The sequence below is a fragment of the Girardinichthys multiradiatus genome, chromosome X (genome assembly GCF_021462225.1).
Source record: "Girardinichthys multiradiatus isolate DD_20200921_A chromosome X, DD_fGirMul_XY1, whole genome shotgun sequence".
Taxonomy (NCBI): Eukaryota; Metazoa; Chordata; class Actinopteri; order Cyprinodontiformes; family Goodeidae; genus Girardinichthys; species Girardinichthys multiradiatus.
In genome coordinates, this window is record NC_061817.1 from 33,963,151 (window position 1) to 34,217,516 (window position 254,366).

General features: G+C 39.3%; 13 protein-coding genes, 1 long non-coding RNA gene and 1 other non-coding gene across 27 annotated transcripts; 11 read left to right on the forward strand and 4 right to left on the reverse strand.

Annotated features, from left to right (window-relative positions):
- Nucleotides 1-1,881: 1,881 nt before the first annotated feature.
- LOC124862805 (RUN domain-containing protein 3A-like) lies at nucleotides 1,882-16,911 on the reverse strand. Of its 2 annotated transcripts, none has more exons than XM_047356936.1 (11): nucleotides 16,664-16,911; nucleotides 7,356-7,471; nucleotides 7,093-7,226; nucleotides 6,905-6,990; nucleotides 6,149-6,238; nucleotides 5,786-5,866; nucleotides 5,544-5,709; nucleotides 5,309-5,466; nucleotides 3,313-3,426; nucleotides 3,044-3,150; nucleotides 1,882-2,711 (listed from the first exon to the last, which is right to left on the reverse strand). In XM_047356936.1, the coding sequence occupies exons 1-11, from the start codon at nucleotides 16,768-16,770 to the stop codon at nucleotides 2,569-2,571; spliced, it is 1,302 nt and encodes a 433-aa protein (XP_047212892.1). In that variant the 5' UTR covers nucleotides 16,771-16,911; the 3' UTR covers nucleotides 1,882-2,568. The 2 variants fall into 2 exon arrangements, with proteins under 2 accessions (XP_047212892.1, XP_047212891.1); XM_047356935.1 differs by having other exon boundaries at nucleotides 7,344-7,471.
- LOC124862809 lies at nucleotides 7,483-13,081 on the forward strand. Of its 2 annotated transcripts, none has more exons than XR_007037018.1 (2): nucleotides 7,483-8,710; nucleotides 11,079-13,081. It is a non-coding gene; the product is annotated as an uncharacterized LOC124862809 (long non-coding RNA). The 2 variants fall into 2 exon arrangements; XR_007037017.1 differs by lacking the exon at nucleotides 7,483-8,710 and adding an exon at nucleotides 10,054-10,230.
- A 1,336-nt stretch (nucleotides 16,912-18,247) lies between the features above and the next one.
- On the forward strand, nucleotides 18,248-21,347 carry LOC124862808 (E3 ubiquitin-protein ligase RNF113A-like). The gene is made up of 10 exons (XM_047356944.1): nucleotides 18,248-18,408; nucleotides 18,780-18,859; nucleotides 18,942-19,037; nucleotides 19,896-20,003; nucleotides 20,113-20,222; nucleotides 20,467-20,573; nucleotides 20,668-20,757; nucleotides 20,831-20,924; nucleotides 21,006-21,112; nucleotides 21,204-21,347. Exons 1-10 carry the CDS (start codon nucleotides 18,303-18,305, stop codon nucleotides 21,269-21,271), a joined length of 966 nt encoding a protein of 321 aa, XP_047212900.1. The 5' UTR covers nucleotides 18,248-18,302; the 3' UTR covers nucleotides 21,272-21,347.
- A 46-nt stretch (nucleotides 21,348-21,393) lies between these two features.
- On the reverse strand, nucleotides 21,394-38,006 carry LOC124862806 (STE20-related kinase adapter protein alpha-like). Of its 7 annotated transcripts, XM_047356937.1 has the most exons (14): nucleotides 37,853-37,992; nucleotides 37,625-37,651; nucleotides 35,919-35,988; nucleotides 34,114-34,171; nucleotides 27,524-27,552; nucleotides 26,204-26,306; nucleotides 25,103-25,224; nucleotides 24,110-24,218; nucleotides 23,872-23,995; nucleotides 23,423-23,594; nucleotides 23,235-23,339; nucleotides 22,618-22,871; nucleotides 22,492-22,534; nucleotides 21,394-22,287 (listed from the first exon to the last, which is right to left on the reverse strand). In XM_047356937.1, exons 3-14 carry the CDS (start codon nucleotides 35,928-35,930, stop codon nucleotides 22,132-22,134), a joined length of 1,287 nt encoding a protein of 428 aa, XP_047212893.1. In that variant the 5' UTR covers nucleotides 35,931-35,988; nucleotides 37,625-37,651; nucleotides 37,853-37,992; the 3' UTR covers nucleotides 21,394-22,131. The 7 variants fall into 7 exon arrangements, with proteins under 7 accessions (XP_047212893.1, XP_047212894.1, XP_047212895.1 ...); XM_047356938.1 differs by lacking the exon at nucleotides 37,625-37,651 and having other exon boundaries at nucleotides 37,853-37,991; XM_047356939.1 differs by lacking the exons at nucleotides 27,524-27,552; nucleotides 34,114-34,171.
- A 23-nt stretch (nucleotides 38,007-38,029) lies between these two features.
- LOC124862804 (ATP-dependent RNA helicase DDX42-like) lies at nucleotides 38,030-45,749 on the forward strand. Its single transcript, XM_047356934.1, has 18 exons — nucleotides 38,030-38,130; nucleotides 39,176-39,394; nucleotides 39,523-39,679; nucleotides 39,890-39,951; nucleotides 40,230-40,266; nucleotides 40,554-40,706; nucleotides 40,825-40,929; nucleotides 41,067-41,186; nucleotides 41,279-41,455; nucleotides 41,571-41,699; nucleotides 41,797-41,896; nucleotides 41,998-42,045; nucleotides 42,136-42,233; nucleotides 42,426-42,702; nucleotides 42,846-43,072; nucleotides 43,184-43,294; nucleotides 43,459-43,563; nucleotides 44,645-45,749. The coding sequence occupies exons 2-18, from the start codon at nucleotides 39,183-39,185 to the stop codon at nucleotides 45,230-45,232; spliced, it is 2,706 nt and encodes a 901-aa protein (XP_047212890.1). The 5' UTR covers nucleotides 38,030-38,130; nucleotides 39,176-39,182; the 3' UTR covers nucleotides 45,233-45,749.
- A 2,797-nt stretch (nucleotides 45,750-48,546) lies between these two features.
- On the forward strand, nucleotides 48,547-61,907 carry LOC124863440 (LIM domain-containing protein 2-like). The gene is made up of 4 exons (XM_047357809.1): nucleotides 48,547-48,745; nucleotides 57,952-57,996; nucleotides 58,911-59,047; nucleotides 59,151-61,907. Exons 1-4 carry the CDS (start codon nucleotides 48,743-48,745, stop codon nucleotides 59,308-59,310), a joined length of 345 nt encoding a protein of 114 aa, XP_047213765.1. The 5' UTR covers nucleotides 48,547-48,742; the 3' UTR covers nucleotides 59,311-61,907.
- Nucleotides 61,908-64,024: 2,117 nt separating this feature from the next.
- Nucleotides 64,025-88,114, forward strand: LOC124863354 (mitogen-activated protein kinase kinase kinase 3-like). The gene is made up of 18 exons (XM_047357700.1): nucleotides 64,025-64,460; nucleotides 64,556-65,241; nucleotides 69,803-69,883; nucleotides 70,388-70,509; nucleotides 72,042-72,082; nucleotides 72,485-72,584; nucleotides 73,408-73,521; nucleotides 74,423-74,543; nucleotides 76,497-76,630; nucleotides 77,116-77,189; nucleotides 77,393-77,460; nucleotides 77,714-77,809; nucleotides 77,923-78,084; nucleotides 79,585-79,733; nucleotides 80,459-80,590; nucleotides 83,217-83,346; nucleotides 83,444-83,621; nucleotides 84,571-88,114. Exons 3-18 carry the CDS (start codon nucleotides 69,880-69,882, stop codon nucleotides 84,797-84,799), a joined length of 1,854 nt encoding a protein of 617 aa, XP_047213656.1. The 5' UTR covers nucleotides 64,025-64,460; nucleotides 64,556-65,241; nucleotides 69,803-69,879; the 3' UTR covers nucleotides 84,800-88,114.
- A 10,594-nt stretch (nucleotides 88,115-98,708) lies between these two features.
- Nucleotides 98,709-112,338, forward strand: LOC124863569 (glial fibrillary acidic protein). Its single transcript, XM_047358001.1, has 9 exons — nucleotides 98,709-99,434; nucleotides 106,249-106,309; nucleotides 106,411-106,506; nucleotides 106,601-106,762; nucleotides 106,900-107,025; nucleotides 107,269-107,489; nucleotides 107,585-107,628; nucleotides 110,568-110,650; nucleotides 110,795-112,338. Exons 1-9 carry the CDS (start codon nucleotides 98,920-98,922, stop codon nucleotides 110,834-110,836), a joined length of 1,350 nt encoding a protein of 449 aa, XP_047213957.1. The 5' UTR covers nucleotides 98,709-98,919; the 3' UTR covers nucleotides 110,837-112,338.
- A 7,192-nt stretch (nucleotides 112,339-119,530) lies between these two features.
- Nucleotides 119,531-161,571, forward strand: LOC124862317 (potassium voltage-gated channel subfamily H member 6-like). Of its 4 annotated transcripts, none has more exons than XM_047356155.1 (16): nucleotides 119,531-120,110; nucleotides 123,533-123,763; nucleotides 126,784-126,933; nucleotides 127,237-127,340; nucleotides 131,981-132,290; nucleotides 133,182-133,384; nucleotides 149,323-149,745; nucleotides 150,909-151,338; nucleotides 152,426-152,625; nucleotides 154,400-154,652; nucleotides 155,073-155,266; nucleotides 156,468-156,567; nucleotides 156,643-156,924; nucleotides 157,784-157,967; nucleotides 158,168-158,375; nucleotides 160,751-161,571. In XM_047356155.1, exons 1-16 carry the CDS (start codon nucleotides 120,035-120,037, stop codon nucleotides 161,030-161,032), a joined length of 3,630 nt encoding a protein of 1,209 aa, XP_047212111.1. In that variant the 5' UTR covers nucleotides 119,531-120,034; the 3' UTR covers nucleotides 161,033-161,571. The 4 variants fall into 4 exon arrangements, with proteins under 4 accessions (XP_047212111.1, XP_047212113.1, XP_047212114.1 ...); XM_047356157.1 differs by having other exon boundaries at nucleotides 157,787-157,967; XM_047356158.1 differs by having other exon boundaries at nucleotides 154,400-154,568.
- On the reverse strand, nucleotides 158,014-158,085 carry trnac-gca. Its single transcript has one exon. It is a non-coding gene; the product is annotated as a tRNA-Cys (tRNA).
- A 2,672-nt stretch (nucleotides 161,572-164,243) lies between the features above and the next one.
- LOC124862341 (DDB1- and CUL4-associated factor 7) lies at nucleotides 164,244-169,039 on the reverse strand. The gene is made up of 7 exons (XM_047356200.1): nucleotides 168,656-169,039; nucleotides 168,312-168,470; nucleotides 167,265-167,376; nucleotides 167,038-167,156; nucleotides 165,915-166,124; nucleotides 165,279-165,396; nucleotides 164,244-165,171 (listed from the first exon to the last, which is right to left on the reverse strand). Exons 1-7 carry the CDS (start codon nucleotides 168,791-168,793, stop codon nucleotides 164,999-165,001), a joined length of 1,029 nt encoding a protein of 342 aa, XP_047212156.1. The 5' UTR covers nucleotides 168,794-169,039; the 3' UTR covers nucleotides 164,244-164,998.
- Nucleotides 169,040-170,253: 1,214 nt separating this feature from the next.
- On the forward strand, nucleotides 170,254-178,779 carry LOC124862303 (PAT complex subunit CCDC47). Its single transcript, XM_047356131.1, has 13 exons — nucleotides 170,254-170,378; nucleotides 172,040-172,335; nucleotides 172,425-172,526; nucleotides 173,320-173,494; nucleotides 174,724-174,845; nucleotides 174,926-174,991; nucleotides 175,067-175,168; nucleotides 175,301-175,411; nucleotides 175,541-175,626; nucleotides 175,698-175,756; nucleotides 175,840-175,949; nucleotides 177,798-177,965; nucleotides 178,181-178,779. Exons 2-13 carry the CDS (start codon nucleotides 172,048-172,050, stop codon nucleotides 178,259-178,261), a joined length of 1,470 nt encoding a protein of 489 aa, XP_047212087.1. The 5' UTR covers nucleotides 170,254-170,378; nucleotides 172,040-172,047; the 3' UTR covers nucleotides 178,262-178,779.
- A 2,237-nt stretch (nucleotides 178,780-181,016) lies between these two features.
- LOC124863082 (histone-lysine N-methyltransferase SETD1A-like) lies at nucleotides 181,017-214,151 on the forward strand. Of its 2 annotated transcripts, none has more exons than XM_047357333.1 (21): nucleotides 181,017-181,034; nucleotides 182,920-183,064; nucleotides 183,153-183,251; nucleotides 185,211-185,481; nucleotides 185,585-185,715; nucleotides 188,910-189,163; nucleotides 189,285-190,926; nucleotides 196,212-197,201; nucleotides 198,113-198,280; nucleotides 198,534-198,615; nucleotides 198,700-198,842; nucleotides 199,050-199,086; nucleotides 199,170-199,362; nucleotides 199,920-199,963; nucleotides 200,179-201,452; nucleotides 202,265-202,619; nucleotides 202,806-202,987; nucleotides 210,305-210,415; nucleotides 210,900-211,019; nucleotides 211,730-211,867; nucleotides 211,969-214,151. In XM_047357333.1, exons 2-21 carry the CDS (start codon nucleotides 182,927-182,929, stop codon nucleotides 212,140-212,142), a joined length of 6,546 nt encoding a protein of 2,181 aa, XP_047213289.1. In that variant the 5' UTR covers nucleotides 181,017-181,034; nucleotides 182,920-182,926; the 3' UTR covers nucleotides 212,143-214,151. The 2 variants fall into 2 exon arrangements, with proteins under 2 accessions (XP_047213289.1, XP_047213290.1); XM_047357334.1 differs by lacking the exon at nucleotides 181,017-181,034 and adding an exon at nucleotides 181,059-181,143.
- Nucleotides 214,152-219,152: 5,001 nt separating this feature from the next.
- On the forward strand, nucleotides 219,153-230,268 carry LOC124863582 (3 beta-hydroxysteroid dehydrogenase type 7-like). The gene is made up of 6 exons (XM_047358029.1): nucleotides 219,153-219,390; nucleotides 221,543-221,698; nucleotides 224,393-224,501; nucleotides 226,814-226,913; nucleotides 227,395-227,557; nucleotides 228,929-230,268. Exons 1-6 carry the CDS (start codon nucleotides 219,228-219,230, stop codon nucleotides 229,339-229,341), a joined length of 1,104 nt encoding a protein of 367 aa, XP_047213985.1. The 5' UTR covers nucleotides 219,153-219,227; the 3' UTR covers nucleotides 229,342-230,268.
- A 3,752-nt stretch (nucleotides 230,269-234,020) lies between these two features.
- Nucleotides 234,021-248,206, forward strand: LOC124862830 (TBC1 domain family member 10A-like). The gene is made up of 10 exons (XM_047356983.1): nucleotides 234,021-234,441; nucleotides 238,725-239,660; nucleotides 242,354-242,453; nucleotides 242,588-242,695; nucleotides 243,555-243,661; nucleotides 243,838-243,952; nucleotides 245,337-245,402; nucleotides 245,473-245,662; nucleotides 246,983-247,137; nucleotides 247,272-248,206. Exons 2-10 carry the CDS (start codon nucleotides 238,741-238,743, stop codon nucleotides 248,166-248,168), a joined length of 2,658 nt encoding a protein of 885 aa, XP_047212939.1. The 5' UTR covers nucleotides 234,021-234,441; nucleotides 238,725-238,740; the 3' UTR covers nucleotides 248,169-248,206.
- The last annotated feature ends 6,160 nt before the right edge of the window (nucleotides 248,207-254,366 follow it).

Here is a 254,366-nt window from a genome sequence, read left to right on the forward strand (position 1 = left end):
CTTATATGCTTTGTGCACAAAATGGCTTGAGTTATTACTAATTTAGGTGTAGCTTCTAATCTGAAACTCTTGTTTTTTTGTTTTTTTGTTTTTTTTTTGGTATAACCAGAAAATAATAGTCTGTGGCTGAGAAAGCAAGCAACATGTCTTATGTAAAGCAAGGGCAATTTGAAGAGTTTTTTCTGCAATGTGAAGATATCAATCTCTTTCTCCTAACTGCAGCAACAGGTAACAGAAGAGACTTTAAGTACTGATGCAGCTTTGTTAGCTGCTTCTTGTGTCAACGACACAAAAGTCAACAGCGTAGCGTGAGGTGCTATTAGATTTCCATAGGATGTCAACCTTGATAAGAAGTATCCCACTGTCATGTTATCGTGGTTTTCATACAAAAAGCTAAACTGTATTAGATGACCGTGTTGCTTTTATTTAAATCAAGAAAGCGATTTTCATTCCTGCTGCCACTAAAATAATATATTGTTTATTGGATTATTGTAATTGATTTTGATATTGATTGGCCTGAGATCAGAATTGACGAGTTATGCATTAATCAGCTCTGATTGTTGATCAGCAGGTCACATACAGAAAAAATATATATATTTTTCTTCCTCTATATGAAATGCATCAAAACTAAAAGTTTCATTATTTCAGGACAATATCATCTGTATGCACCAGTTTTTAAGTTTAATAAAAATCTGATAAAGACTAACTTATGTTATTAATGCATACATGGGTATAATCTTGTAGTTGGATTTAAAACTACTACCTCTATATTTACATTTTCATTTTTTCTCTTTTATGTGTCATAGTCTTAATCCTTAGAATAAAAAATCAGCAGGCGAGACCACAAAGAAAACTGCAAATTGGTATAGGCCAAGAAAAGTATGACTGATGCATTTTCAGTAATGATAAATTGGTGTAAGCAAAAACATAAAATAAGCAAAAAAAAAGATTTCACAACATGATTTTCTGTGTTTTCCGTAACCTAAAATATTTCCAAACAGTTGAATTTGTCTTTCTTGTAAGCCAGGAAAAAAACGTAGCAGCCTTATTGTTTCAACCAGCTGACAAGCAGTGATCAGCAACAGGTGGGGCAGGGACAGGGCAACACTACTCCAGACTTCTGCTACTACTGCAGCACTTTCTTGGGCATCTCATAAAGAGGATTTTAAACTGTAGAAATGATATGACACATCTGTCAAACTATGACTGGTTAAAACCTTGGGATAACTTGTAACTGGCTCATGTCTGGCAGCAACTCAGCACTTTTAAATTTCAACATTTTAGATGTTTTTCCAAGATTTTTCACCAAATGTTTGGAACCTTTATAATGTCTTAGTATATGTAATGGACTTGCTGTGTGTGTATAAGACAGATGCAGACAAATCTATGTATGGGACTTTCTGGGTCAAGCAATCTGCACATACAATGTATAGTAAATGAGCCTCATTTTTAAAGACTTTATTTTAAGCAAAAGTGGGTTTAGAATTTTTTTTACAGTATATCCAAACGATATGACTTTTGTCTTTTATAAAATAATAAGACAAGGTCTCTGTATTACTCCTTTTTTTTATCGTTGTCCAGAACAGAGAAAATACTAAAATCTAATTCCATATTTTTCACCCTTCAAATGCATTCCTGTAGGTTGAGACTTTACAACTTTACGACCCATCCTGGAGTGGTTAACTGTATTAAGTTGTGTTTCTAAGTTGGACTAAAGAAATGGTTTCCAAACAATTTAGAAGTCCACCACTAGATGGAACTAGAGTAATGCATTTTAGGCTCAATGCACAACAACAATCGCTCCTGTTCAGCAGCCATTTATAAATATGTTTGTATTGTTTTTGTCAGGAAGGAGCATTAAGATGTTTAGTCAGACACAAATAAAGGAAAAAAGCAGTTTATTGCAACATAATAACAGAAACTGTAGACAAGTGGGAAGAAAATACTGCTGTACTGAGTCAAAACACGTGGATATGCAGTAGCTTACATCTGTACAAAACAAATGAAGAGCAGCACAGGTTTAATCATACTGGAGGAGTTTGTAGTGCTAAAGAATTCAAGCCAGAATGATATGCACTGTCAGAGGAGTTTAACCCAGTTTAAATCAGTCATGCTGTTCAAAGACACTTCTGTATGTATTCTGATGTCAAAACCTTTCACTGTGTTATCTGCATCTATTAAAATGACCCTCACTTCTGTGTTTGCATCCAAGCACCTCATTGTGCTGTTTTGGTTAAGCTTTTGACATACAAATTCAACAAAACAGGACAAATGTGCATTCAAACACAGACAAAGCCGGGGCAAGAATTGGGAAAAAAGGTAGATGGATGCTTCGGAAAAGGTTTGCATGGTTTTTAGATGGATAGATTGATTGAAAGTACCAAGTGTTGATCTGAGAGAACAGAAAATAAAGAAGGGAAACTCTTTCTGCTTCATGTATGAAAATCCACATGTGGTGTCATAACGCTCCTTTTCAAGATGGGAATATGGCAGGAGCAGGGTTTTGTCAACGCAGCATCACCAGGTAAACAGGCTGGAGGAGGCGATTAAGTTGCTGCTCTGGAGCTCCTAGCTGGGAGAGAGCGCAGGGCTGGGTTCAGTGCTGATGTTAACCAAACACTCGCTGGACTTCAGGCTCGCCAGAGACTTGGAGCTTGGTAAGGAGGCCAGAGAGCCACACAGCCCCAGCATGGAGGGAGTGTTGTCTTTTCCTGCAGTGGGAAAACACAGAAAAGCACTATAAAATCCAAGTTACAATCGTGCATAGTTTAAACTGCCTCCACAAAGCAACATACAGTGGGCTCAAGCCTGCCTTTGTGCAAATATAAGCATGCACATGTGCATGGGTGGCTGCAACTACAAGGCTTTTATATAGTGATCTAGGGCGTTCATATGTATTTTTTCCAGAACATGAATATTATTTATGATATGTGAAAAAGTTTCAGAATATTTAACTGAAAACTTTGGCACTGTGTCACAAATGAAGATTTAAATACCATATAATGCATGACATACATTTGGTATAAGTGTAAAGCAGTTTTACCGTCTGAGGGCCAGGCAGCATCTCCATTCTGTCTCCCGTCAGTCTTCTGGGAGTCAGAGTTCAGACTGACTTCAGCAGAAAGTTGCTCCAGACTATCGAAACTCCTCCTTGATGCAAAAGATATCACCATAAGGCATATACGCTAGAATGCACCTGGAGATTTACTTGTACAGTCTCAGCTGTGCATTTTAATATAGCAAAGCAGAGGAATAAATAACTTCAATGAATTCATCCAGCAACAGGGTGTTTTACTGTGCAGAGGAGATTACCCGCGGAATAGCTTGACATCGCCTTGGTTGGTTGTGATGGTGGACCATTGGTTGACGAGTGGGATGGAGAGATCTTTAGCCAAATGGGAGGAATCACAAGGCACGAGGGCAGAGCTGAAGGAACAAAGAGGTATTGCTATGAGAATACAATATTTTTATACTACAGAACCTGTTTTATTTAACCCAAGTTATATACAGTACTTATGAGTTGTAATTATCGTACTTAGATAGCAGCATTTATTTGCTGTTTCTTGATTGTAATTACGGTGTCAATGACGTCTTTGGGACCTGTTCAATTTCTTACAAACATCGCCTGAGAAAAAGAAGAGTAAATGGTTCTAATGGCTCTAATAGCTAACATGCATAAACTCAAACCTTACTATTTATATGACCTAATTACACTTTTTAACACATGCGCTGTGCTGAACGATGCATCTTATGACCATTCCATCCCTAACCCAAGGGCAGTTTTTAATGTGTCCTATTACGACTCGTTAGCGTCTGTTAATTAGCTGTTATTAAGCATTTGAACTGCAGGAACCTTTTCCTGGAATCAGGGTAGTTATCTGGGGCTATTCTTTAACCCTCATCATTTCCACTATGGGATCCAGGGGCAAATCAGTATAACAGTGTAGAAATTTACCCCAGAAAACAGCACTCTTAGGGAGTCTTGGTATCCTCCTTGAACTATAGATTGATTTTTGCAGTGGGATAGTGTTAGATATATATTACTGGTTGAATATTTCGAATGTTACATCATTTCACAGTTAAACTCAGTTATTTTTTCTGTTGACTTAAAATTATTTAGAGTATTTTTGTTTGCAAACACAACATTTTAGGCCAGTCGTTCATTTTAGAAATCACAGTATTTCACAGTAAGTACCTTCAAATATACTAATGAACTCAGCTAAACTCATAAATAACTTAATAAATTAAGCATGGACTTTCACTCTCAGCTGTCCGTTGAGGCAGAGAGGGCAATTTTTCGAAGAAATTTTAACAAACAAGCTTTATGTTCTGAGATACAAATTAAGATAATCTCGTTCCCTGTTGAGCTTCACGGTGGCAGAGTTAGTAGCACTGTGGTCTTGCAGCATGAAAGTTCTGCACTTGAATCCCGGCCTTGTCTTTCTGCATGGAGTTTGCATGTTCTCCCCGTGCATGCATGGGTTCTCTCTGGGCACTCTGGCTTCCTCCCACAGTCAAAAACAAATGACAGTTAGGTAAATTGGTTACGCTAAAATGCCCTTAAGCATAAGTGTGTGTTTATGTGCATGGTTTTATTTCTACGTTGCCCTGTGATAGATAGACTAGCAACCTGTTCAGTGTGTCTGCTTTTAGACACACCACATAGGCATTGATCATTACTGGTCTGTGAGTATTACACATTTCCACAGACTTGGAAGTGTTTTAATTCGGTTTCAGAGCATAACTGTCAGTGTTTGTGGTTGAGGAGGACCCAAGTGTGTGCAGGAAGCAGAGAGGAGGCATGGTTGTGTGTATTTATACAACTTACACCAGTAGTCACAATAAGTTCAACAAAACACCAGAACTCAGGGGAGAGAGCTGTGAAGAAAATCCATAAATATAAGTAGGGAGCAAAGCTGGAGGCACAACCAAAGGAACCTGAAAAAGAGGGCATATAAACCACTGTCTAAACACTGGGGAGTTGAAAACTGAATCCAGAACAGGTGACTCTAATTGAAACAGGCTGTATTTGTGCAGAGAGCTGACAGCTGGAGAGACCAAAGACCACAATGATGCCAAAAGTGACAAACATACTAACAGATGCAAAAACGAAATACAAGAAGTAAATGGATGACAACACACAAGAGAAGACTAACACCAGAATAAGACACGAGCTAAATATTCTATGTATGGGTACAAAAAGTGGAAAAATCACCCTTTTTTGTCAACAGCAGTTGAAAGCGTACACTCTGTTGTCCTACCATGTTCCTTAGAGAAAGAATCGTAAACTTTAAATGTGATTTCTCACAGTTGTGCCTGCAGCTCCAGCACGATGGCCTCCAGCTCCTTCTTCTCCTGCTGGCCCTGCATTGTTAGCTCCTCCACCTTGGCTCTGAGGCGCTTGTTCTCCGTCTCCATGTTCTTCAGCTGTGACTCCCGCAGACGTACCAGCTCCTCCAGATACCCCTACACAACATAAACCGAAATTAGATGAGGAAAAACTGGATAGAAGAAAGCTGAGCTTAGAGGTCACTGAGAGTCACCTTCTGGGCGTAGACGATCTTAAACCTTTGCTCCATCTTGCGGCACTTGTTGCTCCAGCTCTCCTCGTCAGTCACCAGAGGGATGTAGGGATGCTCAGGGACGCTCTCCTCGCTGTTGCTGCTGTCCACGCTTCGGCGGTCATCCTCATCACTCAGGTAGTCATAGCTAGGCAGCAGAAAAGCAGCACCAAACTAAAAACTCATCCTATTTTAAGTGAATTGATCAGCTGGGTGAAACTCACCTCTGAGTGAACTTCAGGTAGGGCGTGTAGTCAATCACAACTGGAGATTTCCCATCCAGAGCTTCTCCCTTCAAGCAAAAACTGCACAAAAGTTGCTATTTTATTGCCAGATTTGTCTCTCTGAAACCCACTTTGGGTGTACATTATTTATCTATTTATAAAGTGTTATAGGCAAATACAGTTCAGTCGACATATTATTAAATAGTATATGAAAAACATATATATTATATTAAAATAATTAACAAGTAAAGAGATGATCAGAGACCATCTTACTAAAGACAGCTTACAAACAGGCAATTAAAATATGTGTTGATTTAAAAAAAAAAATCAGGAGCAGTTATTGAAATACATCAGAAATTTCACCTGAAGTCAATGGCGCTCAGTCCAATCAGCATGCCGGTCAGCACAGTAGCTTCTTCCCTCAACATAATGGCTCCATCATCATAGAACCTCCTGTTGGACAAAGAATCAAGAATTGTTCACTTCAATGCATTGTACTGACTGTTTCTTTTTCTACTAACCTATATGCTCATAGCACATTCCCAAATGTTTTTCTAGAATTTTTGAATTGGACCCCCACTTAGCCTCAAAACCCCCTTCGGATGTTTTTCTATGGGCACGTCCCATTGGGAGGAGACCCCGGGGAAGAACCAGAACTCGCTGGAGAGACTTTAGATACTGTCTGACCGGGGAACACCTTCGGATCACCAGGAAAGTGCTGGGGGATTTCCCCGTGCAGTGGTGATGCCTAAGGGTTCCCTCCTGGACCTGTTGTCCCCATGACCTGACGGCCTGACGGACGGACAGATGGTTGGATGGATATACCTGAGCTAGGTCAACACATCTAACTCGAGCAAATGTATATGAACCAATACCACAATAAACTAATTTATTTTAAAATTATTGTTACCAGCATAGTTAGATGAGAACCAACAGCAATAAATCAGTTTACAAAACCTGTGTTATTTTAAAACAACACTATTGCTGATTTTTTTAGAAATAAAATGTCAGTGTGGAAATTTATTATCTCAATACATTATTGCTATACAATCTTACTCTTAACATTTAAGGTAATTCAGTAAAAAAGTTTGTTTTTCTTTGGTGCAGAGCGTTGCAGACCTGGTTGTTCTGGTGTCCCTCAGAGCAGTGGAAACATATTCAGACAGACGCTTCTCCATCAGAGCCACTCTAATCCACGCTCGACCCTGTGGGACAGCAGAAGAAGTCAGTGGGAACAGAAGGCCCTCTCTCTGAAGCTAACCTCCCCCCCAACAAACACACAGAGCTGTGCACATAAATGTCCTCGCCTTAGCTCGGGATGTGCTGATGTTCTCGATGTTTTCGATGCTGGCGATGCAGTTGTTCTGCACCTTGCTGCATGCCAGCCGAATGTACTCCCAGAAACTGCGCTGTCCATCGGAGCTGAACCAGCTCCCTGAACCTGCTCACAGATTGAAACACAGCAGGGTCTCATTTCTGCTCAGACAACGCACTAAATCAGCAGGATGTCAACATTGACTCTGCTTGACTCTGAATATGTTTTTTCTTCATATGTTACCTGCAGTGTTACCTTTGAAGCGGTGGCTGAGGATGTGCTCTAAAATGGCAGCAAAGTTTATAAACTCCTCTGATGAATCATCTATGGGCTCTGCTGTGTACTTTTCTAGAAGAGTCTTTACAGAAAATCTGAAAAACATGGAGACAAACAAAAAGGAGTTAGAAAAGTGAACTGCAACTTAAAGAGAAAACATTTAGGTTTTAAGGGTTTTGTACATCAAGTCCGTGCAGCAGAGCGCTGTACTGTACTAAAGCAGACAAATGTAGTACTGTATCTAAACAACGGCAGGCAGAAGGGCTTTTTCTTTCTTTTTTTTTGGGAACCAAGCCATCTTATCATACTGAGGTCACCCCAATTGTCCTGTGTGCTTGCACAAAGCACCCCCTTCAATGCTTCGGCTTTGTTATCATGAAAACAACACAATTAACCCCCTGTCTGTTCCATCTTGCTGCGCTTCCAGGTCCTTTTGGGTCTTGTCTCTCTGAGGGACCGGCCAGCATCAAAGCATGATCAAATAATTCCCTCCCCCTCATCTATACATTGTGGCGTGATCTATATAGGGCAGCTGCAGCAGCTTTGGTTTGGCTTTTTGACCTCACATGCTTGCCCTTCTGCACCACAGGAGGACTGCTATGCAGCGTGCACGATAGCTGGCACCCAGGCACGGGCTAGGGCTGACTGCCTCCGCTTCAATGGGTAACACGAGCATCACAGAGGGCAAGACTGCCCTGGCAGTGGGGAGTACCTCCATAGCCAGGGGAAAGACTACCGTGTCCTTAGGCAACTCCTCCATCTTCAGGGGAGTGACCACCACCTCCATGGGAGATTCCACCATCCAAAGGCAAAAGACGACTGTGGCTCTGGGACGGGCCAGCTTCAGCCGGGGAACCACCACCACCTCCTTCCGCAAAGCGCTGACGTCCAAGCGCAGGAACACCTAGATGGAGAGGGAACCCGACCCGAGGGCGAAGACACCCAAAGCAGCCAAGCAGTCCAAAAAAGACTCTAACAATGAGTGGAAAACTACATTCTCATCAAGCAAGACCTCCTTCACCAAAGGCAGGGTTTCGTTCCTGAGGACAAACTTGTTCATCTCCTGGGGAAAATCCTCGTTTTCCTGGAGCAAAACCATTGTAACTTTAGGCAGCAACAGCATAACGGTGGCTAAAACTTCGGTGACACGGGGGGAGACCACAAGCTCTTTCATGACTATTACCTTTACCTATGGGACCAAGTCTGTGTCTGTTGTCAAGACCACCCTCATCAGGGGCAAAGAAAGGCACAGCAACATCTACTGGAATTTTCACACTTGAATCCTGCACACAAATAAAAGCTCATGGATGTGTCTGTGTGGTCAGTTTTAGAAGGTCAGTAGTCACGATGAGCTGCTATGTTTGGGATAAATTTTAACTCATTTTAATTTTCATTGCTGCATAATAAAAAAGGGGAAATTCTCTATAAAAAAGTAAAAAAGGAGACCAATGAGACCTATGAAGCGTACAGAGGATATTATGCAAATGTGACAGTGATGCAATGAGGCTTTATGGTGTTGAGCTCAGCAGGGAGGGGAAGTGTGAACAGATGTAATGTGATATGTGTGGCGACATGAGAACAATTCTCCCGTTCTGTGCAGCCATCAATGTGTCCACATGATCGGTAGGAGTTCTGTGCATTCCAAGGAGTCTTTCATGCATTCCCATGATTAGGCTGCAAACTGTATTCCCAGCAAAACTGTAAAAGTGTATTAATGTGATAGTGCATATAAAGATACCTCTAAACTGTGCTTTGCCTGATTGTTCCTGATTTTTCGTGTGTAGTTTCTACGTCCCTAAAAAAGAAGAAAATAAAGCGTTGCTTGATGTTGGAAGTTGAACGTTAATCACCATGTCAAGAGAGATGCAATCGAAGCCTTAGATCCAGATCAGTTAACACAGTTAACATCAACACAGTCAGTCTTCATTCTATAAAAAGTGCAGCTGATTTTACATATGGTGCATAGAGCTGTGCACACAGGGGACGTCTTACAATCAGAGGCTGTAGGGAACAATGGCTCAGAAGAAAATGATGTCACCGCGGACTGTCCTGTTTTCAACAATGTGTCCTTCAACCGTCCGGTGTCGTCGTGTCAAAGTGACAATCGCCCCACTGTCCGAGTGCCCCCAGATAGGCTGCATCCACCTACGACTGCCTCTGTCCATTCACTGGACACATGGGTGGTATGTGGCCTTCCAAGGCCCACGTAGAGCAGCTCAACGGAGGCATTATACCACACGGGGGTCGCACAGTCCATGTTTAGCATTCTGGTCTTCTCTCGATCACAGCTGATGTTACTATTATCTCTGAGGGCTCACGGAGCAGGGTGTGCTGCATGAGTGTGCGATGCTCGAAGTCAAGTGAGTCCCGAACCCCACCGTTGAATCTGGGTCAGGAACACAAGCTTCACCTCAATGGGCAACACCAGTTTCACAGAGGGGAAGACAGCCTTAACGGTGGGCAACACCACCATAAAGAGGGGAAAGACCAAGCTGGCCATGGGGAACTCCTCCATCACCCGAGGCAGGAGCACAACATCTCTGGGCTCCTCCACCATCACCAGTGGAAAGACCAAGATCTCAATGGGCAGCGCCTCCTTCAGCAGGGGCACCACCACCACGTCTTTTCGGAAAGCCCTCTTCCCAAAACGCAAGACAAAGACGATCTAGATGAAAAAGAGCCACATTCAGGGGTGGGGGGACAAGAAGTCACAAGAAAACAGCACCATGAAAGAGAACATTTGGATACAACACTGTCTACACAGGGTCTATTCCAACCAAGGGCGAAAACTGGATTAAATTTACTTTTAGGGTTTTGACTTTGGTCCCTCATGCCGGAGTTATCAAGGACACAGGTCAGTAGCATTTAAATCCTGTTGGACGATGACTACTCTACTTTTTAAATGAGTTTTAGAGATCAATAGTGTTTCTGCAAAAGTGATCCATATTAAGCAATGAGTTATAATCCCAGCTGGGAGTAAGAGCAACCACTATGTTACAGCAGGGGTTCAGTCATCACATTTGCACTTCTAAAAATATGTATCTTCAGGCTGCAGAAAACCTCAGTTAGATCACAGGATTTTCCAAAGACAAATAAACCATCTTTTTAAAATGTATAACCATCAAAACGCTCCATATATTCTCTGTGTACATGTTCTTTATCAGTCAGAAACCTCCATGTTTCACACGCCACTACCAATTAATGGTTAAAATTCCCAAAGTAAGCTTCTAAAAGACGCTCTTCCTGAACTGAATAGTCATTGGAATTGTTATCTCAAGATTTCAGCAGATAGATGGGAATTTACTGATGCACTTTGATCTAAAGGGAGCTTTAAAAATGCAAAGGGTGTGAGTGGAGCAGCAACATGCTCTTGGTACGATTTGACACTGAAAAACAACTGCACAACTTTCTGACAAGCTTCTTTTGTGCCCCCTTCTTGCTCTACCCTGGATCTCTGCCAATCTCCACTCAGCGCTGTCTAAACGCCCTGTTGTTCTCTCTTTCTCACCTATCCACTGTACTTACAGAAACGAGTTTGAGCCACAACAGCATACAAAGACACCAAGACTGCATTTATCAACAGTGACAGCTAACCCAAATACAGAAAGTTTTGCATCGACGCTGACTTCTTTTTCTTCCCACAAATACTTCCCTGACTCCTTTCTCCTTCTCTCTCTTCTTGTATTCTTTCTCTCCCTTCAGTCCTGGCCTAACCAGCAGGATCAGATGACACTGGCAAACTCAACGCTAGCAGCAGCTGCACCAAAGGAAACACCCTTTCTGGCACTGGACTGGAACAAAAAGTCAAGATTTGCTCTCTCGTAGTTTGGGTCAAATCCAAATAGCAAAGCAGGTTCTCTTTTTCACAATTCCCCTCTGTAAAGAAGCGTCAAAGCAAAGTGTTTCATGGTCAGCGGAGGTGCAGACGGATCAGGGAGTAAGATGGACAGTGAGGGTGTTTGATTAAGAGATAATAAGTGTGTGAATCAGATCGGTTTACAGGAGAGGAATATAAGTGTGAGAGTAGCTCCATAGTAAGTGGATCAGCTGATGATTTGTCCCAAAATGTACTGAAACCTCTGCTGTAATTATAGATACTTGATAGAAGTAGGAATGATTAAGGAATCATGAAACATGCTAAAGAAAAGTTGCACATTATAACAAGCACATGCAAATTTGAATAATTGTTGACGCATTTTGACAGAGAAAGGTGGAATAATGCACAAAATGATGCAAAGCTGCACGTCCCACCTGCATAAACGTGAATTTTTGTGTTTACAACAGCGGATTTTTATCATATTCTGTAAAATCACACCTCAGAAGAGCAGGTCATGTCTTTTCCCTCCCTGAGCCTTTTGTAACTCTTCCCATCACCTTTCTCACTCATCGTATTTATTCCTTCTCAGGTTCTCAGTGTCCACAGCAACACTCATCCTGCAGTCACCGACCACCACGGAGAGGCTAAAAGCAACAAATCAGTCAATTTGAAACCCAACAGTACAGGATGTGTACACTATCATCATTGCTTATTGAAAAACGTTTGATCAAATTAGGCTCAGATTGGCTTATTCTTGCATGTCAAATTTTCACTCTCTCCGGGAAGCCTCAGCTGAGTTAAAGTTTAAAAAAAACTGTTGCTACTGGCAACTGGACATGCTACACCATGTTATTTCTCCAATTTCAAAACTGCCACCACAGATTCAAGCCAGGAAGAAACACTCCTATTTAAAATCCCATCATCATTCATAGCTTTCATCTTGTTTATTACACGATGAATGGTGCAGAACTGTTCCCTGAAATGATGCAAATATTTGCTCAAGCTTCCAGGTTTCCCTTCCCTATACGCATGCGCCCTCTGTTGTAAATGTATCTCTGATTAAAGCAGCCTCAGCTCGCTGAAACACTGAGCTGAGATCAGTTATATAGGACTCTGACAAGAAACTTTAAAAAGAAAAACAAGAATTTTTTCCTCCTAAGGCGAAACTGAAACCGTGTTTTTTCCCCAACAAATTAAGAAATGAAAGGGTTAATCTTTTACCACTGAGAAAATAGACTTTTTACAATTATACACACATACATCAGGATAAAAGGAAGGCTTGGCATGCTGCACTAATGAAAAGCACTAACATCATTTAGCTCACGTAGTCAGCCAGGTATCTGTGTCTGGATTCTGGATAACTTATCAGAAGAACGCCCAGGCTGCCGTGATGACCAGCCAAAGGGGCTGCTGCTCATTCAGCATCTACCCCCATTAAGGCTACACGGTCATGTAACGACTACTCATGTCAACTCAGAGTGGGCTAGAAAGGTCAGAAATGTGATGGAAGAGAAGATCGGACAGAAACAGAGAAGCAACCTGGAGGAAAATCTCCTTTAAAGTGAACTTAATCATTAAAAGAAATGAGGAAAATAAAGAATTTGGAGTGAGCATTACTGATAGAAAGTATTTTGAGAATTATTTCTGTCTCGTCTTGTGTGTGATTAAACTGCTTCAATGATTAAAAGTGTCTTAGCATGGTCAGGGCAAACTGAATCTGTGTTTGTGGTTCCTCAGTAATCTTTGTGTTGAAAGTCCAGTGTGAGATTGTTTTGTTATTTTCTTTGCAGGCATGCTCTGCTTTGTGTTGTGTGTTGTGGCTCAGTGTATCTCACTTTAATGCAAAAAGGACCATAAAAAAAAATAAAAATGCTTGACTGTGTGTCTACCTGAGAGTCTGGATGTTTTTTCTTAGCTTCTCTTTTTGGGTAAAGTTGGATGTGATGAAAGAAAAAGAAGGGGGAGTTAAGAATATGCATGATGGTGCTTTGCTTTGCAGAATGATGCGCTTTGTAAATAAATCCCCATCTATTCTAATTTCCAAAAATGTTCCCAATGATATGACAGGCATACAACAAAAATTTTATATATATTTCTAAAAAAATAGATAAATCAGTAAAATAATTATTTAGATATTTTATATTGATGTAATAAAGTATTTTTTGGATTTGATTTTTTTTTTTTTTTGTACATTTTATCAAGTTGCAACCACAAACTTCAATATTAGGACATCATGTGAAAGGTCAACACAAAATAGAGCAAAGTTTTGAAGAGGAAAACAGATAATACATTTATTTACAAATTAAAACACAAATGATGTGGTGCGCTTTGGTATGCAGCCCCCTTTTCTAATACACAATAAATCAGATCCAGAGCAAACAATTACATTCAGAATTCCCCTAATTTACAAATAGAGTCAAAGTGTGTGAACTTCAATCTCAGTATAAACCCAGCTGTTGTTAGAGAACATTAGTGAACAAACAATATCATGAAGACCAAAGAGTACGGCAGATATATCAGGAAGAAAGTTGTTTAAAGAAGATTATAAAACAAAACCATCCCACAGAGCTCTGTTTAATCCATCATCTCAACATGGAAAGAGGATGGACCAACTGCAAATCCAACAGGAAATGGCAATCCACCATAACTGTGAAGTCTTCTTTTGTAGACCATTAAGCAGAAAAGCAGCCAAGAGACTGTGGTAACTCTGGAGGAGCTAAGATTCAGAGCTCAGGTGGGATCTGTCAACAACAGAATGTTGAGCCATGTACTCCATAAATATGCCCTTTAAGTGAAAAAAAACTAGAAAAACGTTACATGAAGGGGACAACGCAAGCCTTTGGAAGAAGGCTGAACACAAAATACCCAACATGAAACAGAGTGATGGCAGCATAATGCTGCAGGGATACCCTTCTTGAGGAGAGACAGGGAAGATGGTTGATGTGAAGCTAAATACAAATGGTAGTAAATATAAATGCACACACGTTATGTGCTATTGTCTGTTGGTCTGTTACATAAAATCCCCAATAAAATACATTGAAGGTTGTAAGTCTAAAGTAATAAAATGTCAAGAGGTTCAAGAGATGTGAATACTTTTGCACTGTCCCTTTGCACTGTCCATTACATTGAGAGCTCATATTTCTCATTTTTTTAGCTTCCCTTCATTGGCTCCCTGTTAAATCCAGAATAGAATTTAAAATTCTCCTCCTCACATATAAAGCCCTTAATGATCTAGCTCCATCATACATCAGAGATCTGATTGTTCCATATGTTCCTAACAGAGCACTTCGTTCTCAGACTGCAGGTTTACTAGTGGTTCCTAGAGTCTCTAGAAGTAGAATGGGAGGCAGATCCTTTAGTTATCAGGCTCCTCTCCTGTGGAACCAGCTCCCAGTTTTGGTCAGTGAGGCAGACACCCTGTCTACTTTTAAGGCTAGGCTTAAAACTTACCTTTTTGATAAAGCTTATAGTTAGAGTGGCTTAGGTTATCCTGAGCTATCTTCCTTACTTTTTACCTCCATCTTCCTCCATCCCTGTTGGATGGAGTAAGGGGGAGTCAGGTTTAGCCTAAACCGGCTCAGTTATGGTTGAGGTGCAAACACACCCTCCATTTCTGCTACCTGTATGACCCCCTCTTTTTTCCAATGGTTATGGTTAATCTGACAGAGAGAGGTATCCCAATTGTTGTGGTTTTTAGTATAACAATGACCATCAGTGGGCTCTAGATGGACAAACTGTCTACTTTTAAGGCTGGGCTTAAAACATTCCTTTTTAATAAAGCTTATAGTTAGAGTGGCTTAGGTTATCCTGAGCTATCTGTGTAGTTATGCTGCTATAGGCTTAGGGTGCTGGAGGACATAATGACCACTTTCACCCTCTTCGCTACATTCCTAGAAGCTACACCTGGACTGGCTCTGTGTCTACCTGTGACACCTTTCTGGAGAGGGGCATCGTCCAAGCTTCTGCTGGAAACAACTTAATGCTCACCCTCTACCAATGATCCACATGGCCCTGTCTTTCAGCGTTTAACCCTTTCTCTCTCCTAGACATGGAAATTGACTGATCTTTTACTGTGACTAACTCTATGTGCTCTCTTTCAGACTCTAACCTTGAAAACTGGCTCAGAGTTTATCTGTTCTTTCTTTCTAGGTGAAACGACTAAAGGAGCTACATCCATTAACATTTACTTTTCCTTCCCATAGAAAGTACTCCTGGATCAGTGCTTCTTTGTTCTCTTTGTGTCTCTGCTCTGTTCTCTCAAACCCCCAGTCTGTCATGGCAGATGGCCGCTCACAATGAGCCTGGTTCTGCTGGAGGTTTCTTCCTGTTAAAAGGGAGTTTTTCCTCTCCACTGTCGCTACATGCATGCTCAGTATGAGGGATTGCTGCAAAGTCAACGCCAGTGACTGTCCACTGTCTCTACATGCTCATCCAGGAGGAGTGAATGCTACAAGTCACTGACTGGATGTAATCTGCTGGGTTTCCTTAGACAGAAAAACATTTTATCCAATTTGAATAAATAACTGAATCTGACTGCACTGTTCAATGGTTAGGATTAATTGGAATCTATGTACCTGACTTTGTGAAGTGTCTTGAGACGACGTGTGTTGTGAATTGGCGCTATATAAATAAACTGAATTGAATTGAATTGACAATTGGAAAATTACTGATTGTTGGAGGCATTTACTCACCACTTAGAGGCCTAGTTTTGTCCAATCAGAATTTTAAAAATCAAATATAACTGTGCTGGGCATTTAGTGTATTAGATTTACTGAAACATATCTTTTAAAAAAGCTTTATCCATATTAATACTTGAACACTGGCCCAAAAATGGCTTTTCATTTTCAACATATAGCAGAAGTAGTGCAACAGAAGTCCTCTTAACTAAAACATTTCCAGTCCCAACCTCTCTGAGCACTGTAGAGGTCATTAACTCCTAGACTGCACACCTCTCAGTCAATGCCTGCTCTCACTGGGGTGGATGAAACAGGATGGAGGCCCTCTGATGTGGGGAGGAGCCCTTGCAAAGCTCCCAATGCCCTTGTCCTGTTCAGCTGTCAGTGGCAGGCTGGTGCATTTCTTCCTTCTGGCTTATAATGACATCATTTTAGAAAGGCTTTTGACAGGTGACCGGACATTTGAAACCATGTCAACTAAATACATTATAAAATATAAAAACAGAAAGGCATATGAATTAATAATGAAGTTTTGACATAATATAATTTAAAATATTTTTATATTCTCCTTTTAATGGCAGTTATTTGTAAAGGTGAAAACACACCTGCCTCCTCCTCATCTTTTCTTTTCTGTAGACTGAAATAAGTCCATTATTCTGAAGGTTATAATTTATTCATCTTTTTTTCCAAACAACGTTTAAAAATCACTCTCAGTGTAATATAATTGAGTGGGCATCATGCAGAAGAGATGCTCAGAAATAAACAAGGAGCCTCGATCAGGTCGTGATGTATACCTGCAGACCGTGATGAGGTTCTTTCGCTCCACCGCGACACTCCGAACAGACGCCTTCTTCGATGTCAGACCCATAGCCATTGCTGTCTGAACGCAGCCTGACTCCATCCAGCGGGGGACCCGACCCGGGACCTCTTCGGGATCCGCACCCAGGCCGGGACCTCTTCCTTCGCCGGGCCTGCGTCCTTCCAGCACCCGGTGTCCTCTGCGGGGGGAGCCGCGGATGATGATGCTGCTGCTGATGCGGATCTACGGAGGAGACGGGTGGACGGAAGGTACCAGTGGAAAGTTAGAATTGATGCCATATATGAGTTCCGGTCAATCCCTTCACAGTAAAACACATTTTCGAATTATAGTACTGTAATCCATATGCAAGAACCTGACTTTTTATAACTTACTCTTTCCGGATTTATTAAGCGCATGACAAATATTAAACAATTACCATCGGCACGTATTTTGATTAGCTAAATGTACAGTTTACTCTACAGTAAAAATAAAACGGTTCATTTCCCTATTAAGCACGCTGTGTCAGACTCGTATTTATAAAAAAATAAATAAAACTGCAAACGTTTACTTATTTTGTAAGGGTTTTACATATTCTCTTTAAATACATCTCCTTAAAAGTCGGTCAGTAAGTGTTTGAGGCGCATACATGGTCTAATTTAGAGGAGTATTTCAGTCTCTGCATGGCTTCACCAATTTGCTTAGTCGTGCTGTACATCAATTTCAGGGCCAATTTATGCCTGATGGTGACGCATTCGTTTATTGGTGCTTGGAGTGGACCTTACTGTGCTGGCTCCTGTTTCTCCACCTGCTGTTTGAGAACTGAACATATTCTCAGTGGGGTTAAGATCTGGATAGTCTCTCAACAACGGGTTCTAACTTTCAGTGGTCTGATCTTATAACCACTTTGGCTTCAAGTTAACTCATGACTTGGTGCTCTTTCATGGTGAAAAATACTCCGAAAATCTCCCAATTGTTCAAAGAGGACTTTTTGATCACACTATAATCCTGGACGTGTTCTTGCACCAGTCTTCTGTTGTCCATCCTTGTACTTTCTCCAGAATTTCGATTTGTTCTGTGACGTTTTTCTTGAACATAGTTTTTTTCTTTGCTGCCCTTTTTACGCCCCGGTGGAGCTTTGACTCACTGTAATTGCAAAAGCAATATTCCCCTGCTGGCAATGCAATGCAAGCTCTGAACTGCAACGTGATTCTGTTGTCCAGAGGCTTTAGCACTCGCTAGATAGTATTTCAGGTCCTGATTACTTTTTTTCAATTATTGAGCATCTCACTTTGAGGATCCTGATAAGTTAGAAAGCGGGTGTAATAATCTTAGCAGTAATTTCCTGTTAGATAATCTATATTACATAAGTAAAAAAAGAATGACTTCTTTATGAAAGGGGAATATAAACAAAAATGTTTCCAATTACTATGCTTAATAGTTAATAATAACAATGTATAACTATTTAACGTATATATTTAGACAAGATAAATCACAACATCAAACTGCGTTGTAGTATGAAATGCAAAACAAAATTGGAGCAAAAAAATATTCAGAGGGGGAGAAAAAATTATGTGTTCTCCAAAACAGCAGAGGGCGCTGTGACCACAGAGGACAGTAACATAGCTCTTTGCAAGATGGCGGAATCAGAGGAGGCCAAAGCACCTTCTTGTACGTTTCTGTTTAAAAAATCAACCAAAAAATTCTCCGGACGGAAAAGAAAAGCAAGTGGCAGTGACAAAGGTAATTATCTCTACGTTTTATAGCGTTTAACGTGTTTTTAAGTAATGAATACAGAGTATTTTGTAGCTTTTGACGTCAGTTTCAAATTCTAAACAAAATAGACAGTGGTTGTGTTCGTTTGCTATTTGGTTTTAACAGTCCTTGCCATGTTTGATGTGAGCCTTTCTATATCTTTACATTTAAATATTTTTGGTAAATTATGTAGGATGTTTGTGCTGCATTCAAGTTTGTACGTAATTTAGACCTCTGGGTCATATTTAGGCACATTTTACTGCTCACTAGCTAGTTGATACTTTTTATGACCAACGCAATTGTATTTTATTAGCTTTAAGTAAATGTTTTATACTCATCCGCCCTCCTCTCTGTCCTAGACAGTAACAGTGACGAGGACCAGAGCGCTGTGGTCAGGAGAGAAAAGAAAGATGCCCGGGTCAACCCCATGATTCAGAGGGTACATAACAATACATAAATGCATCTTCTGATAATGTCTAACTAAATATCGACACAAACATGATTTTATTTTATTTTTCCAGACGAAAAAAGTGGAGAAAGATGCTGTATCTTCCAGTGAAAGTGAAGATGGCAAGGAAGACAAGATCACAGTTTCTTATAAGTCTTCACGATCGGCGGTAAGTTGAAACCACGTTTTATGCGGCCTTCCTGGGAGTAAAAAACGAATTGGTCCCGGGTTCGAGTCCGGACCCCGAAGACCTGTGCTACATGTCTTCCCCATCTCTCCACACACGTATAGTAAACATGTAGAGCTGCGCAATACATCACCTTTTTATTTTTGCAATATCAATATAGCAAAGAACTACTTGAATTGCAATAAATATTATTATATAATTATTCACACACCACACATTCATCCTGTGGGGAGTCTTGTTTTAATGCAACAGAAAATGTTTTAGAGGGTTAAGATATGTCATTTAGAAACTGCAACCCAGCTGTTTCACTGCTGAAGCAACATTTTGAATTCAAGCATATCGTTAGGTTGGAAAAAAATAAATGAACAGAATAATGTTTTTCAAATAGCCCAATCTGGGGTGTATGATTGCAGTGAACTCAAAGCTGAAAGTAATTAACACTGTTAAATGACACCATCATTATTGCACATTTTGCAATTTGTCGTAATGTCGTAAAGCCCTAATGTTGCACCTATTTGGACAGACCACCATTTTTCAAGTCCATACAACCAAATTTGTTTTTCATGCTAGCAAGGGAAATTGTAACTTTCTTTTGCCAGCTGATTGGCAGTGCACAGCAACTGGTGGAGGGAGCATCACAATCTCATTGAAAGTACTTGAAACCATATAAACAGTCGGTAAACCTTGGTACCAATAAACTGCCCATGCCTAATTTCTTTCTCCTGCTTCCAAATTGTATCAGATGTGCTGTTGTGAATATGCTCATCAGACCTATAGGGGCTAATCAGGATGTAAAATGTAATTCTTTCTGCCTTTTTATATAATTTTGTTAAAACAAAGAAACCAGAGGGACCCGAGGACATGGGTGCAACTGCTACATATCAGCTGGACACAGAGAGAGACAAGGACGCCCAGGCGATTTTTGAGAGGAGTCAGAAAATCCAAGAGGTAGAAAGCTAATGTTATATATATAACTACTTTAACAAAGTTTATACTTTTTTGTTGTTTAAAGAGTTATAGAATATTAAAAAATTTTCCCTTTTCCCTCTTTTAAAAGGAGCTAACAGGTAAAGATGATGATAAAATATACCGTGGCATCAATAACTACCAGAAATTCATCAAGCCTAAAGACACCACAATGGGCAATGCCTCTTCTGGTATGGTCAGGTAAGGCCATAAATATTTTAAAGCTTGTTATAAAACTAAAAAACATTTGCACAACCCAGAAATCTACTAGAATGACTACAGGACACAAGAACTGACCTAAATAACTGGAGACCTTAAAAGCTCCCCTATAAGCAATTATTTCAGTGATGTTGCTTTTTAAGGTACAAGGAATTAAATAGATCATAAATAGGATTTAAAAATATTTTCTTTGTGTAGTGATCCTTAAATATAATCTTTGCAACAGAAAAGGGCCAATCAGAGCCCCTGAACACCTGAGAGCCACAGTCCGGTGGGACTACCAGCCAGATATCTGCAAGGATTACAAGGAGACTGGTTTCTGTGGTTTTGGAGGTTTGTTCAAAATTCTAAGTTATCTAAAACTTTAGTATGATATCTTTATAATCCACTTGCATGTTTAACGTTCCCATCTATTGTTTTTTTTAAGACAGCTGCAAGTTTCTTCACGACAGATCAGACTACAAACATGGCTGGCAGATTGAGAGGGAACTGGAAGAGGGCAGATATGGAGGAAATGGTGAATTTATTAAGTCTTTTCATAATCTATCATTTGTAGACTTCAGCATTTTTTAACTTGTTTTTTCATCAAGATGATGAGAATTATGAGGTGAGCAGTGATGATGAGGATTTGCCCTTTAAGTGCTTCATCTGCCGGGATACTTTTAAGAATCCCATCATCACAAAGTGAGTCCCCCCAACATGCTTTTCCTTCACTCTGTAATGCTGTTTTTGTTGGGGCGTGCTAACCAGTTATCTGTGTTCCAGGTGCAGGCACTATTTCTGTGAAAGCTGTGCTCTTCAGCATTATCGTAAGTCGAAACGGTGCTACGTGTGCAACACTCAAACCAACGGAGTCTTTAACCCTGCAAAAGGTAGGCAAATTCTGCAGAAAGTAAGACAGGCAGGTTACAAATCAATGTATTGAAATACAGCCTGACATGATTTTCTGTTCCTTTATTCCAGAGCTGATTGCAAAGATGGAGAAGCACAATGCTGCAACAGACCAGCCTCCATCAGATGAGGAAGATTAGCATCATATGAACTCTTTAAACCCTTGCTCTGTGTTTGTCTATGTAAGTTTTCAATAAATATTTTTTTGAAGCTTTACAGCTTGTTTTTTAATGAATGTGGTAAAACATGAAGCTGCACCCAGTTTGTTGTTTGGGTTTTTTATTTTTGAAACATGTTGCTTTCTCCTTACGTTCAAATTTACATGCAGACAAAACAAGCACAAGCAAAACATTCACTTTTCACATGTGTAAGACCCAGATGACTCATACATGGATGTGTTCTAAGTTTTAAACGTGCAACAAAAGACCAGCCTGAAGCATAAGAAGTTTGGAACATAAAGCAGGTGAATGAACATCTTTACATTCTGTTTGTTCAGTTGATTAACCAAGAGCACTTCCAGCTGAGAGAGTGGTAACAGTTATCTGTAAAAACTGCTGTGCCGCCTTATGGTGGATCTGTGAACAGATCAAGTTACCATATTAATGCAAAAGAAGTGTTCCTCAAATTTTTAGCATCTTCAGATCAATCCGTGTCCTGCCATCTAAATCCATAAGGTAACTTCACAAATGACATGAGGGACATGTCCCTATTGTGTTTTTAGCATGAGGATACTTGTAGTGTACAGTTCGTCAACAGGTTTGTGTCTACAAGAGGCCATCAGTGCAATGCATCAGTTTGTGCATATCTAGAAACGAAAGCATGGGCAAGACGTCAAAGAGTCAAGATGACCGTTGGCTTTAACTTTCTGTCAGTGAATAGCAAAGTCTTTTAAATTAAGTCAATCGTTTAAAAAGGGGCTAATTACAGAATAAATCCCATCCTCAGTGGAGAGTTTCTCAATACAATCCTTTGCTCGTGTTCCGCTTGGAGTCCTTTACTGTCAGAAGTCCCAGTCGTCCACTTCCAGATGGCCGAGACCAGACTCTAGACTTGCCAGTCCAGAAACGGAGTCCTGTGGCCTGGAGCTCTCAAAGCAAGAGATGGGCGACACCGGCTGCAGCAGCTCAGGCAGCGCTTCTGAGGGTCGACGTTTGATCTGAGAAGTTCAACAATGTGAGATACAGGTGAAAGGTGAAGCTGTTTTATTGTCTGGCATGAGAGAGAAATGAACTAGAAACATGTCTTTCCAATACAAAAGTACACAGTATGAAAACTTACTTAAAGTTGAAAGAAATCTGCTGAAATACATAACTTTTTTAAGCCAAAGAACTAAAAAGTAAAAAAAAAAAAGTTCACACACCTGTTTGAAGAAAGGATGGCCAATCAGAGTGGTAGCAGATGGTCTGCAAAAAAAAAAAAAAACAAGTAGACAAAAGCTTTTCATGATTTTTGTATATTAAATCATTCATATTTAATGATCCCCAACCTATTTTCTGGATCTCGCTGTAGACACAGCTCAACAAAGTTGTGAAACTGCAGGGAAAATGTTCTGTTATATGGATGTCCTCCTGATGATGAGGAAGGTTCTCCGTTTGAGTGCCGGAGCCCTCCTGCTCTTGGTCCCTCGCAGATGCCAGAATCGCAAGCAGAGCGGGATGGCTTGAGGGACAGCTCCTCTGGGGGAATAGTGGTGGTATCCAGCAAACAGGGAACTGTTCCATTCAGTTTCTCCAGGAGCATCTGCAGGAAATAATAAATATCTGGTTTTTTTTGTTAAGCAAAAGTATTCTGAACTTTTACACAAATCGTCACGTTACAACCCCAGACTTCACTGCATTTTAATGGGATTTGATGTTATAGAACAACCCAAAAGTAGCAGATGAGTTTGGGGTTTTAATGTGACAAAATTCAAAAAGGTCCAATGTGTATAAACACCTTAAATGCATATAATGATTAGCTAAATTCAGAACTACAACAGGGTAAGTGGGAGTCTTTTCTGCCCTGAAGTTAATTTCAAACATTTTTTATGTTTCTTAGAATTTACTGCACTTATAAGAACATGACATGTTAGAACAGCTTAAATAGCTTTGAGTTTCTGCTTACCTGTGTAGCTGGCATGTCTTTGAAGGGCACATGTCCATTGGCTAATTCACAGGCCGTGATGCCAAGGCTATAGATATCTGATCGAAAGTCATAACCCTGCAGATTCTGTGAAAAAAAAGTTAAAATACCATCTAATTAGATAGGCACATAGGTTTACAATGTGGTCTCCTGCTCCGAGGAGGACATACCTGCTGTAGCACTTCAGGGCTAAGCCATGGCAGCACCTTCACGCTGTACTGAGGGAAGTCGTGAACCATTTTTGCCCTTTGGCCATTACGAATGAGGCTGAAAATACTCCGTAGACCAGACATGCAGACCTGTCCATCTGCAGATATCAAGACATGGCTGGCCTTCACACTCCTACATCAGCAAAGCAGTGAAGAATGTTACCACTTAAATCCAAATGGGAGGTTTAATCGATATTTTACTAATACGATTATCTTGATAACATAGCCAGACATGAAATACAACATTCCACTGAAGTAATTTCTCTAAACAGGTCTAAAAACACACAATGAAGGTCAAATATTGAGAATCAAATACAATTAAAAACTGACAGACTTCGGTTTGATTAATAAACATATTGTCATCAGTAAGCACTCTAAACGAATCTTTCTGATACAGCAGTTAATCTTACCTGTGTACATATCCCATGTGATGGATGTATTCAAGTGCTTTAAGCATACCTAGCAAAATGTATGCAATGGTCAGTTCACTCATACCATCTGAAAAATGTGTGCAGATGAGATCTCTAGCTGAACCTGCGAGATCAAATAAGAATGAATATGAGATCAAACACAGACTGGATTACAGCAACAGAATGGTTGCATTAGATTCAATGGGGGGTGAGATTTCAGGTGCTTTTCTTTTCGTACCATAAGCCATGAATGGTGTGATGACCCAAAGCTCATTTTCTGCGATAAAGACGCTCTTGTATGGTAGAATACTGGGGTGATGAAACAACTTTGACACATGTAATTCACCCTAATTTAAAGAGGGAAAAGATCTTAAAATTGATGACTTGAGAAGCAGGGACAACTATATTAGGCAGAAAAGAGTGGACAAAATTGAAGAGGGATATACAGGGCTCCTACAATTTTATTCTGTTTTTGTCACACTTAAATGTTTTTAAATCATCAAACAAATGTTAGCTTTAGACTAAAGTAACCTGAGTATATGACAAAAGCTGTTTGCTATCCAAGCCAGCATGGCCCTATGTGAAAATACACGGCTAAAAAAATAAAGGAACACTTTCAAAACATGTCAGATCAGAAAACAATTATGCTGGATATCCATACTGATGGATCCATACTGAGTAATGTGTTAGGAACAAAAGCACGAGACATGTTTTGATCAAAATAAAAATGATCAACCCACAGAGGGCTTGTCTAAAGACATTCAACAGAGGAGAAACAAAGCAACTCGCATCTATCAGTCTGGAAAGGGTTACAAAGCCATTTCTAAGGCTTTAGGATCCAAATGAGCCACAGCCATTATCTAGTAATGACAAACAAATGAAGCAGTGGTGAACCCTCCCAGGAGTGGCCAGTCTAAGAAAAAAACCTAAATAGCACATGATAAATCCAGCAGGTCAGAACATCTAAAGAGAGGGCAAACACATTTTCACACAAGACCCGGTTGGTTCGAATAGCTTGTTTGTCTTAATTAATGAAATTATTCCAAAACTACCTTTTACATTAGGTTGTCTCAGATTATATTTATCTGATATAAAATTTTGTTTAATGATCTCAAACATTAAAGCATGACAAAATCTGAAGAAATCTGTAGGCAAGACAGGTTTTTCCTAATAAAAGGTCTGAGAAGGAAACAACAGAAAAATAATTCTGAAATGCGACGAGAATGCAGACCTGCAGATAGGTAACCATTTCATTTGTGCACGACTCCAAGTCGATTCGACGGATGGCCACGTGCTCTCCAGTGGGTTTGTATTGAGCCAGATTTACAATCATCAGGTCATCCAAGCCCTTACCTAACAAAGACATGTGCTTCAGCTTTAAAAAAGGTTGCAAAATTATCTTAAGAGTCCAATGTTTACATATGCAGCTCCACAGCTTTACAGTTATTGGCACCCCAGTAAAAATGTTCAAAAAGCCAAAAAAATTTCAATTCACCTTTATGAGGCATAAAGCATAATCTGTGAATTTTTTTGAATAACACAATCTTTATTTTAAATGTTTTTATTTACAGGGAAAATAACCCAACATCAATAATTTTCTTTAAAAAGAAATCACTGGTAACTCAGAATTTCAGCACTAAACGATACCTATAAAATAAATGTAATAAAGCTTTTTTAGTTTACCTTATCCTTCACTTTTTTTATTTTTTCACTGTATAGAACCTTTTTATTTAGTGATCACGATTTCCTGTTTCACTTAGGTATTAATGCAAAGGTACAAGGAAGTTAATTGTTTTAGCCACTCTTCAAAATGCGAAAGACAACAGAACATGCCATTAAAGTTTGGTAGATTTTTTCATCCATCAAAAAATAGCTGAAAGAAAATCGCTACAAACCTAAATTTGCCCATATATACGACCAGAGCAATAGCTGAAACTTGAAAACAACTGGAAAATGAGACTGGATGACCAATCTGGACCAATCAGTGAGTGAAATCAATGATCGCAGGATACCTCAGTTTGCATTATACATCATTACAAGCTTTAAGTTTTAAAAAGGAGTCAAAAATTAGACAATTCCTCCTCAATTCCCCACTTGGTGCTTTGAGGGTTTTTTTTTTTTTTTTTTGTCAGTTGGCAAATATGTGCATTGCATATATATATATATATATATATATAAATATTTTATGCATTCACTGCAGTGACTTGGTTGTTTTGTAAAGAATCAAACTGCCTTGCAGCCTACAAAGTTCTAATGTTTGGAACACCCCAAAAATATTTTGAAACGCTTCATGCTAAAACAAAAAAGTGCACACATCTGTGTTTTTAATTACCAAGAACAATGAGCAGCTCATATGAGCTGCTGTCTGGGAGGTACAAGCCCATGGTGTCCCGACAGGGCAGGGAGGTCAGACTCTCCTGACTGTCCTCATGGGCCTGGAGGTGGAGCAGAGAAAACAGAGCAAGACAAAGTTCTGATTTCAGCTTCATTTGTCTCAGATATATCCCTTAAACCATCACAAAAGAAAGAGCAGAACAATCTACGATACTACAAGTGTTAGGCAGACCGACAACATCAGTGGATTTACAACATTAGGAACAACCACTTTCATATCCAGTGAGTACAAATATTACTTAAAAGGTATAATAATAAAAAAAATAATAATAATAGTATAACTTAAAGATCTGTAGCCACAGTAAGCTAAGGTATTTGTGAAACGCTTCTCACAAAACAAATCTCCAACAGTTGTGTAAAAAAGATTCTTGAATGTCTGTTGCTCTCGTTTATTAAATTATTCTTACACTTCTGCGTCACAACCAACATTCTTGGCAGTGAGGACTCCTGATTTCCATCAAATTATTGCTTTCAAAATGATGGAAATGAACCGACTGCAGCAGTAAGCTGGTGATGCAGATGAAGGCAAATGTATGACTCTTTGAATTAATTGCATGATTGTCAAAATAAAGATGAACATTTAGCCTCTGATTGGCACGCGTCTTTCAGGTTATCGCTTTAAATATCCTCACAGAAAAAGAGAAGAGATTGTTCTATAAGCAGGTCAAATGATTATCTTTATGCACCAGGAAGCACAAATTAAAAACTGTCTCAGCAGGAAAGCCAAACATGCTCTGGGCACCACAGTTTAAAGAAACGTCTGGAAATGTTTTCTGATCACATGGAGAAAACTTCCATAGAGATCAGACCCAGAATGGACCGCCATGAACTTCACACATATGCAGACCGCACAAACTGCATATTGGATCGCTGTCAATCCCACAACAGTCCATCAGAACTTTAAGAAAATGTCACAACACAGTTTCTTTAAACAATAAGCTAAGACTTTTAGGCTACAAAAATACACCAGATGTTATTTAGTGGGCTTCATGAGAAAAGTATTACTTCTGTGAGGGGAAATCAATACACTATGTAACAGAAGCACTTGTTTGTGAGGTGAAAAAACCATTTATAACACAAGCATGTGCAGCATGAACTGGACACGCATGCATACAAACAGGTCCAAAGCCTTGAGGGATTATGTATCCCTCTAAATGCAAATCTTTGTGCGCACACACGTACTGTATAAGTGCATGCACGCACATACACAAAAGGCACATGAAGGATGATGATGCAGTGACAGGAGTACCGCACTTACTTTCCTGTGTGAGAGTCCCTGAGCTTGCTCTGGGGTAGAAAAACCATGTCAATGACATAAATACGTGTACACAAAGACAACAAGAGAAGGATCTGTGTTCAGAGGAGTTTTTTCTACTGGTTAAGTACAGCCGCTGCATCCGAGGGTGCCCTGCATGATGGAGAAACGATTCAAGGACTTTTCTGCCTCAGGAAATAACTACTTCCAGACATCAATCTGTTTAACGAGCTTCACCAAAAACCCACCCCAATTAATGCCAAACACAGTTTAACAAGCTACTCTTTAACGTCTTTACAGATATTACAGTGCCAGTCAGACGTTTACATACACTCTTTATGAGCATAAATGCCATATTAATTTTGGCCTTTTATTGATGTATTTAACTTGTTATTTTTTTCAGCGTGGAATGATTTTACATGAATTTCAAAGACAAGAATTAGGTGCACAAGTCTGAATTTAGTGTGGATTTTCTCCAACCCCAACAGAGTCAAAATTATACATATACATACACCCCCATTAATATTGGGACAAATGTCCTTTAGCAAGCTGCAGACAAGTTGGACACTCTGTGACCATCAATACGGTCCTGGAGAAATTCAGGCAAAGTATTTGATCACTCTTTTTGGCAAAACAGATCCAATTTGTTTAAAAGGGTTGGCTTCCTGGCACAACCCTGCCTTTTAAGCAAAGTCCATAACTTGATAAAAACGTTGGGCGCTTCTGAAAGCTTACAGCTAGATTTCTTTATCTGCTATAAAACCAGTTTTGATGTAGCTTCAGGATCATTGTCCTGCTGGAACACCAGCTATCCACTGATATGAGGTGAAGTTAAAAGAATCTAGAGGTAGTCCTCAATCTTCATGGTTCAATACACTTTACACAATGAACCAAGTCAACTGCCAGTGAAATAAACCCTCAACATAATGCTACCACCACAATGCTTAACAGTGGGTCCAGCATTCTCAGGCTTGAGAGATTCACTTTAACTCATCCAAACATATGTCCTGCCATTGTGCCCACACAGCTTATACAGGTCCTTCTCAAAATATTAGCATATTGTGATAAAGTTCATTATTTTCCATAATGTCATGATGAAAATTTAACATTCATATATTTTAGATTCATTGCACACTAACTGAAATATTTCAGGTCTTCTATTGTCTTAATACAGATGATTTTGGCATACAGCTCATGAAAACCCAAAATTCCTATCACACAAAATTAGCATATTATTAAAAGGGTCTCTAAACGAGCTATGAACCTAATCATCTGAATCAACGAGTTAACTCTAAACACCTGCAAAAGATTCCTGAGGCCTTTAAAACTCCCAGCCTGGTTCATCACTCAAAACCCCAATCATGGGTAAGACTGCCGACCTGACTGCTGTCCAGAAGGCCACTATTGACACCCTCAAGCAAGAGGGTAAGACACAGAAAGAAATTTCTGAACGAATAGGCTGTTCCCAGAGTGCTGTATCAAGGCACCTCAGTGGGAAGTCTGTGGGAAGGAAAAAGTGTGACAGAAAACGCTGCACAACGAGAAGAGGTGACCGGACCCTGAGGAAGATTGTGGAGAAGGGCCGATTCCGGACCTTGGGGGACCCGCGGAAGCAGTGGACTGAGTCTGGAGTAGAAACATCCAGAGCCACCGTGCACAGGCTCTGGATGTAGCCCATTTCTGCAGGAAATGGGCTACAGGTGCCGCATTCCCCATGTCAACCCACTTTTGAACCAGAAACAGCGGCAGAAGCGCCTGACCTGGGCTACAGAGAAGCAGCACTGGACTGTTGCTCAGTGGTCCAAAGTACTTTTTTCAGATGAAAGCAAATTTTGCATGTCATTCGGAAATCAAGGTGCCAGAGTCTGGAGGAAGACTGGGGAGAAGGAAATGCCAAAATGCCAGAAGTCCAGTGTCAAGTACCCACAGTCAGTGATGGTCTGGGGTGCCGTGTCAGCTGCTGGTGTTGGTCCACTGTGTTTTATCAAGGGCAGGGTCAATGCAGCTAGCTATCAGGAGATTTTGGAGCACTTCATGCTTCCATCTGCTGAAAAGCTTTATGGAGTTGAAGATTTCATTTTTCAGCATGACCTGGCACCTGCTCACAGTGCCAAAACCACTGGTAAATGGTTTACTGACCATGGTATCACTGTGCTCAATTGGCCTGCCAACTCTCCTGACCTGAACCCCATAGAGAATCTGTGGGATATTGTGAAGAGAACGTTGAGAGACTCAAGACCCAACACTCTGGATGAGCTAAAGGCCGCTATCGAAGCATCCTGGGCCTCCATAAGACCTCAGCAGTGCCACAGGCTGATTGTCTCCATGCCACGCCGCATTGAAGCAGTCATTTCTGCAAAAGGATTCCCGACCAAGTATTGAGTGCATAACTGTACATGATTATTTGAAGGTTGACGTTTTTTGTATTAAAAACACTTTTCTTTTATTGGTCGGATTAAATATGCTAATTTTGTGAGATAGGAATTTTGGGTTTTCATGAGCTGTATGCCACAATCATCCGTATTAAGACAATAAAAGACCTGAAATATTTCAGTTAGTGTGCAATGAATCTAAAATATATGAATGTTAAATTTTCATCATGACATTATGGAAAATAATGAACTTTATCACAATATGCTAATATTTTGAGAAGGACCTGTACTTTGTCTTTTTGTCTGGCCATAAAACTTTAGAGAGCGTTTGCCCTCTAAGGCTGCTGACCTTGGGGCATAACGTGGCTTAGCTGTAGGGCTGTTGTCCAATATACAGAAGCTTTTGGATCTCAAGGCAGGCGCATGGGGATGAACTCCTGATCTTAGGACCTTAGCTGCATGTCTGGATACCTTTTATCCTTCTCTCCCAACCCCTTTTCTGTCTGTAAATAAAAGCCACTAGTGCCACAAAAATCTTTTGAAAACAAAACGAGCTAGTCTCGAAGCAGGTGCATCTTTCTTAGTTACCACCATTTTTAGACTGTGTCATTAACTAGAAACTGTTTCTAACAGTTTCTAGTTAATGACATGTTTGAGCCTTAATGGTTTCTGGCTCTCACTCTTTCATCTGAAGGTGAGGCTTTGGGTCAGATGGTTGAAACTTGGACATCATTCCAGACACAGAACAATACTGGTTTTGGAAGGCAGACATTAAGCCTCCCCAATACCAACATTATTAAAAAAACGTGGACTAAGTTTAAAAGTAGGATTTGTACCAGGAAACAAACTACTTCAAATGAAGTCTAACGTGCTACAAAGAGTGGTCAACTGTTCAGCCAGAGCTATGCTAGAAGCTTGTTGGTGAATACACAATGCATGCGAATAATATGCAGTTTTCGAAGGACCATATACCACATTTAACCAAAACGCGTGGATTGGAGGAAGCCAACCATAGTCTCAAAAGTGTTTTTTTAAAATCACTTCTCTGCGTTGTATAATTATACCATCTTGTAAAAAGAACAGTTCATATGTATCAGTAACAGGGATGCACGATATTAAGGAAAACGTGATAATATTGGTTTTTCCTAAATAAGCAAACAGTATTGATTTTGTTTTTGGGTTCATAGCAAACACAAACCCCAGATCATGATTAGGCTATCCAGCTACTGGAAAGAAGATAAAATGCTAAATTTCAATTTCAACAATGAGATTTTTTATTAAAAAGTTGCTTCTGGCCTACATCTGCTGTTTTAGCCTTTTTCTTAATGACTTGACCAGCTAACCACCTCTTCACCTTATATAACCTTTTAAGATGCATTAAAAACAAGTGTCACCAAATACTAGCTAGCATTTATTGCAGTGCGAACAGTTCGTCCTGACATGCACACTGAATGCAATTGTATAGCAATACAGATTAATTTGTTATATGTTGGTAACAGTAAAAGCACAACATTAATAACATGCATGCTCATAATGACTAAAGGTCCTTCTCAAAATATTAGCATATTCTGATAAAGTTCATTATTTTCCATAATGTAATGATGAAAATTTAACATTCATATATTTTAGATTCATTGCACACTAACTGAAATATTTCAGGTCTTTTATTGTCTTAATACGGATGATTTTAGCATACAGCTCATGAAAACCCAAAATTCCTATCTCACAAAATTAGCATATTTCATCCGACCAATAAAAGAAAAGTGTTTTTAATACAAAAAACGTCAACCTTCAAATAATCATGTACAGTTATGCACTCAATACTTTGTCGGGAATCCTTTTGCAGAAATGACTGCTTCAATGCGGCATGGCATGGAGGCAATCAGCCTGTTGCACTGCTGAGGTCTTATGGAGGCCCAGGATGCTTCGATAGCGGCCTTTAGCTCATCCAGAGTGTTGGGTCTTGAGTCTCTCAACGTTCTCTTCACAATATCCCACAGATTCTCTATGGGGTTCAGGTCAGGAGAGTTGGCAGGCCAATTGAGCACAGTGATACCATGGTCAGTAAACCATTTACCAGTGGTTTTGGCACTGTGAGCAGGTGCCAGGTCGTGCTGAAAAATGAAATCTTCATCTCCATAAAGCTTTTCAGCAGATGGAAGCATGAAGTGCTCCAAAATCTCCTGATAGCTAGCTGCATTGACCCTGCCCTTGATAAAACACAGTGGACCAACACCAGCAGCTGACACGGCACCCCAGACCATCACTGACTGTGGGTACTTGACACTGGACTTCTGGCATTTTGGCATTTCCTTCTCCCCAGTCTTCCTCCAGACTCTGGCACCTTGATTTCCGAATGACATGCAGAATTTGCTTTCATCCGAAAAAAGTACTTTGGACCACTGAGCAACAGTCCAGTGCTGCTTCTCTGTAGCCCAGGTCAGGCGCTTCTGCCGCTGTTTCTGGTTCAAAAGTGGCTTGACCTGGGGAATGTGGCACCTGTAGCCCATTTCCTGCACACACCTGTGCACGGTGGCTCTGGATGTTTCTACTCCAGACTCAGTCCACTGCTTCCTCAGGTCCCCCAAGGTCTGGAATCGGCCCTTCTCCAAAATCTTCCTCAGGGTCCGGTCACCTCTTCTCGTTATGCAGCGTTTTCTGCCACACTTTTTCCTTCCCACAGACTTCCCACTGAGGTGCCTTGATACAGCACTCTGGGAACAGCCTATTCGTTCAGAAATTTCTTTCTGTGTCTTACCCTCTTGCTTGAGGGTGTCAATAGTGGCCTTCTGGACAGCAGTCAGGTCGGCAGTCTTACCCATGATTGGGGTTTTGAGTGATGAACCAGGCTGGGAGTTTTAAAGGCCTCAGGAATCTTTTGCAGGTGTTTAGAGTTAACTCGTTGATTCAGATGATTAGGTTCATAGCTCGTTTAGAGACTCTTTTAATGATATGCTAATTTTGTGAGATAGGAATTTTGGGTTTTCATGAGCTGTATGCCAAAATCATCCATATTAAGACAATAAAAGACCTGAAATATTTCAGTTAGTGTGCAATGAATCTAAAATATATGAATGTTAAATTTTCATCATGACATTATAGAAAATAATTAACTTTATCACAATATGCTAATATTTTGAGAAGGACCTGTATATCTAATATTCTGACTGGACCTGCATGTAAGGCAATGGGAATCGTGGGCAGCCAAAATAAATTACTAATTTGTAGAAACATGCACAAACAACGGATGATGCAACCAAATGAAAATGAGGCAAAGTTGCAATAATATAAAAGCAAACTCCAATCCAGCAATTTCACATAACTTAAAAATAGCTCAGAAAATAGAAAAATAACGGATTGTAAAGCACAGAAAGATCACAATGTCCATATTTTGACCTCTTTCCACCATTTATAGACTTATAGATTTGCAGTCATTCTCCAATAAACCAGTACTGAGTGTTGCCAGGCAGAGCTAATACGTTTTTTAAGATAAATAAGGAATTTGTAAAAAATAATTGAACTGTTCAGAATATTTTTACATTTTACAAATGCAAAGATATTCATTCATGCCAGAGTTCTGACATACTGTTCTGACTGGGCAATTTTGAAAGAAAAGTGAATAAAATTGTCCCTTTTTCAACTTTTGAAATGGTCTCCCTGTCCTGAGTCGGTTTTTTTGAAAAAATTTTCAAACTGTTCTAAAAATTGTTGGTTTCTATATTATAGACTAGAATAAACATGTGTTGGATATAAATCTTAACTCATCAATAATAAAAACAACAAAATATATTCTTATTTTCTATGATGACACGTTTACTGAAACACTGCCATCAAAACAAATGAATACTGCCAACATTCATGACAAACTTGTGCTTCATTTTGAAGCTTTTTCTTATTGTAATGGAAATGATGATTTAGATTTTCAAAGCAACACACTATTAATACCAGTAAGCAAATAAAAGTGCCCTTGGCACACAGAATGTAATTAGAGGGCAATTTTGTTTGAATTAGCTTTCCATAAACTACTGACACAAACAGAAAGAGGAAATAAAGTACAGAAATAAATGAATAGGAAATTTAAATTATATTTAAAAAGCAAAGCAAAGCAAGAACTTAGAGGAAAGCTTACAAACATGTAATAGTTTTTTTATTTTATTCTCGGGAACAGCTTAAACAGAGAGCGACAAGACTTTTTAATAAATGATTTAACTCGGACCTCACCTCCAAATAACTCCAGATCCCGCAGGCTCTCCACACTCAGTTTCTCAGTTACCCAGCGCTAACAGATATAAAAGGTTAATTTCAAGCATGAAAAAAAGAGGTGAAATAAAAGCAAGAATAGGAAAAGGGTTCTACAGGATGACAAAGAGAGAGCATTTAAGGCTGTGGGCTGCAGTGGTTAGTAGTAGGGTTGGGCATCGTTTGAATCTGAATGATTCCAGTTGCGACTACAATTCTTAATTTGGAATCCGGTTCCTAGCGATTCTCGATTCCGATTCTTTTAAAGAGGAAGGGTCAAAAAAGTTTACATGGGCCGTTCCTCAATATGCCGCAGTGTTTCTACTCAGTACTCGCTTACTTGTGTTGACGTCATCAATGGTGGCCCAAGTACTGCATCAAAGCAAGTACGCTCAAAGTGCCCGGTTGTGCTCTTGCTCCGCCCATTTTTATCGAAGGATGCATCCTTCTGCGGACTTGGGTTAGCTAGGTTTTCCAAAATGCATTGCCCCACCAGCAGCGGACGTTTATTGTTTTTATACCACTATTAAAACTACTTTTTGTAACAAATTCAAATGTTTTAGGCGAGAAAGAAGACCTATGCAGTCAGTTCATCAAGAATGTGCATAGTTTGAAATCTGCTCCAGTATTGGTGGTTACAGGCTCAGCAGGCGGTTGGAATGGGTTTTCCCCATTCACCGCAGCCTGACCTCGGCCAATTATCATTTTTTGCTACCTGTTATTTGTTTGTGGCAGCTGAAACTCAGATATATATGTGGCGGATAACTGCAAGTCCCAAAATATAAAATATATTATTAGTTTGCCAAAAAGGGGCAGAGCAAGAACACATCCAGGCACTTTGAGCGTAATTGCTTTGATGCGTACTCATGGTGCGTTCCATTTGTACTTGGGGAGTCAGAAATTCCGACTTCAAAGTAGGACATTTCAACTGGAATGCTGCCTAAGGTCGGAAAGTCAGAGCAACAAGATCATACACGACGTCCGCATTCGAGATGGCTGTAAACAGTGTAAAACTTAAAACTACTGTGACAGTTTTGTATTTTTATGTAACGTGTAGTCACCCATACTACTTTTTAGTGTTTCTCAGACGTGATATTTCAGCGGTGTTTGTGTGCATGAAATACCGCGGAGAACAGTGTTTATTGTCCTTGTTATTGTTGTAAGCATAATGTTACAATTGCTAATATAAAAAACAAAACAAACAAAAAAACAGCAAGAAACTGGAACTCTACTAGAGGACTTCCGTGATCTTCCAAGTACGCAAATAAGCTAACCAGAGTTCCTTCTGAATAACATAACCTGATTTCATGTTTTTTGTCTATAAAAAAAGACAACATATGGGCTAACGTTAGCTGGGTATTTGCGTTGTATCATCTATTTGCAAGTGTTGCACACACCCGACGGGTTATTTATTTTATTAAAGTTAGGCCATACATTCTGTAGCTGCCACACACCATCCATGGTTGCGCACAAACTTCCTGCAGATTCTTCTTCGTTGGTGTTCGGCGGCTTCTTCTTCTGGTCCGCGGACCGGGTATAGAATCGAACTTGAATAATTGAACATTTTGAATGATTCCGGGAGAATCTGAATGTTAGTTCCGGGTTGCAATCGATTCACAAGACTCGATGCCCAACCCTATTTTATAGCAAAAGCATAAACTGCAGGGACAGAGATTTTTTACATGAATTGCTTTTGTTCAAAACATCTACATGAGTGCTAGATTTAACCATGGAAAGCAGTCTTGAGGTCACAATTCAATAAAATGAAGTACTTGGCAAATACTAACAAGAAAAGACATTGATCCTCTTGAGGTTGTTGTTACTTGGGATGCTGAAATAAACTTCCTGTGTGAAAATCTGTGAAAATAAAGGAAGTGTGATGAAAAGGATATAATCTTTAGTATCCTGCCAAAAAAGTCCCTAGTGATTGTAACTTACCACAATCAGTGACATTAGTTAAAGTTTAACTTAAAGATTGCGTTTCACGTTTCAAAACATACTAGCAATGCACATCACATTTTATACTCTACAGATATTTTGTGTTCTTTCTCCGAAAGCTGATATATAAATAAGTTATATTTAGTTTTACCTCTCTAGAGAAAAATTGTTTATTCTTAATATTTTGGAGAAAAATTTAAGTAATTGCTGCTATCTTCCCATTAGCTACACCACATAGCAGTTCCCTTTTCTGTAGTGGCTTGGCAGCTTGCTGATTGTTTCTGAGTTTACTGAGATTGTATTCAGCAAGGGAAAAGTAAAGTGGTTCTGCCTCAAGTGGAGGAGTAAGTATCTCGGGGTCTTGTTCACAAGTGATGGTAGAAGGGAGCGTGAGAATGACAGACGGATCGGTGCTGCTTCCGCAGTATTGCATACTCTGTACCAGTCCGTTGTGGTGAAGAGGGAGCTGAGCTGTAAGGCAAAGCTCTCTGTTTACCGGTCGGTTTATGTTTCTATATGTTACTAAATGTGAGAAGTAACCGAAAGAATGAGATTGCGGATAAAGGTGGTCGAAATAAATTTTCTCCTCAAGGTAGCTGGGCTCTCCCTTAAAGATAGGATGAGAAGTTTGGCTATCAGGGAAGGAATTAGAGTAGAGCCGCTGCTCCTTCGCATCGAGAGGAGCCAGTTGAGGTGGTTCAGGCATCTGGTAAGGATGCCTCCTGGACACCTAATGCCTAATGATAACACAGGTTATGGTGGAGCCAGACTGAAGCTCACAATTAGAGCAGAAAAAGTATGAATATGTAGACACCTTCCCTGCTGCTGTAGTTGATCCCTAAAGAAAATATGTAAAATTACCAGAATTAGAGACATTTGCAATGCGTTTGCTCTCCTGACATCATCATCCTGTACATGATTATCTATTTGCTCCTCGGTAGGAAGATGTATTTGTATCAACAGCAAATTGACAGGCAAAGGGAAGGTCCTAGTAACACTAAAGATAAAACAACTGCACGACAGAATCCAAAGTACTGTGTTTACAATTGATTATCTTTTGCTTTGCCAAACAGGTAAGTGACACTTAAATTACACATATTTCTCAATAAGGGGTAAATTGTTCAACACTTATTGGGTTTGCCCTCATAAAGGAAGTTAAGATATTGTCATATATTAAGTATTTTATTATCTTACAGTAACTAGAAAAATCCCTGTGCGTTCAAAACATTTGTGCCGCAGTATCAAAAAATGGTATCGAGTATTTTTCTTAGGATCGGTGTAGAGTTTGAAATTGTAGTATCGTGATAACAAAAATCAAATAAAAAAACATCCTCTTAAAATGTTCTGGTACCGAAATTAAAATGAATGGGGATAAAATGAGTGCTACGTCATTAAAATAACCTAAAGTATTGATTAGAGCCACTTTAAAGGAAAATATGCACACTGATAGCAAAATGATTTTTCTCGCACGGCACACATGCATGCACATACTTAATTTGTCCTGTCTGTTCTATTTAAACCCTTGTGGCAAAATACATTGAACTAGCAATATTACCTTTTAAAGCATTAGAATACTTCAAACCTGAAAATATATGGAAAAATACATGTTAAGTGACAGCAAACGAAGTGCAATCGCCACACTTCATGAAGAAAAGGCAGCTTTTCCTTAAGAAAACAGCTTTGCTAATGCGGGCTAGCATCAGCTAACAACATCTAGCAAAACCAGCTGCCCTAACTTACTGCAACTAAGATAAACAGCATTATTTGTTGTACAAAGACCTACCGAAGTCTTGTGAAGAACAACGCGGTATATATGTAGAAATAAAGTGTTTCTAAGTGGCCTTATTTATCGGTCCATCTGCTCCTGCAGAATGTTTTCAGCAGCCTCCCTCTATTTTTTTGTTTTTAAACTTTATTTAAAACAACAACCTTACAGCCTCCCTCTATTCTTCTGGTTGACATTGCGCACCAACTACGACATAACGTCGCGATTACGTACAACGTAAGTGACGCAGGCGCCCACTGGGTTCTAAAAGAAACATTTACTACGTTCAGAAACAGGTAAACAAACGCATAATAATCTGTTCTTAAAACAATAGTTTTATTAGTTATTTAGCTTTTATATTGCCCCTATCTATCGAACTTTTTTGAAGGCAGTACAATTCAGTAAAATCTAAAGCTTTTCTTCGCATACATCAGCCTCGGCCGTAATGCGGCCTTGAGCTAATGCTAACATGAAAATCAAATCGCTTTTACAAAACGTTAATCGTTTTAGGTATACATTTTCTATAGTATACAGTTGTTCCTTTAGGTATAGGATTAGTCTTCGTCAGTGAGAATATCTATCTATCTATCTATCTATCTATCTATCTATCTATCTATCTATCTATCTATCTATCTATCTATCTATCTATCTATCTATCTATCTATCTATCTAATGCGAACAAAGTCACATACATATTGTGACGTTAGCTACATTTGGATAAAACGCAAAAAAAATGCATTCGGTCCTTTTTAGCTCTTACACCCGTCAAATAAATTGGCCGAAATGTTCTTTAATTACGATGGTGATAAAATCGCTGTCAAAAAGTATCTCAAAAGCCATCACAGCCTTTATCACCGCCTATAGTCAGAGCTTCACTTTAATAAATACTGCTGTAATGTCAAAGCTTACCTTTGGGGGTGTGTAAACATCACTTGTTTTATTTGTGTGTATATATATATATATATTTATATATTAGTAGTATTGTGATAGCCCATACTTACTTGCCAGCTAACTTGATTGTGTGTTTGAATGTGTCGTTGTGTATGAATAGATGATCCATGAAAATACATTTGTGTTAACTTTTCTTTTTCTGAAATTAAAGCCAGATAATGTCTCGCATTTCGGTTGTAATTCTTATGTCAATATGTACAACAATGTAATCACAGAGAACTGCTGGAATGTAATATTTGGTGAGACTAAAATCTTGAGGTTCCCTGCATTCGCGCTCTGACTGCCAACTGTATATTTGGCCTGTGCCACAGACTGCCATGATGATCAAATCTGTGTCTAACAGAGGAATTAAAGCAATTCAAACTTGGTTTCTTTCTTTGTTTTTTGCAGCACAGCCATGAACTGGAACAAAGGGGGTCCAGGGGTGAAGCGTGGGTTTGGCTTTGGGGGTTTTTCACTTGCGGGGAAGAAAGAGGACTCTAACGTTCCCCCAAAATCTCAGACATCATTTGGAGCTTCTGGATCAAGTGGTGGTTATGGGAAAAGCCCACAGCTTCCGTCTTTCTATAAAATAGGGTCCAAAAAAGCTAATTTTGATGAGGAAAATGCGTAAGTAAAAGCTACCTTCAGTGAAGGAACAGGTGTACAAAATATTAGGTCAACTGCTAATATTTGAATAAAATGTAAACACAAATTGTGTAAGTTTGAAATGCTATGGTTGTTTTTTATTTATTTAGGTATTTTGAAGATGATGAAGAAGAGTCCAGCAGCAATGCAGATCTGCCCTACATTCCTGCTGAGAACTCACCAACACGGCAGCAGATGCAGTCGGGTGGCGGTGGCGGTTCAGATAGCGAAGATGACCCTTTGGATGCTTTTATGGCAGAAGTTGAGGTTCGAAAAATTACATTAAGTAGATTATCATTGTCTAAACCTGAAGCATAAAACTCTCAATGCTCACAAAGGCTGGGAGGGTGAAATTGTGGATGCAATGTTCCCTCACATAGTCTCTAAATATGTCTAACAAGGAAGTTAAAGCCATCTTTAAACAGTGACAGGTAATATTGTACTGTTTTATTATTTTGTTTCCTTTTTTTTTTTTAGAACCAAGCAGCTAAAGACATGAGGAAACTAGAAGAAAAGGAGAAGGAGAAAAAATCATCCAAGTAAGACTCTACATTTAAACCATGCTGTAAAGGAAGAAATTCCTGTCATTTTATACTAATTCTGTTAGGCTTCTGCTTGAGTCTATTTCTTTCCCATTTGCCTCCAGTTGGGTGTTATTTTTGTGGCTTTAAGTTGTTGTACTAACTGCCACAAAAATTGATGAAACAAATAAGATGAGCTAGTCAGACTGACCCTGAGTCATTTTGGGATGTGGGCTGCATTTGGTGTATGAACGAGTTGCAGGGAAGTTTTTTTTTTCTCCGCTTGTTTTTTACAGGGGTATTCGTGATGACATCGAGGAAGAAGATGAGCAAGTGAGTGAGCTCTCCAAAGCTTTTAAATCCACTACAGATCAGAAACATGCTTCCTGTACCGTCTCTGATCTGTTAAGAGTTCCCCGTGTCGCCTATCTCTGACTTTGCAGGTTGCAATAAGGATCATTGTTATGCCCTGATTTTATAATGTTTTTTTTTTGTGTTTTTTTTTCTTAAATCTAGCAAGTGATGTAATTCTTGTATGTCTTTTTAGTTGCCTGGTTTTGGAGACACGAAAAGCACTAAACCATATTTGTTCTTTCAATAAAATGCTGTATTCTCTGCAGGAAGCCTATTTCCGCTACATGGCAGAGAATCCTACAGCCGGGCTAACCCAAGAGGAAGAGGAGGAAAACGTTGATTATGACAGTGATGGAAACCCAATTCCTTCTACAACCAAAAAAATAATCATGCCTCTGCCACCTATTGATCACTCAGAGGTACAGTTGACAGCTCTCATTAAGACTAGCTTTAAGAGTGTTGCTGTTTGTGCAATCTTCGCAATATAAACCATTTTTCTTGTGATTTGTGAAGCGTTTTTTGTACTCTGTCTCATAGATTGACTACCCACCCTTTGAGAAAAACTTTTACAATGAACACGAAGAACTAAGCAGTCTCACTGGTAGTCAGATCTTGGAGTTAAGGCAGAAACTGAACTTGCGAGTAAGTCAGTTATCCTTTTGATTCACATTCATAAAAAACCTTTAATAAAAATGTAATTCATTGCTATAATTTAACTATTTTGTCTTCATCATGGAAATAGAGTTGTTTTAATTTTGTTTCTCCTTTTCTATTCTCAGGTTTCTGGTGCTGCCCCTCCAAAACCTTGCACCAGCTTTGCCCACTTTGGCTTCGATGAGCAGCTGATGCACCAGATTCGAAAGTCTGAGTACACTCAGCCCACACCGATTCAATGTCAGGTACAGTGAAAATTAACATCTAGATTTGCCAATTGTAAAGTTTAAAATAGAAATTGGTACAAGAGTATTATTTGTCCTGATCTTTATTATAGGGTGTCCCCATTGCTCTTTCTGGACGTGACATGATTGGCATCGCAAAAACCGGAAGTGGTAAGACTGCAGCTTTTATCTGGCCGATTCTGGTTCATATCATGGACCAAAAGGAGCTGGAGCCTGGAGAGGGACCTATTGCGATAATTGTGTGTCCCACTCGGGAGCTTTGCCAGCAGGTAAAGATTTGGAGATCTGAATAGTATCTGAATAGTATTTTGCCCAAGTAGAAATAAGTTGTTGACAGTTCTGCTTCTCTGAAGTGTGTGTGTTAATGTTATTTATATTCTGCAGATCCATGCAGAATGTAAGCGCTTTGGGAAAGCCTACTCGCTGCGTTCTGTGGCTGTTTACGGAGGAGGCAGTATGTGGGAGCAGGCCAAGGCTCTGCAGGAGGGAGCAGAGATTGTAGTGTGCACACCAGTAAGAAGCTTAACCTGTTTTCTTGTGGCTGTGAACAAAGTGCTTGATGTTGACATGCATAAATGAGAGCCTTACTCATTTAAATGTGTTCATGCAGGGCCGTCTGATTGACCATGTTAAAAAGAAGGCTACATCCTTGCAGAGAGTGACATACTTGGTGTTTGATGAGGCCGATCGAATGTTTGATATGGGCTTTGGTAAGCTGGCATTATTACTTCTTACTTCTGTTCTTAGAACAGCTTTTTATATTGTTCCATTTTTTTAGGATGTAAATAAATAATTTTTCCTCCATTTTTAGAATATCAAGTGAGATCAATTGCAAGCCATGTTCGCCCAGACAGGCAGAGTAAGTCATTTTCTTGTATGTATTTTAATTATTCTGATTTTTATCTGTAATAGAGCATTTTCTGAACTCCTAATACAATTTCCTTTGCAGCTCTTCTCTTCAGCGCTACTTTTCGTAAAAAGATCGAGAGGTTGGCGAGGGACATTTTGGTTGATCCTATTCGGGTTGTGCAGGGTGACATCGGAGAGGTAATTTAATAATTAGAAAGGTTCTTGTTTATAAATAGGCTTTAAAAGACATTTTAGTACTCATTTAATGTTGTATTAATAAACAAGACAAGAAACTTATTTACTTTACACTACTTGGAATGGAAAACTATTGCTACTTGTCAGAGCATTCAGCTCCAGATTTTATTAATTGTCAATGTCTGCTCCTAAAAGGCCAATGAAGATGTGACTCAGGAGGTGGAGCTGCTGCTCAGCGGATCAGATAAATGGAACTGGCTGACCCGAAGGCTGGTCGAGTTCACCTCCACCGGTTCTGTCCTCATTTTTGTCACCAAGAAGGCTAACTCTGAGGAACTGGCCACCAACCTAACTCAAGAGGGCTACAGCCTCGGTCTCCTACATGGCGATATGGACCAGAGCGAGAGGAACAAAGTCATCAGTGACTTCAAGAAGAAGAACTTGCCTGTTCTGGTTGCCACTGACGTAGCTGGTGTTTACCCCCACTACTTTTACATCTTTGACACCTTTGAACATTCTGATAAACTGTTTAGTCATTTGAATATTGTGGGCTGAGGAAAACAATTTAGTGTCTATTAATAATGTTTACCACCTCTCGTACCTTCCCCTTCACAGCGCGCGGTCTGGACATCCCGTCAATCCGCACAGTAGTGAACTATGATGTGGCACGCGACATCGACACGCACACTCACAGAATAGGTCGAACAGGTCGCGCTGGGGAGAAAGGTGTGGCCTACACCCTCCTCACCAGCAAAGACACCTCGTTTGCTGGCGACCTGGTGCGGAACCTGGAGGGAGCAAATCAGGCTGTTCCTAAAGAGCTCATGGATTTAGCCATGCAGGTGGGATAAACATGAGAAAGATTCAGTAAAACATTTTGCTAAATCTGAATAGGATTTTTCATCATTTTGACAATTTTGGAATATTTGTGTACTTTAATTTTTGTCCCCCAGAATCCCTGGTTCAGGAAATCCCGATTTAAGGGTGGCAGAGGAAAGAAGCTGAACATTGGTGGAGGTGGTCTTGGTTACAAAGAGAGACCAGGCCTGGGGGCTGACAGCTCTGTAAGTTACTCATTAACATAAAGTGAATATGCTTTTCATGACTTTAAAATAATGCTAAAAAATGTCAAACACACATATATTTGACAACGCCTTTGAAATCTGTTATGAGGAAATTAGTTTCACTGTTTAAAACTTTTTTTTTTTTTTTTTTTTTTTTTTTGCAGGAACGTGGCAGTAGCTTGTCTTCCTCGAGCAGCTTTGAGGGGTATAGCAAACCAACAACTGGAGCAATGGGGGATCGTATGTCTGCACTGAAACAAGCCTTCCAGGTGCTGGTGGTACTCATATTTACTACTCATTTAATTTGGCAGACTTCCTTGGAACTTTTAATTACTAAGCCTGGCTTCCCTTTCGCTGAAGTATATTTATTTTGAGATACAAGCCAGTTTCTCTCAGCTACTCTTCAAAATGGGAAAGACAAGATAACATGTAATATATTGAGGCAGATGCATGTTGAGGTTCATAAGTTTGCAAAATGTCTGCAAGAAAATATCTGCTTGCCTAAACTTGCCTATATATACAGTCAGAGCCATAATTAGGAAGTTTAAAACTAACTGTGACAAACAAGACTGGATTAGGATGCTGGTTCATGTAGCTACCACATAGAGTGAGCAGGAAAGTAAGACAGGTAAACGAGAAATTCCCAACCCACACTGTTGTGATGGCCAACAAGTTTCTATAATAACAATTAAGATATCTACATCTCAAGTTTGTTTTGGGGGGAAGCACACCAAGGAAAAGCCTGTCCTGTCCCATTGAAAACGTCGAGATATTTTATAGCAGAAGACTAAGCACAGTCCTACGGGGAAAAAGGTTTAAAAGTATTCAGAGCAGTGGTGCTAACTTTTTAACTTTTTAATTTGTACCCCCACTCAATACATGTACTCAAAACTTAGATTTTTCCAAGGTTTTCTGCTTGAGATTGTCCTTCCAATAAAAGATTACTTAACACATTTTCACCACAGGTGCTGTTAAGTGTGGTGTAAGTGTGTACACACTGTAGGTGTGATTATTTTTCATCTTGTTTGAATTGTATACTTTTGGATTAATTTAATGCTTTGTTGTAAAGTAATTTATGGATAGTTGTATAAAGGCTCTTGTCAATGATTTTTTTTTTTTTTTTAACAATTGCTTTTTATACTCTGGAAATTCTGAAATATTGGCACCATGATTAATTTTCTCAAAAAAAGGTGAGTCTTACAGAATACACAAATAATCAGTGATCAGCCTTATCATTATTCTGCAGATGTCTGATCTTTTTAAGGCGATAATGGTTTTACTAAAGTTTTCTTGTGTCATATTCTACTTCACACAGCGAGTCACTTATTTCGATGTCTGCTTTTGTTTTAGGCCCAGTATAAGAGCCACTTTGTGGCTGCAACCAGCGGCCCTCCCAAGCTCAGCACCAAGTCTAGCTGCTCCTCCGGCTGGACGAGTGCCGGTAGCTTGAACTCTGTGCCAACAGAGGCTGCCAATGGCTCTGAGCGACCCAACATTGCTGCTTTATCAATGTCTGGTTTCACCAGTGCTGGCTCCCTGAGCTCAGTGCCCACCACTCAAACCAGTTCACAATACAGTAACCCTTCACCTGCACCTCCCACACACAGAGAGAGCCCGCGACATGGGGAGTCCCAGGGACGCCCTGGAGACAGCCATCAACGCTATAATGATAGGAGTGATCGGCATAGTGGTGAGGATCGCTATGGAGACCGAGATCGACATGGAGACAGAGATCGTGACCGCCATGGCGACAGGGATCGCCACAGCAGTCGCCACAGTGACAGCCGAAATGGTGATGGAAGCAGGAGGGACAGAGATGACCGGAGGAGTGATAGGGATGGGGGAGACAAGGGAAGTGGAGAGGGGAGGGAGAAAGGAGATGACAGCTTCGCTGTTCCTGACCCACCAAAACGCAGAAAGAGCCGATGGGACAACTAAAGAGAAATGAGTTAACACATCTCTGCCACATATGTTCAGGCACCCAACAGCTCCACAAAGGGTTGGTGTGTTTAGGCTGGCAGCAGAGTGTAACAGAGGCTGACACAAGGCGATTTGTTGGAGGGGTTTTGTTTTAAATGGTCAGAAAAGTTGGTTAGAACTCAACAGAATTTGTTCAGCTCCGCGAATTCATAAACACACACTGTAGATACCATCCAAACTGATGTTACTGTTAGTCAAGTCGAGCTAAAGAGCTGTGAATTCTTATGTCAGTAAAAATAAATGCAGTTTAAGATGCGTTCTCACACACTTTTGTGCTTGCAAAGCTCATGCTTTGTATATTTTCATTTTGTGTACTACAAAACATTTAATTTTTAAAGTCATAGTTCACAGGTAAATGAACATGTCAAAGCAGCCATGTGTGGCTCTTTTCGTGTATTGTATTCATGTTTTAGTGGAGTGCCTTTCCGTGGCATGGTGTATATCACAAACAATAAAAAAACATGTTTGATTAAAAGTTTTGGCATCTTCTCTTCCAGTTGCTTTGTGCAGCTTCTTTCTTAATCTGGTATATTACTGATCATTCCAAGGCATGACCCGATCATTACATTTGAGGATGATAATACGGTGGTCAGACACACTCATTGAAATGTTTACCTGTGCTGTCTTAGACAAAGTCATTAACAGAGTAACATTTTTTTCTGAGTGTGTCTGTCTCAGTCCCCAGATAGATGCTCATTTTAAGATGGGTCCAGCTTAAAGTTTTTTCCTGTATTAAAGGGAGCCATTTCCTTCCACTGTTGCCACATGCTTGCTCAGGAAGGGATTTCTGCAAAATCAATGACAAACAATTGGTTAGCCTGCCATGTATCATAACGAGCCAGGACCAAATTAGAATGTATGTAATTGAATTTCAATCCCTCACATGATTGAATGGTATTAGTGTCACCTGATAATATATTTCTGCATAGAAAATGCACTTGTTTGTCTTGTCAACTGCTTTGAGGTGATGTTTTTTTTTTTTTTGTGGATTGCTGCTATATAGTGTGTATATTAATAGATTGAAATCTCATCAAAAAATAAGAGTTTCTTCTCATTAATTAAATCAAAAAACAAAAACATATCTGTATATATACTGCAGTAACCACCGAGGTCACTGGAGGTTGCTTTAAGCAGAGTTTGAACCTATGACCTCTGGGTCCAAAGTACAGTGCCCTAACCATCATGAATCTACAGGTCCTTCTCAAAATATTAGCATATTGTGATAAAGTTCATTATTTTCCATAATGTCATGATGAAAATTTAACATTCATATATTTTAGATTCATTGCACACTAACTGAAATATTTCAGGTCTTTTATTGTCTTAATACGGATGATTTTGGCATACAGCTCATGAAAACCCAAAATTCCTATCTCACAAAATTAGCATATCATTAAAAGGGTCTCTAAACGAGCTATGAACCTAATCATCTGAATCAACGAGTTAACTCTAAACACCTGCAAAAGATTCCTGAGGCCTTTAAAACTCCCAGCCTGGTTCATCACTCAAAACCCCAATCATGGGTAAGACTGCCGACCTGACTGCTGTCCAGAAGGCCACTATTGACACCCTCAAGCAAGAGGGTAAGACACAGAAAGACATTTCTGAACGAATAGGATGTTCCCAGAGTGCTGTATCAAGGCACCTCAGTGGGAAGTCTGTGGGAAGGAAAAAGTGTGGCAGAAAACGCTGCACAACGAGAAGAGGTGACCGGACCCTGAGGAAGATTGTGGAGAAGGGCCGATTCCAGACCTTGGGGGACCTGCGGAAGCAGTGGACTGAGTCTGGAGTAGAAACATCCAGAGCCACCGTGCACAGGCGTGTGCAGGAAATGGGCTACAGGTGCCGCATTCCCCAGACCTGGGCTACAGAGAAGCAGCACTGGACTGTTGCTCAGTGGTCCAAAGTACTTTTTTCGGATGAAAGCAAATTCTGCATGTCATTCGGAAATCAAGGTGCCAGAGTCTGGAGGAAGACTGGAGAGAAGGAAATGCCAAAATGCCAGAAGTCCAGTGTCAAGTACCCACAGTCAGTGATGGTCTGGGGTGCCGTGTCAGCTGCTGGTGTTGGTCCACTGTGTTTTATCAAGGGCAGGGTCAATGCAGCTAGCTATCAGGAGATTTTGGAGCACTTCATGCTTCCATCTGCTGAAAAGCTTTATGGAGATGAAGATTTCATTTTTCAGCACGACCTGGCTCCTGCTCACAGTGCCAAAACCACTGGTAAATGGTTTACTGACCATGGTATCACTGTGCTCAATTGGCCTGCCAACTCTCCTGACCTGAACCCCATAGAGAATCTGTGGGATATTGTGAAGAGAACGTTGAGAGACTCAAGACCCAACACTCTGGATGAGCTAAAGGCCGCTATTGAAGCATCCTGGGCCTCCATAAGACCTCAGCAGTGCCACAGGCTGATTGCCTCCATGCCACGCCGCATTGAAGCAGTCATTTCTGCAAAAGGATTCCCGACCAAGTATTGAGTGCATAACTGTACATGATTATTTGAAGGTTGACGTTTTTTGTATTAAAAACACTTTTCTTTTATTGGTCGGATGAAATATGCTAATTTTGTGAGATAGAAATTTTGGGTTTTCATGAGCTGTATGCCAAAATCATCCGTATTAAGACAATAAAAGACCTGAAATATTTCAGTTAGTGTGCAATGAATCTAAAATATATGAACGTTAAATTTTCATCATGACATTATGGAAAATAATGAACTTTATCACAATATGCTAATATTTTGAGAAGGACCTGCACTTTGCATGAGAAGGACCAGGATGAACCATCAGACTGAAGATGTAGCTGATACAGAGAAGTCCTATCAATGGCTAGACTGGGCTAGAATATCCTAATCATGGCATCAGAACAGGCCTTCAGCACAGTAGCAATAGAAGCCAGGATCTACCACACCTTGCACAGAATAATTGCACTTTTTGGACAAACGTCTGATTTAAGGTAACAGATATCAAAATGACTCATGACATGTTTACAAGCATCTTACATAGTCGGCCATAGTATAACTATCAATAAAAGTACATTTACGATGACTCGCATAAAATCACGTTTAAAGTTCAAACAAACGTTTTCCCCTTGTGCACAACATGTGCAATCTTCTTGAATCTATCCTCTTAAGTTAACTGATATATTGTTAAAAAAACAAAAAACTGGTATTTATCGCCACAGCATCGTATTCCTAACGCAGTTTTATTTTGTCCGACATAACCTGAATGCGTCCGGGACAGATGCGAGCCAATAGCGTGCGACATCCTGCCGAGGAAGAAAACTGTTTTACTGAAAACCGAGACGAGGAGCGGGGCAGAGGGTAGAAACTCACCGGCAACCAGGCTGAGCTTCCATTTTAAAGCCTCTCAGGCAAAAAGAAGAAAACAAAGCCAACATTTAGAGTCTAGCTACTGAGCCAGCAGATTTTACTCGTAGCCGGTGTACAAGACAAGAAGCGCAGATGGTGAGTCCTGCTTTTTCTTCCTCTCTGCCCGTTGGTTTGCACCGGGTCTGCAGCCTCCTCTTTTTCTCACTGAGATGAGGTGATGATGCCCGTCCACTCTGAAATGATTAACCATCCAGAACCCTGCTTCTTCTTAAAATCTCTTATTATTTAGTCGTAATTTAAGAGAAAGGTGTAGTGTCGTTTGGTTAAGAATTTAAATACCCCCCACCGGGGGCTTTAAAATGCTAACAGTGCGCCAATTGGAACGTCTGCTCTTTAGCTAGCTTAAAGGCTAATTTAAATATATATATAAAAAAAACACTTTATTAAATTTAACTTGTGCACCACTTATTTCTGTAGCAATTAAACTGATAAAAATGTAATCTAATCCCCTAGTTTTTATTTCATGATTTGGAAACTGCTTTGTTGGTGAACACAATGTGCCGAGTGTTAATGTTATTGTTTTGTTCTTACAACCACAGCAGAGGATTGTAACAGCCTTCTTGCACATGAGGTGTTATAACTGACTTATTCACTCTTAGCAGCTGGATCTCCTTCATATAGCCAAGAAATATAGACATATAATATATACTTCGGCATATAAGTAGATATGATGTTGAACAGTATGGCAGGCCCATTGTTTGTTTGGTTATATTTTGCATATTTTAATTTTGAAATCATTCTTGGCTTTTGAAAGCTGTTGTCCCTGTCAACATCAGCCTAACTTCGTCTGGGTTTCTGTCGGTTTCAGATTGTCAGGGTTTCATAACCTTGAGTAAAAATTCAACTTATAAAAAAATGAATCAATGAAAACAAAAATTTATAACGTGATTTTATTGTTTTTATTTTAAACAGAAAGCGTCAATCAATTATACTGGTGCTTCATAATATTACACAATTATTCCATACATGACATCATTTACAATATTTATTTATTGATATTTCGATTGTGATAAGTAGACTTAAGAAAAAATAGCATAAAATCAATATAGGTTATATTATATTATATTGTAACTGACATGGGACTAACAATTTGCCAACTGGAGTTTTGTCTTAATACTTTAAAGCTTCTGTAGTTTGCACACCATGACTGCCCATGTTTGTCGCAACCAAAAATATTTCCAAACAACCATCTTTTTTGTTAGTATGTAAACAGTGTAGCTTCTTTCAGCCAGCTGACTGGCAGTGCACAGCAACAGGTTGGCGAGGGGTATTAGCCTCTGCTTCATAAAGCAGGAGAAAACTACAGTCACGTTCTCTGACATTTCACTAAAATGACTTAAACCGTAGAAACAGTGTGATGTTTTGTGTTTCTAAATTTATCTTTTTAAACCTTGGTATACCCCTGTCCAGGGTGTACCCCGCCTCTCGCCCGTAGACTGCTGGAAATAAGAACCAGCTTCCCCGTGACCCACTATGGAATAAGCGGTAGAAAATGACTGACTGACTGACTTTAGAAACCTGATATCCCTGATTACATGACAATTACACGACCCTACTTTAATTCAGGCTTTTTGATTGGCAAAATCCAGTTTATTTCTGTACAAACACGAAAGAAACATCCCAATAAGAACCATATAATCAAAGGTTTCTCCAAGCTGGTAAAATGACTAATGCAGTTTTTATCTCAAGATAATATAGGTATCCTACAAATATAATCCCATAACCTACAATTGTAACACAATATATTAAAGTGTACATTGTCATGCATTGTAGAACTTGAAACTAACAAACTTTTAAATGTTTAGTGAACCCTATAAGGTGTTCTATTGCTTTGATGAATGACTGGTTTTTCTGCTTCAGACTAAAGCTCAAAACCCAATGGAGGACAGCAGATTTACTTCCTGTCTTAGTGTTGGAAATCAGTTTCCATCAGCTATCTGATCTCTTAAAACTATCGTTTTTATCCATCCAAGGCATTAGGGCCTGATCGGTTGTTAATTATTTTCCCAGCATATGGCTACAAGCCTTGACTAAGAACATGGTAGCTTTCATTTCCTGCCACAGTTCTCAGGCTGTCTGGCTGAGAGAGACGGTAGCTAAGTGACACTGCTGCCTCATAGTTGTTAGTTTTTGTTAAATATCGGAATCTATGTCACGGTCTTATTTGTTTAGCCAGAAAGTAGATTACAGACGGGGGTGTTGACAAATGATATTGTACAAAGCTGCAGTAATGTAGTTTGATTGAACCATATGCTCTTATTTTAAACGATTAACAGCACTAAAACTTGATTTGTTGTGCATGCTGGAAGTGCCTTTCTGATTAAAAAGGGGTAAGATGGGGGTTGCTTTGTGTGAAAAGTAGAAGTTCAAAACATAAATGTTGGATAGTATGATTTCCTTTAAAATAAAACGTACATACTTCAATGAATTTCAGCTGTGTACAGGAAGGTTTCCAGTCCTGAGACACAAATCTTTCTGCACAGAACAAATATCCTTTTCTAAATGGAGATGGGTGGTTTCTTTCTTTTTCTCAAGAGAATACAAATTTCCCGTCATAGGTTTTGTAGACCTGCATGAAAGTATTCAACCCCAACACATTAGATAACCACATTCCTTCCACTTTGATTTATATCATTTGTTTCCATTTCCTGGCAAGATTCTCATTTTAAAAAAAATCCCAGTCATAATTCCTACGTTTTAAAATGGCAAATAAATGTTAAAGAAAACTAGTCTAAAAGATAATAAAAGCCACGATTCAGTGTTTCATGTTGTTATTTTGTTGTTGGCTGAACCGGACATGTGTCTCATATTTCTTTTTCATCACTGTTGCTGTCGGTGCTGCCAACTAAAACCTTCGGGCAGCTTGTTTACGAATGACGGTATCATCAACTAGCAGCGCCTGTGTAATGTGTTTCATTTTTTAAGCATGAAGAGCTTCAAAAGCTCAAGGTTTACAGTAACATAGATGATCCGTGCGTAACGTAAATACGAAAGATTGTTTCTTAGCTCCTGTTGTCTTTTGCTGCGATTACAAAGCAGATATTTGCATCTTAGTTGTGTTTTAGTTTTTTCCAGGACTGGCTGAGGCATGCTGTGCTAAATTCCACTCAGAGAGAAGAATTTGATTGTGAAATATTTTCTCTTCTCCATTCCACGATAACATCTAATCAGGTTAGGCTCTTGTGGCCTTTTTCTAAAACACCTTAAACAGGGTGGTAGAAGGCAGCATGTCTGTAAGTCATCTAGTCAGCCATTCGTTATTTTTATTAAAATAATGAATAGAAAATAAAGACGGCTGACCCGGCATACCAGCATCACCCTTCTGACTTTTATGGTTTTTTTCTACTTCAAGGGCTGTCCGGTTCAGTGCCATATTTTGCATTTTCAGTCAGAACAGATGTTAAAGTAAATTTATTCACTAGAGAACCTTAAGTGGTTTTAACAGGAACTTTACAAAGCTGTTTAAAAAATAGGAACTAAACTTTCTGCATTGTCAAGTTTCAATGGTCAAAGGCGAATATTTCTGCTGAAAAGCCAGTGTCACTTTCTCTATTGGAGAGCACAATATTTCTCAGAACTGCTTCATGCAAATAGTATTGAAATGAGAACTTGGCTTCATTTTCAGTTTTCCTCAATTTTAGAAATCTCAACTAAAATTACACCCAGGAGTAGGGAAAAATATTATTTCCAGACTTTATTTCCCTTCCCCCATCCATCCATCCATCCATCCATCCATCCATCCATCCATCCATCCATCCATGACCTTTAAAAATGGTTAAAAAAGGGATGAGACGTCTGAAAACTTGTGTCTTTAAAATATAAAATTTTGACATGGACAATGTGTAGGAACAGTGTAACACTTAGTCCAATCAGTCTTAGAGTATTTTGCCTTACTCGAAACCCCACGATAAACAACAAGATCACTCTGATAATATCTACCCTTGCTACGTAAAGCCTAGTTTACGAAGCTAAAGAAAAAGGAGGAAGATAAAACTGCTGCATCTGCTTCATCCACGTTATTTCTCAGTTACTTGATACATTGCATGATATGTTGGCAATATGTACACAAACAATTTACTGGGACCTTCATCTTTCAGGGACCAGGGGGATGACCCAAAGAAATAGCCTCTGATTACCTAAACCAGGATATTTATCTGCTCCACTGCTATAGATGACAAATAATAATTTTGATTGATAACAAACAGATATTTCTCTGTTGGTCGATTGTAGCCAAAGCACAAGTTTACACACACCTGCAGGACTTTTGGTGGTCACTTTGAATTTAGATCCCTCAGCCACATTCTTCTTCAGAAGCCACAGGTTAAGCTCCTTTTGTTTAAAAGGGCAGCAGAGAACAGGGCAACAAGTGGGCATGTTAGGAAATTCCCTAGCTTTGAAAGGACATTTTTGTAGGTATATGATTGTCTTAACAGACAAAACATATTAACTGAACTATAAATCAGTTACTTGGAAAAATAAAGCTTACTGCATGCCAACACAAACTGCTTTGCTGCTGCTACTGTCACACCAGAGGTTGCTAACAGAATCAATCCTCCAGCAGCACCAGAAAGAGAATGCGGATAAACAAAATTACAATCTGATTAGACAATCCATAAGTAATTCCTCTCAGTCTAATATCATATATCTCACACTCCTACCAGCAGCTGTAACTTTATTAATGCTTCTTTTACACTTTGCATGACGAGGTGTTATTTGGCAGCTATAGTTATCTCATAATGATGAGAGATGCTTTTGAAGCGCTTCCTTGTCAGACAGGAAGTGAAAACAAGATATGTCAGCTAACAAAATGAGACATGCAGACATTGCAATGGATGCCCTGTGCCACCCAGGACAGAAAAGTGCCCAGTCATTATCCTGGTACAGCAGGAAGTTCAGCTGGGGAAGTAAAATAGCGGCTGAGCAAACATTTAACCATGTTACTAGATGTGATTACTCTGCAGACTGGTGCGCTGAATCCTGAACTAAACCTCTATAAATGAGCCCAATTCATGCAAATTATAATCGGTTTTGGCAGCCGGCTGGGTGTCATCTAAAATTTTTTATCTTGTCCGTAAACCCCATACCAGTTTGGAGAGTTTTCCCTTTTCCCAGGCATCTTGTCTTTGTCTTTGCATGTTCAGAGTAACTGATTTGACTGAGATTGCAGTCAAAGGGGGGATATTTCTCTCCTTTTCCAGCAACTGTTTTAGGACCTGGGTGAATGCCATGACCTCCAGATCCAAAAACAAACACACTTAGATGACATCTGTAATAACTCTTGGCTTATGTTACTAGTTCTAAACAGGAAAATATTCTTTGTTGGGTTCAGTTGTAAGACCAACGTCTGGACGGCTATTAGATTAAATTGAGCTGTTTGTGTTTAGGTTGCTGTCACAATGATTACACAATGATTGTGTTTCTAAAAATAAGGAACAGGAGAGGGAATGTGTTATTTGGATAACTGACAGAATAAATTTTTTGTCATCCAACGCTGCACATTTAGAGATAATCTAATGTGAAATGTCTTGAGTTTGTCCTGTCAGTCGGTAGTTTAATGTAACGATAGTACTTTGAGTTCATCTTTATAATACTAGTTTGAGTTCTCTGAGCGGGTTTAAAGGATTGCATCAGAAAAAGGTCTTGTTAACACAAGTATTTAAACTCGAGAGGTTTGCTTCATTGCTATACTGCCTGTTTTAGTCTGTCACATATGCAGTGTAACTGTGCTTTTAAATCCTTTCACTGGAAAAAGTTGTACGATTTATGAGTTTTCAAAGCCGAACATGTCATTCAGTGGGAGCTGGAAGTTGCAGTCATCCATCAGAGACTAGTATTTAGAGCAGCTGTTGCTTGGATAAGAAGATTTATACCTGTTAAAACAGACGTCAACTGTGAGCACTTCTAAAGCTTATTTGACGTTTGTTTGTTTAATCCATAGAAGGAATTAATACATAGGAGTAAGATTTAATGGCCCGAAGCGTCTTAAATGTTGAACATAAATCTCAAGGCAATTGCATGTAATTCGGAAGATATTTTAAAGAGAACAGAGAAACCTGTTGTAATTAATCCCCAAGCTCCTGGGTGTTGTACAGCATTCACATCAACACACACAGGCAGACATGTGCAGGTGAGATTAAAACCAAAGTGAAGGATCGGAGGGTGAGGAATCGATGCAGCGAGCTAAGAGTTGAAGCCCTTTTGCAAGAAGATTTGAGCACTTAGCTGAAAGTGCTCTTTGTTTGGTAAGATAACTACACTCCAGCTGGCTCCAGTTTCTCACACGCTGCAGATTGCTCCACAGCTAAAACATTGTTGGGCTTAGAGGATTAGTTCCACTATAAAACCTCCATATAAACACATTGTTCTTTGCTCACAGAGGTTTTTTTTTTTTTCATGTGCCCTCAACTTATGGTCCAGGTCACATTGATTTTATCATGCAAATGATTATTTTTCTTTAACCCTTTTGCTGTTAAACTGTAAGTACTTGTCAGCAGAAAATTTGAAAAAGGAATAAGAATGCAATTGAGTTACTTTTTCTATCTTTTGGTTCTCTGCAAGACAGGAGAAACAGATGTGTCATAACTTCCTGCCACATTCAAGCTTTTTGAGGAAATGGAGACTTATGTACATATAAGGCAAAGGAAGACAAGATGGGACATGCAAATCTAAGGACTTGTGAGATGTATGTTAGAAATTTAGGGCCATTTCTCCTTTTTTGGCTACAAGAATAACACGGTTTTACCTAATATCCTTGCTCTTGCAGCCCTCCAGTGAAGTAGCTATAAATTCCCTGTAAGAATTTAACATTTAACCCTATTTTTCAACATTTTAAAAAGGTTTCTTTAGAAGATCAAAATCTTTTTTGTTCAGTAGATGTACGACAACCACAGGAAGTGGTGTAGCATGCAGTGTGCTTGATAACCAGAAAGCTGTCTGATGTTCTAGCAGCAACATAATAACTGCTCTCAAGAGCAGGAGATGCTTGACTGTTGGGATGTGATTACATCTACAGGAAGATGCATGGCTTCACTGTTAATGAAATAATTGTTGCGAAAAAACATGTCATCCGGGGGCCATAAGTGGAGCCAACACCCTTTGTTTTCCTGCCTACTTGAAAAGTGATGCATTGATAAAGATAGGTTGAAATAACAGGCACATTGCTGGCAGCTGTCTTGCTTTTCGAGATCAAAAAGAGTCACAAATGAAATGTGTATAAATATGATGTTAAATATCCAAGATGTCCTCAGCACAGTTTGTGTTTTTTTTTTTTTTACAGAAACGACTGATATCTCTGGTTAGTTATGCTTGGATCAGTGGTGCATATTAGTGAGCACGATTGCTTTGTCTCATTATTGCATGTTATAATGTGTCTTTATGCTTAGCTAACAAGACAGACTTTTGTAATCTTTAAAGTAGTCTTGATCAATAGTTCCCTGTGGTTTTCTGAAGGTCTTTCATATTTTTTCACTAGACGTCTGCTGCTTTCAGTCTACTATCTGACCATTTTCAGAGCAATGTTTACTGAGCCACTTAAGCCCATAATTTGAATGTTTAGAAAGATTATTAACAGCAATATGAAATATTGATGATCTTGATGACGTTTGGCAAAATATTCTGTAAACCGATGAGATAAAATTGGAACTTCTCTGAAAGTGTTTGTGTCCTGTCACTTCTGGCATAAAACCAGAAGAAAACATCATACTGAGAGCCAAACGTGGTGGTGGTGGAGTGATGGTCTTGGGCTGCTCTCCTGACAACTTGCTGTAATAGATAGAACCATGAATGTGGCTCAGAAATCCTGAAGGAGAATGTCCGCCCATCAGTTTGTGATCTTAAACTCAAGCAAACTTAGGTTATGCAGTAAGATAGTGATCTGAAGCAAGGGTGGCAGGAGGTATTAGGTTTCCACATAAGGGCAGGCTCATTTGGATAGTTTACCCTTTAATAAATAAAATCAATGTTTGAAAACTGCTTTTTTAATTTACCCAGATTATCGTTGATATTAACTTTCTCTTAATCACTCGGAACATCCATCCATTTTCTATACCCACTTCTTACATACAGGTACAGGTTACACCCTGGACTGGTTGCCAGTCCATCGCAGGGCAACCCAGAGACACACAGGACAAACAACCATGCAACCCATTCATGCAACCTAAGGGCAATAGAGAGACCAATTATCGTAGCAGTCATGTTTGTGGACTGTGGGAAAAAGCCAGAGTACCCAGAGAGAACCCACACATGTACTGGGAGAACATGGAAATTCCTGGCAGAAAGACCGGGAGTAAAACCCAAGACCTTCTTGCTGCACGGCAACAGTGCTGCCACCTGCTCCACCGTGCAGCCCTGACGTGAAACATGCGAGGGCAAAAGCAAAATAAATCTAAAATGTCTACTACCTACTTTTCACAGCATAGTAAATATAAAAATGCATATTGCCTTTTTCCATCAGCTTTCTTTGTTTTAGATTGTCACTGAAAAATGAAATTGTTAATTCTTTGTTACGCTGCAGATTTGACTATGTGCAACTGTTAGTAGCCCCAAACCCCCACTTCACACCTTCAGCTCCAGCCAAACCTACATGAGAAGCTTTTAGAAAAGCTTTTCCTCAACAGCGGCTGCCCTTTTTCCTCATACTGAGCTTTTTTCTGTGTCACCCATTGTGCATTTGTTTAAAACATATCTGTGTTTATTATCTGCTTTTACTCTCTGTGTGACCGTTGCTGCACGAGGTCGGCCACAACAGCCCTTTATGCAGTTTTCGTTATGACGGGTGTTTAACTTCCTCTAAGAGTGTTTTTTGTTGCTCGCCAACCTTCCCAGTGCATTTGCTGTTAAGCTCAAATTTCACCAGTTCGATGGCATTTTGTGTTTGATCTTAGGGCTGAATTAAGAACATTAAAATACAAATTGGCAGAACCTGTGTTTTAAAAGCTCCACTGTATTACCCTTTGTTTGTATTTATAGAAAGCTGATTTTATGGGATTCTGCTGTGCTTGTGGGCAACTCCATGCAGAGCCACAGCTCAGCTCAGATGATCAAACAGAAGGCACCTGATCCTCTCCCCTGGGTGCAAAGAAACAGATGGAGCAAATGGAAACTGGGGGGAGAGAAAGAGATCAGATTGATAATATAAACACTGGTAAAGGTAGAACAGGCAGACTCGAAAGTATTTATTCCAAAGGGGTTCTGACTAGGCAGAAATGTTTAAGCCTTGGCAGGCATGTTTTAATATACTAGCTCAAATGGCAAATATGTTTCTCCTGGGTTTTTTCTTTCAGGACACCAGAACCAACAATGAAGAAAAATCTGTCCAGCGATCTAAGGTAATCTCACATGAGAGCCAGTGGTACTTTACTGGTTTCTGCTCCTTTGGTTTTGCAGTAGCTTCTGTCTTGCTGGGCTAAAGCACTTTGAAAAATGATCCATGTGTTTTATTGAGAATATATATGGTAGACCAGCACAAAACAACATGTTATTGTGACTTGGAAAAGTAAAATAAAATAAGAAATAAAATAATAATCCGAATCAGACTCAGAGGTTTGTTAGAGAACATTAGTGACAAACAGCATCATGGAGGACATGGCAGACAGGTCAGAAAAAAAGTTGAGGAGAAGTTGAAAGGGGGTTTTGGTTATAAAACAATATGCCAAGCTTTCAAGGTCTCACAGAACTCTGTTCAATGCAACATCTGAAAATGAAAGGTATATAGTACAACTGCTGGTCCAGCAAAACTGACAAACTCAGAAAATCTGCCACGAACCTGATAACTGAAGGAGCTGGAGAGAAAATTATATCACCCTGAGCACACCAGCCCATGGTGAAACATGTTAGAATGCTACTAGAAGCTGTTCATAAAAACTCTCTATTGGATCTGACGGAGCTTAAGCTATTTTTCAAAGAAGAATGGCCAAAAATATTTGTCTCTAGTTACGCAAATCTTTTGAAAACATAAGAAGTTTGCAGCTATATTTGCAACAAAAGGTGGCCCACAACTTATTGAAACAGGGGTGCTGATTACAAATGCCCATCATTTTACTTGTAAAGACAGTTTGAAAACCATGCGTCATGTTTTCCACTTCACAATAATGTGCTACTTTGTGTTGGTCTACTACACAAAATCTCATTAACATTAAAAGTTTTTGTGGAAAAGTTCAAGGAGTATTCATACTTTTTCAATGTACTGTATGTCTCTGGCAGAATAACTGTCTCCCAGTAAATTATCTATTTATGTGCTCAGTCTTTCAGCTTTCAGACCCAAAAGGAAGTGTGTGCATCATGTGAGAAGACAGTCTACCCAATGGAAAGATTGGTTGCCAACAACCTGGTTTTTCATTCAGCATGCTTCTGCTGCAAGCACTGCAAAGCCAAACTAAGGTGAATACACGTGCATTGGGTTTCTCTGTTTTGCATGGTTATTTGATTCCTTCCTTCGGCTTCTTTGCTCGGCAAGTAACACTTAATCCTCCCTTCCCCACAGCCTTGGCACCTTTGCAGCTCTTCAAGGTGAGTTTTACTGCAAGCCCCACTTCCAGCAGCTTTTCAAAAGCAAAGGCAACTACGATGAGGGTTTCGGACGCAAGCAGCACAAAGAGCTCTGGGCCTCCAAGGAGTCAGAAAATATAACAAAGTCGCCATGATCATGTCTGCCTTTTTTGTCCTTTTGAACACCTCAAGCATGTTGCAATGAACACATGCCTCATATGCTGGGGTCCAGTTAATTTGACCACGCGCTCACACGCTTTTTAAAATGCCATCTGAACAGATTCGTGCACAAACAGCTTAGAAATGACACATAGCATCAACATGTTTGGAGATACAGTACGCTTTATCAATAACCTTTATTTTCCTGTTTCCTCTTTGGAATTGGTAGTTGATTGTGACCAAATTTTTTCCCTGATACGGAGAGCACATCAAAATGTACTTAAGATTTTCTTTTTATTCTCATAAAAATAATCATTTGCACCATTTCTAATATTTTGGTACATCCTCAGGCATTTCTGAAAACTTTCAGAGCATCATTGTTTTAAATAGAGCATGCACTCAGGTCAGTTTTACCCAACGATTAAGGAAATATGTAGATTTCACCCATTATAGCAAGATGTTGGCCGTTCACATTGGTACGCTGTTAGACAGGTTTTACTGCTTCATGTATTCAGGAACAAACAGGGTACAAAGTACTGTATAATCATGCACAGTGGCAACAGCTCACCTCATGTTTTAATTTCTGTAGTTACTTTTATTAAACTTCAATTCACCCCCTTTTTTATTTTTAAATTACCATTCTCAGTCTTATCCTTGCATGTTAGTATGACTGGGTATTAATAGCCTTACCTTTTGACTGTAATTATGTCTTGTGTTGTGAATGATTTTGTATTATCAATGCATAGTTCCCAGTTCCTGAAGATGGAAATATGAGATCCTCTGTGCTTTTATTGTTGGAATTTTAAACGATTTCTGAACTTGTGTTTTGTATGTTATCTGTACATAGAGCCGTGGTTCGTGATTGTTGACCGTACCCCACCTTCCTGTACTCTCACTTTGCACAAGCAAACACGATTACCCAACATGATGTTGAAGATCACAAGGAAATCAAGGCCTTGTCTGTTATATATGAAAATAGACAAGAAAATGTTGCTCCTCTGTTGTTTGAGGCATGTTAGTCATTAATAGTCTTGTGAAGATTGTGATTGTTAATCCTAAATTCTTAAAGAATTAATCTACTAAATGTTTTGATTCATAAAGATGTGGATGAAGCCTTTTGGGTAAGAGATGAAGCATCTTCAAGAAGCAAGGGAAAAAGTCCAGTTATCTTTTATTCAAGTACTTAGGATTATGTGGCATTCATACGACTAGGTAGTTTGTAAAGACATGGCGGTATCCTGTTTTATTACTGTCTACTTCGTATCCCTCCTTTCCATCCAAAAAAGGTGGACAAGATTCACTTTTTTTTATTATTGCCTTTCTCTTAATATTTTCCGTCTCATTATTAACAAGCAGTTTAGCAAGTGGACCTATTCTTAAAATGCTAGTTTTACAACCTGTGGATGGAGAGGTTGTGATTCTCTTGATGTAGGCCTGGTTATTTCCCCATTGCAGAGCTCCCTCTGCTGGGGAAAGTTTGTCAGTGACGTCTAGCTTGACAGAGAGATCCCTGAGAATAATTTGCCTATGAACCTAACATAGCCTTTTTGAATATGTTGCCTGAGTCTGCAGTGCAGCGGTTGCACACCAGCTGCTTTTCAATTCTGTTTAATTGAAACTAGTTAATAAAGCTTTCCATGTTTATATTCCACTGAACATGTTCTAAAGCATCTTAAATATCTAATTTCCTAAAATGTGTGAATATTGCTGACACTTGAATGACACAAAGTACATTTTGTGAATGAAAGTTTACTGTGAAACTGAGCATGCTGTGCAGAAAAGAAAGTTAAATCTAACCAGATACTTTTTTAAGAAAAAGAGAGATAAGCCTTTGCAATACGTAGTTGCCCTTATTGTGTTTTTAACAAAATCCCCAAAAGAGGTTCATGCTTTTTTATTTTTCTCTTTAGAGTCTCACTCTGTAACAAGATCAGTTCACCCAACCAGCAGCCATTTTCCTCCCCGTCATCATTTACGTCCACATATTCAATAATTAAATGTGTAAAAGCATTTTTGTTTTCTCTGATGTTTTTAACATTGTCTTCTTGTTCACAGCAAATGCTTTAAAATCAAGTGACTTGTATTTAGAAATGCTGGTTTTGTCATTCTCTGCAGTTTGCCAAGGTACAACAGCAAAATCTGTGAACTGCGTACTTTTAAGTTTAATAAAGCAGAAAAGGTACACTTTACACTGGTGCCAAGAGGCTCAGGGGAATGATTGCAGTGTGACATTATAATGTTAAATCTGTGAGTCTGTTCCTTTTTGTGCTGGACATAAATGTTGACTATTTTCTACTGCTGTTGTCACCGAGACGTTAAAAATGTATGCATCATGAAGGTGTATTCTGTTTTCCAAACTTGACCTGTGAGTTGAGATGGCCTTGCAGCAAAGAAGATGCTTAGACTGTTTAGTCTCCCCCTATTTTCCCTTAATACCTATGGGTTATTTGGGCTATGAAAAATTTTCAAATGAGAGCATCCCTTCTTTTCTCCACCATTATACACAATCGGTTTTGTGCATATTATCTTTATTTTTTTTTTTTTTACATGCCTTTGGAAAAAAAAAATAAAATGCTTGTGTTGATTTAATACATATTGGCTTTAGATCAATTTGTGTTATTTGGAAATCTTTACACTTGAACGTATTTGGTATTTTAGTGCTTAGAAAGATGTAAAAAAAACAACTAAATATTTATATGGCTGAACTGCTTGTAGTATTAGTATTTATTTTGGGTATCACACTTTTTCCCACTTTATCCCTCGCTCTTATGATTTAACCCTATGTTTCTAAACAGTAGGGTGTCCCAGACGTTTATCAAAAGTAGAGGGTGACCAAAGGAAAACAGCTTTGCAGCCTTTAAAAATAAATGTTTAATAGCCACTACTGCCTGAGTAGCAGGACGTATTTTAATAACTATTTAATAGTGAACTAAAGTCTTAAAACAGTCCTATTTATGTTTTAAATACATGCAACCAAACTTTGTTTCACTTATTGATGGCAGTCTGGTGTAATCTTTTACCAGTTTTTCTGAATGTTTTCCAAAGTGTGTTCTCACTCTAGTCCTATTATCCAAAAACATGACATTTCTCAGTATCCTTGAAAAACATAGAAAAGTGGAAAAGTGAAGCACACTTGACCTCCTCATTCTTCAGCTGATCATCACCTTTTGCTATTTTTTCACCCTTTTCCTTATATTTAACTAAAGATATAGGTGACAGTGGTTTTCATACAATATATTGCCAAACGTATTGGGTCACACCATCAAACAAATGAATCCCGGTGTTCCAGTCACTTCCATGGCTGCAGGTGTATAAAGTTTGCTGTGGAGAAACTTGACTGGCCTGCACAGACTCCTGACCTCAACCTTCTTCAACAAATTTGGGATGAATTAGAGCAGAAGCTGCAATTCTGTTTTTTTTTTTCTTTCAAATTTAACTATAAAGATACTCCTAAACCTTGAGGAAGATGTTTACACAATAGCTAAAGTTGATGTTGCTGGCAATGGTTGGTCCATCAACAAATTGGACCCTATAGATTAAGACTAGGATGTCATCAAAGTTCATGTACATGTAAAAGTAGACAAATACTTCTGGCAATATAGTGTATGTCTGTACAATATTCGATTGAGGGGGAAATCCATAGAAAATGTAAAAAGTTCAGTCTACAGTGATAATACATAGCTAAAGTTGGGCATTTCAGTAGACATGTACAATGGTCTCCAACAAAAAAAAAAAAAAAAGTTAATAATTGTGGATATGACAACGAATAAATGTCTCAGTAACCTGTCATGTGGCCTCAAGCATCAACAGCATCATCCCATGCAGTTGACAGGTTGAGTCTGCTAAAGCATGGCATTCCAGTCTTCTTGAAGGGCTTCCTGCAGGTCATCAACGTTCTGGGGTTGCAGGGTTACGACCCTCTCAAACCAGTTAATCCCATAGATTAACTATGAGATGCAGATCTGGACTAGGTGCAGGACACTCCACAGCCTCCAGTAGGAACATTCTTCTTCTTCTTGTATTATTTTTGGCAGTTGGCAAATAACGTTATGATGTGCATTACCGCCACCGACTGGTATGGAGTGTGGTTCTTCATGGTTTTAAATCTTATTTACTATTACAACAATCAAATTCTATTTATTAATTTAGTTTTCTTGACGAATCTAATTATAATTTGAATATGTTTGCTACCTAAACTTCTTTGCAAAGTATCTATCAAAATAAAATGTTCTTTGTACCTACAAATTCTCCCCTTAAAATTGTTCTTTCTTGTTCATATTTCTGACACTTTCAATATTACATGTTCTATTGTTTCCTCCTCTCCACAATGATCACATTTTCCTGTATTATGTTTCTTTATCTTGAACAATGTAGAATTAAGTTCTGTATGTCCAAGTCTTAATCTTGTAATTAACCTTTCCTCTGTAGGAGCATTTCATTGTTGATTCATTTATTGATGGGAACACTTATTGTGATTTTTTGATGATTAAAATAAATATTATTGGATTGTGCAATGGTATAAAATAGGTAAAGATAACTATCTGAAATATTTATAAATCGTATAAAAGTTCACACATTTACACAGTACATAAAAAAATAATAGAAACTTTCAATGGGTCTCCTTTTCCCCTGACTTTTGAATGCATCACAGAGTTTTGCTCCACCCCACCAATAATATGCGCGTTCCCGCGAAAAGCCATCTACCGAGTAACAGCGCGTCCCCGCATCTTGACGGCGCTAATTTGGATAGTTCGTCAATCAGGAATTCCTCTGGGAATAACTCCGGTTTATTTTACATGTGTGGACGCACGGGGTTGTCAAGCATTCGGTTAGCAATGGAAACCACCTCGGCAAAACGGGTTTCGTGACTTGTTGAAGGAGCAGGAGCTGGTTCCGGTGGAGATATTTTGTGCTGTCAGGAAGTTTGTCGTATTCGGTTGAAGAACGTTTCTCGGTTTGTTTTTTGATGTGGAAAGCTGCGGGCAAGCTAACTCTTTATCTCCCTAAACCCAGGAAAAATTGTATTATTATATTCCTGATTTAAGTATGACTCGTTAAACATTCCTACTTGAAAGTTTATATCCAGCTAACATACATTAGGTCGTCTTACAGACACTGAACCTCTCGTAGTACTAAAGGATCAACGGTTGGTACTTCTACTGTTCTTAAAGTGTCTCGTTTGAGTGAAAACTACAATGACGTCGCATGCTGAATTTAATTCGTCTTTTACGTTTCCTATAGGTCAGATAGGCCCTGGAGTATTTATGTTGCGATTCGACAGAGAAATAATTCAAAAATATTGAACAAGTCTTGGCAACAAGGACGAGGAAAATCTACAGATTTCGCAGGAAGGCAGGCTATCATAATCACGGAAACTGTACGGTTTTCCTCCCCCTTTTTTTTTTTTTTTTTTTGGAGAGCTCACAAATGGATTTAATAAAGGCAACACGTCAACTGTTACACTTCATCTGGTAGTTTTTCCACACGTTTATGGGACTTGAGCTTTTGTCAGGAAAGCCTGGGAGAATAGGGATTCAGTGACTGCGCCGATCATGTTTTGGAAATTTAAGTTTTCCAAAGATCCGAGGCTGCAGCGGCCTCAGCTGGAGCAGTTAGATGTAGGGTTTTCCATATAGAAAGATTTTGTGTGTTGAGTTCCAGGTTCCTTTAAAAAGTACCTCGAAAGACTCTGTTAGTGTGTTTGTGTTGTTAACCTTCCGTGGAAGAAGACATACCCCCCACCCTGTACTTGGGGGGCGTCCAGCCCCTCCATGGTGCCTTAACTCTCGCACCTTCTCCCGGGTGTTTTGGTCTGACCGAGGCCGTCGATGGACGTCGACACCTCCAGGAAATATTACTCCACCACCGCCCCGAAACGCCGGTGACCGGGTCAGCTCCAAGCGGGAGGGGTTCGTTTTACCTGACAGGTGAGGGTTGTGAGGCGTTCATGTGACCTAGTTGACAGATGTAAACTGTGGTGCGTTCATGTTCTGTGGGAACATATATTTGCACATTTACGTTTGTGATCTTGCAATAATTTTATTTATTTTTAATTCCAAACAGTGAAATAGTCTTAAAAGTTGCATATTCTTAACCACGTGAATAGGAAAATATAGTGCCTCATGAAAGCAGTCATACCCCTTGAAGCTCCTCACCTTTTGTCACATTACAGCCACAAACAGACCAACAGGAAACATCTCATGAAGTGCAAGCAAATTGATCAATCATTTCTATATTTATTTACTAATAAAACTCTGAAATATGGGGTGTGCATTTATATTCAGCCCCCCTGAATCAATGCCTCGTAGAACCACATTTTGCTGCAATTAAAGATGCAAGTCCTTTGGGGGTATGTCTGTACCAGCTTTGTGCATTTAGGGACATTTTTGCTCATTTTTCCTTGCAAAATAGCTCAGGCTTGATCTGAGCGAATGGATAGCTTCTGTGTACAATTTCTAATCCATGCAATTACCTGTTGACTGGATTTAAGTCCAGATTTTGACTGGGCCATTCTAACACATGAATATGCTCTAATCCAAATCATTGGATCTGCTGAAAGGGGAACCTCTGCTCCAGTCTAAAGTTTCTGGAGTCTCCCCCCTTATTTAGCTTCATGCATCTTCCCTTAAACTAGGACCAGCTTCAATGTCGCCGCTGAAGGAAATACCCCCTACATCATAAGGCTGCCACCACCATGTTCCACAGTGGGAATGGTGTGTTCAGGGTGATGTGCAGTGTTAGCTTTTTTTCTACATATAGCGATTTTATTGGCCAAGAAGTAATATTTCTGGCTAATCTGACCAAAGCATCTTCTACCACATTGGCATTTGCTGTTGCACATGGCTTGAGGCGAAATGCAAACAGGGCTTCTTTTGGTTTTCTTTCAACAATGACTTTCTCTTTGGTACTCTTCCATAAAGGCTGGATTTGTGCAGTCCATAATTAATAGTTGTCCTGTTAACATAATCCCTATGTCTTTGTAGAATAATGGATTGAACAGTGACTCATGAGATATTCATAGCTTTTAATATTATTTTATGACATAACCCTGCATTAAATATCTCAACAACTTTATCCCTGACTTGCCTGGTGTGTTGTTTGGACTTCATGAGGCTGCTTGCTCACTAATGTTCTCGAACAAACCTGTGAGAGCTTCGCAGAGCAGCTTTATTTATAGTGAGAATAAAAACACAGTTGAGTTCTGTTTACTAATTAGATGGCATCTGAAGTTTGTATTGCATTTTATTTATGGATTTTAGAGAAAAAGGAGCTGAACATTACTCCACAAAATTATGCACTAATTTGGCACTTTAATTTGAAATAACATACATCAACATTAGTGGTTGTAAATACCACATGAATTCATTTGATGACTATACTGCATAAATACACCTCAAGTTCACTCTCAGAATTACAATAATTACCCTTTGAAGGCATCACAGCCTCTTCAGGTGTGCTGTTTAAAATAATTCACAAAGAACAAAATCATAAAGAAAAACTATTTGCTTACAGCAGCTTCAAGGGCAACAAATGACTGATGATTAATGATGATTGATGTGTTTTGCTCACTTACTGTCACAGACAAGCGTACAATGGACTTTCTGCTCCCTAAATCATCATTGGAAGGAGCTTCCAAAAGTACATGATGGACTAAGGACTTTTGACGTGTTAATTTGATCAAAAGAGGTTAACATGCCAAAAATTAATGATAGTTACTGACTGTACCTCTGATAGATCAACATTGTTTTAATGTTCATTTAGCCGTTGAACAATGGAAGCCAGCTTTAGAACCTGATGTTGCCAGAACCAACACTAGGTCTTGGTTGTCTTGGGAATATTTAAATGTGTTCTGTCTTTTAAACCAAAGCACATGTGCACCTGAAACACGATAACCTCGGGCCAGGGGTTTTTGCTGTGAAACCATGAGTCCAGATGGATCTCTGGCCCGAAACAGGGGGAACCGGGGCTGGGAAAAAAAACAGGTTCAGACTAAACACCTCTGAAAGGCAGACAGAGGAGTGAGGGAAGAGGAAAATCCATCTAAATCCACCTAGTCCTGGAAATGGGATACGACGAAAATAAAGTAGGCACAGCTGACTCAAGGAGGCTTGTCCTCAATTGAATTCCCAGCATTCCATATAGGGGGGCAATTAAAATCGGTTCAAACTGGGGTGAGAAGAGGGTAGCTTTTGACAAAGAGGATGGGCTTTGTTTGACTAAAACAAAAGAGTTTTCTTTAAAGATGAAGCACTCTCACTGATGTTTGTGGCCAAGAAAGAGACAATGGCTCTATGTTACCTCAAGTTACTCGACAGAGATTAAACAGTGAGAATCTCACACTTCATGAAGCTCATGGTTTTTTATAGTGTATAAAATACCAAGCTGGACGAGTTGAAAGTTTTTGGCGGCCATTCCTTTAGCAGGGCAATATGAGAGCAGCGGAAACTTTAAAGCAACGCGGTTGCGCTCTGCCAGCCGCAGTCGGACATGCCCGGCATTCCTGTGGGTGATTATTACCCAGAAATCCACAGAGTCGGTAAGGTGCCTCAGGTGCCAAGGCGGCTCACTTTGTCTACAGTTTGTTGCGTTTTCACCATTTTTTGCTCACAGTGGTTAAACTACTTTTTTTTTTAGCTTTTTTTCTGCATTTTACTGTACCTCTAAAGAAGTTATAGCATCTGTGTCTCGGATACATTTTTGGAATAAGTGGGTAGAGGTTATTTTCATTTTATTTGTTGGCTACCTCTGTTACTCTTTCGGATGACCCAAGCTTCAGCTGGCGGACAGATGGCCTCACGTTTGACTTGAGAATGCATGGGTTTACGGAGGAGCTCATGATCCATTCAATGATTTCATGGTGCCCAGACCTAGTAGCTGCAAAAGAAGCCCAAGTAGTCGTCCCTCCACGGCTGTGCTTGACAGTTTGTATAAGGTGTTTGTGATGATTTGCTGTGTTTGCCTTTATCCAAACATGACACAGCGAAGTACAGCCGAGCATCTCTACTTTTGGCTGATGAATCCAATGGACCTTGTTCCAAAAGTATTTGGGCTCATTTAGATGCAACTTTGTAAGCCTAAGTTGCGTTGCCACATTTTTTGTTAGAGAGAAGAGGCTTTCTCCTGGCAACCAATTCCAGACAAGCCATGTACTTGTTCATTTTTTTTCTAACTGTCCTGTCATGAACTTTAATATTTAGCATGATAACTGAGGCCTGGACTGTCTGAGACGGAGCACCAGGGTTTTTGGAGTTTCTCTGAGCTTCGGACCGTCTGACCTGGGGGTGAATTTCCAGAGATTTACCCTCCTTGAAAGATCTGCAGCTATCATGAATGTTTTCCACTTGGGGGAATAATCTTTCTCTTTGTAGAATGATGGACTTATGATTGTTTAGAAATAGCCTTCTTACTGTTCCCAGATTAAAGGGGAGGAATATTTGCTTCTTCAAGGGTTACTGCTTTTGTCTTTCCATTCTGCTGTTATGTAAGCATATAACTGTATGCTCCAGAGCATTCATTCTGGTTTTATCACACCTGCTGACGATCAGTCTACTAAATGCACCTGAATGCTATTTTCAATATTAAACCCTATAGAAGCAGTAAGGGAGTACGTTAGGTTTATACATTTTGCATTCATCGTTGTTTTTGACAGTTTTGAATCTGTTTATTTTTGCATAGTTTAGGTTAGATTTCGGACATTTTAAAACCTAATATACACCAGATCACTATGTCAAACCCTGCTAGTTAAGGAGGGTGAAGGACTGCAGATGGTTCTCTAAGCAAGCCTCCTCTAAAAGAAGCACTTCAGTATATGATGCTGTTGATGCCTTCAACAGGGCTGATTATATTGCCCGGTTAACTTCAACAGTAGATTTATGACATGGCTTAGGGAAGGTTGTGCTGCTTGTGCAACCAGAGCTGCTTAAACCTGGTTTAGATTTTTTTTTAAATTGCAGAAAACTGCTCATAAAGGGATTCTTCTCATCTGAGCAGAGCCAGAGTGCTCGCTGCCAGTGCAGCTTGAATGTCAGCCGTTTCCAATTGCCGTTCTTTCTCATGGGCATATTCCAGCATGCACTGGACGCATTTTCATTCACTCTAACTTTCATTCAGTTGAAATGTTTTGATTGGGTTTCTGCAGTCTTAGGCTTCACCGCTGACGGGACTGCAGGATCAGAAAGGCGTTTGTGTTCCAAGCAGAAAGAAATCACATCAGAATTCATTTTTAGTTGTTTCTGTGTTTAGCAATTATCCTAACACCTTTTGTCGGTGTAAATCTTTTATGGGTCATGCTAACGGCCTCCTTATACCTCTGATTTTCATAGTTACAGTGATGGTTTAAGAAGTGAGGGATTTGCACACTTTTAACTTCTGCATTACTTGCTGATTACCTTTTACATGTTTTTATATCCTGCCTGACTCAATGACCAACATCCGTTTTGCATCATCTGAAGATATTAACCTAACTAATTTCAACATTTAACTTTGCAGGCTGTGGGTGGTCTGGCACATCAGAGACATCAGCCTGAACGCTGGTCTGCGGACCACGCACGCACAACACTGCCACAATGAGTGAGTCTTCTAAATCCTGATGTTAAACAGACGTTTAGTGCATAGTTTTAGCGAAGCTTGAGATAAAAACAGACACGCAGATGCAGCAAGAAGTATCTCCCATGTCGAAGCTTGTGCAATCTGCAGCTCCAGACACTGTCAGGTGAAGGATTGGTTTTTGGGTCCGGTTCCCTCAGCTGCCCTGAGGCTGTATGATGTCTATCCAAGCTACACAAGGGGAATATTTTCTTTTCTTGAGTTAGCACAGCCAAGGCAGGGCTTACTCTGAGATCAAACATGAGAAAATGAATATCAAAAACAGCACACTTCTTCCTTGTCTCTAAAACCCTGTCAAAGATAGTTTAAATGGGATTATGGGTAAAGGAAGCTGACAAGTTGTCCTTCCCATTTTAAGGCTAAGTAAATTGCTAAAGCACATCTATCTTTACTAGCATTATACATGCACACAATCTATGTTTTAATGTGCTCTAATATCTAATTGTGTGTTGTCTGGGCTGTCTCCAGATGAGAGGCAGGCTCTCCACTCTATAATGAAGGACCTGGTTGCCCTCCAGATGACACGACGGCAGCCAGTGTTTACCCACGACAGCGACAAACCAAAGACATCAGCACAGGCAAACAGACAGGTATGTCTCCATTCAGATAATAATTAATAACATTTTCAGGATATTGAGATGATTAGGATTCAAAAACTCTAATTTACCTAAGTAATATCAGACAAATATGACTTAAGTAAATACAAATGATCAAATGATGATTTGATTTATTCAGGGACAAGAAACCCAATCCAACCAATCCCTATGTGAAAAAATACTTGTCTCGCTTGTTAATGATGCTGTGGCATTACCTTAAACAGGCCGTTATTACATTAAAACCTTCTAATACTGCTTTATTGAAAAACAAAATTCCTCCACAGTGAAAAGATTCATCTTCAGTTGTTGCAAATGGTTGTTGCTTCAAGGGTGGCAGAGCCAGATATCAGTTTACTTTTTCACATAGGACCAGATTGGACCTACGAATGTGAAATTTGAAATTGAAAAACTGAGGTTTGTATTTATTGTGGTTATCTTTGTCTGATAGTAAAATTAGTTTGATAATATGGAACATTTAAGTTACCAAAAAAGCGAAAGCAGAAGAAATCAGACAAAAACTTTCTTGACACTGTTACTAAGTGACGTCCTTGTATATGAGCAGAAGTTGAATGGTTTGTTTCATTGGTGTTGTTCATGATAAGTCTGGAAAGTTAAATACACTAATAAGTATATAATATACATACTTATTTATACAGATGTGAGGGAAACTAGCTTAAAACCCTTTGGAAGAAGTATGTGGCCTGACCAATAAAGGTCACACATGGCTAAATCACCTTTACCAAAACTGAAAAATGTCAAATTTAAGTCTTATTTATTTATTTTCAAACAGTTTTTAACCAAAGTAGAATCTGTTTGAAGTTAGATTTGAAAGCTAGTACAGTCTGTATGTTTGGATTGAATACAGTATGTGTTTCTAAAGCCTCATTTAGTGTCCTCACTAAACAAATATCCATGTCTGGAATTTTGATGCTTCCATATAACTTTCACAATTATGTGCAAGTTTGCATTTTTTATTTAACAGTTTAATTTTGTGGCAATAGTGGCCTCTATTTTGTAAGTTGACCGACAGGAAATCGGGTGGAGAGATAAGGGAAGACATACAGCAAAGGTCAACGGGCTGGGACTTGAACCAATGACGGTTGCGTCGAGGTCTGTAGCCTCCATACATGGGTCGTGCGCTTTACGCCACCGCCACACCTGCAACTATGCACTTCTTTGTGGATTTTTTTGTATAATTTGGAAGTAATGTACTGTTTCAGCTTCGTAAATGCTCTTAGGCGTAGTTTGCTTCCTTTAGATCTGTCTTCTTCTTCCAGTCTAAGTTAGGCTAAAAGGATATTGGCTCTTGCTTTTTATTTAGACTAAGCAAAAACCTCATGTAACCTGCTTCAGAAAGGCTAATTATTGTATCCCTAAAATGTAAAGGCAACATTTGTGGTTTGAACAAAAAGATAAATCTCTCTGTCATCCAAATAACATTAGTAATTGGAATGAATGAGTTCCGGTAAAGGCTGAAGGAAAGAAAATATCTCCTTGACCTTCTTATTCCTTTTCTTTTCTTTTAGGACGATGTCAGGATAAAGTTTGAGTACTCAGGAGAGAAGAGGTAAGTTTACTTTGCTTCTTATTTGTAACTCTGTGTAAGGACTCTATATATAAGTGAAGCATGGGGGGGGGGGGGGGGGTCATGAACATACGCTGCACATAAACACATTCTCGCTGACACGCTGTTCATGTCACATGTTCCAGTTGATGAGAAGGAGCAATCCAGCACTTTAATCTGAAAGGTATGTGAGCTGGAGAGTGGAAAGGGAAAGGACTGTGGTTAGCATGTGGCTGCCAGCTCAAGCCACAAATATGCAAGGTGTACTTAGAAGAATCTGCGCACACTAAAAAACGGCAGCTTGTGTGTATTTTCTTGGCACACGTGGATGTAAATCAGGCGCTGCTTCCCTACCAGCTGGTATAAATCCTTCTGTCTGTGTGATTTCTTACTTTTTCTGTGCAGGATCTTGGTGTTTGGAAGGCCTGTGCAGTTTGAGGGAATTCAGGAAAAAGTAAAGAGTGTCTTTGGCCAGCAGCTGGAGCTCCATTATTTGAACAACGAGGTAAAACCTTTGAACGTGTTTTGCTCACCACCTATGATTATCTCTCTGCAGTTGTCCTGTATCTGTCAGTGATTTTTCGTAAGCTGGAGAAATTGATCTAAGTTTCACAAAGAAAAGAAAAATGAAGCAACTTGCATTTAATATTTCCAGGTCCAGGTAGAGCTTCTCACTCACTCATCATAAGCAGTAATAACATATTCATTTGGGCTTTGAGTTATTTTAACGAGACTTTTCTTTTAAGGTGCACTGATAGTGCAACATACAGTTTAGGTGATTTTTAAAACAGGAATTTAGTGGCCAATTTTGAATTTTTTAAGATTCTATCAGCTGCTAGTTCACATATTTCAGTATCATAACCTTATTTCATCATCTACTCTAGTGCTTGTTGCAGTCAGAAGTTTACATACAGGTACAGTCACCGTGAACATGAATGGCATATTAATGATGGGGTTGAAAAGAAACATGATAATAATGACAATGTTAGATTAAATGGCAATATGACAATTTCCATTTGCACAATAATGGTAAAAATAGTACATCCACAGATGAACGTCCTCAAAGCACAAACGTTTTGGTATTTGGTAACAAAAAGAGCCATATCTAGGTTTATTTAGTGGTTGGATTTAAAAATTGAACTGGTTCTTTTATTTTAAGAACTATGAGTTGATTCCAGTGGTCTGAAATGAGCTCAGATATACTCAGCTGTGACTATTTTAACATGAATACATTCATTTTTATTTCTGCTCAGTTAATTACACATTTTAAAATCTGCCCCGCTGTTTTATGAGCTTTGGTTTATGTGTTTGTGCTCCTTTCCAATCAGATGTCCATTCCTCTACGAGGCCAAGATGACCTGGACAAGGCAATAGACCTGCTTGACAGAAGCTCCTGCATGAAGAGCATCAGGATAATGCTTCTTTCTCCAGAGCACAGCAATGTGAGGTCACAAACTACGCACATAAATACACAACATGCAGTTGCACAACTTCCATGTCTAAATGACATATTGTAAAAAATAGAAGTTCCTGATTTCTTCGTGTTACAACAATGTGCTTTTAAAATACATGAGCCTTACCAGTTGTTCCACCATGTTTTCAGAACATGGTCAAGACATTTGACCAACAACATTTGAACACACCCCAGGGTGTGTTCAAATGTTGAACACCCCTATGTGTGAGGACCTGAGATGGTCTTCACACATAGACACTGTTCGAAAGAAGGCCCAGCAGAGACTGTAGTTCCTGAGGCAACTCAAGAAGTTCAACCTTCCACAGGAGCTGCTGGTCATCTTCTCCACTGCCATCATTCAATCTGTCTTGTCTTCATCCATCTCAGTGTGGTTTGGCTCATCCACAAAACAGGACAGGTCCAGACTGCAACGAATAATCAGGACAGCAGAGAGAATAATCAGAGCTGACCTTCCCTCCATCCAGGACTTATACAGGTCTAGGGTCAAGAAAAGAGTTGCCAAAATCTCTGCAGACCCCACACACCCTGCACATAAACTGTTTAGAGGTTTACCTTCAGGTGGCGCTACAGAGCACTGTTCACTAAAACCAGCCGCCACAGAGACAGTTTCTTCCCCCATGATGTTTCTCTGTTGAACATTTAATAGAGTATAGAACAACCTCATACTGAAGTTGCAATTCCACCTTTGTATATATGTATTTATGGACATAAGGATATATGGAGAATATATCTTATAACACAAAAAAACAAAAAAGAAACCCACACAGCAAAGTTTACCGGAGTCAAATTCCTTGTTTGTTGTATGTACGAACTTGGCGATAAAGCCGATTCTGATTCTGAAATCATTTATTCTCTCCTTACAACTGCAGGCCTCCTCCAACTCTCATCCTGTACCATGTAAGCAGGTGAGGATCAAGGCCTCCCACTCCACTGGAGACGTTAGCACGGTTTACCAATCCTCTGAACCCAGAGGGCGCCACCTATCGACAGGTATATGATCACACTCTTTTACAAAAGATAAAATTAGGTTTTATTATTCATCCCAGAGGACCTAATAACTAACTAAATATATGTGGTAGCTGGTTGCTTTTATTTATACTAAACTGACTTCTACTTTTTTTTCTGCTTTCCTTTCTTGCATTTCATCCACTTCCCTTTCCTTTTCACAATCACTTGATGCTGCTCTCTGGATTGCAGCCAATAAGATTACAGAAGGCTATTACTGTGTTGGCAACTGGTCTAGTTTTGGTGGTTTCTTTTATCCTGAGGCGCAGACGGGCTTTAAAGCCTGACTTTATAGCAGCAAGCTATGAAAGTTTAAAGTCTTCTGTGTAAAGGCTAATCTGTGGCATGCTTGCTTTTGGGCTTTGAACTTCAGAAGAGAGAGCTTAAGTTTTAGTGTGTTAAAGTAAAACAAAACACCTGTTTGCATGGATACCTTACAATGCAAGCATTTTAAACCACTTTTGTTTGTAATTTTCCTCCAAGAAGCCAGACGAGTAACGAGACACTTTGAGTGTCTTGTTACTGAAAAACGCTATATAAATAAACTTACCTTACCTTACCTCTAACCTAACCTAACCTAACCTCTAACCTAATCTAATCTTTTATATTATCACTCATCAGAAGTTCTCCAGGCTGAATAAAAGTTATTCTTTGAACTTCGGCTGCCTTTTCACTCGTTTTCACAAACCTTCTGATCACCAGAGAGCTGTTGTATATTGTCTTATCTTTGAAAGACATTCATGAAGCCTGGAAAAGTGCCGGTCAAGACCTCTTGAAAGAAGGTCTGGTTGCTTGTATGCAAAATATAGTATGTGCATGATTTATTGATAGGACACTTAAATTGATTCAGTGGTAACATGATTATTTTTAGCAAAATTGCTGGGGGGCAATCCCTTTTAAAATACATGAGCTGAAACCGTTTTTTAATTTATCCTGATCAGTGTTTTCATGAACTTCTAATGAGTAAGCAGTGATGCAAATTAATGCAGAATCTTCAGCCAATGCTGCTACTCTAACTGGAACGTGTTCGTCAGTCATATGAGTCTAAGGTTACATTTTGGGGTTGTGAACCGCTCAGACTGAAGTCTGATGGCAGTTGCATTTAATTAGTAGTTTGAACAACCACACACAAAAAAATATCGAATTTAAGCAAATAATTGGAATTGAGCATCAAGACCTGCAGTTGGAACGTAGCCTAAGATCGAGCTTTTTACCAACAAATACCGCCAGGTGTCGCTGGCATAAAACAAAGAATCGGTATGGGAAAATGTATCCCATTACGTATGGTGGATGTATGATGCTGTGGGCCTGTTTTTCTTTCAGAAGCCCTGGAACCGTGTTGAAATGGGTTGTCATTGAATTTTTCAACTGGATATACAGAACATATATCGCTAAACGAACATAGAAACAGTTCAACAGAAGTAAAAATAACTGCTCAATCTCAATCCCTAGGCCTAAATTACAGAAAGCTTGTGGGGTAAACTGAAGAGAGCATAGGAGAGGACTCAGGATTCTAGATTATCCAGAAAAATTGAGCATAAAAGAATGGTCAAAGATACCTTTCTCTGTTTGCTCCTACCTTGTAAAATACCATAGACAAAGACTAGGTACTGTCCTATTGTAAAAAGGGGGTTGTACAAAGTGATTTGTTAAATGTATCATTTTTTTTTACTTAATAAATGCATTCAAATTAAGAGTTAGATGCTCTTAAATTTTCATTTTGAGATACCTTTTCAATAAAAGATGTATTTACTTTAAGGCTTAGGGGTGGTAATAAATGTATAAGGAAAGGATTTGTACACAATAGGATTCAAACAGAAAAAGGACTGCATTTCCAGTAATCTGCTCTGTGACGACTTCTGACATTGTTTAAAATTTTACTTTGTTTAATATTTTCCTAAATATTACATTTTCTTTCATTTTCGCGTCTTATCCAAGGTTCTCAGAACACAGGTCGAAGTTCACCGCCTCCTGGATACGTGCCTGAATGCCAGCAGAGGATTGCCCGGCAGGGTTCTTACACCAGCATCAACAGTGAGGGGGAGTTCATCCCAGAAACCAGTGATCAATGTGTGAGTCAACGAAAGAAATGCTCGCTAAGACAGGATCCACACGGTCTCCTCTAAATTTATATCTTCTCTTTAGAGACTTAAATGGTTTTTCTCATTAAAGCAACTTGGCAATCTGAGAAAAATAAAGTTAATTCTGAATCACATTACTGTCACTTATACAACTGCTTACAGCATATCAGTGTGCAGTTTAAAGCGCCTCCTTTCAGTGCCTTGAGTGCCTTGTTGCTGAAAAACGCTATATAAATAAACTTGACTTGACTTTCAGAATGTAGAAATAAAGTCATAATTGTATTTGTTTATACTTTCAAATTTAGTTCAACAGTTTTGCACAGTTGCAAAGTCAAACACCACCAGACACGGTTGGTAGAAATGTAAAAACTCACTTCCGTGTAAGATGTTTTAGATTTTGATTGTAGATTTTTTTTTTAAAAGCTACCTTAAAGTGAGAAATCAATGTTCATATCTGTCCATACGGGTCTGAACAGGTGCTGGATCCCTGGAGCAGCGCAGAAAATTCTCTTTCCGGAAGCTGTCAGTCTCTGGACAGCAACTCAGAAAGGTAATGAGCAAACTCTATTAAATGGTAAATGGGCTCAACTTGTACAGTGCCTTTCCAATCATACCGAGCACTCAAAGAGCTTTACAACAATGCCTTTTTCTAGTTAAATTCCATAATTACAGGCTGATTAATATTGTTATAGCCTAAAGAATTACTGGTTTACTTTACATGGACTCTCATGATGTTTCTGTTATCTCCTGCAGCCCATCAGTGAGGAAGTCTCGCATGCACAGAGCCAAAAGTTACCCAGATAATCGACAAGAGTTCTCAGGTGAGAGCCGAACCTGGAGATTTTACTCTAAGCGTGTAAAAATGACGTGCTACAACAGCAAGGGCCAATGCTAAATTCGACACAGATGACACCATTTTATTTTTGAAAGCACCAGATGTTGTTGACTTTACCTGATTATCAGTTTTTTTATTACAAGAAACACACTGAGGCTTTTTCAACCACGGTGCAGCATCTACAAGCTGTTTACCTACACCTTACATGTGCTGAGCTGTGAATGTTTGTCTGCTTTCAGACCGAGAGAATCATGTGTATGACAGGGTAGCAGGGAAGGGAGGCACCTATCCTCGCAGGTATCACGTTTCCCTGCATTACAAAGACCACAGTGAAGGTAAGACGTCTTTGATGCATTTATCAGCGACTATGTATAGTAAGTTTCTTTGTTCTTTTTCCCTTTGTCATGTTATGGTAATATTATCGACTGTTTTCTGCTGAATCCTCCAGGTCGGCGAACTTTTCCACGTATTCGGCGACCCCAGGGAAACCTGTTTACGTTGGTGCCCTCAAGACGATCGCTCAACGGCAGCGAGGAGAGTCTAGGCAGCTGGCAGCAGGTCGACACACAAGGCAGGCTGCGTCCACATGATCGTTCTGTCGCCCACAAGTGTGAGTACTGACCGAGCTCTTAAAATATTCCCTGATTTGATGCTGATATAATAAATCCAATAAATCCAATTTAATAAGGTTTTAAGGAAATCTTTTGTTTTTTGTTGAAACCTTTCTTATAATTTTTTCGTCGTATAATGCAGTGCAAGTGTGAACTGTGGCTTTGTTAAGAGATAGTCATAGACCAATAGTCTGTAGCTTGAATCAACCTTTAACCTTTGACCTTTTGGTCTCCAAAGACACTCAGTAATCCTATCCTGCTCATTTGAAATGGCCTACTAGATTTTATTATAAAGGCTAAAGAAACTCGTAGTCTGGATCTGCCTTCAAACCAAAGAGACGATCTAGAAGGAAGGAAGCCGTATATCTGTGGAGACAAAGCCACACAAATTAGACCTAACTGGCAGTTACTATTCTGTCACCTTCTCTCATTCTATCCCCTAGACGTTTCTTCAAAATTACAGTCGTGTCATGTAAACTTCAGATTACACCAAAATTAATCTTCATCTAGACTAATAGTATGTGACATAAACATAAAGACTGCTATCAGGCGTTTTTCATAACTGGCAGTAAGTCTTCTAATCTCTGTGGGCGAATTTTGACTAGCTCTTTTTTTTTTGCAAGAATTGTTTTAATTCAGCTACATTAAAGGGTTTCGAGCATGATCAGCCTGTTTAAGGTCATGTTGGACTTTGACTAGATCACTTCAGAACGTTTGTGTTGTTTTTTGTTTTGTTTTTTTAACCCATTCAGAGGTGGACTTGCTGGTTTGCTTTGGATCATTTTTCAGATGCACATATTGTGCAACTAGTTCATTACAAGTGAGAAGCAAATTCTATAGCCAAGAATATCAGTAAATATGGAGACAGATTAACGATACGACAGGCGTTATTGCCAAGGTTAAAATAAATCAAACTGTTTGTAGATATTTTGCTGCTACAGAAGATGAGGTGGGTAAAAAAAATAGTGAACTGTGCTTTAAATCCTGTGTTAATGAGTGGGAATGCATAACATCTTGATAACATAAAGTCATTGAAAGTGTGGTGAGCAAATCCCCTTGGAGGAGTCTGGTGTCATGACAGGGGGCACTAAATTGACCCGTCAGTTTTCTACAAGAGGTGGGGTACACCCCGGTTCAGATGCCAGTCCATGGCAGGACAGAAAAACGTGCAGAGAAGACCCTAAACCAATTAACCTGTCATCCATCTTTTTGGACGGCCTTAATTGTTTCTACACTGTAAGATTTAGTCCATGCAGACAAAATTGTAAAATGTTGAGATTTTAAATATTTCTTGGGTTTCTTTGCACAAATTAACTTGGTTGTGCTTAAAAGAAGAATATTTTTAACTTCGTTGTTTTTTTTTTTAATATATGTTTTATAAATAAAACTGGATTGGAAAGAGGGAAATATGTTCACAACATGTTGAAAGGAAAATCGTTTACTAACTTTGATTTAAAAGTTGATAAATCTGATTTGTACATGTTTTTATTTTCTCTCAGCACCCAGTGCCCCGGTGACGTGGCGTCGGGGGAAGCTTTTGGGCCAGGGTGCGTTTGGCCAGGTTTACCTCTGTTACGATGTGGATACGGGCAGAGAGCTGGCTGCCAAGCAAGTCCGGTTTGATCCTGGAAGTCCTGAGACCAGCAAGGTGAAATGGTTGCTACCGTGACATCCTGGGATGGAAATTTTAAATTTAGTATATGCATTCTTCCACTGAAAGCTTTCTTGTTTGCTTTCACTGGAATGCTATTTTATCTGCTGATGAAAATAACATAACAGTACGCCAGATGGATCTGCTGTAACTGAATAAGTGGAATGCATCGTAGAGATTATCTTTTCCTCCCTCATACCCCCCTCTTCCTTGTTTTAATGTCTTTTCCTGTTTGCCAAAGAGAAAACATGCACTGTCACTTCCTGGATCCTCGAGGTGCTGAGTATTGTAGTGGTGGTTGCAGGGTCAGTACTGCCTTGACCTCCAGTCCCCCTTTCACACCCCCACTCCCACCCCCCCGGCTTGTTGCAGATCCAAATCAGTTGCTACTCCAAACTGGCCTCTGTGTTGGGAGTTGGGGATTACTTTGTGTCTCTTTGACTTCCCTTTCTGTCCTGTCTCTGCTGCGGCCTCATTTTCAGACGTAAACACAGGAACTGCTTTAGGAAAACTCTATCGACCTTCAGGGACTCTCTGCTGTCGTTTTTGGTTGTGATCAAAAATAACTTTGCTATTCAAATGTTTATGGTTACATTCGTTTCCATCTACCATTTCAGCTAATTACTACTATTCAAAAATTGGCTTTATTCTCAATTTCAAAGCATTTTTCTTATGTACAGTGTGTAATTTCCGTACTTGTTCCGTATATGTTTTTATTACAGGAGGTTAGTGCTTTGGAGTGTGAAATCCAGCTTCTAAAAAATCTACATCACGAGCGCATCGTCCAGTACTACGGCTGTTTGAGAGACCACAATGAGAAAACTCTCACCATCTTCATGGAGTACATGCCAGGGGTGAGTTTTGGTGGCCAATCAATCACAGGTTTAAGTTGGGTATGAAGCATCATTCATTTTGCGGCTTAAAATTAGATTTCACTCAGATACAGGTCCTTCTCAAAAAATTAGCATATTGTGATAAAGTTCATTATTTTCCATAATGTCATGATGAAAATGTAACATTCATATATTTTAGATTCATTGCACACTAACTGAAATATTTCAGGTATTTTATTGTCTTAATATGGATGATTGTGGCATACAGCTCATGAAAACCCAAAATTCCTATCTCACAAAATTAGCATATTTCATCCGACCAATAAAAGAAAAGTGTTTTTAATACAAACAACGTCAACCTTCAAATAATCATGTACAGTTATGCATTCAATACTTGGTCGGGAATCCTTTGGCAGAAATGACTGCTTCAATGCGGCGTGGCATGGAGGCAATCAGCCTGTGGCACTGCTGAGGTCTTATGGAGGCCCAGGATGCTTCGATAGCGGCCTTTAGCTCATCCAGAGTGTTGGGTCTTGAGTCTCTCAACGTTCTCTTCACAATATCCCACAGATTCTCTATGGGGTTCAGGTCAGGAGAGTTGGCAGGCCAATTGAGCACAGTGATACCATGGTCAGTAAACCATTTACCAGTGGTTTTGGCACTGTGAGCAGGTGCCAGGTCGTGCTGAAAAATGAAATCTTCATCTCCATAAAGCTTTTCAGCTGATGGAAGCATGAAGTGCTCCAAAATCTCCTGATAGCTAGCTGCATTGACCCTGCCCTTGATAAAACACAGTGGACCAACACCAGCAGCTGACACGGCACCCCAGACCATCACTGACTGTGGGTACTTGACACTGGACTTCTGGCATTTTGGCATTTCCTTCTCCCCAGTCTTCCTCCAGACTCTGGCACATTGATTTCCGAATGACATGCAGAATTTGCTTTCATCCGAAAAAAGTACTTTGGACCACTGAGCAACAGTCCAGTGCTGCTTCTCTGTAGCCCAGGTCTGGGGAATGCGGCACCTGTAGCCCATTTCCTGCACACGCCTGTGCACGGTGGCTCTGGATGTTTCTACTCCAGACTCAGTCCACTGCTTCCGCAGGTCCCCCAAGGTCTGGAATCGGCCCTTCTCCACAATCTTCCTCAGGGCCTGGTCACCTCTTCTCGTTGTGCAGCGTTTTCTGCCACAACTTTTCCTTCCCACAGACTTCCCACTGAGGTGCCTTGATACAGCACTCTGGGAACAGCCTATTCGTTCAGAAATGTCTTTCTGTGTCTTACCCTCTTGCTTGAGGGTGTCAATAGTGGCCTTCTGGACAGCAGTCAGGTCGGCAGTCTTACCCATGATTGGGGTTTTGAGTGATGAACCAGGCTGGGAGTTTTAAAGGCCTCAGGAATCTTTTGCAGGTGTTTAGAGTTAACTCGTTGATTCAGATGATTAGGTTCATAGCTCGTTTAGAGACCCTTTTAATGATATGCTAATTTTGTGAGATAGGAATTTTGGGTTTTCATGAGCTGTATGCCAAAATCATCCGTATTAATACAATAAAAGACCTGAAATATTTCAGTTAGTGTGCAATGAATCTAAAATATATGAATGTTAAATTTTCATCATGACATTATAGAAAATAATGAACTTTATCACAATATGCTAATTTTTTGAGAAGGACCTGTATATTTTTAAACTTTGTGCTCTATAATGGCTTGTTGCTGTTGTTTTTAAGTGGGGTTTTGTGGAGTCGGTACAAGCAAATTTTACAAGCAGCCAAAACAATTTTAAGTTAGGGAGTCGGTGGTGAACCCCATGAAGAAGTTAAGAAAATAGCAACTTAGAGCTGGACATTCAGGGGTAATAACCATCATCTGAAGATAACTCAAAACGACGCAGAGAAGTTGAGCAAATAAGTAGCTTTTATTGACCTCCTCATTTTTGTATGTTAAAGTTTATGCAAAAAGGCTGAAGTAACAGCTCTTAATGTACTGTTTGACACTGCTGAGAAAATTTCAGTTTAAAAATTCAAACTTGATTTGACTTGGCTCTAAGTAGCTGTTAGCTTAGAGTACTACTCACATTTAGCTTAATTTTAGCTGGCTGTTTGTTTGACTCCTTCATGCAAACATTTCTTGATTCTCCAAACTTTGATTGCCCTGACAGCTGTCAGTTGCTAACTGCTCATAATTACTCCCACACTTGATCTAACTCCTTAAAGTAACATTATAGCAAAGCAGTCGGCAAAACCTGTTGTAGCAGTGGTTGAAGAAAGTTTTCAGGGAAACTCTTATCTCAGTTTAAACCTCAGTATAAAAGGGGGGGGGGACTAAATGCAAAAGTGCTAAACACGTTCCATTTGTTTTTGCAAAAAGCTTTAAAAACCATGTAGACTTTTCCCTTTGCTTCACTGTTATCTACTGCTTTGCGTCAGTTTTTCCTAAACTATCCCATTAAAATGCAAAAAATGTGGCTAAAATATGACAAAAGCAAAATGAATTAGTATAGATACGTTTGCAAAGCACTGTATACCTTTCGTCTGCTCCACAGTTAACGTTTATTCTTGTGGACCATCATGATGCTCTCTCATGCTTGTTCAAGATCAGTTAATAAATTGACTTTTTGTTTCATAGCAATGCTTTCTTCTCCTTAGGGTTCAGTCAAAGACCAGCTGAAAGCTTATGGGGCCCTGACAGAAAATGTTACCCGGAAATATACAAGACAGATTCTGGAGGGAATGTCCTATCTGCACAGTAACATGATCGTGCATAGAGACATCAAAGGTAGTTGTGTTTAAATTCAGAGATCCGAAGATTACATCATTCAGAAGTTAATTAGATGTTTGTGAGCGCAGCTAATTTTGAAAACTGTTGCTTTTAGGTGCCAATATCTTGCGGGATTCAGCAGGAAACGTGAAGCTTGGAGATTTTGGTGCCAGTAAAAGGCTGCAAACCATCTGCATGTCTGGAACCGGCATCCGCTCTGTGACCGGCACCCCCTACTGGATGAGTCCAGAGGTGATCAGTGGAGAGGGCTACGGCAGGAAGGCTGATGTCTGGTGAGTTTCTCTCTGGCAGGTAAAGCAAGTGCTGCAGAGTGATCTCATCCTGTTGTAAAATCCCGCACCAAGACCCAGTAAAGTACCTGAAACAGTAGAGCAGAAACTGAAAGAGTGCAAGGTTGATGGGTTGAACTGTGTGTTGTTAGGATATTGATTTATAACTTAAATCTGCTTTAATCTTCTCCATCACTATATTCCTGACCTATTAGTTGTCTTCCTTGGTTTTCATGATGGTGTGTTCATTCATGCCTTCACACATAGGGTTACTCTATTCACTAATTAGGTGACTTCTGAAGGGAGCTGTTTTTCTGGGCGGTATCATAGTAAACACGACTGAACACAAATGCGTTTCACAGTTTTCAAAACTTTATTTGAAAAATATTTTTGAAAATCATGTCCTTTTCATTCAGTTGTGTACTTCTTGGTTTGTTCTGTCATATAAGATCCCAGCGAGAACATGCACATGCAAAAAAACACATGGATTGTAGCTTTGTTTTTGCAGTAGAAGTACAAAAACTGACTGAAACATTAACTTCCAGTCTAGATTCCTTCCAGTAAAAATGGTAAAGTGTGAAAAGACAGATCTAATTTCTCCTGACCTGCTGAGAAAACAGAGGAAAAGCAGGTTGAAACTTGTATGGAATATATCTCTGTCATTTAAGTTCCTAGAAATAGTAACTTTTTACAGAAATGGTCTACCATTATGCAGTCTGATGATATGATTAGCTGTTGCCAGTCAAACAGGTCATTACAGATCTGTTATATGCTCAGCTTGTTTTCAGCCTTTGCTGGAGGGAGAGTTATGCTCCCCAGAGGGATTTTCTCTCCTAACAGTTAAGAGGTACTTTGCATGATCCATTAACTATTGTGGTATTCAGATGAAATATGTGATCTTTGTTTCAGCTTGTCAAACTGCAGCATTAACAATCTTGCACGTCTTTTTCAGGAGCCTTGGTTGTACTGTGGTTGAGATGCTCAGAGAAAAGCCCCCGTGGGCAGAATTTGAGGCCATGGCGGCGATATTTAAGATCGCCACCCAACCAACAAATCCGCTGCTCCCCCCGCGTGCCTCTGACCAGGCTCGGGACTTTATCCGCTGCATCTTTGTGGAGGCCAAACACAGACCAAGTGCCGAGGAGCTGCTCAGGCATCCTTTCTCCCAAATACAGTGCTGAGACGTGCTCCGATCTTGAACTGCCCCTGCAGTGTAGCACTGGCGCCACTCTGAACAAAGTATAGACCTGTGAGTAACAGCAGTGTAAAGTTAAAACTCACCATTATATGCTTCAAAGGAGACCCAGTCTTCCCTCACAGAAACGCTTAAAACTGAAATTATTTCCTTTCAGTGTGTGCTGTTCTAATAGTTTCCACAAGGGGGAAAGACAGATTTACTTCTGAGGCTGCTTATCTTAACACAAAACTCACTTCAGCATTATCAAGTCACGGTTCATGCACCAGTATTGACCATTTTTGTTTACATTTATTTTGTTGCAGTTATAAAAAAAAAAATGCATGGAATCCTTAAATTGTCCAACATACAAACCGAAGGCTGTGCACTGTTCTGCAGCAGGCTTAAACATCAAGTGTGACAAAGAGGTTTTCTGCCAAAAACCTCTCAAACTTTAGATGATACTTTAAGCTACTTCAGCCTTTCTTGTTGTCAGCCTCTCCAGATCAAGACATATTAAGGTATTAAATCCAGTAAGCTCTTCTTTGTTAGTGTCCTGAATAAGGTGTAATGCACCAAAGCTAGTGGGACCAGAAATTAATTCTATGAATTATTATGTTTCTGCAGACATAACCCCTAAACCTTCTAACTGTGGGTAGCATCGCTTAAAATAATCAAGACTCTGTGCCTTTCCTCACAGCTGTATCTTTCTAATAGTGGCAACAAAACCATAATTGTTTTCCTGAAACGTCAGAGCTAAAGTATTCGGATAAAATAAATGTCTTTAAAAACAATCAAGTATTTATTTATATAGTATTCTTTCCTTTTTGCCCTAAGAGTAATTCTAGAAAACGACGGAATCAAATTAATACTTTTAATTTTTATCACCTTAACAAAAGCACTTAATTTGAAATGCACCAATGGCAAAATACACAGGTTTTTATAATGTAGCTGTTTCCACCTTTAATGTGATGTATAACTTGTATAATTCAAGTGAAAAAAAAAAAACCAACATACATAAAAATGTGTTAGAAAGGTTAAAAAGATATAATAACCTGGTTGCACAAGTGTGCACACCCTTAAAGGCCTACCTGCTGAAGCACTTCCTGATTAAGTTTCAGTATACAGTCCAAATGAATGTTGAATCCTAAAAGTCACATTATGGGTGCGAAATGGTTTTTCACGGTCTGATTATTTTAGATCACAAAAACCTGGCATTTTAATGAGTGTTTACACTTTTAAGAGCCACTGTTTGAGTTGGCCTGATTGTCAATACTGAATGTTTTATAGGTGTTACAGGGAAGTAGTAACATAATTATTATTAATAACTCCCAGTTAAAATACTGTTTCAGCACTTTTTAGAACATTATCACTGTATCAAACCTTTAATATTTCAGAAGTAGGTTAAAATGAAATAATTTTTAGTTTTACAGTAACATAATGCCCTCAGGTTATGTCAGTCCCAATATTTCTGTGGAGGTCTAAATTATAGCACATTTCACTACAGCCAATTTCATCTCTTAGCTCTCCATTATACCATCTGACAAAGTGCCAAAATGTTGACATGTAAAAAAAATGTTTGATTTAAAAAAAAAAAAAAAAGATACTTCTAGTTTTGTACAAACTGAAAAGCCTTAAATGGAAAAACACATTTTTATTTGTTTTTGTCTTCATTGTGTGCCTGGCCCAAACATCATCGACTGATAATCCTTACTTTAGATCACTTTCAATCAGATGCACTTTTTTAATAACTGGATTTTGTTGGGCTCTGTTCAAATTAGTGTTTTTTTGTTGTTTTGTTTTTACTTTCAATGTGAAAATTATTTTACTTTTATTTATAGCCCCATGGCATCCAAGTCTGATGTTATAAGAAAATACACATATCTATTTTTATATTTTGACTGTATCAAATCTGTTGATAATTTGATGCCTTTAAAATCATAGAAAGCAGCTGGTTTTGCAGACATTTCAGAATTTCATGTTACAACTTAAACGTGGGGTGGGGGGTGAACTCTGGCTGCCAGGCTCTTACTCCAGTGCAAAATATAAAACACGCAGCCTACGTTGTTCATTAGAAGAACATTATTGCGTGGCAGTTTATGGAAACCTTACACTAAAGCTAGTAATAAATGATGCTCCAATTAGAACTGTGAGGATGATTTGGCTTTTGTAAACCTTTGACCTGCCGATTCTGTTTTCACAAGAACTCTAGGAATGTGTAAGAATAGCTTTCAGGGTGGTTTTCTAGCTCTCTTGCTGTAAGCAGTGGTTAATCATTCATATTAGATTACATTATTGACATATATTATTTATATTAGAAACAGGCATCAGCATGCTGTGTTAGAAAACAATCATTTTAAAATAAAACTATGGTTACAAAGTTTGCATTTTAAGCTGCTTTAAGCATCTCATGTTAGTGATTAGCACCGATGCCATAAACCAACTCGCTTTGTGTTTTTACTAGCGAATGTAGTGCCTTACCTTTTACTCTTAAGATTTTCAAAAGATAAAAAGAGGATAAATCACAGAAACGTTGCTGAATTATGTTCATCCTTCCTGTTATCACCTCGAGTTTTGCTATCTTGGTAACTGCAGACATTGCTCGACATGTTGCAGAACTTTATGCATCTCTGTTCTCCCTCTGACTTCATGTTAAACACTCCACTGATGCTAAAAATTGCTAGCATTGACATTCTTCCCTTAGTTACAAGTTGCACATGGAAATGTGTTGTTGTTACCTTGACTTGGTGCATTTACGTTCTGAGTTTCTGAGTCACCACAAAATCCACAGATCAGTCTCCAAAAGATTTCTCAGTGCATCTCTACCACTCCTTTATCACATGTAAATCAAACCTTATCAGGCTTTATTTGAAAAGTGGGTTTTCAGTGTTTTTTAAACATGAAAATTGTAGGCGTGTGAGTGAGCCAAAGACAAGCTGGAGCAGAGCCGGCGCTGGATGTCAGATTTCACTCTCCAACCCACGTGACGACTTTGTTCTCCCCGGGGTTCAGACGACACATCCAGCATTAAATTATGTTCTGGGCAAAGGGCTTTTAATATGGGGCTGCTTCACCGTAAAGGCTGCTAAATAATATTAAATATGAGTCTTTTATTTAAGTAAAGGAACCCTGGGATAGGCAAAGGCATACAAGCTAGTTGTTAGAAATCTTTATACATATCCGAATGTAGAGTATGTGATGTTTCATGACAAGACTTGCGGTGCAAAGTCGAATGTATCAAAGCCAATTTACTGCTAGAAAACCTTTTGTTTTTTGAATGTATGTCATGACTTTTCTCAAAAATAAATATATTTTAAAAGTATTGGTTTTTTTTGTTGTTAGTATTTTTAAATGATAGACAACATTTAGACAGCATTTGCTTGTCCAGGCTGAATGAAAGTAAACAGGAGACCAAGGAACTGAGCTCACTGTTGGCACTGGGAAGCTGTCTTTTCTTCCTCTCATTTAATCTTCTCCTCTCTTTTTATTCTTTCACTCTTTAAATGAGAAAAAACAGGAGGCAGTCACAGGAAGAAGAGATTTTTATGGCCGTGTCTGCCTGTGTGTGTAGAAAACAAAGAGACCCTTTCTCTTAACTGGTGTAAGGGGGATGGTCTTTGTCAGCATTCATTTGATTACATTTGTCAATAAAAAGTCACCAATACTTAGGAATAGATTACAGCAGTTCATTAAAACCCCCAAAAATGTTTAAAGTATAAACACAGTCAGTTGACTTATGCATATCACCTCAAAGGCATATGCAGCTCTGGTACAGAATGTCGTTGTGTGTTACAGTGTAATGTGCATTGCATGTGCTACGTTGTTCTCCTTTGTGAATGCAAGACTGGTTTATCCCTTGTGATTAGAATCCTTTTATGCCTAAATTGATTAGAAATAGGGGAGAAAACGCTACAGTGCAAAGAAAAAGACCTTCAGAAAGTCTGGAGAACAAGTTGTCGGCTTGAATATCAATAAAGTGACCAAAACGGATGAGGTAATGAGCAAAGTACTGTCTACATGTTAGCAACTTTTGCAGCACCCACTGCAATTATAGCCAAAAACACTGTAAAACAAAACTGATGTAACTGGTTCTACCTGGGCTGTCTTCAGTGTATTTCAGTTTATGTGCAAAATATGATCAAATTAACTGTACTGTGGAGCTGAAGAAGAAAATGTGTTCAAGCACATTGATTTTCAGAAGCATTGTACCATGTGTGAAAAGATGAGATAAAACTGGCAAGAAGTGCAAATGAATTATGGAAATGATGCAGATTTTGTTTTACTGTGGCTATCAAAAAGGGTCGTAAATAGTCATATTCGATAAATTAAATGGTAATTTGTATGGTAAAAAGCTATTGAGGGTACAGTTGGATTTTGATTCTCTCGTACCTAAAAAGAAATCATGTTAGTCCAACTATTATTATTAGAATAACTGAAAAAGCCAAACATTTATTTAAAACATAAATGTTCATTTTAGAGATGTAATTACCTAAGGAATGAACAAGCTTTACCCCTGCACAGAGCACCCAAATCAACATGGAGGACCAAATAGTCGCCTTAATTCTCACACATCAACTTTATATTTGCCTTTCTGTGGTATCAAGAGCCCACCTTTCATTTCACTGCACCAGTGAAATGAAAGGTGGGCTCTTGATACCAACATTAAAAGATTTTAATTGGTTTTAAGTCTAAATTGAAGATAAAAAAGTACAAGTTGTGAACATATACCGAATAATTCTTGTTTAATAGTTATGGTGTGACCGCCATTTCCCTCATGAAGTGCATTGTTGAATGTGGAATGTTGGTCACTCTTCTTCAGTGGTAGGGCGAACTTTCTTGTGCGATACTGGCAGAAACTGGAAGATGCTGCTGTATACAGCGATCCAGAGCATCCCACACATTCCCAAAGGTTGACATGTCTGGGGGAGTATAACAGTCACAACTGGGATGTTTTCAGCTTCCAGGGCATTGTGTACAGATCCTGGCAATGTGGGCAATTCAATTCAATTTTCAGTTCAATTCAGTTTATTTATATTGCGCCAATTCACAACACATGTCATCTGCTGCAGCATCATCATGTTGCAGCACGAGGTGATGAGGGTGAACGAATGGCCCTCGAGATCTCATCACGGTATCTCTTATGTTTTCAGACTGCCATGGAATAAAACGTACCTGTGTTCATTGTCTATTACACACACCTTCCCATACCATAACATCGGCAAACCATTCACCCACACGTCATACATGCAGTCCGCAATCCGCCCTGTACAGTGAAAACCAGGTTTTATCCATAAGGAAAACACCTCTCCAAAGAGTCAGACGCCATGGAATGTAAGCATCTGTTCACTCAAGTTGATTGTGATGAACTGCTGTCAGTTCTTGACCTCGATGAGGACGACTCGCATGCAAATGAGCTTCCCTGAGACGGTTTCTGACAGTTTGTGCAGAATTCTTTGGTTATGTAATCTGATGGTTGCAGCAGCTGCCCAGGTGGCTGGTCTCAGATGATCTTGGAGGATCTTGAAGATGCTGGATGTGGAGGTCCTTGGCTGATGTGGTTACATTTGGTCTGCGGATGTGATGCTAGCTGGATGTACTACCAAATTCCCTGAAACACCTTTGGAGATGGCTTATGGTAGAGAAATTAACATTTAATTCACAGGCAACAGCTCTGGTGAACATTCCTGCCTTCAGTATGCCAATTGCATGCACCTCAAAACTTGCAACGTCTGTGGCATTGACCTGGTGATAAAATCGCATATTTTAGAGTGACCTATTATAGTGGTCAGCCTAAGGCACACCTGTGCAATAATCATGCCACACCGGTGAGGTAGATGGATTAAACAAATGCTCACTAACAGATTTAGACAGAATTGTGAACAAACTTTGAAATAAATGGGCCTTTTGAGTACAGTCAAGTACAAGTCATAGAAAACGTTCAGCTCATGAAAAATGGAACCAACAACAAAAGTGCATTTATATTTTAGATCAGTGTATGAATCCTAACATTTGAATAGTGAGATTTGTGAGCAGGGCATTCTTATCTGAGCTGTGCTAACTTTGGGAATCCTTCATATTTCCTGTAAGACAACCATTGTTTTAAAGTGATATAGAAAAGATAATACCTCCCAAACATTTGGTTAATTACCATCCCTAAAATAAACAAGTGGGCTCAATAAAATCACTGGCCTTTTTGGTTTTTGTCATATTCTGTGGCATTTAGTTTTAAAATGTAAAATAAATGTAAAACCAACAGTATATAACTTGAAAAACATCTTTCCAGCTTGTGTTAGTGACTGAATTCTGTGCTCGTAATGTAATGTTGGCGTGCTGGTCTTTCTGAGCAGTACATTTGGGCCCCTCCAGCATTCCTGCTGACAGGCAGACTGGAGCTTCAGGCCTAAAGTGGCTCTCTACAGTCCTCTTTGTGGCTGTGCTCTGTTTGGACCCGCTGGTGCTGAGTCATACAGCTGGCCCGTTAGTTCCAGTTAAGCCCACAGCCTCTCAATGTCACGCCTCTAGCTTCAGCAGGACTGAAGATGTCAACCTTTATAAACAGGCTGAAATATAGAAGACTATGAAGTCAGTAGAAACACATCTCCAACATCAGAACAGTCAGAACCACTGATGAATGAAATATCCTGATATATACATGCTCATGTTCACAACGGTCCAGGAAAACAGATCCCTAAACTTCAGACAACAGAATTTTTACACAACAAAATTTACAGATCTGTATAGATCCAAAGCTTCCGATGGAAAAGGAAAAAAAACAGTTTAAGTTGACCAATAAAATTAAAAGACAGATTTGTAGTATTAGATAATGTTTCCCAACCCTGGTCCTCGGGACACTGTCCTTCATGGAATGTGTCCCTGCTCCAAAACACCTGATTCAAGCATTCAGGTTAGAGTTAACCATGATGCTCTACAGCAGGGGTCCCCAAGTTCAATCCTTTAGATGTTTCCCTTCTCCAACCGACCTGATTCAGCACGACATTCAGCTCTGCAGAGGCCTTGTAACGAGACATTCATTTGATTCAAGTGTGTTGGTGTAGGGAAGCATCTAAGAGTTGCAGGATAGTAGCTGTTGAGTAGGTATTGACCCACTGATATTAGGTCTTTTGAAGCAGGAACACATCTAAAACCAAAACTGTAGAATGAGTGGGAATGAGTAATCTGATCTTCACATTACTATAATGTCATTATTAGTTTATGTCTATTTATTAATCATTAAAGACAAATTAACTTGCCTTTTATTAGATTACAATTTAACACTTGTTAAAGCATTTAAATAGTCAGGATTTCCAAATTGTACAATGGAGAAAGTAACCCCTTCAAGCTTCAGTGTTCTGAAGAAAGATTTTATTTTTAATATCAAACAATGAAACAAAATCAAGCTACCCATCACCTCAGACGCCTGCATTCTGGTGTAAGGTGCCAGTAGTCATTTTTAGGAAATATCAATTTTGTTGAGTGTTTAAATTGCAAAAATACATGTTTATCCACTATTGTCCAATACGTAGTGCTCTGTATGGGGAACTTGATATAGTGAGTGAGTGGATGACTGCATGAATTCACGTTTGGAACAGAAATTAACACTGAAAGCATGGGAGGGCAGCGCTAGCAAAGAACAGATGAGGTTTACAAAATAGAAATATCTAACAATTGACACCAAATTAAGACTAAGCTAATAACAAAAACTTACATATAACAATTTACAATATTAGAAAAAGAGGTTAAAAAATCCACAAATCCTTAAAGGCTCTAGTTGTCCTGTTTACCCACACATGCTGATTCTGACACAAATTTGAGAATTACAGCTTACTATTGAACCAATGATTTCAGTTTGTCGTTGAAATCATTCCCTAAAATACTAATATTTTAATTATTCTGGAAAGAACCAAACAGAAAATGACAACAAAAATGAAAAATAAATAATGAGGAGACTCCTGAAAGCTTGTTCAGACAGTGAGCTCCATCTGTGCTGCTGCTTCTACATATTCCCCACAGAACATATCAAACCTCACCAATTTGGGCCATCTATTTCAATTCAATTCAATTCAAAGATACTTTATTGATCCCCGAGGGGAAATTAGAATTCCAGTAGAACCCATCCAAACATACATCATGACACAAGACAAGGGAGACGGGTCACCGAGGCTTTGCTGTCCACTCACAGGCGCTGCCCTTATTAGATGAGAAAAGAGGCCACATTAGGTAAGTAGAGGGAAAAAAAATCATATTTTCACACTTTAACCTTAGCAGGACACAGTTTGAGATTGCAAAAAAAACCTCAGCAAAAAGAAGCAACAAGTTGACAAAACAACATCATGCCGGGAGCGGTGAAGGTGGTGTGAGGGGTGCATATGTTTATCTTGAGCATGTGTGTGTGTGCAATTGAGTGTGTGCAAGTAAGTCTATGAAGTACTGTCACAGAGGCCATTGTCCTTGATGGTACAATGGAAGATTCATCAACCGGCCACAAAGTTCTGAGCAGGTCCACAGATGTCCTCAGGGAAGGGAGGGGGGCAGAGGGAGCAGAGCGTCATGTTTACATAACTTCCAGGAGAAGTTGAAGATAGCCAGCCATCAAGGCCGTGCAGGGGAGCCAGATTCAGAAAAACAATAATTATTTGGGTTAGGCTGACTCTTAATTTTCCATCAGCCTTGAGAGTCTCGCTGGTGCTTCTCAAAGACGAATCCAAACAGCCAAATTTCTGGTCTTTCTGCCGGATCCGAGCGAACAACTTTCTCCAAGATTTATCCCATTTCCCCCCTGAGTCCAGGAACCACAACCTGCCTGTGATCCTGTGTAAGGATCACATCCAGTCTGCGATTCAGCTCACGTAACATCTCAGTCTGAATGTTGATCGCCCTGAGGATCCCATCATACATGCCAGGCAGCTTCACAATTGCCAGAACAGCTGCTTATAATTCTCCGAATTTCTCGATATGCCAGGTAACCGCTGACTCCAAAAAGCAGAAATCCTGATATCAAACATCCAATTATATACACATCTTCCACATCCTCGACTGACATTATCGACAGACACACAATACTCCACTTCTGCCAGGAGTCCATCGTGTATCCAGAGAAAAACGTCCCGTCTGGGCAAGTGGGTTCTCCCGACCCCTGTCTTCTTGTCGAGAAAATTTTATCAATTGCATTGAGAGATTTGCGCTTCCTGTATCATTCTGCATGTGATGCTTCACTGCTGCTGCAGCATGCTTGCTGCTTTTCAGCCCCTCCACCACCCCAGCATCCACTTCAAGATTATGCTGAAAGATATGTTCAGGGGTCGGAGACATTCATCACTCCATGACATTTGAGCAGCAGAGATTAGAGTGATGAGGTCGGGGTCGAGACGCCAAATCCAAATTTATTCACTTCAATAAAGAAGTACATTTAAACATTTGTCTGATTGAACTATTTTCATGCAATTATAACATTGATTTAGCTTGTTATGCATATGTCCGAAAAAAGAGATCATTTCTACTAAATGTTGATGTTTTGTGATCCTGTTTTTACAGAACTATGCCGAAGCAGTGGGGACTAATTGGAATGAACCCTGTTTAGAGGTTTTATCTATATTTAATTCATTAATTCAAAAGATTTAGACACACTTTCTCATTTAAAGGTTTTCTTTATGTTTATGACTATTTACATTGTATGTAGATTCCCCCTGAAGGAATCAAACTGTGAATGAACACATATGCAGTAATGTAGCAAACGTAAAATTGTAAAATAACTTTGTTTTTATATTCCTTAAAGTAGCCGCCCTTTGCTGTGATGACTGAAATATTAACCTTTGACTCTCTCTCAATGAACCTCTGGGAAGTTCTTTCAAGACCCTTTGAAATACCATTTCAAGTTACCACCTCATGAAGCTCAGGGAAAGAACGCCAAGAGAGCAAAGCAGTAATCAGAGCAAGGGAGACTATTTGGAAGAATCTAAAATATAAAAATGTTTAGAGTTATTTTGCACTTTTTGTCTACTATATACAGGGGTTGGACAATGAAACTGAAACACCTGTCATTTTAGTGTGGGAGGTTTCATAGCTAAATTGGACCAGCCTGGTAGCCAGTCTTCATTGATTGCACATTGCACCAGTAAGAGCAGAGTGTGAAGGTTCAATTAGCAGGGTAAGAGCACAGTTTTGCTCAAAATATTGAAATGCACACAACATTATGGGTGACATACCAGAGTTCAAAAGAGGACAAATTGTTGGTGCACGTCTTGCTGGCACATCTGTGACCAAGACAGCAAGTCTTTGTGATGTATCAAGAGCCACGGTATCCAGGGTAATGTCAGCATACCACCAAGAAGGACGAACCACATCCAACAGGATTAACTGTGGACGCAAGAGGAAACTGTCTGAAAGGGATGTTCGGGTGCTAACCCAGATTGTATCCAAAAAACATAAAACCACGGCTGCCCAAATCACGGCAGAATTAAATGTGCACCTCAACTCTCCTGTTTCTACTAGAACTGTCCGTCAGGAGCTCCACAGGGTCAATATACACGGCCGGACTGCTATAGCCAAACCTTTGGTCGCTCATGCCAATGCCAAACGTCGGTTTCAATGGTGCAAGGAGCGCAAATCTTGGTCTGTGGACAATGTGAAACATGTATTGTTCTCTGATGAGTCCACCTTTACTGTTTTCCTCACATCCGGGAGAGTTACGGTGTGGAGAAGCCCCAAAGAAGCGTATCACCCAGACTGTTGCATGCCCAGAGTGAAGCATGGGGGTGGATCAGTGATGGTTTGGGCTGCCATATCATGGTATTCCCTTGGCCCAATACTTGTGCTAGACGGGCGCGTCACTGCCAAGGACTACAGAACCATTCTTGAGGACCATGTGTATCCAATGGTTCAAACATTGTATCCTGAAGGCGGTGCCGTGTATCAGGATGACAATGCACCAATACACACAGCAAGACTGGTGAAAGATTGGTTTGATGAACATGAAAGTGAAGTTGAACATCTCCCATGGCCTGCACAGTCACCAGATCTAAATATTATTGAGCCACTTTGGGGTGTTTTGGAGGAGTGAGTCAGGAAACGTTTTCCTCCACCAGTATCACGTAGTGACCTGACCACTATCCTGCAAGAAGAATGGCTTAAAATCCCTCTGACCACTGTGCAGGACTTGTATATGTCATTCCCAAGACGTATTGACGCTGTATTGGCCGTAAAAGGAGGCCCTACACCATACTAATAAATTATTGTGGTCTAAAACCAGGTGTTTCAGTTTCATTGTCCAACCCCTGTAACTCCATGTGTGTTCATTCATAGCTTTGTTGCCTTTTTGAGAATCTACAATGTAAGTAGTAGTGAGAATAAAGAGACCCATTAAGTGAGAATGTGTTTTTAAAACTTTTGACTGGTAGTGTATGTCTGGCCTTGGTATGTTGAGGAGGGTGGAGCTGAGCCAGGGTTGTTTACAGCTTGTTGGCAAGGATTCGGTTTGGTATGTGGTCATGTACATTCAGACAACCCTGAAGTTGAAGAATGACACAGAGGGTCACATTGGTTCTTTTAAGGCATAAAATGCCAGAACATGCTAACTTAATTGGTTGTAGTGTCTTCCAGGCCTGGGATTAGCTTTACTCCATCAGTATTATGTTCTGCCTTGTACCTCCATTTTGGCAGTTTGTCCTGGAGATTAGACATTCTCCCCAAAGCTAATACACCACTCTGCAGTTTGACTTGGCCCCTCCATCTTCAGGGAGGCAGGAGAAGCAACAGACAGTATGAGCACATTCAAGCTCTCCCTATTTGGATGCTTAATAATCAGGAAAAATTACCTCAGTGACCAGATCTAAGGCAACAGCGGTGATTGTCAGAAAAATCCACAGGGCCGAAACAATTAGTGTCAGCGTGATGATGCAACCATGCTATTAATCCTTCAAGATGGAGCCTTTTAAGTCAACAAATCTCTGCCAGACTTACTGTGCCATCTTGTTTAACCTCCATTAACAGAAACCAATTGGGATTCAAGACACTGTGTTGTTTTTCTTCTTGTACAGCATCAACACTCTAAGCCAGATAATAAAATCAAAGGAGACTTTATTCACTGGCTCCCAGAAACAATAGGAGTGACTTTATGACCAAAAGAAATCCTTTATGTTGTGTTTTTACTGCTTGCAGCAAAACAGCAGTCATCTGTGCTACTGTTCCAGCAAATATAACCATGCATGCTGCAGGATTTATTATTATTTTTTCAGGGAATGTCCCATATGCATGCTGAGCTGTCATTTAAGTATAATCTAGATGATCAGCTGGTTTGGTCAGCTGTTTGATTTCTGCTCTTAAATCTTTGGAAACTTATTTTTGATATTTAGACCCAATTTTACTGGTTGACTAGGTGAATTTATTTAGAAAAAAAAATAGAAATGAATGACTAATTGGAATGAGAGAAAAGTGAGAAAAGATTAATCCAATATTATAAAACGTGTTTTTCCCTGTGTGTTTATCCTGAATTTAACCAGTCAATAACTAAATGTACTTAGTGTTTTTAGCAACATATTTATTTTTCTTGTTGGCCTATAATCTTCTGTTTTTGCACTGTGGGACATGCAAAAAAGGCATTTGGTCACAATCTTATTTCTAAAATGTGCTCTGGTAAAAATAAGCCCGAAAAAAAGGTTTGGAGAAGAGCTGAGCCTCGTGGTTGTCAAGGTAGTGGGTGAAAAGGGTTTTGTAACGCAGTCTCAGTTAGTCAATCTGAAGTTCAGATTGTGTTTGCACTCCTCGAACCTTTCTTCCTTACCCTGCTCCCCCTCGTACTCGACCATGCATCAGTCTCTGGAACCAGCAGGATCTCTAATAACCTGAACTTAACGCACAAAGACCAGACACTTTCAAACCTGCTACTTACCTTCTCTGTCTGAAGCAAATGTATAGATAGTGACCAGTATTGATATTCTTACAGTGCCTTACATAAAATATTTATGCTTCTGAACTTCAAACTTCAATGTATTTGATGTGGATTTTTTGTGATAGATTCACTCAATCTTTTCTACAACAGAAAATCTGAAAAGTGATTGCATTCATGCCCCTTTAGTCAAAACTTTGCGAACAATCTTTCGATGCAATTACAGAAAGTCTTTTTGTGGTTTTCCACTACCAGCTTTGTGCAATGTTCCTTGTAAATCAGCTTAAGCTAAATGGAAAGGACGTGTGAACTCCAGTTTTCAAGTCTTGCAACAGATTCTAAATTTGGATTTATGCCTTGACTTGGACTAGGCCATTCTAACTCATTCATAAGTTTTGATAAAAACCACTCGATTGTAGTTCTGACTGTATGTTTTAGGATCTCAAGTCCTTTGTGACCTCCACAGGGCTTTCTTGACCTGTATGTAACTTCATCTGTCGTCCCATCAACTCTAACCAGCTTGCCAAGCACACTATGAACACATTTTGCTCTTTTTTGTGTTAACAGCAAAATTACTGTATTAACAACTGTTTTTTACTGTTGAAGTAAAGTATGGTATGTCACTGTGGAGTTCATGGTGTTCACAGTAAAACTACTGTATTTTCTGTTTATATAGTCTTCCTCTAGATTTACAATGCATTCTACACCTTTCCCCTTATTTATTATCTTTGTCCTGCTTATAAAACAATGTTTTTGTTTTCTGCTTCAATAGTTATGACATCTTTCCAACATCCCCCATTTTTAATCAAAGTCCTTTTTGTCTCTATGTTTTTAGGAGTGCATGTGTGGTCAGGTTAGATTTGCGGCTAGAGCCTGTCACACAAATTCCTTTTCATTCGCTTGGAGCAGAAAGAAAGAGAGTAGGACAAAAAGGGGGTGAACGTAGGAGTGAAAGAGTGAGTCAGAGGCAGACTGGAAGGCGGGAGGAAAAGGGGGAGATGATGAAGAAAAAAGCATCCAGGAGACATTTGTAGTTGAGTGGACGAGCACGGACAATCCCTGGCCACAGCCTTTTGAGTGTCATGTAGACTAGTCCCTCACTATCCCCTTTTTGTTCCATTCAATGCCTGCCACCCTCCCTCCTTGCTGCCCCACCCCGTGGCCTCTCTGCTTTGGACTTGGGGGGTGGGGGGTTGCTCCCTCTATAAAACCCCTGTTTGTGCACTGAGCGATCTTATTCCCCCAGCATGGAGAGCCAGAGAGTCCAGTCCTCGTACAGGAAACGTTTTGGGCCTCAGGGCAGCTCAGGCCCCAGAATTGGAAACCTGTCTTCCAACCGCCTCTCCTGGCATGGCACCCCCCGAACCATCACCCACTCCAGCCCCATATCCAGGATCTCCCTGGGCTCTGCCAGCACGGCCCTGCTGCTGGGAAGTCCCGGGGACCGGTTGGACTTCTCAGCCGACTCCTTGATGAAGGCACATTATAAAGAAACGCGCACAAATGAGAAGATGGAGATGATGGGCCTGAACGACCGCTTTGCCAGCTACATAGAGAAGGTGCGCTTGCTGGAGCAGCAGAACAAGATGCTGGTGGTTGAGCTAAACCAGCTCAAGGTGAAGGAGCCCAGCAGACTGGGAGACATCTACCAGGATGAGCTCAGGGAGCTTCGGAGACAGGTGGATGGCCTCACCAATGGCAAGGCTCGGCTGGAGGTCGAGAGGGACAACCTCACTGCAGATCTGGCCACACTGAAGGAGAGGTAAAACAAGGGAGGGTGGGACTCCAGAGGGAGGAGGATCATTTCAGTGTGTAGTCACACTTTGTGCCTACCCTTTGGGTTGTGTCACTTAGTTTAATGTTTTACATACTGTTACAGAAATGGTAACATAGCTGAAACTTCTGGAAATCTTCAATTAATAAAAAGGAACTGACATTGTTTTCCAATATTGTTAGTTTCAAAGTTCAGATTATACAAAGACAGAGTGCCTTGCAAAAAAATCATATCCTCATTGTTTGCACTGGAACTCATTTCAGCTAAGAATGTAAAGGGGCTTATTACAAATACTTGTCATATTTTTCAAAACATTTTTGTAAAATGTTCCATTTGCTTTCATTTTATTCTGGTCCTTCTCATAAAATCCCAGTAAAATACGATGAGGTTTGTGGTTGTAACTTCCAAAAATGTGACAGATTTAACACTTTTGAAAGGCACTGCAAATTTTTACAAATTCACAAGTGGAAAAAAACAATGGATTTTATAGATGTGGTCTCATTAATTTTGCTTAATTTTGTTCATTCTGGGCTGGTCCTGACACATTTTATCGCGTTTTCTTTTGGAAAATAAAATCACAAAGGGTAATTTTAATTAATTACGGCACAAATAAAGATTAACTCTTCGCATATGTGTATTTATTGGTTTTATTAGCAATTTGTTGGAATGCAAACTGCTATGGCCTGCTGGAGCTTTATTCCCTATATATAAACTTGATCCTGACTGAACCCGTCACCGCTTTTGAGAGACTGTGGAGGAATGAGGGGTTGCACAATGGTGGCTCCTCACAAAGGGATCCAACAGCCAGGCTGCTGTTCTCTTCTCCTCTCTTTTTATCAGTAATGTATTCAGAAACATCACCTCGCCAGGCGTATTTCATTTCTCCTAACATGCGTGGCTGGAATCAACAATTTAATTTTGCCTCGAGAAGCACTGAAAGTCTGATGGTAGGACGGTCCACTTCAGAGTTCTCCCTGCTCTCTGACTGTGCAGCTGCTCGTCCTGTGAAAGATTGCAAAGTCATCAGTGATCAGGGTCAAAGGTCTCTTTTCATGTTCCCGCTGATTTTTGTGCAACACCGTATGAAGCTGTACAGATGTGATGCAAAGTCTCAGTGTATTTTGTTCCATGTCTGTGTGCGACAGATGGATCGTGGGGTGGTCTGTCGCTGTTCAGGTCTATCTTAATATGCATTCTGTGTGTGTGTGTGTGTGTGTGTGTGTGTGTGTGTGTGTGTGTGTGTGTGTAGTCCACCCCGTGGGAAAGGCTTTTGGCTGTTAGATTAGAGTAAACGTGCAATGATGCATAAGCTGTCCATTTAGCTGAGACCTGTTGCTCCTCTGTAGCAGGAAAAAGAGCCAGATGAAAGTCTAATCAAAGTGCTTCAAATATACTTCATTCACAGGCATGAAAAATCTAATTTCACTGACAGATGAAATACATGCATTATTCACCTTATAGATTTAACACTGTAGCATTCACAACTTGATCACCAGCTAAGTCATGCTGCCACAGATTGAAGCACACCATAAGTGCTTTACTGACCTGAGCATGGTGAATTTATGAAATGATGGCACCTGACTAACTTTCTGATTAATGTGTTTAATATTTATTTGAGTTATGAAATGTACCCATAGGGTCAGCTGATCCTTTAATATGAGAAAAACCAAATGTAATGACATTAAGACGTCATGGAAAGTATCTGACCTGGTCACAGCACAGCAGAACACAGTGAATTCCACACAATTGTTCCTAATTCACATGCATTATTCAAAAGCAATGCAGATATGGTTAAGCCCAATATTATTCATTACCTTGACAGATTTAGACAGATTTTTCTTCACTCAACCAACAAGTTTTTTTCCGATTGGAAGTGAGACAAGCATTTGGCAAATGCTTTTTAAAAACATGTAAATGTCAATTTTTGGTAAATAAAATCAGTTTTTATGTACATTTTATAAAGAATTGGTATGTTTAGAATTATTTACACTATTTTCAGTAAACAGTTCCAATCAGTTGCAATCCAATTTTATGTATAAAGCCCTTTAAAAAGTCCTCAAAGGGAACAAAGTGCTGAACAGTACAAGTAGGAGTTACGCTCATAAATATAAGAATAAAAACAACAAATAAAGACAAGCAATAAAAAAGAAGCAAAAAAACATAAAATCAACAAATTAAAAGATGGAGAAAGCCATAGTAAAAAGATGAGTTTTAAGTGAAAGTATTTCCTCTGAGCTTAAACCTGGTTTTGGGTACATTCAGAATCAGCTGATTAGCAGATCTGAAAGAACAGGAAGGTATCTAAGCGTGTAGCAGCTCAGAAAGGTATGGAGGAGCACAACTATTTAAAGATTTTAAAACAATAAAACCAATTCTAAAATGGATTGGCAATTAGTGCAAGGATTTTAAGAAAGAGGTAATGTGCTCAAACTTCCGTTCAAAGCGGGCAAGGGAGCCAACGTCTAAAAGGCAGAGGCGGGAGGGTTACCGAAAACTATTACCTCAGTTTTCTTTTCATTAAAGCTTAAAACGTTTCAGGACATCTAAGCCCAGACTTCATCTAGGTAGTCAAGTAAGTGTTGAACTGATGGGGTGTCCTTTCTGCTGAGAGGCAGGCACAGGGGTTGGACAATGAAACTGAAACACCTGTCATTTTAGTGTGGGAGGTTTCATGGCTAAATTGGACCAGCCTGGTAGCCAGTCTTCATTGATTGCACATTGCACCAGTAAGAGCAGAGTGTGAAGGTTCAATTAGCAGGGTAAGAGCACAGTTTTGCTCAAAATATTGAAATACACACAACATTATGGGTGACATACCAGAGTTCAAATGAGGATAAATTGTTGGTGCACATCTTGCTGGCGCATCTGTGACCAAGACAGCAAGTCTTTGTGATGTATCAAGAGCCACGGTATCCAGGGTAATGTCAGCATACCACCAAGAAGGACGAACCACATCCAACAGGATTAACTGTGGACGCAAGAGGAAGCTGTCTGAAAGGGATGTTCGAGTGCTAACCCGGATTGTATCCAAAAAACATTAAACCACGGCTGCCCAAATCACGGCAGAATTAAATGTGCACCTCAACTCTCCTGTTTCCACCAGAACTGTCCGTCGGGAGCTCCACAGGGTCAATATATACGGTTGGGCTGCTATAACCAAACCTTTGGTCACTCGTGCCAATGCCAAACTTCGGTTTCAATGGTGCAAGGAGCACAAATCTTGGGCTGTGGACAATGTGAAACATATATTGTTCTCTGATGAGTCCACCTTTGCTGTTCAAACATTGTATCCTGAAGGTGGTGCCGTGTATCAGGATGACAATGCACCAATACACACAGCAAGACTGGTGAAAGATCGGTTTGATGAACATGAAAGTGAAGTTGAACATCTCCCATGGCCTGCACAGTCACCAGATCTAAATATTATTGAGCCACTTTGGGTGTTTTGGAGGAGCGAGTCAGGAAACATTTTCCTCCACCAGTATCACGTAGTGACCTGGCCACTATCCCGCAAGAAGAATGGCTTAAAATCCCTCTGACCACTGTGCAGGACTTGTATATGTCATTCCCAAGACGAATTGACGCTGTATTGGCTGTGGCGACTGTGGCTCAGTAGGAAGAGTAGTCGTCTTGCAATTGGAAGGTTGTGGGTTTGATTCCAGCTTCCTCCTGCTGTATGTCAATGTGCCCCTGGGCAAGGCACTTAATCTCAAGTTGCCTACCGATCTGCGTATCGGTGTATTAATGTGTGAGTGAATGTGGCTCTAGTGTAAAGCGCTTTGAGCGGTCTGTATGACTGGAAGGGCTATATAAATTCAGTCCATTTACCATAAAACCAGGTGTTTCAGTTTCATTGTCCAACCCCTGTACATTTGTATGTCATCCAGGCGCGTACTTAGACCTGGAGCCCCGGATGTTTTCTGAATAGCCCTGGACTTCTTGATAGAAGAAATTTACAAGTATTAAAAAGATGCAGCCACAAAATGGTATTGGACTTCACATTTTGATTTAAAAACAATCAGATTATGAGTTAAAAGGAGAAGACATAAAATATTTATTTGCGCACTCGTACCGAAAATGAGCAACTACGCGCACAGCCAGAGACGGACTCCATTCTGGAGAAGTCCAGAACAGCCGTTTACTCCAGGTCGACCTACCTCCTTCATTACCTGAAAGGTTACACTGAGCGGCTCAAACTGGGCTCATTTCAGAGCAACCGCGGAGCCAACCAAAGAGAGGGAGTCTGGTAGGTGTGTTCAGGAACAGACGAAGATAGCGGTAAAACCTGAATGCTGACTCGGAATGGGCTGATTGTAAGTTACAGCTAATCACTGATTCAACCAGCAAGACATGAGGTGGAGGTTCACGCTAATGAGCATCATCAGAGTCATGATGAGGGACTTTCACCTGAGCTACAGGTGAAGTTAAATGATCTGTCTGTGATAGAAAACAGTAGCAACCTTCTCTGTGAGCTTCTAGACGGATTTGCATTATAATGTGAAAATATCTGGTCCTTTACTTCAGAGCATTTAATTCTAACGTAGATGAACACATTAAAAGGTCCTTCAGATCAACACATTGATCTCATTGCAGCAGCCGGTCTGATAGTCTAGTTCTACATGTAGACAGAACCAGGTGTTGCTCAATAAACCAGGAAAATATCTCCTGGTTCCAGAAAGACGTAGAAAGAGCAAAAGTAAGCCTCCCTCTTCTCTTTCATATCTTCTGTGCTGATTCTAAACATGCAGCTCTGGCTTTAAAGATGCAGGATAATTAAGAAATACATCATAGCAAATAATCAGTAATATTATATAAACTAAACAAATTAACCAAGGATACAGTTTTACTGAGGGTGAGACATACATACCATATGTATACAGTTATTAATAACTGTAATATTAGTACTGATAAGGTCCAGGATGAGGCTCTATGCTATATTTTAAACACCACAACTTAACACCTTTTCCTCTCGAAGTGTTTAATAGTAAGAACTGCACTAATGTCTCACATGTTCAGTGCAGAACAAAAGACTGTGTTGAAAAATTCAATTCAATTCAGTTTCAAAATGTTTCTTTTATTTTTGGCAGGACAAATTTTTTCAGAAGAGGAATGAAGGGCTGAAAAGATGGCGATAAAAGAGAACAGGTTCATAAAATAACAATTTTAATAAAATGTTTAGAAAGCTCTTGGCATAATAAAATAAATGTGTTTTAGGATTTTACCATTTGACTAAGATTTAGGAAAATCAACCTTATTCCACTCTCCTTTTTTGAAATAAAAGAATAAAGACAATGGAGCCTGAGGAGTGGAACACTTTGATGAGAATGTAACGTTTAAAAAGGTTATTTATGTAGTTGACAAAAGAAGCACATTTATCTGGCCCACAGTAAACATCTCTGAGTTTAAGAAAAACTTTTGTCACCAAAAATTCAGATTACGTTCTTTTCTAAATACCTCAAAATGTGTCATTATTTGCTTCAGCAAAATGGTTTTTCATCAGGCCTAAACTCTGTTTCTCCTTGTCCTTCATTCAGCTTCTAACAAAAATTAAAAGTGAAATTATTGCAAACCTTTTTTGTTTGATTCACAATAATTTACATTCAGTCTAAAACCAGCCGAGACAGAGTACTGGTACAATATGTCCTATATTATTTTAATTTTAAATTACCTATAAATTGTCTTATTTAAATCTAAATATTTTGGATTTGGGTTAAAGCCCCCAATGTTTTGAGGCCCTAAAATGCCCCTGGTGTCATCTGCATAACAGTGAAAAAGTATACTATGCTTTCTCAGAATAGAGCCGAGGGGAAGAGGGTAGAGAGAAAATTAAAGGGGTCCTAGAATAGAGCCTCAAGGAACTGCACCTACTAGGGGGGCAGAAGAGGAAGAAGACCTACAGAGGCTGACACACAATGTACTTTCAATTAAAAAATGATTTGCCTTACAGAAATAAAACCCTTCTTTAAATTACAGGCCAACTTTTTCCATGTTTCCATTGATACTTTGATCATGGATCTTGGGTAATGAGCTCCAAGTCTTTGAGGCTGGAGGGCTCCCTCCACAGATTCTTTATCAATTTCAAGTCAGGACTCTGGCTGGGGTCATTCCAAAACAACAATAGTACTCCCAGTCAGAACAAACATGTTAGTAAGACTAAAAGATTGCTTTAAACCTAAGTTTGCCAGGGGTATAAATAATGTTGGGCTTACCTGTACAGGTTGAAGTACAGGTTAAAAAAAATCTCAATTTCCTCAAATTTAGACCCATGTTACACGTGTTTTTTAAATCATCTGCAGACATGGCAAGATGGGCAACAACTTCATAAAGGACCCGACAAAAATAGCAATTGCTTTAATTTCCAGTAACCTAACTCAAAATTTGTTACGGATTTTTGATGTTCTTTTAAAATGTTACAGTAAATGAAAAAAATTTAAGTTTAACAGTGAACAGGAGGCTTGTTGTGTTTCTTTGAATTTGTTTTTCCTTCTTCTATGTAGCTGTGTCACAAATTAAATGTGCAAATCTGTTTAAACCCTAACCATAGCCGCATTAAAAAAGGTGCTGATCGAAATGTTGTGCATGCAAAACAGAATAGGAAAATCAAATCAAAATAGTCAAATATTAATAAAACAATAATTTATTAAAAGAAACATAACTCAGTCAGATTGAAAATTTCAAATACACATTTTTAAAATGTACTTTATTGTCTCAATTAAGATGCAGTTGGTGCATTCACCTCTTTATTCTGGTCTGTACAACCCTGTTATGAATTTCAGAAAGCGTTTCTGTCTTTTTTCAACAGACTGCAAGATGAGATGGCTCTACGACAGGAAGCAGAGAACAGTTTGAATACATTCAGACAGGTAAACTTGTTTTGCTTAAATTACTAGCCTCAAATTTTAGGTTGTTCAAATTTTTTGACAGCCAAATCTTTTTCCCTCCTTCTTTCTCAATCTTTGCAAAGGATGTGGATGAGGCAGCTCTCAATCGAGTCCAGCTGGAGAGAAAGATTGAAGCCCTGCAGGACGAGATCAAATTCCTGAGGAAAATTCATGAGGAGGTGAGAATCAACATTAAAAACTAGATGAAATGAAAGATAAGAACTGTTTCGTTTTTTTCGTTTTGGTTTACATTTGTAACGTTTTTTCTTTCAGGAGCTGCGTGAGTTACAGGATCAGATTGTGGCCCAGCAGGTTCATGTTGATCTGGATGTGTCTAAACCAGACTTAACTGCTGCTCTGAGAGACATCAGAGTTCAGTATGAGAATATGGCGACTTCCAACATGCATGAAACAGAGGAGTGGTACCGATCCAAGGTTAGAAAACTTACCTGCTGTTTCTCAATAAATATTTTCTGTGCAAATACAGAATGCTTCATTGGAAAAATTTGTGTAATGTCAGAAGATTTACAGAAAACATACAGCAGTATTGGACTGTTTGATTTTCTTTCTAGTTTGCTGACCTGACAGATGCAGCCAATCGAAATGCAGAAGCACTGCGCCAAGCCAAGCAAGACGCCAACGAATATCGCCGTCAGGTCCAAGCTTTGACCTGTGACCTGGATGCTCTTCGTGGCACAGTAAGTCCTCCAGACCTCAGACAAAACTGCATGAAAAGTATCCATCATGTTCATTTCAATTTACAGAATAATGACCTTTGTGTCCTTCCTTCATCTGTTAAAATGTGGGAGTTTAAATAAGGAGAAACTATCATAAATAAATTGTTTGCGTTCTCAAAAAGTCATGCATTTACTGGATTGAAATGCAAGCACCAGGTTTCTCGAATCTGTTTAATCTGAAACCTGATATTTCTCTTCCTTAAGAATGAGTCTCTGGAACGCCAGTTTCGGGAAATGGAGGACCGCTGTGCCATGGAGACCGCTGGGTACCAGGATACGGTGAGCCGTCTGGAGGAGGAGATTCAGGCCTTGAAAGAAGAGATGGCTAGGCATCTGCAGGAGTACCAGGATCTTCTCAATGTCAAACTGGCTCTAGATATTGAGATAGCCACCTACAGGAAACTGCTGGAGGGAGAGGAGAGCAGGTGAGCTAGAACTTTGCAAACTGGTTCTGTTTGACCTTAGCAACAAATACAGTATGAAACAAAAGATTTACCTTTTTCTTTCTCTTTTCCATCAGGATCACCATTCCAGTTCAGAGCTTTGCCAACCTGCAGTTTAGAGGTCAGAATAGAGCAATAATGTTTTTTTATAATAAAATGTTTTTGTTCTTTGTGTGTTTGCTGAGAGAGTGTAATTTTCTTAAACTGCGAGAGTAAAAAGTACAAGTTCAGCTGTTCTTATTGAAACTCGCTCATTATTTATGTTTTAATGAGTCAGAGTTTCTTGTAATCTAATTTCCGAAGGATTTCTGAAGCAGGGGTTTGCCTGGGCACATAAACTTTGTGTCAAAGGCCATCCAGTTAAATAGCTTACCTAGGATAGTTTGTCTTGCCACTTCAGGTAATTTAAATAATGAAATAAGATAAAATAAAATTAAGTCAATGTTGGCTGGTTTGTTTATTTTAAATTTTTTTGCAAATCGATCATCTTTTTTACTATAATAAACTGTGTGCATATTAATTAAAACATGAAAAGACATCATTACTTAACAATAGTATTTACAAATGGACAGTTTATATTTCTCATATTCTAATTAAATAATCTAATATTCACATATATTTTCGTTGTCCGATGAGCTAACCCCTCCCTCCTACTTCCCCATGTCTAAAGGGATTGCTCAATCAGCTCTCCATCCAACGGGTCTGGACTTCCCTAAACCTGAAAGGTCTTACTAAGCAGGTTTACTGAAAGTTCTGTTTAAGCTGGTGTCAGGAATTGACTCGCCTAGCCTCTGACAGCTTTCATACAAAAGTCTCGCCCTTCTTCAACTGGAAGTCTGGACGACTGAGTAGCCTATCGCAGTCATCCACACTTTCAACAGTCACTTTTGTTCACGGCTGCTCATTCCTTAATTTTACAACTGGCTCTTGGTATATGGGCTAGGTTAATTTTAGTGGCTCAGCATGAGCCCCAAGGGCGCTGTTTTAACAAACTTGGCTAAGGCATCCTATAAAAACCTCCTAAAATATCTTAGAACCAGGCAACAAGACTTTTTTACCACAAATGAAAACCCAAAAATAAGGTAACTCAATTAATTGAATGTCCACGATTTAACTAGAATTTTCATATGCTTTCTTTAATTAGCAACGCTTATGCAGGGGTCAGTAACAGCTTCAATTCGGCAACATGTAATAATTTCAATAATAGAAATAAATCAATCAATTCAACCTGTCTTTCCCTGATGCGGAAACTAATGAGGTTGGAGAGGCTTTGAAGACGGAGGCTCATCCATGCACCTGATGGAGATGTGTCTTCTGGTATCAATGAGTGGTTTCTTGAAGGGAATACGACTTAATCTTCAGTTTTCTTCCTTTAAGTGGCAGGCACTGATGCTCCAGGCTTTGATGGTTAAACAGGATCTTTGTTGTTATGTCTCCGAAGACAGTAGTTTCCAGAGGCTGAAGAGTTGAAGGAAACCCGGAGACATAAATGAGGTTGATTCAGGACTTCCAGAAGCCTGAAACTTAGAGCAATCAGCTGTTCACCGATCAAGTTCACTTCTGTGGTCTGGATAAAAAGGCTTTAGATGAAATCAGATTCTTAATTTTGAGGCACAGTCCTTCAGGACACATGGGTTGATCCTCTTTTTAATGCAGTCGATCAGCTGGGCTGTGTCTCTGGTCCTCTGATTCATCTGTAGCGTCTCTCCGATCTTGTTCGCTGGTCTTCTGCGAGGAAACAATCAGAATCAGAATCAGAAAAGCTTTATTGCCAAGTACGTTTTTGGACATACAAGGAATTTGTTTTGGCGTAGTCGGTGCAATACAATACAAATTAAACAGTATAAACATATCTACAATATAATATAAATATATGTGCACAGTTTTAAGTGAGTGAGAGTAAATGTAGAGCAGTATAAGATGCCAGAGCGGTACAACAGTGCAGGTGATCATTGTGCAAGTATGGCAGTGCAAGTAAAGTAGGAGTCCAAGCTGAGTGTTACTGTAACAACCAACTAGTTCCTCTATTCTTGCCCATTTTATAGAGCATTTCCACCAAACTCTTTGTGCTCATTGGCCAGTGGTTGTTGCCATGGATGTCCCATTGGTCACCCATAACATAAGGTGATTTTCTGGAATTTCCCGAGTCGTGTCCATATCAGACATGGCATCATCACCTCAGTCTTGAGCTGTCTGCTGGCCTCTTCTTGACCTGCGCCCCCGCCTCAGTCATCAGCCTTGTGCTGTAAGCTGCAGCTCTCACTTCCCCAATTCCTGAACATCTGCTCTATTCCTGTCTCACTCAACGTTACACTTCCTCTTAAACAGAGGCTTTAATTCTTACATCGGTGCTGCTCAAACTTTTAGTTACAGCGTTTACTTCATTTACAGTTTAAAACCATTACTTAAACTTCATCCTTTTTATGCATACACCACACAACATTATCTCTTTCATATATTGCTGATTGAGAATTTTCAAACCTTAATAATTATCAGTTCTCAATCATATGTTTTAACTTGAAAATCAAAGATTACTTATTTCATTTAATACTTGTTTAACTTGATAATCAAAGATTACTAATTTCATTTAATACTTGTAGAAAATGGAAAATCACCATACATTATTCCTTTGGTTACATTTCTTGGTTATACATCTGCAAAAGACAAGGCAATTAATATGTGACGACACACAGGCCTCTCCAGTCTCTCAGTTCTAGAATATGAGAATATGCTTGTTTCACCCTCTTCTGCTTCAACTGTGTATTTTAATAATTATTGCATGGATTACACAAAAGGATATTTATTGTAATTTTTATGGATTTAACTGTGAGCAGTTAATGAATGTTGCATTAATTACATGGAAAGATCTCACCTTATTTTGACAATATTCTATTTAAAAAACAAGTTAAGGATGTGAAATCTAATTATTGTAAATATTCTGTATTTATTGTAAAGTTGTACTTTAGTACAAAGGGAGGGCAATATTTTTCCAGAATACAGAGAGATTTTCTTGCATCCTCCAGTGGAGCTAAAGGCCTTTTACTTCTGTTTATTGGTTAGAAACTAATTTGGATACTAAAACCCCAGAGGCCCATGTTAAGAGGAGCATCCTGGTTCGAACTGTAGAGACCAGAGATGGGGAGGTAGGAGCTTGAACACATTGCACTTCTCATGTTTTTCCTCTGGGTGGAAATGTTGAACCCTTTTCAGTTTTCCATTCATATGTATCTTGTTAGAGAAGTGCTACTTTTTGCTGTTTTTAACCATGTTTTTTTTTTTTTTTTCAGATCATTAAGGAATCAACCACTGAGCACAAAGACCTTCCCTGAATTATTAAGTCCAGTCTTCCCATTATGTCCTCAAACATGTTCTGAGGCTTCTGAATGAATTTTTCCTTTATTTTCATTTCAAACCTCAAAGCTGCCTCTATTCCTATCGGACCTTCCCCCTCATCTTTCCATTACGAACTGTTTTCTAATCAATTAACCTGCCTCATAACACATTACCAAATAATATACTTTAAGACTAAAATGTCAATTTTAAGGTTGAGGCAGTCATCCCAACCTGTAACTAATTCTAATAGTTGTACAAGTTTATTGTAGCTGACCAGATTTGTTGCATTGATTCCAGTTATCTATCATAGAAGAGGGCCTGAAATGTAGTGATTGTGTTCATGTAATATGTAGCATTGTGGAGGCTGACGTGTGGTTACGTGTATGTGAAATGTGGCGGGCAGGAGGGAATTATTGGTTTGTAAACTCAGAAATTAGATTTAGGTAAGGAATGGGAGATAGCAGCTTTTGACAGAATTATAGCTGAATCCCAGAAGTTTGCTTCTACAGTTTGTCGGGTGCTATTTTTTATTTCCTTCAGATACTTCATCCACTTCTCTTACTTAAAGTCCTGCTCATCTGAACAGTGTTTTTTTTTAACGTCTAACAAAATAAGACAGGAGCAGATTAATTCCTTTTTTTTTTTTTTGTAAAGATTTGTGCAAAGTTATGCATCCTGGAATGGTAATGAAGTTTCTGCACTTTTTCCTTAAGCAGTTTGCATTGTCTGGTGTTTGGCACTGAAGCAGAGTGACTCCTAACAGTGTTTCAGTGTGAATAATCCTAAATATCACCAGTCAAAAGGGACAGTCTCTTTTAATCAGTCAGAGGAGTTAAAAATAAACCTCCTCTTCTCTGCATCAAGCATTCATGAATGCTTCCTGATAAAGACTACAATTTTTGTCACCCCAAAGTGCCAGGACAGGCCTCCCATTTTGCAGACAAGATAAAGACGGACAGGAGTAAAATGTGTGGAAGCTAATGCAACCTTTGCCCTTGGGCGACTATACAGGTGTTTCTGCTCACAAATCGATAGCCAGTTTTTGTAGTGTTAGCCAGATAGTGGCTGCTGATGCAGAGCCAGAGCAGAGCAGCAGAGCTCTGGCTCTAATTTGTTTTTAGTTTTAGTTTTGAAGGAGATGATGTTGGAGTTAGAAAGATAGAGGCACATCAGAGCTCAAACAGTCATCCAGTCCCTGGTTTTTGTTAGAAAACTCTGACTGAAACATGCTGACAGGCGCTGCCACTAACGAGAATGAAGAGCCAGGTCTGTCCATGCTTGTCACCAAGGACACCTTTTGATTCATGCCTCCAACTTTGTAGCCTCCCTAACTTCCAGCATTGTTGCCTTTTCTTTCTAACACACTTTGATGAATTGTCTGTCCTTAGTTTTGTTTTTCAATTGTTGTTTCTATTATTTTTTTAGGATATGTTTGCAGATGTGACAATAAATTTAGTTCTGCCCAATTTTAACAATAAAAGATTTTCTTTTCTTGAAATGTTGCACCTATTTTTGTATTTAAATAATTTATTCTGACAGCTAGCTTCTGTGTTTTTAGATTTTTCGTATCGGGGCGGCAGACAGCAGCGGAAAGACGGCACTTGAAACTGATTGCATCTGCCCTTCAGGCTTCAGTGCTGAGCAGACGGGTTTACTTATAACAGACGCCTGTGTGCATCTGCAGCTTTTTGCAGATGAACACAAACATCTGAAATGAAGTGACTTAATTTGATAGGCAAAAAAAATTTAACTTCCTGTTTTCACAGATCTTTCTGGCTAGTTTAGGTGGTAAAGGTATGATAATAATGTGAATGTATGGAGTTTCTACTCAGGACTGGAAATTTATGGAAAAAGCAAATAGACTATGGAGAAATATTTGTAATTCCTTCAATTGTAATTTTACTTCCTGACCCGGTGTCTAAAAATTGTTTCCATCCGTCCGTCTATCTTCCTCCTTACAGTCTGTGCTGTTTGCATTTTTCCATGTAAATCCTGCCTCTTGTAGAAACACCCAAGAGGTTTTCTGCTTATAATTTAAAGAATGATTAAAAAGGACTGAAAATAATGAACTTTTGACATAAAAGTATGCAAAAATTTGTAATGCAGAGAAGATTTTACAAGCTGAATTCCTTCTTTTTCCATATACCGAGCACTTAGAAATTTTACCGTAAAGTAGGTTGTTTAAGTGGACCCAGGTGGTAATGTTAATGTTGTCATTTAGTGGTAAATTTAAAAAAAACACTGCAAAATGCTGAAGACATTTTGGAGTCAAGGGAAATTAAGCCACGGCTAATATTGTTTATTCATCTTCAGTATTCATCTCATCTAAACTTTTACAGGAGAAAAAAAACTCATTATAGATCAGCTTTAAAGATATGATGACAAATAATACCAAGAACAAAATTCATAAAGGGGATGTGCAACATAAAAGCTTTACTGCCCACTTAGTTTTTTTTTTCTTTTTCTTTGAAGCTTGCAGATTTTCTTGCAATTGCTCTAAAGAGATCTATTAGAACGGTTCTCTATTTTTTGGGAATTATTACTACATAATTGTTTGTCAAAATGTGCAATCTTCTGCATTTTTAGCAAAATTGCTAAATACAAAAAAAGAGGAATAATTTAAGAGCAGAGCTGTAGACAGTTGGAAATTTTCAATGTTTGATGATATGGGTGAGTCCCTACTACTCTACCATCCCTAAATATAACCAAGCACACACTCACTCCTGTGATGAACACTATTCTGAAAAATACATATTATTATATACCTTATTGGAAACAAGTAGCGCCCGCTGAGGACATGCCCCCCTGGACAGAAAACCATATCACTAATGTAAGCTGGTGGCTGTAAATTGATTAAAATGGAGTAATGATACAATTTCAATCTGGGAGACTCACCCACTCCTCCAGCTTCATCCAATGGCTTCTCCGTGCGTCTCCTTGCCAACCAATCAGCTTCAAGTCTGCAGTAATCCTCGGCCAATGATCCTTCAAAGCTCCGCATTTAAAATCTCCCATTCATGGATCTCCCAGCTGTCAGCCGAGCTTAGACCCTCCTCCACCCCATCGCCTCCATCGGATTCTCAGTTCCATTACCATCGGGCCTCCTCTCCATCACCAGTACCAGATCCGGGGGAAGACAATTCTAATTCTAATTCTAAGACGTTCATCAAGTTCATGCATTCTCAGCATTCATGTCTTCCTCTGGGGTCTGAGCACCAAACAAAGAAACATCCATCGTGTAACTTCTCTAATCGCATTTGTGTTTCTTATTGTGAGTCTCTACAGGATTTAAATACCTTTTAGTCGTAGTTTCAGTGTCTCTAACAATGTTCTTGGACAGACAGACGCAACTCATTGGCAAGTGTTTCTCTCAAGAACCAGAATTGTGTCTGTTTTTTCTGTGAGGGCTTATATGGTGATATTAAATTGTGTTTAGAGTGTTTGGTTTTTGTTTTAGATTGTTATCACAAGGAAAACGTATGAACAAAGACAAAAACAAGACATAAACCATATCTAATAGGTTACATTCTATGTCCTTGACTGCAAGAGAAATTAAAATGTGCATTGCTCTGGTTTTTTTGTCTTAGTTTGTTGTCATTAAAGCATAAGTACTCCTTACCAGCAAACTAATTTTACCTCTGTTAAACATTAGGTCCAAACTACGTCTCAAATTGATAACAGTTTTAAAAATGTGATCTTTAAGCAAACAACAGGACTTTGTTTTAATTATTTAATTATTTTAACTATTCTTATGAGTATGACGTATGCACTGAAGTATGACTTTCTAGCTTGTGAGTATATGTAAAGTACAGCATGTTTCTATTTAGCGCGGCTCTTATCAGGGGTACAGGGGAACTGGAGGGGCTCTCAGCTCTGGGCTGAAGGCGACCTTGAGCTAAAAGAATTCCAAGCAGATAAAGCTTCGAGAGCCCAAGCCTGGATGCCTGGCCCTTTCCCGAACAGTCCTCTACCACAACAACGGGAAGGGTCAGGGGTAATGTGATGCATATTTTGTGTCCTTGTTATCTCTCCGCAGCAGGTGTGAAGTGGACACATCTGTCATGTATGTGTGCAGCGTTTAAGCAGGCAACTTCATTTGTTGAAAATCACCTAACATTAACATACAGGCGCGGTATTAGTTTCCTTCATATTCAGAAAACAGTGTTTCTCCAGAGAATTCTGGTCTCAGCAAAAGAACAATAATCACTTTTCTGCAGGTAAATCACCTTTAATCCTTACAAAGAATGTGATATAAGACCTTAATAAATCTTGCACTCGTTACGTAATTCCACAGAGTTGTTTTTTATTTTTTTATTTTATTTCAGATCAATATATATTTGGTGATCTGTAATAATCTCATTGAAAATTCTAATTAATTTAGGAAGTATAATTTTTCAGATACTTTGGAGCCCAAATGCAGAAACAGTTGAAAATGAACTCAACTTTTTTAAGACTTTTTGGCATATAAACCCACAAAAAACAAATAATAAGTTATTTAATGCACATAAAAAGGTTTATTTTTTTGTTTCTGATGAGGTACAGGTACCGCCTTACGGCACTCAGGTCAGATGGTGTTTCAGTCGTGTTCGTTGCCCTTGTTCCTGTGTCACTCACCGCTCACACCAAGGTTCATGGAAAGGCATGTGCACTCTGGCTAATTTTAACCATCATCTCATCAGGGCTGGAGAGACAAAACACAGATCAACTGTCTTAAACCTCTCCAGCAGACAGTGAAGCCAAATTTCCTCTGATCTCCAAACAGCCCATTCAGGTCTAAATCCACTGTCACTGAACACAAGCATGCAACAGCGTTTTACTTTGTACAAAGTGGAAAGATGGCTTTTTACATTTGCGATGAAAAGTTTACATCCATTCATCATGGGGCTGAATTTAATGAATTTTAGACCTTTAATGATGCATTTGAAGCTTTTTTTTTTTTTTTTTGCAGGTTCAATTAATAATATAACATACAACATACAACAGCATATGTTGTCTAATTAACAAAGGGTCAAAATTATAAATACAGATGCAAATATTAACATACATCAACATGTTGATGTGGTCATCAACGACCCCCTATTGTAATTCTGGCTGGATAATTGAGCACTCATCATTTTGGAATTGGTAGATTTCCTTGAAATCATCAAGTCAGGGAGTTGGTAGGTTGGCTGCATGGTGGCACAGTTTGTAGCACTGTTGCCTTGCAGTGAGAAGGCTCTGGGTTTGACTCCTGACCTGGGGCCTTTCTGCAGGGAGTTTGCATGTTCTCCCCGTGCATGTGTGGGTTCTTTCTGGGGACTCCGGCTTCCTCCCACAGTCCAAAAACATAACTGTTGGGTTAATTGGTCTCTCTCAATTGCACTTAGATATGAATGGTTATGTGCATCGGTTGTTTGTCTTTTGTGTTGCCCTGCAATGGATTGGTGACCTGTCCAGGATGTGCCCCATCTCTCACCTGTAGCCTGCTGGAGATATGCACCAGCTCCCCCATGACCCTGCACAGAAGAAGCACATATAGAAAATGGATGGATGGATTTGGGAAGGTCAGTCAAAACGCTTTAACCCAAGTTTTTTTAATTTTTAAAATAATTATAGCTGTAGGTAATACATGTGTATGTCTTTCAACCCTACAAAGATTGTTATTCAAATTCATCTTTAAAGACCCCAAAATTAATATCAAGCCAATAATGAGAGGATGTAAACATCTCACCAAAACTGTAGATAAACAGCTCAAAGATCTGCCAACTCTGATGATTCTGGTGGCATCTCTGATTCTGGAAGAGGAAGAGGCTGTTCCTCTTCACAGGTTTTTATTACTGTTTCATGACAGGAACGTAGTGAAAAGACTGCAGTAATAAGGATATTCTTATATACAGATTGTACTTCTATATACTGTATTGAAAGATTACACATTCAAAGGAAGAACATTATTCTCAGTCAAAGACAATTTAGAAAGATTGTCCACAAAATACCTCTCAGCTGTGAACATTATTCAGTTTGGCTGATCATTGAAACTCCTCCAAGGCAGCTTCTCCCAAACAAATCTAATAATGTACACAGTATTTGTCAAGAAGCCACTTCCCTGGTCAACCTTTAGCTAAGTCCAAATGTCTGTTTTGTCTCTGAATTCTCTCCTGTTGCCAGGTATGTGTCTTCTGTTTAAGCTAAGGCAGAGCATTGAGGTGTATATATACAAGACTGAGCTCTAGATTAAAAATCTTGATGTCAAAGCTGGATCACAATTCTTTTTTATCTAGACAAGCCTGAATTAAACACCTGTGTAACCCAGTTTGTGTGAAATTACTTGCATCTGGAGCTGTTCATATACCTGTATATAGAGCAAAAAAATAGTTTCTCTTAGTTTCAGCCTGGTCGTAACGTTTTACAACCACCCTTTGTTTTTGTTTCAGATTCTAGTTTGTTTTGACCGATTGATTTCTGCTTTAGTTGCCCTTATCCAGCTCCCGATTGCCCTGTGATTCCTGTATTTCCAACCAATCTCTCATGAAAATTAAATTTAACAAACAACAATAAAATTCTTCAGTGCTTCAAGATGATCTTCAAAAATTAGAAAAAGAATAAAGGCATGAGTTTTGGGCACAACCGTTTAACCATAGGCTTAACATGACTGTGGCTCAGAACAAAATTTCAGAGGTGTGATTGCACCCACTGAGAAAGAGGATGTTTCTATTTTGAGCCATTGTGATGTGGAGTGAAGGAGAGTTGACTAATCATGATCTGCACTCTGTCAGTGTCAGACCAGTGGAAAGTTAACCACAATACAGGTTAATAAAACTGCTGGCTGAGATCTTTCAAAATAAAGTTCTTTATTTGTGAAAATCTAAGCTTCCAAAGATTTCCTAAATAAAACACAAACATCCATAAACTCTGGAGTTCTTAGTTTCTCTGTTAGATAGATGTTTGTTTGGCTGTTCAAATATATTTATGTAAAGATTTAATGTAGCATTTTAATGCATGGACACAGAGTTTAATTCAGAATTTCCAAAAAGTCAAAAATAAAATTGTAAATATATTTTAAAAATAACAACACAGATTGCACAGTTAGACAGACAGACGATTGTATTTTAGCATCAACAAAGTACATCTGAAAGAGCTATTAATTGAAAACCTGGCATGCAGTAAAATATCAAATGAAAAAAGGACCTCTCTGTCAGGTCCTGTGTCAGGTTTTTGTTGGATTTCCTTGTTCTTTTTCCTTCCTACTTTTTTGTAAGCACAGATTGCAGAATCAGCAGCAGCGGTGGCTTACTTCAGTTTCACTCTTGAGCCGCTGTTTGAGATGTTTTTTTCTTTCAAGTCAAATCAGCTGCATCAGGTATTTCCACGCAGTAAAACATCTACAACTTTCAGAACACCAGCCATGAGGACTGTCACCTAAAACGGTAGCCTGGACCAGGACTGCATTGAGGTGACTGTGGCTCAGTGAGAAGGGTGGTCATTTTGCAATTTGAGGGTTGTGGGTTCAATTCCAGCTTCCTTCTGTCCCTGTGGAATCTCAAATAATTTCAAAGTGCCTACCGATCTGGGTATCGGTATGAATGTGTGCGCGTTAGTGAGTGTCTGGGTGAATGTGGCTCTAATGTAAAGTGCTTTGAGTGGTCAGTGTTACGGGAAAGGTTCAGTCCATTTTACCACTGAACAGAAGGGCAGCCAAGAGGCCAAATGAATCCACAGCTTAGGTGGTAGAACCTGTTGACACAACAACTTTTAGCTATGGGGTTTACAACTTTTATAAAAGATTGACAAGAAGAAAACCATAAGATGTATTGTTTGCAGTTTTCCAAAAGTAAGATAAGGCATTTACTCAGAAACATTTGAAAGAAAGTACTCCGGTGTTATGAGCTCAAAACCAAACTTTTTGGACTACATGCAAAACATGTTAAAGAAAGCTAACGCTGCTAATCACCCTGAACACACTGTCCTCACCATGAAAGTATAGTGGTGGCAGCATCATGCTGTGGGGATGTTTTTCTTCAGCACAGAAAAATAAGCTGGTAAGAGTAGACGGGAAGATGAATGGAGCTAAATAAAAAATATGGTTCAATCCTGCAGGAAAACCAGTCAGAGGCTGAAAAAATCAGAGACAGTAAAGGTTCACCTTAGCAATGACGTGAAATGGTTTCCCCATATTCATGCATTAGAATAGCCTAGTCATAGTCCAAACCTAAATTCTTGAACTGGTTTTAATAAAAGCATGGGGAAAGTTACATTTTCTAGATGTGCAAATCTGACAAGAGACAATTAAAGAAATTAAGACAAAAGTCAACAAATTACAGTACAAGATGTCTCTGCAAAGTGCCTCAGGGGTGAATGAATATACGTACACTCTACAAATTGTTGTTCCTTCCACTTTACAATTTATACACTACCTGTATAAGTGTATCACATAAAATGAAATGCATTGAGACTAATTAATACCAGATAAATAAATAGCAAATTATGTCTGGCTCCTTGAGAGCAAACTATAAAGAAATGCGGGGAGGTTTAAATATTTAGCACACTGCTTAGTTAGTACCTCACTATTAACAATGAAAACATTTCTAAAGATTAAAGAAAGCGACAAAATCACATTGACAAGTGAAAACAAAGAGTTTTATTTTGAAAGCAGAAATTGTATTTCCGTTTTTGCTAAAAGTCACTTGTGTGCACCATAAGGGTGACGAGGAAGGGTTGGGGAGCTTGGAAGAGGTGTGGATCTGTAAATCCGGAAAACAGGACCTTGTTCTTGTTCCTCTGCATACTTGTCGCGCAGAGTTCAAACCTGAGGGGAAATGCTGCGATTACAACTCAAACTGACGGGTTTTTATTTGCGCACTTCTGCTTCTGTTCACAACTTTTCCCCACAACAGGTTTCCTATTTTCACCTGAACAGTTCTGATGTTTATTTACAGATTTTGTACAACCTTGCTCTTACAGTATTAAAGTGAACTTTTCTCACATTTTGTTTTCCTCTTGCGACATCCTGCATCTGCTATCGCCCGGGCAACCAGTCCTCCTCTCCATCCATCTCCAGCGCTTCAGAGTCGGGGGCAGCTGGGCTCCCAGCGATAACCAGCACCTGTCTCCTCCGAGCGGAACCAACTATTTTCCTCCACGCTGACACATTTTGTTTTATTTTTGTATGTGCGTGTTTATTTGCAACCAGTGAAGTTCATGCGCCTCGCAGCGCCAAGATGCCTGTAAGACGCGGTCATGTTGCGCTCCAGAACACCTACTTGGACACAATCATCAAGAAATTCGACGAACGAAGTAAGTGCGCATGAACAAAATTAAAAACGGCTAAAGTATTTTTTTTTTTCCTTTCTAATGTCTTGGTGTGTCAGTTTTACCTATAATATTCTGTAAGCCAGCTGTTGTTCCTAATGAATGTCTTTAAAAGCCGGTTTATTTATCTACTCTTGTGAAAATCTGTCATGATTTAGTTATGAACTTGTTTGGCTGGTTTTTAATCCTTCGTTTGTTTTCATTCTGCTGAAGTTAGAAGGAAAACAGCATCGTTTGCTCTTTTTATGTTTCAGTTTAATTGCACCTGCATGCATGTGTGTGTTTTTTTTTTTTTTGTGAGCACTTGTGTAGTGCACCCCTGTTCCATCAGCTTACACGTTGCCTCTTGCTGCAACCTCATATATTCTGGAAGGGAAAAAATGTTCCTCTGCAACCAGGACTTTGATAAAAGGCAGATGTTGCATGTGAAGTTTATTTCTGACCTTGGTTTACTTTATCTGCTCTAGACATAAACCTAATTTTTGTTCTTTCTTATATTTTAAATACTGTTTTTGGATATAAATTCTAGTTTTAAAACACATATAACTGTACGGCCTTTGTAAATATGGAGAAATCGTTTTTTGTTTTTTTTCGGTCTCTCTGCCTCAGACTATCAGTCATGAGCCTTTGAGGCTCCTTTTGAGGAAAAAGTCTATTATATAATCCCTGAACTGTGTCCCTAAAAGTGTGTGCGTGCGTGTGCAGCCATGTGCACGGCCAGGTGAGTGCACATGCCACAGTGGTGCTGCTTAGCAACGCTGTGACGATCAGTGTGAGCTCCAGATAATGACATTGGACAAGATGTGCTTTCCACCAGAGTAGCTCAGACATTTACTTTTAAGAGGAGGGCCGAAAGAAGATCCACCCCTTCTTCTCTCATCTGTGTTGGCAGCAAACAGCTGGGTCCACCAAAGCTGTAGGATAGTTTGAAGATGCTGAGTTTATTTATGTACTCTTTAATGAGTTAAGTTAACTCATCTATTAGCTGCTCTTGTAGAACCCTGCCCCAATTTATCTTTGTGCAGCATTTTGTGACCCAAATACATTACAATAACTAATACTGAATTAATGTAAACAATTAATGTAGACAAAGAAGGACGCATAAGTGATGTGCTTAAAGCCGGCGGTGATCATTTCACCCTTTGTCATTTCATACTTTTGCAGTTTTAGTCATTTGGTACATGACTGTTCTCGGTATAAAATGGAGTCTGCTGCAGGACATTTCATGCTAATCATGGATCAATTCGACCCTGCCAGAGAGACGTTTCATGCCTGCTTTAACAACTGACAGGGCAAGCCAAGTTTAGTTGTATAGCTGCATTCATATACAAGGTTATTTAAAATGCTTTATATGAAAATAAAGGAACATATATATATATTTATATATATATGTATATATATATATATATATATATATATATATACAGTCATATTCAATAAATTGGAATATGTGTTCCAATGAAGATTGTTTGTCAGATTATTTATCTATCTTTATTATTTATTGTTTATCAGAGTATTTCTTGAAAAAAAAAAACTATCTTTAAGCAGGTATAAAACATACCTTTCAAAAAGCCCACATTTGTGTACCAAAAAGTTTTTTTTTTTATTGGTCTGATGTAACATCTAATCTTAGTCTAATCTTAAATGCTGTGTTTTCATTAGCTGTAAGCAGAAAATCCTCATAATTAATAGAAATAACGGCATGAAAACATCGGTTTGTGTGCTGGTAATTTATATAATGTGTTTCATTTAGTGAGCTGAGTTACTGAAATAAATTAACGTTTCAACAATATTCTAATTTACTGAATGAATCCATTAAAAAGAAGAAACAACCATCAACAATAAAATATGAAGAATCACATAAAATTCAAATTTAAAGCAAAGAAAAAGACATGATGGAAATGAAATGATAAAGCAATATTTGGGAAGTTTTCAGTTCTGATTTAAATCAGACTAGTTTCTGCACATCTCAGGTTTTCAGGGACTTTGTTCCAGAGTTGAGGAGCATAGAAACAAACTGCCTGTCGTTGTTTAGTCCTGGTCCTGTAAATACTCAGTCAAGAGGTCTCGGATGACCGTAGGGGCCTAAGTGTTTCATATCTTACCAGCAGCACTGGTCCAAGTCCATTCAGTGCCTTACAGACCATCAACAAGAATTTAAATTATATTCTTTTACAAACAAGGAGCCAATGCTGTGATTTAGCTGTGATTTGAACAAGAAAGAAGCGCCCATGTTTACTCTAAAATGGAAACCTATAAGTTCAACTCAAATTTTCAACACATGGACAAGCCAAATGCCGTCTAAAAATTTTTTTTTTAACAGGAGACCAAGATAGATCAATTTTTACAATTCCAAGAATGTTTTTCATAGAAATCAAACTGAGTCTTTCACACTTGAGAACATTATAACTGTCAAGCATGGTGGTGGTGGCATTATGCTAAGGGTCTTGCAGCCATTGCCACTGGTGCATTGCAAAAAGTGAATGGAATGAAAAAGGACTAACTTCTTTAACTTTTCCTCAGATAAATAGCTATATGGCTGAAACACGGGACGATGACCCCAAGAAAGCATCAAAATTGCTTTTAGGGTGAATAAAGCAAGCTAAAAGTCACATGTCCAGCCAGTATTGTGACAGAAGCCCTGTGTGGATTAAGGAATATCTGGTGCTTTTGTAAAACTTTGAAAATGTAACTTAAATACTAAAAACATGCTTTAGAATGGACTAAGAAAATGTTTTACATTATGCTTAGATAGGCAGATAAAGTAAACAATTCAGTAAACAGTAGTGAATATAACATTTAATTGCCTGGGTGCATAAACCAAAACTGATGTTATGAATAAACAAAATAAAACATATAGCAAACAAGCAACACAATTATTATAGAATTGTCCTGTAAATTAAGACAATAAAGATGAAAGTTGTTCAACTTGTTAACACAACAAGAATGTAATAAGATGGACAAATAAAAAAACAATTTTATGATCAAGTGGGTAATTTAGAGATGTGGGCAAACAGGTTCAAAGGTGTGAGCAAGCTGGAAATTCCCACGCTACCTGAGAACAAGTGGGATGCAACACAGAGTTTAAATTGAAGTGGCCAGCTGCTCCGTGTTAAATTTCCTGTGCGAAAATATGACACTAATAAAATTAGTACCATGGAAAAACAGACTTTATCAGTTATCTCTTACCCTGTGGGATCACTTCAGCTTATTGTCAAGTGAAGAGGAGGAGAAATAGTTAATTGAAACGGCAGAGCCTGTTAGATCCAAAGCCATGCTAGACATTTCCACCCTGCATTTTAGTCTGAATAAATCACAACACACGTATAGATATTTAGAATAACTGTGCTGCTACATAGAACTCCTCCCTTTTCGTATCTCATTTGACCCCTCTCCCACATTTCCAGATCGCAAGTTTCTGATCGCCAATGCCCAGATGAAGAACTGTGGAATCATCTACTGCAATGAAGGTTTCTGCCAGATGTTTGGTTTCACCCGGGCTGAGATCATGCAGCAGCCCTGCACCTGCCAGTTCTTGGTCGGTCCTGGCACCATGAAGAGTGCCCTGGCTCAATTAGCGCAAGCCTTGCTTGGCTCAGAGGAGCGCAAGGTGGAGATCCTCTACTACTCCAAGGAAGGTGAGGCATGGAAGAAAAAGTGAAAAATTGGACCGAAAAGCCTCTTTGCAGCCTCACATGTCTAGAAAGTCTGAGCATCACAAAGCTGGCCTGCAAGACAATTTGACAGTGATGTTTAATTATAGAGTATGTTGTCCTCAACGTTATCACAATGATGAAGCAATTCTGGGTTCTTCTGGAACTTTAAAGTATAATCAGCACATTTATTTGTCTAAAAATCATTCTCTTTATGAAAGTATCAAATAATTATAACCTATAATATTATTTTACCATTCTGTTTTGCTTAGATATAGAAGGTTAACCTTCTTGCTGGTCTGCACGGTGGTGCATTTTGTATCACTGTTGCCTGGCATCAAGAAGGTCCTGGGTTTGACTCCCGGCCGGGGCTCTTTCTGCATGGGATTGGCATGTTTTCCCTGTGCATGCATGGGTTCTCACCGGGTACTCTGTCTTCCTCCCACAGTCCAAAGACATGCCTGTTAGGTTAATTGGTAACTCTAAATTGCCCTTAGGTGTATGAATGAGTGTGTGCTTAGTTGTTTGTGTGTTGCCCAGTGATGGACTGGCAACCTGTCCAGGTTGTACCCTGCCTCCAGCCCATAGACTGCTGGAGACTGGTATGGAAAATGACTGACTAATTAACTTTTTTGCTTTCTAACCATAAAATATGAAATATCCACTGATCATGTTGTCTAATCACCACAAAAGGACTCTCTATGGTTGAATAACTCTTCCAAGGATAACACAGGCCAACTATACAGTGGTATGTTCAGCTTCCCGTTAGCTGACTTTATTTTTCCCTCCTCACTAATACTGAAAATGTCTAACTTCTTCTTTCAGTAACAACCTTCACACTGAAGAGTGTTGTCAGCACATCCTGGTAATGCTTTTCTGTGATGCATTCACTGATCACAAAAAAAAAAAACCTTTTTTCTGAGTGATCAAGACTGGTCAAATGTAAAATTGGCTGATTTTTGTTCATCAACCAATTTTGTGGTGTGTCTCTACTAATAAGGGTTGGAAAAATTTGCCTTTTTCACCTCCTTAATATAACAATCTACTTTCCCTGCAAACGCATTATTGGCAACAAAAAGGCTGAAATTCATGAAAGACAGATCCCTGAACTGTTGCAGCATGTAAACTTAAGCATTCTATACAAACAGAAATGAACAGAAAGACAAAACAAGGATTAAGGCTTATAAAACTATCAGCAGTGGAAGAACATAATCTGAATATATTTTTAAAAACCATAAATGTGTGTGTCGTACACCACAATGCTGGTTTTTACTGTATCTGGCACTTTATATTTATAACTATTGTATGTATGTAGTGTTTTTGTCTGTCTGCCCCTTCACAGACAGTACACTGACTGCGTGTTCACTTGAAATCACGACTTTAAAGGAAAGGTGTAAAAAAAATTTAAAGAGATGCATCATCCTTTAGCATCTACTGTGTGCACATTTTACAGATAATGGTCCTTTGGCCTTTACTGGTGCTAAAATTTAATTGAAATGAATGTGTCACACTGATTTTCGGATGATAATACATCTGCAGTATAGTGTGTGACCCTACCCTTGACTTCCTCCTGTTTTTGTTGTGTTACAAACACACATTCTATACTTATTTTTATGGATTGCATGTGCTAGACCACCACATAGCTGTGAATTATGTAAAGATGAAGGAAAGTGATACATGATTTCCAAAAGTAACTGTGGCTTGCCTTTGTATTCAGCACTTTGAAAACCAACAACCACCTTACGCTGCAGTTACAGCTGTTTGGGTGTGTCTCTGCCACCTTTGAACATTTAGAGACTGAAATGTTGGTCCACTTATCTTTGCAAAACGGCCCGAGCTTAGTCTGATTAAACTTGCTAAAGATTTTAAATTAGATTCAGTTCTGCACATTGACTGGACAACTCTAACACGTGAATATTCCTTAATCTAATCCATCCCCTTGTAGTTCTGGTTGATGTTTAGGGGTGTTCTCCTGCTGGTAGATGAAGTCCCAGTCTCAAGTCTTTAGCAGGTGCTAACAGATTTTCTTCCAGGATGGTCCTTTATTTAGCTCCATCTATCATCCCATCAACTCTGACCAGCATCCCTGTCACTGCTGAAGAAAACCATCCCCACAGCATGATGCTGCCACCACAAAGTTTCAGGGTCGGGGTGGTGTCTTCAGGATGGTGTGCAGTATTAGTTTTCCATCAGACATAGCATTTTGCATGCACTCCAAAAAGTTCAACTTTCCTCCTACGTGCAAAAGGTGTACAGGGGGGTGATCGTGTTGATCTATTGTGTCACATCCTAAAAAAATACACTGAAGCTTGTGTAGCAAGACAAAATTTAGAAAAAATGTCTTTTTAAGGTCCTGAATCTGTTAAAATGTGTCCAATAGGTTATATAAAGTCAGCTGCAGAATCTGGAATAAATTGTCTCTTTGTGACACACTACAGTCGTAGGGATGACTGAAAACCTTTGCACAGTATTCTACTTTGGGCATTTAGTCATGAGGCATGCGGTCTGGTGTGCTGTTGTCAAGGAAATTAGTTAATTGTGCCAGCTCAAATCCACTAAGCATCTATTTGTTTTGTCTCCTGCTTCCTACTGGACTCGAAGGCTGAAAGAGGGGAAATGAGTGAACAAGTGAATGCAACATGATACAGAATTGAAGCTCCAATAATGCTGACTTTCCTTTTTAGCTCCAGACTAAACCCTGACTTGTTGAACAGAGCTGAATGCAGGCAATCTGTGTGCATGCACAGTCCAGTGTCTGATCGGCACGTTTTTGTACTTCTATTTTTAGATCACTCTGATTACATAGTGAAGTCAGACCTCATGAAAGTGTTGTTCGACCATGGGACCTGGTCCTTATCTTGTTTTCAGTGCTTTTTGACAAAGTTGAAAGGCAAGATGTATGTGGGGGTATAGCTCAGTGGTAGAGCAGATCAAGAGATCCCTGTTCCAAATCCAGGTGCCCCCTTTTTAGGATAATTTTATTTTTTTCTGTTCTCTGTTTACAGGAATTTGTCGACCTTGCCGAGTCGATATTGTACCTGTCAAAAACGAGGAAGGCCATGTCATAATGTTCATCCTCGACTTTCAGGAGCTCATTGATCCTTCACTCAAGAAGTCAGGCTTAAGGCAGAGAGTCACTCAAGGATGGCTTTACTGTAAACACACTTTAAGATTTTAAAACAGTAGCTTTTATCCTGCCAGATGTAATAAATAAGAATTTAGCTTATGTTACGCTTTGATTATGATTTATAACATGATGACTGTATAGACAGACAGTTGTAGTTTTTAAACTTTGACAACATAAAGAAAAAAACATTTATTTTTAGAGAACCTTTTTGACTTTTTAGGCATAAATATGTGCACATAACTATATATAGAAATTGTAATATTAATAGTCAAACATTTGTAGCTAAACCTGAAGTTGCAAGTTTTTTCTCAAAACAGCATTTCGCCTGCAGGTCAGAACCGCCGGCGGAAGATGAGGCTGCCCGAATTTCGCCCCATGCGAAGACCGTCACTGGCCAAAGACCAGTGTGAAGGGGTGGTAGTGGATTACCTGCAGGTGATATATTTGCACCACACAATGCAGAACAACCACAGGTATCTTATATCTTAGAAAAACATATGTAATTGTCAGGTTTTTGAGTAAAAATGTGTATATACAGCTGCTGTGCCTCCCAAAGCATTGATAACTGAGTAAAGGACAAGCTTGCAAACTCAGAGAGAAGAGTAGTTGCCCTCCTGAGTTTTCTCTTTATTGTTTGGTCAAAATTAAATGTTTTAGATCCATAGATTAATTTTTATGCTAGACAGAGGTTACATGAGTAAATCCAAAAAGCAGTTTTGCGTGTTGAAATTATGATTTAAGTAACAGATACCCAAACCAACCCTATGTGAGAAAGTAATTGGACTCTGGATTGACGAGACACAAATGGAAGTTTTTGGAAGGTGTGGGTCTTGTTACTACTGGTGCAAAACTATAAAACCATTTTAGAAAAAGGACATCATACCAACATTCAAACATGGCGGTAAAGGAGTGATGGTTTGCACCACCTCTACTGCTTCTGACCTGGACAATTTGCCAGGGTGGATGAAATCATTCATTTTGTTCTCCAGAAAAAAATCCTGAAGGAGAATGTCTGACCTCCAGTTCCTAGCTATATGTTCTCCAACAAGTCCACCTCTAAATGGGTCAAAAAGGTCAAAAAGAAATTAAACAAAATGAAGGTTTTGGAGTGGTCTAGTCAAAATCTAGATTTAAATCCAGTTGAGGTGCTGCAGTATGACCTTAACTAATGATTATCCTTAAAAAACATCTAATGTGGCTAATTGAAAACAACTCCTCAAAGCAGAGTGGCACAGTTCCCCCACATTGATGTGAAAGACTCATTACCAGGTAGAAGAAACAATGGATTATAGTTGTTGCCACCTGAGGTTTGCAGAACCAGTAATTAGGTTTACTGGAGAATTAGTTTTTCACATAAGCCCAGGTTGGTTTGGATAGATGTATTAAGAACTGATAATAATTTGAAATCAGCATAATTTTATTTACTTGGGTTTCTAAACTTCTTAAATAATCATATAAGTGTAAGAAAACACCAAAAACAAAATGAATTAGTAAAGGGCAAATACTTTTTCCTAGCAACATAGCAACCGTTGTCAATCTTCTGCTTATTTTTGCTATGTCCCAAAATGTTTTATTTATTCCGCTTAGTTTTTCCTCGTGTTCTGAGGATGAAAACCTGGTAAGAAGAGACTTCCTGACAATTATCTACTAATGACACTGGAACTGTAGCGGTCCAGGCAAACATATCTGTTATGGTTATTGGAATTTACAAGCTGACAAGAACGTCAAAGTAATTTCAGTTTCAGAATATTTTCACCCACTTTTGCAACAAAAAAGATCTAAACAATATATATTTTGAGTTCTAGAAAATTTGTTGCCGTGTTGAAGCACTGTTACTGCCCACACAAGATGCTCCATCTGGTTTAGTGTGCTATAAAGGTGGACTGAAAAGCTCATCTTGCTGTACTTATAATGAAAACCTGTAGTCAAACTGATAGGTAAAGTTTTTTCAGACTGATTTCTGGGTTAAATGTACAGGGGCCCTAAATGCAACTGGAATCATTTAAAAATGCATGTTAATATACGGGTGTAGATACCTACCTGCTTACTTACTTACCTACATACCTACCTGTTAGCTGCAGAGTAAAAATAAATTCCCTAGGAAATAAAGTATTGTTTTATTTAATTTTATCCTTCTTTAGTACCATACTGTACTGTCGAAAAAGTCGGATGACAAAACTACTTAGTTCAAAAGTAACACAAACTCTAGCAAAAACATAGTATTTTGTTTTTTTCCAAGCTGAGATACTAACAACAATTTTGTTCGATGTTGCACAGTTTCAGAGGAGGACAGAAAAATAACAGAATAAGAACATTAAAAACTGTGAAATTGGTTGTTTGTGTTTTAGTGCAAGCTGGCTGTTAGATTTGCAGCTAAACCTAGCTAACACAAGAAGCTAAAATAAGTGTCTATTTAAACTTCCTTAGGCATTTGACCACATGTCAATCATTTTAGCACATGAACATTACTTTTGATGAAGTCCCCACTTGTTCCTGTTTAAGCTCAAACTAGCATTACAGCAACACAGCTAGGTGCTACAGGAAGTTAGAAACATAGCAGTTTAAAACTTCCTAGAGTATTTGGTTCAGAGATATTGTAATTATTCATGATGGTTTTGTTTCTCCCTTTGTGTCAGATAAACATTGCTACAGCTGGAATCAAGGCTGTTGAAAGTAGGGGTGTGGAGGGTGCTGTAGCACACCTTCGTAAATATGACCTACATACATACATACATACATACATACATACATACATACATACATACATACATACATACATACATACATACATACATACATACATACATACATACAGGTCCTTCTCAAAAAATTAGCATATTGTGATAAAGTTCATTATTTTCTATAATGTAATGATGAAAATTTAACATTCATATATTTTAGATTCATTGCACACTAACTGAAATATTTCAGGTCCTTTATTGTCTTAATACGGATGATTTTGGCATACAGCTCATGAAAACCCAAAATTCCTATCTCACAAAATTAGCATATTTCATCCGACCAATAAAAGAAAAGTGTTTTTAATACAAAAAACATCAACCTTCAAATAATCATGTACAGTTATGCACTCAATACTTGGTCGGGAATCCTTTTGCAGAAATGACTGCTTCAATGCGGCGTGGCATGGAGGCAATCAGCCTGTGGCACTGCTGAGGTCTTATGGAGGCCCAGGATGCTTCGATAGCGGCCTTTAGCTCATCCAGAGTGTTGGGTCTTGAGTCTCTCAACGTTCTCTTCACAATATCCCACAGATTCTCTATGGGGTTCAGGTCAGGAGAGTTGGCAGGCCAATTGAGCACAGTGATACCATGGTCAGTAAACCATTTACCAGTGGTTTTGGCACTGTGAGCAGGCGCCAGGCCGTGCTGAAAAATGAAATCTTCATCTCCATAAAGCTTTTCAGCAGATGGAAGCATGAAGTGCTCCAAAATCTCCTGATAGCTAGCTGCATTGACCCTGCCCTTGATAAAACACAGTGGACCAACACCAGCAGCCGACACGGTACCCCAGACCATCACTGACTGTGGGTACTTGACACTGGACTTCTGGCATTTTGGCATTTCCTTCTCCCCAGTCTTCCTCCAGACTCTGGCACCTTGATTTCCGAATGACATGCAGAATTTGCTTTCATCCGAAAAAAGTACTTTGGACCACTGAGCAACAGTCCAGTGCTGCTTCTCTGTAACCCAGGTCTGGGGAATGCGGCACTTGTAGCCCATTTCCTGCACACGCCTGTGCACAGTGGCTCTGGATGTTTCTACTCCAGACTCAGTCCACTGCTTCCGCAGGTCCCCCAAGGTCTGGAATCGGCCCTTTTCCACAATCTTCCTCAGGGTCCGGTCACCTCTTCTCGTTGTGCAGCGTTTTCTGCCACACTTTTTCCTTCCCACAGACTTCCCACTGAGGTGCCTTGATACAGCACTCTGGGAACATCCTATTCGTTCAGAAATTTCTTTCTGTGTCTTACCCTCTTGCTTGAGGGTGTCAATAGTGGCCTTCTGGACAGCAGTCAGGTCGGCAGTCTTACCCATGATTGGGGTTTTGAGTGATGAACCAGGCTGGGAGTTTTAAAGGCCTCAGGAATCTTTTGCAGGTGTTTAGAGTTAACTCGTTGATTCAGATGATTAGGTTCATAGCTCGTTTAGAGACCCTTTTAATGATATGCTAATTTTGTGAGATAGGAATTTTGGGTTTTCATGAGCTGTATGCCACAATCATCCGTATTAAGACAATAAAAGACCTGAAATATTTCAGTTAGTGTGCAATTAATCTAAAATATATGAATGTTAAATTTTCATCATGACATTATGGAAAATAATGAACTTTATCACAATATGCTAATTTTTTGAGAAGGACCTGTACCTGTTAGCTGCTACTATTTCAGGTTCCATAGTTTGAAACTCTGCTGTCAAATTACATATTTGGCCAATATGAGTTTTACTGTCCTTTACCCTCGCACTAAAGATCTTAGAGACCAAGACCTGAAAGCTTAGAGAGAGTGGTGGGAACATTGTGATGATGGAAAAGAATGAAAGTATCAAGAAGAATGTGAGTTGTCATCATCATAATCATCTTTGCAAATGCAGCACCCCTTTGGTGATCCCAGAGCTGTGGCTGAAGTTAATTGTTGAAAACTCTTTTAAACATTTCATCTAAAAGGTGTGGTTGATTATTGAAGATTTGTATTCTTTTTTATTTTACTTTACCATTAGGCAACCACTTTGACCAATGGTTATTGTGATAAGTGTTTTCAGTAGTTTTCTGCCTAGGATGTTGTTTTAATTCAGGTCATTAATAGCTAACCACATGCTGCCTTTGTTTGTAGGAGGAAAAACTAAAATAAGAAATAATATTTCTTAGTGTGTACATTAATACTAATTTTGCCAATAGATCCCCTTCCAGCCATGGACTGGGAAATACGTCTTCCCTTCACCCTTATTGTAACATATTATTATCTTATCTTTCAGTGCGTAAAGTACACAGTAACTTCAGGCACATGTTCTGCCTCTACTAATAGACTAAAGGTATTTTCTTGTATTCTCTGTCCTGCACAGACAAGCAGTGAGGAGGTCCCTTTAAAGGAGTTTCGGATCCCTTCCAAGGAGAGCTGCATGCAGTCTGAGACCGAGGCTTTGATCGAACAGGATCTGGATCCCCCCTCCCCTGCTGCCCAGTCCTTCACCAAACGGTGCTCCTTGCTGACAGATCGACTGGATCCCAGCATCCCCTTTTCAAGGGGGGCACTACCTCGAAGCTGCTCCAAAGAGAGTGTCCGCAGCCTGAGGCGGGCCTCGTCACTGGATGACATTGATGGCATGAGAGCAGAATGGAATAGTCGACCAGGAGATACCCGAACTCAAAGCAGTGAGTATCTGAAGGAGAGCTTTCTGATCTTTAAACCAGTCAGAAATATAATTTTTTTAAATCATCCCTGATAATTGCCCTCCTTAAACATACAAACTACCCTAGGTTTTATTGGGTATATTGTTATAACAACATGGTCACTACCTATTTACAAAAAAAAGAAACAATATTTTTGGTTTTCACACACAAATATAAAAAAACAAATCAATCAATTCACTACAACATTGAGAGTTCAGTCCTTCATGCCGTCATATTTAACTCAGAAAATCACACTGAGCATGTGCAGCTGTCTGAGTCTTGGTCCAATAGAGACACAAAAATAAATCCTTCCGTTTTCTCTCTAGAAAATGTTTTTCTGATTTTATTATTTTACACATTTTAGCTCTGTACTGACATTCATTCATTTTATATACAACTTATTCCATAGTGGGTCACGGGAGAGCTGTTGCTTATCTCCAGCAATCTATGGGCGAGGGACAGCGTACACCCTGGGCAGTTCTCCAGTCCATCGCAGGGCAACACAGAGACATACAGGACAAACAGCCATGCACACACTCATTCACACCTAAGAGCAATTTAGAGAGAACAATTAACCCAACAATTATGTTTTTGGACTGTGGGAAGAAGCCAAAGTACCCAGCGAGAACCCACTCATGCACGGGGATGCAAACTCCATGCCGAAAGACCGGCCAGGAGCCAAACCTAGGACCTTCTTGCTGCAAGGCAACACTGCTACTTCAAATTTGCATTTGAAGCTGATGTCTGTTGCAAATGTGTGCATGTATGCATTTGTTTTAATACCAAAATAAGAACCAGGTCACTTAAGGCTTTTAATAATAATTTGTAATTCTGTTTTTTGTCTTCTTTATGGACATTCTTTTGTCGCTACAGATCTTAAGCCCAGCGCTTTGAACTCCACCTCAGACTCAGATCTTATAAGACCCAGAACCATCGGCCGCATCCCGCAGGTCACCCTCACGTTTGGCTCGGACCGGCTGAGACCTCCCTCACCTACAGAGATTGAAATCATTGCACCCAGCAAGGTTAAAGACCGGACCCAGAATGTCACTGAAAAGGTCTCTCAGGTCACACAGGTGAGATCTCTTTTACAATCTCTGCAGAAAAGGAGAACTGATATGTTTTTGTTCCTTGTTCCTGGTCCCATGCATAGATCTGATTTTGTCCAAAGAGTACAGGAACTGAGTTTCATTCCAATTTTTTCTGTTTTTGAAGCTTTATGAAAGAGGAACTTCAATTGATAATCCTATTCTTCTGTTTCACTTTGGTTTGATAAATATTAATTATTTCTGCACATGAATAGTTTTTAGGTGCCTATAAACTGCATATTCCCCTGGCTCACCTAAAGACATCAGCAGTCACAGGGTGAAAGTGTGAAATAAGAATCTCACCTAAGGTGTAACTAAGTTAGTGCTCTCAGCAAAACAAATTCAGCTGCCTGTCATCACACCACACTGTTCTGATACCCACCTTTCCTGACAACACAGGAAGTGCAACATTGAGAATAGACTGCTATACAATTAAGGAAAACTGGCAAATTTGATTTAAAATGGAACAGCTATTAGTAGTAATAATACTAACATTTTAAAGCATTAAATTTGTTTGGTAATTCTATGAATATAAATGTCATGATCTTGTTGACTGCCAAATAAGAAAGAGCCTAGTGTGGTAAAAAGGTTTTTGCCCCTTGCAGATTTTGTCATATGTTTTTTAATAGAAACGACAATAACCAGAGTTAACAAAAATGCAGTTTTTAAATGATGATTTCTTTTTATTAATAGAAAGAATAGAATATGAATGATAATCCAGAAACATATCTGTCATTAATGGGTTGGTTATTGGATGAAGCCCTTTATTATCACTTAATCATGTTTGTTCCTTTTAAATCATGATAACAACATAAACTACCCAAATGACTTTGTTTACATAGGGCCAAGTCAAAATAACCTAGTTCTTAATGCCTTGTATTGCCCACTTTAACATCAACAACAGCTTGAATCTTTTGTGGTAGGTGTGCACGAAGCACTTATTTTATCAGATGCCCATTTTTGTTGGAAAAAAGCACCTGGTTCCTTTTTAATTCTTGGGGTGTGTCGCATGAACTGCACATTTAAAGTGGCTCAATGATATCGCGGTCAGTAGACTGAGATGGCCCCTCCATAACCTTCGTTTTTTTCCACTATAGCCAAAGACAGGTTCACTTGGTTTTGTGTTTTGGATCATTGTCATGTTGGAACATCTTAGTACATCCCATGTGCAGCTGCCTGGCTGATGAGTGCAAATGTTCCTCCAGTATCTTCTAATAACATGCTGCATTCATATGGCCATTAATTTTGTCGATTCTCCTCCATGGTGTAACTTTCATCGCAGGCCTTGTTGACTACTCTCTAAATAAAACGTCAAACCATAAAGTTTAATTTTGATCTCATCAAGTTTTGAGTCTTGTCTCTGTTCTGTTCGGCATATTGTAACCGGCTGTGAAATGGGATTGGTGTATTTTGTAGTAACGGCTTTCTTCTTGTGACTCGATCATGCAGCCTGTTTCACTTCAAGTGCCTTCACATTTATGAGGGGTCAAAGTAACAAAAATAAACTTGAAATGAATTGAAGGTGTGAAATACTAAACATGGTAAAATTGAGTGCTATAAAAGCCAACATGTGATTAATTTCACCTTTGTTAAAATTAGAATCTGTGAATTTGGAGGTCATTTAAATGATAACATGGTAAATATTAATGTTATAAATATTAAGTTTATCAAATCTAACGTTGCCTGCTTTCATTCACTGCTTTGATTTTAGCGCCTCCATTTTTACCACTTCAGTTTTATCATTCATCACGTTCACAGCGTGATTTTTGTTACTTCTGGTAGATCGGAATACGACAACAGCCCCGGCGCGACAGCAGAGTTTTGTAGTGCATGACCCACAATTTCCCATTATTCATTGAGGGTCTAATTGGATTAGTTGAGCTTGGGCAGCAATGGTGGATGATGGTGGCAAAAATTGTGAATAAAAATGTAAATAATATGCTTTTTGTGACCCCAAAAAAACTTTTAAGATGTTTTTAGGCAAGAGTGTAGGTTTGTTAAACTCAAATATCTACTCGGTTTATTAAGATTCTACTTAATTGAAAAAAAGAGGTTCGGTGTTTCTCAACGCCAGCTCGCTTCGGCAGCTGTCAGCCCACCAGCCCCACAGTTCAGTATTTCTCACCTTCAATTCATTTCAAGTTAATTTTCGTTACCTTGACCCCTCATGTGCATCTTGTAGCAGCTACAACACCTTTTCAGAGTTGTGTATGTCAACAGAAGTTGGTTGGCTTTCCTAATTCCCTGGATATCTTTTTATATAATTTTGCTATTTTATAAAGATCTACTACCTTCTCCCACAGGTCCTAACATTACTCGTTTGGATGTATGGCTTGGAGTCAAGCAATATCACTGCAGCACTGAATAAACATGAATGGGCCATTCGGGAGCCCAGAAACTCACTGACTTTTCACACACACACTAATGACAGACCACAGGTCCAGATGGTTACCCTCAGTAGTCATTTAAATCCGTGTTTATCAGCTTGTGTCTGTGTTATAATACCAAAAGTCTTAGGTTATGATAGATGATCAGGATCATGTGGTTATTTTCTATTTTCATTGTGATTTAAAAAAGACAAATACAATTGTTTGATAACAAATGGCTTCACCCAACCACTAACAATGAGTGAAAAAACGTTTCCATATTTATTTTGCATTTATATGCCCTGAAAATTCTGCTAGGGTATATAAACTTGTGAGCACAAAGGTGTATCTAATCTCCTGACAGAGAGCTTTTGACAACCAGATCCATCTGATGCTGTGCAAGCTCTAGGCACAGAGTAGCTGTTGCAGATTTGGATTGTATACTTTATAAGCCAGGGCTGCACGGTGGCGCAGTTGGTAGCACTGTTGCCTTGCAGCAAGAAGGTCCTGGGTTCGATTCCCGGCCAGGGGTCTTTCTGCATGGAGTTTGCATGTTCTCCCTGTGCATGCGTGGGTTCTCACCGGGTACTCCGGCTTCCTCCCACAGTCCAAAGACATGCCTGTTAGGTTAATTGGTCACTCTAAATTGCCCTTAGGTGTATGAATGCGTGGTTGTTTGTGTGTGTTGCCCTGTGATGGACTGGCGACCTGTCCAGGGTGTACCCCGCCTCTCGCCCATAGACTGCTGGAGATATGCACCAGCTCCCCTGCGACCCACTATGGAATAAGCGGTAGAAAATGACTGACTGACTTTATAAGCCACATTAAAGGTGAAAAGCGCTAAAACATTTTTTATCTAGGCCCCTTTTTTAATATTGCATGAACGATGGCATTGTAACATATTTAGATCCACAGTAACTGATATTTTAGAGAAATATCTTTAATTTTCACGGTTTTTTCAAGAACTACTGTGCATTTGAGTTTCACAAAGCTTTTCAGCTCTAAAGCTACATATATTTTTTTTGTGATCTCCAATAATCCACCTGCTTATCATAAACCGGTCCTACATTTGCATCCAATTTGCACTTTGATATCACCATATGCGACTGATTTGTGAGTGAGCGCTGGTGCTGTGATGGCAGTGAGATCTCACTTCCTCACCCAGAGAGTAAGTGTGATATTGACAGCCGGCTGTGACTCACTGCACAACAAGGATTCAATGTGTCTGTGGAAAAAGTGACAGTACAAACAGAAGGTCACCTTAAAGGCCTGGCGGAGTATTGAACTTGTTATCTCTACTAACGTCAGTAACAAGTCTTGATTAAAAAGTGAGTGTTTCTCTGCAGCTATCTCAGCTCAACAGTGCCTTTTTGTCTGGTTTCTTTGACTTCTTGAATTGTTGAAGGCATTTATTACATCCAACTGTCTGAATGATGTTGTTTGCTGACAGACCACACATTGTCTTCCTGAAGGCTCACCCTCCTTAGAAATAAAAATAATCCAGCAGGGTTGTTGTTTTCAGAAAACAAGGTACTTGGCTTATATTTGAAGAAAATAATCCCCAATTCAGTACAGAATTTTATAAAATTAATTTACATAAGACGTGGTCATTATTTTCTCCTCATTTATAAAAATGAGGGAAAATATTTAAATAGAATGAAGCCGTGTTAGAGATAAAGATTTTTGAAACACTATTTATTTACAATAATTTAATTGCAGCTGTAAAATTTCATGAATTATTTAAATATTATGATTTACATTAAAATTAAGGAGAGCATGGATGAATCAGTTTAGTGTCAATTACATATGAATGGTCTGCACAGACCATTCATAGGTATCATAGGTGTCCTCAACCTGATAGGTGCCTTTGTGATGACTGCTAGCCAGGCCATCTCGTCCAACATCAGTGTCTGATCTCACAAAATGAACCATTTAAAAGAGAACATGTTTTCAAAAAAATAATTTATCTGTGTTTCTTTACATGTTTTTGTTTTATATGCTGTTATTACCTTTATCAATATTCAAATGAAAAACCTTTTCTGGTATTACTTTAATCAAACCCTTCACAAAAAAGCTGACCAGATTTTTGGGTGTTTCCACGGGTATTTTCATAATTTATCTTTGGGTCTGTGAGGTTGGAAGGCATCCTTATCATCACCTTAATCTTTAGCTCCTTTCACAGATTCTCTCTTATATTTAAGTTTGGATGCTGGGTAAGCAACTCCGAAATGTTAGGACGATGTTGGTTAAATTAAATGATTACTTTAATCCTCTTCAGGACAACGACTTGTGGCTCAGCTTTGTATTATATGTTGAAAAACTCTTTTTAGTTCTGCACATACACGTTCTGCTTGTCTACAGCCGGTCCTGTACAGGTTTAAAACAGCTTTATTTATTACACGAGCATGCTGAGCCGGTTTTCTCTGTTTTCCATTTATTTTCTCAGTCTTTTGGATGACTTGATCATTTGTATAACAAACTACTGGACAATTTTCCCCATCTGTGCTGTGAAGAGTTTAGTTTGTATAGATTACTGTATGTATTTAACTGGCTATGACTTTGTGGGACATATATGTACAATTTAGGATAACTAAATTTGGAAAGATGCCTGTTCAAACTAATAATTTTTTTAAATAATTTTAAAGATATATATCTCAGTAAGGAAACAACAGATGATCAGTGTTTCTTGAGAGAGACTTTAAATTTCTGTTATTTTCTTTGGTTACCCATAGGCTTTATCAGCTGCCTACAGGTTTTAACAAAACTGAAAACAAATGCACCAAAGTTGACAATTATTTAACTATTGTTTGCTAGTTTCCTTCGGATTACAGACAAAAAGCTTTTGTTTCAGGTGTGTGTTATGTCTGTATACATGGCCGCACAGCACTTTAAAGTGAGGAGGACTTGGTATTTAGTATGTGAGGTTGCATGTGGAGAGTGGGAGGGTGTGCGGGGATCACAGATTGTCTGTGAAGCTGTCTGTGGGAGTAAAAAGGGGTCCTGGTGAGATGCAGTTATGAAAGCGATAAAAAAAAGGCTGCTGCTGTGAGGCTATCGAGCGGCATTCAGAGGCTTGATGCTGCTGTTGACCTTGGCCTCTGTAACTAATGGAAATGGAGGTCAACGGGTGTTTGCACCATCTGGATCTGTAAAGCTGCACCTCAGAAGCAGTCTTCATGGTGGTGATTTGTTTCTTTGCTTGTTTGTTTTTTTTACAATTTTCATGAATTTTCAAACAAGTGCAGATAAAGCTCAGAGTAACAATTGTAGCTGCAAAAAACTGTTCAGTCAGTTTTTTAAAGCTCATTTGTTGTTGTTTTTTCTTTTAAACACAGTATTTAAGCACACTTTTGATCTTGCTTGTGTTCTGTTTCATAATAATTTTTTTTCTAATTAGATTTTGATTTGATACCTCACAAAAGAGAAATGAAAGTGATCATTGATCTTTGTCCATATTGATTTGTCTGTGCGAATCACACAGTGTGACGGATTCAGCTTTGGCTTGTTAAAGACAGACAAGTTTAGAGAAACCCAAGCGCACCAGTATGTTTGAAGGGAAAATATGTGTTTTTGTGGCACCCTCTGGCTCTAAATAGGTTTGCAACAGTGTAATTAAGAGAAATCAGTAACATAAATTGATTTGGATTTTTATATTAAAAGATGTGTCTGTGATGTTCATGCCTGTTGATGCATCTTTTAGAGTTTATTTAGTTTTTTACATCTTTTTTTAACTCTTAAAATACTCTACGATTAATAAGGAAGATTTATACAGTGAAAACGCTGACTGTTGGATGGTGTTGTGATTTGCATGACATAAATTATGTGTTTTAAGATTTAAACAATACAAGCTATCCCTTTTTTAAAATGTTCCAAGACTGTTCATCTTGTGATTCTGAATAGAATATAAATATTCTTTATTAACCCACAGTGGGGAAATTCAGGTGTACAAGCAGCAAAGTGAAAGGCAAATGGAAGCCTTAGAATTAGAATTAGAGACAGTACAGAGACAGTACAGCCCTGATGTTATAAAGTGTAACAGCTGCTGGGAGGAAGGATCTGTGATAATGCTGCTTTGTGCACCTAGGATGCAGCAGTCTGTACAAGAAGCTTTTCTTCACGAAAATGTATTATATCTTCTCCAGGTTTATAGATGGCATTTCAAACATGCCAGAAGACATGCCACTGCTAAGCATAGCATTGTTTCTGGGTTATTTAACTGTAACAGCCAGCTATTGATGCCGTATTGATTGCAACACATTAAAAAAAGCCCTCATGTAAATGTTTACATAATTATTTCCCAAGCAGATCAAAAACCTTAAAGTTGACTGAGAACAGAAAGCTCAAAACTTCGCTTGTTGTTATTACCTTAAACAGGACCCAGTTTGATTTTTAGTCAATTTATTGGTTTTTAAATACCAGCGGAGAATGCACACTGCATGCCGTCATTCAGAGGGTCAGTGGATACTTTTTTATGTGTTAGAAAGAGGATCCCTTGGCGAGGGCAGGGCTATGAACAGGGAGGATAAGCGAGGGAAGAGAAGGGAGTAAGATACAAACACATGAAGAGAGACCTTCTTTCCTCTCTCTTTTTAAGTAATCTGATTGTTAGTTTTCTCCAGGTTTCAACTCTGTGGAGTGTGTCATCATGAGCTTTAAGCAGAAACTTCAGCCTGTGAGTACTTGATCCTTTTTGGGGGTTTTAAGCTCCTTGTTGTTCTCTTCCGACTCTTACTTTCTTCTTCCCCAGCTCCCTATTCCTGTTGGATTGTTGCTGTTTCCTCTATATCCTGTACTTCCTGCATTTTAAAACAGTATTCTGCTAAAAAGGATTTTAATAACACTGTTGACAGAATCTGTAGCTTATTTACTTAAATAGCATTTTGATTCTGCTTTACTGTCACTGGACGTTGGTGCAGAAATATATGTTTATTGGTTGCAGTACACAGAAAATAGGAAAAACATTGGCTAAACTAAAAGTTTTAAGTTACAAAGCTTGAAAGTGGATGGTTTTTGCACTGTAATTATAAATTGTGCATTCAGAATTGTGGTTTTGTGCTAAGTTATTTCTGTATATTTGCTGAATACTATGCTAAAATATATTTTATATTGGGTACTCCACACTCCAGTTATTGTACAGATAGTAGATTCATATGCTTTGCATTTGAGATCATATATATTTAGGCTGAATGGTGTTGATATAACATGCTGTAATCATTACAGACTGATTTTTTCCTCTGCTGAACAGAGAGCAATTGCATACAAACCTGTTCCCTGGTCATCATTATGAAAAATTGTGGTGCACAACATCAATAACCTGACATTTTTTGGATGAGTGAACCTTTGCTCACGTGTTTATATTATCATCACTGTGCTGGCATTTCTGTTCACCCACTGTGGGAGCTTTCGTGTTGCATTTAAGGAACTCTGTAAATTCGGCATTTTCCCACTAAATATGTGTAAAGATTTATGGAGCTGGAGCAAAAAAAAGCATCCCTCTCCTAAAATAATAGACCTTTTTTAGACTCCTGATTATTCCCTTCAAGGGCCTTACTTTATTTCTCCTCAGTGATTTATTTTCTGCTAAATATGGCAAGTACATATTTAAAGACCTTCCTGCGTGTACTTGGATCTTGAAAAGCTATTTACTTTACTATTTCTAGTGTCTGTATTCATTTTAATTGGCAGAGAAAGTTTTTTTTTCCAAGAACTGCAGTGCCTTGCAAATCTAAAGTTTTTCACATTTTGTTGCATTACAGCTAGAAACTTCAAGTATGTAGCAGTTAACTGGGAAGTGGAACGAAACATGGGGTAAAAGTTTAGTGTGCATTTCTTCAGCCCTTTTTAATTTGATACCCCTAAATAAAATGCAGTGCAACAAATTGCCTTTGCTGGGCAGTAAATATAGTCCTTCTATGTGTAATTTACTATCAGTATAAATCCAACTGCAAAGTCCTCGGAAGTTTGTTAGAGAACATTAATGAACAAACAGCATCCTTTTGTCATGTTTTGTGGAGTTGGAGACGGACCAAGGCGCAGACTGGAGCAATGATGTGACATAAGTGAAGATATTTTAATGGAAAGGATGAAGACCTTACAAACTTAGGGAGGCAACAGAGGAACAGTACAAGGGACCAACAGAAGAATCCAGCAATCAGGAAACAGAAACCAGGAACTTAAATACAAATGAGAAGTGACGGTTTACATGGAAAACAGGTGCGTGCAATCAACAGAAACACAAACAGGTGGGGATTATGACACCTGAAGACCAAAGAACACAACAAACAGGTCAGAGAAAAGTTGTGGAGAAGTTTAAAATCGAGAAGCCCGTGGCGCCATTGGACGAGATGTAGAGACCCACTGCTCAGGTGGGAGTATCTGTGGAATACTTTATGCACTCAATAAATCTAGCCTTAAAACATTCAGCCATGAGAAGTCCTGTTTGCAGAAAAACATTTGTGAGTAGTTATCCAGTGTTCCTTCCTGACTGATCTTGTTGGTAACCTTACTGGGGGAGGAAACGGAACCCGGAAAAGGATTGGTTGGAGGCAGGATCTTGGCGCGAAACTTCGATCTGAAAACGTTGGTCTACTTAGAACCCCACAGTGGTAGAAATTATTTACTTTTGGAAGTGGCAGTAAAAGGCATAAACTGGTATGTGAATGGTTCAGAATGGACACACAGGAGGATAATATGGACTTTGATGAATGGACGCCAGTAAGTAGAGGGAGAGGACGCGGAAGAGGTAAAGCAGAAGAAGGGAAAATGTTAGACAGCCAAAGGAATAAAAGAGAGTTGGAAGAAAACAGTTCTGAAGAAGAGAGAGTAGTTAGGAGGAAAATCGGAAGGGAAGAATGTAAAATAATATTAAAGATAAAAAATTAAGAAGAAAAAGAGAACCTGAGTCCTATTTCACTATCTAGAGAAATTAAAAAAAAGATAGGAGATGTTGAAATGGTGAAGGTCTTGAGAGATGGAAATATACTGGTGGTGTGTAAAACTGAAGAACAAAGAAGAAAGGCTTTACAAGTGGAAAACATTTGCAAGAAAACAGTGACAGAGAGGAAGATTATAGGAGAAGATAAAATCATTCGGGGGGTAATTTATGGCATTCCTATGGAGGAAGATATAGACAAGTTAAAAAAAAGCATTGTTGGTGCAAAGGTAAAAAATCTCAAAAGACTGACAAAAAATGTAAATGGTGAAAGAGTAGGAAGCCTGTCAATTTTAATAGATTTTGAAGAAAAGGTGTTGCCACAAAATGTTAAAATAGGATATCTGAGTTTTTCTGTGAGGCCTTTCATTCCTCCACCACTAAGATGTTTTAAATGTCAGAGATATGGTCACATAGCAGCTGTCTGTAAAGGAAAACAAAGATGTCCAAAGTGTGGAGAAGATCACAGAATTGAAGATTGTGGGGAAGAAGTGCAGGAAAAATTTTGCAATTGTGGAGGGCAACATAGAGTTACATTCGGGGGATGTGAGGTAAGGAAGAAAGCAAAAGAAATCCAACAAATTAAAATGACTAAAAACATAAGCTATGCTGAAGCAGTCAAAAATGTACAGAAAGAAAGATCAAGGGATGAAGGTCAAATTAGGATTCAAGATTATCAACAAAGAAAAGTAGAATCAGAGGAAAATGTTACAATGTCTGTGGAAAAACTGATATTATTCATAGCTTATGTCATTAACTGCACTGAACAGGCTAAACACAAAACAGAAAAGATTAAAATAATAGTCAGAGGAGCAGAAAAGTTCTTAGGGTTTAAAGAAGGATCTTGGGAAAACATTAATAAAAAGTTGGAAACAGATGGAAGGCAAGGAGGAACCCCAGCTGATAGAAACATATGATAATATTACAGTGGAATGCAAGAAGTTTAATCGCTAATGGACAGGAATTTAAAGGGTATATAGATGGAATTGAAGAAAAACCAGAAATTATATGTATACAGGAGACGTGGTTAAAGCCAAACCTAGATTTTGTGTTTAAAGGGTATAATAGTATCAGAAGGGATAGACAAGAAGGAAGTGGAGGAGGATGTGGAATATTTATAAAAGAAGGGATACAATATCAGATATTAGGAAAAGGCAAAGAGTTAGAATATATAGTAGTTGAAATTTACAATAAAAAGGAAAAGTGTAAAATAATAAATTTTTATAATCCATGTAAAATATTATCATTTGAGTTGATGGATGAATTAATGGGATACTTAGAAGGAAAAGTAATCTGGTGTGGAGATTTTAATGCTAACAGCACATTATGGGGAAAATGTAATGATAAAAATGGACAAGTTATTGAAGAAATAATGGAAATAAAACATTTGGTATGTATAAATGATGGAAAAGGAACAAGAATTAATGTAAAAACAGGTACAGAATCTGTGATTGATTTAACATTTATATCAAATTGTTTAGCTAATAACTGTGAGTGGGACATTGACAAAGATACAACAGTAGGTAGTGATCATTACCCCATTAAAATCATAACAGGAATATTAATAAATAACAGGAATACAGGATTATATAAAAGATGGAACTTTAATAAGGCTGATTGGGAAAAATTTAAATATTTAAGTCAAAAGAAATTGGAAGAAATAGATGAGTCAATTGATATAAATAGTTTAAATATAAATATCTGTAAAAAAATATTACAGGCTGCAGAAGAATCAATAAAAAAAGGAGGAAGAAAGAACGATAAAAAAATTGTGCCATGGTGGACAAAAGATTGTAGTGAAGTAATAAAATTAAGAAATAAAGCATTTAAAATGTTAAAAAGTAACCCAATTTATCAGAATTTAATTGAGTACAAAAGAAAGCAGGCAAAGGTAAGAAAGATCATTAAACATACAAAAAGAGAATATTGGAGAAACTTTTGTAATACCGTAGGGAGAGAAACAAAAATTGATCAAATTTGGAAAACGATTAAAAGAATGAAGGGTATTAGAAAAGAATATGGATATCCTATATTAAAAATAGATAATATAACTATAATGGAAGATAAAGAAAAAGCAGAAATATTAGCTAAAACATTTAGTAAAATTCATAGTTCAAATAATATTAGTGAAGAGGGAAAGAAAGGTAGGGAAATCACAAAGATGAAATATAAAGAATTAATGCAAAATAATGTAGATACAAATAAATTAATAAATGAACCATTTACACAAGGAGAATTGAACTTTGTAACCAGGAAAACAAAAAATACATCACCTGGAAAAGATCAAATTTACTATACGATGATAGAACATCTTAATGACAAAGCAAAAGACAAAATATTATAATTATACAATAAAGTCTGGGAGGAGGGAGAGCTGCCACAGAGCTGGAAGGAAGCAATAATTATTCCAATAGCTAAACCAGGAAAAGATAACACAAAACCAGAAAATTATAGACCAATCGCATTAACATCAAATATTTGTAAAATAATGGAAAAAATGATTAATAATAGATTAACATATTATTTAAATATTAATGGATATATATCTAGAAATCAAAATGGGTTTAGAAAAGGGAGAAGCACAAATGACTCTGCATTATGTTTAGAATATGAAATTAGGAGAGCACAAATAAACAAAGAAAATGTAGTAGCTGTATTTTTTGATATAGAAAAAGCATATGACATGATGTGGGTTGAAGGATTATTAATTAAATTAAATAAAATGGGTATTACTGGAAAAATGTTTAACTGGATTAAAGATTTTTTATCAAATAGAACAATACAAGTAAGAATTGGTCAAGAATTGTCAGATAAATATATAATAGATAATGGTACTCCTCAAGGAAGTATTATAAGTCCGTTATTGTTTTCTATAATGATAAATGATGTATTTAAAAATATTGGTAAGGACGTCGGTTGCTCACTATTTGCAGATGATGGAGCTATATGGAAAAGGGGTCGTAATATCAAATTTATTGAAAAGAAAATACAGGATGAGATTATTAGAATAGAACAATGGGCAAATCAATGGGGATTTAAATTCTCAGTAGAAAAAACAAAAGTAATGGTGTTTACACAGAAAAGGAAAAGAGAAAATATAAAACTAAAATTATACAATCAAGTTTTAGAACAAGTAAAAAATATAAAATTTTTAGGTATATGGTTTGATGAAAAAATTATATGGAAAGTACATATAGAAAAATCATAGATAAATGCAAAAGAATATTAAACATTATGAGATGTATGGCTGGTATTGATTGGGGAGCAGATCAAACATCATTAAAAAGAATTTATACAGGATTAATTAGATCAAATATTGATTATGGAAGTATAATTTATGGATCAACAGCAAACACTCATCTTATAAAATTAGACAATATACAACATCAAGCTTTAAGAATTTGTACAGGAGCAATCAGAACCAGTCCAATAGCAGCACTTCAGGTAGAGATGGGAGAGATGCCATTAGATTTAAGAAGGAAACAGTTAGCATTAAATTACTGGATAAATTTACAAGGCAATAATCCGGATCATCCCACACGTGATATTTTAAAACCATGCTGGGAAAAAGAAAAAAAACAAGTTAAGAGTTTTGGTTGGATTATCAATAATATAGCAGAAAAATTTCAAATATATGAAAAAGAAATAAGTTTAATGTTGCCTTTGCCAGTAGTGCCACCGTGGCTGTTACCAGAAGCAGTGGTGGATATGGCATTGATGAAAAAGAAAAAGGATCCAAAATGTAGATTAGATTCAAGTATAATACAAGAATATGTAAACAATTACTATCATTATGTCCAGATTTACACAGATGCATCAAAAACAGATGAAAAAATAGGAGTAGCATTTGTAATACCAGAATTTAAAATAAAAGTAGGAAAAAGAATTACAGATGGATTATCAGTATATTCAGGAGAATTATTAGCCATATTGTTAGCAGTGCAGTGGGTGGAGGATATAAAACCATTAAAAACAATCATTTGTTCAGACTCAAGTTCAGCATTATTAAGTTTAAAACATAATCATTCAGAGGGTAGACCAGACATTTTGTTGGAAATAAAACTTACTTTATTTAGAATACAAAGAATGGGATTAATATTAGTGTTTTTATGGGTACCAGCACACGTAGGAGTTGGAGGGAATGAGAAGGCGGACAGGATGGCAAAGAAGGCAACACAAAACAACATTAGCTTTATAATAAATATTAGTAGGTCAGAGGCAAGAAATATAATTAAACAGAGAATCAGGAAAGAGTGGCAAAAAAGGTGGGATGAAGAAAAGAAAGGAAGATGGTTTTACAGAATCAACAAGATAGTAGGAGAAGTAAGAACAGGAAGAAGGAGTAGAAAAGAGGAAAGATTAATTACAAGATTAAGACTAGGACATACAGGACTTAATTCTACATTGTTCAAGATAAATAAATATAATACAGGAAAATGTGATTATTGTGGAGAGGAGGAAACAATAGAACATGTAATATTGAAGTGTCAGAAATATGAACAAGAAAGAACAATTTTAAGGAGAGAATTTGTAGGTATTAAAGAAAATTTTATATTGAGAGATACTTTGCAAAGAAGTTTAGGTAGCAAACATATTCAAATTATAATTAGATTTTTCAAAAGCACTAAATTAATAAATAGAATTTGATTGTTGTAATAGTAAATAAGATTTAAAACCATGAAGAACCACACTCCATACCAGTCGGTGGCGGTAATGCACATCTTCAAGTTATTTGCCAACTGCCAAAAAACAACACAGAAGAAGAAGAAGTCCTGTTTGCAGTCTGTGACAAGCCATATATGAGACACAGTGATCATCTGGAAGAAGGTGCTCCGGTTAGATGATACTTGCTAAACACTATTTGTGGCAGTATAATAAAACCTATAAATATCACCCTTTGGTAACTGCCTCATGCATTGGGGCTTTCCATCCAATCTGACCGAGCTTGAGATAATTTGCAGAGAAGACTGGTGACAAAGTTCAGTTTCTGGATGTGCAAAGATTTGCTGTTGTAATTCCAGCAAAACAGATTTCTCTACAAAGTATTGGCTTAGAGAGGCTGAACCCAAAAGTAAGCCATACTTTTCAAATATTTGTAAAGATTTTTATACACCTGTATCATTTTCCTTCCACTTCCCAATCATAAGTTCTTATTATTCTGTCACTTAAAATCCCAAAGAAATACACTGAAGTTTGTGGTTTTAATATGACAAACAGTGAAAAAGTTAAAGGGGTATAAATTATTTTGCAATACACTGTACAAGTGCAATTAGATGATATCCTGAAATACTGGGTTCCATCAAATACAGTTTTGGTGAAACAGGGTTGAAGAGACTCTGCAACTATTCTCATTTGCAAATCCAGCTGTTTTTACTCCTAATTATCCTTGCCTAAATGGTGCATTTAAAGCCTGTTCTCATTTGTACTGATCATTTGGCCTGACCTTGCTGTTTTCATGAATTAACTAATCTCACTTCTCTATATGGAACCCAGTCGATACCAGCACTTACCCAGGACCCTGATTGACCAGAACGCTGGCTGGAGCTGTCACATGTTCGACACAAAATAGGGGGGGGGGGGTTACATGTCGCACTCAGGCAGGTGAGAAAGTGCCTTAAAGTGAACAGTTACAAGAGCCACTGGATGAGACTGACTTTGCAACCAGAACAGGACAGTCGTTTAATGGAAATTTTACTGCTAGAAGGTGATGCAGGAAAAGAGATGGTCTCCACAGAACAAGCCTACAGGCGAGTTTGTTCCTGTTATCAGCATCAGGATGAGAACCGGGACGCGGAGTCTCTCATTGTAGTACCGGTCAGTTGGATCTCACTCATTGCTGACTTACTGTTTTTAACTTTTTTTTGTTGGCATGGCACTTGACAGATGCCTAAGAGAAGTTTTAATGAGATTTGTGTGTTCACTTTCCCTCTCTAAAGCGAGGGGGTTGTATTAGTTTCTAATCTGTTGCACAAGCAAGTGGGACTAATTAAGCGCTGCCCTAAAACATGCCGATTAATGCGGTAGGTGTGAACAGCTATCACTCTTTTTGGATCAGAGTTGTACTTATTGTATAATCTACATATATCTTTCTTTTACAAACAGTTCAGGTACAAAAGTGACAGACAAATAAGGATTTTGTTCTCACATTCACCTCTAGGTCTTTAAATATTCATTGCTGCCCTTCTTTTATACAGATCTAAGCAAACTTGCACACAAATGAGAGGAACTCTAGTATTTTGTTTAGTCTTTGAGAAATATCATGGGACTGTGATACAACCTGTGCTATTTTCTTGTAGATGTTTTTTTATTTTTGTTTGCAGTTGACATCAAGAGAACTGTTGTTTTTTTTAATCACATTGTATTGACCAGTTTTAAAGTCTTTAATGTGTCTACCTCAATCAAACTGAAAGCAGCATTAACTTCGAGAGAAAATGGTTATTTTGTTTTGTTTAAGTGCAACCTGTCTGCCAATTATGTCACTATATTACACAAATGTTTGCTTGTTTTATTGTTTTGTGTTACCAAGTACAATTTCACAATTTTTGCAGAGTAATGATGACTGATTTATTTGATCAGTAAAATTATGTGGTGTTTGGAGAATTAGAATATATCCATTTTGTAACCGTTAGGTGTTGTCCCTTGGTGCTGATGTGCTGCCTGAATACAAGCTGCAGGCCCCACGGATCCACAAGTGGACCATCCTTCACTACAGCCCCTTTAAAGCTGTGTGGGACTGGGTCATCCTTCTGCTGGTCATCTACACGGCCATCTTCACTCCCTACTCAGCCGCCTTCCTTCTTAATGAAGCAGAAGATGATGAAGGGTCTTGTGGCTACACCTGCAACCCACTTAACGTGGTGGATCATGTGGTGGACGTCATGTTCATCGTGGACATCCTCATCAACTTCAGGACCACCTATGTCAATAGCAACGACGAGGTGGTCAGCCACCCGGGTCGCATTGCACAGCACTACTTCAAGGGCTGGTTCCTTATCGATATAGTTGCAGCCATCCCATTTGATCTGCTCATATCCCACTCTGGGTCACAGGAGGTGAGAATAAACAACTTTACTTTGCTGCCTTGTCTGTTTACGTTCTGGTCTATATTTGAAGAAGATACAACATTAAGAAACAAAATCTGTTTTTAATGATCAGCACCCACAACAATTACAGGCTCTCCAGATTGAGATGCGTAACAAAATAAAGTAAAATCCAAACTTTTCAAGTGCATTTATTCCATTGGGCAAAAATCCTGCACATTTTTCTGCAATTTCACAGGGAATACAATTATTGGCGCTCCTATAAAATAAATGCAACTGACAATATTATTTTGTACATCCTTAATTTTTCCAAGTTAGTGTCAGAGTATTCAGGAAATGTTAATAAGAAATCCCGACTTCTTTCACTGGGGTATAAATATGACACGGTACAGTGGTCCAAATTCTCTTAGTCACTCTTCAGAATGATGAAGGCAAGAGAACATGCTTTTTTGGTGGTGCATATGTGTGTTGATCTTCATAAATCAGAAATTGTCTGCAGGAAAATATCTACTCACCTTAACCATGTCTACTGGCACAGCAATATCAAAATTAATTAAAACGTCTGGACCTGTGACAAACAAGGTTGGACCAAATTTATCTTGCCACCACACACAGTGAGGATGATGATAAGGTAGGTTAACAATAACCTAGAAAGCTCACTCGCTGCCCTAAAACTGCAGGTTAGAGCTGCATCTTGTGCTCACCAAGTCTCTTTAACAACTAGACCCTGTCTACATGCCAGCCGGTTAACCGAAAAGCATGCCAAGAAAAAGCTTTTTATGTCCCACCATCACAAATGTGTGGAATTTGTTAAACTCTACTGGGACTTTAACTGAAACCATACGCTTTTGTCAGATTAAACAAATCTTTGAGCCTTTTGGCAACAAACACTCCAGGTGAGTCTGGCTTAAAACAAAGAGAGTCCATAGCATCATAAACTCTGGATGCCTCTGCAAGTAAAGTGAAAATGGGTCATCATTGGGGCATTTTTATTAGCAAAATAATGATCCAAAACATGGGTATGGTCTTGTGTTACTTGGTGTCTCTCAGCAATTTTTCAGCAACTTGAGCTTACCACATGCATGCTAAAACTGTTCAGCTGGACAAAAAGTTAGAACTGCATGATTAGCAAATAATTTTCTGTTCTAACTCTAACATGACCTTGCTTGTACCAGCAGACGGAGCCACAGACTCAAACTACTCTGATTGGATTACTGAAGACAGCCAGACTTTTGAGGCTGGTGCGAGTGGCAAGGAAGTTAGATCGTTACTCTGAATATGGAGCTGCCGTTCTTTTCCTCCTCATGTGCACATTCGCCCTCATTGCCCACTGGCTGGCCTGCATCTGGTACGCCATCGGCAACGTGGAGCGCACAGGCTCCGAACGCATCGGCGGCATGAAGATCGGTTGGCTTGACAACCTGGCTGACCAGATAGGGAAACACTACAACACCAGTGACAGAAACTCAGGCCCCTCCATTAAAGACAAGTATGTCACAGCTTTATATTTCACCTTCAGCAGCCTGACCAGTGTGGGATTTGGCAATGTCTCACCCAACACCAACCCAGAGAAGATCTTCTCCATCTGTGTCATGCTCATTGGCTGTGAGTAAAGTGGTAAAGACTCTTTTGGAAAAAAAACACTTGTGCAGTGTGAATGTTGGTAGCACTACATAATACAATCCGTACTTTCCTGGAATTTGGACGTTACATTTTAACCACGTAGAGGTTATTTTCTGGAACTTTTCTGGAACTTACCAGGTACGTTTTTTAAATCTGGTACTTTCCTAGAACTTTCATGGACCTTACTAGGTACTTTCCTGGAACTCAGAGGTTACATTTCAATAACTTAAAGGTTATTTCCTGGAACTTACTGGATACTTATCTGGTATTTTCCTAAAACTTTTATGGACGTCCTGGAACTTACTAAGTACTTTCCAAAATTTTACCAGGTCCATTCATGGAATTTAGCAGGAATTAATGGAACTTTTGTGGACCTTGCCAAGTACTTTCTAAAAACCTACCAGGTACTTTCTTCAAGTTTTTATGTAAATAATCCGGTACTTTCACTGAACTAACTAGTTGCTTTCATTGAACCTACTAGGCTCTTTCATGGAACCTTCATGGATACTGATAAGGTTCTTCAGTGGACTTTAATGGAATTTATCAGCTGCTTTCCTGAAGCTTAGAAGGTAGTTTCATGGAACTTACCAGGTACTTTCGTGGAACTACCTGGTATTTTGATTGTAATTGAACCTTCCAGACATTTTCATGGAACTTTCATTGAACATACATAGAATTTGCTTACTTCCATGAAAGGTCCACGTAAGTACCTGGTAAGTTTTAGGACAGAACCTGGTAAGTTCCTTTAAAGTTCCATGAAGGTAAATTGTAGGAAAGTTCCAATAGTAACCTCTAAGTTCCTGAAAAAGTAATCTATTAGTTCCACAAAAGTACAGGCAGTATTATGTTGTGCTATCAGAAAATTTTAAATCAGTCCACATTTATTTGCTAATTTGTTTATTTTTGCTAATTTATGATTTGCTTTCATAGAGTTAAATGTTTATAAAACCCTAAAACATTATCTGGATCAGTAGTTCTCCTGGCATTTTAACAGTAGTCTATGACTGATATAAAATGACATTCATATACTAACAAAGGGTTTTGTATTTCTGTCCCGTGTCCCTTTCAGCTCTAATGTATGCCAGCATCTTTGGGAACGTGTCTGCCATTATTCAGAGACTGTATTCTGGCACTGCCCGGTACCACACTCAGATGCTGCGGGTCAAAGAGTTCATTCGCTTCCACCAGATTCCAGGAGGCCTGAGACAAAGGCTGGAGGAGTACTTTCAGCATGCCTGGTCCTACACCAATGGCATCGACATGAATGCTGTGAGCGATTTTCAATTACAAGCTCATATGAGAGCAGAGTTCAGCATTTAGGTGGAAGTCTGTCACTTTTTGTTAATAATGCATGTGAAATATATATTGTTGCAGGGTTCTTTTTAATACAATTATTCACTTATGAGTTATCATTTTGGTTCTTAACCATTTTTTCTAATGTGACAAAGTTATTTAGTGGTGTCTGGAATTAGATCCATTTAGTTGCACATCCCTATTTTTTTTTGTACACTGTATCCTACATGTCTTGCATGTATTCTGCATGGGATGTTATGCTGTGTGTGTTTTCCTGGAAGTTAGAGCACAGATCTGGTAATTTTGTCCAACTCGAGATAAGCTTGTTCTAGTTGTAATTCAGTAAAAGTTGGACTTGCTCATTGTTGCGGTGCTAACTACTATTAGCAATGAAAGGCAAAAACAATCTCCCAATTTTCTGCTTCCAAGCACTAAAGGATCGTGTTCATAGGTAGAGGTTCTACAGTACTATGTTTCCTACTGATTAATTTAGATACAACCCATCAGAAGTGCGAATAAATAACTGCAACTTCAAAATTGTAGTTATGATTGCAGGCTTTTTATATGTGTGACAGTCATATTGAAATCGATTTTGGGAGCATTCTTGTATTTCAACTGGGAACCCTAAAATAAACATCTTCCAAGTACAAATAGAGCACAGCGTTAGACTTTTCTCCTTTGCTGTTTTCCAAATTGTTTATTTGGTATAATTTAAGCCTTTTCTGAGGTTAAATTAAATAGTTCTTTAAGTAAAGAATTTTTTAAACATTTAGGCAATAGTGTTCAGACTAAATTTAATCTTTTAAACAATGTTTTTTAGGTTTTTAATCCATATTCAGAGCTTATTGGATCATGTAACTACAGATCCAGAAGTTTAAATGTGACTCTTCTTCTTTTGTCATTTTGTACTGAGACCATTTTGTCCTGCAAACGTAGAAAGTGCAAGCTCCATTTGTTAGGGTTCCTACAAAAAGTTTAGAACGCACACATTTTGCTTTTAGTGTTTTCATGGTGAACATATTTTAAAATTAAAGAGAATTTAACAGTGTATGTGTCTTCCTGGTGTCAAAATATGTCCAGAAATCAAATGATTATTTTGGATATTTGAATGCAGAAACATACATTTATTATAAGCATTTATGTTGCACGCAGAACATTGCTTGTAAAGCATTTTTTATAGTAAAAAAGTATGTTGTGTATTTTGTAACAAGGATGCATTACACTGTCTGGCATCTATTGCAGCTCTTGCTGGCCTTGCAGGGATTTTTACAGTCCATTTATTGCATTAACTTGCATAACTAATTTTGCTTGACCACAGTGTGTTTGCAATGTTCTGTTCTGCTGTGTTGACCCAGTTTTCCATCATTTGTCCTTCACGTTTGTATCAAGGATGATCCTTGTGTTTTTACTAATGTGCTTTCAGTAAGCCAGGGGGTATAGTTCAGTGGTAGAGCATTTGACTGCACATTAAAAGGTCCCCAGTTCAAATCTGGATGCTCCCTTAATTGTGAAAGTTCTTTACTGAAGTTGTCGACCTACTTTCTAGTAATGATGTGCTTCAGAGAGTGACCTGGCTAGCCAAATTAATGTGAGAATTGAAAATCAGTAGGATCTAATGCCCTGACAAATTGCTCATGTTCTTTATCCCTGGGTTTTGTTTCCTCTACCAGTTTGCACACATAGAAGACTTGATTTTAAATTACACTGTGACAAACAGCACCTAATCTCAAGGCCTTTTGTTTTCTTGCAGGTCTTAAAGGGTTTCCCTGAATGCCTGCAAGCTGACATTTGCCTTCATCTGCACCGCAGCTTGCTGCAGAACTGCAAAGCTTTTCGGGGTGCCAACAAAGGCTGCCTGCGTGCTCTTGCAATGCGATTCAGGACGACCCACGCTCCACCGGGTGACACCCTTGTTCACAGTGGGGACATTCTCACAGCAATCTACTTCATTTCCAGGGGGTCAATAGAGATTTTGAGGGACAATGTAGTGGTGGCCATACTGGGTGAGCTGCAGATATTTCAGTCACATATATTTCTAAGCAATGGACTTTAATGTCATTCTGTCATGTTTTTTTATTTTTTTATTTAACACCTCTAGCCATAGCGCCATCTGAGCCTTTACATTATAACAGCATGCATTTTCTGTGTTGTGCAGCCAGAGGTGTTTGGGCACAGCTCCATTTTCATTTCACAACCACATTGATCATCAATAGGGCAAGCACTCAGATCCAGGCTGCCTAGGTCACTTCTTTCATAGCCACGTTTGTGAGGACTGTTAATTAGTTCTGCTGCAGATCAGGGTGGATTACAGGGTGGTTTTGTATTTAAAATTACATTTATAAATCATTGTACTCACTACTAAAGTGCTGCTTTACCCAGTAACTAAAGCATTTTGCTGTGATTTTTTTATTTTATATTTGCAGGAAAGAATGACATCTTTGGTGAACCAAACCATGTTTATGGGAGGCCAGGGAAATCCAGCGCTGACGTTAGGGCTCTAACCTACTGTGACCTTCACAAGATCCTGAGGGATGACTTGCTGGAGGTGCTGGAGATGTATCCTGACTTTGTTGACACCTTTTGGAGCAATTTGGAGATTACCTTCAACCTAAGAGATGTGAGTACCACAAGAGGGAAATGTCACTCATAACATAAAAATTATTTTATTACTAATAATGGTTTCTCTTGAACTTACTGAATTATTCTACAAAGGTATATAATATGAATAAATGGTGAATCTAAGGGGAACTCCTGAATCATTTCTTTATATTTTGATTCCAGTGAGCCACTCTTTCTTGTGATCTTTTAAAGTTTTTCTGATCAACATTTTTTTTCTGGCAATTTTTCAACGTTTCTTTTTCAGACTTTGTGTACTTTTTTGCTTATTTTCAGTACAGTATCTGACCATTTTCAGGGGATTTATATTTTTATATATTAAGGCACTCAACTCTAACCAGTAAATCATTCAGGCAAAACAATTCTTCCAAAGTCAAGGGATGAACCAATTTTGTGTTGACATAAAACAGACACTTTAGCAAAAATCCAGTTTTACATGAGTCTTATTCTCTCCTTTACTAGTAGTCTGTCATGAAGATAAGATTTGTTGTAATTTCTTCAGCTGACCCAATGAGAAGTATCAAAAGAACATAGTTTGAAAGACCGGAAATAGGATCTTAACATTGGTGAGGTAGAAATTTGTGTTTTAGAGTTGATACCCAAGAGCTATTGTGGCACATAGTAAATTATTAACTAAAGAATGATACGTCTCTCAGATCCTGTGCATCAGGTCTTTGCTGACTTCTTCCCTGTGTCCTACAAAAAGGTTTGTGCGCTGTAAAACTTCATTCTCGGCTCATATGCTTCACCATTATTAACCCCAAGGTGACCTTTTGAGCTCTTCTTTAGAAAGCTCTTGATCTTCTTCATATCATCTAAGTAAGAAAGTATAATTGTTTTATCACTTTAGAATCTTAGCAAATGTTTGTGAATATTCTTAACCACGAGCATGGTTGTTATGTTTGTACAGAAGAATAGAAAATACAACTATATAAATTGTATTTGCTCATATATAAGCCTATGTACACACGTAAACGTAGAAAAAGGTCCACTCACCACATTTAGACATAAAAGTCTTCAACAGGTATGGAGATTAACTGTTATACATTGTATGTCTTCCAGGCCTAAACAAAGTGTACATTTGTAGCAAAATCAATGAAAAACTACTTAGGATACATTCACCAAATATCAAAGAAATACGATGTGATTGTTAAGCAATGTACCATTTGGGTTTTGAAATGACTGAAACTAATATGACTCAGGCAGACAGAATAAACCAGCCAACCCCGAGCAGGAACTCTGAGTGTGGCTGCCGACTGACAAGGCATCGGAGAAGCTCCCTGCGGCGTCGGAACAGGCCAGGTGAGCGATGGGAAAGACATTTCATCTAATTGTTTGTCTCCATCATCTCCTAATGTGTGGTTTTTATCCACACAGATGGGATGGATCATGAGGACTCCTACCCAGATCAGTCGCGTCTAACAGTAAACCACCGGCGGGGAATGGTGGCAGGGACTCATTGGGAAGATCTCTGCAGCAGTGCCAGTGTTTGTTCCCAGTCTAGTGATGAGGAAATAAAGCCTGCTCAACACAAAGGGGAGCTGTACGTCCATGGGCCTGACACCAGAGACTACCAACCTTCAGTGGTCAACATCCGGCCCCACTGTGGACCTGCTCTAATGGGACAGGCTGTGGATCTTGGAGGCTCTCCATACTCAGGTACCAACAATGCCTTCATCATACGGTGCCTTGCAAAAGTATTCACAGCCCTTGAAGTTTTTCACATTTCTCAGGTTATAACCATAAACTTTAATGTATTTCAGTGGGATTTTATTTAATAGACTGACACAAAGTACTGTATAATTCTGAAGTGGAGGAAAAGTGAGGCATTGTTTTTAACAATTACAAATCTGAAAAGTATGCAGGTGCATTTGTCTTCAGCAACTCTGAGCAAATACTCTGCAGCATCCCCTTTCACTGCAGTTTTAGCTGCAAATCTTTTGGGGTTTGTCTCTACCGGTTTTGCACCTTCGCCCAAGTCTCAAGAATTGTGTAGCGTCGTCTTCCAGAATTGCCCTTTCCCCACATCATGATGCTGCCACCACCATGTTTTTTTTTTGTTGGGAATGGTAGGAACATGGCAATGTGCAGTATTAGTTTCACACCACTCTTAAATTTGTTGTTATTACTACAACTATGTGCTTCTTTGTGTTGGTCTCATTAAAATCTACTGAAGTTTGTGGTTTTAATGTGACACATTTGAAAAAATTCAAGGGGTAAGAATCATTTTGCAAGTGTTTAGTTTTCTGTAATTTTTTTGTCTAAATGTAAAATAATTTGGAACATTTTATTAGTTGAGACGTTTTATTCAAGAACTACAAAAGGGGATATAAATGTTTGCATGCACACAACTTCAACCACAGAAATAGAATGTAACATTAAACCAAATCAAATATGTCATATATGTGCAAAGGCATATTTGACATATAATGTACAGAAGAGGAAAAGTACATTTTAAATGTAAATTTGAAACAAAAGAGTGAAGACAGCATTGTTTTTGTTTTCTGAAATTGTGCAGCAGCGCCCCCTATCAGCATGTCAGGCTTGTATGGCTACTGGTCCGACCGCAGATCCAGCCAGCTGTCAGAAAACCAAAGAAGGCAGTCTGCAGTGAAAGTTGGTTTTCAGCCTTTGTTCTGTGCTGAGGATCGCCCCCGGGAGCTTGAATCAAGACTGGAGATCCTGCAGGCTCAACTTAACAGGTACTGTGGATCTGATCCAGGCTTTAGAATGAGAATGAAAATAGTTAGGGGGCATCCGGATTTGAACCGGGGACCTCTTGATCTGCAGTCAAATGCTCTACCACTGAGCTATACCCCCTGCTGTGTGGTGTGGTGTGTCAGTATGCAGTCACATTTTCTCTGGCTTACATCTACTATGTGATTCATTTATATCCTGCCAGACTGGAGACCCGTATGACTGCAGATATCAATGTGATACTGCAGCTCCTCCAGAGCCAGATGACCCCGGTTCCTCCTGCCTACAGCGTTGTGTCACCCGGCTCTCACCTGCCTCACCCCACCACCCTGTACAGCTCGGGAGCCCCCACAATCCACACGGTCCCCCCAATTCAGCCAGTACAGATAAACAGCACTGCCTCCCTGCTACAGGTATCAGGAGTGTTTTTTTTCCTCCACATTAAGTCTTGTTCATAAGCTGGATAAATTCTCACACTTGAGTTTAGTCCCAAATTTATTTTATAAGAAATTATGATGTGACCTAATTTACATCTAACTGGTCTCTGAAATCTTCTTCTTGCTGATTTTTTTTACAGTCCAGCTGTAGAAAAAATAGATAAAAAAACGATAAAGATTTTCTTCTCAGAAATAGAAAATATTAAACATAAAACAAAAAGACCAGCATGACAAAATGAGGACCAGAATATTCAAATGTTGTTGTTTTTTCTAACTTATAAAGAGTCTTTGGATCAAGACTTTTTCACATTGGGTGATGTTACAGCCACAAACCTCAATGTATTCTACTGGGTTTTTATGTTATGAAGGTAAATTTGTCTCAATATTATTCAATCAAAAAAAAACTAATCTCAATCAAACAATATTAAGTTGTGATCAAAACTTTCAGAGTTGTTACGATTTTTTTTTTATATGGAATATTTTATTTTGGGGAGAAAAAAAAATTGTTTGATAAAACTTTTTTCGATTAAATGACTCATTTTTTCTCACGAAGAGAAAAAAGTTATTTGCAAAACATAAACTTTTATTTGCGCAGGTCAAAAATCTTTGGTTACGATTCTCGCTCTTTTGGTTTTGACGCTCTCTGTTTTTGGTTGAACTCAAAGAATTTTGAGTTCTGGGAACATGAACATCCTGGGCGGGGCCTGAAGACGAACGACGTAAGACGTTTCCCTATTGGTTAGCGCTGACTAAAGCGGCAGACTGTACGGTTTTAGAGAAATACACAACTCAATGTACCTCAAAATGCTTAACCATTATATGCATGTGTCCCACTTTCAGGAATTTACCGTACAGTCAAATATTAAATATTTATTCTTTTACATAAAACATGAATGTGAACGTTGTAAAAATGTAATTAATATAAATGTTCTTTAGGTTACTTTTCTGTTTTCCTCTTATTTTCTCAACCGTGTCCAGGATCGGCGTCCTTTCTGCTCCATTATCGTAATGAACCTTGTATGCGTGACGCTAATCTTTAAGAGAGAGCCGGTGTCGGCTGGCGTGACCGCGTATTTCTGACTGTCGGCTCACTTAACCGCAGTTTTCTTCTGTAGAGTTGATGTCTCCTCACTGAAGCGACGCTGCAAGCCCTGCAGTTCGAGCGGCCGCTTTAGTCAGCGCTAACCAATAGGGAAACGTCTTACGTCGTTCGTCTTTAGGCCCCGCCCAGGATGTTCATGTTCCCAGAACTCAAAATTCTGGGAGTTCAACCAAAAACAGAGAGCGTCAAAACCAAAAGAGCGAGACTCGTAACCAAAGATGGTTGACATGCGCAAATAAAAGTTTATGTTTTGCAAATAACTTTTTTCTCTTCGTGAGAAAAAATGAGTCATTTTAATAAAAAAAAAATGTTTTATCAAACAATTTTTTTTTCTCCCCAAAATAAAATATTCCATAAAACAAAAAAATCGTTACAACTCTGAAAGTTTTGATCACAACTTAATATTGTTTGATTGAGATTAGTTTTTTTTTTATTGAATAATATTGAGACAAATTTACCTCCATAGGTTTTTATGTTATGGACCAACACAAAGTAGCACATTATTTTAAAGGGCGAGGAAAATTTTAAATCTTTTTAAAACTCTTTCACTAGTAAAAATCTGAGAGGTGCGACACGTTTTTATTCGGCCCCTTGACTCAATACATTGTAGAACCACCTTCCTCTGTATTTACAACTGCAACTCTTTTGTTTGTTTCTACCAACTTTGCACAACTAGAGATTGATTTTTTTTTTTTTTTTTGCAAAATAGCTCAAGCATAGTTACATTGGATAAAGAGCATCCATGAACCTCGGTTTCCTTCAGTTTCAATTTCCATAGCATGATGCTGCCACCACCAAACCTTTATGTATGTTGCAGAATCTGGTTTAGGCTGATGTCTAGTGTAGTTTTCTGTATTACGTTGCAATTTGGAGTTTTTGTCTCATCTGATCAGAGTTTCCCTGCATGCCTCTTGGCAAACAGCAAGTGGGATTTCCTATGGCTTTCTTTCAACTACGGCTTTCTTCTTGCCAATCTCCAACCTGAGCTGTGGATCTTTGCAGCCCCTCCAGAGTTACCATAGATTCTCTGCTGCTTGTCTGTCTTTCAGTTTAGATGGGCACTCATGTCTTGGCAGGAATATATCATACAGATGTTAATAGTAGAGGATATGCATGCATATTAATGACCTCTTAAAATATAGCTAAATATAAAGCAGTGCTAGATACAAGTCTTTTTTAACAACTGAAAAAAATTACTTTTGTTTCTTTTATCTTTTATCAACATCTGATCCTTCTCCTTTGTTTGCAGAGTCCTGATTCGGACTCTAATCACAAATCAAAAGACTCCCTCTCCAGCGGTGTCCATCTCACTGTGGCATCAGATGACACCATGTCACCAGAGGCTGACCCACCGCATCTACCATCTGTGGACTTCATCTCTCCTCAGTTCCTGTCCCCTGATGCCCATGAAGCTCCCGGACTCCTCAGCGGAAGCCAGCGCTTCCCCTCCCTTCCAGAGCACCTCGAGACCTCCTCAGAGATGCAGGAGATCCAAAGACATGTCTCTGACCCTGTTCTGCCAGGCACCTAGAATAACCTGGTCCAAATGTAAAGCCATATTTTGTCCAGATGGACCCCCCCTCTCTGCCAATAAAGAAACCCGTCCTCCTCTCCTGGTCAGATGCTGCTGTAAAGCAAGGGATGTCGTAATTCCTGCATCACAGAGAGTTCAAAGTGGCTCGTGCGTCATAAAGGCTCTCTGAACAGAGTTCCTCCAGGTCCTGTGCAATAAAGAGATTATTTCTGTCTCACAGGGTCTCAAACCCAAACAGACAGTATTCACATTGATCTACAAGAAGCACCTCCTGGATCTGGAAAATACAAAAACTGCACCCCAGACTCAGGTTTCCATAATAGAGGGAGAAATAACAAAAACATGTTCAAGATATATCTGCATTCATTTTGTGTAAGAATCGCCCATTTAGGTTCAATCAAGGAAAAATTGTATTTTTATACTGTTATAAATGCTGGTTGCATAAAGAACTGTGGATGTAGTGAATACAAAGACTGTTACTGTCAGTGTTACTGTTGTCTATGTTAACAAATAAAATAACTGCCTGACACTGTAAATGATGAAGATTTTAACTTTCATCCCACATTTGTTCCCATGACATGAATCAGAAAAGTCATTCATGAGAAACTACTAGGAATACAGTCAAATGCTATTCTGTGTCTTTACATGTAGGTTTTTTTTCTGTTGTCCCTTTGGCTGTTTTTGCCTGCTATACAACTCAGAACCATCATATTTGTCAAAGTGACACCTTCACTCAGTTTATTGAGCTCCTACAGCAGATATTTCTTCTGAGGTCAGGATTTAAAGTGGATGGATGGACAGGAACAGGGAATAAAGTGTGGAAATACACTGCTTGGCCAAGACAAAGTCGCCACCTGGATTTAACTAAGCAAATAGGTACGAGCCTCCCATTGGATAATTACTGCATGGGTGATTATGTTTCAGCTGGCAACAAGTTATTTAACCCCAACTGGTGCAATGAGTTGCTTCTCATTTCTTAAACAACCATGTCGAAAGACATCCCGTGGTCGTGGAAAAGATGTCAGTCTGTTTCAGAAAGGTCAAATCATTGGCATCTATCAAGCAGAGAAAACATCTAAGGAGTTTGCAGAAACTACCAAAATTGGGTTAAGAACTGTCCAACACATTATTAAAAACTGGAAGGATAGTGGGGACCCATTGTCTTCGAGGAAAAAAATCCTGAATCATCGCAATCGACAGATACTTAAATGTTTGATGAAATCAAATCGAAGAAAAACAACAGTAGAACTCGGGGCTATGTTTATTAGTGAAAGTAAGAGCATTTCCACACATACAATGCGAAGGAAACTCAAGGGGTTGGGACTTAACAGCTGTATAGCCTTAAGAAAACCACTAATCAGTGATGGCAACAAGAAAAAAAGGCTTCAATTTGTTAGGGAGCATAAAGTTTGAACTCTGGAGCAATGGAAGAAGGTCATATGGTCTGATGAGTCCAGAGTGATGGGCGCATCAGGGTAAGAAGAGAGGCAGGGGAAGTGATGCTCCCATCATGTCTAGTGCCTACTGTACCAGCTTGTGGAGGCAGTGCTATGATCTGGGGTTGCTGCAGGTAGTCAGGTCTGGGTTCAGCAACAGTATGTGTTCAAAGAATGAGGTCCGCTGACTACCTGAATATATTCCATCAATGGACTTTTTCTTCCCTGATGGCACGGGCATATTCCAAGATGACAATGCCAGGAATTGTGAAAGAGTGGTTCAGCGAGCATGAGACATCATTCTCACACATGGATTGGCCACCACAGAGTCCAGACCTTAACCCCATTGAGAATCTTTGGGATGTGCTGGAGAAGGTTTTGCTCAGCGGTCAGACTCTACCATCATCAATGAAAGAGCTTGGAGAAAAACTAATGCAACACTGGGTGCAAATAAATCTTATGACATTGCAGAAGCTTATCGAAACAATGCCACAGCGAATGTGTGCCGTAATCAAAGCTAAAGGTGGTCCAACAAAATATTACAGTGTGACCCTTTTTTCGGCCAGGCAGTGTACAAGTACTTCTCTCCACATTGTACTTTCTTTTCCATACTTATACCGACTTGGAAATTTCGCAAATCAAATTCCATACTTGTCCATGTGATTCCAGTCTGTGTGGGAACCTGGAAAGATAGCTGCTGTGTTAGGAAGGAAAAGCATAGTTTAAACCACACCTGAGTTAACAAAAACAGAATGGCAGCTTTTCAGTCACATACAAGCACAGCCTGATGTATCACTTGTTAGGAATGGGTTTGGACCTACTGGATCAATGCTTTTAGGGATTTACAACTTTGCAAATTATCTGAAGCAAAGATTCTGGGTTTGAGTCTTTTTACAGAATACAAACACAGAGTTGGACCTCCAAAACTCATGCATATTGCTATCTATGATTACTGATCATCTTGTTGATATTTTAAAATGAAAAATACGATACATAACATGAACCCTCACGAGCCTTAATAAAACAGGTATAGCTCAGTGGTAGAGATTTCTATTGTACTGAAATACATCAGGGGACTTGAACTGATTCCTTTAAAAAATGTTCTATGAAGAGATTATGAGCAGCTAAAACATTACCTGCACAGTTAAAAGTTACTGGCTGTTGCACTTGCAACTGCAAACATTAAGGCCTCTTCAGTTCACGTTGAGACCACTATGTAAGCAGATTGGGTGCAGAATAATTTATCGCCAAGAATGTAATTGTGAAATAGTTCAGCTAAAATGACTATAAACCCAATGATCAGGCTAAGCTTGAAATCATTGTCCTCTTGTGTTAGCAAGTTTCCTCCGAAGCATGCAGATCACGAGGAACATGCTACAGAATCGCAGTCATGTTTCCACCAGTGCAGAGCTTGCTCTAGACTGGCGGTGGGTGGATTTTAGTGCATATTGACAGAGAGGTGAAGACTTGTTAAACAGCGACTTTGTGGTAAGAATTAAAGCAAACGTGCCACTTTTGCCCAAGAACATCAAGGACAGACTGGAATCCAATTCCTTCGGGTTTTGCGTAAGAACACAGCCAAGAATTAAAACAACGTCCAAGAGTAACGTCTTCCAACAAGAACCGGATCTAAATCCACACCAACTTTTCAAAGCCTGCAATTGAACTATTCCTGTACACAAAATCTAAACAAGACTATCAGTTAATATTTTACAAGATGGGTGACATGACTAATCACTTAACTAAAAGATAAATAAAGCAACACAATAAAGTTAGTTTTTAAGTCATGGGGAGGTTACAATTTATTAGATCAAAGTCAATATTAAACTTCATGAAAAAACACTACGACATGAACACTTACCAACATCTTAAGCTTGATATATATTTATGTACATTTTGCCTTGCAATGGCATGCTACAAGGACAGGACTGAAGACAATAAGAGAGAAACAGAAAGCCATTTCCACTCATTTCAAACCTCACTCTGAAGAAAAATGCAACTTTTCAAAAAATGAACTTTAACAAATAAGATTTTTAGGGAACCAACGTGGCTCTGGCAGACTTTAAATGTCAGCTGCATCGGCAACATGAACCAAGATGATCATTGAACGTCTTAAAACGCCCAAATATGGTAAACAAGACCATAATATACTGTCCAGATGCTTAACTGACCAATAATATGGTATGCATCCACAAGAAGGCTATGAGTTAATCCTACGAGTTATTTTCTGCCACCTACAGCAGTTTGTATCAACCTCAAACTAAAGAGATGAAAGAGATCTAAACTTCTCTAGATCATCTCACAGCTGGCTGAGAAGTATTAAAAATCTCGAGAAAACACAAACACTTCCTACAGCTGCTGAGCAAAATAAATAAGAGCTTACACATGTTTATTAGAAGAGCTGATAAATGTAAACCAATTTCATGATACACGTTCAGAAAGTTCACTTGTGGCCTCGTCCCGGAAGCCGGTGGACGAGGGCGACTAAAAGTCCGAATGTGAAACGTGGGGCTCGATTTCTCCTGCTTTAGACGCGCAAGATCTCCAGGCAGTTGTTGTAGCAGATGGCGATCCAGTCTGGCTGCGTGGAGGCCCACTGTACATTGTTGATCTCTCCTTCAGCGGTGTAGGCCAGGATTGGGTCCTCGATGGCACGAGGCATCTGCTGGATGTCCCAGATCAGAGCCTGATGGTCATCGGCTGAGGGAAGAAGGAAATGCCTTATGATCTTTCTGACAGTGAGTATAATTTTCAGTACACACATTAACTTTTAAATCAATTTCCCAACATCTCGCTTTCTAACTCACCTGCAGTGCAGATGTGACATGAGGAGTGAGGTGCCCAGGCGATGCCGTTAACGCAGGCGCGATGGTTGTTGAGCCGAGCCACAGGAGTGCACGGCACACGAACGTCCAGGATCACCACCTGTCACACAGAAATACACATGAAGCCTGTTAGTTACTGCAGCTTCTCATAAATATCACACAATCTCCTCAAGCAGGTAAACTTTAAAAGGAGGTGCCTAGCGTAACCAAGACTCCAACCCAGTCTAGATTTATTTTCCAGGACTGTACTGTATTTAGCTCGATCCATCTTCCCATCAACTACGAGCAGCTTCACTGTCCCTACTGAAGAATTGCACTTCCACAGCATGATGTTGCCACCACCATGTTTCATTGTGGGGATCGTGTGTTTTCCATATCGTTATATTTTGAAGAAAAAAAAGTTGAAAACCGTACCACAACTTTCTTCCACTTTACAATTAACCATTAATTTGTGTTGGCCCCTCACATAAAATCTCAGTAAAATACATTGAAGGTTGTGGTTTCTATGAGACAAAATGTGAAAAAGTTCAAGCAGTATAAATACTCTTCCAATGGTTGTAAACTAAAGGCTTCACATCAGAAATCCGATCATCTACTCAAACATCTACGCAAGCTGACCTCCATGCCGTCCATGGCCATCGTGGCCAGGTAGTTGGGGTCCTGTTTGTTCCAGCAGAGGCGGAGCAGCGGGTGGTGCTGGGGGTCTTCGTAGATGATGGTGCTGTGCTCTAGATGTCGGAGGTCGAACATGCGGACGGATCCATCAGCGCCCACAGAGGCGAACATGTCTCTGCCTCCTCCTGCGCGGCTGAACGCAATGTCGTAAACCTGAAGAGACACCGAAATGTTCTTTAAAACGTACGTGTAAATTCATGTTTTAAATTTAAATCGTTCTTCTAGAATGACTCTTAAGCAGCATCTATTCATTAAATGTTAGCAGCAAATTGTCTTTTCTTTCTCATGATCATCGCATATTTCTTCCACAATGTTGAGGTCCAGGTTCTAGCCTGGACCTCAAGTCTTAGTCTTTAAGAACCGCGTCTTATAGATGGGTCTGGACCAGGGGTGTCCAACTTCAGTCCTCAACAGCTGGTGTCGTCCATGTTTTGGATGTGCCCCTTCTCCAACACAGCTGAATTAATGGAAAATTCAACTCCTCAAGATGTCAGCAGGTTCTTCCGAGGTCTGATAAGGAACCTTTGATTTGATTCAGGTGTGTTGCAACAGGGGAACATCTAAAACGTTGCAGGACACCAGCACCTGAAGAATGGTCCATCTCTCTATCATCTCTGGCGTAGGGAATCTCTGATGTACTGTCGTCCATGGACATCGTCAATAATTTGAACCCAAAATGTGATTGCAATTTTCGGGTCCAGTTTTAGTGTCATTTGCTTTTTCTCATCCAACGATGACCTCATTTACCTACATTGTTTTATTGAAACATGAACTACACTGTTGATAGGAAAGAGTGTATTTAAATGAGATCCTCCGTGTCTTGGAAAATAGCAGACGGACCACCAGAGAAGCACTTTTGTGCATAAAGTTGTTATATTTGAGTTAGAGGTTAACAAAAATATATTTAAAATGGTCAGGTGAACAAATCTGAACTTAAAATGGGATGAATATCAGCCAAATGCCAAACTAACACCTGGAGAACTATTGATAATAAAAAAAAAACCTTTAAAAGATCAAAGAAAGTTTATGAAGAAAAAATTAGGGGGGTTAGTTTTAAGATCCAGACCTCTTTGTCATGAGCAATCAGCTGGGTCTTCACATGTCCAGAAACCAGGTTAACTCGTCCCAACACCTGACCGGTCTCCAACCCCCAGATGGTGCAGGTGGTGTCAATGCTGGATGTTCCTACAAGACAAAAAAAAAAAAATAAAAATCAATAATTTAGGCCAATCTTCACAGATTAAGGATGAGATTAAAACTAAACTAATGTTTTCTACAGGTTAGATTTCCTACCCAGCAGATTGGGGTCAACTTCATTCCAGTCAAAGGAGGTGAGCGGAGCACAGAAGTCCGAGTTCTTGTTGTTGTTCAGCAGACATTCGAGGCGTGTTTCTGTTTCGTTGACCTGTGAGAATATTAAGTCAAATTTAAATGAAGGTGAGCTCTGTGTTTGAGCCACTGAGGTTTGTTCTACTGAGGCAGAAACAACCGAGTACCTGTGTGACCAGTTGGGAATAAAATGTTTCCTATATAAGAAAGAATTGGCAGTCCTTTTGTTTACCAAGTGCAATAAACTGGTGGATGTGTTTATCGACAGAGTGGTGATAGTTTTTAGTTTTGATGCATTAAATGAACAGGAAAAAACAGGGTTTTGAGCATTTATCGTACCAATTACTCATCAAAGGTGATCAGGGCAAGATTATTGAGAAGTTGTTGGACTAAAAGGTCCAAAACTACTTCAATGAAGCTTTTAGACACCGAGCAGTAATTGTACAAGGATCCTTTCTGAAACAATAGCACCTGTTCTTCACTATTGTCCTTCTAAAAGATATTTTTCATGTGTTTTAGATGACGTGCAAAATATTTTTATTTTAAGAACATGCTCGAATGATTTTTTTTTCCCCAGAGGTAGTAATTAGCTAGGCTGAGATCTTGTGATGGAAAACAGGAACATAACTTTCAGATCCGTTCCACGTAATTTAAATATGGGCAGCGAGAATGTTCTCTTCAGGGTCAAAGTTCTTCCAACCACAGTTATGGCCGATTATAACAAAAATGTTAATGCCAGGGTACCTAAATGTCTCAATGCTTTTCCAGGCAAAAATTTCAAAAGTTCTTTAATATTCTCAAATTCAGCAAATCGTAGGGACAGAAGGAAAAAGAGATGGACGAATGGATAAGGTGATGGATGGATGAACAAAGATGCATTTATGGATGCAAGGAATAAAGTCTGCAAATACAAATATATTAACATTCGGACCTGGAAAACGCCTTAAATATAAATTCCAAACTATCCTGGGATGTGTAGGAATCCTAAAATATACCTATGGTTCACCTTACCCTCCATATGCGCAGGTAGTCCCCGCTTGTGGCCAGCAGGTCTGGGTAAACTCCTTTGGTGTCTGGGATCCACATGATCTTGGTGGTGGGGTAAGGATGATCAAATGTATTCCTGCAGACAAACTCTGAGCTCTCTTCTTCCAGACCAACCAGCTGAACCTAATCAGGAGCAAACAAACAGAGACCGTTAAAACTACAGAACACCACTCCTAAACAAATGATCACCTATGAAAACATGTGTTATTCAAGATAAAAGCACAATCAGCAGTGATGTTTTCAGGATAGGTACGCAGGTAAGTTAGCATTCATCTGGTGCTAGCTGCTAATGAAAACACACTGCGTACCTTGTTGTTGTATTCCTCCACAAAGCTCCCCAGAGCCAGCCGAAAGCGTTTGTCCGGGCGGACGCTCCAGTTCATGGCATAGACCGTCCATGGCGCCTCGTATTTGTAGATTTCTTTTCTTTTCCCGTGAAGAGACATCCTCTCCCGAGCTGCGGCTGTAGTCTAGGCAGCTAACCCGCTAACTAACAGTCAGAGAAGTTCACTTGTGATAAGAAATACAACCAATTAGTTTCAATTTAGAGATTAATTACTAGGGCATCGAGTGAAAACGACGGATCGATTAAGTTAACCTTAATCAAGACACGATTTTTCACCAGTCCTGCTAACAAAGGGTAGCATTTTTCGTTGAGGCCATAAAATCGTCAAGTGTGGCGGAATGCGATCAACTTCCGGTAATTATTTTTGAAATAAAATTACTGTTTAAGAAGAAGCGTTCAAATGCTCTACATTCTCGTTTAATTTATTTTGACGAAGAAAAAAACCCATATGGAGTACTAATATTACCCAAGTTACATGAATAAATCTTGTTTGTAACGTAAATACTTATTTGTTTTGAAGATCTTAAATGCACATTCTCTTTGAATGTGTCGTTATGTTGGTTTGTTTTGAAGGTTTGTACCGGAAGCATTGGTATGATGGTCGGTCTAACTTCATAAACAGTTGTAGTTCCTTACTGAGAACACAAGAGGGCGACTGTTTACTGTTCTCGGCAGCATTCCCTTATTTAGGAGTTATATTTATTTCGCCCGACCTTGTAAGGATAAGATGAGGACAAAGGATGTATGGATGATTTTTTTGTTTGTTTGTTTGTTTCACTGATAAGTATTTTTTTTTCTATAACTTCGTAAAATATTGTTATTTGCATCACAAATTAATAATTATACTTATTGACCTAATGTTTAATTATTGACCTAAAACCGTGAGACGTACATTCATTAATGGCCGTGAGCTATATATTAGAAATGTGCAAGGTCACTGAATACTAAAAAGTCTGAGAAACGTCACACAAGAATATAAAAAATATAACAAAATGAGTGTTGAATTAAACAATATACTCTATGTTCTTGACAGGATTCATTATTATATTTATAAAAATGAAATTGTGTTTTATGTTTTACTCTAACTTTTTTAAACCTTTTATTAAATTCACAAATTATATATGTGTTCTTAATATTTATTTCTCTACACTGATTTAATTATTTATCTTAAAAACGGAGGCATACATCAGTAAGTTGCAGCGAGTCAACGAAGTTATGATATTTGACTACTGCTGAGTCAGAATACAGTAAATTAAATGAAGAACAGGAAAGTAGAGATTAACATATTAGGACATGAAGGCAGCCTGGACTGAACATGGCATTAGTCCGTTTTTTAAAAAGAACGATAAATACTTGGCAATACATTTTATTATTTCCCTCTACTGGCCGACCTGCATGTTGCTTTTGTCAAGTTAAACGTAACAGCATCCTATCATAGAAATACAAAACTACATTAGATAAAAATGGTTTATATTGAAAGAAAATGGCTGTTTTAAGTAATTATACATAGTAAAAAGGTGCCTAACTCCTATAAAATTTGTACCTCAATGCAATGGTTTTATTTTGAAAGGGTTTTTCCTGCGTCTGCAGGAAGTTTCCAGCTTCAGATTTAACATCACGTCAAGGACAGTTCCGATTTCTTATTCATAACCAGCTTTAGGTTTATTGACACAGTTAGTAACCAGGTAAGATGCTTGTTCACACATTTAGCATTAAGAGGGCTGTTTTTTCCTGCCGTGTTAAGGAGAAAATGGGCAGATTTCTGCTCAGATCTTCGGTTGTTTGACAGTTAACCACTGTTAGCATGCTAAAGGTAAATGTGCTAACAGTGAGTGAGAATTAGTGAGAGTAGGGGGATGGGTCTGGTTCACTGTCATTAGCCAGTTACACATTTTAAACTAGAACGCCACTAGTTTTAAAAAGCTAAACAGTTAACCACTTTAACGTGTAAACAAGCTAAATGCTGCGGTTACAGATTTAGCCGCAAACTGTTACACTAACTGTAAGTATGTCCGAAGGAGTCCGTCCTTAACTCTTGAATATGATCTTTTTTCAATTCGCATTGATTTGAAAGTTGTCTTCTTGGCGACACACAAAACATTTCCGAACCAGCATGAGAACAGATTTCCCTCCTTAGTAATTGTTGTTAAATGAGCTTCAGTCATTAGGGATGTTTTCCACTTGAGGATGTGTTACATGGAGCGAAAAAGTAATTTTTACTGGTGGCTTCATAAATGAAGTCCCTGTCCCGCTAAGCGGAATGGTGAGTCAGTAGCTCCAGGAAACACATTTAATAACTTCAGACTTTTACAGTCATTTATTCTGTCGTGCTCACATATGCCTTTATAATATGATCATGCACCACTGTTGTACGCTATAGTTTCTTCTTCAGTTATTTGGTAGTAAAAATGATCGCTGCTTGATAAAAAAAAAATACAACAGATTGTCTCGAAACACCTGGTAAGGTTTCAGAGTTTTGAGATAAAAAAAAAAAAAAAAATGGAGGCCACAATAAATTACTTTCCCTACCTTTTGTGAATTACATCCTGTACAATTCAACTGAAAAATAAGCTGTAATAATCTGGTTTCATAGTTGTGCACACTAAACTAAAACGTCATCTTTTGATTCAGTTTCAGCGTTCAGTCTTATTTGGCTGAACTTGTACCAGCCTCTCACATCTTGACGTGGTCATTTTTACCCACTCCACCTTACAAAAGTTCTCCAGATCTATCAGGTTGTGAGGAAATCCCTTTTCTACAGCTTTCTTCAGTCAGATTTGGTTCTGACCCTGGCTGGGCCATCCCAAAACTTTTATTTTCCTCTCATGAACTTATCCCTTTTTGATTTGGGTGTAAGTTTGGAGTCACTGTGAGGCTAAGAAATGAAATCCATCTTCATTTTTAGCTTTCTTGGAAACAGCTGAAGGTTTTGGACCTCAACTGACTGCTATTTAGAGCCGTTCGTAATGTCATCCACCTTGGGGGAAAAAGAAACTGTTGCTTATGAGGTAAATTGACCCAGAGCATGATGCTGTTACCAACATTTTTCATGATGTTGTAACGACCACTTCAGTACATTTCAGCTGAGAGTTTCTGTAACGTCTCCTTTTAATTAAAATTAAAGCGGTACAGGACCTTTCACACTGTTTCTGGCGACTTTGGTTTTATAAATTACACGCCTTATTTTTTCAAAGTCTCATTTGTCTAAGACTGGTTTAGGACGAGATGTTTTTTATGCTTTTATAGGTAAAAGTCGCTGTATGAATGGTCCTTCAGCTGGGTGTGTACATTTCTCCTATTCTATTGGCCGTTTTTTCAAACCTTATTGTGTTCTTACTTGATTCAGATTGCAACATGCGAAGTGCGTATCTCCTCCTGGTACCCACACTCCTGCTCCTCCTGGCCCTTCCTGCCTCAAGAGGACGTTACAATGACGACTTTGACGACGGGGAGGACCTGGCGGACTTCGATGACAACGACTTTGCTGAGTTTGAGGACACGAATGACGATTTAACCGCTGAGACAGAGACAGCCCCGCCGCCACGTGTCTCATCACCTTCATCGCAGCCTGAAGAGGACGAAGATGAAGCCACTGTGGAGCTAGAAGATGGTCAAGATGGTTTTGAGGACTCCGAGACTCAAGTACATTACCTCACTCTGTATTGCTTAACATTTAAAGGGTATTTCTATGATTGATACCATCTGAGTATATTATTATAATTTCTTCCTAGGATCAAGATATGTACAGCAAATATGACCAGGAGGAGTTTGAGGGAATTGGAGACATGGAGAAGACGAGCCACTCCATGAAGGACCCCCTCATAATCCACACGGTAAAACAGGTTTTAGAAGTTCTGGGGAAATAATTGAGGTGTGTCATATGCTGCCAAGGGCATGCTGTGTGCTTTACGTTATATTTAACAATGTGTGTGTTTAGTTTCTTTCTCTACAGCAGCAGTGGGAGCTTACATACAATGAATGAATACGAAAGCTGAAGACTTTTAGATTGTTTTGCTGTTGGGGTAAATTTAGTTTCCTAAATGAGTTTCAGGTCCTGTTCACACAGAGACAAGCTCAGGTGTGTCAGTGCCTTGAAATGACCGGTTTCAGGTTTCCGTGAGTAAATGCAAAACACTGATTTTTCCCGGTGTTTATGTCCACTGTTTATGTTGCAGTGTCACAGTGCCACCAACGGGCCCGGCATGCATACTACAGCATTTTCAGTGGCTGCATGCACTCATGTGGACACATTTTTATTTTTTTTAAATCATTTTTGACACGTTACCGTTTTTGTCTCCGTGTGGTCAGGGCCTCAATTATTTCAAACTATTTAGTGATTGAAGCTCATTGAAAATTAGAGACACGTTCTAGCTGCTGTTTTCTCTGCCCTGATTCAGCACAGAATAGGATTGTTGTTGAGGAGTAAGTAGAAAAATCATGGCAACGATTCCTTGGACAAATAATACACATTCAAATTTAACTTATAGGCTAATATAATCTGAGTTTGCTGAGCTACAGCAATGGAACGTTGAGCAGAGGAATAAAAACTGTCATCTGTTATTCTGATGGTCCAACGGTGAGACCTTTAGGAGATGCTGAGCTACAGTATGATACATGTGTCTACAGGTCCCTGCACATCTTCAGAACAGCTGGGAAAGTTACTACATGGAGATCCTGATGGTGACAGGGTTACTGTCCTACATCATGAACTACATCATAGGCAAGAACAAGAACAGCCGGCTTGCTCAGGCCTGGTTTAACTCCCATAGAGAACTTCTAGAGAGTAACTTTGCACTCGTGGGTGAGTCTTTCCATTTCCTTGTTGAATCATTAGCACCTATTGGTGTACAGTTCCTTACAAAACTATTAATACCCCTTGAACTTGTACTTATTTTTGTCATATTTGTTTTTAGTTTTACGTAAGAGAAAGGGGTGCTTAGTAGTGATGGGGAAGGGAAATTATACATGGGTTTTCAAACTTTATTACACATAAAAATCTGATGATGTGCATTTTTATTTAGCGCGTTATTCTGATACTCCTAAATAAAATCCAGTTCAATCAAATGATGTCACTTGATTAGTCAAAACTCCTTAGCAGACAACAGTTTGCATTAACATTCTCCTCAGGTCCCACTGTCCTACGTGTTTTAGGTGTTTTCTTGCTGTCATTCTCCTGACTTAAAGGAATGGATGATTAACAGGCTTCTGCGGCACTTCATGACACCTTGAGGACGTAGTACAATCATTTGAGCTAGGTATGTAACTGCAGGGAACACCTAAAACATGTAAGCAGTGGGTCCTGAGGACCAGGATTGAGAGTAACTTCACTATATAAATGTTGCCTTTATGGATGTGTGCCTTGAAGAAAAACCATTGTTACAGGAAAGCCATAAGAAATCAGTTTTGCTATAGTTCATATAATACACACAGCACACATGTGGAATAAGGTGCTCTGTTCAGATAAGACCAGAATTCTAGTTTTTGTGGAAAACTAAAAAATAACCTGACACCACCTCCCCAGTCTGAAACATGGTAGCAACAGCATCATGCTGTGGGGATGCTTTTCTCCAGGAGGGACAGGGAAGCATGTCACTGTTGTTAAGATGATTGATGGAGCTATGTACAGGGCAAACCAGAAACACTTGGGACTGAGGTGGATTCAGTCTCTATCCAGACTGACTGAGTGCAAACAATTCAGTGTCTTTGTGCAAACCTGATAGAGACTTACCCCCAGAGACTTGCAGCTGTAACCGCTGTAAAAGATGGTTCTGCAAAGTATCAACTCTGTGGGGCTGTATACAAATACACACAACACTTACATTTCTTTCTTTATTTTAGAAACTAAATATAATTTTCCTTCCACTTCACAATTATGTGCTACTTTGTGTTGGTCTGTTGCATAAAATCCCAATAAATGACATCAAGGTTTGTGGTTGACAAAATCTGCAGTTTCAATGGACCTGGATAGTTTTGCAAATCCCTGCAGGCATTAGGTAGATGTTGTTTCATTGCCAAAAATCTGTATGCTAGGTGATGATGGCACCAGTAAAGAACCTGTGAGCACTGGGAAGCTGAACCAGGAGAACGAACACATCTATAACCTGTGGTGCTCTGGGCGTGTGTGCTGTGAAGGCATGCTGATTCAACTCAAGGTATCGTCTCTCTGTTGCATGTTGTTGCATTGAAATCTTTCATTGTTAGTGGTTTCTAAACCTACTGCTGGTTGTTGCAGTTCTTGAAGAGGCAGGACCTTCTGAACACTGTGACCAGGATGATGAGGCCTGCCAGTGACCAAGTGGTATGCATTTATACTGCAGCGCGTTACTTCCTCTGAGCAGCGGTTTAGTAATGGTGCCCGTGTTTTTGCCTGTAGCAAATCAAAGTGACTCTTAATGATGAGGACATGGACACTTTCGTCTTTGCTGTGGGTTCCAAGAAGGCCATGGCTCGGCTGCAGAAGGAGATGCAGGACTTGGTGACTATCTTCCATACGTTTTTGCAAAAAAGATTTCTGTTGCCTCCATACAGAGATGAGCTACTATCAACTCAACGTTTGGTGCTTTTTGACTTTTAAATTGACAGGATTTTTGCTTTTTTTTTTTAACAGAGTGAGTTCTGCAACGACAAGCCAAAGTCGGGAGCAAAATATGGGCTTCCAGACTCTATGGCAATCCTGAGTGAGATGGGTGAAGTCACAGATGGTGTGATGGATAACAAGGTGCAGCATCCTGCTTATGTTCCAACCCTATAAACAAACACAATCACTGTCAATCTGCAGCAGTATGAACACAACTCTATAATTAAAGTTTTACTTTTTGGGCTTGCTTCTTGTATTTTGTTTTTTTAGATGGTACACTACATTACCAACCATGCTGACAAGATCGAGTCGATCCATTTCTCGGATCAGTTTTCTGGTCCAAAAATTATGCAAGAGTGAGTATTTAGTCATTCTTTGTTTCTGTGACATTTTGTTATTGTGAGACTCATGTTTTTGTGTTTTTCAGGGAGGGTCAGCCGTTAAAGTTGCCTGAGACCAAGAAAACGCTACTGTTTACATTTAATGGTGAGTTTTTTTCCATCCTGTTGTCTTTCAAACACATTATACCAAATCGTATCCTTAGTTTTAATCAGTGTTCTGCTCTGTAGTGCCTGGCTATGGCAATACATCTCCCAAAGACATGGACTCCCTGCTTCCTCTCACGAACATGGTGATCTACAGCATCGATAAAGTCAAAAAGCTCCGGCTGAACAGAGAGGTGAGTGTAATGCAATGCAGACATTAAAAAGCCTCACCGCTGCAGTCATGATAACAAGTTTTGTCAGTAACACAGATTTAGTTTTTTGTGCAATTCAAACTGGTGCATTTTATTTAACTACAAAGAGCTTTATTGTCAAAGAGTCCAACCAAAATCGCTGTTAATCTAATTAGCAGACTCGCTGTGTGGGAGGATCAGGTTTGCTTGAAATCATCCTCTTTTCATGTTAGAAGGGGTTAATGGAAAAAATGCAGCCAAAGATTCAAGGATATGGCCTCAAGTGCAATAAAAAGGCCACCAAAAATGTTTCAGCTGAAAGAAAAATTGTCTGCACCGTCAGAAACATCAAGATGAGAGGTTCAGTCGCAGCAAAGAAGCATTAGGATGTCATGTCTTGAATAAAATCATGTTTCTACCAGTACAGAGCGGTCCATGTATTCGCAGCAGGTGAGTTTGAGTTCATCTGCAGCACTGCATGGTAAAATACATTTGTGTTACAAGAATGCTCTCAAAGACTCGAGGGCAGGCTAAAATCCTGGAGGAAGGACAAGCATTGGGTAGCAAAGGATTGGTACAAAATTATTTTCTCTGGTGAATCCACTGTCTGATTGTTTGGGACGGCTGGAACATCGTTTGCCCAGAGAAGGAAATGTGAGAGCTACCACGGTAACAGTGTGGCGCCAACAGTAAAACATGCTGATCTAGTTCATGTGGGGTGTCGCTGCGGACCCAAGGCAGCGGGCTTCCTGCTAATTCTGTCCATTATCACTGCCCTGAGTGAAAACCACTGTCGTTTTCATAGCACATTTTAATTTAGTTAGTGACGGTCTTTTGACGAAAATGTAATTTAGTTTTAGTCACCGTTTAGTCGGATGTATCAAATCTTAATTTATTTGACGGAATTTAAGATAAATCAAGTCAATTAAGTTATAAATCATAAAGTAATGCCATTTAGGGTATATTTGATCTTTTAATAGAAATTCTTCTAATATGGAGGTGAATAAAAATGATATTTTCATTACACTGACACGGATGAACGTTTATTATTTGAAACGTCTTTGGGTTTCCTTATTGATAAAGTTTTTAAAAATCCTACTTAGTAAATAAAGATGGTCATATACTACGATTTACTAAGTAGTAAATCATCTCAAAAACTGGAATCTTCATTGAAATACAAATGAAAATTTGATTCATTTGTATTTGATCTCCCTCCAATATGTTTGTCTCATTTTTATTAGCTAGCAAAAATATCAGTTGTTTTGGTCAGAGTTTGACATCCTATAGAAGTTATTAGGTTTTTATCTCATTATCAGTTCAGGGAAAAAAAACAGTTTTTATGATGACCACCTCTTTAGTCAACACAATTAACACGGATGAAAACATCCTCCAAGAACAACTTCTCCCAACAATAAAAGAACAACCAGGTAGTGATATTCGTGGTTTCCAGCCTGATGGACCACTGTGTCACAAGGGTAAAATGATAAAGAAAAGGTGGTCCAGAAATTTGAAAACTGAAATTTAGGACCTGTGGGGAGGAAACCGATGTTAAAGCTATAAAAAAAAAGCTGTGGTTAGTTCTCAAAAAGCAGGTGCTGAGATAACAGCCAACTAACTGACTGATCAACACCAAGCACTAATAAGAAAAGAACGGGTCACAAACATTGAGAGTTTGAGCCAGAAGTTGATATCCATCATTTTAGCGGAGATTAATAAAGTTGTGAAGAAAAAACCACTGCAAGTATACCTTAAAGACCTATGAAAACGTCTAGATAAAACCACTTAACAAATAAGTCTTTACTTTGATATCTTTAGGAGAAATTTGTTTTCAAAGCATCCTTGTACTTTTAGGGCAAGCAAAAAGCAGACAGAAACCGGGCTCGTGTGGAGGAGAACTTCTTGAAGCAGACCCACGCTCAGCGTCAGGAAGCAGCCCAGACACGCAGAGAGGAGAAGAAGAGGGCTGAGAAGGAGAGGATCATGAATGAAGAGGATCCTGAGAGACAACGTCGTCTGGAGGTCTGAAACCTTCCTCAAGTTTCAGTTTTAAATGTGGACTTTAAAAAATTTCATGCAGATGTTTTGTTTCTTTTTTGGATGTAATAATTCAAGCTTTTCCCCCTCTTTTCCAGTTTTTATGATGAGCTGAATTAGCTTCACGTGTTATACAAAACATAACCGTAGTAATAATGATTGACGATTATTCTTTTCTTTCCTCCCATTTCTTTATTCAGGAAGCAGCACAGCGGCGTGAGCAGAAGAAGATTGAGAAGAAGCAGATGAAGATGAAGCAGATCAAAGTGAAAGCCATGTGAAATATCACCAGGAGAAAAAACATTCAAGCACATGTTGAAATCAGTGCTCTACTCAGTTTTCTTCTGCTTCAGCTCGGTGGTTGCCAGAAATCTCCCAACAGACTTCCTGCCTCTCTGGTTGTGTCAGGCTTAGCTGTTTGTATCACCTGCTGCTCCATTTGATGTGTTTGAAACCTAAAAACTGGGTAAACTCATCATCATTCACCATTAAGTCAGGTTTTCCTTTTTTTTTTTTTTTTTTTACATTTATCAACTGTTTGCCTGAAAAACATAAAGCTTAATGATTGTTTTTAAACTTAAGTCGCTGGTAAGGAGGACACTATTTGGTGGTATTGTGCCACGTTTTTTAAGAACTGAAACCATTGCTGTGATGTCATTGGGAATATATTAGCATTATTGTAATCTTTAAATGACAATGTCAAGGAAATGTTTAATATATATGTGGAATAGGTTTCTGTCAGGCTGTTTCTAATGGTTATCTGAGCAAACAATAAATGCACTGAAGTCTTTAATATTAATTGTTTTGCTTCTGTTATTTTGTCAATTTTCTTAGTTTTCTGTAAAAATAAAATGCGAATAGAATAATAATCCAAACCAGAGTTTATATCAGGCACCAGAAAGAGGAAGGACTCCTGCTAAATTTAACTTGTATGCAGGAATCTCTAAAGTAGATTAAATATCAGTGTGGTTGTTTCTGATCATGCTGAAATGGATACAGTACATTACAGTGCAAATTGTAATTCACTGCTCATTTAAAAACAATGGAAAAACATTTTTGGTAACCATCTTAATGCAGTTCGTCCTTTACTTTCTACAGATGCAGACTTTGATCGTTCCTATTTGCACAATCTCTGCATCATTCAGAGTCCTTTGTCTTGTGTTCTTGTCTTCAGCTCAACCCACATCTTTTCTACAGGTTTTAGGTCTGGACCCTCAGATGGTAGATTGACACGCAGATGGTCTGAACAGTTGTTGGAGACTTGGAAGCCCCAATATGCCACTATTTCCTATAGTACAACAAGGAGTATGGAGATTTATTTGTACTTTTCTTACAATTCTGACTGTGTGACCTCTGTGGGTGTTGCCAAGATAAATTTGGGTCATCTTGGTTGTTCTTGATCCTATAAACTCTGATCAACCTAAAAAAGTAAAGGATAAATTGTAAAAAAAAATAGCTCAGTTGCATTTATTTTACATGAATTTTTAGGTGTTCTATTTTTTAACATTTTTCTACTTTTTTCCATGTGAGATTATGCTACTGCAATAAATGATTATTTAAACCTTTACATATATTTAGAGGGGAACCAAGAAATGTCTCCATTTAATACAAGAAAATCACATTCACTAAAACCCTTAATATCCTAGCTTAGTTGTAGTGAACTGAATTGCCTTTAAAGTTGTAGTAGAGAAACTAACGCCACCAAATACTTAAATACAGAACGCAAAAGGCTCACATGACAAATCCTCTTTTAAACGCTTAGGATATTTAAAACTTGTCCAGCAGTGCAATTAATCGTATTTGATGTCTTCGTGGTTGATTCATGGTCACTAATTTTTGTTCCCCCAGTAAAATGTATTCATATTAAGAAAATTGTTTCAGGGAATATCAAATGGCTACAGCCAATTTTAACCTAGTTATTATATGTGTGTCACTAAAATAATCAGCCCACAGCATTTAAGATAAACAGGGCCCCTTCATAATCACTCTATTTAAGCAGTGTAATTCCATTCAATACAGGCCTATAAAATGAGCTTAAACTGCAACAATCAGTAAAACATTATCTAAGGAAACCAGCAAATCACATTGATACGACACCTCACTGTAAACCTGCATCCTGAGAGTATAAGAACAACCATCTAACAGATCCAGGCCTTGGATTAGTGGACAACCTCATGAAGATGCCAGATTTTTAAATAGAAAATCCACACTGAGATTTTTGTCATGGTTTTTTTTGACTACCTCACTTGTACCATGGGTGCCTGTTATTTAAAACATGTGATCACCACTTGCATCTGTGAAGTTTGAGGTAGTTATAGAATGTCTGAAAAACTAATCTCAATGCACTTTACAACAAAATCAAATCCATTACATCTAGTCCACAATACAAGTCAGTTACAGCAGTATCCAGCATGGTCAGGTTAAATTTAAAATCCAGTGATTCTACAGAACTATCAGATTCTGTAAATGATCAAATAATAGTCAGGAAAGAGTCGTCCAAGAATGCAGATAGGTTGCATCAAATCTCAATTTCAATTTAACTCCCCCTATATATTTGCATTGTTATAACGTTGCATTAAATTTATATACAAATTTAAAACTCTAATTCAGCTTGTAAAATGTACTGTTTACGTGAAATGCTTTGAATTAATACTGCAATAAAATGCCTCTTACTTTTTATATTAATCCATTAAAATTAGTTTTAAAAAAAGAGAAAGAAAATCCTTCAGATCATAGTTTTTGCTTCACTTCTTAATGTGTGATTATGCGGTTGTTTCACCGTTACGCCTGTAGGGGGCGATTTAGTCACTTTTCAAGACTTGAAATGATACGAGCAGATTCGTGCATAATTGAACACTACAGATATACAGCTGATGAGAGAGGTGTTTGTTTCTAACACATGTTTAATTATTTAATTTAATTTAAAATGTTGATCTGTGTTTTAGCAATCTGTGTATTTGTTGTTAGTTTTGTGTTTCTATATAGAGGAAAGAGCTGGTGAGTAACCAAAGGCTGCATTAGCATACATTGATGGGGAGCAGGCGAGGCGTTCAGGTTGGTTACGCGATGGCCGCTCTCTCAACAATATCTGGATTTTAAAATAGAAAACAATGGCGTTGGCGCTCGTAGATGGTCGTTGGTGTCTCGACTGATTACCGGAATGGTAGCGGTATTGTTTTAGTTCGTTAGATGTGCTTTAACGCTGGTTGGGAGGTTTCTTCTCTCTGTTTGTGACCCAGTGTTTTTCTTGTTGGTCTCGCGGGCCTTGCTGCAGCTGCCTACACTGTAGCGGCGGCGGATTGCTACTCCCGAATGAGCGGGTCTCCAAGAGGTGGGGGGCTAAACCAAGGGCAAACCAGTTCATTGAAGTTTCGATAAGATGCGGATTATACGATTGCCACATTGTAAAAACCGATACGTGTGTATGGACGTCTTCGAGTTCAAAGTTTAAACTGTTAACTTGATGTTGCTAGTTAGCATTAGCCATCGGTAGCGTCAGTTTGCACAAGCTAAAGCTAGAAGACCACTCAATTTTCACTTTGTTTTACGCTGTTGGACTGAACGGCAACGTATATTTTTGGTTTTAATGAGCGTTTTTGTAACGCGGACACATGTGCCGAACATTTATTCTTCTCCGACTTTTGCTGGCGCAATTATTTGCATTTTGTGGAAACATTTTAGCCTCTGCTAACAGCAGGCTTCTAGCTAAAGTATCTGATCAGTGACGTACCGGTGATCATTGTTTTGACAGCAGCTTAACCGAAGCCGACAATAAGTTGATAGTGACGCCTAAACATTTTATATGTTTCAAAATTTATGCTTAGGACCCAAAAGTCACAAACGTTGATCTCTGGCTAAATGTTGTGACGCAGATGATCGTACGTTTGCAAGCAATAGTTATTAATCTGTAATTACTGCAGCTTTTCACATCAGCCTTTATTCATTTAGCCTCTGGTTCGTTCAGGTTGTTTTGGTGCGTTTGGGGTTCTTAGACCGACTTGAAAAATGTGAAACAGCAAATTAATTTTCGTACTTTTGAGGACTACAATCCATACTCCCAATTTCTAAAAGCATAAACAATCTAACTTGGTGTGTAACCTGTCTGTTGCAGTTTTGCCTTGCGTTAAAACATACAGTGTTTTTTTTATTTATTTTGCTCTTAATAGAAATGTAAGATAACAAAATTAGCCCTGTGTTGCACTGAGACACTTGAACCATGTGAGAAAGGGTGTTTCCAAAGCCTCAAACTACGGAATTTGATTTTAATTTGCTCAAAGTCTGGAGAAGTATTAAACAATATAATATGGAGAAGTAATTGTCTTTTAAAACGTTATCTGTCCCACTTACTAGTAAGTAACTTTTAGGACTTCTAAAAATATGTTATTTCAATCCACATAGATTTTTTCTATTCTTACTTTGTTTAAAAAAAATGGACACAGTTACCATCATGTGATCTTTTTCTTAATCTACCGTTTCAACCTTTGAGTTTAATGTATCGGTCATAGTTATGTTGTTTTTTGAGTTGCTCAAGTCTAAGGAAGCAATAGACTCATGCACACTCATACATAGAGGTTTCATAAACAGATGTTACTTGATAAGAAATAGCTGAAAATTGACACAAATTAGGAGATTTTTGGTCAAAAATATAAACTTTTGAAATTAAAATTCTCTTCATTAAAGCTATAAATTCTGCAACAAAGGTAATTCTTTAAGCAGTGTTCATCCCCACAATCTTATGTGGTTTTTATTATTGTGTTTGGAGCATACATAACAAAAGGCTGACTGTATATTTTGTATAAATGTATTTATTAATTAAAATGACCAGGAAATGAAAAAATTCTTTAATCTATGACTTGGAAAATTGTGGAAGTTTGCCTAATTAAATTAGTATAATCTCTGCCACAGCTGATTCTCATAATGTTTTCCCTTTTTCCGTCAGTTATAGGATGGATCCAGACAGTGGGACCGAAACACAAAAAGCAGTCAGTTTGCAGTGGAAAAGCTACAAACTCGTCCAGGACCCAGCCATTCGGCGGGTTACCCAGAAGGTTTACAGATATGATGGAGTGCATTTCAGTGTTCCAGTAAGCCTAATTGGAGTGTATTCCCTTTATAATGCACATCTGTTTTTTTTTTTTTAACGTCTCGCTTTTGTTCGTTATTTTTGTTTAGGACTCTGGTTTCCCCCCTGTGGGAGAACTCTGGGACCCTAGACCCCGGAGATTGTGGTCTAGATATACTGAGCTGTCCCTACCAGTGCCAAAGTTCAAGGTGGGTTCCGCTGCCCTGCCTTTGTTCTGTAGCTCCGGCAGAATCAATTTTTTAAAACTGTAATATAATCACAGTAGTTTGGAGCTGTAACAGTTCAGAGGAAGATGTGTCATAATGTTACTTTAAATCGAGTTTTACTTCAATACACGCTAATCTGTTCATTTCAAAGGTGAGAGAAAATGCATAAAATAATTAAGACATTCCGTTGCTGGAAAAATAAATGTTTAGATAAATAATTAAATTTACATTTGAATGTTTGCTTCTTAGCAACAGCAGTGAAATGATGTAGGCTAAAAAAATAGAAGCAAGAATATAGAAGTCTGTGTTATGCACAGTGGCACCCCCAAAGAAGTTTACAAGATTCAAGAGAACTACGTTTGTTTTCTGCCTACTTCTTCAGCCATTAGGAAATATTGTATTTTCCGCACTATAAGGCGCACTTAAAAACCATTAATGTTCTCAAAAAATGACAGTGCGCCTTGTAATCCGGAGCGCCTTATATATGGATCAATTGGTTAATTGGTTGATCCATACTGGTTGTACACGGCGCTCTGTCAAAATGTTTCAGTACGACTGGTAAACTACAAAGCCGCACCGCTTGCAGCATTACGGCTACCGTAGTCAGGGGCGTCGTCGAAGTAATAGCGGTAAACACCTGTACTGTGCTTACTCCTAGTCCAACACCACTTGTGTGTGTATAAGGTTTGAATGTACTGTTGCAGGAATTGCCTGAACTATATGTGATTAGAAGCTCAGTGTGTGGGGTGTATGTTTCGTGTGTGTGTATGGAAGATGTTGACATTACTCCTCCGGACAGAGGTGGCGCTGTGTGCTGCCGTAGCTGAGAATCAAGAGTGAAGGAGTGACGTCGGTATTATTGTGTGTGTGGGGTGGGTAGAGACGGCGACCGGAGCAGCGGTGTATGAGTCTGTAAGCCCTGTGTTTTTACGTGCTGCAAAGTCATTAAAAAGAACCCCGATTCTCGTCAACAACTCAGTGTTTTGATGCTGTTTCTTCATGTTCAACTCAGCAACGTATGAGTGAGGGAGTTAACCCCGAGGAAACTAGTAACTTCGGCCCTGGAGAAAGCGTCTCCCCTGTGTCATCAGACTACAGTCAGGGGACAGAAACAGGAAAGGTTAACAGTACTAACGTTTGATTTAGTGCATCAAACTGTTTCTTTTACGTGTTTACTGAATCAGGGAAACGTTCCCTTTCACGTTTTAACTAACGTTTGATTTCAACTTTAACTTCATAGACTCCAATGCATTCCTAACTATTGGCTCTATTCAATATAATTCTATGTAGAGGAGACCTTACCATGAGAGTGAATGGAGTTATCAGAACGCTGGTTTGTAGTGTATTAATAAAGTTTGACTGACTGACTTATCTGACTGTTTTGTTGACATTCTCTTTAGCACAGCTCCATCTAGTGGATGCATAACGCAACCCCAGTCAAACGTTTGACTGCAGTAGCTTCTATTCTATGCGCCTTATAATCCGGTGCGCCCTATATATGAAAAAAGTTCTAAAATAGGCCATTCATTGAAGGTGCGCCTTATAATCCGGTGCGCCTTATAGTGCGGAAAATACGGTAATAGGATGTGGTACATAACTGCATTTTAAGAATATATTTTTTATGTCAATGGTGTTGTATAAATGCCATGTTATTGTTTGTTTATTATGCATGAATTCAGTGTTTTTGATAATTAGTGGTATGACTTTATAATCCAGAAGGTTAATGGAGAGTTACAAACCATGGTTGTTGTTAAAGCTGTCATACTTAAAGCTTAGTTAGCTAAAAGCTTTTTCACTCATTAATTTGCATTGCCTTTGTAAAACAGATGTCTTTCTGCACTTCAGCTGTTCCGTGTTTGTGATTTCCTCATATCAAACGGAGTCACCCAGCTTTCTTGGAATAGCACCGCTTTTTCTTTGACCTTGTCATTTTTCCCACAGCTCGATGAGTTCTACGTGGGCCCCATACCCCTTAAAGAGGTGAGCTTTGCCAGGCTCAATGACAACATCAAGGAGCCTTTCTTGGCAGAAATGTGTTCCAAGTTTGGTGAAGTGGAGGAGATGGAAATCCTGTTTCATCCCAAGACCAGGAAGCACTTGGGTCTGGCCAGGGTGTTGTTCACCAGCACAAGAGGCGCTAAGGACACAGTCAAGCATTTGCACAACACCTCTGTCATGGGTAACATCATTCATGCTCAGCTGGATATAAAAGGTAAGCTGAAAACGCTTCCTTTGAGGTCTCTTTTGTAAAGTTGCTCTAAGTAGTCAGACATTGATATATTTAGTAATGCATTTATGTTTCTGCATTTTTGCAGGTCAACAGAGGCAGAAGTACTATGACCTGATAGTAAATGGGTCCTACACTCCTCAGACGGTGCCGCTTGGAGGGAAGGCTTTAACGGACAGTGTTCAGTCTCAGAATCCAGCACATCCGCAGCCTGACACGGTATGACTTTTCAGTTAGTCGGGAATTCGGTATTTATGTTGTCTGCTTATTATTGTTCTGTTACTCCTGTTGAATCAAAGCTGTTCCATTACTATCGCAGATAAAAATTATTAGCAGTTATAATGCTGGTCTGGTTGTTTCAAGAACAGAAATAACCTAAACCAACAGCTGTTTTTGCCAGTAGATGCCAGTGCAAAATACTGGGACCAATAAGACAAATCTAAATGTAGAAAATATATTTTTTGAAAATAATTTGTCATTGTAGTATCAAGCCCTGTTTTGTTTCCATTTTGTGTTTTTCAAAACATGGGTTGGAGCTGGTTTACAATGTTCATGTTCAGCTGTGTTTATAAGACTATTGGCTGTGAAATGTATAAATTCTAATTGTCTTAGCAAACATAATAATAAGTGATATGAAATGGCATTTTCTTACTAGTAAACTGGCATGAAAATGAGACTGAGGTTTGACGTGGGGAGGAGACATTCAGTCTCTTTGAACTGCGATACTTGAAGTCTAAGGTTGAGAATAAAGTTGTCCAGCTCAACAATGAGTCATGAACGGCATACATTCAAATATTATATTTGGAATAATAATTCAAAATGCAAAGAATGCCTATTAGTTGATTTCTTTTTTTTTGGTGTCATTCAGTGTCAGTAAGTTATTGAACTTCAAATCTGTTTAATGGAACATTATAACTACAATAACTCCAAACCGTTAATTTTTGTAATACGACATGCTTTATTCAAACGTTTCAGCAAAATTGATTATAATTAATCAGAAGCTGTGGGTGCATCTACAGTGGATGGACAGGGGTTTTAGACACAGAGGGCTACACTGTTTGTGAGATCTGATTTGGACCACACGCTATCAAGAAAACATGCAGTTTGTGATATTTTTGAATATTGTGATGGGAATGTCAATTGAGATTGATTTAACCCACATTTTCCTCACTATTTTTTTAATTTCCATCTTCACAATGCCCCCACCTCTTTAGCTTTATGATCTTTATCACTACGATGAACATGAAGTGTGGGCATAACGAACCATGTTAAGTCCTTCCAAGTGCCCCAATTAATGATTGAAATCACAGTTTTATTGCATGGCACCTAAAATCTTCTAGTTTAAATATTGTTTATTTTTAAGAAGGCAAATGTTACATCCAATCAGTCCTTTGTGATTGTGATATTGCATATATTTATAGTAAGATGGAGGTTGGCATTTGACATATTGTGCAGTTCTGGAAAAGACGGATCACAAAAACAGCGTTATTGACAAATGATGATTATTAATAAAATTATTTCGACGCATCCGACTTTGGAAGTATTCAGCTATTTTGTTCTCAAAGTGAAACACATGGAGTTTCTGTCTGAAATTTAGTTATCAGGATTCTGATATTGGCCTAAACAACTGGGATGGGCCTTTTTCCCCATAAAAGAGCAGCCCTACGTCATAGCCTTTCTCTGAACTAGCAGAAAGAGTAGCTTAGGACTGCTACCTGCTTCAAGTTGGACTTTAGGGGCATATACTGGTCCTTCTCAAAATATTAGCATATTGTGATAAAGTTCATTATTTTCCATAATGTCATGATGAAAATTTAACATTCATATATTTTAGATTCATTGCACACTAACTGAAATATTTCAGGTCTTTTATTGTCTTAATACGGATGATTTTGGCATACAGCTCATGAAAACCCAAATTCCTATCTCACAAAATTAGCATATCATTAAAAGGGTCTCTAAACGAGCTATGAACCTAATCATCTGAATCAACGAGTTAACTCTAAACACCTGCAAAAGATTCCTGAGACCTTTAAAACTCCCAGCCTGGTTCATCACTCAAAACCCCAATCATGGGTAAGACTGCCGACCTGACTGCTGTCCAGAAGGCCACTATTGACACCCTCAAGCAAGAGGGTAAGACACAGAAAGACATTTCTGTACGAATAGGCTGTTCCCAGAGTGCTGTATCAAGGCACCTCAGTGGGAAGTCTGTGGGAAGGAAAAAGTGTGGCAGAAAACGCTGCACAACGAGAAGAGGTGACCGGACCCTGAGGAAGATTGTGGAGAAGGGCCGATTCCAGACCTTGGGGGACCTGCGGAAGCAGTGGACTGAGTCTGGAGTAGAAACATCCAGAGCCACCGTGCACAGGCGTGTGCAGGAAATGGGCTACAGGTGCCGCATTCCCCAGACCTGGGCTACAGAGAAGCAGCACTGGACTGTTGCTCAGTGGTCCAAAGTACTTTTTTCGGATGAAAGCAAATTCTGCATGTCATTCAGAAATCAAGGTGCCAGAGTCTGGAGGAAGACTGGGGAGAAGGAAATGCCAAAATGCCAGAAGTCCAGTGTCAAGTACCCACAGTCAGTGATGGTCTGGGGTGCCGTGTCAGCTGCTGGTGTTGGTCCACTGTGTTTTATCAAGGGCAGGGTCAATGCAGCTAGCTATCAGGAGATTTTGGAGCACTTCATGCTTCCATCTGCTGAAAAGCTTTATGGAGATGAAGATTTCATTTTTCAGCACGACCTGGCACCTGCTCACAGTGCCAAAACCACTGGTAAATGGTTTACTGACCATGGTATCACTGTGCTCAATTGGCCTGCCAACTCTCCTGACCTGAACCCCATAGAGAATCTGTGGGATATTGTGAAGAGAACGTTGAGAGACTCAAGACCCAACACTCTGGATGAGCTAAAGGCCGCTATCGAAGCATCCTGGGCCTCCATAAGACCTCAGCAGTGCCACAGGCTGATTGCCTCCATGCCACGCCGCATTGAAGCAGTCATTTCTGCCAAAGGATTCCCGACCAAGTATTGAGTGCATAACTGCACATGATTATTTGAAGGTTGACGTTTTTTGTATTAAAAACACTTTTATTTTATTGGTCGGATGAAATATGCTAATTTTGTGAGATAGGAATTTTGGGTTTTCATGAGCTGTATGCCAAAATCATCCGTATTAAGACAATAAAAGACCTGAAATATTTCAGTTAGTGTGCAATGAATCTAAAATATATGAATGTTAAATTTTCATCATGACTTTATGGAAAATAATGAACTTTATCACAATATGCTAATATTTTGAGAAGGACCTGTAGAGTATGAAAGTATGTATAGAAAAACTAGAAATTATGTGGCAACATTTTTACTATCTTAGTGTTAAATTTTTTAATACCGTTGTCTTTCTCCATTGCAGTCGGAAATCCGCCGTAAGTTTTCCACTGAGCTTGCCGTTTTGGCAGCAGGAGTCCAAGCTCTCACCTCGGGAAGCGGGACACCATGTTCTGTTGATACCGGTTTTGGCGATCAGCGTATTGACACACCTCCTTCTTCTTTACCTGGCCCATACACCCCAGGCTCCTCTGCTTCATCTCAGGGGGGCGGAGGAACACCTTACAGCTCCAGATCTGGGACTCCATTTTCTCAAGACTCAGGCTACTCCAGCAGCAGGTGTTGTTTATATTTAGTTTTGAAATTTATCATGAATATCTCTTCTGATCTATAGTCTCTTGGTTATTTGTGTCAATAAAAACAGAATCCTATTTGATCTGATTTAATCTCTGTGTTGCAGGCATCCTAACTACAACACAGGCTCTTTGAGCAGCGGCTACCCTCCCCAGGACATGTTACCATCGTCATCTTCATCTTCTGCAGTCTCATCTTCTGTTGGAGGTTACAAAGTATCTCGTTACCCTGATGAGCAGGATCCATCACTGTACCACCGAGGTCGTCCTTCGTACCCCCCAACCACATCATACCGTCCCAGTGAGCCACCTGGCTATCCCCCTTACCCGAGTCTTGGAGGACCCGGGTCACACATGGCACATCACTCCTCGATGCCTCCCCCACCTATTTGCAACCAGTATGATCAGCCTCCACCGTCAGACAGGGACCGTGATCGAGAATCAGGGGGGAGGTATGGGGCTGGGGGTGTTGGTTCCAGAAGGTCATCTTACCATCACCAGCAAGATTCGAACTCTTCCTCAAAATACCATTCCCATCACTCCCACCACCATTCAGATCGCAGGGACGACAGGGGGTACCGGCGAGACAGTCTGGGCTCCCGGTCAGGTGACCACAGCCACCAGAGACACCGCAACCATCACCATTCTCACAACCACCATGGCAGTCGTAGAAGAAGCAGCCATGACCGGGATAGAGATCGAGACAGAGATAGTGACTACTCCAATAGCTCTGACCCCAGACACAATTCCAACTCTTACCGCTCGTCCTCTAACAGCATGTCTCCTCCTCCGTCATCTTACTCTGCATACTCCTCCTCCAAAGAGCCTGCCCCGACTCCTCCTCAGGGACTAGATGCTTCTTCCCGTTCAGCGGGTACAAGTCTTGCAGAGAGAGGATCTCTGCCCTCAGCTGGTGCTGATAAAGACTTCCATGCTGATCATCTCAGTGCTTTGCCTCCACCTCCTCCTCCACCACCACCGCTCCCCCCAGCCTCTGTTATTGCAGCAGCTGTTGCTGAGACACTTGGAACACTGGATTTTAACCAGGATAGTCCTGCCCGCGAAGATCAATGGACAAAACCCAAACGCCGTCCCACCACACCACCTGCCCCGCCCAAGACACCCCCACCTTCTTCTCCGTCCCAACCTACAATTGCATCTTCCTCTAACTCTCCTTCCTCTGCTTCCCTTCCTCACCATCTTTCCTCGTCCTCCAGCTCCCCACCACCTCCTCATCGGGATTCCTCTCCAGAGCCAGATTCTACAAATGAAAGTGTACCGTTTGTCTACCACAGCAGCAGTCTGGACTCGCGTATTGAAATGCTCCTAAAAGAACAAAAGGCTAAATTTTCTTTCCTTGCTTCTGATGAGGAAGATGAGGAAGACAGGAAAGAGGAGAAGCACAGGGGCAGAGGTAGAGAGCGAGGAAGTCAAGCTTCAAGGGATCAGGAGCACGTGGGGGACAATGGGGAGAAGGACCATAGGAAGAAGGGGGAAAGAGACAGAGATGGTCACAGAGGTAGAAAACGGGGAAAAGGAGGAGAAGGAAGGAAGAGTCCAACTGTACCTACAACAGGCACACAACCCTCGTCCACTTGTTCTCCCCACATCTTACCTCCAGAGGAACCCCCATCCCAGGTTAACATCACAAGGACTGAGGCTTTGCAGCAAGAGTCTTCTCAGGCTGCTTCTGCTGATGCAGGGATCTGGACAGGAGCCCACACACCACCTTTTAATGGGCAGAGTCAGGTACGACAATACGCTGGACATCATCACTTGCACTAAGATAACTAACAAGTTTTGAAATTAAATTTATCTTGTCTGTAGTAGTTCAGATTTTGTTTAGAAGATTTCGTAGGCCTCAAGTATTTTATCTGAGTACGGCCTGATCTGCCTTCAAATCCTTTAAATACTAATATGTCAAAATTACTGGTAAAGGGACAATACTTATATTCATACAGCATTGCCTCTTATTAGCGTAATATTTACCAGTAGACCTAAATGTAGATAACAACTTCACAGAGAGGATATGGAACAAAACTGTTACTTTGATTTCTATTCATCATTAGAACATTTTTTACGCTATCAATATAAGGTATGGTACTGTGCAGAAATTTAAAACTTTATAAGTTGCATCACTCTGCAGTCTTTTTGAAGGGATTTTGATCAATAGTTCTTCAAGGGTTTTTGGATCTTTAACAATTTTTCATTCGTTTTTTGTCCAGTTCTTGTACATCAGCCTGTGTGTCGTTAAAAGGGAGCAAACTGAACATGTGAAGGTCAAAAAACTTGTCAGACCTAAAATAAAAATACATTTCTAGAGCAGATTAAGTGTCTGACAGTGATACTTTTAGGGAAAAAGTGACAAACTGCAACAAATACTTGAGATGCAGCATCCTCCAGCTGGCCATCTACAGTATGCCGGGTTTCTAGATAATAATTGTTCACGCATCACCCACCTTGCTGGTGCTAAAATATTCTAATTATAATATTATTAAAATATTATTTTATGTTTTCCTTTGGTATTTTTCATAGATTCAACTAAAGACGAGAACATGTTTGATGGGCTCATAGAAACAAAGTATCTAAAGATCTGGCATTACGTCCATTATTTGCTACGTCGTCTGTAACGTGCCAATATAAAACCAGTTCACCCTGGAAGTTTAGAACCCTTTTATGTTTGTGTTATTTATTGTTAGGTTCAGTGGCTTAAAATATAACATATCTCTTTAAATATGTTCAGCTACTGACAGAAAATTGGTGGGCAGAAAAGTCAACATAGATGCAACATGTTGCCAAAAGTATCTGCTCACCCGCCTTAACTGTCATATTAACTTGGGTGACATCCCATCTTAATCCACGGGATTCAGTGGGATGTTGGTCCATCTTTTGTAGCTAAAACAGCTTCTTCTGGAAATGTTGTCCTCAAGGTTAAGGAGCATGTTCATGGGAAGTTTTGACCATTTTTCCAGAAGCATATTTGTGAGGTCATAGACTGATGTTGGATGAGAAGGCCTGGCTTTCAGTCTCCGCTTTAATTCATTCTAAGGTGTTCTGCTGGGTTGAGGTCAGGACTCTGTGCACGCCATTAAAGCTCATCCACACCAAACTCTCTCATTCATGTCTTTATGGACCTTGCTCGTGTTGGAAGAGGAAGGGGACATACCCAAACTGTTCCCACAAAGTTGGGAACATTGATTTGTCTGAAATCTTTTAGTATGGTGAAGCATTCAGAGTTCCTTTCAACTAAGGGACCAGGCTGAGCTCTTAAAAAACAACCCCACAACATAATTCCTCCACCAAACTTTACACTTTGCACGATACAGTCAGGCAGGTACTGTTTTCCTGGCAACCGCCACACTCAGACTCAATTGCCAGATGAAGAAGCGCAATTCATCACTCAAGAGAATGTGTCTCCGCTGCTCTAGAGTTCAGTGGCGATGTGCTTTACACCACTCCATCCAGGGCTTTGCATCACGCCTGGTGATGTATGGCATGTATGCAGCTGCTCAGCCATGCAAACCCATTCCATGAAGCTCTTTACGCACTAGGCCACATGACGTTTGGAGGTCTGTAGCGATTCACTCCACAGAATATCGGTGAACTCGGCACATCATGCGCGTCAGCATCTGCTGCTCCCGCTCCGTCAGTGGCGGAGTTGCTGTTGTTCCCAATCCCTTTCACACCCTTATAACACCACTGATGGTTGTCGTTGGAATATTTAGGAGCGAGGAAATTTCACGACTGGACTTATTGCAGAGGTGGCGTCCGCTCTGGAATTTACTGAGCTCCTGAGAGCGGTCCATTCTTACACAAATGTTTGTGGAAACAGTCTGCATGCCTGGATGCTTGATTTTATACTGGTCCTTCTCAAAATATTAGCATATTGTGATAAAGTTCATTATTTTCCATAATGTCATGATGAAAATTTAACATTCATATATTTTAGATTCATTGCACACTAACTGAAATATTTCAGGTCTTTTATTGTCTTAATACGGATGATTTTGGCATACAGCTCATGAAAACCCAAAATTCCTATCTCACAAAATTAGCATATCATTAAAAGGGTCTCTAAACGAGCTATGAACCTAATAATCTGAATCAACGAGTTAACTCTAAACACCTGCAAAAGATTCCTGAGACCTTTAAAACTCTCAGCCTGGTTCATCACTCAAAACCCCAATCATGGGTAAGACTGCCGACCTGACTGCTGTCCAGAAGGCCACTATTGACACCCTCAAGCAAGAGGGTAAGACACAGAAAGAAATTTCTGAACGAATAGGCTGTTCCCAGAGTGCTGTATTAAGGCACCTCAGTGGGAAGTTTGTGGGAAGGAAAAAGTGTGGCAGAAAACGCTGCACATCGAGAAGAGGTGACCGGACCCTGAGGAAGATTGTGGAGAAGGGCCGATTCCAGACCTTGGGGGACCTGCGGAAGCAGTGGACTGAGTCTGGAGTAGAAACATCCAGAGCCACCGTGCACAGGCGTGTGCAGGAAATGGGCTACAGGTGCCACATTCCCCAGTCCTGGGCTACAGAGAAGCAGCACTGGACTGTTGCTCAGTGGTCCAAAGTACTTTTTTTGGATGAAAGCAAATTCTGCATGTCATTCAGAAATCAAGGTGCCAGAGTCTGGAGGAAGACTGGGGAGAAGGAAATGCCAGAAGTCCAGTGTCAAGTACCCACAGTCAGTGATGGTCTGGGGTGCCGTGTCAGCTGCTGGTGTTGGTCCACTGTGTTTTATCAAGGGCAGGGTCAATGCAGCTAGCTATCAGGAGATTTTGGAGCACTTCATGCTTCCATCTGCTGAAAAGCTTTATGGAGATGAAGATTTCATTTTTCAGCACGACCTGGCACCTGCTCACAGTGCCAAAAGCACTGGTAAATGGTTTACTGACCATGGTATCACTGTGCTCAATTGGCCTGCCAACTCTCCTGACCTGAACCCCATAGAGAATCTGTGGGATATTGTGAAGAGAACGTTGAGAGACTCAAGACCCAACACTCTGGATGAGCTAAAGGCCGCTATCGAAGCATCCTGGGCCTCCATAAGACCTCAGCAGTGCCACAGGCTGATTGCCTCCATGCCACGCCGCATTGAAGCAGTCATTTCTGCAAAAGGATTCCCGACCAAGTATTGAGTGCATAACTGTACATGATTATTTGAAGGTTGACGTTTTTTGTATTAAAAACACTTTTCTTTTATTGGTCGGATGAAATATGCTAATTTTGTGAGATAGGAATTTTGGGTTTTCATGAGCTGTATGCCAAAATCATCCGTATTAAGACAATAAAAGACCTGAAATATTTCAGTTAGTGTGCAATGAATCTAAAATATATGAATGTTAAATTTTCATCATGACATTATGGAAAATAATGAACTTTATCACAATATGCTAATATTTTGAGAAGGACCTGTACACCTGTGACCATTGAAGTGACTGGAACACCTGATTTCACTTATTTCAATGGGTGGGCGGATACTTCTGGCAGCGTTGTGTACCTTGAAAACCTTCAGGAAGCCCATATGAACTACTACTGAAATCACTTATGAAGAGTACAAGAAAATCTTGCTGCTTGGAAGCAAAATATTGAAAAGATGAGGATTTGTGAGCTTTCTGTGCAAGTCCAGGCAGCTTGTCTCAAACCTCTTTCAATCTTATTGCAGCCATTGTAGTGTATGTGTACCACTAAGTTTAGCTGATGCATATTTCATATCTATCGGATCATTTTGGAAGAACTGTTCTGTCATCTAGCTGTCGGATTTACGCCCAGTTATTCCTAACTTTGCTAATTTGCAAACTAAATAACTGGATTTATGTTAATTATTTCCAAATGGACAAATTCTCTTCAATTTACCTCCCGCTTGACAGCAAATTCACAAATAATTTTTTTATGTAATTGTAAATAAATCTAGCCAGCAAAGTGTTACACTACTCTGAGTTCTTATGGCGGGTAGTTCCAGAGAACTGGACCAGAATGACTGAAAAAGCCATTACTTGATTTCGAGTTGATTCTAGATAAGCATCAAAAACACTGTAAGGAGTCAAGGCATATAAAACTTTAAAAAGAAGAATTTTCAAATACTTTCCTTGTAGATGTTACGATAAGATTCATATTCCCAAACCACTTGGTTTTGTAACCACCAGTTGCGACATATTATATCCGTTTGAGTTTATTTAGTTACTGTTTTGATAATTCAGCAAAAAATGTATATGTAATCGAATTGACTAGAGATAAAAGAAGCCATTCTGCCATAAAAGGCACATAGACGCCCTCTTAAATTTAGCCAGAAAGCATCTTAGAGACTGTCAGACCAGTAAAAACAAATTTCTGTGGGCTCCTGAAATCAAAATAGACCCGTTTGGCCTGAACTCTGTTGTGTCTCTAGAAAAAAAGCCACTGCTCATCACCCTTAAGCATGGTGGTGGCAGCATTACGCTGTGGGATGCTTTTTTTCCCAGCAGGAACTGGAAAGCTGGTCTACATAAAGCGTAACATGACAGCAGCTAAATATAAAGAGAAAACTTTCGCCACAGTGCTCTGGAGCTTGGACTAAGGCGATGATTCGTTTTTCAACACAATAATGACCCAAAGCACACGGCAAAGATAATACAGGAGTGGTTTCAGGACCCGTCTATAAATGTCCGGGCCAGAGCCAGGAATTAGCTGTAATTAAACATCACTGGAAAGACATTAACATGGCCGCCTACCGAAGCTGTCTATCCAACCTGACTGTTTGTGTAAATAATTGAGGGAAAGAAAATATACTTAACAGCTTTAGAATAGGTCTGTAATGTAAACGAAATGTGGAAAAATGAAATTGTATGCATCCATTCTGGCACATATTTCAGGTTAGAAGGATCTGCAAAAACAAGCCCTGCTTTGTTCTCATTCCAGGACAATACTTGTTGTTTTCTCTTGTTTTTCTTTATGAAGCGGAAGTGAGACTCCTCGGAATGATGTTCTCTCCTTGGAATGTTCATAAACATATCAGGGGTTTCCCACACTATAATCTCTCTGCTTTGTCAGGCATCTCCTCATTCTTCTGGTGAAGACATGGAGATCTCAGATGACGATGAGGAAGCAACTACTATAACAACAGTGACAACTCATCAGCCACCAGTCTCCTCAGGATCAACACCATCATCCTCACAAGCTGGACTTTCACAGACAGCAGATCCATCATCCTCTCCCCCACCCATTTCTGATTCTTCACAGCACTTTGGGACTTCCATGCATCCCCAAATACCTTCCTACCCTCCTCATTTACCACCTCCCCCTCCCCCTGGATACTCCCTTCAGCCCCCACCTCCACCAGGGATTCCACCTCTTCCTCACATGGAGCTGCACCCTGAGTATCCTCCTCCTATGGCCCACCACATGTATGATTACGCCACCTCTATGGAGCTGATGAACCAATACAGTGGTGGAACTCCTATGTCCTTCCAAATGCAAACCCACATGTTAAGTCGCTTGCATCAAATGCGCATGTCTTCATCTAATGGAACTCCAGGCCCGGGTGAGGCTGCTACTGGAGACTACGCATCCTACCATCTTCACTCTATGGCGCCACCTCACTCACACCACCCTTACATGGACCAAGAGGGCAGTGGGGCAGGTGCTCATTATGACCAAGACCACAGATACTTGCCACCCCATATGTCCTATCCCTATCATGAACCCCACAGCACTCAGATACCACCCCCTCCACACCATAACATACCCCCTCCCCACACTGGCTGGCCACCACATGTCTTACCTCCACACTACCCATCATACATGCCTCCACCTGGCTATGGTAACATGCTGACCGGGGAGGGAGATGAGTACAGTACTTCTGGGGAGGGATTGCCCATGTTGGCTGAGAATCCAAATGAAGCAACAGTTCAGATGGTCCTGGCCTCTTTGATCCAGGAAATGAAGAACATTGTGCAAAGAGACCTGAACCGCAAAATGGTGGAGAATGTAGCCTTTGCCACTTTTGATGAGTGGTGGGATAGGAAGGAGACCAAGGCCAAGGTAAGGGCTTCTCTTTTTAACTTTACTGCTATGATTTGTTTTCATTCTTTGACACTAATTCTGTTTAATGTAGAAACAAAGGATGGTTGCACTGAGTTATGAATAAATGCCTTAAAAGTTCCTTCCTTCAGAACCTTCCAAGTCCAAACATCCTCAGGTTTTCTACACACTTTTGCTTTCTTTAAATATTAACTTCCTTACATCTTCTGCTGCTGGCAAAGAGAACATGTGACATTCAGGTCTTCAAACGTTTGGAAAATTGAGAATTTTTAACTTTTTCAAAATGTGAATGCTTAATAAGAAAATAAATTATGAAGTTGTGTTAGAGTTTTCATCATTTATGTTTAAGATGCTCAGTATTTCAGACAAATGAAGGGCTCTTTACATTGATTTACATGTAGGTTGGTGTCCTTTATTGCCTTTGATTTGCCATATCAAACCTTAGGTTTTTGTCCAGCCTGTTCGGGGGGCCTTGTGGTTTTAAAATGAACCTGTGGGTACATTTACCACTGTTTGAGCAACAAAATAAAGGTATCAGGTGTCACAAACTGATTTTAAGGAATCTGTCTATAATGTAGAAAGGTGTGTTGGGATTTGACTAGTGCAAGTATTTTATATTTTAAAATAGAGTGGATATAATTTATTCTAGTGCCAAAAAGCACTAAAAAGGCATTTTATCACACTGCAAAATCAGAAGCTAACTTCGACATTCTGTTTCATAAATTGTGAAACATGCAGTAATAGAAACCTAGTTAAATATACAACAATGTCCAAAATGTTAAAAGCGCTAGAAAAATGTTGAGACCAGGGTGTGGAAATGTGGGGAAAGTTGAAACCCGACTGACTATTGGTGTACCTAGTAGAAACTATTTGGGACTTTATATTTAAATAGTAAATGTTTTGTTTTCCAGCCTTTCCAGACAATGGTAAGGGGAGTAACAGCTTTACGGGATGAAGAAAAGAAAGAGGAAAAGGTCAACCGTCCTCGGGAGCCTCTGATGTCTCTTGTGGATTGGGCAAAAAGTGGGGGCTTGGAGGGGTTTTCTCTTCGTGGAGCATTACGATTACCTTCCTTCAAGGTAAAAATCATCTTTTAATTCAAATTATCTACATCTGTTGTTTTGATTTGCCTCTTTTACGGTTTTAATGTTTCTTGGAAAAGATCATGCTGGTCCTGGATTCATATTAGATGTGTTTTTCAGACGTCTACTCTCGTCTGATGTTTAGTGTTCCCAGACTGCGTGATGTTTAAAAAAAATAGTAGCTGGAAATACTAGAGCACACTCGTCGGCTTTGTTTTTATGATGAACATGTTGATGTCGAATGGTGCAGGTGAAGAGGAAAGAACCTCAGGAGTTTAAAGAGGGAGACTTGAAGAGGCCTCGGCCTTCAACGCCACCAGATGAAGATGATGGTTTGTGGATGTTGCAACTTTAAAAACGGGTTTAAATTAACAGACCCGGAGCAAATAAGTCTTACATTGATGTCTGTTTCTCAGCTGCGGATGGTAGAATGCCAGAAGCAGACAGGCATGCAGCTGACAGAGACAACAAGAGGAGGAAAAAGAAGCAGAGGAGTCGTAAACCCTGGGAGCTGGACAGTGAGGGAGAAGAAACCTCTGATGGCTCATCGAGTGAGAAGGTATGAGAATACTAGTTTTGTTTTAACAGCTTCTTAAACACCTGAAATTCATACCTCAAATTATTCTGGTGTATTATGAGCAGGAGAAAATATTTTATGTAAATATTCAGAGAACTTGGTTTTAGACACCGTAACAAGTAATTCTTGTTTTTAGCTAGGTGGCAGCATTTCACTATGATTCTTTTCAATGGTGCTTTTTATTGGTAGGAGGACGAAGAAGTGGAAAGTGAAAAGGAATCAGATGGTAAAGCACGGCCAATAAACCTATTAGTCTTTCTCTTTCTACGTTTAGTAAAACAATTACAATGTAAATGTTTTCTTTTGTAGACGATGGGCTCAGTAGTGACAGTGATGATGAGAGCCTCTCGTCGTCCTCTGGGGGTTCTTCCTCTTCAGCATCATCCTCTTCATCCTCTTCTGAAGATGATGATATAGAGGAAGGAGAACTAGCTGAAAGTGCTGGTACCGACTCAATGGATGAGTCGACAATGGACAGCACAACTGAGAAAGAGGATGACAGGTATTCTTTCCGAAAATCATCTGTGATCCTCTCCTCTGGAAAGTTGTCGCGTTAAACTGTGGTTTTGGTGCTGGTCATGTTGTCCCTTTTGAAGTTCTGGTCATTTCCCACCGTCCATGCGTCCAGTACTACCTGTCATGGAGACGATTTTCATCTATTCATAATCTACTGTATAAAACATGGTTCTGTGAGTGTATATTGATACATTCCAGCAGGAGGGTCATGATTTTGGATTGATTGGGGATCATAATCTTTCATATTTACTAGGACTCAACTGGCCCAAATGAGGATCACAACAAGAATAGATGGATGTTTTTTGGCCAGATTTGATCTTGCTTTCACACTTTATACCTTTTATATCAGACTATTTATCTACATAATTCAGGGAAATACTTATATGCAGTTAAGTATATGGATACAAAATGGTTTGTTTATGGGTATGAAATAGAAATCGGCAGGGTCCGAATGGTAACATGACGTGATGAATAGGAGAACCGACCTTATCATCACCGTTCAGCCTTTATTCTTTGGTCAAATTCTTGTTCTGTTTTTCTTAGGGAAAATATTGCAGCTGCTGTTCCAAAGCTGGACATCAAAAAAGGTTTGTCAGCAGTTCTTCTCTCCTGTACAACATTTACAAGCACTTAGCACCAAATGCAACATGTAAAATGAATTGCATCAAGGCAAGCTTATCATTTTTTGTTTCAGCTTGTTCTAATTTCCTACATTCTTTGGGTCATAAATAGAAAAAGCCTAATTAATTGAGTTATGTTGTTGTTTTTTGGACATTCTCTCAAATCTGTCTTACTTCTGTAGGTGTTACAAAAGAAAGCAAAGCAGATATACCAGCGGCACCTTTGTCACCATCACGCCCTTTGTCTCCAGATGCTTTTGTTCCTCCTCTCAAGAAACGCAGGAAGACGGTCTCATTCTCCACAGATGAGAACGATGGCAAAACTCAACTGCTAACTGCGTTACCATCTCCATCATCAACACAAGCAATAAATGAGGCTCTGCTTACCCCTGACAGGGCTACAGACTCTCCTGTCACTCTTACAACACCCCCTTCAGGTCGTCCCAGTCATGGAATTCAGCTTCTTCCCTTTGCTTCAAAACCAGGTGAAGGCAATGCCCTCATTGTTCCTCCACCTAGTAGAACCCAAGATTCTGAAGAGTCCAGAAAGGCTCCCCTGGTTTCCTCCCAGACCACGCTTGTCAAATCCCCTGGCAAGCGGGTTGCAGGCAGAGACTCTCCTAAATCTCCCGCCCCTCCAGTTATGGTATGTCGCACTGTGCAGAACCTGCCATTGGACCATGCTTCAATGTGTAGGATGGCCTTTGAGGAGGCCCCTCCACCACCTTCTGTCAACAAACGGTCCAGAGCCCGAACTCGGACACCTAGCATCTCTGCATCCTCCTGTCACTCTGTCAGAGAGGATGATGAGGATGAAGAGGAACACGAGCAGAGGTTAAGAATCAGGGAGCAGGTGGGAGCATCAAGCCTTCTGCAGCTGGCCTCTGCCTCAACGACTGACCTGTCCGTTTTGGCAGACATAGCCCTAAAAATGGATCCTGAAGCTGGGGACTCAGAGGAGACTGAGACATCTGATGAAGCAGAGGAGCAGAAAATGGAAGGAGACCTCTACACTCCAGAATCCCTGGCTTTGGTTATGAGCCCAGGAGGTGTTATTGTACTTTTGGAGCACAACTACTGCAAGCCTCCTGTGCTCGCCATACCATCCAGTACCAAAAAGACCGCCTCCAGACAAGATTCGTCTGTCTTAGTCCCAGCAGACCTCAACTCCATTTCTGGTGTACTGGAGGCACCAGAGGAGGTCATTGGAGAGGCTGTGCCGTCCAGGGCAGATAAAGGAGAGTTCTTCTCTCCAGTGGGTGATCTTGGTGACTCTGATGATAATAGACAGGTGGCAGCTGTATCTCCATCACCAAAGAGGAAGAATTATTTTAGCAAAGGTTTGGAACTTGAACAGGAGAAGAGGAAGCGAAAAGACAAAGAAAACCTTGAGCCTCATCGCACAAAAAAGCAGAAGGAGCAGCTGGGCAAGAAGCAGAGGAAGCGGAAGCTAGAGGTGTGTAGTATCCACTATGTGGGTATTTCCCTGTGAGATAGCTGGGAAGTAATTAGTTTTAAAATCCACTGTCAACCTTACAAAATTGCTATACGGTTTCCAGTCATTTGTGGTTGTGCCATACAACAGGATTTTCCAGTGAAAGAACACGTCCAGAACACGTCATGTTACATACATGTACATGTCTAATACTTTTAGAAAGAAGTCGAGTTAATGAAAAAGACAGCTGGCTAGTTGTAATTTATATAGTTAGGCCCTTTAAGAAGTACTTGTATCCTCTCACAGAGGAGCTGACAGCGAGGCAGTGACAAATGCGAGCCTTTAAAGGTTCTCTGTATAATACGACGGGTAAGGAGATATTTCTTTTAACCATTTGGGAAATTACTTTTTCCTCAGCAGCCTTCATCAAGAGCAGTTCAGACACTAGATAATGTCATTTATAATATGAGACATCCAGGTGGTTTTCAACAGGCCTTTCGTAGGCAGTCCTGATGTTTAGTTTTGAGATGTTTGGCTTGCTGGAATGGCCATTTTGTTTTTCAGAAACAACAATATGTATGTGCAGCATGTGAGACTGTGGCACCCATCTTCTAATTTATATTACCAGACAATGATCTAAACTATACGATACTTTAGAAAATGTTTATGCTGTGTAGGTCAGAAGCATTGATTCTGTTTTAGAACATTTTGGCTGAAAATGTATGTTGTAGCTCTTCTTGCTAATATGTGTACACTTAGAAATGATTTAGGGAATGCTTAAGAAAATTGTTTACCAAAGAGATATTTTTGACTGAGCCCTTTTCCCGTTGCAGGAATCAGACTTTGAGGAAGATGTTGACGTGGAGGAGCTCGAGTCTGGAGAGCTGTCCAGCTCAGACACTGAGAATGAAGTGGTTGAAGAAGTCAGGAAGAGCGAGCGTCTCTTTCTGCAGGAGGCCGGGGTTACATCGTCACAGCACTGGCCGAAACCCACGCCAGCACCTGAGCTGCTACCGATAAAGTTTGAAAACCGCAGCAAGTTTGAGCAAATGACCATTCTGTATGACATCTGGAACTCTGGTCTGGATGGTGAAGACCTGAGCTACCTGAAGAAGACTTATGAGAAGTTGTTACAGGATGACCATGGTTCTGACTGGCTCAATGACACCCACTGGGTCAATCACACTGATATCTTTTCACATAAGCTTGTTTTTTCCATAAACCTGTCTATTAAGTGGGCAAATTTCCAGAGAGTCTGTCACTGTCTTAACCAGTGTGTAGATTACGAAATCAGTTTTAAGTAGACACATAAAAAAATAAAAAAAATAATTTGTTCCTGGAAATTTACCATTGTCCTTGACCTATGACCTGCACTAACCAATCTGCCGAACCCCCGCCGTAAAAAGAAGACTGCCGACAGCCAGCTCCGGGAGCACGTGACAGGATGTGCCAGGAGTGAGGGCTACTACGCCATCAGCCGCAAGGAGAAGGACGTCTACCTCGACCTGGACCTTCCTGAGCAGGTCATCCGGGAAGTTGAAAATGTTGACAGCTCGGTAAGTGGAACCCTTAAACATGGAGGTAGTATTTACTGTTTATGCCCGAGCAGCATCAAACGTCAGCGCTACTCTCTTAACTGGTTGTTGTATTTTTTTACCTATCCTGTTCTTAGATGCAGTAAACAGTAATGTTTTTATTAAAGGATCTTTTGGAGTGTTTTGAGTGCTCAGTAGCTGATTATCATCATTGCTCTTGATTATGTTTATAAGCCTTCTGGGCTGTTTTTATCAGAGAGACATTGGTGTAAAATGCCGCAGCAAATGCGAGAAAGCTGTTTAAAACTACAATAAAACCACAATGAATGGAAACCCAACACAGTGGATTTAAACTTAACTGTTGAAAACTTGTTGATTACAGCAGTCTACATTGACTCTGTGGAGAGAGGAAGGATTGTTTCTAGTGAACACCGCATTGTCATAACTTATGTTTCTGAGGTTTAAACCAGCTCACAAAACATTCTTCATGGAGTTTAGCAACTAGCATGAGAAACAAGGGGGGTTTGCTAATAGCGCTTCGGCTCAGTTATATCAGAAATTTGCACAAAAACTCAGATGTTAAGCTTTTTAATGCTAAATGGTGATGTAACTTGTTGAAATTTTACCTTTTTGTTTTTCTCTAACATCACAGATGCAACATGAGTCTTTTTATCCCCAGCTGCTCACATATTACTGACAAAATAATCCCTTAGTGTCCTATCTTAATCTCATTTTACGTGAAGTAAATTGCTTGATTTAGAAATATGTGCTCCCTTTGGTCTGCTTGTTGAATTAAATTAGGTTGATGTAATTTAAAGTTTGCACGACGTAAGCGAATGTGGCTGGCTGTAAAAGAGGTGACTAACACATGTAAAACGTCTAAAACAAGTCATGATAAAGAAACCTCAACCACAAAGTTTAGCCCCTTTAGTCTGCAAAAGTAAAGACCAAACTCTGACTCATTCAAATCACTCTCTGAAATTAAGATTAGCCCAGGGCAACTGATTTGGTCATTGTGTGAGTTGCCGAAAAAACAACCTGAAGAGGTGTTCCAACATATTGGGATGAACATCATACACAAAAAATAGTCAGGTAGACAGTGGCATTTAAATGAAGCTCAGTGGATACTAAGGGGCCCAAAGTGTACACCACCAGCAACACCAACCTGAGAAGTTAATATAAGACAGGATGTAGCCAAGCTCTGACCCGACCATCTGAAATTCAGAGTTTTGGTGGGTCTGTGTGAGCTGTAGCCCCAGTTTCCTGCTCTTCGCTGACAGGAATGACACATTATGTGGTCTTCTGCTGCTATAGTCCATCTGCTTCAAGGTTTGATTTGTTGTGCATTCAGAGATGGTATTCTTCAGGGGCTCAGGTGGTAGGGGTTCATCTTGTGGATTGCTGGTCCCAACCCGCCACAGTTGTTGTGTCCTCGAGCAAGACACTTCACCCGCCATTGCCTGCTGATTGTACATTAGCCCCACATCTGTCAGTCTGCCCCAGGGCAGCTGTAGCTACAATGTAGCTTATCACTGTCAATGTGTGGATGACTGGGTTATGACTGATTAATGCCCTTTGGAGTTGATAAAACCTCAGACTTGATAAAGAGCAGGTCATTTACTATTTACCTTGATTGTGGTTATTTGACCTTCTACGGCATTTCTATCATCTCAAAACCAGTCTGCCCTTTCTCCTCTGACATCAACACTACTGCCAGTCATTAGCTATTATGTTTATTATTATTTGGGACCATCCTCTGCCCACCTGAGAGATGGTTGTGTGTAATAATCCCAGTAGATCAGCAGTTCCTTAAATACTCAGACCATACGGTCTGGCATCAACAACCATTCAAAATCATTTAAATCTCCTTCTTCCCATTCTGATGCTCCATTTGAACTACAGCAAGTCAACTTCAACCACGTCTAGATGCCTGCATGTATTGCGTTGAATGCAGGGGATTGGCTTGATTAAAGTGGTTGGTGACAGTATATTCAGGCCCCGATTAAACCTGATACTATTGTGTCCCAGGTGATTAATCCAAGTACATGCTTTCATACCGGATGTTATACATATATTCTGAGTAACTATCTGCTCTATATGAAAACATATACAATTTAGATTCATCTGTAACACTTAAGGCATCAACTTCACAGGACAAAAGTAATTTATCAGATGAGAAAACATGTGATTGTCTCTGCCGATGAACAAAACTATTGCGTGTAACTTTTCTGCTTGACTGGTTCTGTAATAAAGTTGAGTTGAATCCATAATAAAATGTGCTATATTACATAAAACAATTAGTTTTAATGGGTAGTAGATCTAATTGTGACTAAACTATTGACACAGATGCTTCAAAGTTAACTCAGACCTAATTTGCTTGGTTTGCTGTTGTCCAAGGAGTTGGATTACCGTAAATAATAAAACATGGTGATTAAAGGCAAGCAATGGATCACTATTTAAATAGGGCTGAAATATTAATATTCATTTTACATGGATCCAACATTTCTGCTGCAGAACCTTTTTAATGTTGTTTCAGTTGGAGTTTCCAGTCTGAGATTTATTTAGAGAAAATGCAATTATGATGGCTTTTTACAGGAAATAATTCAAGCTCTGAACATTAAGTAAACATTAAGCAAGTTTATATGTTCTTGTTTAATAATCACGATCTGCGGGTTAAAGTAGAGCCAGTGTCCTTCTACAGCCAGGTTTCAGAAGCAGAATGCTTGAATTACAAGAAAAGATTAAAAGACGCATCTTCTGAGTTTTGGATGCGGACCATTACTTAATGTTAAGATAAGAAGTCAGTAATGGGTAAATATGTACTGGAACCATTCTGCTTGTGGAGTTCTGTTAAAGTGGGTTGGTGATCTTTGACCCATTGTGTGTTGTTGCATTCCTTCTGTTGAAGAAGAGCTTCCTGCAACGCCAACAGGTGATTTATTATGAAACTAGAGATAAGCCTATCAACATGAACAGCTACAAAGAACATCAAGTTGTAGGGAAATAAACAGACATATCTGAAGCATTGCCCGTCTTGTGCAGAAATTTCAGCCGTTTTAAGGAAATTTCCCTTAATCTTTGACAGTAACAATATTTCTGGTTATTCTAGCATGCAACATTGTGTGATTGGGAATTTTCCTGCATATTGGCCACATCTCCAATCCCAACCACCAGAATATTTTGTTTCTTAAAAACCCACATTTTCCTCTTTCATCATCATAAAAGTCTGTTTCTCTTGATAACTTATAAGAGACATGACTTGTTTTAATTTCTTCCCTAATAAATGAGCAAAAAAAAACCTCAAAACTAATTATGGTAAAGGTTAAATCTGGCTTAAATATGAATTAAATACATTTTTGTATTTATTTAAATGAGTTCTTTGTGTCTCTTGGGTGCAGTGCTCACGTCCGATTTGACGTAGAGGATATGAGCATGCAAACCTTGCTCTACGTAAGAAAGGGAGAAACGCACTTATTTTGCATCATGTCTGAAGGAATTTGGCAAACCTGCACCTCAATGCTTCATCTAGAGTTCCTCCGCAGAATCTCCCTTTGCTCGGGTTACTGTGGTTGGAATTTTGTGCAATTGTTTTCTGGTTATTTATGAATTTTGAAAGCAAAAGTTGCAGCAGTCCCACCAGATAATGTCATGAAATGGTTTTTAACCTCTATGGAGCTCCAGTCCTTCGGGTATATGCATGTTGCCTTATTACTGCGGGTTCTTGCAATAAATAATTTTGTACATGTTTTTCTGTTAAAAGTCTGGAGTTCTTCACAGCTTCACATGATGACATTACACCCTTCATTTGCAAAGAGCACGCAGGATCCTAGATAGCTGAAGTTTTTAGGTGATTTTATTGACAGGCACAGTTTTAAAGAGGCTCATGTTTTTGGTGAGAAAAGTTGAAATCATCTTTAATTGTAGAGAGTTGCAGCTTTTTCCAAACATAGAAAAGTCTTTTTCATAAATACAAAGTCTTCTCAGCCCGATCCGGTTCACTTTGTGATGTCATTTTTCCTGATTTGTTATGTAACAAGAAACAAGAGGATCCACCTTCACATGAAGCACACTTTCCATTCCAGATAATATATTTTGGTTCCATGCGGGAAAAGTTTCAACATGTATTGTTTGGACTGGTTCTGTTGTCTACCAGGTTTTTTTGTGGACGTTGTTTTGTAATGCCAGTGATGTTCAAGGGAAACCTATTATTCTTGATTGGTAACTAGAATACTTGTAAAAATAATGTTTTACAGACCTGTTCCATGAGGTTATTGAACACTTTAGTCTCTTGAGCATGTCTTAAAGTTGCTGCTGGGAGGTTCTCGGTGTTTCAAGGGGTGTCTGTTGTGACCACAAGTACACAGCAATGTCTGCACGGCATTCTAGTTGCAAATTGGAGATTGAGGTTGAGTTTCTTTTTTTTAAATTCCTGCTTTATGTTGGTAATAAATGCACATGCAGTTACCGGCAGCCATTTGGCATACCACTTCCCACTCCTTCCGTGCAGTCAGGTTACCGAAATGCACTCAGGTTACCGAAATGCCTTTTGTGAAACTGGAAGTGTCAGTAAATTTAAACATCCTAATGAAATGAAAAAGTTTAACCCTAAAGAAAAAATATGTGATGTTCATTATCTGCAGGGATTTTCACCTCATTTGCATGTTTGGGTTATAAATCAATAGGGCTGCAACTAACAATTATTTAGCTAATCGAGTAATATGTCGACTATATTTCCGATTTAATCGATTAATAATCGGATATCAGAAGGCTAATTAGGAGAGTATGTATCACTTGAACCAGGTGAAGCTAAGCCTGTGCCACTTCTGGATGGAGCATATTTACAAATTTTCCATCTTAAATGCAAAATCTATATATTTGTGGTACAATTTTGGCATAATTACTGCTCTGAGTGGGTTGACCTTTCAGTAAATGGCATGTTTAAGAGTCTGTAAACTCTAGTTAACATATATTCAGTTACTAAATTAGGTGACAATTATTTCAATAATCGAAGAATCACAATTAATTCGAATAATTGTTTCAGCCTGATTATTCATATTGATTTTCTTAACAAAAAAGTTGCTGCAAGGTCAGTCTGTTCACTTATGGGATATTTTATGCATAAGCTTTTGACAGATTAGTTAGGAATTTTCAAAACCACTTTTAGATTACGAAGTTTACGAAGTTCCTTTTGAGTTTTTGAGTGAAGCGCATCACCTCAAAATCGTTGTGCACACAGATTATATTGCAACTCTAACAGCATTAAAATCTAGGTTTCTGTCATTTCCCACTAGTGCACAATGACTTCATAACACAAACATGCATTTGAAAGAAATAAATAGTACTTAAATGCAGCACAACATATTTCTTTGAGATGCTGTTTTTTTGGTTTTGTTGTGGTTATTTAGAGTAGAGCTGCATTACACACCAGCATTAATATCAGTATTGGCCGATTTTAGTAATTTTTTTAACTTCCCATAAGTTAAACTAGGCCGACATCGATAAGCGATGTTTATTTCCACTTTATTAGCATTTGTGTTTTGGGATGATAAAGGGGGAGGAATTTGGCCATGTGGTATTTGTGCGGGCTGCAGTGATGGTGATACAAAGCAGGACTGCGAGGTGTTCAACTGAAGCAGAGAAGCAATGTCAGTGGTGTGGTCAGGCCCAAATTTCCTTATCGGTGCCTCCTTAATTTAGTTTCAGTTTGAATTGTTAATGGTCAGATAACAGAAGCACAGATATGCTTTTAGCTGCATTCTTCGGAGGCTTTGTTTTGACCTTTTCCTGCAGAAGTGTGTCGTTTTCTGCCTATTCTGTGATTGGCCATGTATAGTCGCTTCCTCAGCTGATGGTTCTGGTGTTATGTTCGCACAGAACGTTGTATTTCTTGACAGAATTAATTTTTCTATGCATCCTGTCAATAGTTTAAACTTGCTGTACTTGGTTAAAATTGTTACAAGACACTATTTTAAACACTTTTCTGTCTAGAGCAGGGGCGCCCGACTGCAGTCCCAACACTCCTGAATGAATGGTTCATTTCCAGGCCTCTGCCTATAAAGTTTTTCTTTGTGCGTACCGGATGGTGTTCATGTTGTGGTTTGTTTGTTTTTGTTAGTTATTGTGCTGATTACTGGTTGGGTTCCTATTTAGTTTTTAAATTAAAGTACCGTATTTTCCGCACTATAAGGCGCACTTAAAAACCATTCATTTTCTCAAAAAATGACAGTGCGCCTTGTAATCCGGAGCGCCTTATATATGGATCAATTGGTTAATTGGTTGATCCATACTGGTTGTACACGGCGCTCTGTCAAAATGTTTCTGTACGACTGGTAAACTACAAAGCCGCACCGCTTGCAGCATTACGGCTACCGTAGTCAGGGGCGTCGTCGAAGTAATAGCGGTAAACACCTGTACTGTGCTTACTCCTAGTCCAACACCACTTGAGTGTGTATAACGACCCCAAAATGGCACCTTTCAAGAGACACGCTTACGATGCTGAGTTCAAACTCAAGGCTGTCAGCTACGCAGTCGAACATGGGAATAGAGCAGCAGCGAGATAATTCAACAGTTAACGCTACTATATTGTGCATGTACTAACGTTTGATTTAGTGCATCAAACTGTTTCTTTTACGTGTTTACTGAATCAGGGAGAAGTTCCCTTTCACGTTTTAACTAACGTTTGATTTCAACTTCAACTTCATAGCCTCCAATGCATTCCTAACTATTGGCTCTATTCAATATAATTCTATGTAGAGGAGACCTTACCATGAGAGTGAATGGAGTTATCAGAACGCTGGTTTGTAGTGTATTAATAAAGTTTGACTGACTTATCTGACTGTTTTGTTGACATTCTCTTTAGCACAGCTCCATCTAGTGGATGCATAACGCAACCCCAGTCAAACGTTTGACTGCAGTAGCTTCTATTCTATGCGCCTTATAATCCGGTGCGCCTTATAGTGCGGAAAATACGGTAAACTGATTTAATACTGTTTTTAATTGTTGATCTTGCATTAAAAAAAACCTATAAACCTAAAAATATTTCTTGCCGTTGTGGGCGGCATCATTATGGAATAATAACTAGAGTCAGCATTACAGCCTTTAGTTTGGTTTACGTTGTGGAAATAAAATGAAAACTCCATTACACATATTTCCTGTCTTTATTCAGTTTGTCATCACTTGTTTCGAAACGACATTCACCCACACTCAAATGGATGTTGCACAACCTTATCAAGGTGCACCTCCGGACCAGTGCTATAGAACTCAAGGCCAACGTAATAATGTGTCATCGATTTCAGGGACGTGCTCTCTAAACCCCCTCTGTGTCTTGTTTCCCAACAGGGAGCTAACCGGGTGCTATCAGAGAGGCGTTCAGAGCAGCGCCGCCTCCTCACTGTCATCGGAACCACAGCTGTCATGGACTCTGACCTACTTAAACTAAACCAGCTTAAGGTAAAGCCGGCCCTGGTATTTCATTACAGAGGCCATGGTATGACTGTTGGCGCACACTACATCATTTAGCATGTAGCTTGCTGTTCTGTTCGGAGACCTGTTCCTCCTTCAGACAAAACCACGGCCAGTTTCTGGTGGTTTAAACAGAAGTCATGCAAAGCTAAACTCAGACATGAAACTATGCAAAGAATGTGTTCTTGTTTTTTCTGAAAAGCTCCCTTCAACAAGGGGATGCTCTTTGGGTGAAGAGCGTTCTGAAAGCAGCAAAACAGAAAAAGTATTTAAAGTGACTATTTTGTTGCTTATTATATTAAATGTGATTTGGAGGATTTTTTAATTCTAATGAAACAACAGAGCATAACTTAATAGATCATTGATTAATGCAGCAAAAGGTGCCAAAGTCCAAATGGAAACCAGATCCATTACTTTAGACAAACAAAGCACTCGGTTTTATTTTCACCTGATTATTCTTCTGTTGACACAGTTCCGAAAGAAGAGGCTCCGCTTTGGGCGCAGCAGGATCCACGAATGGGGCCTGTTCGCCATGGAGCCCATTGCCGCCGATGAGATGGTCATAGAGTATGTCGGGCAGAACATTAGACAGGTAGAACTTCTATTTCTGTTGAACAGCAGCTAGAATCTGGAATCATTTATTAATCAGTAGCTCTCCGGGCTTCTATACAGTCCCTAAAAAATATTTTCATTGGTATTTGGCTGCTTTTCATGTATTTATTCTCTTTAAAGGCACTTCACCTTGATCTGTACGTTACACAGCTGTCTACACATAACAAATAACTTCACAAACAATAAATTTGACCTTTAGGATCTCTGACAGGAGTCTGTCCCAAAGACACATTTTGTTTCCATTTCTTTCATTCAATCTGTTAAAAGATAACATAAACATATAATACACATAAAATAGTGTTTTTGGACAAACAAGGTGAGTCCCACCCTGGCAAACAGTGATGGATGATGCATATCTCAGGTCCCGTCTTGTCTTCTCTTAAAGGCACATATTTCCCCTACCGTTCGTCTGCTCTTAAGGCCAGACACTCCTTGTTTTAGCCTCTGCTTCTCTACTCTCCTTATTTTTAGGCACAAATTACACAGTAAGCTGTCCCATCAAGGAGTAGACAGTCTAAAGGATTAATGATCTAGATTATTTCGCAAGATTTACAACAAAGTACAGCTCGTTAGTTGCAGAGCTTAAAGAAATTCGGGATGGTTCCAATCTTTCAGCGAAGGACTTTTATACTTCTGTAGCGTTTTTTTGACGCGGTGTAAGAAATCATATTTTCTGACTTGTTCGTCCAGATGGTGGCTGACAATCGAGAGAAGCGGTACGCTCAGCAGGGCATCGGGAGCAGCTACTTGTTCAGAGTGGACCACGACACAATAATTGATGCCACCAAGTGTGGCAACCTGGCACGATTCATCAACCACTGCTGCACTGTGAGTCTCGATCAACAGCGGTGTTCTCCTGAAATGTTTTACCCCCCTGATGCGATTGTCTTGAGCTGTTGATCATAAACGTTTTCTTCTTTCTTCCTTAGCCAAACTGCTACGCTAAGGTTATCACCATTGAGTCCCAGAAGAAGATCGTGATCTACTCGAAGCAGCCTATCGCCGTCAACGAAGAGATCACCTACGACTACAAATTCCCTCTGGAGGAGAACAAGATCCCTTGTCTGTGTGGAACAGAGAACTGCCGGGGGACGCTCAACTAGTGAAAGCACTTCTCTTTCTGTCTTGCCAACAGACCGAGCTGGATTTCATCCTGCTCATTTTTACCTTCGCCAGAGTTCAACTTGAAACAAAGCAACCCCCTCAAAAGTCCCCGTCTCTCTTTCTGGATGGCCTCAGTGGTCCCCACAATAAGTAGGAAACGGTGTCGCACACACTTGCACTTTTCACGCACACTCTTCATTGACGTTAATGCCCCTTTGATTTGGGTTTGCGTGACTCAGCTCGGGAGGACCGGAGGATGTCCTCAACAGTGGCAGTATTGTAGTCCTTGCTGGAACGGGTCATGAAAGGTTTTTCTATTTCCATGCCAGCGTCTGTTTGAGAGACCATTACACACAGGTAACCTTTGTCTGTGTCAGATGGCATTTTTTTAAATATCCGGGGATTTTTCCTCTAGTGTTAGATCCCTTCTTTTCCCACACATCTAGACGCATCCCCACACAAACGCACAGGAACGCCAGATAAATTCAGGGTTTTTAAATCGCTTGTTATGGGGGCACTTTTAGAAAGAAAAAGCTTCTTTCAGATCGGTCTTCAGTTATGCAAGATTTCTGAGTGTGATAGTTGTTTTGGAGCTTCATTTGAATATTCTTGCTGTAATTAATAGTATTGTTTTTTTGGGGGGGTTTTTTTTGTTGCGTTTGCTGAAAGTACCTTAAATGAAATGACTTTCCCAAGGTGGGTTTTTGATTCAGCCACCCCTGTCGAACTATTGTTTCCACCCTATCTGTTCTGTGCATTAATCTTCTGATTTGCAACAATCTTGTGTTGCCTAAAAGTGTTAATATTTTTCATAGCGGCTGTTATTTACAGGGTCAGCACAACAAAATAGTTTTCTCCTTCCTGTCTTTTCCGAGCGCATTATGTGGATGCTGATGCTTGCTTTTAACTGCTCAAATCCCTCATTATTTGTGGCATTCTTGTGCATTCAGCATTTCTTCTCTATGAAGGTTATGCAGGTTCTCACATCGTTCATAGAGCAGCCATTAGGGCAGTGTTAGCAGCTGTTTTCTGTGCACAGTTGGAGACTCAGTTCACCTCACTCTCAACATATATAGTGTTTGGATCTTCTCCAGGGGTTCTCCAAGCCAGATTTTGTTTTCTTCCAAGATTAGTAATACTTAACCTGCGCCTACTTAGCTGAACTACAATAATAATAATAATAATATTTTCTTCCAGGGTTCCTACACAGAAAATATTTGGATAAATATGGGACAAAAGGCCATTTAGTGTAGAAAATGTTAGATTTTTTCCAGACTTTTTCTTGTAGTTTTCTGAAGGACAAAAATCTAACGATTTATATTTAAATGATGTACTTAATTTACCTCCTTGATTTTAACATTTTACCATCAGTATTTTGATTTTTGACTTGCTGACTTAAATACACACAATAAAAAGAAAAAGAAAAAATAGGTTATTTCACTACATTTTGGACTTTACACAACTTCTGATTCAGGAGGGACTGGACATTTAATGGAGTCCAGTTAAAATGCCAAACACTAAAAATACAATTTCTCTCATTTTTACAAATACGTTCTTATGGTTTACATTTGTTGTAGGATATCCCAATCCATATTTGGCAAATCTAAAAGATTTTGAATTGAAGTATGTATAGTTCTAAATTATGAATAGTTTGTACTCAAATGTGCAGAATTATATGAAAAGTAATATAGAAATCCTGAGTTTGGAGAAGTATGGAATCTCAAAGTGAAAACTGTGTAGGAACCCTGTGCTCTACGCCAGCTGCCTTCTTGCCTTTAAAAGCACGGATAGCGGTAATCTGAGTTAACGGTGGGTGTTTGATGGCATGTGCGTCTGTATGTCACTCCTGTGTTTCGTTGTATTTTATTTCAACATCAAATGTCGGCTTCCTGTTTCAGTCGTTGGCGAAAGCTTCTCTGCACATTCTTATCTCAGTGAAGTGGAGACAGATTGATGAAAAGCAGATGTTTATTGCTAAATAAGGTCCAACACCTTTTAAAAAAATCCACAAAAAAAAACATTTTCCCCTGCTTCTGCAGAATTCACTAGTATTTATTTTACCTGAGTGTGTAGCTGCCAGTCACATACCCAACATCCCTTACTACAATCTTCTCTCCTGAACTGTTTGCAGATTATATTGGTGCCTGAATGGCTGTGCTTTTGCTGGATGAATTAGCGTTGCACTGCAGACAGCAGGGCTCCACTGTGTTGACCCTGTATTTCCACACGACTCTGGCCGTCCGAAGTTTAACTTTAACGTTGGAACTTTTAACTAGACTCCTTTTTTATTTTTCTGTTTCCTCGCAACCACACAAATTCTGTACTATAATGCTTGTTGCAATGAAAGCCTTTCCATACCAAACAAGACTATTTGCTACCGGATAAAAAGGAAAAAATGAAAAAAAAAAAAAATGAAAGAAGTTGATGTAAATATTGTAGAGGTGTTTGTTTCTCGTAGAGACAAACTGATTCCAAGCTGTAAATATGTTGTTCCTTTTCCTCTCTCCATGAGGAGGAAACGTGTACATACCTTTCATTCATTTATTTTTTATTGTTTTTTTTTTTTTGTTTTTTTTTTTCATTTGATGATTTTAATATTATTTGCAATATTTCTCTTGTATTAATGCGTTGAACCCTTTATTAATGTTGCATTAAAACTATTTTTTAAATAAAACAACAAAAAAATCGGATGTTTTTCCTTGACTTCATCCTGCAAAGCAGTAGTCTGCACATTTATTTGTAAATGGAAAGAGGAACAGGAAAGATGGCTCAGCAGATGTTGACCTCTGCTGGAAAATGACAGCATCGGGCTCTCAAAATGTGGGTGGGTGCTGCATGCCGTAATGAACTTTACATTTCATTATTTCCTTTTTTTTTACCAGACATTACCCCAGCCATGACCTGGAAAGGGTGTTTGCTTTGGGATAAACATAATTTGGCTGAATAGGCGTCAGATTTAGGGCTGCCAGTAATTATGCACTAGCACTTTTGGCAGAAAATCAAGGTTTCTTTATAACCAATAGGAATGTGTGAAGGATTTCTTACGTTTTCACCTGCTGCTTTGTGGTTCTGAAGTGTTGACTTTAATGCATTGCTGGGGGTACTGCAGATCTTTGAGGCCAGCGCTTTAACACCATGATTGATTTGATAAACTACTATGGAAGCATCACATACCCTTTTTATTAGTATCCAATTACTTTAAATCAATCTTTGTTCTTAGTTGACACCGTAAAACCACAGGCCTTTAAACTCTTCTTCCTGATTCTTAATAACCCACTGATAGCGCGGAATGGCCTTGAGGTCAGAGCTTGGCTCATGTTCAAGGACTCTGTAAACCAATGACTTGTGGTTTGAATCCGATTGTCTTTTTTACCAGATAAAAAGTTATTAAATTACTCTCAGAAAGCACGGCTGTAATGTCAGTCCATGGAAACTGGTTAATAGATGGTTTCTGAAATGTTGGGAGTTAGATATGTAGTTATGACTTCAGCTGCGGGGGGAAAAGGATCCTAAATCTGTGGCCGTCTTCATCCTAAAAAGAGCTGTTGCCTGATTGAAATAGCTGCTCCCAAATAACTGCTAGGGGTGTAAGGGTTCACAAAAACCACAGTCCAGTATGATTTTATGTTTCAATCAAGAATCAAGAAAAATAACTTTAGGCATCTGTAAACAATCTTTTTTCCATTTGTGAAATTAATTAGATTTTGTTATGCTTGCAAACGTTAAAAAAAGTGTTTGGTTGGATTGTCAATGAATAAATTATTACAAGCAAGAATATCCTAAGCTGGGGTAACAAGATTAAGCAACAATATGACCACTTGAAAACGGTCTGTGTTGTGTAGAGCTGTTTAAATGAGACCGTTTCCATGTTTGAGAATAAATCGTATTTTAAACACTGGATATGTTCAGGTATAAAATGTGCGTACAGAACCAACAGCGCTGTACCAGATATTTTCAGTGTGAATACATGTACCCTTACCCCCCTACTAACTACACAGCATTTTAAAAAAACAAAGTGATTACCTGTACTTAGGAGCTTATATTCCAGTGAACTTTGTACAACTCCATAAAGAGAGATTCACGGAGATAGTTACATTATTTCTCTTTTGTTTATTTTTTTTTCCTTAAGTATTATTTACTAACAATAGTCAAGCATCATTCCAATTGACTCGTGTTTGCACAAGGAGTATTAGCAAAGGTGTGAATGAATACAAAGTATTCTGCAATCAACCCACGCGACATGCATGACATGAGCTTTACATGCTGTCATTAATATCATTGATGTTATGGGATTTGCGAGAACGTTTTGGCAGCCTTTTCATTAAATCCATGACAATTCGTACACATTTAATACCAAAAGAAATAAAGCTATAATGTATAGTATTCAAACTTTGAGTACTTTTAAATACATAATCTTCACAAATCGAAATATCTTTCATGAACAAATACATTTTATTATATAGGTGTTATTTCTTCATAAATCTACTGAGATTGGGTTTGTCACAAGATTTAAAAACTAACCCACTGGTGTGGCTCACCATTTTGGTATTGTTAATAATAAACATGTTTAGGAATTTGGGGAGCCGTTTTATTGGTGGAATTAATTGCTTTTCCCTGTTAGTATTTATTGGTATTGTTCTGTTCTTCACTGGGTTTGTCTCCTTTCTAAGCACATTTAATCCTCCTTGAAAGGTTAGGTTTGGAATATCCCTTCTATATATTTTTCTACTACACGTTGTCCTCCCTCAACTCCTCCACTCCCATAAATTATAAACATAACAAATTGTGTGCAAGCATGGGTCACTTTATGGATCAGTATCATTTGTGTTGATCTAAACTCCTGTCACATTATGAAAAAGCTTTTGCTCCGGTGTGACCACATAATTCAGAAAATAAATGTGTTTCTTGAAGAGGGTTCTAGGGCGGGGAGGCCCAACTCCAGTCCTCCAGAGCCAGCAACGTCTCTCCTTCATCAGCATGCCATTCAGCTCTGCATTGGCCTTTGTACCGAGCCATTCATTTGATTCAGCTGTTTTGGAAGAGGGCTACATCTAAATGTTGCAAAATTGGATCTCTAGAGAGGATTGGACTTGGACACATCTGTTCTGTGCTGACATATTATTTTCCATATTTCCTTCTTTAAATTCAATTCAGTTTATTTATATAGCGCCAATTCACCACACTTGTCGTCTCAAGGCACTTCACAAAGTCAGGTTCATACATTCCAATTAATCCTAACCATTGAATATTGGATAAAACGTTTTTCTATCTAAGGAAACCCAGCAGATTACATCCAGTCAGTGACTTGCAGCATTCACTCCTCCCGGATGAGCATGTAGAGACAGTGGACAGTCACTGGCGTTGACTTTGCAGCAATCCCTCATACTGAGCATGCATGTAGCGACAGTGGAGAGGAAAAACTCCCTTTTAACAGGAAGAAACCTCCAGCAGAACCAGGCTCAGTGTGAGCGGCCATCTGCCACGACCGACTGGGGGTTTGAGAGAACAGAGCAGAGACACAAAAAGAACAAAGAAGCACTGATCCAGGAGTCCTTTCTATGGGAAGGAAAAGTAAATGTTAATGGATGTAGCTCCTTTAGTCGTTTCACCTAGAAAGAAAGAACAGATAAACTCTGAGCCAGTTTTCAAAGTTAGAGTCTGAAAGAGAGCACATTTACAGTTACAGTAAAAGCTCAGTCAATTTCCATGTCTAGGAGAGAGAAAGGGTTAAACACTGAAAGACAGGACTATGTGGATCATCGGTAGAGTGTGAGCATTAAGTTGTTGCCAGCAGAAGCTTGGACGATGCCCCTCTCCAGAAAGGTGTCACAGGTAGACACAGAGCCAGGCCAGGTGTAGCTTCTAGGAAGAGAAAAGAGAGAACAAATTTAAAAGCTGAAATAACAGCAAATAATGCAAAATTGGAGAGTAGTGTGAGAATGTAGCAAAGAGGGTGAAAGTGGTCATTATGTCCTCCAGCAGCCTAAGCCTATATATAGCAGCATAACTACAGAGATAGTTTCAGTTTATTTCTTTATATAGTGCTTATTTACAACAATGTCGTCTCAAGGCACCCCACAAAGGGTCCGGAACAGAGCGGGGCCGCCGGAGAGGCCAGACCAAACCACCGAGTGCCAGAGCCCGGCCACCCCGGAACGGGCCACGTGTAGGGGCACTAAATTAAATAATAAACTGACAAAGTTTGTCCATCTGGAGCCCACTGATGGTCATTGTTATACTAAAAACTACAACGATTGGGATACCTCTCTCTGTCAGATTGACCATAACCATGGGAAAAGAGAAGGGGTCATACAGGTAGCAGAAATGGAGGGTGTGTTTGCACCTCAACCATAACTGAGTCGGTTTAGGCTAAACCTGACTCCCCCTTACTCCATCCAACAGGGAGGGAAGAAGACGGAGGTAAAAAAATAAGGAAGATAGCTCAGGATAACCTAAGCCACTCTAACTATAACCTTTATCAAAAAGGAAAGTTTTAAGCCTAGCCTTAAAAGTAGACAGGGTGTCTGCCTCACTAAAACTGGGAGCTGGTTCCACAGGAGAGGAGCCTGATAACTAAAGGATCTGCCTCCCATTCTACTTCTAGAGACTCTAGGAACCACCAGTAAACCTGCAGTCTGAGAACAAAGTGCTCTGTTAGGAACATATGGACCAATCATATCTCTGATATATGATGGAGCTAGATCATTAAGGGCTTTATATGTGAGGAGGAGAATTTTAAAATCTAAATCGGGTTTTATGTGTAGATCCGTGATACAACTAACTTTAAACGCCGTTCACTCTGCATTTACTAAATAGGGACAAGAAACCGCTAAATATGAATAAAATCCAAACATAATTTTGTAATATAAATGTGTTTCGTTTATGGATTATAGGCACTTAAAGATCAGACATGTTTTATATGACTAAAAGCCTCCATATCAACCGTTTCCGTTTGTTTTATTATTATTTTTTATTATTGTGGGCGTTTACGCCTCCGGCTTGTCGCCTCCTTAAACTCTCAGAAGAAGAAGAAACGAGCCCCAAACAGCCTGCAGCTCTCCGCACACCGGCGTCTCTCTTCACCATGTCAGAAAACGGACGCAACCTCGTCTATTTAATCACCGGAGGTTGCGGTTTCCTCGGAAAGCATCTGCTCGATGTTTTGATGGAGAAAGAAGAAAATCTGGCGGAGGTGCGGCTGTTTGACAAGCACATAGATCCGAGGTTTTACGAGCAGAGGAGCACAGGTAACGAGTCTGTCGCTGTTATCGGTTTATTCTGTTTACATCGCTGACATGCGGGTTGACATATCTTTTATTCAGGAAATCCTTCCAACTGTCACTGAACTTCAACAGGAGGTGCTTTATTTTTAGTCCTCTAGCTGCTACAGCTAACCATAATTATTATTACTGTAATGTGTTAAAACGACTTGAAAATAAACATCCCTTTTGTGCATTTTTTAGTTCAAATATCAACATGCTTCATATTTATTGATGTGGTGGTTTACAGTTAAAAAACATGCTTTTATTCAAAATGTCAGTTTATTGAAGGCTAGAGATTATTTATTTGACCAATGGGTCCTTTTAAATATAGGATGAATATTTCCCTCAAAGCTTCTGTTTAAAAGTTGTGAAATTATTTATTTCTCCATCAAACTGACTGCCATAAGTCTATAGCTCTAGTTTCCTATCTGAATTATACACCAGTTAATCTGTAGTTATGCTTGGTTGTCTGTGTGCTCTCGTGAAATGCTTCATAAAGGTGGCATATAACAACCTTGGTCTTTAGCTGGATGAATGCACCAACCACCCAGTGGAAATTTTACTTGTTCAGCTTTTTTTCAATAATTATGACAGCAACCGAGGCATGACATGTTGTTTCAGTGCAACTTATTGACAGATCAGATAACACCCTTAAAAAGACGCTGCCTCTGTGACGCCCTGCTGGGGCTGATAGGAAAGAAAAAGCCAGACTGAAATGTTTTTAGAACATTTTAAAACTGGGTGGAACCAGTGAATCATATCAGCTGTAGTTGCTAAAACATTTAAAAGCATTGCGGCAGATTTTCTGAGCCCAGGATCAAAGGTCCAGTTCCTTTTGTTTTGTTTTTTCTCTGCCTGCTTGGGATTATATCTGCATTTCAAGGACAAAGCATGACGGCAAAGATAAACCAGAGGTACAAGACCTTCAGAATGATAAGGACACTCTACTTCACTCCCTGACTAAAAGAGTCCAGAACAAGTCTGGAGTCAGGGTTTTTTTGTTTTTGTGACCTAATGGGATAATTCATATCTAACCTGCAGCAAATAATGCAGTTGGTTACTTTATTTAGTATAAATCCAGATTATCTGGGCCCTGAGGCTGAAACTAATGGCTTGTCCAAAAGGGCCTAAGACCAAAGAAGACTTATATGCCTTAAAGTACCTCCAATCTGAAAAACACTCAAGTTAATCCAAACTCCATTTTATGAGCTTTTAAATTGATGTTGCATTTGCATTGACTGTTTTCTTTACACAAGAAAGTTTTACAAGGGAAATGAAGGTTGGAGGCAGTGCACCATCAATGATCCTCTCATGTGAAACATGTACTGATAACGGAACATATGAAGCATTTCTGGTCAGAGTAACAGTCTAACAAAGAAGTAACACAGTGTAAAATCAATATGAAAGGGCTCACATATATCACTATTACGTTTTTCTTTTTTAACGTCTGAACATTTATAGCGCAGTTACTCCGATTAGATATTCTTCACATTCTTGGTTATTTGTATGTGTTTTACATTGGAAGATCATTATTGGGGCCTCCAACCTCAAACATGTGGATTATCATTGGCTTTTATGTAAATAACCCTCCTGTGGAAAAGGGACAACAATTGATTGTTCAAAGCTCCATAAAATCTGCAATACATAAACTGCTGTGACGTTTTTGAGAGAAGTCTGCATTAGTCTTGAGCCCGCTCAGATTAGCCATTAGCTTTAGCCTCCGGGGCCAGTTAATCTAGATTCACACCAAGCGAGTTATGTGCAAGGAACATAGCTGCTACTTGTATCTTTTTAACAGTTAACCTTAGTACTCCAGAGTTTTTCTTTAGTATACCGTGTTCACATAATGACTACCAAGAGCATCTTTGCATCACTTTTTGCAATAACTAACTTGCATTGTCACATTGTCTCATTTACATATTTCAAAAGAAAAGAGGAGGCCACATAATAGGAAAATTAAAAATTTTTCTTGTCCTGACAAGAATATATTAACTGGAAAATTGTGTAATCATAAGCCAGAAATGAATTTTGTGACTTAAGTAAACAGGTTTGTTTACCTGATTACAGCAAACCATTTGTTTCCTTGCATGTAGTGATGGGTGGATTTATTTTTGTGGTTTGTCTGTTTCTGATGCAGATGAGGCAAAAGTGACCATCATCCAAGGAGACATAACAGATTACAGCAGCGTCTTGGAGGCCACCCAGGGAGTCGACGTTGTTATTCACTCTGCCAGCCTGGTGGATGTTTGGCACAAAATCCCAGAGACCCTCATCTACTCTGTCAACGTTACAGGTGCGCCCTGGCGGGAGATGAATCTGAGTTATAACAGGAAAAAGGAAATGACTGGAAAGAAATTCAGAGGAAATACATCCCTTTGGGTAGTTTCCAAGCCTGGCTCATCTGTAATAATATCAAAATGTAAACTATGAGGAAGTTAGATGATTGTTTTTTTTTTCATTGTAACCAAGTTAAAAAAATGGTTTTATAATGCATCATAAGTTCTTGGTCCATCAGAAGACTAGTGCTGGTCCTCAGGGAGCAATGTCTGGCATGTATTAGATGCTGTTGCTTTCCTACGCAGCTGCTACAGAGCAATCAAATATCTTGACAACTTGTAATCAAGTTCTGGACAAGTCTACTTTTGGCACATCATTAAAGTAGTTGTGTAAAACAGAAAACATATAAACCATTTAATCATATGCCTTGATGATCAGGACTTAGAAACTGTGCTCTAAGGCTTCAATATTTTTACCACTGAAGCATTACTGCTGGGTGGTTTTCGGTGCTAAGAGTCTCATGGTGCTTTTAAAAAAAGACGTTCATCTCTAATCGGAAATTTTACCTCCAAGGAAACCACAAAAAATCACTTTTGTTGGCATTAGAAACTTCCTTAAAATAAATGTAGCTTTAGAAAGCTTGGGTGAGAACCAAAAGCCCCCTTCTAGACTTTGTTGCTTTCCTGAATGGGGAGAGCAATTAAAATCACAGAGCTTTCATTCACATGTTTAAAGGGGCACCAACGAACCCAGTCAACTGCAGATATACTCGGGTTTCAGCACATAGAAGTATGTGACTTGAGGTCTGTCTTTATTTCCCAAACTCAAATACAAGACACCTTTTCAAGCAAAACTAAATTAAGAGTAGAGCTTAACGCAAACTACACACCAGAGAGCTGCATAAAGGGTTAAGAAAATAACCTCCAAGCATTTCAGGTCTGAGACGTTAAGGAGTTGAAGGAGTTCAAATCTGAAGGGCCTGTGTTGTATTCACAAGCAACAGGCCAGTTTAATGCTCTTCATCAGTAGTCTGTCACAAGGGCGGGTCTTCACATTTTTGCTGAAATCGATGTGAAAAAATGCCAAAGATAACAATTTAAAATTTAAAAACAATGAGATTTAAGCTCCATCTAGTTGATTCCCAAATAGTTGTTAGCATAAAATATGGCATGCAGTAGATGATTAACTGAATGATGACACCCCTATCAGGTATTATGTCAGATGTAGGAAAACTCTGAAGCAAATGCATCCAAAAATTCACCAAACTGGCGTTTGACCATTGTAACCAGAAACCTAAAGTATTCTCCACACCATTAGGCTGTTTTGGCCTTTTCCAACGTTTCAGCCCGTAGTTTATGCGTTGTGTGTTTTTTCTTTTTGTCAGCAAATACCACGAAGGAGCTAAAATCAGCTCTGTTGTGTCTGTAGTCCAATGAACACATTACACAATAATATTATTTGCAGCGGCCTTATCTTTAGAAACATGCGAAAATCATGGAAAATCTTTCTTGACGTGCAAATAAATAGGCCTAAACACTCTTGACACAGAATGGGTTTGTTTTGTGAACAAACAAAGAAAATCTGGATCTAAATTCAAACATTTACAAAGAAAAAGAAACTGACAAACCTTTGTTCTTTGACATTTATGCTCCTTGTTTCTGGGTTTGACTCAGGTTAATTTGGCTGGGATTAGACGGCAACGATTTAACAAACAGGTTAAAAGATACTTTTGTCATCTGTTGGCTGACTCAGCTGCATGCCTTTCTGATTGCTCCTTTCCATAAACACAGCAGCCTGGGTTGATTAATTAGATTTTTTCTTCCAGCTGATTATTCCATCATTCATGAAAACACCGGAGGAAGCTCTGATTCTGGCCTGTTTTTTTACCTTATTGCAAAGTGGGTCGTCCTGGTCTGTTATCCAGTTTTGTTTCAAGAATGACAAATATTCAGGGAATCCATTCTGCTCCCACAGACGTTCTGCTTCTGGTTTTTTCCAGATTGCTTTTGCCCTATTTTCTTTAAGCTCAGAGGCTAAATGTCTCTCTCTTTCAGTTTTATAAGTGAACTATGTGGTGGAGTTAAGAACTTTTTGAAGCCATCCAAACATTTATTTCGGTGAGAGGCAAAAGGTGTTTTTTCTTTTTTCTTTTTGCATAACTTCGGTTGTGTTGAAGCAGATGGCATATGTTTTGACCAGCTTGTGTATTTTGAGATAATTTTTTTAAATTTATATTACTTTGTTTTTCCTTTTAAGATAAATAGATTTTCCCTTCTAAATGTTTTATTCTCATGAATCCAAATGTCAAAATCTGTCATAAAACAATGAATTTACCGTTGAATGCTTCAATAAGCGGTTTCCTGTTTCCACTCATGTTTCTTTCCAATGGATGCCTGATTTCGATAATGGTGTCCAGATTTTATTGGAACAAAAGGGAGTAAACTAAACAGAAAGCATATGGATTTCCCTCCACTTTTAACTGCTTTTTACATGTCTATACAGCCCTCATACACTTAAGTAAGATAACTGGGTGAACAGAGGAACAGCCACCATCCATTTCAATAAGTAGGTTAGTGTTTGATTAATTTTACGTTGTGTGTAAATGAAAGATCCTTTTAATGCCATCCAGTTTGTCAGTCGCCCATGTGGCCTTAAAAGGAAAAACTCTTTAAAATTTTTTTTAAAACGAATTAAACTTGTACCATCTCAGGAACGGAGAATATAATCAAAGCCTGCGTGGAATGTGGCGTCGAACACCTCGTCTACACCAGCAGCATGGAAGTGATCGGACCCAACCTCAACGGAGATCACTTCAAGAGGTAAACGTCTTTCCTCTGAGTGTCCATGTGTTTTACTTACAAAACCCACATGGTATTTATTTAGACTCCACATTATCAGTCACTTTGGTTTCATCCCTTCCGGCTTTTCTGTGGAAGATGAGACATTATGGAAAACAATTGCTCATAACTCACATTATATAAGAATGCGGGCGGTTCGTAAGACACGCTCGGAATTTCATTTAGGGGAATAAATCTGAAAGAACAACAACTGGAAACCACAGCAGTTTTTTCTCTTCCCCGTAATACATCAACACAGCCGTCACCCTCCTGTTATGTTTTTCACGTGACAATCTGGTATGACACATTTAGTGTTGCTGCAGACACAACGTCTGTGGCTTTGATTGCAAACATTCCCAGTGAGTGACACTTGGTACATTTATCAGCTTAGTCCTTGATTTTGTTTTGACTAAACATTTGGAGGTGGGATGTCGTTTAGCCCTGGGGTAACTGTGTCACCAACAACCCCCTTCATTCAAAATGACTAATTTGTAATTGCATGCTGTCTGAACACTTCTGCATTGTTTTAGGGAGTGATATCCTTCACAATGATTAAAAAACCACAGATACACATTCAAAAATAGAGACAATAGGCCTGCATCATGCTGATACTAGCTCAAATCATGTGATTGTTTCACATTCTCATCCTCTTTATTTAGGAAAGAAAATACACACAGTCACAGATACATTGGAGTCTAAACAGAAGGAAGTTGGCTGGTTTTGTTGTTTGACTAAACATTGCTAAATTTAGACCTGTATATCAAGCAAATCATAAGGTGCAAATGTGAGTTGTGATTTTATTTTAGTGCCACTTCAAATGTATTCTTCCAAAAACAGTGAGTACAGTGCTGTAAAGAAAGTATTTGGCTCAACCAAATATTTATATCAAACAAAAATAACCCTAACAAATACAAAATGAAGTTTTCACATAATTTTATGTATTAAGACAAAAAGCATCTTCAAACCAATCTAAAAAACAGTGTTTTCCCCTCAAACCTAATAACTGGTCTCATCACACCTGGTGGCAACAAATGCCATCAAGTGTCTGAGAAATCTGGAAATGAATCTTTTACTGTGGGTGAATTTTGCCCCACTGTTGTTTGGAAAACTGTGTTCATTCAGTCATAGCATTTCAGTCAGATCTAGTAAGTCCAGACTTTTCTGAGCCGTTCAGGTGGACATGCTGGTGTCCTTCAGATGTCCTGCTGCATAACCCAAATGCTTTTATGATGAAGTTCAACTGATGGCAGGACATTCTATCAAAAAGGCAAATTTTCTAGGTCCCAAAGCAGCATAGCAGCCCAGACCATCACACTGCCACTACTGTGTTCGACTATATTATGATGTTCTCTTTCTGAAATGCTGTCTTAATTTCACGCCAAATATAAAGGGACGCACACCTTCCAAAATGTTTTGTCCCTTCAGTCAACAGAGTGTTTTACGAAAGTCTTGGGGATCATCGACATTTTATTTTTTGGCCAATGTAAGACTGGGTTTTTGTTCTTTTGGTAAGCAGTGGTTTTCACCTTGTGAATCTGCCATGGATGCTCTTTTTGCCGAGTCGCTTTTCTAATATAGAATCACGAACATTCAACCTTGACTAAGACAATTGAGGCCTTGTGGTCTGAAAATAAGGGAGTTAACTTCTGTATCTGAGGTGTTGATTCGAATGAAGCGTGGCGTGTATTATATTGGGTGCAGGTGAGATCATGACATTAAAAGTGGACTGATTGCAGTTTCAAGTTGAAACTGATTTGGAATATTTTTACAAAGCGGTGTCATGCTTCAGTCAAAACCTGTTGCGAGAAATCTCGGCCAGCCATCTGCTGCAAGAATCGTTGACGCTGTTCCAGATGTTGTCAGTTTGAGGGATGGCACGTACATCACTGCAGCATCACATCAAAACTATTGCACTTCTCCCTCTGATAGTTACAACATTAAGTCATTGTGTAAGAATGAGCCTTTGTCCGCACTTGGTAGAGAGACGTGCGCTACTTTGGCATAAAAAAATGCAGAGATCAAAACATCTAGATTCTGCACAGAACGTTTTCGTTTTGAGTTGCTGCTGCTGACAGATTTCTTTAAAACACATTTTTCTCATTCAAGCAGAAGGTCAAGGAAATTTTACCTGCTTGCCTTAAGTGCTTCCACAAATAAATGCAGTGCAAGAGTCTTCATTCCTCTCCATTCTCAGCAACACCCATCTGAACGAGTTTCATGCTGTTTATTTCTATGCAGCGACAAATTTAAATGAGTCGATCCTCGAGGTTTTAAAAGGTTTTCTTTCTTTGCAGAGGCAATGAAGACACTGAGTATGGAGTAAACCACACCATGGCCTATCCCAAGAGTAAGGCAAAGGCAGAGAAAATAGTCCTGGAAGCCAACGGCAGAACGGTAAGACTTGTTTTGATTAAACTTTTTAATGTGCTTTTAACCACCTTCCTGCAGGACAATTTTATGAAAACTACATTTGAACTATTGAGGATATGATGCAATCATAGTAAGAACATTTTCATTCCTTAATACAATTACCTAGGATAGGTAGTTTCTCCATATCCCTGCAACCCATAGGAATACTGTTTTTAAAAAAAACTAAAAACACTTGATAGCTGTAGCTTGTTTAATCACTGTCAAATGCCTGTTGGGGTTTCAGCATGGAGAAATCCTTGTAGATGGGGTTTCTTGTGCAATTTCTTTGCCAGAAAATGTCAAACCATCTCCCTTGTTGCCTCACTGTGGTGTTATTTCTGTTGAATGCAATCCAAACCTATTACATTTTTCATTTGACCCATATAGGTTTTTATTTTTTTATTTTATTATTTGGTTGAAGCCATCACAGTTTCCTGACAGGGGCTGTTGTTTGCTTCCTGTGCAGGTGAAAGGTGGAAAGTGTTTATACACCTGCTCGCTGAGACCGACAGGGATCTATGGCGAAGGCCACCAGCTGATTAAAGACTTCTACAACCTGGCTGCTGAAAGGGGAGGCCTGGTTATCGGGGGCGTCCCAGAGCACATTGAACATGGGCGTGTCTATGCAGGTAAAAACACCAATTTCCAAAAATTAAAACTACTTTTTAGGGTTGAGTAGTTTTATTTTTTTGTTTGTTTTTAAGTGACCTACAAATCAAGCTTCTGGACAGTTTTCAACAGAATACTCTGGTTAAGTACATTTCAAAGTAAAACCACTTATTTTCACAACAAAACAAAAAGCAGAAGCATATATACACACAACGACACCCACGCTTCCTCCACGCTTCTCAGAAAGGTTTTAGATGTTTGCACCTGATAATACTCAAATTCATGTTGGCTTACAGCAACATAAGGACTCTTAAGCAGCTGTTCGAAACTGATGTGGATTCAAATAAGTACTATTAAGGCAGAGTAAATATGTAGAAGAGCCACAATAGAAATATTTCACATAATTTGGGTTTTATACAGCGTCATCTAGAATCTACCAGATCTGGGTTGCTCTGGTCACCAACCTTATCATTAAAGAAACCGGTATACGTAAAGGGTTGTGAGGTGTAACAAGTTGCTCTAGTCAGATCAGATCAAATTTAACTTTTTGCCCTACATGCATGTGGAGAAAATATAACACTGTACATCACAATCAACCCAGTGGGACATGGGGGTGGCAGCATCATGCTCTGGGGATGCATTTCCTGGAAAACAAGATGTTAAAGGGGAAGGTTCACTTTCCAGCAGGACAAAAACTCTCAAAATATAGTCAGAGCTATGTTGACAACAAAGGTCTCAAACTCCGGTGCTCTGGGTCAGTGTTCTGCAACCAATAGTTGTGTATCCGCTTCAACACAGAAACAACATCCATATCTAAAGGTTGCAGGTCACCGCCCCTCTGAAGACTGGAGTTTAAGACCCCTGATTTAGTTCCCAAGCTCTCCACCCAATCTGACTGGGTTTGAGCCTTCGTGCAGACGAAAATAGGTAAATATTATAGTCTCTAGTTGTGCAAAGCTGGTAAACACATACTCCAAAAGACTTGCAGCTGTAATTACAGTTAAATTGGTTCTGCAAAGTACAGACTCAGGCGGAGCTGATTACAAAGGTACACCCCACTGTACTTTAAGAACTTTAAATGTTTTAATCCCTGGTCTAAACAGGCACTTTAGAGAATATTGAATATCTCTTTTTCAAAGAGAGCAACAATCAGCTGTTTGAGTCATTATTTTAATACTCTCAATTTTAGGATTAGTGAGGAAGGACCTACCACACATCTCTATATCTGAGTTTTTTGAAGATTTTTTTGCTTCAAATATCTTGATCCTGTGGTATTTGATAATTTGAATACATTTATGTTGTAATGACAACAGTGATTTGAAAGAAAAGGGTGAGTTGTAAAACTTATTTATAGCTTTCAAGTGTATTCACCCCTTTGTTTGTTCTGCTAGGTAACGTCGCCTGGATGCATGTGCTTGCAGCTCGAGCTCTGAGGGGGAATCCTACAAAAGTTGGCGGTGAAGCTTTTTTCTGCTACGATGAGTCACCCTATAAAAGCTACGAGGCCTTCAACATGACGTTGCTGTCTGAGTTCAACTTTCGAAAGCTCAGAATGCCTCCCATCATCCTCTGGTCCCTGGCCATCCTAAATGACGTTCTGCGCTGGATACTGAGTCCGATATACAACTACACACCGCTGCTGAACCAATACACGCTGGCCGTGGCCAGCACTACCTTCACGGTGAAAACGGACAAAGCACAGAGATATTTTCAATACCAGCCGCTCTATGACTGGAATCAGTGTCTAGCACGCACGCAGGCATGGATCAGAACATTCCAGTCAGACAAACCAAAGGGCTGCTAATGTGACCTCAACCACTACAAAGTCATTTCAGATGCTGCTATATAGACAAGCAGTTGCAGTTGCTGATGTAATGTGTGAAAATAGCTTTTAAAATTATATCTTGATCACAAAAAAACAACAGTTTTTGGCTTCTTCAGTTGTACAGTATATAATTAATATGTTATATGCGAAGATTTGTGTGTCTAGTGGCTTGCAAACGGTCAGTTATTTTCTACCACTTATTCCATAGTGGGTCGCGGGGGAGCTGGTGCCTATCTCCAGCAATCTATGGGCAAGAGGCGGGGTACATCCTGGACAGGTCGCCAGTCCATCGCAGGGCGGCTTGCAATCATTGAAAGGAAATATAGTACCACTTACTGAAATATTGAGCACTTTATTTCTGCAGTTATCTTTTGGAAACAACGTGTTCCACTTCTGACGGTGTCATTTTGTGGCGGTGTCATCAGTAGTAGTTTTTAAGCTTTTCTGTTCAAAGAAAACATGATGTGTGAAATATCCGTTCTGAAAAGAAAAAGCCACATGCAGTGTACCAGTGTAATTATGAGCAGTTGCTTTTATAATGGCATGACCGTTTGAAAATGCAACACTGATTGTGTCGGTAAAGGTCTCATTAGAACGAAGGCTGGTGCTATCTGCAAGTCATGGAGAATGATCTAAACTCGTCACCTATTGGTTTTAAAAAGCAAATGCAATACACTTTATGGCAAGCTATAAAAACTTGCTGTGTTCAGATGACTTTTTTTTTCTCCTTTTGGTAACTTCCATTCTGAGTTTGTAAAGATTGTTTAACTGCAGGGACCCAAGGGAAAAAAAAGCCTTGAGAGATTAATGTTTGAATTTTGTTAAAATATTTTTATTTAACAGCGTATCAGAAAAATGTTTTGTTTTAATCTTTTTATAATTATAAATAAAGAGTAATTAATTCCATGTGCCCTTTTTTCAACTTCTGAGTATTTCCATAACTGAGTGGAGATGCGTTTTAAGGTTTATTGATCTATTTACTGGTCTTTTTTTTATTATTATTATGTCACTTGGAAACCTGTTGTGTTTCTTTGTTTCTATATCCATGTGTTTCCTTTCCACTTTGGTTACTGTGGAAATTAGGTCCTGTGTTTATATCTTCGCTTATGTAAAGAGCCAACTCCCTTGTTCTTGTGGAAACTTGAAATCGCCTGCTGAATTACATTTACTTGCCTGACAAACCCAAACTGAAAGGGAGTTCCTGGGCAGAATAATGGAACATAAATATAGTGTTGTTGGGTGTCCCCTGTTTCTGAGGATTTCCATAGCAATTGTAACCAAAACAGACAAATCTGGAAAGGGGGAAAACTGGATGGAAAAAATGACAAGTGAGAGTAGCCCAGCAGGCTCAGAATGTGACCATTCTTTTGTCTTTAAAACTTGCGCAAGCAACCACAGATATACTTTCTTTTTCGTGATATTAAGAGATATCTAGAGATGTTAAGTCCAGAATAGATTTTAAAATTCTCCTCCTCACATATAAAGCCCTTAATGATTTAGCTCCATCATACATCAGAGATCTGATTGGTCCATATGTTCCTAACAGAGCACTTTGTTCTCAGACTGCAGGTTTACTGGTGGTTCCTAGAGTCTCTAGAAGTAGAATGGGAGGCAGATCCTTTAGTTATCAGGCTCCTCTCCTGTGGAACCAGCTCCCAGTTTTAGTCCGTGAGGCAGACACCCTGTCTACTTTTAAGGCTAGGCTTAAAACTTTCCTTTTTGATAAAGGTTATAGTTAGAGTGGCTTAGGTTATCCTGAGCTATCTTCCTTATTTTTTACCTCTGTCTTCTTCCCTCCCTGTTGGATGGAGTAAGGGGGAGTCAGGTTTAGCCTAAACCGGCTCAGTTATGGTTGAGGTGCAAACACACCCTCCATTTCTGCTACCTGTATGACCCTCTCTCTTTTCCAATGGTTATAATCAGTCTGACAGACGGAGGTATCTCAGTCATTGTGGTTTTTAGTATAACAATGACCATCAGTGGGACCCTTTGTGGGGTTCCTTGAGACGACATTGTTGTAAATAAGCGCCGTTTAACTAAATAATCTAATCTGAACTGAGAGAGAGAATTAAAATGCAATTTGACTTTTGTTTAAATACGAGTAGGGCAACAGGGATACGAATCTTATTTAAAGTATGATTTGAAGAATGTGTTTGCCTTTTATAAACACAAAAAGGAACAAATCATTGGATCCCAAAGTTAGGATTGAACACTGAGTAGTTATTCTTTAGACCTCTACAAAAATTAGGTTGAATATGATTTCTAATATATTCCTGGGTGTAACCCTGCAAGGTTTAAGAGGGCATAGAAAATGGATAGGACATTGTGGATGATGCATCAGTCATGCAAGATGCATGATTTCACATATAGATAATAAATACATGGTTGAAGGGACAAAATATTCCCCTGTTAAACTGGCTTATTGGAAATGTTTATATACTTTAACCAACGACATTTGCCACTGCCTTTTTTGAGTATGAAGCTAAAACAATCCACATTAGTGGTTTGGAATAATTTATGTAATTTTAAAATAAAGACATATAAGTAACTGAGTGCCTTTGAAGGCTAGAATACTAACTCCGTTTTGGTCATTTAGAAAGTAAAATCGGAAGATAATGAAAGTCATTGTAAAGTCCTCTGAAGCCATTGCAGTTTAATTATATCACAACAAATGTCATCACAAAGAACTTTACAAGTGAAACAGGTAAGGCTGCAAATTATAGCAGCCTTGGAGCTTTGCTCTCTCGTTTTCTGCATGTTTTTGTGGTGCTCATACAACAGTTTCTGTAAGGACATGTGTGCATAATATTAAAAAAAAACCTTTGTTTATTTCTCATCTGAGGCAGCTGCGCAGGTTATTAGAGACTCACAGCAGTGGGGACCGGGCCTTGTATAACAGGGCAGGAAAAAAACTGACAAAGGAGATCAAAACAGTGAAGAGAAGCTACAGTGAACTTCAGGAAGTACAGAGAAAGAAAAGAAAAGCTTCTTACATGGAGATGCTTCTACTGTTTGGAAAGGTTTGAAAAACCTGACAGCCTACAGGAGACCTTCCCCCAACCCTGAGCAGAATCCTCACCTGGCAAACCAGTTGAATGCCTTCTACTGTTGGTATGAGAAGCAGCAGTTCATTCCTCAACCCAACTCCTCCACATCCCATTCAGACACAAATCCTTGGCATACACCAACCACCCCCCTTGCCTGCTCTAAGGATCTCAGAGGAAGATGTAAATAGGTTCTTTCAGCATCTGAAAATGCCTGAAAACAAGGAAAACAGAAACTGTACTTCCTGAGGAAACTCAAGAAGTACAACCTTCCACAGGAGCTGCTGGTCATCTTCTACCATACCATAATTCAGTCTGTCTTGTCTTCCTCCATTTCAGTGTGGTTTGGCTCATCCACAAAACAGGACAGGTCCAAACTGCAATGAACAATCAGAGAGAATCATCAGGGCTGACCTTCCCTCTATCCAGGACTTATACAGGTCTACGGTCAGGAAAAGGGCAGCTAAAATCTCTGCAGACCCCTCACACCCTGCACACAAACTGTTTAGGCTTTTACCTCCAGGTGGCGCTACAGAGCTGTCTGCTAAAACCAGCTGCCACACAGACAGTTTCTTCCCCCAGGCTGTTTCTCTGATGAACACTTGACAGTCAGTTCCAGAACAACCTCATTCATACTTGAACTGATCTCACGTTATATTCCAATGTAAAGTCAATTGTGTACATATGTACATTAAAAATATATATTCTTTATTATTGAGAGTAAAATGTACTGGAGCCAAATTCCTTGGTTCTGTACAAACTTGGCAATAAAGCTGATTCTGATTCTGGTATAGACAGATTATTTTCAATGAAACACAGTCCAGTCTGATCCCTAAGAGAGTTTAATTCAGTTAATATTGCCATTTGGTCAAAAGTTATCTGTGCAAGGAAGCAAAGTCAATTAAAATGAGTCGTTCACTTTTAAACTCCTCATACTCTGTTCACTGTCATCACATATTGCTCAGTATGTGGTGACAGCTGAGAGGAACCTCAAGCAGAAACAGGGTCACTGTGAGGGGATAGATTAGCAAAGGGTTTGAGGAGGCAAAGCAAACACACACACGCATAACTAAAAGCACTGGTCCACACTCACTATATAGAGCTAAGAGCAGTGGTAGCTTAGTCATTGGCCCTGTCTAGGAAATAAAAATGCTTAAACAGAGAATTACTGAGCCAGTAGAAAAACAGAGATTACACATAAATGTTCCAGCAGTGGCTCTGTCTAAGAAAGACACAAGGCCATTGACAGTTATTGGGATATTTGTATCCTTTATAGAAACCGGTTTTATAGTGTTTTGTTTTTTAGCATGAACTTGTGTTACTATTTATCACAACAGTGACTCCATGGTGTAGGGATTCTTTATGTAAGGAGCATTACTCCATCTAGTGGTCAACATTAATATAACAATAAGTTATTTGACTGACATTTTGGACTAGATTATCACTCAACGGCCGTTTATTTTATTTTTATTTTTTTGTAAACCATACTAATCCACTACACAGAAAAGAATTTGACTATATTTCTATAATCAGCTGGAAATGAAGTGGTTGTGTACGGAAGGGAGGCTACTGTACGTGCGCGTGCCCGTCAACATTGACGAGAACCCGCACGTAGCTGTCAGTAGGAAATGCTCTTCGTGTTGGATGGATGCACCCCTGCGGCTGTACCTGGATAAATTTATGACATAAATTAATTTTCAATTCAGAATGTAAAATTCTTACTTAATCGGTCGCTTTTATTTGATTGGGGTGACCGCAGTATTTCGGCATATCTATTTGAGACTTTTAGCTAGCTGAAACGGGACACTAACAGCCTCAATGCTACTAGCTAGATCAGGCTAAAATAAGCTAAGTTAGCAGGACATTTGCTCTTCTTACTGCTCAGTCCGTTTAGCGGTTCCTATCCTGGTCTAGCGTTTTCGCATTTTGTTTAAACGGAGTAGTTTTGCAGAACCGGAGCTGTGGCGGGGAAAGGTGACTACAGGAACCTCCTGGCTATCCAGGCGGACGGACCGCAGTGACACGCCGGTTGTTGGTGAGTTGAAAGTTGTAGCTGACCGGGGCTCTGGGCAGGGCGAGGCCGTGGACGCTGTTCGCTCAGGGCCTTGTCAGCCAATGAGGGTGTTAACTGTCAGCTATTAGTAAACCATTAGCCCTGAATCGGGAAGTCGAGTCGCTTCGGCCTTCGGAGAGGATATGACAACAAAGGCGGCGATGCTATTTGCTGCTGAGGCACCTTACCGCTAGCTGCGTGGGGCAACCACAACATACATGGAGCTGCTTTATCAGCAAAATTCTGAATAACCATGGTTGTCCAGACGCTTTGTAGCGGTTATATGCTGCAACACTGGCTCATTTGCGGCTGCAGAATCGACGCTTGTAGCTTATAATAGCCATTCTGCAGCTTCATTTATAGATTTTCTAAAGTCTGTGGAACATAAGCTTCTGTTATTGGTAGTTCGAAAAAATACCATAAAATTGTTTGTTACTGGTTTAGAACTGCGTGGTTTTGCAATAACATTAGTGGGGTTTTTTTTCCCCCCATGGATCTATTTTAATCCTCATTTTGTCTTGTTGTTTTATAAATATGAAATGTTTTAAATCCAAGTAAAATAATAACAACCCATTTGATGTTTAGCTGTTCAACTTCATTAAACGAATTTGTTCAATATTCCCAGAATGCATTCAGTTTGTTAAAACTCAGGCTTCAAACTACCTTAGATTCCTAAATCACTTCCCTCTCCTTATGTATTGAGTTGTATATGCAATGCCACTAGAAAAAGTTCACACCCTTAGATTCAATTTGTTTTCTTTAAAACATGTACCCTAAATAGGCTACAATGAGATTGAAAACAGGTCTAAAGACATTTTTGCTAATAAACATTTAAACATAATAGGTAGATAGGTAAATAAGTTTTCCTACTCTTTGCTGTGAGACTCAGAATTGATCTGGGGTGCACCTGATTACCACCGATTGTCCTAGGAATATTTCTGCACCTTAACTGGAGTCCATGTAAATGGTCAAATGCTAAATGCAGTTGATTAAACATGATTTGGGATGTAGCACAGCTGTCTATATAAGTTCCTGCATTTGACAATAAATATCAGGGTAGAAACCAGACAGTGGAGTCAAAGGAACTGTCTATAGACCTCTAGATCTATAAACAATTCCTATAGATCTCCAAGACTGAAGTATGTCAAATCTGGGGATTGATGCAAAGAATTTCCACAGCATTGTATGTCCCTGAAAGCTGCCATCTCCATTATTTAGAAAGAGAACGTTTGAAATGCAGGACCCTCCCCGGATCTGGCCGCCTAACCAAAATGAATAACCAGCTAAGAAGGGCCCTGGTGAGAGAAAGGATCCAGAATCATGTGCTCACTAAGGTGCTCCAGTATTCCCTTGTGGAGATGAGAGAACCTTCAAGAAGTTAAGCCATTGCTAATGCACTCTCCTAATCATCCCGTCATGTTAGTGTTGCCAGATGGAAGTCACCCCATACTAAAAAGACACATGGCAGCCCGCTACAATTTTGTCAGAATCACACCAGGAGAAAGAAAATACTTTGGTCTATAGAAACTAAAATAATACTTTTTAGCTTTAACTCTGAGCGTCACGTCTGGAAGAAAGCATGCACTGCTCATAATCTGCCTAACACTATTCCTACTGTGAAGTATGGTGGTGGCAGCATCATGCTGTGGAGTTGTTTTTGTGCTGCATGAACTGGGCAAGTAATCTGGATAGAGGGCAACCAAATATTCTGCTACAGAGTTCTCAGGAACTCAGAATGATACCAAAGTTCATCTTCCAGTACAGCAAGGTTCCAACTAAGATAACAAAGGATTGGCTTCAGGAGCAGTCTCTGAATGTCCTTGAGTGGCTCAGCCCAGGGATCGGACTTAAATCTAATGGAGCATCTCTGCAACGACCTAAGAAAGCCTGACAACAACGCCATCCAACCAGACTGACCTTGAATGTGTCTGCAGAGGAGAATGGCAGAAAATACCCCAAAACCAGTGTGTCAAGTCTGTAAAAAATTACCCAAGAAGTTGTGGCTTTCATGGTTGCTAAAGATGCTTCACAAAATATTAAGCCAGGGGCATGAATGCTTGTATACCTACTATGTTTACTACTATGTTTAAAGGTATAGATTTTTTTTAAATGAATTTACAAAAATGTCTGAAAACATTTTTTCACATTTTCCTAAGGAGCTTTTTTTGTAAAGAAGTTTTAAAAAAGAAAATTACAATCAAATTACATTAATAGGAAGTCTATAATGTAATGAAGACTTTCTGGTGGCACTGTAGTTGATGCAGTTATGTGTCTCTCCCTGGTTTTATCATTTGCTTCGTCATACAGTACTAACTTTTTTTATTTCTATACTATTTATGATGCAACCTTTTCCATTAGTTCATTTTTAGATGATAATTTTTAGGTACAGTACTTGTTGATTTGACTTTTTAAAGTGCTGGTAAATTAGAGTATATTGTATATTGTATATTGGTTTTGAGATTGTTTTTTAATTTACGTTGTGCATGTTGCAGTCTTCTGTGGTACTTCCATTAGAAGTTACTTAAACATGTAAATGTGCCATTTCCATTTAGCAGTAAGGTATATAATGTAGCAAAAGAGGAAATATAGCTTGAAGCATTTCCTACTGATAGTAAATTACAGTGTTGGAGGCTTTTATTGGCAGGTAAAGAAGTATAAAAAGTCTTAAAATTAACTAAAGTTTGATTGTATCGGCATAATCTCACTCTAAAATAAAAAAAAAACAAGAAAGAATAAATGGTTTTTTCCCGTCACATCTATCGCAGTTATTAGTACTTCTGCTGTTAATCCTCCTTTTGTCAGTAGTATTTTCCTCTAATATTTCACCAGGTCTTAGCAAAGAGAGAAAGCAATCTTTTAAACCCTTAATTTTCGCACAGTGTCCTGAGTCCTGAGTTTTATTATCTTCTCTTCAGCTCACTCCTGTAGGATTTAGGCCTGAGACGGCCGTGGAACAAGTTTGATTTCAGGGTTTTTAAGACGTCTGTGTTGATTTGTCAATTCGTTTTGAATCATAATCCTGTTTTACTACCATGCAACCATCTGTTTTCACTTTCCTAACAAAGACCAACAGATTTGTATTTAAAGTCTGATAATTCAAAGAATCCAAGATGCCATCCATGCAGTCTGGCCAGGTTGCCGGTGTTTTTCCACTCATTGTCCTTTGTTTCACTTCAGACTCATCTGACCATGCACAAGAATCCAGTTGAGGTTTAGCTCTACATGTTTTTGTTTGTTGCTGTAGCATTGAAAAGACCTTTCTTCTGGCATCACTACCAAACGGCCGGTTGGCATCTAGAGGGTGCATAAAGGTTGTTATGGTAACTTCGTGGCCCCAAGATGCTACTCTTTTATGCAGTTCTCCAGCAGTGAGATTTGGAGTTGTTTTTGCCTCCCTTACCCTGCATCATCTCATGGAGCATGGTGGCGAGATAAATATGTGTACCTGTCCAGCTTAAATGTCATATTTATATCACAGGAAAACAGAAAGTCAAGGCTTACTGATTGGAGGTTCCTCAAAACTCTGTTCTGCTTAAAAAGTACAGCAGAGATTAGGCTTGCACGATATCAGAAAAACATGTAAATGCTATACTATTGCTGACTATTGTGGCAGTGGGTAGAACCGTTGCCTTGCAGCTAGAAGGTTGTGAGTTAAAATCCTGGCCAGGGTGATTTTTTGCAAAGAGTTTGCAGGTTCTTCCTGTTCATGCATGGGTTCCCTCCAGGTTCTCTGGCTTCCTCCCACACCCTGAACACATTACAGTCATTTTAAATTGCACTTAGCTATGAGTGTGTGTTGTTTGTCCCCTCAGCAGAATAAATGTGCTTTAAATAAACATACAATGCTTTGTTAGGCGAAGGCCTTTATTCCCAGATGGGGAAATAACCCAATTATTAATTTCTACTTGCTTATTGCCATCATAAACATTTAGTTTCTAGTTATTGTTGCTAAAAAGCTACAGAGAGCCACTAAAGTGGTGAGGCCTGCACAGCTTTATGACATTCCTCTGCTTTTCAAGGCTGTGCCTACAGGTTAGGTAAAAATATTTATGTGCATGTTGAAATTGCTGTTTTAACAGTTGACATTTTAAAATCTTAAAATTAAGAAGAAAAGTTCCAGATTTGTTTTATGTTATTAATTTTATTTGTTTGTTTATGTCTTCTTTAATTGTGTAAATGCTTATTCAAATCAATGTAACTGTTTTATAAGTTTACATGTTTTTGTAATACCCCATCTTTTTTTTTCCTCTCAATTTGTCCATAAGTAATTAGATTGGAACCATGGCTCAGCTGTTCACCTTATCTCCTTCACCACCTCCACTGGGTGACCCCAGTGCAGCTCCATCTGTTGCTCCGTCCGTGTTACCTGCTTCCAGCTGCCCCGAGTCTGTTAAGGAGAGGCCGGTACCCAAGTCTTCCCTTTACACTGACAAAGCTTTGACTGCAAGCACTTCTTCAGCACTTTCAGGAGGTTCATCCTTGACTGCTCACCCTCCTAAAAGTAGCACAAAACTCACTGCAGACCCCGCTCTACCATCATTGACACCAGAAGCTGCTCCTAAGACAGAGGAGCCAGTAGGGAATCAACAAGAGACCTGTGACCAAAATGTTGTTGACCTCTCTAATACTGAGACTGGTTCTTCAGAAGTGGCAGCTCAGACAAAAGTCCCAGATGAATCATTATCTCCTGATTTAAATCCTGGTCCTAATCTGTACCCAAACGTCCATGTTCCCTCTAACTCAAACCCTGTTGTGGACGTTGCTCGGCCACAAACGAGTTCGGATTTCAACCCTACACCTGCTCCTCCAGAAGCAACATCATCAACTGATGAGGAGAAACCTCAGCCACCAGAACAAGCACAAAAACCCCAGAATTATCCTCCTCCTCAACCCCCAAAGCCTGATCCTATCAACGAAGCAATGAAGGAAGATCTACCTACTACACCTACCAGTGCAGCACCGCCTAGTCCAACTGTGCCTGTGATCCACGAGCCAGCTGCCCCACTACCTAATCGAAAACCGGCCCCTGACACCCTAAGCTATCTGGACTCAGCCAGCCTGATGTCAGGAACACTGGAGTCCCTGTCCGGATTGGGAGAGGACGGGAGCTCTCTGGGCTCAGACTCAGAGATCAATGGCCTAACTATAAGACGCACTGATAAATATGGATTCCTGGGTGGGACTCAGTACAGTGAAGGAGGGTAAGTCACAAGCTAATCACTAACACTCCCAGCTGTCAGGAAAAAAATACTGTTCATATTCACTCATATGTTTTACATATTCTGAAGCACTCATTAACTATGGCCTTGCCACACGTGGGCGGATATCTGGGGGAAAAAAAAACCTTTTATGCGTTTGGGCTTCACTAAAAACAAATATTTCTGAAAACTTTGGCCAAAGTGGAGACTTATAAAAACTCTGTTTTTGAGCCTGCGTGTGTACATGATCAAATGGACTTTTACAATTCGGTGCATCACTGTCTGCGACAAATATTGCAGCGCTGACGTCAAATGTGCGACCATTATTTATAGACTCGGCCGTACTGTGGAGTAAAAATGAAGTAAGAATGATTCCCAATCTACACTATCTTGTGTTTTATCCGCTTTATATTCTAAAACTGTATTTAAAAGAAGTTCAACTTCTTTTTCTGTCTGCACAAACGAACCTTCTGGCGCCATGTTTTATACGTAACAGGAAGTCGTGATTGTTTTGAAGGATTCTGATTGGCTGACAAAGGTTTCATTTTTGCAGTACACTGCCCCCTATGCGTCTGGAGTGTTTAACACAACGCTCAGTGGCGTATTTCTGCAGGTTGGTTTGGATGAAAAACATTTCCGTTTTTACATACACATTGTTTTTGACAGCGTTCTTACCCCATAAAAGTCTCTGTTTTTGGTGTTCTCATGTAAATACTCAGTGGCTTGACGCCGACTACCTGCCTGACCTCAGACTTTACCTCGCATCACTTGAATGAAATGTTGGGGCAGGAACATAAACAGGCCATTCGTGCTCAAAAACCCCTCATTGTGGCTGAATTAAAGCCTCTAGAGCGAAGTAAACCCTCATGGCCAGTTATCATCGGCCCTTGATGGCAGTTGTCGCTGCCAAGTCTTGGACAAGTAGTTATTAGGTTCAAGGGGCAATTAAGTTATCACATAGGGCCAGGTTGGCTTGGAGATCTTTCTCCCTTAATGAATGAATTTATTCAGGTCATCTTTGTCTGATTTTAAAACTTGGTTGATGATCTGAAACATTTAAGTGTGACCAAAAACAAAAAAGAAGAACTTGTAATGGGGCAAAAGCATTTTCACAGCACTACAATTAGAACCACAATGTTGGCCATCACCCATTTAATCATACATTCAACTAAGCTAGTTTTCTTTCATTTTAGCCCATAGAGATCATTCTTGTTTGCATCTCGTCTTGAGTTTCCTATACTCCTTTTCTATTCTGCTGCACCAAACATATCTTTGTCCTTTATCTCTCCTTCGTTTGACTCAACTAGGGCTGAGAGCGCTTTTGTGACTCAGGATGTACTGACTCTGTGTGTCTGTGGTATCGCTCTCTCACACCCATCAGCTCTGTTATTAGTTGTGGTCAGATTGGCTTCTGTTTATATTTTTGTCGCTCATTTCAGAAAATGACACTCATATCGTATAGATTAATTACACAAAGAGTATTTCAAGCCTTTATTTCTTGTAATTTTAATGATCATGGCTTCCAGATTGCTAAAGAAGCTGGTTGTGTTGTATCCCAGCATATTTATAGAAAATTGAGTGGAAGGAAAAAGTGTGGTAGGAAAACATGCAACAGGAGCCTTGAGAGGATTGTCAAGCAAAATCCATTCAAGAGTTTAAGGGAGGAGAGGACTGGAGTTAGTGCATCAAGAGACAATATGTACAGTTGGATCCTTCATATGGGCTACAAATATCATTCTTTGTATCAAGTCACTGCTGAACCAGAGACGTCCGATGTGTCATACCTGAGCTGAGGAGAAAAAGAACCGGACTGTTGCCCAGCGGTCTAAAGTGCCCTTGTCAGATGCAAGTAAAGTTTGAATTTCATTTGTTTATCAATGTCCCAGACTCCAGAGGAAGAGTGGAGAGGTACAGAATCCACGTTGCTTGAAGTCCATGGTGAAGATCCCACAGTCAGTGATAATTTGGGCTGCCGTGTCATCTGATGGTGTTGGTCCACTGTGTTTTCTGAAGTCCATACTAAATGTATCTACCAGGAAGCACTGCATGCTGACGATTTATGGAGATGCAGATTTCATTTTGCAGCAGGACTTTGTACTGACCTACACTGCCAAAGGTACTGACCTAAACATCGTAGAGAATCTATGCAGTATTGTCAAGAGGAAGATGAGAGACACCAGACCCAATATTACAGATGACCTAAAGGCAGCTATCAAAGCAACCTGGGCTTCCATTACACCTCAGCAGAACCACAGGGTGATCACCTCCATGCCACGCCGCATGAATGCAGTAATTCATGCAAAAGGAGCCAAAACCAAGTATTTAGTGCATAGAAATGCTCTGTCTGCTTTTCAGATGCCTGACATTTCTGTTTAAAATATCCTTTTTTATTAATCTTGTGTAATTAAAATTTTCTGAGACACTGAATTTTGGGTTTTCATTGTAAGGCATAATCATCAAAATTACAAGAAATAAAGGTTTTAAATATTTCGCTCTGTGTGATGAATCTATACCATGAGTTTTACTTTCTGAAATGAGTGACAAATACCTATATGTGCAAATTATGGTAAAAAAGCTAATAAAATGTAATACTTTTGTGTAATTGGAATTAGAGATGTAGGAGTGCAATATTTAGCGGTATGAGGTGGAGAGATATGTACCAGTTCTGTTAATAATGTGAAGTCAAACTGTTTCAGAGAAAAGGATGTTCAAGTTGAAGTTGCAAGGCAAAGGGAGATGAAATGGCTGGATATGTTCTGCCACTGGGACAAGTGGGTCAAACATCGCTTCCAGAAGGTATGCATTGGCCACTGTTGTGTAGGATTTATGTGCGATTTAAAAAAAGCAGGCCTTTCATGATATGTAGCAAGGTGTTTCATATCGACTTGGATTGGTTGTGCTTCACACAGTGTCTTGTCTGTGAATTACAGGTGAAGCTGCGCTGCAGGAAGGGAATCCCGTCTTCCCTCAGGTCTAAAGCCTGGCAGTTACTATCTGACAGCCGAGAGCTGCTAGAGGCAAACCCAGGAAAATTTGAGGTAAAAGGAATCATTTCTTTCATTGGAAAAATCTTGTAATGTAAATATTTTAGATTTCTTTTAGTGTTTTAAATTCTAAAGTCCTGGAGAAATAATGACATGAGCTTATTATTCTTGTTATTATTATTATTATTATTATTAGGGTTGCACAATATATCACAAATGTATCTTCCTTGCAGTATCACTGTCCACAATATTGGAAAGAACTGCTTGGACTGCAACAAATAGTAGCAAATTCTAGAAGTATTCAGGCTCTCTATGCCAGTGATGTATTTGGAGAAAATGTTTAGGAGAGCATTAAGATGTTTCGGTGTAAAGTCTACTTACTACAAACATATTGTTTCATTGCAAAAGCAGCAGCTGCAGTCATATGCAAGCTTTTCAATAAATCCACGTTGCAGGGATGCAAATCATTTTTGTTCATTATTTGTTTGTGTTTATTCCATTTCCTGTTCTCATTGTGACATTTACAAGTATTATCGCATGTTTTTCCGATAACCTCCAGCTCTAGTTGTAATAATAAATATCATAGCTTTTGGCTGAGTAGAGCACTTAAATCTTGAGGTATTAAATGGCTGCAGACACAAACCAAAGAAGGTTTAAGCTTCTTATCAGGGCTTGTAATCCTCTCTGTATGGGTTCTGTTTTCAGTCCCAATCAGAAGGTTTACTCCTCATTGGTCCAACGAGCCATTCCTTTTTTTAACTACCGTACTTTCAGCTTTCCTGCTAACACCTTGTGTCATATTTAATAATACATTTCCAGGATTGAAGAAAATAAAGGTTGAGTCCATAGATGGCTAATAAGGAATGTAAGCTGTATATAACATCTTGTTTTCATAATTATTTTTTCACTGTAGGAGCTGGAGAGAGAACCAGGTGAGCCTAAATGGCTGGACATCATAGAGAAAGATCTTCACCGACAGTTCCCTTTTCACGAGATGTTTGCTGCACGTGGCGGGCATGGGTAAATTTTCACACTCTAAATATGTATGTTGAGTAACATCAAATGTAACCCGATTATAGTAAAATTGGATCGTAAGTTTTTGCCTTCCAGAATACATGAAAATTTTACTCATCTTTTTACTTATCGGCACTTATCTTTTGACAAACATTCATCATAAATGTGATTTTATTTTACAGACAGCAGGATTTATACCGTATCCTGAAGGCCTACACTGTCTACCGGCCTGACGAGGGTTACTGCCAGGCCCAGGCTCCGGTGGCTGCAGTGCTACTCATGCACATGCCTGCTGAGGTTAGAGTTTCCCCATGAAAAACAGGGTTCTGCAACTACTTCAACAAAGTTAATGATGCCTTTTGAAAGTCAATATGGATGTTTTTTGACTCTTAACGTTAAGTTACATGTGCGTCAGAATAATTAGATTTAGCCTGGCAAAAGTATTCCTACCCCTTGAACACTAAAAAGTGCCGACATCTGGCAAAAAAGCTCAAACTTAATCTGATTGAAAGTCTTTCCACAGACACCCATTAGGATTTATTTCTGGACTTTTTGCCATTTGAACACACATGTTTTGATCTAAACCACTGGGTTTTAGCTCTGGCTGTATATTTTGTTGTTTTTATATTGCTTAAAGGGGAACCATTGCCCGAGTCTTAATTCTTTCGATACCTCAATGTTTTCTTCCAGGGAACCTGTCCTGAATCTACTTTAATCCCTTTTATTTATACTGAGATTAAATCACACATATGTAGGCTCTATTTACTAATGAGGTGACATCTCAGTTGGTTCTGCTGGACTTTTAGTGGTGTCAGTGTTATGAATGTGGGAGCAGATTTATCTTTTGACCTACACTCCACAGTTATGCACTTCCTTTTATATTGCACCGTCACATACAAAGTGACGTTTGTGTCTGTGGCTTAATCTGTGAAGGTAACTGCATTCCAACATGATGCAACGACAAGGGACAGGAATATTAGTTAACGCTATTGTGTCACACCCATAACGCTTTTTTTTTTTTTTTTTTTTGTGCACACTCCTTGTTTGGTTAGAAATCATTTATCGGTTTTGGTGTCTGCTTGTGCCCACTCAGCTTACACGCAACAGAAGAGCGTGGGCATACTGGAAAAAAAAAACAGGCACAAACAGAAGTAACTGTCACAGATCAAAGTAGCTGCAGATACAGATGTCAAAATAATACAAGAACAAGGAGGAGGTGTTTACACTTTATGTTATAACTCCTCAAAATGTAGTCCATCTTTTGCATCCACTTTTTATTCTTATATATACATAATAACCCGTAACCCTTTTTTGTGGCACAGTGGCTGTTATTGACAGTGATCAGACAGGAAATGGGCAGACAGAGAGAAGAGGAAGAAATACAGCAAATGTCCCAACGTCGGGAGCCACACCCCGATGACTATTAGCTTCTGTATATGGGACACCGCTCTACTGCTGAGCCATGCATCCTCTCTAATCAGTTAATCTTTCACCATGAAAAATTTATTTGCACCAAAAAGACTAAATATGAATGAATAAATATGAAATGTAGAAGGATTTAATTAAACCTAAAATAAAAGTATGAATGCAGCATATGCACGCTACCTTGTAGTTACCTTTTAAGATCATGTGCGCCTTTTTGTAATCCTGAAGCATTGTCATTTAATTTTGTGTTTCACAGCAAGCTTTTTGGTGCCTCGTCCAGATTTGCGACAAGTATCTTCCTGGGTATTACAGCGCCGGGCTGGTGAGTGAGTGAGACGATCTGTTTTTATTCTCGGAGTTTCTCAGGATAATAGGATAATTCTTTCTGTTAGGAAGCGATTCAGCTGGATGGTGAGATATTTTTCTCTCTCCTGCGCCGTACGTGTCCAATGGCCTACCGCCATCTTAAGAAATTCAAGATTGATCCAATCCTCTACATGACCGAGTGGTTCATGTGCATATTCTCACGCACCTTACCATGGTCCTCTGTTCTGCGTGTCTGGGACATGTTTTTCTGTGAAGGTATAATTCATTTTTACCTCTAATCTATGTAAATTACAGTCCATGAAACAGCATTATTCACCTTAGAGATTTATTTTGGTTTTCTATTTTTTTTGTCACACAAAGATAATCAAAGCAAATAGAAAAAGCAGTTTTTTAATAATTCCATTTATTAAAGGAAAAAGGCTATTCAGACCAACCTGGTTCTAGGTTGAAGTGTAATTTAGACCTTGTTAAATCTTGATTAATTGCATTTCTGGTCTTGTTTCCCCAGCCACACACAAGCCTGATCGCTATCAGACCTGTAGAATCGAGAAATCCGCTAAACACAACGCGTCTGATAACATGAAACCGGCTAAAAGATCTCAAGCAGCATCAAGCCTTGATCTAAAGTAGTTCAAGAACAGATGAGAAACAAACCCATTGACAGATATAGGTCCGGAAATGGTTACAAAACCATTTCTGAGGCTTTGGGACTCCAGTGTGCCTTAATCCACAAACGTCTTACATACTTGCCAAAATACAAAAAATGACCCAACATACCATTCTGGGTTCTCCAGGTGGTGATATTTTGAATTACTCCTGCTGTACCTTGATCACAGAAATCCATTATGCTGCCATGTTTAACTCTCTCTGAACACCCGACCTTAGGCGGGTGTTCAGCAATTACCAAATCTGTTCGTTTTAGTTATTTTGTGGGTTTTTTCAACACAAGTTCTCTAATTGTTCAGCAGGTGTTAAAATTATATTCAATGGCCACAAAATACTTAAAAGAGGTCCGTAGTGGTAAAATCCAGCCTTTAGGGTAAAGGGAATTTAGGTTTAGCTGCAGGATAACAACCCAAAGCACACCAACATGTCAACTTTTCAATTGAAAAATAACAAATGAAGGTTCTGGGGTGACCTAGTCAAAGTCTGGATTTTGTATAAAATTAAGATGCTGAGGCAGGAGCTTAAACAGGTTGTTTGTTTGAAAATCCTTTAATGTGGCCGAATTAATGCAATTCTCCAAGAAGGAGGAGGGCAAAATTCCTCCACAGAGACGTGAAAGACTCGCTGCCTGTTATCACAAAAGCTTGAAAGCTGCTGTTGCCACCAACTGTGGTACGACCAGTTAAGCGGTTTAGGGGGCAACTGTTTTTTCCACGTAGGACAAGGGTAGTTTGGATTACGTCTAACCTTAAAAAATAAAATAATTTGAAAACTGCATTTTGTATTTACTCTGGTTATCTTTGTCTGATAAACATGTTTATAACAGCTGGAAGTTCTCTAGATTTAAGTTAGCTCTTATTTCTCATCAATGCTTTCAGAGTAATGCATTTTTTAAATGTCTGGTTGTAGGAGTGAAGATAGTATTTCGTGTGGGCTTGGTGCTGCTGAAGCAGATGCTCGGCTCTGTAGATAAGCTTCGGGAACTGCAGGGCATGTACGAGACCATGGAGCGCCTCAGAAACATCTCACCTGACACTATCCGAGAGGACATACTGGTGCAGGAGGTCAATGTCTCTGTTTGAACTTTACAAATCTTGCTTCTGTTTTCACGCACTCTCATGTTATGAGTCACTTTTTCATGCAATACCGAACCTCAACTCCTTACTTCCTCTGTCTGTCTTGCTTTTGTGATGATCAGGTCATAATGCTCCCAGTGACCGAGGCGCTCATTGAGAAGGAGTGCAGCATCCAGGTGAGGAAATGGAGAGAGTCCAGAGGGGAGCTGACCCACCAGGCGGGCCGGCGGCTCCACGGTACAAGAGCCATCTATGAGTACAAGCGACGGGCTTCTGCCATCAGCTCAGGTGGCAGCTTCTCTTTCCTCGGAAGCTCAGTTCCACCCCCAGGACCACTGCGGGCGTCTTCCAGCCTCCTCTCACTCCCTGGCTTCCGGAGATCTAGGGCTCCTTTCCAATCCCAGCCTAAAAAAGGCTCCTTCTCTGGGCCTTCAGGGATGGAAGGTTTTCCTCCCCGCTCCCCTCCTCCTGCTGTGTCAAGTCACAAACCACCTATTCCCCCAGGAGCGAGTCAGAAGGCATCGGCGCTACATGTCCAGAGCCCTTTGGTTGGAGGTTCAATTGAATCATCGCACAGGTCAGCTCAAACTGCAGAGGGCACCTCAGTACAAAGCCAACCGGCTCCTCCAGCGCCCACACAAAGCACACCTCCGCCTAACACTCTGTCTCCCTCCCCTAAGATCGTCTCAGAGCAGATCACTCCTACCATCCCCTCTCCTACGGCAAACAATGTCCCTCTGCAACCGGAGCCACCAAAGGAAGGAACTCTATCGGCGTCCGGAGAGGAAGAAGGAAAGACGAAAAGCAAGAAAAGCAAAGAAGACAAGAAAAAGGAAAAGGAAGATGAGAAGAAAAAGATGAAAGAGAAGAAGGAGAAAGAGAAGGCTGAAAAGGAGAGGGCCAAGAAGGAAAAGGAGAGGCTTGAAAAGGAGAAAAAGAAAGGGGGGAAGAAAAAGGACAAAGGGGGTGGAGAGGCAGAAGAGAAGAACGGAGCTGCTGCAGCGAAAGATTCAACCTAGTTTTTTCACCCCATCATTCCAGGATACTGAAAAAAGGGAGGCCGGGAAAAAAAGAGGTCAAGAAAACAACAGACCTCCTGAAATGGTGATTAATTTAAAAAATGGGATGGCTTCATGTATGTTGCATCATTTCTGAGACTTTATATATTTCAAAGACTGATGAAGAGACTGGATTAAGGTTTTAATAGCACCACGAGGGGCATTTTACCCCTTTCTCAATACTTCCCCCCCCCCCCCCCCCCCCCCCCCCCCCCCCCCCCCCGCCCCACTCTGAGTTTTATTGACATTGGATGCTTTTTACAACTGGAGCACCGGCTGCGAATCAGATGTTGAAACTCAGTCATTACTCCTTTTTGTTTTTTTCCCATTAAGACTGATGGCAGTTCTTAAAGAAACCGGAGGGATTTGTTAGAAACTGTGCCATAGTGTGTTAAATTAATTTAAATTAAAATCTAGCTGCAGCTCAGATGATTAACGCTCCATTTGTTCTGTCAAGTCTTATCTGCGAACAGGTTAAACTGGATATGTGGGGGGAAATAAAACGACCATCTCAAACGTAGGCACTGAGGACAAAAAGTCTTTTATGATGTTTAGGATGTATTTATTGTCTTGGTAAATGTGTGTGTGTGTCTTAGTAGAGTAGTGAAATGTCTTCATGTTTAGTTTGTGGTCTCCTGCAGCCTGCTTTCTTTATTCTGTAATTTCAAACTAACGTTGAATCATGGCAGTGGTTCAAACATGACTTTTTTCTGCCGTTAGCACAGATCTGTCGCCCAACACAAATAACAGGCTGCTCAGAACCAGGCGGATGATTAAACAACAAACAACCGCAGGAGAATTTAAAAATAAGAATTGGGTGCACAAATTTGCACAAACCCTTCTTTTAAGCTTAGTCCATACATTTTAAATTGGGTTTAGTTCTACGGTTCTTTAGAAGCCAAATGTTAGCCTGGTTTATCTGTTCCGAAACCAGTTTGAATGTGCGTTCCAGCTGTTGATTTAAGGTGGAATTAAGGAAATTGAAACCACTTCTCCATCCACTCTGTCCATTGCACCAATACCACTGGTGGCGAAACAGCCCCACAATGCTTGACACATGGTTCAAAACCCTTACCTTGACTCTTCCAAGCATAATTCTTGTCACTGTGACATGATGGCTCAATGTTTATCTCACCTAAACAGGATTTATTTTCTCCAGAAGACTTTTGACCTTTTCGTGTCGGTAGCTACGTGTTTGATTCCAGTTTTTGAAGGCATGGATTTTAGAGCAGTAGCTTCTTTTCAAGTTCACGGCGCTGTAGATGGTGACACGTGTGTTCCAGCATCTTCAGGGTTACGATGGGCGTCTTGCTGCTCCCTAAGTAGCACTTAAACATCATGACCAATTTCCAGGGGTAACCGGACAGTTTGAGTGAAACTTAGGCGCAGTTGGGTCCTCCAACCATTCGATCATCCAAAGAAAAAGCACTTTAAAACTGGTTTCAGATTGGACAAAACAAGCAAACAGTATGCTTCTGAAATTAGGAATGTGTTGGCTATGCTTTGAAGCTGAGTTTGAGACATGAAACCAACCCATTTAAATGGGTTCTACCGTTTCTGCCAAGAAGACGGGTCAAATATCCTACCAGAGTTACAGCAGGACCTTGTCATGACTACAAGACCTTGTGGTTTCTCTGCAACCGGCAGTGGAGCATTTATCCTAATATTAGACGTCACCCTGTGTGGGTTGGAAAAAAATCCAGAATAAATTGAAATTTAAGCACCTAATTCTCATTTGTTTTTTTCATTAAGTTGTTTGGTGTATTGCCAGTCCACCCTGAAGAAAGAATGGATCCATAAAAGCCCAAACGTAATGCGACTTTTTAAGCCCAAACTTAAAATGTCTGAGCAGCACTGTAAAACAAGGGAGACTAAAGGAAAGAAGTGAACAGACAAGCAGATAAGACACCATGCAGTGATGGACATTTTTAATGGTGTTTCTTGTCTGTCAGAAAATGATTAAGGCGGAGGATTTGTGGCTTTATTTCAGGCTTGTTTTTTTTTTTTTTTAAAGTAGTGTTTTTGTACGGTCAAAGCCGATCTTAGGCTAGTATTCATTTCAATCGAATTGAACAAAGCATACTCATTTTATCCAATCAATTTCAATATTTTACAACTTAAGCTCATTAACCAATGAGACTGTGATTTTTAAAGTAAACAATGAAGGATGTGGTTTTGCACTTGCGCCGTTGAAGTTATTCATACTTCAGTTTCAGATCTGCCTTGAGGACCTACAGGAAGGTGTCAGGTCTGCCAATGTAGCATTAACATCTAATCTTAACCTGTATGGGTATATTTATGTACAAAGGGGTTTAATCAAAAATAGTATATTATGAATTATGTTCATCTGACTATTTTTCTAAGAGTAAGAGACGCCTGGTGGACTGGAACAGTGGTTTGCTGCAAAGTGTAGCTGCAGGAGGATCTTTTTTGCACATCATATCCTCTGCTTTTACACGTCAAACTTGATGCATTTCTTTGCTTCTATTTAAGTTTACTCATTGTCGGTTTGGTCAAATTGTGTTCACAAGTCTCCAGTTCATTGACGTACAGTATTAAGCAGAGTAACAGGAAACAAACTGGCCTGGAACAGAACAAACTGGGAGTGGATTGATTCAGCCAAACACATGCGATTTATGGGTTTGAAACGGCTCTTTGAGATCTTCAGCGTCTGTTTTAACGTTCATAATGAATCTAATGCTCTAATCTATTTACACTCAGTGTTTTGTACTGTAACATGTATGCATACATTAAATGGCACTGAACCCTGTCAGTATACAGAAAGTAGTGTCAGATAGTTGGTGTAAAACATTTGTTGGCAAAAAAACCTCTCTAACTGTACTGTTTTATAGCTATTTAGTGGGACTGTCATGTAATGGTACTTAACATTCCCAACAAATGCATTGTTTTCCCACTTTTTTCTGGTCTTGACATGGTGATTTCCCCAGAAATCTACCACACTCCTACTTTCCTCATAGACACAGGTTAGTTTAACATTTGTGTAACCCAACCACATCTATGCAAACCTTCCATTATGACTGTTGATGTGTGCAGTGGCAGCAGCACCGATTTAATCTGCAAAAAAAGGCTTTGTGCTTCAGTAGGCGTTTTTTTTTTTTTCCTGCACATTTTCAGACGTTTCATGAGTCTTGATAGACATCTCATTCTTTGTTCAGAGAGCTGAGGATATGATGATGAAAATGAATCTGACACTATTTGTAGATTCAACACTTAGCTCTGCAATATTGGGGATAAGTTAAAACCGTAAAGTGTATTCTCTGCTGTCCTTTGTGCATTTCTGCATTATTAATGAAGCAGCTTATTACGCTTCATTGGGAATAACTAAGTACTTAGTGTTTCTCGCCATGCCGTTATGTCTTTTTGTGTCTTTAAGTTTACATGTCTCTCGATCTCTTTCTGGTGAGTGAAATAAAATCATAGCTAAATAAATTCATTCCGTCAGATTGACAGCTTATGTATTTATAATTAATGACAGTTGTGATGAGTAATAAACCGTAATATATTAAATCATCAGGGCGTGTGTTGGTTTTCTTCCTCATTGTGGACAATGATCTGTTTTCCTGTGGTTGTGATGAGGAATCATATGACTTTGAGGAAGCCATTGAGAAATTCAGCTTTAATTTCTCTCATTTTTAACTGAGGATGCATCAGTTGATGATGGGATGGTAACCAGGATTGGAGGGTTTCTCTTGACAGTATTTACATCCCACTTATGATCAGTGTACCTGCTTGGTTTTTTGTTGATCTGGTGTATTAAGTTTCACTATGGAAGCTGCTGACCTGTACGCACAAACACTGCAGAAAGTGACTCAATATTTGCTTTACAAAACTAAATGATTTCTGCCCTCAGTTTTACTTAGTTGAACCCACAGACTAAACACGTGGGGTGGATTTTTTTCATATTTAGTCACAATTTCCAAGCATGATTTTAGAAAATCTTGCAATGTCAATAATACTGGTAAATATTTTATATCAGGTCTGATTTTTACATATTATCTTGTTTCCTCTCCTTCTCATCTGTACTTCAATCACTCTGTGACCTTTAACCTTTTGAACAATATCATTAGTGTCCAGTGGGATCACGTGCTGCAAGAGAGTGTCCAACTGGCTAAATGTTTCATTAACATACAGCTGGACTATATTAGCTAACTATTAGCTACTGCGCTCCAAATAGTCCTTTTGTGATTTGATTATTGCATAAAACTGATATCGTGATGATGGTATATGGGCAATATATTGTCTAGCCTCAACCTGTAACATCAAATTTACCATTTCAGCAAAACAAAGACAGTGCTGTTGCACTTAGCAATGCTAACCATGCTGATTAGGCTAAATGCTAGCAAAATATTTGAACAATTTAGATAAATGGCAGCTTCCTAATATTTTCTTTGTGTTTTTATTTAAAAAATGTATTCTCTTTTACACCAAGGCTGTATCACAGTTACTATTTTAAAGGTTTTTTGACTGATAGCTAAATGACTTAATTACAGAAGTAATTAGCAAATCTATCACTTAGCCTAAATGAAAGCTTTTTTTCTACTGAACACAGCTCTAATTTATTGTGTAAGATGTTTTTTTAATAGAGCTATAATTTTTTTTTTTGTCAAGTTTGTTTTATTTGTTTTATATAAATAACTCCTTACCTGGAAGATATTACTTGTAGCTTTCCGGTGAAACACAGAGAACATATACTGCTCAAAAAAGTAAAGGGAACACTCAAATAACACATCCTAGATCTGAATGAATGAAATATTCTCATTGAATACTTTGTTTTGTACTAAGTTGAATGTGCTGACAACAAAATCACACAAAAAATCATCAATGGAAATCAAATTTATGAACCAATGGAGGCCTGGATTTGGAGTCACACACAAAATTAAAGTGGAAAAACACTACAGGCTGATCCAACTTTGATGTAATGTCCTTAAAACAAGTTAAAATGAGGCTCAGTATTGTGTGTGGCCTCCACATGCCTGTATGACCTCCCTACAACGCCTGGAGATGCTCCTGATGAGACGGTGGATGGTCTCCTGAGGGATCTCCTCCCAGACCTGGACTAAAGCATCCACCAACTCCTGGACAGTCTGTGGTGCAACGTTACGTTGGTGGATGGAGCGAGACATGATGTCCCAGATGTGCTCAATCGGATTCAGGTCTGGGGAACGGGCGGGCCAGTCCATAGCTTCAATGTCTTCATCTTGCAGGAACTGCTGACACACTCCAGCCACATGAGGTCTAGTATTGTCCTGCATTAGGAGGAACCCAGGGCCAACCGCACCAGCATATGGTCTCACAAGGGGTCTGAGAATCTCATCTCAGTACCTAATGGCAGTCAGGCTACCTCTGGTGAACACATGGAGGACCATGCGGCCCTCAGAAGAAATGCCACCCCACACCATTACTGACCCACTGCTAAACCGGTCATGAAGGATGTTGCAGGCAGCAGATCGCTCTCCACGGTGTCTCAAGACTCTGTCATGTCTGTCACATGTGCTCAGTGTGAACCTGCTTTCATCTGTGAAGAGCACAGGGCGCCAGTGGTGAATTTGCCAATCCTGGTGTTCTCTGGCAAATGCCAAGCGTCCTGCACGGTGTTGGGCTGTGAGCACCACCCCCATTTGTGGACGTCGGGCCCTCATACCATCCTCATGGAGTCGGTTTCTAACCGTTTGTGCAGACACATGCACATTTGTGGCCTGCTGGAGGTCATTTTGCAGGGCTCTGGCAGTGCTCCTCCTGTTCTCCTTGCACAAAGGCGGAGGTAGTGGTCCTGCTGCTGGGTTGTTGTCCTCCTACGGCCTCCTTCACGTCTCCTGGTGTACTGGCCTGTCTCCTGGTAGCGCCTCCAGGCTCTGGACACTACGCTGACAGATACAGCAAACCTTGCCACAGCTCGCATTGATGTGCCATCCTGGATGAGCTGCACTACCTGAGCCACTTGTGTGGGTTGTAGAGTCCGTCTCATGTTACCACGAGTGTGAAAGCACCACCAACATTCAAAAGTGACCAAAACATCAGCCAGAAAGCATAGGTACTGAGAGGTGGTCTGTGGTCCTCACCTGCAGAACCACTCCTTTATTGAGTGTCTTGCTAATCACCAAAGATTTCCCCCTGTTGTCTATTACATTTGGACAACAG

Bases quoted from the DNA above. Each gene is read 5' to 3' on its own strand.
- LOC124862805 (XM_047356935.1), bottom strand. From the start codon at position 16,770: ATGGAGTCAGGCTGCGTTCAGACAGCAATGGCTATGGGTCTGACATCG. The intron at 3,427-5,308 runs GTGAGAAATCAC...TTGTTCCTTCAG, and splicing joins CTGGAGCTGCAGGCACAACT to CTCTGCCCTCGTGCCTTGTG. The intron at 2,712-3,043 runs GTAAAACTGCTT...TTCCCACTGCAG, and splicing joins TGCTGCCTGGCCCTCAGACG to GAAAAGACAACACTCCCTCC.
- LOC124862808 (XM_047356944.1), top strand. From the start codon at position 18,303: ATGGCGGAATCAGAGGAGGCCAAAGCACCTTCTTGTACGTTTCTGTTT. The intron at 20,004-20,112 runs GTAGAAAGCTAA...CTCTTTTAAAAG, and splicing joins GGAGTCAGAAAATCCAAGAG to GAGCTAACAGGTAAAGATGA. The intron at 21,113-21,203 runs GTAGGCAAATTC...CCTTTATTCCAG, and splicing joins AGTCTTTAACCCTGCAAAAG to AGCTGATTGCAAAGATGGAG.
- LOC124862806 (XM_047356937.1), bottom strand. The intron at 27,553-34,113 runs GTGAGGTCCGAG...TTTCTACCCCAG, and splicing joins GGATCTGGAGTTATTTGGAG to AGCAAGCTCAGGGACTCTCA. The intron at 26,307-27,523 runs GTAAGTGCGGTA...CTCCACCTCCAG, and splicing joins AGGGACTCTCACACAGGAAA to GCCCATGAGGACAGTCAGGA.
- LOC124862804 (XM_047356934.1), top strand. From the start codon at position 39,183: ATGAACTGGAACAAAGGGGGTCCAGGGGTGAAGCGTGGGTTTGGCTTT. The intron at 40,267-40,553 runs GTGAGTGAGCTC...TATTCTCTGCAG, and splicing joins TCGAGGAAGAAGATGAGCAA to GAAGCCTATTTCCGCTACAT. The intron at 41,897-41,997 runs GTAAGCTGGCAT...CTCCATTTTTAG, and splicing joins AATGTTTGATATGGGCTTTG to AATATCAAGTGAGATCAATT.
- LOC124863440 (XM_047357809.1), top strand. The intron at 57,997-58,910 runs GTAATCTCACAT...TTATGTGCTCAG, and splicing joins AATCTGTCCAGCGATCTAAG to TCTTTCAGCTTTCAGACCCA. The intron at 59,048-59,150 runs GTGAATACACGT...CCTTCCCCACAG, and splicing joins CACTGCAAAGCCAAACTAAG to CCTTGGCACCTTTGCAGCTC.
- LOC124863354 (XM_047357700.1), top strand. The intron at 72,083-72,484 runs GTAAGTTTACTT...TTTTCTGTGCAG, and splicing joins GAGTACTCAGGAGAGAAGAG to GATCTTGGTGTTTGGAAGGC. The intron at 77,810-77,922 runs GTAAGACGTCTT...TGAATCCTCCAG, and splicing joins TTACAAAGACCACAGTGAAG to GTCGGCGAACTTTTCCACGT.
- LOC124863569 (XM_047358001.1), top strand. From the start codon at position 98,920: ATGGAGAGCCAGAGAGTCCAGTCCTCGTACAGGAAACGTTTTGGGCCT. The intron at 106,763-106,899 runs GTTAGAAAACTT...TTTTCTTTCTAG, and splicing joins AGGAGTGGTACCGATCCAAG to TTTGCTGACCTGACAGATGC. The intron at 110,651-110,794 runs GTAGGAGCTTGA...TTTTTTTTTCAG, and splicing joins TAGAGACCAGAGATGGGGAG to ATCATTAAGGAATCAACCAC.
- LOC124862317 (XM_047356155.1), top strand. From the start codon at position 120,035: ATGCCTGTAAGACGCGGTCATGTTGCGCTCCAGAACACCTACTTGGAC. The intron at 120,111-123,532 runs GTAAGTGCGCAT...CCACATTTCCAG, and splicing joins CAAGAAATTCGACGAACGAA to ATCGCAAGTTTCTGATCGCC. The intron at 157,968-158,167 runs GTACTGTGGATC...ATATCCTGCCAG, and splicing joins CTGCAGGCTCAACTTAACAG to ACTGGAGACCCGTATGACTG.
- LOC124862341 (XM_047356200.1), bottom strand. From the start codon at position 168,793: ATGTCTCTTCACGGGAAAAGAAAAGAAATCTACAAATACGAGGCGCCA. The intron at 167,377-168,311 runs GTAAGGTGAACC...ATATTCTCACAG, and splicing joins ACTACCTGCGCATATGGAGG to GTCAACGAAACAGAAACACG. The intron at 166,125-167,037 runs GTCTGGATCTTA...GTGTCTCTTCAG, and splicing joins TGATTGCTCATGACAAAGAG to GTTTACGACATTGCGTTCAG.
- LOC124862303 (XM_047356131.1), top strand. From the start codon at position 172,048: ATGCGAAGTGCGTATCTCCTCCTGGTACCCACACTCCTGCTCCTCCTG. The intron at 172,336-172,424 runs GTACATTACCTC...ATTTCTTCCTAG, and splicing joins TTGAGGACTCCGAGACTCAA to GATCAAGATATGTACAGCAA. The intron at 173,495-174,723 runs GTGAGTCTTTCC...TCTGTATGCTAG, and splicing joins GAGTAACTTTGCACTCGTGG to GTGATGATGGCACCAGTAAA.
- LOC124863082 (XM_047357333.1), top strand. From the start codon at position 182,927: ATGGATCCAGACAGTGGGACCGAAACACAAAAAGCAGTCAGTTTGCAG. The intron at 183,252-185,210 runs GTGGGTTCCGCT...TTTTTCCCACAG, and splicing joins TACCAGTGCCAAAGTTCAAG to CTCGATGAGTTCTACGTGGG. The intron at 199,363-199,919 runs GTATTCTTTCCG...TGTTTTTCTTAG, and splicing joins ACTGAGAAAGAGGATGACAG to GGAAAATATTGCAGCTGCTG.
- LOC124863582 (XM_047358029.1), top strand. From the start codon at position 219,228: ATGTCAGAAAACGGACGCAACCTCGTCTATTTAATCACCGGAGGTTGC. The intron at 226,914-227,394 runs GTAAGACTTGTT...CTTCCTGTGCAG, and splicing joins TGGAAGCCAACGGCAGAACG to GTGAAAGGTGGAAAGTGTTT. The intron at 227,558-228,928 runs GTAAAAACACCA...TTGTTCTGCTAG, and splicing joins ACATGGGCGTGTCTATGCAG to GTAACGTCGCCTGGATGCAT.
- LOC124862830 (XM_047356983.1), top strand. From the start codon at position 238,741: ATGGCTCAGCTGTTCACCTTATCTCCTTCACCACCTCCACTGGGTGAC. The intron at 242,696-243,554 runs GTAAAAGGAATC...TTTTCACTGTAG, and splicing joins CAAACCCAGGAAAATTTGAG to GAGCTGGAGAGAGAACCAGG. The intron at 243,662-243,837 runs GTAAATTTTCAC...TTTATTTTACAG, and splicing joins GCTGCACGTGGCGGGCATGG to ACAGCAGGATTTATACCGTA.